At 48.0% G+C, this 288,358-nt stretch overlaps 2 protein-coding genes across 4 annotated transcripts; both read left to right on the forward strand.

Annotated features, from left to right (window-relative positions):
* Positions 1 to 50,314: 50,314 nt before the first annotated feature.
* LOC137346301 (H-2 class II histocompatibility antigen, A-U alpha chain-like) lies at positions 50,315 to 183,524 on the forward strand. 2 transcript variants are annotated; one of them, XM_068009782.1, is made up of 5 exons: positions 50,315 to 50,450; positions 92,535 to 92,783; positions 161,340 to 161,621; positions 177,716 to 177,863; positions 182,827 to 183,524. In XM_068009782.1, the coding sequence occupies exons 1-4, from the start codon at positions 50,384 to 50,386 to the stop codon at positions 177,859 to 177,861; spliced, it is 744 nt and encodes a 247-aa protein (XP_067865883.1). In that variant the 5' UTR covers positions 50,315 to 50,383; the 3' UTR covers positions 177,862 to 177,863; positions 182,827 to 183,524. The 2 variants fall into 2 exon arrangements, with proteins under 2 accessions (XP_067865883.1, XP_067865884.1); XM_068009783.1 differs by having other exon boundaries at positions 182,831 to 183,524.
* An 11,053-nt stretch (positions 183,525 to 194,577) lies between these two features.
* On the forward strand, positions 194,578 to 218,769 carry LOC137346303 (H-2 class II histocompatibility antigen, E-S beta chain-like). Of its 2 annotated transcripts, XR_010968697.1 has the most exons (7): positions 194,578 to 194,743; positions 198,989 to 199,249; positions 207,644 to 207,925; positions 211,908 to 212,024; positions 213,480 to 213,584; positions 215,026 to 215,052; positions 218,201 to 218,769. XR_010968697.1 is itself a non-coding variant. In XM_068009785.1 (6 exons), exons 1-6 carry the CDS (start codon positions 194,641 to 194,643, stop codon positions 218,224 to 218,226), a joined length of 816 nt encoding a protein of 271 aa, XP_067865886.1. In that variant the 5' UTR covers positions 194,578 to 194,640; the 3' UTR covers positions 218,227 to 218,769. The 2 variants fall into 2 exon arrangements, 1 of the variants encoding a protein (XP_067865886.1); XM_068009785.1 differs by lacking the exon at positions 213,480 to 213,584.
* The last annotated feature ends 69,589 nt before the right edge of the window (positions 218,770 to 288,358 follow it).

Consider the following 288,358-nt stretch of genomic DNA (forward strand, 5'->3'; position numbering starts at 1 on the left):
TACGGGTAATTTCTTTTCATTGTTTGTTTCATGGGCAGGCATTGAAAGGATTAATTGTCGATGAACTTATTGATGGAGCATCAGGTGTGAAAAGTAAGGCATGTGGTAACACTGCTGGAGGACGTCTCACCAAATGATCTTCCATTGGAGCATCTCTCCCAACTGTGAGCTATCTACCTGTAAGCCATGGTGCTCTCACTGGTCTCTCTCATTTTCCTCCTCCTCCTCCTCAACCTCCTCCTCCTCTTGTGGCTCCTGAACTTAACCATCTGACACTATTTCTGGTGTTAGTGGTTGGTCTCTCACAATCACCAGATTGTGGAACATGCAGCAACTCACAAGAATCTGGATACCTGCTCAGCCGAGTATGCAGGGCACCTCCTGGCCTGTCAGGTATCCGATTCTCTGTTTGAGGACTCCAGTGGTCTGCTCAATGATTATTCCTGTGCCTGGGTGTCTGGGAGTTTCTCCATGGACTCATGAGCCATGGCATCAGAGGATATCCTTTCTCACCGACTAGCCAGTCATGCACATTGCATGAAAACTCAAAGATCTGTGGGACGGATGACTGTCTCATGATATAACCATCATGGAAGCTGCCTGGACAGCAGGTATTCAACTGCATCATACAGTGCTGGAGAAGGCACACAAGAAGCACATTGATGGAATAGAATCCCTTCCTGTGATGTTATACCAAGGTCATATTAGCCTGCTCAGGGGATATCAATTTTCTGAAGGTGCTATTGGAGGAAGAGCAGGGATATCATCCAGTTGTTCTACTCCAGATAGCCAATTGATGAAGGAGAGAAGTGGAGCCAATCTTTACACACACTTATATTTATTTATAGAGTTATACATTACAAGCATACACCTCCTAACCCAATATACACAGTTTCAGCCTGTGTCTCTTTATAGAGGCTCAAATGAATCCCCAGTTAATGCCCACCACCGGCAAACAATAAAACACAATTAACATAAAATTAACATCAGTGCCCTGGACAAAATCCCTCCCTCAATCAACACCACCAAAAGACTCAAACAAATTAGCTGCTGTGTTTTCCAACATTTCATGGATGACCAACTTTCAGAAGTAATTCACTGAGTGGAAATGCAAATGTGATTAATGCTTAGCAAATGCAAATTCTTCATTATTGTGGTCGGACTGGAGAGTGCAGGTACAGACTGGTGTGGGGTCAGTCTAGGATTGATATGGGGAAGGGTCACCACACAGAGTAATGGAGTGAGGTGAAGTTATCAGTAGCTGGAATCTCTGACTATAATTACTGCATAGAGCAGCAGAGCAGTGTTTTCAGGATCACTCTCAGTACTGACAGGGTTACATTTTATTGTCAATTATCAGAGGTGGAAAGTCCCCAGAACTGAAACCAGCCGTGCAGTGAAACCACAGACCAGATGTTGGTTTAAATATAAACCGACTCAACCCAGCTTTGGAGAATAAAATCTTTCTGGAGAGTCTCCTGACTCTGGATGAACCTGTTAAAACAGTCACTATTTCTCTTTACAATGTGATAGTGCCCTGGCACCCTCTAGTACAACAATAGTGAACTGCCTCAAACACACAGCATTGCAAGAGTTGGGGGAAATGATTTGGAATGGGACAAGGGGGAGAGAACAGAACATAGTTCATGTGAAGAAGATATCAGGAGGAAAAGAGAAACTCACTCCATTGTGCCCCCTGTGTCACCGCTTAGTTCCCAATACACCAGTCATACATTCCATGAACAGGTAAAAACCACAGTATCTAAGATAAAGGAAGGTGACCCATTCACAGTGAGGGGGGGTCCCAAAAAACCAGGTCATCTAGTAGGTTCAGATTGGGAGGAACCATCAGTCACTTGATCATATTGTCACAGAGCCCCAAACTGACAATCATATTGAATCCAACTGTTTATTAAATGATCCACTGTCCTGGCCTCACTTCCCCACTCCCTTCTCCCTGTTTATTTACTGATCCCAGTCTCCAGGCCTCAGTTCCCCATTCCCTTCTCCCTGTTTATTTACTGATCCCAGTCTCCAGGCCTCAGTTCCCCATTCCCTTCTCCCTGTTTATTTCCTGATCCAGTGTCCTGGCCTCAGTTCCTCATTCCCTTCTCCCTGTTTATTTAATGATCCCAGTGTCCTGGCCTCAGATCCCCATTCCCTTCCCCCTGATTATTTACTGATCCCAGTGTCCTGGCCTCAGTTCCCCATTCCCTTCTCCCTGTTTATTTAATGATCCCAGTGTCCTGGCCTCAGTTCCCCATTCCCTTCCCCCTGATGATTTCCTGATCCAGTATCCTGGCCTCAGTTCCCCATTCCCTTCTCCCTGTTTATTTAATGATCGCAGTGTCCTGGCCTCAGTTCCGCATTCCCTTCTCCCTGTTTATTTAATGATCCCAGTGTCCTGGCATCAGTTCCCCATTCCCTTCTCCATGTGTATTTAATGATCCCAGTGTCCTGGCCTCAGTTCCCCATTCACTTCTCCCTGTTTATTTACTGATCCCAGTGTCCTGGCCTCCGTTCCCCATTCCCTTCTACCTGTTTAATTAACGATCCCAGTGTCCTGGCCTCAGTTCCCCATTCCCTTCTCCCTGTTTATTTAATGATCCCAGTTTCCGGGCCGCAGTTCCATTCCCCTTCTCCCTGTTTATTTACTGATCCCAGTGTCCTGGCCTCAGTTCCCCATTCCCTTCTCCCTGTTTATTTGATGATCCCAGTGTCCTGGCCTCCGTTCCCCATTCCCTTCGCCCTGTTTATTTACTGATCCCAGTGTCCTGGCCTCAGTTCCCCAATCCTTTCTCCCTGTTTATATAATGATCCCAGTGTCCTGGCCTCCGTTCCCCATTCCCTTCTCCCTGTTTATTTTCTGATCCCAGTGTCCTGGCCACCGTTCCCCATTCCCTTCTTCCTGTTAATTTAATGATCCCAGAGTCCTGTCCTCAGTTCCCCATTCCCTTCTCCCTGTTTATTTCATGATCCCAGTGTCCTGGCCTCAGTTCCCTTCCCCTTCTCCCTGTTTATTTACTGATCCGAGTCTCCTGGCCGCAGTTCCCTTCCCCTTCTCCCTGTTTATTTACTGATCCCAGTGATTTGGCCTCAGTTCCCCATTCCCTTCTCACTGTTTATTTAATGATCCCAGTGTCCTGGCCTCAGTTCCCTTCCCTTCTCCCTGTTGATTTTATTATCCCTGTGTCCTGGCCTCAGTTCCCCATTCCCTTCTCCCTGTTTATATACTGATCCCCGTGTCCTGGCCTCAGTTCCCCATCCCCTTCTCCCTGTTTATTTAATAATCCCAGTGTCCTGGCCTCATTTCCCTTCCCCTTCTCCCTGTTTATTTACTGATCACAGTGTCCTGGCCTGAGTTCCCCATTCCCTTCTCCCTGTTTATTTACTGATCCCAGTATCCTGGCCTCAGTTCTCCATCCCCTTCTCCCTGTTTATATACTGATCCCAGTGTCCTGGCCTCAGTTCCCTTACCCTTCTCCCAGTTTATTTACTGATCCCAGTGTCCAGGCCTCAGTTCCCCATTTCCTTCCCCCTGTTGATTTACTGATCCCAGTGTCCTGGGCTCAGTTCCCCATTCCCTACTGCCTGTTTATTTAATGATCCCAGTGTCCTGGCCTCAGTTCCCTTCCCCTTCTCCCTGTTTATTTACTGATCCCAGTTTCCTGGCCTCAGATCCCCATTCCCTCCTCTTTCTTTGTTTAATGATCCCAGTGTCCTGGCCTCAGTTCCCTTCCCCTTCTCCCTGTTTATTTACTGATCCCAGTTTCCTGGCCTCAGATCCCCATTCCCTCCTCTTTCTTTGTTTAATAATCCCAGTGTCCTGGCCTAAGTTCCCCATTCCCTTCTCCCTGTTGATTTACTGATCCCAGTTTCCTGGCCTCAGTTCCCCATTCCCTTCTCCCTGTTTATTTACTGATCCCAGTGTCCTGGCCTCCATTCCACATTCCCTTCAACCTGTATATTTAATGATCCCAGTGTCCTGGCCTAAGTTCCCCATTCCCTTCTCCCTGTTTATTTACTGATCCCAGTTTCCTGGCCTCAGTTCCCCATTCTCTTCTCCCTGTTTTTTTCATGATCCCAGTGTCCTGGCCTCCGTTCCACATTCCCTTCTACCTGTATATTTAATGATCCCAGTTTCCTGGCCTCAGTTCCGCATTCCCTTCTCCCTGTTTATTTAATGATCCCAGTGTCCTGGCCTCCGTTCCACATTCCCTTCTACCTGTATATTTAATGATCCCAGTTTCCTGGCCTCAGTTCCCCATTCCCTTCTCCCCGTTTATTTAATGATCCCAGTGTCCTGGCCTCCGTTCCACTTTCCCTTCTACCTGTATATTTAATGATCCCAGTTTCCTGGCCTCAGTTCCCCATTCCCTACTGCCAGTTTATTTAATGATCCAAGTGTCTTGGCCTCAGTTCCCTTCCCCTTCTCCCTGTTTATTTACTGATGCCAGTGTCCTGGCCTAAGTTCCCCATTCCCTTCTCCCTGTTTATTTACTGATCCCAGTTTCCTGGCCTCAGATCCCCATTCCCTTCCCCCTGATTATTTACTGATCCCAGTGTCCTGGCCTCAGTTCTCCATCCCCTTCTCCCTGTTTATTTAATGATCCCAGTGTCCTGGCCTCAGATCCCCATTCCCTCCTCTTTCTTTGTTTAATGATTCCAGTATCCTGGCCTCAGTTACCCATTCCCTACTGCCAGTTTATGTAATGATCCCAGTGTCCTGGCCTCCGTTCCACATTCCCTTCCCCCTGATTATTTACTGATCCCAGTGTCCTGGCCTCAGTTCTCCATCCCCTTCTCCCTGTTTATTTAATGATCCCAGTGTCCTGGCCTCAGTTCCCCATTCCCTTCTCCCGGTTTATTTACTGATCCCAGTTTCCTGGCCTCAGATCCCCATTCCCTCCTCTTTCTTTGTTTAATGATTCCAGTATCCTGGCCTCAGTTACCCATTCCCTACTGCCAGTTTATGTAATGATCCCAGTGTCCTGGCCTCCGTTCCACATTCCCTTCCCCCTGATTATTTACTGATCCCAGTGTCCTGGCCTCAGTTCTCCATCCCCTTCTCCCTGTTTATTTAATGATCCCAGTGTCCTGGCCTCAGTTCCCCATTCCCTTCTCCCGGTTTATTTACTGATCCCAGTGTCCTGGCCTCAGTTTCCCATTCCGTTCTCCATTTGTATATAATGATTCCAGTGTCCTGGCCTCAGTTCCCCATTCCCTTCTCCCTGTTTAATTAATGATCCCAGTGTCCTGGCCTAAGGTCCCCATTCCCTTCTCCCTGTTTATTTAATGATCCCAGTGTCCTGGCCTCAGTTCCCCATTCCCTTCTCCCTGTTTATTTACTGATCCCAGTATCCTGGCATCAGTTCCCCATTCCCTTCTCCCTGTTTATTTACTGATCCCAGTATCCTGGCCTCATTTCCCTTCCCCTTCTCCCTGTTTATTTACTGATCCCAGTGACCTGGCATGTGTTCTCCATTCCCTTCTCCCTATTTACATTTTGATCCCAGTGTAGAGGCCTCAGTTCCCCATTCCCTTCTCCCTGTTTATTTACTGACCCCAGTATCCTGACCTCAGTTCTCCATCCCCTTCTCCCTGTTTATATACTTATGCCAGTCTCCTGGCCTCAGTTCCCCATTCCCTTCCCCCTGTTTATTTAATGATCCCAGTGTCCTGGCCTCAGTTCCTTTCCCCTTCTCCCTGTTTATTTACTGATCCCAGTGTCCTGGCCTCAGTTCCCCATTCCCCTCTCCCTGTTTATTTTATGAACCTAGTGTCCTGGCCTCAGTTCCCCATTCCCTTCTCCCTGTTTATTTACTGATCCCAGTGTCCTGGCCTCAGTTCCCCATTCCCTTCTCCCTGTTTATTTACTGATCCCAGTTCCCAGGCCTAAGGTCCCCATTTCCTTTTCCCTCTTTATTTACTGATCCCATTGTCCTGGCATCAGTACCCCATTCACTGCTGCCTGTTCGTGTAATGATCCCAGTGTCCTGGCCTCCGTTCCACATTCCCTTCTACCTGTATATTTAATGATCCCAGTTTCCTGGCCTCAGTTCCGCATTCCCTTCTCCCTGTTTATTTAATGATCCCAGTGTCCTGGCCTCCGTTCCACTTTCCCTTCTACCTGTATATTTAATGATCCCAGTTTCCTGGCCTCAGTTCCCCATTCCCTACTGCCAGTTTATTTAATGATCCAAGTGTCTTGGCCTCAGTTCCCTTCCCCTTCTCCCTGTTTATTTACTGATGCCAGTGTCCTGGCCTCAGTTCCCCATTCCCTTCTCCCTGTTTATTTACTGATCCCAGTGTCCTGGCCTAAGTTCCCCATTCCCTTCTCCCTGTTTATTTACTGATCCCAGTTTCCTGGCCTCAGATCCCCATTCCCTCCTCTTTCTTTGTTTAATGATTCCAGTATCCTGGCCTCAGTTCCCCATTCCCTACTGCCAGTTTATGTAATGATCCCAGTGTCCTGGCCTCCGTTCCACATTCCCTTCCCCCTGATTATTTACTGATCCCAGTGTCCTGGCCTCAGTTCTCCATCCCCTTCTCCCTGTTTATTTAATGATCCCAGTGTCCTGGCCTCAGTTCCCCATTCCCTTCTCCCGGTTTATTTACTGATCCCAGTGTCCTGGCCTCAGTTTCCCATTCCGTTCTCCATGTGTATATAATGATTCCAGTGTCCTGGCCTCAGTTCCCCATTCCCTTCTCCCTGTTTAATTAATGATCCCAGTGTCCTGGCCTAAGGTCCCCATTCCCTTCTCCCTGTTTATTTAATGATCCCAGTGTCCTGGCCTCAGTTCCCCATTCCCTTCTGCCTGTTTATTTACTGATCCCAGTATCCTGGCATCAGTTCCCCATTCCCTTCTCCCTGTTTATTTACTGATCCCAGTATCCTGGCCTCATTTCCCTTCCCCTTCTCCCTGTTTATTTACTGATCCCAGTGACCTGGCATGTGTTCTCCATTCCCTTCTCCCTATTTACATTTTGATCCCAGTGTAGAGGCCTCAGTTCCCCATTCCCTTCTCCCTGTTTATTTACTGATCCCAGTCTCCTGGCCTCAGTTCCCCATTCCCTTCCCCCTGTTTATTTAATGATCCCAGTGTCCTGGCCTCAGTTCCTTTCCCCTTCTCCCTGTTTATTTACTGATCCCAGTGTCCTGGCCTCAGTTCCCCATTCCCCTCTCCCTGTTTATTTTATGAACCTAGTGTCCTGGCCTCAGTTCCCCATTCCCTTCTCCCTGTTTATTTACTGATCCCAGTGTCCTGGCCTCAGTTCCCCATTCCCTTCTCCCTGTTTATTTACTGATCCCAGTTCCCAGGCCTAAGGTCCCCATTTCCTTTTCCCTCTTTATTTACTGATCCCATTGTCCTGGCCTCAGTACCCCATTCACTTCTGCCTGTTCGTGTAATGATCCCAGTGTCCTGGCCTCAGTTCTCCATCCCCTTCTCCCTGTTTATTTACTGATCCCAGAATCCTGCCCTCAGTTCCCCATTCCCTTCTCCCTGTTTATATACTGATCCCAGTGTCCTGGCCTCAGTTCCGTTCCCCTTCTCCCTGTTTATTTACTGATCCCATTGTCCTGGCCTCAGTTCCCCATTCCCTTCCCCCTGTTTATTTACTGATCAGAGTGTGCTGGCCTCAGTTCCCCATTCCCTACTGCCTGTTTATTTAATGATCCCAGTGTCCTGGCCTAAGTTCCCTTCCCCTTCTCCCTGTTTAGTTAATGATCCCAGTGTCCTGGCCTCAGTTCCCCATTCCCTTCTCCCTGTTTATTTACTGATCCCAGTATCCTGGCCTCAATTCTCCATCCCCTTCTCCCTGTTTATATACTGATCCCAGTGTCCTGGCCTCAGTTCCCTTACCCTTCTCCCAGTTTATTTACTGATCCCAGTGTCCAGGCCTCAGTTCCCCATTTCCTTCCCCCTGTTGATTTACTGATCCCAGTGTCCTGGGCTCAGTTCCCCATTCCCTACTGCCTGTTTATTTAATGATCCCAGTGTCCTGGCCTCAGTTCCCTTCCCCTTCTCCCTGTTTATTTACTGATCCCAGTTTCCTGGCCTCAGATCCCCATTCCCTCCTCTTTCTTTGTTTAATGATCCCAGTGTCCAGGCCTCAGTTCCCTTCCCCTTCTCCCTGTTTATTTACTGATCCCAGTTTCCTGGCCTCAGATCCCCATTCCCTCCTCTTTCTTTGTTTAATGATCCCAGTGACCTGGCCTCAGTTCCCCATTCCCTTCTCCCTGTTTATTTAATGATCCCAGTGTCCTGGTCTAAGTTCCCCATTCCCTTCTCCCTGTTGATTTACTGATCCCAGTTTCCTGGCCTCAGTTCCCCATTCCCTTCTCCCTGTTTATTTAATGATCCCAGTGTCCTGGTCTAAGTTCCCCATTCCCTTCTCCCTGTTTATTTACTGATCCCAGTTTCCTGGCCTCAGTTCCCCATTCTCTTCTCCCTGTTTATTTAATGATCCCAGTGTCCTGGCCTCCGTTCCACATTCCCTTCTACCTGTATATTTAATGATCCCAGTTTCCTGGCATCAGTTCCCCATTCCCTTCTCCCTGTTTATTTAATGATCCCAGTGTCCTGGCCTCCGTTCCACATTCCCTTCTACCTGTATATTTAATGATCCCAGTTTCCTGGCCTCAGTTCCCCATTCCCTTCTCCCTTTTTATTTAATGATCCCAGTGTCCTGGCCACCGTTCCCTTCCCCTTCTCCCTGTTTATTTACTGATGCCAGTGTCCTGGCCTCAGTTCCCCATTCCCTGCTCCCTGTTTATTTACTGATCCCAGTGTCCTGGCCTAAGTACCCCATTCCCTTCTCCCTGTTTATTTACTGATCCCAGTTTCCTGGCCTCAGATTCCCATTCCATCCTCTTTCTTTGTTTAATGATTCCCGTGTCCTGGCCTCAGTTCCACATTCCCTTCCCCCTGATTATTTACTGATCCCAATGTCCTGGCCTCAGTTCTCCATCCCCTTCTCCCTGTTTATTTAATGATCCCAGTGTCTTGGCCTCAGTTCCCCATTCCCTTCTCCCTGTTTAATTAATGATCCCAGTGTCCTGGCCTAAGGTCCCCATTCCCTTCTCCCTGTTTATTTAATGATCTCAGTGTCCTGGCCTCAGTTCCCCATTCCCTTCTCCCTGTTTATTTACTGATCCCATGATCCTGGCATCATTTCCCCATTCCCTTCTCCCTGTATATTTACTGATCCCAGTATCCTGGCCTCATTTCCCTTCCCCTTCTCCCTGTTTATTTACTGATCCCAGTGACCTGGCATGTGTTCCCCATTCCCTTCTCCCTATTTACTTTTTGATCCCAGTGTACAGGCCTCAGTTCCCCATTCCCTTCTCCCTGTTTATTTACTGATCCCAGTATCCTGACCTCAGTTCTCCATCCCCTGCTCCCTGTTTATATACTGATCCCAGTGTCCTGGCCTCAGTTCCCCATTCCCTTCCCCCTGTTTATTTAATGATCCCAGTGTCCTGGCCTCAGTTCCCTTACCCTTCTCCCAGTTTATTTACTGATCCCAGTGTCCAGGCCTCAGTTCCCCATTTCCTTCCCCCTGTTGATTTACTGATCCCAGTGTCCTGGGCTCAGTTCCCCATTCCCTACTGCCTGTTTATTTAATGATCCCAGTGTCCTGGCCTCAGTTCCCTTCCCCTTCTCCCTGTTGATTTACTGGTCCCAGTTTCCTGGCCTCAGATCCCCATTCCCTCCTCTTTCTTTGTTTAATGATCCCAGTGTCCTGGCCTCAGTTCCCTTCCCCTTCTCCCTGTTTATTTACTGATCCCAGTTTCCTGGCCTCAGATCCCCATTCCCTCCTCTTTCTTTGTTTAATGATCCCAGTGTCCTGGCCTAAGTTCCCCATTCCCTTCTCCCTGTTGATTTACTGATCCCAGTTTCCTGGCCTCAGTTCCCCATTCCCTTCTCCCTGTTTATTTAATGATCCCAGTGTCCTGGTCTAAGTTCCCCATTCCCTTCTCCCTGTTTATTTACTGATCCCAGTTTCCTGGCCTCAGTTCCCCATTCTCTTCTCCCTGTTTATTTAATGATCCCAGTGTCCTGGCCTCCGTTCCACATTCCCTTCTACCTGTATATTTAATGATCCCAGTTTCCTGGCCTCAGTTCCCCATTCCCTTCTCCCTGTTTATTTAATGATCCCAGTGTCCTGGCCTCCGTTCCACATTCCCTTCTACCTGTATATTTAATGATCCCAGTTTCCTGGCCTCAGTTCCCCATTCCCTTCTCCCTTTTTATTTAATGATCCCAGTGTCCTGGCCACCGTTCCCTTCCCCTTCTCCCTGTTTATTTACTGATGCCAGTGTCCTGGCCTCAGTTCCCCATTCCCTGCTCCCTGTTTATTTACTGATCCCAGTGTCCTGGACTAAGTTCCCCATTCCCTTCTCCCTGTTTATTTACTGATCCCAGTTTCCTGGCCTCAGATCCCCATTCCCTCCTCTTTCTTTGTTTAATGATTCCAGTGTCCTGGCCTCAGTTCCCCATTCCCTTCCCCCTGATTATTTACTGAGCCCAATGTCCTGGCCTCAGTTCTCCATCCCCTTCTCCCTGTTTATTTAATGATCCCAGTGTCTTGGCCTCAGTTCCCCATTCCCTACTGCCAGTTTATGTAATGATCCCAGTGTCCTGGCCTCCGTTCCACATTCCCTTCCCCCTGATTATTTACTGAGCCCAATGTCCTGGCCTCAGTTCTCCATCCCCTTCTCCCTGTTTATTTAATGATCCCAGTGTCTTGGCCTCAGTTCCCCATTCCCTTCTCCCGGTTTATTTACTGATCCCAGTGTCCTGGCCTCAGTTCCCCATTCCCGTCTCCCTGTTTATATAATGATCCCAGTGTCCTGGCCTCAGTTTCCCATTCCGTTCTCCATGTGTATATAATGATTCCAGTGTCCTGGCCTCAGTTCCCCATTCCCTTCTCCCTGTTTAATTAATGATCCCAGTGTCCTTGCCTAAGGTCCCCATTCCCTTCTCCCTGTTTATTTAATGATCCCAGTGTCCTGGCCTCAGTTCCCCATTCCCTTCTCCCTGTTTATTTACTGATCCCATGATCCTGGCATCATTTCCCCATTCCCTTCTCCCTGTATATTTACTGATCCCAGTATCCTGGCCTCATTTCCCTTCCCCTTCTCCCTGTTTATTTACTGATCCCAGTGACCTGGCATGTGTTCCCCATTCCCTTCTCCCTATTTACTTTTTGATCCCAGTGTACAGGCCATAGTTCCCCATTCCCTTCTCCCTGTTTATTTACTGATCCCAGTATCCTGACCTCAGTTCCCCATTCCCTTCTCCCTATTTACTTTTTGATCCCAGTGTCCTGGCCTCAGTTCCCCATTCCCTTCCCCCTGTTTATTTAATGATCCCAGTGTCCTGGCCTCAGTTCCTTTCCCCTTCTCCCTGTTTATTTACTGATCCCAGTGTCCTGGCATCAGTTCCCCATTCCCCTCTCCCTGTTTATTTAATGATCCCAGTGTCCTGGCCTCAGTTCCCTTCCCCTGCTCCCTGTTTATTTACTGGTCCCAGGGTCCTGGCCTCAGTTCCCCATTCCCTTCTCCCTGTTTATATAATGATCCCAGTGTCCTGGCCTCAGTTCCCCATTCCCTTCTCCCGGTTTATTTACTGATCCCAGTTTCCTGGCCTAAGGTCTCCATTTCCTTCTCCCTCTTTATTGACTGATCCCATTGTCCTGGCCTCAGTACCCCATTCACTTCTGCCTGTTCGTGTAATGATCCCAGTGTCCTGGTCTCAGTTCTCCATCCCCTTCTCCCTGTTTATTTAATGATCCCAGTGTCCTGGCCTAAGGTCCCCATTCCCTTCTCCCTGTTTATTTAATGATCCCAGTGTCCTGGCCTCAGTTCCCTTCCCCTACTCCCTGTTTATTTACTGATCCCAGTATCCTGGCATCAGTTCCCCATTCCCTTCTCCCTGTTTATTTACTGATCCCAGTATCCTGGCCTCATTTCCCTTCCCCTTCTCCCTGTTTATTTACTGATCCCAGTGACCTGGCATGTGTTCCCCATTCCCTTCTCCCTATTTACTTTTTGATCCCAGTGTACAGGCCTCAGTTTCCCATTCCCTTCTCCCTGTTTATTTACTGATCCCAGTATCCTGACCTCAGTTCTCCATCCCCTTCTCCCTGTTTATATACTGATCCCAGTGTCCTGGCCTCAGTTCCCCATTCCCTTCCCCCTGTTTATTTAATGATCCCAGTGTCCTGGCCTCAGTTCCTTTCCCCTGCTCCCTGTTTATTTACTGATCCCAGTGTCCTGGCCTCAGTTCCCCATTCCCCTCTCCCTGTTTATTTAATGATCCCAGTGTCCTGGCAACAGTTCCCTTCCCCTGCTCCCTGTTTATTTACTGGTCCCAGTGTCCTGGCCTCAGTTCCCCATTCCCTTCTCCCGGTATATTTACTGATCCCAGTTTCCTGGCCTAAGGTCTCCATTTCCTTCTCCCTCTTTATTTACTGATCCCATTGTCCTGGCCTCAGTACCCCATTCACTTCTGCCTGTTCGTGTAATGATCCCAGTGTCCTGGCCTCAGTTCTCCATCCCCTTCTCCCTGTTTATTTAATGATCCCAGTGTCCTGGCCTAAGGTCCCCATTCCCTTCTCCCTGTTTATTTCATGATCCCAGTGTCCTGGCCTCAGTTCCCCATTCCCTTCTCCCTGTTAATTTACTGATCCCAGTATCCTGGCATCAGTTCCCCATTCCCTTCTCCCTGTTTATTTACTGATCCCAGTATCCTGGCCTCATTTCCCTTCCCCTTCTCCCTGTTTATTTACTGATCCCAGTGACCTGGCATGTGTTCCCCATTCCCTTCTCCCTATTTACTTTTTGATCCCAGTGTACAGGCCTCAGTTTCCCATTCCCTTCTCCCTGTTTATTTACTGATCCCAGTATCCTGACCTCAGTTCTCCATCCCCTTCTCCCTGTTGATATACTGATCCCAGTGTCCTGGCCTCAGTTCCCCAATCCCTTCCCCCTGTTTATTTAATGATCCCAGTGTCCTGGCCTCAGTTCCTTTCCCCTGCTCCCTGTTCATTTACTGATCCCAGTGTCCTGGCCTCAGTTCCCCATTCCCCTCTCCCTGTTTATTTAATGATCCCAGTCTCCTGGCATCAGTTCCCTTCCCCTGCTCCCTGTTTATTTACTGGTCCCAGTGTCCTGGCCTCAGTTCCCCATTCCCTTCTCCCTGTTTATATAATGATCCCAGTGTCCTGGCCTCAGTTCCCCATTCCCTTCTCCCCTGTTTATTTACTGATCCCAGTTTCCTGGCCTAAGGTCCCCATTTCCTTCTCCCTATTTATTTACTGATCCCATTGTCCTGGCCTCAGTACCCCATTCACTTCTGCCTGTTCGTGTAATGATCCCAGTGTCCTGGCCTCAGTTCTCCATCGCCTTCTCCCTGTTTATTTACTGATCCCAGAATCCTGGCCTCAGTTCCCCATTCCCTTCTCCCTGTTTATATACTGATCCCAGAGTCCTGGCCTCAGTTCCCTTCCCCTTCTCCCAGTTTATTTACTGATCCCAGTGTCCTGGCCTCAGTTCCCTTCTCCTTCTCCCAGTTTATTTACTGATCCCAGTGTCCTGGCCTCAGTTCCCCATTCCCTTCCCCCTGTTTATTTACTGATCAGAGTGTGCTGGCCTCAGTTCCCCATTCCCTACTGCCTGTTTATTTACTGATCCCAGTGTCCTGGCCTAAGTTCCCTTCCCCTTCTCCCTGTTTAGTTACTGATCCCAGTGTCCTGGCCTCAGTTCCCCATTCCTTTCTCCCTGTTTATTTACTGATCCCAGTGTCCTGGCCTCGGTTCCCCAATCCTTTCTCCCTGTTTATATAATGATCCCAGTGTCCTGGCCTCCGTTCCCCATTCCCTTCTCCCTGTTTATTTACTGATCCCAGTGTCCTGGCCACCGTTCCCCATTCCCTTCTTCCTGTTAATTTAATGATCCCAGTGTCCTGTCCTCAGTTCCCCATTCCCTTCTCCCTGTTTATTTCATGATCCCAGTGTCCCTGCCTCAGTTCCCTTCCCCTTCTCCCTGTCTATTTACTGATCCGAGTCTCCTGGCCGCAGTTCCCTTCCCCTTCTCCCTGTTTATTTACTGATCCCAGTGATTTGGCCTCAGTTCCCCATTCCCTTCTCACTGTTTATTTAATGATCCCAGTTTCCTGGGCTCAGTTCCCTTCCCTTTCTCCCTGTTGATTTTATTTTCCCTGTGTCCTGGCCTCAGTTCCCCATTCCCTTCTCCCTGTTTATTTAATGATTCCAGTGTCCTGGCCTCAGTTCCCCATCCCCTTCTACCTGTATATTTAATGATCCCAGTTTCCTGGCCTCAGTTCCCCATTCCCTACTGCCAGTTTATTTAATGATCCAAGTGTCTTCGCCTCAGTTCCCTTCCTCTTCTCCCTGTTTATTTACTGATGCCAGTGTCCTGGCCTCAGTTCCCCATTCCCTTCTCCCTGTTTATATAATGATCCCAGTGTCCTGGCCTCAGTTTCCCATTCCGTTCTCCATGTGTGTATAATGATTCCAGTGTCCTGGCCTCAGTTCCCCATTCCCTTCTCCCTGTTTATTTACTGATGCCAGTGTCCTGGCCTTAGTTCCCCATTCCCTTCTCCCTGTTTATTTACTGATCCCAGTGTCCTGGCCTAAGTTCCCCATTCCCTTCTCCCTGTTTATTTACTGATCCCAGTGTCCTGGCCTAAGTTCCCCATTCCCTTCTCCCTGTTTATTTACTGATCCCAGTGTCCTGGCCTAAGTTCCCCATTCCCTTCTCCCTGTTTATTTACTGATCCCAGTGTCCTGGCCTCAGTTCCCCATTCCCTACTGCCAGTTTATGTAATGATCCCAGTGTCCTGGCCTCCGTTCCACATTCCCTTCCCCCTGATTATTTACTGATCCCAGTGTCCTGGCCTCAGTTCTCCATCCCCTTCTCCCTGTTTATTTAATGATCCCAGTGTCCTGGCCTCAGTTCCCCATTCCCTTCTCCCGGTTTATTTACTGATCCCAGTGTCCTGGCCTCAGTTCCCCATTCCCTTCTCCCTGTTTATATAATGATCCCAGTGTCCTGGCCTCAGTTTCCCATTCCGTTCTCCATGTGTATATAATGATTCCAGTGTCCTGGCCTCAGTTCCCCATTCCCTTCTCCCTGTTTATTTAATGATCCCAGTGTCCTGGCCTAACGTCCCCATTCCCTTCTCCCTGTTTATTTAATGATCCCAGTGTCCTGGCCTCAGTTCCCCATTCCCTTCTCCCTGTTTATTTAATGATCCCAGTGTCCTGGCCTAACGTCCCCATTCCCTTCTCCCTGTTTATTTAATGATCCCAGTGTCCTGGCCTCAGTTCCCCATTCCCTTCTCCCTGTTTATTTACTGATCCCAGTATCCTGGCATCAGTTCCCCATTCCCTTCTCCCTGTTTATTTACTGATCCCAGTTTCCTGGCCTAAGGTCCCCATTCCCTTCTCCCTCTTTATTTACTGATCCCATTGTCCTGGCCTCAGTTCTCCATCCCCTTCTCCCTGTTTATTTACTGATCCCAGAATCCTGGCCTCAGTTCCCCATTCCCTTCTCCCTGTTTATATACTGATCCCAGTGTCCTGGCCTCAGTTCCCTTCCCCTTCTCCCAGTTTATTTACTGATCCCAGTGCCCTGGCCTCAGTTCCCCATTCCCTTCCCCCTGTTTATTTACTGATCAGAGTGTGCTGGCCTCAGTTCCCCATTCCCGACTGCCTGTTTATATACTGATCCCAGTGTCCTGGCCTCAGTTCCCCATTCCCTTCCCCCTGTTTATTTAATGATCCCAGTGTCCTGGCCTCAGTTCCTTTCCCCTGCTCCCTGTTTATTTACTGATCCCAGTGTCCTGGCCTCAGTTCCCCATTCCCCTCTCCCTGTTTATTTAATGATCCCAGTGTCCTGGCATCAGTTCCCTTCCCCTGCTCCCTGTTTATTTACTGGTCCCAGTGTCCTGGCCTCAGTTCCCCATTCCCTTCTCCCTGTTTATTTACTGATCCCAGTGTCCTGGCCTCAGTTCCCCAATCCTTTCTCCCTGTTTATATAATGATCCCAGTGTCCTGGCCTCCGTTCCCCATTCCCTTCTCCCTGTTTATTTACTGATCCCAGTGTCCTGGCCACCGTTCCCCATTCCCTTCTTCCTGTTAATTTAATGATCCCAGTGTCCTGTCCTCAGTTCCCCATTCCCTTCTCCCTGTTTATTTCATGATCCCAGTGTCCCTGCCTCAGTTCCCTTCCCCTTCTCCCTGTCTATTTACTGATCCGAGTCTCCTGGCCGCAGTTCCCTTCCCCTTCTCCCTGTTTATTTACTGATCCCAGTGATTTGGCCTCAGTTCCCCATTCCCTTCTCACTGTTTATTTAATGATCCCAGTGTCCTGGCCTCAGTTCCCTTCCCTTTCTCCCTGTTGATTTTATTTTCCCTGTGTCCTGGCCTCAGTTCCCCATTCCCTTCTCCCTGTTTATTTAATGATTCCAGTGTCCTGGCCTCAGTTCCCCATCCCCTTCTACCTGTATATTTAATGATCCCAGTTTCCTGGCCTCAGTTCCCCATTCCCTACTGCCAGTTTATTTAATGATCCAAGTGTCTTCGCCTCAGTTCCCTTCCTCTTCTCCCTGTTTATTTACTGATGCCAGTGTCCTGGCCTCAGTTCCCCATTCCCTTCTCCCTGTTTATATAATGATCCCAGTGTCCTGGCCTCAGTTTCCCATTCCGTTCTCCATGTGTGTATAATGATTCCAGTGTCCTGGCCTCAGTTCCCCATTCCCTTCTCCCTGTTTATTTACTGATCCCAGTATCCTGACCTCAGTTCCCCATTCCCTTCTCCCTGTTTATTTACTGATCCCAGTGTCCTGGCCTCAGTTCCCCATTCCCTACTGCCAGTTTATGTAATGATCCCAGTGTCCTGGCCTCCGTTCCACATTCCCTTCCCCCTGATTATTTACTGATCCCAGTGTCCTGGCCTCAGTTCTCCATCCCCTTCTCCCTGTTTATTTAATGATCCCAGTGTCCTGGCCTCAGTTCCCCATTCCCTTCTCCCGGTTTATTTACTGATCCCAGTGTCCTGGCCTCAGTTCCCCATTCCCTTCTCCCTGTTTATATAATGATCCCAGTGTCCTGGCCTCAGTTTCCCATTCCCTTCCCCCTGTTTATTTAATGATCCCAGTGTCCTGGCCTCAGTTCCTTTCCCCTGCTCCCTGTTTATTTACTGATCCCAGTGTCCTGGCCTCAGTTCCCCATTCCCCTCTCCCTGTTTATTTAATGATCCCAGTGTCCTGGCATCAGTTCCCTTCCCCTGCTCCCTGTTTATTTACTGGTCCCAGTGTCCTGGCCTCAGTTCCCCATTCCCTTCTCCCTGTTTATATAATGATCCCAGTGTCCTGGCCTCAGTTCCCCATTCCCTTCTCCCTGTTTATTTCATGATCCCAGTGTCCCTGCCTCAGTTCCCTTCCCCTTCTCCCTGTCTATTTACTGATCCGAGTCTCCTGGCCGCAGTTCCCTTCCCCTTCTCCCTGTTTATTTACTGATCCCAGTGATTTGGCCTCAGTTCCCCATTCCCTTCTCACTGTTTATTTAATGATCCCAGTGTCCTGGCCTCAGTTCCCTTCCCTTTCTCCCTGTTGATTTTATTTTCCCTGTGTCCTGGCCTCAGTTCCCCATTCCCTTCTCCCTGTTTATTTAATGATTCCAGTGTCCTGGCCTCAGTTCCCCATCCCCTTCTACCTGTATATTTAATGATCCCAGTTTCCTGGCCTCAGTTCCCCATTCCCTACTGCCAGTTTATTTAATGATCCAAGTGTCTTCGCCTCAGTTCCCTTCCTCTTCTCCCTGTTTATTTACTGATGCCAGTGTCCTGGCCTCAGTTCCCCATTCCCTTCTCCCTGTTTATATAATGATCCCAGTGTCCTGGCCTCAGTTTCCCATTCCGTTCTCCATGTGTGTATAATGATTCCAGTGTCCTGGCCTCAGTTCCCCATTCCCTTCTCCCTGTTTATTTACTGATCCCAGTATCCTGACCTCAGTTCCCCATTCCCTTCTCCCTGTTTATTTACTGATCCCAGTGTCCTGGCCTCAGTTCCCCATTCCCTACTGCCAGTTTATGTAATGATCCCAGTGTCCTGGCCTCCGTTCCACATTCCCTTCCCCCTGATTATTTACTGATCCCAGTGTCCTGGCCTCAGTTCTCCATCCCCTTCTCCCTGTTTATTTAATGATCCCAGTGTCCTGGCCTCAGTTCCCCATTCCCTTCTCCCGGTTTATTTACTGATCCCAGTGTCCTGGCCTCAGTTCCCCATTCCCTTCTCCCTGTTTATATAATGATCCCAGTGTCCTGGCCTCAGTTTCCCATTCCCTTCCCCCTGTTTATTTAATGATCCCAGTGTCCTGGCCTCAGTTCCTTTCCCCTTCTCCCTGTTTATTTACTGATCCCAGTGTCCTGGCCTCAGTTCCCCATTCCCCTCTCCCTGTTTATTTAATGATCCCAGTGTCCTGGCATCAGTTCCCTTCCCCTGCTCCCTGTTTATTTACTGGTCCCAGTGTCCTGGCCTCAGTTCCCCATTCCCTTCTCCCTGTTTATATAATGATCCCAGTGTCCTGGCCTCAGTTCCCCATTCCCTTCTCCCGGTTTATTTACTGATCCCAGTTTCCTGACCTAAGGTCTCCATTTCCTTCTCCCTCTTTATTTACTGATCCCATTGTCCTGGCCTCAGTACCCCATTCACTTCTGCCTGTTCGTGTAATGATCCCAGTGTCCTGGCCTCAGTTCCCCATTCCGTTCTTCCTGTTTATTTACTGATCCCAGTGTCCTGGCCTCAGTTCCCCATTCCCCTCTCCCTGTTTATATAATGATCCCAGTGTCCTGGCCTCAGTTCCCCATTCCCTTCTCCCTGTTTATTTAATGATTCCAGTGTCCTGGCCTCAGTTCCCCATCCCCTTCTACCTGTATATTTAATGATCCCAGTTTCCTGGCCTCAGTTCCCCATTCCCTACTGCCAGTTTATTTAATGATCCAAGTGTCTTGGCCTCAGTTCCCTTCCCCTTCTCCCTGTTTATTTACTGATCCCAGTGTCCTGGCCTAAGTTCCCCATTCCCTTCTCCCTGTTTATTTACTGATCCCAGTGTCCTGGCCTAAGTTCCCCATTCCCTTCTCCCTGTTTATTTACTGATCCCAGTGTCCTGGCCTCAGTTCCCCATTCCCTACTGCCAGTTTATGTAATGATCCCAGTGTCCTGGCCTCCGTTCCACATTCCCTTCCCCCTGATTATTTACTGATCCCAGTGTCCTGGCCTCAGTTCTCCATCCCCTTCTCCCTGTTTATTTAATGATCCCAGTGTCCTGGCCTCAGTTCCCCATTCCCTTCTCCCTGTTTATTTAATGATCCCAGTGTCCTGGCCTAACGTCCCCATTCCCTTCTCCCTGTTTATTTAATGATCCCAGTGTCCTGGCCTCAGTTCCCCATTCCCTTCTCCCTGTTTATTTAATGATCCCAGTGTCCTGGCCTAACGTCCCCATTCCCTTCTCCCTGTTTATTTAATGATCCCAGTGTCCTGGCCTCAGTTCCCCATTCCCTTCTCCCTGTTTATTTACTGATCCCAGTATCCTGGCATCAGTTCCCCATTCCCTTCTCCCTGTTTATTTACTGATCCCAGTTTCCTGGCCTAAGGTCCCCATTCCCTTCTCCCTCTTTATTTACTGATCCCATTGTCCTGGCCTCAGTACCCCATTCACTTCTGCCTGTTCGTGTAATGATCTCAGTGTCCTGGCCTCAGTTCTCCATCCCCTTCTCCCTGTTTATTTACTGATCCCAGAATCCTGGCCTCAGTTCCCCATTCCCTTCTCCCTGTTTATATACTGATCCCAGTGTCCTGGCCTCAGTTCCCTTCCCCTTCTCCCAGTTTATTTACTGATCCCAGTGCCCTGGCCTCAGTTCCCCATTCCCTTCCCCCTGTTTATTTACTGATCAGAGTGTGCTGGCCTCAGTTCCCCATTCCCGACTGCCTGTTTATATACTGATCCCAGTGTCCTGGCCTCAGTTCCCCATTCCCTTCCCCCTGTTTATTTAATGATCCCAGTGTCCTGGCCTCAGTTCCTTTCCCCTGCTCCCTGTTTATTTACTGATCCCAGTGTCCTGGCCTCAGTTCCCCATTCCCCTCTCCCTGTTTATTTAATGATCCCAGTGTCCTGGCATCAGTTCCCTTCCCCTGCTCCCTGTTTATTTACTGGTCCCAGTGTCCTGGCCTCAGTTCCCCATTCCCTTCTCCCTGTTTATTTACTGATCCCAGTGTCCTGGCCTCAGTTCCCCAATCCTTTCTCCCTGTTTATATAATGATCCCAGTGTCCTGGCCTCCGTTCCCCATTCCCTTCTCCCTGTTTATTTACTGATCCCAGTGTCCCTGCCTCAGTTCCCTTCCCCTTCTCCCTGTCTATTTACTGATCCGAGTCTCCTGGCCGCAGTTCCCTTCCCCTTCTCCCTGTTTATTTACTGATCCCAGTGATTTGGCCTCAGTTCCCCATTCCCTTCTCACTGTTTATTTAATGATCCCAGTGTCCTGGCCTCAGTTCCCTTCCCTTTCTCCCTGTTGATTTTATTTTCCCTGTGTCCTGGCCTCAGTTCCCCATTCCCTTCTCCCTGTTTATTTAATGATTCCAGTGTCCTGGCCTCAGTTCCCCATCCCCTTCTACCTGTATATTTAATGATCCCAGTTTCCTGGCCTCAGTTCCCCATTCCCTACTGCCAGTTTATTTAATGATCCAAGTGTCTTCGCCTCAGTTCCCTTCCTCTTCTCCCTGTTTATTTACTGATGCCAGTGTCCTGGCCTCAGTTCCCCATTCCCTTCTCCCTGTTTATATAATGATCCCAGTGTCCTGGCCTCAGTTTCCCATTCCGTTCTCCATGTGTGTATAATGATTCCAGTGTCCTGGCCTCAGTTCCCCATTCCCTTCTCCCTGTTTATTTACTGATCCCAGTATCCTGACCTCAGTTCCCCATTCCCTTCTCCCTGTTTATTTACTGATCCCAGTGTCCTGGCCTCAGTTCCCCATTCCCTACTGCCAGTTTATGTAATGATCCCAGTGTCCTGGCCTCCGTTCCACATTCCCTTCCCCCTGATTATTTACTGATCCCAGTGTCCTGGCCTCAGTTCTCCATCCCCTTCTCCCTGTTTATTTAATGATCCCAGTGTCCTGGCCTCAGTTCCCCATTCCCTTCTCCCGGTTTATTTACTGATCCCAGTGTCCTGGCCTCAGTTCCCCATTCCCTTCTCCCTGTTTATATAATGATCCCAGTGTCCTGGCCTCAGTTTCCCATTCCCTTCCCCCTGTTTATTTAATGATCCCAGTGTCCTGGCCTCAGTTCCTTTCCCCTGCTCCCTGTTTATTTACTGATCCCAGTGTCCTGGCCTCAGTTCCCCATTCCCCTCTCCCTGTTTATTTAATGATCCCAGTGTCCTGGCATCAGTTCCCTTCCCCTGCTCCCTGTTTATTTACTGGTCCCAGTGTCCTGGCCTCAGTTCCCCATTCCCTTCTCCCTGTTTATATAATGATCCCAGTGTCCTGGCCTCAGTTCCCCATTCCCTTCTCCCTGTTTATTTCATGATCCCAGTGTCCCTGCCTCAGTTCCCTTCCCCTTCTCCCTGTCTATTTACTGATCCGAGTCTCCTGGCCGCAGTTCCCTTCCCCTTCTCCCTGTTTATTTACTGATCCCAGTGATTTGGCCTCAGTTCCCCATTCCCTTCTCACTGTTTATTTAATGATCCCAGTGTCCTGGCCTCAGTTCCCTTCCCTTTCTCCCTGTTGATTTTATTTTCCCTGTGTCCTGGCCTCAGTTCCCCATTCCCTTCTCCCTGTTTATTTAATGATTCCAGTGTCCTGGCCTCAGTTCCCCATCCCCTTCTACCTGTATATTTAATGATCCCAGTTTCCTGGCCTCAGTTCCCCATTCCCTACTGCCAGTTTATTTAATGATCCAAGTGTCTTCGCCTCAGTTCCCTTCCTCTTCTCCCTGTTTATTTACTGATGCCAGTGTCCTGGCCTCAGTTCCCCATTCCCTTCTCCCTGTTTATATAATGATCCCAGTGTCCTGGCCTCAGTTTCCCATTCCGTTCTCCATGTGTGTATAATGATTCCAGTGTCCTGGCCTCAGTTCCCCATTCCCTTCTCCCTGTTTATTTACTGATCCCAGTATCCTGACCTCAGTTCCCCATTCCCTTCTCCCTGTTTATTTACTGATCCCAGTGTCCTGGCCTCAGTTCCCCATTCCCTACTGCCAGTTTATGTAATGATCCCAGTGTCCTGGCCTCCGTTCCACATTCCCTTCCCCCTGATTATTTACTGATCCCAGTGTCCTGGCCTCAGTTCTCCATCCCCTTCTCCCTGTTTATTTAATGATCCCAGTGTCCTGGCCTCAGTTCCCCATTCCCTTCTCCCGGTTTATTTACTGATCCCAGTGTCCTGGCCTCAGTTCCCCATTCCCTTCTCCCTGTTTATATAATGATCCCAGTGTCCTGGCCTCAGTTTCCCATTCCCTTCCCCCTGTTTATTTAATGATCCCAGTGTCCTGGCCTCAGTTCCTTTCCCCTGCTCCCTGTTTATTTACTGATCCCAGTGTCCTGGCCTCAGTTCCCCATTCCCCTCTCCCTGTTTATTTAATGATCCCAGTGTCCTGGCATCAGTTCCCTTCCCCTGCTCCCTGTTTATTTACTGGTCCCAGTGTCCTGGCCTCAGTTCCCCATTCCCTTCTCCCTGTTTATATAATGATCCCAGTGTCCTGGCCTCAGTTCCCCATTCCCTTCTCCCGGTTTATTTACTGATCCCAGTTTCCTGACCTAAGGTCTCCATTTCCTTCTCCCTCTTTATTTACTGATCCCATTGTCCTGGCCTCAGTACCCCATTCACTTCTGCCTGTTCGTGTAATGATCCCAGTGTCCTGGCCTCAGTTCTCCATCCCCTTCTCCCTGTTTATTTAATGATCCCAGTGTCCTGGCCTAAGGTCCCCATTCCCTTCTCCCTGTTTATTTCATGATCCCAGTGTCCTGGCCTCTGTTCCCCATTCCCTTCTCCCTGTTTATTTACTGATCCCAGTATCCTGGCATCAGTTCCCCATTCCCTTCTCCCTGTTTATTTACTGATCCCAGTATCCTGGCCTCATTTCCCTTCCCCTTCTCCCTGTTTATTTACTGATACCAGTGACCTGGCATGTTTAGTTTAGTTTAGTTTAGTTTAGAGATACAGCACTGAAACAGGCCCTTCGGCCCACCGAGTCTGTGCCGACCATCAACCACCCATTTATACTAATCCTACTCTAATCCCATATTCCTATCACATCCCACCTGTCCCTATATATTTCCCTACCACCTACCTATACTAGGGGCAATTTATAATGGCCAATTAACCTATCAACCTGCAAGTCTTTGGCATGTGGGAGGAAACCGGAGCACCCGGAGGAAACCCACGCAGACACAGGGAGAACTTGCAAACTCCGCACAGGCAGTACCCTGAATCGAACCCGGGTCCCTGGAGCTGTGAGGCTGCGGTGCTAACCACTGCGCCACTGTGCCGCCCATTCCCTTCTCCCTATTTACTTTTTGATCCCAGTGTACAGGCCTCAGTTCTCCATCCCCTTCTCCCTGTTTATATACTGATCCCAGTGTCCTGGCCTCAGTTCCCCATTCCCTTCCCCCTGTTTATTTAATGATCCCAGTGTCCTGGCCTCAGTTCCTTTCCCCTGCTCCCTGTTTATTTACTGATCCCAGTTTCCTGGCCTCAGTTCCCCATTCCCCTCTCCCTGTTTATTTAATGATCCCAGTGTCCTGGCATCAGTTCCCTTCCCCTGCTCCCTGTTTATTTACTGGTCCCAGTGTCCTGGCCTCAGTTCCCCATTCCCTTCTCCCTGTTTATATAATGATCCCAGTGTCCTGGCCTCAGTTCCCCATTCCCTTCTCCCTGTTTATTTACTGATCCCAGTTTCCTGGCCTAAGGTCCCCATTTCCTTCTCCCTATTTATTTACTGATCCCATTGTCCTGGCCTCAGTACCCCATTCACTTCTGCCTGTTCGTGTAATGATCCCAGTGTCCTGGCCTCAGTTCTCCATCCCCTTCTCCCTGTTTATTTACTGATCCCAGAATCCTGGCCTCAGTTCCCCATTCCCTTCTCCCTGTTTATATACTGATCCCAGAGTCCTGGCCTCAGTTCCCTTCCCCTTCTCCCAGTTTATTTACTGATCCCAGTGTCCTGGCCTCAGTTCCCCATTCCCTTCCCCCTGTTTATTTACTGATCAGAGTGTGCTGGCCTCAGTTCCCCATTCCCTACTGCCTGTTTATTTACTGATCCCAGTGTCCTGGCCTAAGTTCCCTTCCCCTTCTCCCTGTTTAGTTACTGATCCCAGTGTCCTGGCCTCAGTTCCCCATTCCCTTCTCCCTGTTTATTTACTGATCCCAGTGTCCTGGCCTCAGTTCCCCAATCCTTTCTCCCTGTTTATATAATGATCCCAGTGTCCTGGCCTCCGTTCCCCATTCCCTTCTCCCTGTTTATTTACTGATCCCAGTGTCCTGGCCTCAGTTCCCTTCCCTTTCTCCCTGTTGATTTTATTTTCCCTGTGTCCTGGCCTCAGTTCCCCATTCCCTTCTCCCTGTTTATTTAATGATCCCAGTTTCCTGGCCTCAGTACCCCATTCACTTCTGCCTGTTCGTGTAATGATCCCAGTGTCCTGGCCTCAGTTCTCCATCCCCTTCTCCCTGTTTATTTACTGATCCCAGAATCCTGGCCTCAGTTCCCCATTCCCTTCTCCCTGTTTATATACTGATCCCAGTGTCCTGGCCTCAGTTCCCTTCCCCTTCTCCCAGTTTATTTACTGATCCCAGTGCCCTGGCCTCAGTTCCCCATTCCCTTCTCCCTGTTTATTTACTGATCAGAGTGTGCTGGCCTCAGTTCCCCATTCCCTACTGCCTGTTTATATACTGATCCCAGTGTCCTGGCCTCAGTTCCCCATTCCCTTCCCCCTGTTTATTTAATGATCCCAGTGTCCTGGCCTCAGTTCCTTTCCCCTTCTCCCTGTTTATTTACTGATCCCAGTGTCCTGGCCTCAGTTCCCCATTCCCCTCTCCCTGTTTATTTAATGATCCCAGTGTCCTGGCATCAGTTCCCTTCCCCTGCTCCCTGTTTATTTACTGGTCCCAGTGTCCTGGCCTCAGTTCCCCATTCCCTTCTCCCTGTTTATATAATGATCCCAGTGTCCTGGCCTCAGTTCCTCATTCCCTTCTCTCGGTTTATTTACTGATCCCAGTTTCCTGGCCTAAGGTCCCCATTTCCTTCTCCCTCTTTATTTACTGATCCCATTGTCCTGGCCTCAGTACCCCATTCACTTCTGCCTGTTCGTGTAATGATCCCAGTGTCCTGGCCTCAGTTCTCCATCCCCTTCTCCCTGTTTATTTAATGATCCCAGTGTCCTGGCCTAAGGTCCCCATTCCCTTCTCCCTGTTTATTTCATGATCCCAGTGTCCTGGCCTCAGTTCTCCATCCCCTTCTCCCTGTTTATTTAATGATCCCAGTGTCCTGGCCTAAGGTCCCCATTCCCTTCTCCCTGTTTATTTCATGATCCCAGTGACCTGGCATGTGTTCCCCATTCCCTTCTCCCTATTTACTTTTTGATCCCAGTGTACAGGCCTCAGTTTCCCATTCCCTTCTCCCTGTTTATTTACTGATCCCAGTGTCCTGGCCTAAGTTCCCTTCCCCTTCTCCCTGTTTAGTTACTGATCCCATTGTCCTGGCCTCAGTTCCCCATTCCCTTCTCCCTGTTTATTTACTGATCCCAGTGTCCTGGCCTCAGTTCCCCAATCCTTTCTCCCTGTTTATATAATGATCCCAGTGTCCTGGCCTCCGTTCCCTTCCCTTTCTCCCTGTTGATTTTATTTTCCCTGTGTCCTGGCCTCAGTTCCCCATTCCCTTCTCCCTGTTTAGTTACTGATCCCATTGTCCTGGCCTCAGTACCCCATTCACTTCTGCCTGTTCGTGTAATGATCCCAGTGTCCTGGCCTCAGTTCTCCATCGCCTTCTCCCTGTTTATTTACTGATCCCAGAATCCTGGCCTCAGTTCCCCATTCCCTTCTCCCTGTTTATATACTGATCCCAGAGTCCTGGCCTCAGTTCCCTTCCCCTTCTCCCAGTTTATTTACTGATCCCAGTGTCCTGGCCTCAGTTCCCCATTCGCTTCCCCCTGTTTATTTACTGATCAGAGTGTGCTGGCCTCAGTTCCCCATTCCCTACTGCCTGTTTATTTAATGATCCCAGTTTCCTGGCCTCAGTTCCCCATTCCCTTCTCCCTGTTTAGTTACTGATCCCAGTGTCCTGGCCTCAGTTCCCCATTCCCTTCTCCCTGTTTATATACTGATCCCAGTGTCCTGGCCTCAATTCCCCATCCCCTTCTACCTGTATATTTAATGATCCCAGTTTCCTGGCCTCAGTTCCCCATTCCCTACTGCCAGTTTATTTAATGATCCAAGTGTCTTGGCCTCAGTTCCCTTCCCCTTCTCCCTGTTTATTTACTGATGCCAGTGTCCTGGCCTCAGTTCCCCATTCCCTTCTCCCTGTTTATTTACTGATCCCAGTGTCCTGGCCTAAGTTCCCCATTCCCTTCTCCCTGTTTATTTACTGATCCCAGTGTCCTGGCCTAAGTTCCCCATTCCCTTCTCCCTGTTTATTTACTGATCCCAGTTTCCTGGCCTCAGTTCCCCATTCCCTTCTCCCTGTTTATATACTGATCCCAGTGTCCTGGCCTCAGTTTCCCATTCCGTTCTCCATGTGTGTATAATGATTCCAGTGTCCTGGCCTCAGTTCCCCATTCCCTTCTCCCTGTTTATTTACTGATCCCAGTATCCTGACCTCAGTTCCCCATTCCCTTCTCCCTGTTTATTTACTGATCCCAGTGTCCTGGCCTCAGTTCCCCATTCCCTACTGCCAGTTTATGTAATGATCCCAGTGTCCTGGCCTCCGTTCCACATTCCCTTCCCCCTGATTATTTACTGATCCCAGTGTCCTGGCCTCAGTTCTCCATCCCCTTCTCCCTGTTTATTTAATGATCCCAGTGTCCTGGCCTCAGTTCCCCATTCCCTTCTCCCGGTTTATTTACTGATCCCAGTGTCCTGGCCTCAGTTCCCCATTCCCTTCTCCCTGTTTATATAATGATCCCAGTGTCCTGGCCTCAGTTTCCCATTCCCTTCCCCCTGTTTATTTAATGATCCCAGTGTCCTGGCCTCAGTTCCTTTCCCCTGCTCCCTGTTTATTTACTGATCCCAGTGTCCTGGCCTCAGTTCCCCATTCCCCTCTCCCTGTTTATTTAATGATCCCAGTGTCCTGGCATCAGTTCCCTTCCCCTGCTCCCTGTTTATTTACTGGTCCCAGTGTCCTGGCCTCAGTTCCCCATTCCCTTCTCCCTGTTTATATAATGATCCCAGTGTCCTGGCCTCAGTTCCCCATTCCCTTCTCCCTGTTTATTTCATGATCCCAGTGTCCCTGCCTCAGTTCCCTTCCCCTTCTCCCTGTCTATTTACTGATCCGAGTCTCCTGGCCGCAGTTCCCTTCCCCTTCTCCCTGTTTATTTACTGATCCCAGTGATTTGGCCTCAGTTCCCCATTCCCTTCTCACTGTTTATTTAATGATCCCAGTGTCCTGGCCTCAGTTCCCTTCCCTTTCTCCCTGTTGATTTTATTTTCCCTGTGTCCTGGCCTCAGTTCCCCATTCCCTTCTCCCTGTTTATTTAATGATTCCAGTGTCCTGGCCTCAGTTCCCCATCCCCTTCTACCTGTATATTTAATGATCCCAGTTTCCTGGCCTCAGTTCCCCATTCCCTACTGCCAGTTTATTTAATGATCCAAGTGTCTTCGCCTCAGTTCCCTTCCTCTTCTCCCTGTTTATTTACTGATGCCAGTGTCCTGGCCTCAGTTCCCCATTCCCTTCTCCCTGTTTATATAATGATCCCAGTGTCCTGGCCTCAGTTTCCCATTCCGTTCTCCATGTGTGTATAATGATTCCAGTGTCCTGGCCTCAGTTCCCCATTCCCTTCTCCCTGTTTATTTACTGATCCCAGTATCCTGACCTCAGTTCCCCATTCCCTTCTCCCTGTTTATTTACTGATCCCAGTGTCCTGGCCTCAGTTCCCCATTCCCTACTGCCAGTTTATGTAATGATCCCAGTGTCCTGGCCTCCGTTCCACATTCCCTTCCCCCTGATTATTTACTGATCCCAGTGTCCTGGCCTCAGTTCTCCATCCCCTTCTCCCTGTTTATTTAATGATCCCAGTGTCCTGGCCTCAGTTCCCCATTCCCTTCTCCCGGTTTATTTACTGATCCCAGTGTCCTGGCCTCAGTTCCCCATTCCCTTCTCCCTGTTTATATAATGATCCCAGTGTCCTGGCCTCAGTTTCCCATTCCCTTCCCCCTGTTTATTTAATGATCCCAGTGTCCTGGCCTCAGTTCCTTTCCCCTGCTCCCTGTTTATTTACTGATCCCAGTGTCCTGGCCTCAGTTCCCCATTCCCCTCTCCCTGTTTATTTAATGATCCCAGTGTCCTGGCATCAGTTCCCTTCCCCTGCTCCCTGTTTATTTACTGGTCCCAGTGTCCTGGCCTCAGTTCCCCATTCCCTTCTCCCTGTTTATATAATGATCCCAGTGTCCTGGCCTCAGTTCCCCATTCCCTTCTCCCGGTTTATTTACTGATCCCAGTTTCCTGACCTAAGGTCTCCATTTCCTTCTCCCTCTTTATTTACTGATCCCATTGTCCTGGCCTCAGTACCCCATTCACTTCTGCCTGTTCGTGTAATGATCCCAGTGTCCTGGCCTCAGTTCTCCATCCCCTTCTCCCTGTTTATTTAATGATCCCAGTGTCCTGGCCTAAGGTCCCCATTCCCTTCTCCCTGTTTATTTCATGATCCCAGTGTCCTGGCCTCTGTTCCCCATTCCCTTCTCCCTGTTTATTTACTGATCCCAGTATCCTGGCATCAGTTCCCCATTCCCTTCTCCCTGTTTATTTACTGATCCCAGTATCCTGGCCTCATTTCCCTTCCCCTTCTCCCTGTTTATTTACTGATACCAGTGACCTGGCATGTTTAGTTTAGTTTAGTTTAGTTTAGAGATACAGCACTGAAACAGGCCCTTCGGCCCACCGAGTCTGTGCCGACCATCAACCACCCATTTATACTAATCCTACTCTAATCCCATATTCCTATCACATCCCACCTGTCCCTATATATTTCCCTACCACCTACCTATACTAGGGGCAATTTATAATGGCCAATTAACCTATCAACCTGCAAGTCTTTGGCATGTGGGAGGAAACCGGAGCACCCGGAGGAAACCCACGCAGACACAGGGAGAACTTGCAAACTCCGCACAGGCAGTACCCTGAATCGAACCCGGGTCCCTGGAGCTGTGAGGCTGCGGTGCTAACCACTGCGCCACTGTGCCGCCCATTCCCTTCTCCCTATTTACTTTTTGATCCCAGTGTACAGGCCTCAGTTCTCCATCCCCTTCTCCCTGTTTATATACTGATCCCAGTGTCCTGGCCTCAGTTCCCCATTCCCTTCCCCCTGTTTATTTAATGATCCCAGTGTCCTGGCCTCAGTTCCTTTCCCCTGCTCCCTGTTTATTTACTGATCCCAGTTTCCTGGCCTCAGTTCCCCATTCCCCTCTCCCTGTTTATTTAATGATCCCAGTGTCCTGGCATCAGTTCCCTTCCCCTGCTCCCTGTTTATTTACTGGTCCCAGTGTCCTGGCCTCAGTTCCCCATTCCCTTCTCCCTGTTTATATAATGATCCCAGTGTCCTGGCCTCAGTTCCCCATTCCCTTCTCCCTGTTTATTTACTGATCCCAGTTTCCTGGCCTAAGGTCCCCATTTCCTTCTCCCTATTTATTTACTGATCCCATTGTCCTGGCCTCAGTACCCCATTCACTTCTGCCTGTTCGTGTAATGATCCCAGTGTCCTGGCCTCAGTTCTCCATCCCCTTCTCCCTGTTTATTTACTGATCCCAGAATCCTGGCCTCAGTTCCCCATTCCCTTCTCCCTGTTTATATACTGATCCCAGAGTCCTGGCCTCAGTTCCCTTCCCCTTCTCCCAGTTTATTTACTGATCCCAGTGTCCTGGCCTCAGTTCCCCATTCCCTTCCCCCTGTTTATTTACTGATCAGAGTGTGCTGGCCTCAGTTCCCCATTCCCTACTGCCTGTTTATTTACTGATCCCAGTGTCCTGGCCTAAGTTCCCTTCCCCTTCTCCCTGTTTAGTTACTGATCCCAGTGTCCTGGCCTCAGTTCCCCATTCCCTTCTCCCTGTTTATTTACTGATCCCAGTGTCCTGGCCTCAGTTCCCCAATCCTTTCTCCCTGTTTATATAATGATCCCAGTGTCCTGGCCTCCGTTCCCCATTCCCTTCTCCCTGTTTATTTACTGATCCCAGTGTCCTGGCCTCAGTTCCCTTCCCTTTCTCCCTGTTGATTTTATTTTCCCTGTGTCCTGGCCTCAGTTCCCCATTCCCTTCTCCCTGTTTATTTAATGATCCCAGTTTCCTGGCCTCAGTACCCCATTCACTTCTGCCTGTTCGTGTAATGATCCCAGTGTCCTGGCCTCAGTTCTCCATCCCCTTCTCCCTGTTTATTTACTGATCCCAGAATCCTGGCCTCAGTTCCCCATTCCCTTCTCCCTGTTTATATACTGATCCCAGTGTCCTGGCCTCAGTTCCCTTCCCCTTCTCCCAGTTTATTTACTGATCCCAGTGCCCTGGCCTCAGTTCCCCATTCCCTTCTCCCTGTTTATTTACTGATCAGAGTGTGCTGGCCTCAGTTCCCCATTCCCTACTGCCTGTTTATATACTGATCCCAGTGTCCTGGCCTCAGTTCCCCATTCCCTTCCCCCTGTTTATTTAATGATCCCAGTGTCCTGGCCTCAGTTCCTTTCCCCTTCTCCCTGTTTATTTACTGATCCCAGTGTCCTGGCCTCAGTTCCCCATTCCCCTCTCCCTGTTTATTTAATGATCCCAGTGTCCTGGCATCAGTTCCCTTCCCCTGCTCCCTGTTTATTTACTGGTCCCAGTGTCCTGGCCTCAGTTCCCCATTCCCTTCTCCCTGTTTATATAATGATCCCAGTGTCCTGGCCTCAGTTCCTCATTCCCTTCTCTCGGTTTATTTACTGATCCCAGTTTCCTGGCCTAAGGTCCCCATTTCCTTCTCCCTCTTTATTTACTGATCCCATTGTCCTGGCCTCAGTACCCCATTCACTTCTGCCTGTTCGTGTAATGATCCCAGTGTCCTGGCCTCAGTTCTCCATCCCCTTCTCCCTGTTTATTTAATGATCCCAGTGTCCTGGCCTAAGGTCCCCATTCCCTTCTCCCTGTTTATTTCATGATCCCAGTGTCCTGGCCTCAGTTCTCCATCCCCTTCTCCCTGTTTATTTAATGATCCCAGTGTCCTGGCCTAAGGTCCCCATTCCCTTCTCCCTGTTTATTTCATGATCCCAGTGACCTGGCATGTGTTCCCCATTCCCTTCTACCTATTTACTTTTTGATCCCAGTGTACAGGCCTCAGTTTCCCATTCCCTTCTCCCTGTTTATTTACTGATCCCAGTGTCCTGGCCTAAGTTCCCTTCCCCTTCTCCCTGTTTAGTTACTGATCCCATTGTCCTGGCCTCAGTTCCCCATTCCCTTCTCCCTGTTTATTTACTGATCCCAGTGTCCTGGCCTCAGTTCCCCAATCCTTTCTCCCTGTTTATATAATGATCCCAGTGTCCTGGCCTCCGTTCCCTTCCCTTTCTCCCTGTTGATTTTATTTTCCCTGTGTCCTGGCCTCAGTTCCCCATTCCCTTCTCCCTGTTTAGTTACTGATCCCATTGTCCTGGCCTCAGTACCCCATTCACTTCTGCCTGTTCGTGTAATGATCCCAGTGTCCTGGCCTCAGTTCTCCATCGCCTTCTCCCTGTTTATTTACTGATCCCAGAATCCTGGCCTCAGTTCCCCATTCCCTTCTCCCTGTTTATATACTGATCCCAGAGTCCTGGCCTCAGTTCCCTTCCCCTTCTCCCAGTTTATTTACTGATCCCAGTGTCCTGGCCTCAGTTCCCCATTCGCTTCCCCCTGTTTATTTACTGATCAGAGTGTGCTGGCCTCAGTTCCCCATTCCCTACTGCCTGTTTATTTAATGATCCCAGTTTCCTGGCCTCAGTTCCCCATTCCCTTCTCCCTGTTTAGTTACTGATCCCAGTGTCCTGGCCTCAGTTCCCCATTCCCTTCTCCCTGTTTATATACTGATCCCAGTGTCCTGGCCTCAATTCCCCATCCCCTTCTACCTGTATATTTAATGATCCCAGTTTCCTGGCCTCAGTTCCCCATTCCCTACTGCCAGTTTATTTAATGATCCAAGTGTCTTGGCCTCAGTTCCCTTCCCCTTCTCCCTGTTTATTTACTGATGCCAGTGTCCTGGCCTCAGTTCCCCATTCCCTTCTCCCTGTTTATTTACTGATCCCAGTGTCCTGGCCTAAGTTCCCCATTCCCTTCTCCCTGTTTATTTACTGATCCCAGTTTCCTGGCCTCAGATCCCCATTCCCTCCTCTTTCTTTGTTTAATGATTCCAGTATCCTGGCCTCAGTTCCCCATTCCCTACTGCCAGTTTATGTAATGATCCCAGTGTCCTGGCCTCCGTTCCACATTCCCTTCCCCCTGATTATTTACTGATCCCAGTGTCCTGGCCTCAGTTCTCCATCCCCTTCTCCCTGTTTATTTAATGATCCCAGTGTCCTGGCCTCAGTTCCCCATTCCCTTCTCCCGGTTTATTTACTGATCCCAGTGTCCTGGCCTCAGTTCCCCATTCCCTTCTCCCTGTTTATTTAATGATCCCAGTGTCCTGGCCTCAGTTCCCCATTCCCTTCTCCCTGTTTATTTACTGATCCCAGTATCCTGGCATCAGTTCCCCATTCCCTTCTCCCTGTTTATTTACTGATCCCAGTATCCTGGCCTCAGTTCCCCATCCCCTTCTCCCTGTTTATTTAATAATCCCTGTGTCCTGGCCTCAGTTCCCTTCCCCTTCTCCCTGTTTATTTACTGATCCCAGTGACCTGGCATGAGTTCCCCATTCCCTTCTCCCTATTTACTTTTTGATCCCAGTGTACAGGCCTCAGTTCCCCATTCCCTTCTCCCTGTTTATTTACTGATCCCAGTATCCTGACCTCAGTTCTCCATCCCCTTCTCCCTGTTTATTTAATGATCCAAGTGTCTTGGCCTCAGTTCCCTTCCCGTTTTCCCTGTTTATTTACTGATGCCAGTGTCCTGGCCTCAGTTCCCCATTCCCTTCTCCCTGTTTATTTACTGATCCCAGTGTCCTGGCCTAAGTTCCCCATTCCCTTCTCCCTGTTTATTTACTGATCCCAGTTTCCAGGCCTCAGATCCCCATTCCCTCCTCTTTCTTTGTTTAATGATTCCAGTGTCCTGGCCTCAGTTCCCCATTCCCTACTGCCAGTTTATGTAATGATCCCAGTGTCCTGGCCTCCGTTCCACATTCCCTTCCCCCTGATTATTTACTGATCCCAGTGTCCTGGCCTCAGTTCTCCATCCCCTTCTCCCTGTTTATTTAATGATCCCAGTGTCCTGGCCTCCGTTCCACATTCCCTTCCCCCTGATTATTTACTGATCCCAGTGTCCTGGCCTCAGTTCTCCATCCCCTTCTCCCTGTTTATTTAATGATCCCAGTGTCCTGGCCTCAGTTCCCCATTCCATTTTCCCAGTTTATTTACTGATCCCAGTGTCCTGGCCTCAGTTCCCCATTCCCTTCTCCCTGTTTATATAATGATCCCATTGTCCTGGCCTCAGTTTCCCATTCCGTTCTCCATGTGTATATAATGATTCCAGTGTCCTGGCCTCAGTTCCCCATTCCCTTCCCCCTGTTTATTTAATGATCCCAGTGTCCTGGCCTCAGTTCCTTTCCCCTTCTCCCTGTTTATTTACTGATCCCAGTGTCCTGGCCTCAGTTCCCCATTCCCTTCTCCCTGTTTATTTAATGATCCCAGTGTCCTAGCCTCAGTTCTCTTCCCCTGCTCCCTGTTTATTTACTGGTCCCAGTGTCCTGGCCTCAGTTCCCCATTCCCTTCTCCCTGTTTATATAATGATCCCAGTGTCCTGGCCTCAGTTCCCCATTCCCTTCTCCCTGTTTATTTACTGATCCCAGTTTCCTGGCCTAAGGTCCCCATTCCCTTCTCCCTCTTTATTTACTGATCCCATTGTCCTGGCCTCAGTACCCCATTCACTTCTGCCTGTTCGTGTAATGATCCCAGTGTCCTGGCCTCAGTTCTCCATCCCCTTCTCCCTGTTTATTTACTGATCCCAGAATCCTGGCCTCAGATCCCCATTCCCTTCTCCCTGTTTATATACTGATCATAGTGTCCTGGCCTCAGTTCCCTTCCCCTTCTCCCAGTTTATTTACTGATCCAAGGTCCTGGCCTCAGTTCCCCATTCCCTACTGCCTGTTTATTTACTGATCCCAGTGTCCTGGCCTAAGTTCCCTTCAGCTTCTCCCTCTTTAGTTACTGATCCCAGTGTCCTGGCCTCAATTCCCCATTCCCTTCTCCCTGTTTATTTACTGATCCCAGTGTCCTGGCCTCAGTTCCCCATTCCCTTCTCCCTGTTTATTTACTGATCCCAGTATCCTGGCATCAGTTCCCCATTCCCTTCTCCCTGTTTATTTACTGATCCCAGTATCCAGGCCTCAGTTCCCCATCCCCTTCTCCCTGTCTATTTAATAATCCCAGTGTCCTGGCCTCATTTCACTTCCCTTCTCCCTGTTTATTTACTGATCCCAGTGATCTGGCATGAGTTCCCCATTCCCTTCTCCCTATTTACTTTTTGATCCCAGTGTACAGGCCTCAGTTCCCCATTCCCTTCTCCCTGTTTATTTACTGATCCCAGTATCCTGACCTCAGTTCTCCATCCCCTTCTCCCTGTTTATATACTGATCCCAGTGTCCTGGCCTCAGTTCCCCATTCCCTTCCCCCTGTTTATTTAATGATCCTAGTGTCCTGGCCTCAGTTCCTTTCCCCTTCTCCCTGTTTATTTACTGATCCCAGTGTCCTGGCCTCAGTTCCCCATTCCCCTCTCCCTGTTTATTTAATGATCCCAGTGTCCTGGCCTCAGTTCCCTTCCCCTGCTCCCTGTTTATTTACTGATCCCAGTGTCCTGGCCTCAGTTCCCCATTCCCTTCTCCCTGTTTATATAATGATCCCAGTGTCCTGGCCTCAGTTCCCCATTCCCTTCTCCCTGTTTATTTTATGAACCCAGTGTCCTGGCCTCAGTTCCCCATTCCCTTCTCCCTGTTTATTTACTGATCCCAGTGTCCTGGCCTCAGTTCCCCATTCCCTTCTCCCTGTTTATTTACTGATCCCAGTTTCCTGGCCTAAGGTCCCCATTTCCTTCTCCCTCTTTATTTACTGATCCCATTGTCCTGGCCTCAGTACCCCATTCACTTCTGCCTGTTCGTGTAATGATCCCAGTGTCCTGGCCTCAGTTCTCCATCCCCTTCTCCCTGTTTATTTACTGATCCCAGAATCCTGGCCTCAGTTCCCCATTCCCTTCTCCCTGTTTATATACTGATCCCAGTGTCCTGGCCTCAGTTCCATTCCCCTTCTCCCAGTTTATTTACTGATCCCAGTGTCCTGGCCTCAGTTCCCCATTCCCCTCTCCCTGTTTATTTACTGATCAGAGTGTGCTGGCCTCAGTTCCCCATTCCCTACTGCCTGTTTATTTACTGATCCCAGTGTCCTCGCCTAAGTTCCCTTCCCCTTCTCCCTCTTTAGTTACTGATCCCAGTGTCCTGGCCTCAGTTCCCCATTCCCTTCTCCCTGTTTATTTCCTGATCCCAGTGTCCTGGCCTCAGTTCCCCATTCCCTTCTCCCTGTTTATTTACTGATCCCAGTATCCTGGCATCAGTTCCCCATTCCCTTCTCCTGTTTATTTACTGATCCCAGCATCCTGGCCTCAGTTCCCCATCCCCTTCTCCCTGTTTATTTAATAATCCCAGTGTCCTGGCCTCATTTCCCTTCCCCTTCTCCCTGTTTATTTACTGATCCCAGTGATCTGGCATGAGTTCCCCATTCCCTTCTCCCTATTTACTTTTTGATCCCAGTGTACAGGCCTCAGTTCCCCATTCCCTTCTCCCTGTTTATTTTATGAACCCAGTGTCCTGGCCTCAGTTCCCCATTCCCTTCTCCCTGTTTATTTACTGATCCCAGTGTCCTGGCCTCAGTTCCCCATTCCCTTCTCCCTGTTTATTTACTGATCCCAGTGATCTGGCATGAGTTCCCCATTCCCTTCTCCCTATTTACTTTTTGATCCCAGTGTACAGGCCTCAGTTCCCCATTCCCTTCTCCCTGTTTATTTACTGATCCCAGTATCCTGACCTCAGTTCTCCATCCCCTTCTCCCTGTTTATATACTGATCCCAGTGTCCTGGCCTCAGTTCCCCATTCCCTTCCCCCTGTTTATTTAATGATCCTAGTGTCCTGGCCTCAGTTCCTTTCCCCTTCTCCCTGTTTATTTACTGATCCCAGTGTCCTGGCCTCAGTTCCCCATTCCCCTCTCCCTGTTTATTTAATGATCCCAGTGTCCTGGCCTCAGTTCCCTTCCCCTGCTCCCTGTTTATTTACTGGTCCCAGTGTCCTGGCCTCAGTTCCCCATTCCCTTCTCCCTGTTTATATAATGATCCCAGTGTCCTGGCCTCAGTTCCCCATTCCCTTCTCCCTGTTTATTTACTGGTCCCAGTGTCCTGGCCTCAGTTCCCCATTCCCTTCTCCCTGTTTATTTTATGAACCCAGTGTCCTGGCCTCAGTTCCCCATTCCCTTCTCCCTGTTTATTTTATGAACCCAGTGTCCTGGCCTCAGTTCCCCATTCCCTTCTCCCTGTTTATATAATGATCCCAGTGTCCTGGCCTCAGTTCCCCATTCCCTTCTCCCTGTTTATTTACTGATCCCAGTGTCCTGGCCTCAGTTCCCCATTCCCTTCTCCCTGTTTATTTACTGATCCCAGTTTCCTGGCCTAAGGTCCCCATTTCCTTCTCCCTCTTTATTTACTGATCCCAGTGTCCTGGCCTCAGTTCCCCATTCCCCTCTCCCTGTTTATTTAATGATCCCAGTGTCCTGGCCTCAGTTCCCTTCCCCTGCTCCCTGTTTATTTACTGGTCCCAGTGTCCTGGCCTCAGTTCCCCATTCCCTTCTCCCTGTTTATATAATGATCCCAGTGTCCTGGCCTCAGTTCCCCATTCCCTTCTCCCTGTTTATTTTATGAACCCAGTGTCCTGGCCTCAGTTCCCCATTCCCTTCTCCCTGTTTATTTACTGATCCCAGTGTCCTGGCCTCAGTTCCCCATTCCCTTCTCCCTGTTTATTTACTGATCCCAGTTTCCTGGCCTAAGGTCCCCATTTCCTTCTCCCTCTTTATTTACTGATCCCATTGTCCTGGCCTCAGTTCCCCATTCCCTTCTCCCGGTTTATTTACTGATCCCAGTTTCCTGGCCTCAGTTCTCCATTTCCTTCTCCCTCTTTATTTACTGATCCCATTGACCTGGCCTCAGTACCCCATTCACTTCTGCCTGTTCGTGTAATGATCCCAGTGTCCTGGCCTCAGTTCTCCATCCCCTTCTCCCTCTTTATTTACTGATCCCAGTGTCCTGGCCTCAGTTCCCCATTCCCTTCTCCCGGTTTATTTACTGATCCCAGTTTCCTGGCCTAAGGTCTCCATTTCCTTCTCCCTCTTTATTTACTGATCCCATTGACCTGGCCTCAGTACCCCATTCACTTCTGCCTGTTCGTGTAATGATCCCAGTGTCCTGGCCTCAGTTCTCCATCCCCTTCTCCCTCTTTATTTACTGATCCCAGTGTCCTGGCCTCAGTTCCCCATTCCCTTCTCCCGGTTTATTTACTGATCCCAGTTTCCTGGCCTAAGGTCTCCATTTCCTTCTCCCTCTTTATTTACTGATCCCATTGACCTGGCCTCAGTACCCCATTCACTTCTGCCTGTTCGTGTAATGATCCCAGTGTCCTGGCCTCAGTTCTCCATCCCCTTCTCCCTCTTTATTTACTGATTCCATTGACCTGGCCTCAGTACCCCATTCACTTCTGCCTGTTCGTGTAATGATCCCAGTGTCCTGGCCTCAGTTCTCCATCCCCTTCTCCCTGTTTATTTACTGATCCCAGAATCCTGGCCTCAGTTCCCCATTCCCTTCTCCCTGTTTATATACTGATCCCAGTGTCCTGGCCTCAGTTCCCTTCCCCTTCTCCCAGTTTATTTACTGATCCCAGTGTCCTGGCCTCAATTCCCCATTCCCTTCCCCCTGTTTATTTACTGATCAGAGTGTGCTGGCCTCAGTTCCCCATTCCCTACTGCCTGTTTATTTACTGATCCCAGTGTCCTGGCCTAAGTTCCCTTCCCCTTCTCCCTGTTTAGTTACTGATCCCAGTGTCCTGGCCTTAGTTCCCCATTCCCTTCTCCCTGTTTATTTACTGATCCCAGTGTCCTGGCCTCAGTTCCCCAATCCTTTCTCCCTGTTTATTTACTGATCCCAGTGTCCTGGCCACCGTTCCCCATTCCCTTCTTCCTGTTAATTTAATGATCCCAGTGTCCTGTCCTCAGTTCCCCATTCCCTTCTCCCTGTTTATTTCATGATCCCAGTGTCCTGGCCTCAGTTCCCTTCCCCTTCTCCCTGTTTATTTACTGATCCGAGTCTCCTGGCCGCAGTCCCCTTCCCCTTCTCTCTGTTTATTTAATGATCCCAGTGTCCTGGCCTCAGTTCCCTTCCCTTTCTCCCTGTTGATTTTATTTTCCCTGTGTCCTGGCCTCAGTTCCCCATTCCCTTCTCTCTGTTTATATACTGATCCCAGTGTCCTGGCCTCAGTTCCCTTCCCCTTCTCCCAGTTTATTTACTGATCCCAGTTTCCTGGCCTCAGTTCCCCATTCCCTTCCCCCTGTTTATTTACTGATCAGAGTGTGCTGGCCTCAGTTCCCCATTCCCTTCTCCCTGTTTATTTACTGATCCCAGTGTCCTGGCCTCAGTTCCCCAATCCTTTCTCCCTGTTTATTTACTGATCCCAGTGTCCTGGCCACCGTTCCCCATTCCCTTCTTCCTGTTAATTTAATGATCCCAGTGTCCTGTCCTCAGTTCCCCATTCCCTTCTCCCTGTTTATTTCATGATCCCAGTGTCCTGGCCTCAGTTCCCTTCCCCTTCTCCCTGTTTATTTACTGATCCGAGTCTCCTGGCCGCAGTTCCCTTCCCCTTCTCTCTGTTTATATACTGATCCCAGTGTCCTGGCCTCAGTTCCCTTCCCTTCTCCCTGTTGATTTTATTTTCCCTGTGTCCTGGCCTCAGTTCCCCATTCCCTTCTCCCTGTTTATTTAATGATCCCAGAGTCCTGGCCACAGTTCCCCATTCCCCTTCTCCCTTTTTATATGCTGATCCCAGTGTCCTGGCCTCAGTTCCCCATCCCCTTCTCCCTGTTTATTTAATAATCCCAGTGTCCTGGCCTCATTTCCCTTCCTCTTCTCCCTGTTTATTTACTGATCACAGTGTCCTGGCCTGAGTTCCCCATTCCCTTCTCCCTGTTTATTTACTGATCCCAGTATCCTGGCCTCAGTTCCCTTCCCCTTCTCCCTGTTTGTCTACTGATCCCAGTGTCCTGGCCTCAGTTCCCCATTCCGTTCTTCCTGTTTATTTACTGATCCCAGTGTCCTGGCCTCAGTTCCCCATTCCCCTCTCCCTGTTTATTTAATGATCCCAGTGTCCTGGCCTCAGTTCCCCATTCCCTTCTCCCTGTCTATTTACTGATCCCTGTGCCCTTTCCTCAGCTTCCTTTTCCATTCCAGCTGTTGATCACCCTGTGTATATAGGATGCCTTACATATGTCCTTAGCGTACCCTGAACTGGTGTCACTGAATGTATTATTTGGGAGTGATGTACTCGGCCCTGTTAGTACCTTATGTTTTTCTGTAAGTTCCCTTCTGTTTGAGGCTGAAGATTCCAGAGTCATAGCTTTGGACCTGCTGCAAAGCTCCATTCAGCCTCAGTGCTGTCAGTCACTCCTTTAAACAGGGCTCACTGCTTCCAGAAGTGTCTTCCCACTGCACTGTTACTCAGTATTGGGATCCAGGATCTCACAGGACACTAAAAGCAGCAACTCAAGTGAATATAGCCCTGAAAAAAGGTAATAGGATCAATTCCCATTCCAGAGGCTTGAGCACGTAATCCAGGCTATCACACCGTGCATTACTGAAGGAGTGCCTCACTGTTGGATGTGCTGACTTTCGGGTGAGATTTTAACCTGAGGACTCGTCACTATTTTGAGAGGAGCAAGGGAGTTATCCCGACATTAAACGCTCAACCAACATCACTAAAAGGCAGATTATCTATCATTATCACATTGTTGTTTGTGGGAGCTTGCTGTGCACAAATTTGCTGCCTCAATTTCCTACATTACACCAGTGACGACACTTCAAAAGTAATTCATTGACTGTGACGTTATTTGCGACATCCTGAGTTTGTGAAAGTTCTGATAAAAATGCAAACCTTTCTTTTTTGGGGGTTTGTGCCCAAAGATATAGGAGGTACAAGTTGAGATGTAATGGTAAATTGAGTAAGACCACAGTTGCAGTACTATGTGCAGTATTGGGCTCCACACAATAGGAAGGATCTTGAGACAATAGAGAGGGTTAAGCACAGACGCACTGGAATGCTGCCTGGTACGAGGAAAAACAGATAAGAAGGAAGACGCGAAACATTGAGGCTGTTTTCACTAGAACAGAGGAGATTATGAGATGTTTAAACAGACTGTTATGAGTGATTGAGTGTGTGGAGCAAGGGAACTTCAGTGTAAGAGTCCTCGGACCGAAAGCAGAGAAACATATTTACATAGAGGCTTGTTAGCCTGTGGGATGTAGTACCTGAGTTAGTGATTGAAGTGCAGATCATGTCAACATTTAACAATAGGTTAGATAGATGGTTGAAGGGAAGTGGGAAATGAGGAAATAGGGACAGCATGGACACATGGGAATTAGGACCAAATGTCAACATGGACAGCTTGGGCCGAGTGGCCTGGTTTCTGTTTGTGATTTCTGTGGACATTCTATGTAATATGTTAAAGCAAAACTCCTGTGTGATCCCATGTTATTTGTGTTATTGTCTTCAACCAGTCTGAAAATTACTGCCCTGTAATATAAGATCAGACTGAAAGCTATGGGGATCTGGGAACTGGCAGCTGCCAAACTAAACCCACCGCCTGAATTGTGTCTCAGAAATTGCTGTTCATACTCTGATTTCGGCATTCTTAAAATTATAGTTGTTATGACCAGGTGAGAAAGAGTTCTAGGGTTCCCTTTCAGCCTTCACCTGGTCTTACTGTAACAGGGTTTTATTTTAAACACAGTGTGTTTTTATTTACCCCTTGGTGAATCCTTGTTCACCGCTTTCCAATTATAAGGTAAAGAAACCAGCAGAAACAGGCTTTCTTAGGTTTAAAGAAGAAAGGTGAAATTTCATTAAACTTAAACTCTAATTCGATTAACGCCTCTGGATAGACGACACGCTCACGCTAGCATGCATATATGATACACACATGCAAATAGTGTCAGAAAAGGGCAGAAGAAAGAAATAAAGTAGAGAGGTTTGAGGCAATGTCTGAAGTGTTGTTGTTACAGTTCTTCGAGTTTACTGTTGGGTTCTTTTGTAGGTAGATCTTGCTTTTCGTTGGGGCCCAGTATTATTCTTAAACCTTGTTCACTGTAGGAGACTTTTCTATCTTGGGGTTCATGTGTCATTGAGTCATAGAGTCATACAGCATAGAAACAGACCCTTTGGCCCTCCGCGTCCATGCCGACCATAATGCCTATCTATACTGATCCCACCTGCCTGCATTAATTCCATTAATGTGTCTTCAATGGTTTTTTGGAGTTCCATGAGAAAGAGATGGGAGCAGACAGGAGAGGAGGTCTGCTTCAGTCCAGGAGCAAATAGCTTTCTGCCCGTTCAAACACTGTGGCTGGAATTTAACGGCACCCCAATGAGCCAGATGGTGGCAGCAGGGGGTGGGGTGGCGTAAAATTGAGCGGGAGGCTCCGGGAGGCCTTCCCGGCCCACTCCCGCCTCCACCCCACTTTACGTGGGCAGGGATGGTCGGGGGGGGTGCGAGAAATGGGCTGCCCACCCCAGGCCAATCAAGGCCCTTAAATGGCCACTTAACAGCCACTTAAGGGCCTTTGCCCGCCTCCACGGGGATTTTACCTATGGCAAGCAGGCATCCAGGAGAAATGAAAGGCCACCCAGTGAAACCTGGCAGCCTCTCAGCGTACCATTGGGGGTGGGCCATGACAATCAGGCACAGGGTGTCCAATTGAAGGCTGCCCCCACTTCTCCAACCACCCCCAGGACCCGAGACGCCACCCTTTCCCCCAAACGACCACCTTTGCCTCACCGGGGCACGACCAATTACCCCGGCAAGGCAACCCTAACTTACCTGTAGCCTTGGCTCCATGTCCTCGGCTGGGCTGCAGTCCCAGAAGTGGCCACCACTCCCGGTGGTGCTGCTGGGACTAAGAGCTGCCGGTCCGATGATTGCCCAGCAGCTCAATGAGGTGGGACTTCCTCCCTCAAGCGGCTGGAAGTCCCGCCTCAGAACAATTGAAGCCCAGGGACCCATAAAACAGGGAACGGATCCCCCAGCTAGGCGGGAGCGGGTCTGCCACCGACCTTTACACTGGTGGCCAGCTCCTATCTGCCTGATACAAAATCCAGCCCTGTCTCCAATTTAAAACTCTCAGTTCAAACTCTGCCACAGCCAATTAGCCATGTGACTAACTGGTCTGACCACATCTTTTTGTGGATTGAATTGGAACGGGGAGTGGCTTCTTTGTCTGCAAGCCTGTCTGGTAATATGCAAAAATGTCTTTCTAGCCAGGGGCCTGGCAACCCCTAGTGTCCGGCCTTCTCTTCTGCCCAGCAACAATTTGAAATGTAATGCCTATGTGGTGAAATTAATATGCCTCATTCTTGGCATTTGAAGCCTGCATGATAAAGTCCATTTTTTGCACACTCTTGTCTCAGGACATGGAGCCCATTAGTTACTGTGATTATGAAAGTTTCATTAAAATGACTTCAGGACCAAGCAATGGATCCCAATTCTTGATCCGCCCCTCACTCCCAGGCTGATGTTTGGATATTACAAACTTTAGCCCAGCCCTAGAGTGATGTGAATCGGCCCATGAAATATTTCAAACACGAGGGCGTTTTCCATAAAAATTCCTGCACCGAAACCCGCCAATCGGCCCAGTAGATCCATGTCATTGTTTATGCTCCACACAAGCCTCCTCCCACTCTACTTCATCTGATGCTGTTGGAATAACCTTCTATTCCTCACTGCTTTCTGTCCCTTAGCAAATTTTGTATTCATGTTGCCACTGTCCCTATTATTGACAAAGAGGGTGATATCTGCTTAGAGGCACAAGGCTGAAGTTATCAGGAAAGTCAGGTAATTGCATCAAAACCACTGCAAAGAATAAGAAAATAAACTGGATGGGCTGTTTGTCAACAACCTAGGCATTGAATGAGGAAACAACGAAGGCTGGGTTAGGTGACACCGCAACTGCAGAAGGAACACTTCCCACCCAGGCCCAGTTGCAGCGCCTGTGACGTCAAAGCCAGTGACATCCAAGGCAGCTGCCTGCATGAAAGATGGCACAGATCATCACAGAGTCCTCCCAGGCCAGCACAAAGGAGCTCGGAGGACTGAGAGGGGAGGGCACCTCTCGACAGGGGTCTCATCGTTGAAATCGCAGCTGCCAGGAGGTGGGTGCGGCAAAGCAGAAAGTCCAGATCTCAGTCTTCATTATTCTGTGGATCACTCTGCAGGTTCGTGTTTGTATCCGTTGTTAATAGACCAAATTAAAGCTGGTATCTTGTGGAGTACGACACTAAAAGCTTTACAACAAAATCTTGTTGGGTGACAATGTTAGCGGTGAGGAGGAGTGGTGACTGTGGTCGGTGCGGTGACTTTGACCTCCTTTAAAGGACCTCCTTCCACTGTGACAGCACCTCACTTAACCTGAAGTCTCCTCAAGGCAGCAGCTCTGCCAGTAGAGAATGTCTCCTGTCTCCTGGTTGAGGGACGTTGATGGCAAGGTAATTGGAGCAGCTTAATGGATTCTTCTCATATACAGCAGGCTGGGATGCATTACCCCCTTACAAAAGGCAGCATCCCCGAAATTCCTGGGCCGAGAAGGGCCTAAGTTGGGATGTGCACTTCTGCAAGGCGAGGAATTTCCAATGCCCAGGTTTCGTTTGGAACATCAACCTATTTGGGTTCCGAGACGGCTAAAGACGTGCCTGCCCTCACAGTGACATGCAAATGATGGAGTTAGGACAGGATTTGGTCAGTTGCCACTGCTTAGAAGCTACAGGTTGCCAGGACCCATTCATCAAGGGAGAAGTACTTTTTTAAAGGGACACTGCTCACTGACATAACTTGGGAGATGTTTGGCCAAGTCTGGGGGCTCACTGTAGCTACTGTAAGTGAGTTTCTATGCACAAGCTCCCCCTACAGTCTTCATTACCTGTCGAAAGCATTCTATTTGAAGAGAACTACTAAGCTACAGTCTAAGGGCTGCTCAGTGGAACCTAGGAACAGGCCATTCAGCTCCTCAAACCTGTTCCACCATTCATTTAGATTGTGGCTGATCTGTATCTCAATTCTATTTACCTTTGGCTCTCTGCCATGTTCTTGAAATATAAAGGGCGGCACAGTGGCGCAGTGGTTAGCACCGCAGCCTCACAGCTCCAGGGACCTGGGTTCGATTCCGGGTACTGCCTGTGTGGAGTTTGCAAGTTCTCCCTGTGTCTGCGTGGGTTTTCTCCGGGTGCTCCGGTTTCCTCCCACATGCCAAAGACTTGCAGGTTGATAGGTAAATTGGCCATTATAAATTGTCACTAGTATAGGTAGGTGGTAGGGAAATATAGGGACAGGTGGGGATGTTTGGTAGGAATATGGGATTAGTGTAGGATTAGTATAAATGGGTGGTTGATGTTCGGCACAGACTCGGTGGGCCGGAGGGCCTGTTTCAGTGCTGTATCTCTAATCTAATCTAATCTTGGTTTCATAACCTTTAATACCCTTGTCTATCAAAAAGTTATCAATCTCAGTTTTGAAATTTTCCAGCGACTCCCAGGTTCAGCAGCACTTTGGGAGGAAGCGTTCCAGAATTCCACCAGCTTTCATGTGAAGGACTGTTTCCTGACATCACCCCTGAACAGCCCAACTCTAATTTTCAAACGATGCCCCTTGTTCTCGACTCACTTTATCTACCCTATCAGATCCTTTAATTATCTTAAACACCTCAATTAGATCACCCTTTAGTCTTTTGCACTCAAGACAATGCACCCTCATAACCTAACCCTCCAAGATCCAGTATAATTCTGATGGATCTGCACTGCCAGTGAGAATCCCACGGGAATCCCACTGATATGTGAACTAGAGGAAGCTAGGTTAGGATAGAGGAGACTGTGTGGGTGATTACATTCATCAGGCAGCACCAGAGGAGAGCCAGACCATCCCGGAATTACCTATCGAGCAGGATCGATAGATCCAGGCGTCCATTCTGAGACCTTTCCCAGTGGCTCTGTGTCATAAGACCCTGCTTCCTTCAGGAAGTCTTGGAGCATCTCTGTTCACTGTTGTAGCCAGGTCTGAAATCAAGGTCAACAACACAAACAGTTGTCACTAGGGAAAAGAGAGTGATCACAGCGCTCAACATTCGTGCCATAGGCTCATTCCAGGAATCCACATGGTCATTTTCTGCTGTTTGAAAGTTTTCCTGGTGAGGGCGGTAAGGCTGAGTAAGGCAATTTTTTTCCAGGATGTGTACAGAAGGAGGTAGGATTACAGCATGATAGGAGGATAACGGTGGAGAGTGATACCAGGAAGTGATCAGAATGGCCTTATGTGGAATGGAAAAGAGGGGGAGATGGTGGCATAGTGGTAATGTCGCTGAACTAGTAATCCAGAGGCTCAGGCTAATTTCCTGGGTACATGGTTTCAAATCCCAACACGGCAGCTGGTCGAATTTAAATTCAATTAATTAATTTTAAAAATCTGGAATTGAAAGCCAGTCTCAGTAATGGTGTCATGAAACTATCATGGATTTTCGTAAAAACACATCTGGTTCACAGTTCCGAAGAAGGGTCACTGACCCGAAACGTTAACTCTGCTTCTCTTTCCACAGATGCTGCCAGACCTGCTGAGTGAATCCAGCATTTCTTGTTTTTGTTTCTGGTTCACTAATGTCCTTTAGGGAAGGAAATCTTCCTTTCTTACCTGGTCTGGCCTACATGCGACTCCAGATCCACAGCAATGTGGTTAACTCTTAACTGCCCTCTGAAATGGTTGAGCATGCCACTCAATTAGGGACGGACAACAAACGCTGGGCTTGCCAGCGATGCCCACATCCCAAGAATAAAAATGATGGGAGGGATGAGGTAACGAGAGATCGTTGACAAAAGCATGTGAGGCCTTGATCTCCAGCCCCTTGCCCCTTGATGGGTGGGAGAGAGTGGGGTTAGACGTGAGGTATCTGAGTGACGCACTCCTGAGTGACTCAACATTAGCTCCATTCCAGTCCCCTGGTCACAGTGTGGTGGAATGAAACGGGATGGGGCTCCGTGCTGTGGGAAAAATGGATACACTTAGCAGAATAACAGCCACCGAGACATTTTAGCATCAAAGTCAAATTATTTTACTGTCTTTCACAATAAAACGGAATTCCAAAGCAACAATTCTTACCGAAAACGACAACAAAACAACTTGTATTTATCTTGTGCCTTCAATGCAATGAAATGTCCCAAGGTGCTTCACAGCAGGGTCAGAGGGTGAAATGTCACACTGCATCACAAAGTGTGGCATATGACCTCCAGCTTGGTCAGAGAGGCAAGTTCTCCGGAACGTCTTAAAGGAGGAAAGAGACATGGAGAGGTGGAGAGGCTTCGAGAGGGAATTCCAGAACTTCGAGTGCATGCAGCACAAGGCACAGCCAACAATGGTGGACCTATTAAAATTGCGGATGCCCAAAAGGTCAGATTTGGAGGAGCATAGACATATCGGTGGATTGTGGGGCTGGAGATCATAGGGATGAGGAAGGGCGAAGCCATGGAGACATTTGAGAAAAAGGATGAGAATTATTCAATGGAGGGGTTGCTGAACCGGGAACCAAAGTAGGCCATCGAGCACAGTGGTGATGGGTGCATGGGACTGTGAACTAAAAGGCCTCAGTGGCATTTTCCTTGCTGGTGGCAGCAGTCGTTGACCGATGCACCAACATGACATTAGTCATGATGCACGACACTAACACGAATGTATCGGGGTCCACTCCAGAATGGGAAACAGCAAAGGTGGAATCAGAGCTGCTACATTCACACTTCACCCAAGAAATCGTGGACTCTGTGCTCCGATGGTTGGACGGCTCGCTCATGTGGCACAAGCTGAACATTGTCTTTTTTTTAGTGTGCTGCTTCTTTGACTGACTGCTCCCTAAGTGTGCTCCCTTGTTGTTCAATGGACACTTAATGACAGCCACTGAGCTTCATGGTGCTGTGTATGGCTGTCTCAGGGGTGGAACTCCACAAAGGGTCAGGTGTTAGTGTGCAAGTGTCATTGTATTCTCCCAGTGTAGTGGCCCATGAAGGGGCTGGCTATCCCAGTGTGAGGGCTTCTCAGTTGAGGGAAGTGGAGCAGTGTGCATGCAAGCTTATGTATGGTCCAACATCTCACTAGGTCAGCGGGTTGAATCATTGTCATTCAGGGATAGTGGTGCGAGGCTGATATCCTCATGACCTTTGTTACAGTATATACAGAATCACCAAAGCCAATTGGAAAAGTGGGGTCCAAAGTACGGTCCAAGTGTTCACCAGAGCAGGTAGTAAGACCATTGTCATTCTGGGATGGTAGCACAAGCTGACGCCCTCATGACACGCTGTGAGTAGAGCAGGGTCACACAAGCCAGTTGGAAAAGTGAGGCCTGCTCCGTCCAAAGACACCTGACACCAACTGTGTGACACATTACTCACTCCAGTGCCTTCATCAAGGCACTCCATCTCATCTGCCAGTCCTTGCTGCCTGTTGTGAATCTGATGGGTTAGCTCGTCCACTCGAAGCTCACTGTTCCACTGCACAAGAAGATGAAATCTAACCGATGTGTGACGTCTGCAGCTATCCGTCACTTCTCAGTAACAACAACCGCAGCAGCCACGTCTGCCTGTGTGGGTGAGTGAGATGCTCGCCAATGGCTGTTGGGGGAGAATCTGTCCACAGACAGGCCCAGGTGCCTCTGCACAATGATAGCAGGTTTGTAGAGCAACAAATTCTTTATCCGGAAGCTGCAGCAGCAGGTAGCTTGGCCATCATGTGTCTCCAGTCAATAAATGTCAGCTCAAATCAAAGTGCGGTGATGGAAGGATGACACACTGCACCATTAGAAATGTACCAGTTGCAGCACCTAGCTCTGATTCAGTTTCATCTCAGTGGATCCCTGGCTGCTCATACTGAACACAGCACAGGTTCAGCGAGGTACACTCAAATTAGCTCGGAACTTGAATGCTCCATTTTTTGTTCTCCTTCTCAAGTGTTCGGGTTTTGACTTTCTTAAAAAGACTCCCTGTCATCTGTAACAACAACAACTTCTAGTTAGACAGCATCCATAGTAAGTCATCTCAAGGCATATCAGGGATCTATTAACTGTTCCAAAATCTATTTTCTACTGTTTAGCCAGATCTTTTAAAGGTGCTTTCATCCTCATTCTGCCCGTCTTTCATACTTCTGTTGTATTGATGCCTTGGTCCAGTATGTGGACCATTTTGAATTTCAGCAACCATTGAGTCTTCTCGTCTATGTGTCTCATTTGTTCCATGAAGGCAGAAGGAGATGAGTATTGCCCTAGGAATTTTTTAAGGCAGCACAAATCCGATCCAATAAAGTCTCCTTCTCTGAGAACCGAGCACTGTTAGAACCGCTAACCTGTTTGTATGAGATACCAGAGCACAATCCAGTAATTTAAAGACTAGGGATCACCAAATTTAATTTCATCAATCTTTTATTCAATCTGTTAAAGCCCATAATATATTCTTCCATGGAATGACTATCCATTTTTGGAAATCTATCAAATTATAACAATGCCTGTTAGGCATTTAACAGACCATCTTTCTGTAGATTTCATCCAAGAGTTCAAATAGAAGTTGCAAACCTTCATCTCCATCCAAGTGATGGGCATCCAGCTCATAACATACCTTATTTCTGATTTTTCTTTGTGTAGGAGGCAATGATGCCAAGGCCATATCATATTTTTCCTGTGGTCACGATGAAACCCATGTCCACACATCCACTTTGTTCTTTCATTGGTCATCTGGTTCAGGTTCTGATAACATTGGAGGGTAATCATACCCCAACAATTTACACATGGATTTATTTATTTAGAGATACAGCACTGAAACAGGCCCTTCGGCCCACCAAGTCTCTGCCAACAATCAACCACCCATTTATACCAATCCTACATTAATCCCATATTCCTACCTCACGCCCACTACCTATACTAGGGGCAATTTACAATGGCCAATTTACCTATCAACCTGCAAGTCTTTGGCTGTGGGAGGAAATCGGAGCACCCGGCGAAAACCCACACGGTCACAGGAAGAACTTGCAAACTCCACACAGGCAGTACCCAGAATCGAACCCAGGTCACGGGAGCAGTGAGGCTGTGGTGCTAACCACTGCACCACTGTGCCACCACTTGCTTTCTGCCATTTTTGGAAATGGTTCTCGGATTGTCGCTTCTGTCTGAAAATGTTCTTCATGTCCAACCTTCACCTTCAGGCACCATCCTCTGCAACAATATTTATACTCGCGAAAGACAGTTGTTGAAGGTGAGAACAGAAGCCAATCTTTGCACACTTTCATAGCATTTATTTACAAAGATACACATCCTGGAGACAGAGTAAAACCAAGTAAACAGACATCACGTTCAACCCAAACATCCCTACTGAAAAAAAACAAATCTTCATCTTGTTGCAATACTTTCTCAAAGGAAACAAATTCAAGACTCATTCAGAGAAATTCACAGCAGTCTTGCATTTCACCTGGAAACAGCTGATGGAGGAGATCTCAATTTGTGATTGGCTTAATTCACCAAAACCATATGTCAATTACAGCATGATCAGTAAAGGAAATGAGAGACAAACTGAACTTCAGAGACGGAGTGTGATAGCGGACGGAGGGGAGCTGGCACGGAGTGAAGTCTGATCACAGTTAGGAGAAACGAGAAGAACAGAATGGAAGCTGGGAGTTACTTGACTGTGTTAACACTGGGTGTAATTCATGGAGCCTGGGCTGGAGAATGTGAGTTATTTAAATAGGAAAATTTAACAGAGATTACCAATATTATTAATATCTGTCTCCCTGGGGGCAGCATGGTGTCATTATAGGAGATGAAAGCTGTGAGTTATTATATTTATATTATATTAATAATCCTGATCTCACTGGGGTCGGTGTGATGTTATTACAGGGAGTGAGGGCTGTGTGTTATTGTATTTATATTATATTAATAATCCTGATCTCACTGGGGTCGGTGTGATGTTATTACAGGGAGTGAGGGCTGTGTGTTATTGTATTTATATTATATTAATAATCCTGATCTCACTGGGGTCGGTGTGATGTTATTACAGGGAGTGAGGGCTGTGTGTTATTGTATTTATATTATATTAATAATCCTGATCTCACTGGGGTCGGTGTGATGTTATTACAGGGAGTGAGGGCTGTGTGTTATTGTATTTATATTATATTAATAATCCTGATCTCACTGGGGTCGGTGTGATGTTATTACAGGGAGTGAGGGCTGTGTGTTATTGTATTTATATTATATTAATAATCCTGATCTCACTGGGGTCGGTGTGATGTTATTACAGGGAGTGAGGGCTGTGTGTTATTGTATTTATATTATATTAATAATCCTGATCTCACTGGGGTCGGTGTGATGTTATTACAGGGAGTGAGGGCTGTGTGTTATTGTATTTATATTATATTAATAATCCTGATCTCACTGGGGTCGGTGTGATGTTATTACAGGGAGTGAGGGCTGTGTGTTATTGTATTTATATTATATTAATAATCCTGATCTCACTGGGGTCGGTGTGATGTTATTACAGGGAGTGAGGGCTGTGTGTTATTGTATTTATATTATATTAATAATCCTGATCTCACTGGGGTCGGTGTGATGTTATTACAGGGAGTGAGGGCTGTGTGTTATTGTATTTATATTATATTAATAATCCTGATCTCACTGGGGTCGGTGTGATGTTATTACAGGGAGTGAGGGCTGTGTGTTATTGTATTTATATTATATTAATAATCCCGATCTCACTGGGGTCGGTGTGATGTTATTACAGGGAGTGAGGTCTGTGTGTTATTATATTTATATTATATTAATAATCCCGATCTCACTGGGGTCGGTGTGATGTTATTACAGGGAGTGAGGTCTGTGTGTTATTATATTTATATTATATCAATAATCCCGATCTCACTGGGGTCGGTGTGATGTTATTACAGGGAGTGAGGTCTGTGTGTTATTGTATTTATATTATATTAATAATCCCGATCTCACTGGGGTCGGTGTGATGTTATTACAGGGAGTGAGGGCTGTGTGTTATTGTATTTATATTATATTAATAATCCTGATCTCACTGGGGTCGGTGTGATGTTATTACAGGGAGTGAGGGCTGTGTGTTATTGTATTTATATTATATTAATAATCCTGATCTCACTGGGGTCGGTGTGATGTTATTACAGGGAGTGAGGGCTGTGTGTTATTGTATTTATATTATATTAATAATCCTGATCTCACTGGGGTCGGTGTGATGTTATTACAGGGAGTGAGGGCTGTGTGTTATTATATTTATATTATATTAATAATCCTGATCTCACTGGGGTCGGTGTGATGTTATTACAGGGAGTGAGGTCTGTGTGTTATTATATTTATATTATATTAATAATCCCGATCTCACTGGGGTCGGTGTGATGTTATTACAGGGAGTGAGGTCTGTGTGTTATTATATTTATATTATATCAATAATCCCGATCTCACTGGGGTCGGTGTGATGTTATTACAGGGAGTGAGGTCTGTGTGTTATTATATTTATATTATATCAATAATCCCGATCTCACTGGGGTCGGTGTGATGTTATTACAGGGAGTGAGGTCTGTGTGTTATTATATTTATATTATATTAATAATCCCGATCTCACTGGGGTCGGTGTGATGTTATTACAGGGAGTGAGGTCTGTGTGTTATTATATTTATATTATATCAATAATCCCGATCTCACTGGGGTCGGTGTGATGTTATTACAGGGAGTGAGGTCTGTGTGTTATTATATTTATATTATATCAATAATCCCGATCTCACTGGGGTCGGTGTGATGTTATTACAGGGAGTGAGGTCTGTGTGTTATTTTATTTATATTATATTAATAATCCCGATCTCACTGGGGTCGGTGTGATGTTATTACAGGGAGTGAGGTCTGTGTGTTATTATATTTATATTATATCAATAATCCCGATCTCACTGGTGTCGGTGTGATGTTATTACAGGGAGTGAGGTCTGTGTGTTATTATATTTATATTATATCAATAATCCCGATCTCACTGGGGTCGGTGTGATGTTATTACAGGGAGTGAGGTCTGTGTGTTATTATATTTATATTATATCAATAATCCCGATCTCACTGGGGTCGGTGTGATGTTATTACAGGGAGTGAGGTCTGTGTGTTATTATATTTATATTATATCAATAATCCCGATCTCACTGGGGTCGGTGTGATGTTATTACAGGGAGTGAGGTCTGTGTGTTATTATATTTATATTATATCAATAATCCCGATCTCACTGGGGTCGGTGTGATGTTATTACAGGGAGTGAGGTCTGTGTGTTATTTTATTTATATTATATTAATAATCCCGATCTCACTGGGGTCGGTGTGATGTTATTACAGGGAGTGAGGTCTGTGTGTTATTATATTTATATTATATCAATAATCCCGATCTCACTGGTGTCGGTGTGATGTTATTACAGGGAGTGAGGTCTGTGTGTTATTATATTTATATTATATCAATAATCCCGATCTCACTGGGGTCGGTGTGATGTTATTACAGGGAGTGAGGTCTGTGTGTTATTATATTTATATTATATCAATAATCCCGATCTCACTGGGGTCGGTGTGATGTTATTACAGGGAGTGAGGTCTGTGTGTTATTATATTTATATTATATCAATAATCCCGATCTCACTGGGGTCGGTGTGATGTTATTACAGGGAGTGAGGTCTGTGTGTTATTATATTTATATTATATCAATAATCCCGATCTCACTGGGGTCGGTGTGATGTTATTACAGGGAGTGAGGTCTGTGTGTTATTATATTTATATTATATCAATAATCCCGATCTCACTGGTGTCGGTGTGATGTTATTACAGGGAGTGAGGTCTGTGTGTTATTATATTTATATTATATCAATAATCCCGATCTCACTGGGGTCGGTGTGATGTTATTACAGGGAGTGAGGTCTGTGTGTTATTATATTTATATTATATCAATAATCCCGATCTCACTGGTGTCGGTGTGATGTTATTACAGGGAGTGAGGTCTGTGTGTTATTTTATTTATATTATATTAATAATCCCGATCTCACTGGGGTCGGTGTGATGTTATTACAGGGAGTGAGGTCTGTGTGTTATTATATTTATATTATATCAATAATCCCGATCTCACTGGTGTCGGTGTGATGTTATTACAGGGAGTGAGGTCTGTGTGTTATTATATTTATATTATATCAATAATCCCGATCTCACTGGGGTCGGTGTGATGTTATTACAGGGAGTGAGGTCTGTGTGTTATTATATTTATATTATATCAATAATCCCGATCTCACTGGGGTCGGTGTGATGTTATTACAGGGAGTGAGGTCTGTGTGTTATTATATTTATATTATATCAATAATCCCGATCTCACTGGGGTCGGTGTGATGTTATTACAGGGAGTGAGGTCTGTGTGTTATTATATTTATATTATATCAATAATCCCGATCTCACTGGGGTCGGTGTGATGTTATTACAGGGAGTGAGGTATGTGTGTTATTATATTTATATTATATTAATAATCCCGATCTCACTGGGGTCGGTGTGATGTTATTACAGGGAGTGAGGTCTGTGTGTTATTATATTTATATTATATTAATAATCCCGATCTCACTGGGGTCGGTGTGATGTTATTACAGGGAGTGAGGTCTGTGTGTTATTATATTTATATTATATTAATAATCCCGATCTCACTGGGGTCGGTGTGATGTTATTACAGGGAGTGAGGTCTGTGTGTTATTATATTTATATTATATTAATAATCCCGATCTCACTGGGGTCGGTGTGATGTTATTACAGGGAGTGAGGTCTGTGTGTTATTATATTTATATTATATTAATAATCCTGATCTCACTGGGGTCGGTGTGATGTTATTACAGGGACTGAGGTCTGTGTGTTATTATATTTATATTATATTAATAATCCTGATCTCACTGGGGTCGGTGTGATGTTATTACAGGGAGTGAGGTCTGTGTGTTATTTTATTTATATTATATTAATAATCCCGATCTCACTGGGGTCGGTGTGATGTTATTACAGGGAGTGAGGTCTGTGTGTTATTATATTTATATTATATTAATAATCCCGATCTCACTGGGGTCGGTGTGATGTTATTACAGGGAGTGAGGTCTGTGTGTTATTTTATTTATATTATATTACTAATCCTGATCTCACTGGGGTCGGTGTGATGTTATTACAGGGAGTGAGGTCTGTGTGTTATTTTATTTATATTATATTAATAATCCCGATCTCACTGGGGTCGGTGTGATGTTATTACAGGGAGTGAGGGCTGTGTGTTATTATATTTATATTATATTAATAATCCTGATCTCACTGGGGTCGGTGTGATGTTATTACAGGGAGTGAGGTCTGTGTGTTATTTTATTTATATTATATTAATAATCCCGATCTCACTGGGGTCGGTGTGATGTTATTACAGGGAGTGAGGTCTGTGTGTTATTATATTTATATTATATTAATAATCCCGATCTCACTGGGGTCGGTGTGATGTTATTACAGGGAGTGAGGTCTGTGTGTTATTTTATTTATATTATATTACTAATCCTGATCTCACTGGGGTCGGTGTGATGTTATTACAGGGAGTGAGGTCTGTGTGTTATTTTATTTATATTATATTAATAATCCCGATCTCACTGGGGTCGGTGTGATGTTATTACAGGGAGTGAGGTCTGTGTGTTATTATATTTATATTATATTAATAATCCCGATCTCACTGGGGTCGGTGTGATGTTATTACAGGGAGTGAGGTCTGTGTGTTATTATATTTATATTATATTAATAATCCTGATCTCACTGGGGTCGGTGTGATGTTATTACAGGGAGTGAGGTCTGTGTGTTATTTTATTTATATTATATTACTAATCCTGATCTCACTGGGGTCGGTGTGATGTTATTACAGAGAGTGAGGTCTGTGTGTTAGTATATTTATATTATATTAATAATCCTGATCTCACTGGGGTCGGTGTGATGTTATTACAGGGAGTGAGGTCTGTGTGTTATTATATTTATATTATATTAATAATCCCGATCTCACTGGGGTCGGTGTGATGTTATTACAGGGAGTGAGGTCTGTGTGTTATTATATTTATATTATATCAATAATCCTGATCTCACTGGGGTCGGTGTGATGTTATTACAGGGAGTGAGGTCTGTGTGTTATTTTATTTATATTATATCAATAATCCCGATCTCACTGGGGTCGGTGTGATGTTATTACAGGGAGTGAGGTCTGTGTGTTATTATATTTATATTATATTAATAATCCCGATCTCACTGGGGTCGGTGTGATGTTATTACAGGGAGTGAGGTCTGTGTGTTATTATATTTATATTATATTAATAATCCTGATCTCACTGGGGTCGGTGTGATGTTATTACAGGGAGTGAGGTCAGTGTGTTATTTTATTTATATTATATTAATAATCCCGATCTCACTGGGGTCGGTGTGATGTTATTACAGGGAGTGAGGTCTGTGTGTTATTATATTTATATTATATTAATAATCCTGATCTCACTGGGGTCGGTGTGATGTTATTACAGGGAGTGAGGTCTGTGTGTTATTTTATTTATATTATATTAATAATCCCGATCTCACTTGGGTCGGTGTGATGTTATTACAGGGAGTGAGGTCTGTGTGTTATTATATTTATATTATATCAATAATCCCGATCTCACTGGGGTCGGTGTGATGTTATTACAGGGAGTGAGGTCTGTGTGTTATTATATTTATATTATATTAATAATCCCGATCTCACTGGGGTCGGTGTGATGTTATTACAGGGAGTGAGGTCTGTGTGTTATTTTATTTATATTATATTAATAATCCTGATCTCACTGGGGTCGGTGTGATGTTATTACAGGGAGTGAGGTCTGTGTGTTATTATATTTATATTATATTAATAATCCTGATCTCACTGGGGTCGGTGTGATGTTATTACAGGGAGTGAGGTCTGTGTGTTATTATATTTATATTATATTAATAATCCCGATCTCACTGGGGTCGGTGTGATGTTATTACAGGGAGTGAGGGCTGTGTGTTATTATATTATATTATATTAATAATCCTGATCTCACTGGGGTCGGTGTGATGTTATTACAGGGAGTGAGGTCTGTGTGTTATTATATTATATTATATTAATAATCCTGATCTCACTGGGGTCGGTGTGATGTTATTACAGGGAGTGAGGTCTGTGTGTTATTATATTATATTATATTAATAATCCTGATCTCACTGGGGTCGGTGTGATGTTATTACAGGGAGTGAGGTCTGTGTGTTATTATATTTATATTATATTAATAATCCCGATCTCACTGGGGTCGGTGTGATGTTATTACAGGGAGTGAGGTCTGTGTGTTATTATATTTATATTATATCAATAATCCCGATCTCACTGGGGTCCGTGTGATGTTATTACAGGGAGTGAGGTCTGTGTGTTATTGTATTTATATTATATCAATAATCCTGATCTCACTGGGGTCGGTGTGATGTTATTACAGGGAGTGAGGTCTGTGTGTTATTATATTTATATTATATTAATAATCCTGATCTCACTGGGGTCGGTGTGATGTTATTACAGGGAGTGAGGTCTGTGTGTTATTATATTTATATTATATTAATAATCCTGATCTCACTGGGGTCGGTGTGATGTTATTACAGGGAGTGAGGTCTGTGTGTTATTATATTTATATTATATTAATACTCCTGATCTCACTGGGGTCGGTGTGATGTTATTACAGGGAGTGAGGGCTGTGTGTTATTATATTTATATTATATCAATAATCCTGATCTCACTGGGGTCGGTGTGATGTTATTACAGGGAGTGAGGTCTGTGTGTTATTATATTTATATTATATTAATAATCCTGATCTCACTGGGGTCGGTGTGATGTTATTACAGGGAGTGAGGTCTGTGTGTTATTGTATTTATATTATATTAATAATCCTGATCTCACTGGGGTCGGTGTGATGTTATTACAGAGAGTGAGGTCTGTGTGTTATTATATTTATATTATATCAATAATCCCGATCTCACTGGGGTCGGTGTGATGTTATTACAGGGAGTGAGGTCTGTGTGTTATTATATTTATATTATATTAATCCTGATCTCACTGGGGTCGGTGTGATGTTATTACAGGGAGTGAGGTCTGTGTGTTATTATATTTATATTATATTAATAATCCTGATCTCACTGGGGTCGGTGTGATGTTATTACAGGGAGTGAGGTCTGTGTGTTATTGTATTTATATTATATTAATAATCCTGATCTCACTGGGGTCGGTGTGATGTTATTACAGAGAGTGAGGTCTGTGTGTTATTATATTTATATTATATCAATAATCCCGATCTCACTGGGGTCGGTGTGATGTTATTACAGGGAGTGAGGTCTGTGTGTTATTATATTTATATTATATCAATAATCCTGATCTCACTGGGGTCGGTGTGATGTTATTACAGGGAGTGAGGTCTGTGTGTTATTATATTTATATTATATTAATAATCCTGATCTCACTGGGGTCGGTGTGATGTTATTACAGGGAGTGAGGTCTGTGTGTTATTGTATTTATATTATATTAATAATCCTGATCTCACTGGGGTCGGTGTGATGTTATTACAGGGAGTGAGGTCTGTGTGTTATTGTATTTATATTATATCAATAATCCTGATCTCACTGGGGTCGGTGTGATGTTATTACAGGGAGTCAGGGCTGTGTGTTATTATATTTATATTATATTAATAATCCTGATCTCACTGGGGTCGGTGTGATGTTATTACAGGGAGTGAGGTCTGTGTGTTATTATATTTATATTATATTAATAATCCCGATCTCACTGGGGTCGGTGTGATGTTATTACAGGGAGTGAGGTCTGTGTGTTATTATATTTATATTATATTAATAATCCTGATCTCACTGGGGTCGGTGTGATGTTATTACAGGGAGTGAGGTCTGTGTGTTATTATATTTATATTATATTAATAATCCCGATCTCACTGGGGTCGGTGTGATGTTATTACAGGGAGTGAGGTCTGTGTGTTATTATATTTATATTATATTAATAATCCTGATCTCACTGGGGTCGGTGTGATGTTATTACAGGGAGTGAGGTCTGTGTGTTATTGTATTTATATTATATTAATAATCCTGATCTCACTGGGGTCGGTGTGATGTTATTACAGGGAGTCAGGGCTGTGTGTTATTATATTTATATTATATTAATAATCCTGGTCTCACTGGGGTCGGTGTGATGTTATTACAGGGAGTGAGGTCTGTGTGTTATTATATTTATATTATATTAATAATCCCGATCTCACTGGGGTCGGTGTGATGTTATTACAGGGAGTGAGGTCTGTGTGTTATTATATTTATATTATATTAATAATCCTGATCTCACTGGGGTCGGTGTGATGTTATTACAGGGAGTGAGGTCTGTGTGTTATTATATTTATATTATATTAATAATCCCGATCTCACTGGGGTCCGTGTGATGTTATTACAGGGAGTGAGGTCTGTGTGTTATTATATTTATATTATATTAATAATCCCGATCTCACTGGGGTCGGTGTGATGTTATTACAGGGAGTGAGGTCTGTGTGTTATTGTATTTATATTATATTAATAATCCTGATCTCACTGGGGTCGGTGTGATGTTATTACAGGGAGTGAGGTCTGTGTGTTATTGTATTTATATTATATTAATAATCCTGATCTCACTGGGGTCGGTGTGATGTTATTACAGGGAGTCAGGGCTGTGTGTTATTATATTTATATTATATTAATAATCCTGATCTCACTGGGGTCGGTGTGATGTTATTACAGGGAGTGAGGGCTGTGTGTTATTATATTTATATTATATTAATAATCCTGATCTCACTGGGGTCGGTGTGATGTTATTACAGGGAGTGAGGTCTGTGTGTTATTATATTTATATTATATCAATAATCCTGATCTCACTGGGGTCGGTGTGATGTTATTACAGGGAGTCAGGGCTGTGTGTTATTATATTTATATTATATCAATAATCCTGATCTCACTGGGGTCGGTGTGATGTTATTACAGGGAGTGAGGTCTGTGTGTTATTATATTTATATTATATCAATAATCCCGATCTCACTGGGGTCGGTGTGATGTTATTACAGGGAGTGAGGTCTGTGTGTTATTATATTTATATTATATTAATAATCCTGATCTCACTGGGGTCGGTGTGATGTTATTACAGGGAGTGAGGTCTGTGTGTTATTGTATTTATATTATATTAATAATCCCGATCTCACTGGGGTCGGTGTGATGTTATTACAGGGAGTGAGGTCTGTGTGTTATTATATTATATTATATCAATAATCCCGATCTCACTGGGGTCGGTGTGATGTTATTACAGGGAGTGAGGTCCGTGTGTTGTTATATTTCTTTTATATCAATAATCCCGATCTCACTGGGGTCGGTGTGATGTTTTTACAGGGAGTGAGGTCTGTGTGTTATTGTATTTATATTATATTAATAATCCCGATCTCACTGGGGTCGGTGTGATGTTATTACAGGGAGTGAGGTCCGTGTGTTATTATATTTCTTTTATATCAATAATCCCGATCTCACTGGGGTCGGTGTGATGTTATTACAGGCAGTGAGGTCTGTGTGTTATTGTATTTATATTATATTAATAATCCCGATCTCACTGGGGTCGGTGTGATGTTATTACAGGGAGTGAGGTCTGTGTGTTATTATATTTATATTATATTAATAATCCTGATCTCACTGGGGTCGGTGTGATGTTATTACAGGGAGTGAGGTCTGTGTGTTATTGTATTTATATTATATTAATAATCCCGATCTCACTGGGGTCGGTGTGATGTTATTACAGGGAGTGAGGTCTGTGTGTTATTATATTATATTATATCAATAATCCCGATCTCACTGGGGTCGGTGTGATGTTATTACAGGGAGTGAGGTCTGTGTGTTATTATATTTATATTATATTAATAATCCTGATCTCACTGGGGTCGGTGTGATGTTATTACAGGGAGTGAGGTCTGTGTGTTATTATATTTATATTATATCAATAATCCCGATCTCACTGGGGTCGGTGTGATGTTATTACAGGGAGTGAGGTCTGTGTGTTATTATATTATATTATATCAATAATCCCGATCTCACTGGGGTCGGTGTGATGTTATTACAGAGAGTGAGGTCTGTGTGTTATTATATTTATATTATATTAATAATCCTGATCTCACTGGGGTCGGTGTGATGTTATTACAGGGAGTGAGGTCTGTGTGTTATTATATTTATATTATATTAATAATCCCGATCTCACTGGGGTCGGTGTGATGTTATTACAGGGAGTGAGGTCTGTGTGTTATTATATTTATATTATATTAATAATCCCGATCTCACTGGGGTCGGTGTGATGTTATTACAGGGAGTGAGGTCTGTGTGTTATTGTATTTATATTATATTAATAATCCTGATCTCACTGGGGTCGGTGTGATGTTATTACAGGGAGTGAGATCTGTGTGTTATTATATTTATATTATATCAATAATCCCGATCTCACTGGGGTCGGTGTGATGTTATTACAGGGAGTGAGGTCTGTGTGTTATTATATTTATATTATATTAATAATCCTGATCTCACTGGGGTCGGTGTGATGTTATTACAGGGAGTGAGGTCTGTGTGTTATTATATTTATATTATATCAATAATCCCGATCTCACTGGGGTCGGTGTGATGTTATTACAGGGAGTGAGGTCTGTGTGTTATTATATTTATATTATATTAATAATCCTGATCTCACTGGGGTCGGTGTGATGTTATTACAGAGAGTGAGGTCTGTGTGTTATTATATTTATATTATATTAATAATCCTGATCTCACTGGGGTCGGTGTGATGTTATTACAGGGAGTGAGGTCTGTGTGTTATTATATTTATATTATATTAATAATCCCGATCTCACTGGGGTCGGTGTGATGTTATTACAGGGAGTGAGGTCTGTGTGTTATTATATTTATATTATATTAATAATCCCGATCTCACTGGGGTCGGTGTGATGTTATTACAGGGAGTGAGGTCTGTGTGTTATTATATTATATTATATTAATAATCCCGATCTCACTGGGGTCGGTGTGATGTTATTACAGGGAGTGAGGTCTGTGTGTTATTGTATTTATATTATATTAATAATCCCGATCTCACTGGGGTCGGTGTGATGTTATTACAGGGAGTGAGTTCTGTGTGTTATTATATTATATTATATCAATAATCCCGATCTCACTGGGGTCGGTGTGATGTTATTACAGGGAGTGAGGTCTGTGTGTTATTATATTTATATTATTTCAATAATCCTGATCTCACTGGGGTCGGTGTGATGTTATTACAGGGAGTGAGGTCTGTGTGTTATTATATTTATATTATATCAATAATCCCGATCTCACTGGGGTCGGTGTGATGTTATTACAGGGAGTGAGGTCTGTGTGTTATTATATTTATATTATATTAATAATCCCGATCGCACTGGGGTCGGTGTGATGTTATTACAGGGAGTGAGGTCTGTGTGTTATTGTATTTATATTAGATTAATAATCCCGATCTCACTGGGGTCGGTGTGATGTTATTACAGGGAGTGAGGTCTGTGTGTTATTATATTATATTATATCAATAATCCCGATCTCACTGGGGTCGGTGTGATGTTATTACAGGGAGTGAGGTCCGTGTGTTGTTATATTTCTTTTATATCAATAATCCCGATCTCACTGGGGTCGGTGTGATGTTATTACAGGGAGTGAGGTCTGTGTGTTATTGTATTTATATTATATTAATAATCCCGATCTCACTGGGGTCGGTGTGATGTTATTACAGGGAGTGAGGTCCGTGTGTTATTATATTTCTTTTATATCAATAATCCCGATCTCACTGGGGTCGGTGTGATGTTATTACAGGCAGTGAGGTCTGTGTGTTATTGTATTTATATTATATTAATCATCCCGATCTCACTGGGGTCGGTGTGATGTTATTACAGGGAGTGAGGTCTGTGTGTTATTATATTTATATTATATTAATAATCCTGATCTCACTGGGGTCGGTGTGATGTTATTACAGGGAGTGAGGTCTGTGTGTTATTGTATTTATATTATATTAATAATCCCGATCTCACTGGGGTCGGTGTGATGTTATTACAGGGAGTGAGGTCTGTGTGTTATTATATTATATTATATCAATAATCCCGATCTCACTGGGGTCGGTGTGATGTTATTACAGGGAGTGAGGTCTGTGTGTTATTATATTTATATTATATTAATAATCCTGATCTCACTGGGGTCGGTGTGATGTTATTACAGGGAGTGAGGTCTGTGTGTTATTATATTTATATTATATCAATAATCCCGATCTCACTGGGGTCGGTGTGATGTTATTACAGGGAGTGAGGTCTGTGTGTTATTATATTATATTATATCAATAATCCCGATCTCACTGGGGTCGGTGTGATGTTATTACAGAGAGTGAGGTCTGTGTGTTATTATATTTATATTATATTAATAATCCTGATCTCACTGGGGTCGGTGTGATGTTATTACAGGGAGTGAGGTCTGTGTGTTATTATATTTATATTATATTAATAATCCCGATCTCACTGGGGTCGGTGTGATGTTATTACAGGGAGTGAGGTCTGTGTGTTATTATATTTATATTATATTAATAATCCCGATCTCACTGGGGTCGGTGTGATGTTATTACAGGGAGTGAGGTCTGTGTGTTATTGTATTTATATTATATTAATAATCCTGATCTCACTGGGGTCGGTGTGATGTTATTACAGGGAGTGAGGTCTGTGTGTTATTATATTTATATTATATCAATAATCCTGATCTCACTGGGGTCGGTGTGATGTTATTACAGGGAGTCAGGGCTGTGTGTTATTATATTTATATTATATCAATAATCCTGATCTCACTGGGGTCGGTGTGATGTTATTACAGGGAGTGAGGTCTGTGTGTTATTATATTTATATTATATCAATAATCCCGATCTCACTGGGGTCAGTGTGATGTTATTACAGGGAGTGAGGTCTGTGTGTTATTATATTTATATTATATTAATAATCCTGATCTCACTGGGGTCAGTGTGATGTTATTACAGGGAGTGAGGTCTGTGTGTTATTATATTTATATTATATCAATAATCCTGATCTCACTGGGGTCGGTGTGATGTTATTACAGGGAGTCAGGGCTGTGTGTTATTATATTTATATTATATCAATAATCCTGATCTCACTGGGGTCGGTGTGATGTTATTACAGGGAGTGAGGTCTGTGTGTTATTATATTTATATTATATCAATAATCCCGATCTCACTGGGGTCAGTGTGATGTTATTACAGGGAGTCAGGGCTGTGTGTTATTATATTTATATTATATTAATAATCCTGATCTCACTGGGGTCGGTGTGATGTTATTACAGGGAGTGAGGTCTGTGTGTTATTATATTTATATTATATTAATAATCCCGATCTCACTGGGGTCGGTGTGATGTTATTACAGGGAGTGAGGTCTGTGTGTTATTATATTTATATTATATTAATAATCCCGATCTCACTGGGGTCGGTGTGATGTTATTACAGGGAGTGAGGTCTGTGTGTTATTATATTTATATTATATTAATAATCCTGATCTCACTGGGGTCAGTGTGATGTTATTACAGGGAGTGAGGTCTGTGTGTTATTATATTTATATTATATCAATAATCCTGATCTCACTGGGGTCGGTGTGATGTTATTACAGGGAGTCAGGGCTGTGTGTTATTATATTTATATTATATTAATAATCCTGATCTCACTGGGGTCGGTGTGATGTTATTACAGGGAGTGAGGTCTGTGTGTTATTATATTTATATTATATCAATAATCCCGATCTCACTGGGGTCAGTGTGATGTTATTACAGGGAGTCAGGGCTGTGTGTTATTATATTTATATTATATTAATAATCCTGATCTCACTGGGGTCGGTGTGATGTTATTACAGGGAGTGAGGTCTGTGTGTTATTATATTTATATTATATTAATAATCCCGATCTCACTGGGGTCGGTGTGATGTTATTACAGGGAGTGAGGTCTGTGTGTTATTATATTTATATTATATTAATAATCCTGATCTCACTGGGGTCGGTGTGATGTTATTACAGGGAGTGAGGTCTGTGTGTTATTATATTTATATTATATCAATAATCCCGATCTCACTGGGGTCGGTGTGATGTTATTACAGGGAGTGAGGTCTGTGTGTTATTATATTTATATTATATCAATAATCCCGATCTCACTGGGGTCGGTGTGATGTTATTACAGGGAGTGAGGTCTGTGTGTTATAATATTTATATTATATTAATAATCCTGATCTCACTGGGGTCGGTGTGATGTTATTACAGGGAGTGAGGTCTGTGTGTTATTATATTTATATTATATCAATAATCCCGATCTCACTGGGGTCGGTGTGATGTTATTACAGGGAGTGAGGTCTGTGTGTTATTATATTTATATTATATTAATAATCCTGATCTCACTGGGGTCGGTGTGATGTTATTACAGAGAGTGAGGTCTGTGTGTTATTGTATTTATATTATATTAATAATCCTGATCTCACTGGGGTCGGTGTGATGTTATTACAGGGAGTGAGGTCTGTGTGTCATTATATTTATATTATATTAATAATCCTGATCTCACTGGGGTCGGTGTGATGTTATTACAGGGAGTGAGGTCTGTGTGTTATTATATTTATATTATATTAATAATCCCGATCTCACTGGGGTCGGTGTGATGTTATTACAGGGAGTGAGGTCTGTGTGTTATTATATTTATATTATATCAATAATCCCGATCTCACTGGGGTCAGTGTGATGTTATTACAGGGAGTCAGGGCTGTGTGTTATTATATTTATATTATATTAATAATCCTGATCTCACTGGGGTCGGTGTGATGTTATTACAGGGAGTGAGGTCTGTGTGTTATTATATTTATATTATATTAATAATCCCGATCTCACTGGGGTCGGTGTGATGTTATTACAGGGAGTGAGGTCTGTGTGTTATTGTATTTATATTATATTAATAATCCTGATCTCACTGGGGTCGGTGTGATGTTATTACAGGGAGTGAGGTCTGTGTGTTATTGTATTTATATTATATTAATAATCCTGATCTCACTGGGGTCGGTGTGATGTTATTACAGGGAGTGAGGTCTGTGTGTTATTATATTTATATTATATCAATAATCCTGATCTCACTGGGGTCGGTGTGATGTTATTACAGGGAGTCAGGGCTGTGTGTTATTATATTTATATTATATCAATAATCCTGATCTCACTGGGGTCGGTGTGATGTTATTACAGGGAGTGAGGTCTGTGTGTTATTATATTTATATTATATCAATAATCCCGATCTCACTGGGGTCAGTGTGATGTTATTACAGGGAGTCAGGGCTGTGTGTTATTATATTTATATTATATTAATAATCCTGATCTCACTGGGGTCGGTGTGATGTTATTACAGGGAGTGAGGTCTGTGTGTTATTATATTTATATTATATTAATAATCCCGATCTCACTGGGGTCGGTGTGATGTTATTACAGGGAGTGAGGTCTGTGTGTTATTATATTTATATTATATTAATAATCCCGATCTCACTGGGGTCGGTGTGATGTTATTACAGGGAGTGAGGTCTGTGTGTTATTATATTTATATTATATTAATAATCCTGATCTCACTGGGGTCAGTGTGATGTTATTACAGGGAGTGAGGTCTGTGTGTTATTATATTTATATTATATCAATAATCCTGATCTCACTGGGGTCGGTGTGATGTTATTACAGGGAGTCAGGGCTGTGTGTTATTATATTTATATTATATTAATAATCCTGATCTCACTGGGGTCGGTGTGATGTTATTACAGGGAGTGAGGTCTGTGTGTTATTATATTTATATTATATCAATAATCCCGATCTCACTGGGGTCAGTGTGATGTTATTACAGGGAGTCAGGGCTGTGTGTTATTATATTTATATTATATTAATAATCCTGATCTCACTGGGGTCGGTGTGATGTTATTACAGGGAGTGAGGTCTGTGTGTTATTATATTTATATTATATTAATAATCCCGATCTCACTGGGGTCGGTGTGATGTTATTACAGGGAGTGAGGTCTGTGTGTTATTATATTTATATTATATTAATAATCCTGATCTCACTGGGGTCGGTGTGATGTTATTACAGGGAGTGTGGTCTGTGTGTTATTATATTTATATTATATCAATAATCCCGATCTCACTGGGGTCGGTGTGATGTTATTACAGGGAGTGAGGTCTGTGTGTTATTATATTTATATTATATCAATAATCCCGATCTCACTGGGGTCGGTGTGATGTTATTACAGGGAGTGAGGTCTGTGTGTTATTATATTTATGTTATATTAATAATCCTGATCTCACTGGGGTCGGTGTGATGTTATTACAGGGAGTGAGGTCTGTGTGTTATTATATTTATATTATATCAATAATCCCGATCTCACTGGGGTCGGTGTGATGTTATTACAGGGAGTGAGGTCTGTGTTATTATATTTATATTATATTAATAATCCTGATCTCACTGGGGTCGGTGTGATGTTATTACAGAGAGTGAGGTCTGTGTGTAATTATATTTATATTATATTAATAATCCTGATCTCACTGGGGTCGGTGTGATGTTATTACAGGGAGTGAGGTCTGTGTGTTATTATATTTATATTATATTAATAATCCCGATCTCACTGGGGTCGGTGTGATGTTATTACAGGGAGTGAGGTCTGTGTGTTATTGTATTTATATTATATTAATAATCCTGATCTCACTGGGGTCGGTGTGATGTTATTACAGGGAGTGAGGTCTGTGTGTTATTATATTTATATTATATCAATAATCCTGATCTCACTGGGGTCGGTGTGATGTTATTACAGGGAGTCAGGGCTGTGTGTTATTATATTTATATTATATAAATAATCCTGATCTCACTGGGGTCGGTGTGATGTTATTACAGGGAGTGAGGTCTGTGTGTTATTATATTTATATTATATCAATAATCCCGATCTCACTGGGGTCAGTGTGATGTTATTACAGGGAGTCAGGGCTGTGTGTTATTATATTTATATTATATTAATAATCCTGATCTCACTGGGGTCGGTGTGATGTTATTACAGGGAGTGAGGTCTGTGTGTTATTATATTTATATTATATTAATAATCCCGATCTCACTGGGGTCGGTGTGATGTTATTACAGGGAGTGAGGTCTGTGTGTTATTATATTTATATTATATTAATAATCCCGATCTCACTGGGGTCGGTGTGATGTTATTACAGGGAGTGAGGTCTGTGTGTTATTATATTTATATTATATTAATAATCCTGATCTCACTGGGGTCAGTGTGATGTTATTACAGGGAGTGAGGTCTGTGTGTTATTATATTTATATTATATCAATAATCCTGATCTCACTGGGGTCGGTGTGATGTTATTACAGGGAGTCAGGGCTGTGTGTTATTATATTTATATTATATTAATAATCCTGATCTCACTGGGGTCGGTGTGATGTTATTACAGGGAGTGAGGTCTGTGTGTTATTATATTTATATTATATCAATAATCCCGATCTCACTGGGGTCAGTGTGATGTTATTACAGGGAGTCAGGGCTGTGTGTTATTATATTTATATTATATTAATAATCCTGATCTCACTGGGGTCGGTGTGATGTTATTACAGGGAGTGAGGTCTGTGTGTTATTATATTTATATTATATTAATAATCCCGATCTCACTGGGGTCGGTGTGATGTTATTACAGGGAGTGAGGTCTGTGTGTTATTATATTTATATTATATTAATAATCCTGATCTCACTGGGGTCGGTGTGATGTTATTACAGGGAGTGAGGTCTGTGTGTTATTATATTTATATTATATCAATAATCCCGATCTCACTGGGGTCGGTGTGATGTTATTACAGGGAGTGAGGTCTGTGTGTTATTATATTTATATTATATCAATAATCCCGATCTCACTGGGGTCGGTGTGATGTTATTACAGGGAGTGAGGTCTGTGTGTTATTATATTTATATTATATTAATAATCCTGATCTCACTGGGTTCGGTGTGATGTTATTACAGGGAGTGAGGTCTGTGTGTTATTATATTTATATTATATCAATAATCCCGATCTCACTGGGGTCGGTGTGATGTTATTACAGGGAGTGAGGTCTGTGTGTTATTATATTTATATTATATTAATAATCCCGATCTCACTGGGGTCGGTGTGATGTTATTACAGGGAGTGAGGTCTGTGTGTTATTATATTTATATTATATCAATAATCCCGATCTCACTGGGGTCGGTGTGATGTTATTACAGGGAGTGAGGTCTGTGTGTTATTATATTTATATTATATCAATAATCCTGATCTCACTGGGGTCGGTGTGATGTTATTACAGGGAGTGAGGTCTGTGTGTTATTATATTTATATTATATTAATAATCCCGATCTCACTGGGGTCGGTGTGATGTTATTACAGAGAGTGAGGTCTGTGTGTTATTATATTTATATTATATTAATAATCCCGATCTCACTGGGGTCGGTGTGATGTTATTACAGGGAGTGAGGTCTGTGTGTTATTATATTTATATTATATTAATAATCCCGATCTCACTGGGGTCGGTGTGATGTTATTACAGGGATTGAGGGCTGTGTGTTATTATATTTATATTATATTAATAATCCCGATCTCACTGGGGTCGGTGTGATGTTATTACAGGGAGTGAGGTCTGTGTGTTATTATATTTATATTATATCAATAATCCTGATCTCACTGGGGTCGGTGTGATGTTATTACAGGGAGTGAGGTCTGTGTGTTATTATATTTATATTATATTAATAATCCCGATCTCACTGGGGACGGTTTGATGTTATTACAGGGAGTGAGGTCTGTGTGTTATTATATTTATATTATATTAATAATCCCGATCTCACTGGGGTCGGTGTGATGTTATTACAGGGAGTGAGGTCTGTGTGTTATTGTATTTATATTATATTAATAATCCCGATCTCACTGGGGTCGGTGTGATGTTATTACAGGGAGTGAGGTCTGTGTGTTATTATAATATATTATATCAATAATCCCGATCTCACTGGGGTCGGTGTGATGTTATTACAGGGAGTGAGGTCTGTGTGTTATTATATTTATATTATATTAATAATCCTGATCTCACTGGGGTCGGTGTGATGTTATTACAGGGAGTGAGGTCTGTGTGTTATTATATTTATATTATATCAATAATCCCGATCTCACTGGGGTCGGTGTGATGTTATTACAGGGAGTGAGGTCTGCGTGTTATTATATTATATTATATCAATAATCCCGATCTCACTGGGGTCGGTGTGATGTTATTACAGGGAGTGAGGTCTGTGTGTTATTGTATTTATATTATATTAATAATCCCGATCTCACTGGGGTCGGTGTGATGTTATTACAGGGAGTGAGGTCTGTGTGTTATTATATTTATATTATATCAATAATCCCGATCTCACTGGGGTCGGTGTGATGTTATTACAGGGAGTGAGGTCTGTGTGTTATTATATTTATATTATATTAATAATCCCGATCTCACTGGGGTCGGTGTGATGTTATTACAGGGAGTGAGGTCTGTGTGTTATTATATTTATATTATATCAATAATCCCGATCTCACTGGGGTCGGTGTGATGTTATTACAGGGAGTGAGGTCTGTGTGTTATTATATTTATATTATATTAATAATCCCGATCTCACTGGGGTCGGTGTGATGTTATTACAGGGAGTGAGGTCTGTGTGTTATTATATTTATATTATATCAATAATCCTGATCTCACTGGGGTCAGTGTGATGTTATTACAGGGAGTGAGGTCTGTGTGTTATTATATTTATATTATATCAATAATCCCGATCTCACTGGGGTCGGTGTGATGTTATTACAGGGAGTGAGGTCTGTGTGTTATTATATTTATATTATATTAATAATCCCGATCTCACTGGGGTCGGTGTGATGTTATTACAGGGAGTGAGGTCTGTGTGTTATTATATTTATATTATATTAATAATCCTGATCTCACTGGGGTCGGTGTGATGTTATTACAGAGAGTGAGGTCTGTGTGTTATTGTATTTATATTATATTAATAATCCCGATCTCACTGGGGTCGGTGTGATGTTATTACAGGGAGTGAGGTCTGTGTGTTATTGTATTTATATTATATTAATAATCCCGATCTCACTGGGGTCGGTGTGATGTTATTACAGGGAGTGAGGTCTGTGTGTTATTGTATTTATATTATATCAATAATCCCGATCTCACTGGGGTCGGTGTGATGTTATTACAGGGAGTGAGGTCTGTGTGTTATTATATTTATATTATATCAATAATCCCGATCTCACTGGGGTCGGTGTGATGTTATTACAGGGAGTGAGGTCTGTGTGTTATTATATTTATATTATATCAATAATCCCGATCTCACTGGGGTCGGTGTGATGTTATTACAGGGAGTGAGGTCTGTGTGTTATTATATTTATATTATATCAATAATCCCGATCTCACTGGGGTCGGTGTGATGTTATTACAGGGAGTGAGGTCTGTGTGTTATTATATTGTATTATATTAATAATCCTGATCTCACTGGGGTCGGTGTGATGTTATTACAGGGAGTGAGGTCTGTGTGTTATTATATTTATATTATATCAATAATCCTGATCTCACTGGGGTCGGTGTGATGTTATTACAGGGAGTGAGGTCTGTGTGTTATTATATTTATATTATATTAATAATCCCGATCTCACTGGGGTCGGTGTGATGTTATTACAGGGAGTGAGGTCTGTGTGTTATTATATTTATATTATATTAATAATCCCGATCTCACTGGGGTCGGTGATGTTATTACAGGGAGTGAGGGCTGTGTGTTATTGTATTTATATTATATTAATAATCCCGATCTCACTGGGGTCGGTGTGATGTTATTACAGGGAGTGAGGTCTGTGTGTTATTGTATTTATATTATATCAATAATCCCGATCTCACTGGGGTCGGTGTGATGTTATTACAGGGAGTGAGGTCTGTGCGTTATTATATTTATATTATATCAATAATCCCGATCTCACTGGGGTCGGTGTGATGTTATTACAGGGAGTGAGGTCTGTGTGTTATTATATTTATATTATGTTAATAATCCTGATCTCACTGGGGTCGGTGTGATGTTATTACAGGGAGTGAGGTCTGTGTGTTATTATATTTATATTATGTTAATAATCCTGAACTCACTGGGGTCGGTGTGATGTTATTACAGGGAGTGAGGTCTGTGTGTTATTATATTTATATTATATCAATAATCCCGATCTCACTGGGGTCGGTGTGATGTTATTACAGGGAGTGCGGGCTGTGTGTTATTATATTTATATTATATCAATAATCCCGATCTCACTGGGGTCGGTGTGATGTTATTACAGGGAGTGAGGTCTGTGCGTTATTATATTTATATTATATCAATAATCCCGATCTCACTGGGGTCGGTGTGATGTTATTACAGGGAGTGAGGTCTGTGTGTTATTATATTTATATTATGTTAATAATCCTGATCTCACTGGGGTCGGTGTGATGTTATTACAGGGAGTGAGGTCTGTGTGTTATTATATTTATATTATGTTAATAATCCTGAACTCACTGGGGTCGGTGTGATGTTATTACAGGGAGTGAGGTCTGTGTGTTATTATATTTATATTATATCAATAATCCCGATCTCACTGGGGTCGGTGTGATGTTATTACAGAGAGTGAGGGCTGTGTGTTATTATATTTATATTAATAATCCCGATCTCACTGGGGTCGGTGTGATGTTATTACAGGGAGTGAGGTCTGTGTGTTATTGTATTTATATTATATCAATAATCCTGATCTCACTGGGGTCGGTGTGATGTTATTACAGGGAGTGAGGTCTGTGTGTTATTATATTTATATTATATTAATAATCCTGATCTCACTGCGGTCGGTGTGATGTTATTACAGGGAGTGAGGGCTGTGTGTTATTATATTTATATTATATTAATAATCCTGATCTCACTGGGGTCGGTGTGATGTTATTACAGGGAGTGAGGTCTGTGTGTTATTATATTTATATTATATCAATAATCCCGATCTCACTGGGGTCGGTGTGATGTTATTACAGGGAGTGAGGTCTGTGTGTTATTATATTTATATTATATTAATAATCCTGATCTCACTGGGGTCGGTGTGATGTTATTACACGGAGTGAGGGCTGTGTGTTATTATATTTATATTATATTAATAATCCTGATCTCACTGGGGTCGGTGTGATGTTATTACAGGGAGTGAGGTCTGTGTGTTATTATATTTATATTATATTAATAATCCTGATCTCACTGGGGTCGGTGTGATGTTATTGCAGGGAGTGAGGTCTGTGTGTTATTATATTTATATTATATCAATAATCCCGATCTCACTGGGGTCGGTGTGATGTTATTGCAGGGAGTGAGGGCTGTGTGTTATTATATTTACATTATATCAATAATCCCGATCTCACTGGGGTCGGTGTGATGTTATTACAGGGAGTGAGGTCTGTGTGTTATTATATTTATATTATATCAATAATCCCGATCTCACTGGGGTCGGTGTGATGTTATTACAGGGAGTGAGGTCTGTGTGTTATTATATTTATATTATATCAATAATCCCGATCTCACTGGGGTCGGTGTGATGTTATTACAGGGAGTGAGGTCTGTGTGTTATTATATTTATATTATATTAATAATCCTGATCTCACTGGGGTCGGTGTGATGTTATTACAGGGAGTGAGGTCTGTGTGTTATTATATTTATATTTTATTAATAATCCTGATCTCACTGGGGTCGGTGTGATGTTATTACAGGGAGTGAGGTCTGTGTGTTATTATATTTATATTATATTAATAATCCCGATCTCACTGGGGTCGGTGTGATGTTATTACAGGGAGTGAGGTCTGTGTGTTATTATATTTATATTATATCAATAATCCCGATCTCACTGGGGTCGGTGTGATGTTATTACAGGGAGTGCGGGCCGTGTGTTATTATATTTATATTATATCAATAATCCCGATCTCACTGGGGTCGGTGTAATGTTATTACAGGGAGTGAGGGCTGTGTGTTATTATATTTATATTATATCAATAATCCCGATCTCACTGGGGTCGGTGTGATGTTATTACAGGGAGTGAGGTCTGTGTGTTATTATATTTATATTATATTAATAATCCCGATCTCACTGGGGTCGGTGTGATGTTATTACAGGGAGTGCGGGCCGTGTGTTATTATATTTATATTATATCAATAATCCCGATCTCACTGGGGTCGGTGTAATGTTATTACAGGGAGTGAGGTCTGTGTGTTATTATATTTATATTATATTAATAATCCTGATCTCACTGGGGTCGGTGTGATGCTATTACAGGGAGTGAGGTCTGTGTGTTATTGTATTTATATTATATTAATAATCCTGATCTCACTGGGGTCGGTGTGATGTTATTACAGGGAGTGAGGTCTGTGTGTTATTGTATTTATATTATATTAATAATCCTGATCTCACTGGGGTCGGTGTGATGTTATTACAGGGAGTGAGGTCTGTGTGTTATTATATTTATATTATATTAATAATCCTGATCTCACTGGGGTCGGTGTGATGTTATTACAGGGAGTGAGGTCTGTGTGTTATTGTATTTATATTATATTAATAATCCTGATCTCACTGGGGTCGGTGTGATGTTATTACAGGGAGTGCGGGCTGTGTGTTATTATATTTATATTATATCAATAATCCCGATCTCACTGGGGTCGGTGTGATGTTATTACAGGGAGTGAGGTCTGTGTGTTATTGTATTTATGTTATATTAATAATCCTGATCTCACTGGGGTCGGTGTGATGTTATTACAGGGAGTGCGGGCTGTGTGTTATTATATTTATATTATATCAATAATCCTGATCTCACTGGGGTCGGTGTGATGTTATTACAGGGAGTGAGGGCTGTGTGTTATTATATTTATATTATATTAATAATCCTGATCTCACTGGGGTCGGTGTGATGTTATTACAGGGAGTGAGGTCTGTGTGTTATTGTATTTATATTATATCAATAATCCCGATCTCACTGGGGTCAGTGTGATGTTATTACAGGGAGTGAGGTCTGTGTGTTATTATATTTATATTATATTAATAATCCTGATCTCACTGGGGTCGGTGTGATGTTATTACAGGGAGTGAGGTCTGTGTGTTATTGTATTTATATTATATTAATAATCCCGATCTCACTGGGGTCGGTGTGATGTTATTACAGGGAGTGTGGGATGTGTGTTATTGGATGGCGGTGATGGGGAGGATATGATGTTGGAAGCTCAGTTTTGGGTCAATTATGACGCTGAAATTGAGAACAGTCCGGCTCAGCCTCTGACATGTTCAAAGCGTGGGATGGAGCCAGTGTCTAGGGAACAGGGTTTGTGGCAGGGTCTGAAGACACTGGCTTCAGTCTTCCAAATGTTCAGTGGAGGAAATTTCTGCTGATCCCTTACTGGATATGAGACAAGCTGTGTGTAAGATCAGAGACAGTAGAGAGGTCGAGAGAGGTGGTGGGGATGTAGAGCTGGGTGTTGTCAGCTTACATGTGAAATCTAATATCACTGACGGGCAGCATGTCGATGAGAAATAGGAGGGGGATAAGGATAGATCTGTACGAGACACCACAGGTAATGGTGCGGGGATGCGAAGGGAAACAATTACAGGTGATTCTCTGGCTATGACAGATAGCTAGGAATTGAACCTGGTTAGGACAGTCTCACCCAGCTGGACAACAGTGGAGAGGAATAGGAGGAGGATGGTCTGGTCACCTGTGTCAAAGGCTGCAGACAGGTCAAGAAGGATGAAGAGGTATAGTTTACCTTTGTCACAGTCACAAAGGATATCATTTGTGGCTTTGATCAGGGCCATTTCAGTACTGTGGCAGGGGCAGAAATCTGATTGAAAAAGGGTTTGGGATGTTTTTTTTGCAGGGGATTGGTGAAAGTATATTTAGAATGGTGGGGAACAATATGTGAGGAGAGAGAACCATTAATAATATCAGCTAACGTGAGGGCCAGAAAGGGAAAATGGATAGTCCTTTTATTGAGAATAGGATTGAAGGAGGATTACGTGGGTCTGAATGGACAAAATGAGCTTGGAAAGTGTATGAGGTGATATAGGAGAGAAAGTAGGGAAAGATGTGAGGTTGGAGCTGTGGCAGGGGGATCCTTTGGGAAAGTCCAGCTCGGTGGGTGAAGGTGAGTGAGGGAAGCTGCAGAGATAGCTGAATTAATGGTGATAGTTTTACTGACAAAGAGGTCCATATCCGGTTGTCATTGGAAGTGATGGGGAAAAGGGACTTGGGAAATTGGGACTCGGGGAGAGGGGGTGGGGTGAGGCAGGGAGTCAGGAGATGAGAACATTGGGATTTGGGACTTGACAGACATGAGTTTGGGAGATCAGAACTTGTATTGGGGTGGGGGTGGGAAGGGTGGAAGAGAAAGAGAGAGGGAGACTGGGAAATGGTTTCAATGTTTCTCCAGAACCACTCATCCAGCAAAGCTGGGAACAGCGGGAGCAACACATTGAGTGGGAGAGACACAGAGAGGAGGAGCAGATAGTAAAGGGGAGAGTGGGAGAGACACTGAGAGGAGCAGTCAGTAAAGGCGAGAGTGGGAGAGACACTGAGAGAGGAGCAGACAGTAAAGGGGAGAGTGGGAGAGACACTGAGAGAGGAGCAGACAGTAAAGGGGAGAGTGGGAGAGACACTGAGAGAGGAGCAGACAGTAAAGGAGAGAGTGGGAGAGACAATGAGAGAGGAGCAGACAGTAAAGGAGAGAGTGGGAGAGACAATGAGAGAGGAGCAGACAGTAAAGGGGAGAGTGGGAGAGACACAGAGAGAGGAGCAGACAGTAAAGGGGAGAGTGGGAGAGACACTGAGAGAGGAGCAGATAGTAAAGGGGAGAGTGGGAGAGACACTGAGAGAGGAGCAGACAGTAAAGGGGAGAGTGGGAGAGACACTGAGAGAGGAGCAGACAGTAAAGGAGAGAGTGGGAGAGACAATGAGAGAGGAGCAGACAGTAAAGGGGAGAGTGGGAGAGACACAGAGAGAGGAGCAGACAGTAAAGGGGAGAGTGGGAGAGACAATGAGAGAGGAGCAGACAGTAAACAAGAGAGTGGGAGAGACACTGAGAGAGGAGCAGACAGTAAAGGAGAGAGTGGGAGAGACACAGAGAGAGGAGCAGACAGTAAAGGAGAGAATGGAAGAGACACTGAGAGCGGAGCAGTCAGTAAAGGAGAGAGTGGGAGAGACACAGAGAGAGGAGCAGACAGTAAAGGCGAGATTGGGAGAGGCACTGAGAGAGGAGCAGTCAGTAAACGAGAGAGTGGGAGAGACTCAGAGAGAGGAGCAGACAGTAAAGGGGAGAGTGGGAGAGACACTGAGAGAGGAGCAGACAGTAAAGGAGAGAGTGGGAGAGACACTGAGAGAGGAGCAGTCAGTAAAGGGGAGAGTGGGAGAGACACTGAGAGAGGAGCAGACAGTAAAGGAGAGAGTGGGAGAGACACTGAGAGAGGAGCAGTCAGTAAAGGAGAGAGTGGGAGAGACACTGAGAGAGGAGCAGACAGTAAAGGAGAGAGTGGGAGAGACACTGAGAGAGGAGCAGACAGTAAAGGAGAGAGTGGGAGAGACACTGAGAGAGGAGCAGACAGTAAAGGAGAGAGTGGGAGAGACACTGAGAGAGGAGCAGACAGTAAAGGAGAGAGTGGGAGAGACACTGAGAGAGGAGCAGACAGTAAAGGAGAGAGTGGGAGAGACTGGATCAAAGCTATTGGGTGAGATCTTTTTCTTTGCTGCCTGGAGAATCAGCCAGACTCCCTTACTGCAATCTTCCCCACCTGATTTCCTCTGTGCCCTAGTGATTCTTGTTGCCCAGGTAGTAAAGGCTAACACCCACCTCACTGTATTCAGCTCCTGTCCCTTCTTCGGCTGCAAGGCTAAATCTAATGGTATTTATTCCTAGCGTCCTGATTGACCCTGAGCTGTGATCTAAAATTTTCAAGATTACGTAATTCTCCTCATTCTACTTCTGTAAGAGTGTCCACCTCTGTCCAACCTCACCCTCAGTACCATGAACACACACATATTCCTATTCATTATCTCCAGACTCGGTTGCTCCAAATTTCATTGCCAGTTTCCTGACTTCCACATTTCACAGACTGCACTCATCCAAAAACTTGCTGCCTGTGCCCTATCCCCTGTTAACTTGCACTCTCTTCTGCCTGTCATTCTCATTCTCCATTGGTTTTCTGACCCCCCAGTGCGTTGACCTCATAATTCTTGTACCTATATATAAGTCATCCACAGCGATGCCCCTCTCTACCTCTGCAACCACATTCAGCCCTGTTTCTTCACAAAACTTCTACTTGTCAAACTCTGGCCATCTTTACATCCTCTCTGCCTCTGCTCCAACTTTGATTCAGGGAATAAGAAACTTGATGGACCAAGGTGGACAAGGACCAAGGTCCATCAAGTCTGTCATTTACCATCCTGGTAGTCACATTTTTTAATTCTTTCATGGGATGTGGGCATCACTGACTATGCCAGCATTTATTGTCCATCCTTAATTACCCTTGAGAAGGTGGTGGTGAGCCACCTTCTTGAACCGCTGCAGTCCATCTGATGTGCATGCACCCATAGTGATGTTCGGAAGGGAGTTCCAGGATTTTGATCCAGCGACAGTGAAGGAACGGCAGCAATATAGTTGCAAGTCAGGATGGCGTGTGGCTTGGAGGGAAACTTGTAGGTGATGGTGTTCCCATGCATCTGCTGCCCTTGTCCTTCTTGGTGATCGAGATAGTGAGTCAGAAGATGTTGTCACAGGAGCCTTGGTGAGTTGCTGCAGTGCATCTTGTAGCTGGTAATCTTTGCTGCCACTGTGCGTCGGTGGTGGAGGGAATGAATGTCAAGGGGAGATGGTTAGATTCTCTGTTATTTGAGATGGTCATTGCCTGGCACTTGTATGGCGCAAAATTAACTTAACACGAATCAGCCCAAGCCTGAATGTTGTTCAGGTCTTGCTGCATATAGACACGGACAATAATAATGGAGTTGTTGACTAATCATAGCGATTAATGCCCATCAATTAATGTACAACAGACCCTGACATCAGGCGAGGAAAATTCCCAGTGGTGAAGAGCTTTGGCATCCATTAGCCGAATAATCACCTGTTCCTCCCAATCCTGAATCACTCCCCACATATCACATCTTAAATTACTTAGATATTGGATCACAAAAAGTTATGAATGAAACTTGTGTAATTTCCCTTCAGTTATCTTATCCCCGAATGCTGGAATTCTATCTCCAAACCATTTCCTTGCTTCTGTCCCTCTCTTGTTCGGAAATGCCATTGTAACATCTGGGTAATCCCTGTTTAATATCTTGTTTATCCCTGTTTAATATCTGTCTTTGTACCTGTTTATTATCTGGTTTATCCCTGTTTAATATCTGGTTTACCCCTGTTTAATAGTTGGGTTTATTCCTGTTTTATATCTGGGTTCATTCCTCTTTATTATCTGGTTCATCCCTGTTTAATATCTGGTTTATCCCTGTTTAATATCTGGTTTATCCCTGTTTAATATCTGGTTTATCCCTGTTTAATAGTTGGGTTTATTCCTGTTTTATATCTGGGTTCATTCCTCTTTATTATCTGGTTCATCCCTGTTTAATATCTGGTTTATCCCTGTTTATTATCTGGTTTATCCCTGTTTAATATCTGGTTTATCCCTGTTTATTATCTGGTTCATCCCTGTTTAATATCTGGTTTATCCCTGTTTAATATCTGGTTTATTCCTGTTTAATATCTGGTTTATTCCTGTTTAATATCTGGTTTATCCCTGTTTAATATCTGGTTTATCCCTGTTTAATATCTGGTTTATCCCTTTTTAATATCTGCTTTATTCCTGTATAATATCTGTCTTTGTACCTGTTTAATATCTGGTTTATTCCTGTTTAATATCTGTCTTTGTACCTGTTTAATATCTGGTTTATCCCTGTTTAATATCTGGTTTATTCCTGTTTAATATCTGGTTTATCCCTGTTTAATATCTGGTTTATCCCTGTTTAATATCTGGTTTATCCCTTTTTAATATCTGCTTTATTCCTGTATAATATCTGTCTTTGTACCTGTTTAATATCTGGTTTATTCCTGTTTAATATCTGTCTTTGTACCTGTTTAATATCTGGTTTATCCCTGTTTTATATCTGGTTTATCCCTGTTTAATATCTGTCTTTATTCCTGTTTAATATCTGTCTTTGTACCTGTTTAATATCTGGTTTATTCCTGTTTAATATCTGTCTTTGTACCTGTTTAATTTCTGGTTTATCCCTGTTTAATATCTGGTTTATCCCTTTTTAATATCTGCTTTATTCCTGTATAATATCTGTCTTTGTACCTGTTTAATATCTGGTTTATTCCTGTTTAATATCTGGTTTATCCCTTTTTAATATCTGCTTTATTCCTGTATAATATCTGTCTTTGTACCTGTTTAATATCTGGTTTATCCCTGTTTAATATCTGGTTTATCCCTTTTTAATATCTGCTTTATTCCTGTATAATATCTGTCTTTGTACCTGTTTAATATCTGGTTTATTCCTGTTTAATATCTGTCTTTGTACCTGTTTAATATCTGGTTTATCCCTGTTTTATATCTGGTTTATCCCTGTTTAATATCTGTCTTTATTCCTGTTTAATATCTGTCTTTGTACCTGTTTAATATCTGGTTTATTCCTGTTTAATATCTGTCTTTGTACCTGTTTAATTTCTGGTTTATCCCTGTTTAATATCTGGTTTATCCCTGTTTAATATCTGTCTTTATTCCTGTTTAATATCTGTCTTTGTACCTGTTTAATATCTGGGTTTATTCCTGTTTAATATCTGTCTTTGTACCTGTTTAATATCTGGTTTATTCCTGTTTAATATCTGTCTTTGTACCTGTTTAATATCTGGTTTATTCCTGTTTAATATCTGTCTTTGTACCTGTTTAATATCTGCTTTATTCCTGTTTAATATCTGTCTTTGTACCTGTTTAATATCTGGTTTATTCCTGTTTAATATCTGTCTTTGTACCTGTTTAATATCTGGTTTATTCCTGTTTAATATCTGTCTTTGTACCTGTTTAATATCTGCTTTATTCCTGTTTAATATCTGTCTTTGTACCTGTTTAATATCTGGTTTATTCCTGTTTAATATCTGTCTTTGTACCTGTTTAATATCTGTCTTTATTCCTGTTTAATATCTGTCTTTGTACCTGTTTAATATCTGGTTTATTCCTGTTTAATATCTGTCTTTGTACCTGTTTAATATCTGGTTTATTCCTGTTTAATATCTGTCTTTATTCCTGTTTAATATCTGTCTTTGTACCTGTTTAATATCTGCTTTATTCCTGTTTAATATCTGTCTTTGTACCTGTTTAATATCTGGTTTATTCCTGTTTAATATCTGTCTTTGCACCTGTTTAATATCTGGTTTATTCCTGTTTAATATCTGTCTTTGCACCTGTTTATTATCTGGTTTATCCCTGTTTAATATCTGTCTTTATTCCTGTTTAATATCTGTCTTTGTACCTGTTTAATATCTGGTTTATTCCTGTTTAATATCTGTCTTTGTACCTGTTTAATATCTGGTTTATTCCTGTTTAATATCTGTCTTTGTACCTGTTTAATATCTGTCTTTATTCCTGTTTAATATCTGTCTTTGTACCTGTTTAATATCTGGGTTTATTCCTGTTTAATATCTGTCTTTGTACCTGTTTAATATCTGGTTTATTCCTGTTTAATATCTGTCTTTGTACCTGTTTAATATCTGCTTTATTCCTGTTTAATATCTGTCTTTGTACCTGTTTTATATCTGGGTTCATTCCTCTTTATTATCTGGTTTATCCCTGTTTAACATCTGCTTTATTCCTGTTTAATATCTGTCTTTGTACCTGTTTAATATCTGGTTTATTCCTGTTTAATATCTGTCTTTGTACCTGTTTAATATCTGGTTTATCCCTGTTTAATATCTGTCTTTATTCCTGTTTAATATCTGTCTTTGTACCTGTTTAATATCTGGTTTATTCCTGTTTAATATCTGTCTTTGTACCTGTTTAATATCTGGTTTATCCCTGTTTATTATCTGGTTTATCCCTGTTTAATATCTGCTTTATTCCTGTTTAATATCTGTCTTTGTACCTGTTTATTATCCGGTTTATCCCTGTTTAATATCTGGTTTATCCCTTTTTAATAGTTGGGTTTATTCCTGTTTTATATCTGGGTTCATTCCTCTTTATTATCTGGTTTATCCCTGTATAATATCTGGTTTATCCCTGTTTAATATCTGGGTTTATCCATGTTTAATGGCTGGGTTCATTCCATGCTTAATATATGGCTGTACTCCCTGTTTAATATCTGGTTTATTCCTGTTTAATATCTGTCTTTGTACCTGTTTAATATCTGGTTTATCCCTGTTTATTATCTGGTTTATCCCTGTTTAATATCTGCTTTATTCCTGTTTAATATCTGTCTTTGTACCTGTTTATTATCTGGTTTATCCCTGTTTAATATCTGGTTTATCCCTTTTTAATAGTTGGGTTTATTCCTGTTTTATATCTGGGTTCATTCCTCTTTATTATCTGGTTTATCCCTGTTTAATATCTGGTTTATCCCTGTTTAATAGTTGGGTTTATTCCTGTTTTATATCTGGGTTCATTCCTCTTTATTATCTGGTTTATCCCTGTTTAATATCTGTCTTTGTACCTGTTTAATATCTGGTTTATTCCTGTTTAATATCTGTCTTTGTACATGTTTAATATCTGTCTTTATTCCTGTTTAATATCTGTCTTTGTACCTGTTTCATATCTGGGTTTATTCCTGTTTAATATCTGTCTTTGTACCTGGTTAATATCTGGTTTATTCCTGTTTAATATCTGTCTTTGTACCTGTTTAATATCTGCTTTATTCCTGTTTAATATATGTCTTTGTACCTGTTTAATATCTGGTTTATTCCTGTTTAATATCTGTCTTTGTACCTGTTTAATATCTGCTTTATCCCTGTTTATTATCTGGTTTATGCCTGTTTAATATCTGGTTTATCCCTGTTTAATATCTGTCTTTGTACCTGTTTAATATCTGGTTTATCCCTGTTTAATATCTGGTTTATCCCTTTTTAATAGTTGGGTTTATTCCTGTTTTATATCTGGGTTCATTCCTCTTTATTATCTGGTTTATCCCTGTTTAATATCTGGTTTATCCCTGTTTAATAGTTGGGTTTATTCCTGTTTTATATCTGGGTTCATTCCTCTTTATTATCTGGTTTATCCCTGTTTAATATCTGGTTTATTCCTGTTTAATATCTGGTTTATCCCTGTTTAATATCTGGTTTATCCCTGTTTAATATCTGGTTTATCCCTTTTTAATATCTGCTTTATTCCTGTTTAATATCTGTCTTTGTACCTGTTTAATATCTGGTTTATTCCTGTTTAATATCTGTCTTTGTACCTGTTTAATATCTGGTTTATCCCTGTTTTATATCTGGTTTATCCCTGTTTAATATCTGTCTTTATTCCTGTTTAATATCTGTCTTTGTACCTGTTTAATATCTGGTTTATTCCTGTTTAATATCTGTCTTTGTACCTGTTTAATTTCTGGTTTATCCCTGTTTAATATCTGGTTTATCCCTGTTTAATATCTGTCTTTATTCCTGTTTAATATCTGTCTTTGTACCTGTTTAATATCTGGTTTATTCCTGTTTAATATCTGTCTTTGTACCTGTTTAATATCTGCTTTATTCCTGTTTAATATCTGTCTTTGTACCTGTTTAATATCTGGTTTATTCCTGTTTAATATCTGTCTTTGTACCTGTTTAATATCTGTCTTTATTCCTGTTTAATATCTGTCTTTGTACCTGTTTAATATCTGGTTTATTCCTGTTTAATATCTGTCTTTGTACCTGTTTAATATCTGGTTTATTCCTGTTTAATATCTGTCTTTATTCCTGTTTAATATCTGTCTTTGTACCTGTTTAATATCTGCTTTATTCCTGTTTAATATCTGTCTTTGTACCTGTTTAATATCTGGTTTATTCCTGTTTAATATCTGTCTTTGTACCTGTTTAATATCTGGTTTATTCCTGTTTAATATCTGTCTTTGTACATGTTTAATATCTGTCTTTATTCCTGTTTAATATCTGTCTTTGTACCTGTTTCATATCTGGGTTTATTCCTGTTTAATATCTGTCTTTGTACCTGGTTAATATCTGGTTTATTCCTGTTTAATATCTGTCTTTGTACCTGTTTAATATCTGCTTTATTCCTGTTTAATATATGTCTTTGTACCTGTTTAATATCTGGTTTATTCCTGTTTAATATCTGTCTTTGTACCTGTTTAATATCTGCTTTATCCCTGTTTATTATCTGGTTTATGCCTGTTTAATATCTGGTTTATCCCTGTTTAATATCTGTCTTTGTACCTGTTTAATATCTGGTTTATTCCTGTTTAATATCTGTCTTTATTCCTGTTTAATATCTGTCTTTGTACCTGTTTAATATCTGCTTTATTCCTGTTTAATATCTGTCTTTGTACCTGTTTAATATCTGGTTTATTCCTGTTTAATATCTGTCTTTGTACCTGTTTAATATCTGGTTTATTCCTGTTTAATATCTGTCTTTGTACCTGTTTAATATCTGTCTTTATTCCTGTTTAATATCTGTCTTTGTACCTGTTTAATATCTGGGTTTATTCCTGTTTAATATCTGTCTTTGTACCTGGTTAATATCTGGTTTATTCCTGTTTAATATCTGTCTTTGTACCTGTTTAATATCTGCTTTATTCCTGTTTAATATCTGTCTTTGTACCTGTTTAATATCTGGTTTATTCCTGTTTAATATCTGTCTTTGTACCTGTTTAATATCTGCTTTATCCCTGTTTATTATCTGGTTTATCCCTGTTTAATATCTGGTTTATCCCTGTTTAATATCTGTCTTTGTACCTGTTTAATATCTGCTTTATCCCTGTTTATTATCTGGTTTATTCCTGTTTAATATCTGTCTTTGTACCTGTTTAATATCTGCTTTATTCCTGTTTAATATCTGTCTTTGTACCTGTTTAATATCTGGTTTATTCCTGTTTAATATCTGTCTTTGTACCTGTTTAATATCTGGTTTATCCCTGTTTAATATCTGGTTTATCCCTGTTTAATAGTTGGGTTTATTCCTGTTTTATATCTGGGTTCATTCCTCTTTATTATCTGGTTTATCCCTGTTTAACATCTGCTTTATTCCTGTTTAATATCTGTCTTTGTACCTGTTTAATATCTGGTTTATTCCTGTTTAATATCTGTCTTTGTACCTGTTTAATATCTGGTTTATCCCTGTTTAATATCTGTCTTTATTCCTGTTTAATATCTGTCTTTGTACCTGTTTAATATCTGGTTTATTCCTGTTTAATATCTGTCTTTGTACCTGTTTAATATCTGGTTTATCCCTGTTTATTATCTGGTTTATCCCTGTTTAATATCTGCTTTATTCCTGTTTAATATCTGTCTTTGTACCTGTTTATTATCTGGTTTATCCCTGTTTAATATCTGGTTTATCCCTTTTTAATAGTTGGGTTTATTCCTGTTTTATATCTGGGTTCATTCCTCTTTATTATCTGGTTTATCCCTGTTTAATATCTGGTTTATCCCTGTTTAATATCTGGGTTTATCCCTGTTTAATGGCTGGGTTCATTCCATGCTTAATATATGGCTGTACCCCCTGTTTAATATCTGGTTTATTCCTGTTTAATATCTGTCTTTGTACCTGTTTAATATCTGGTTTATCCCTGTTTATTATCTGGTTTATCCCTGTTTAATATCTGGTTTATCCCTTTTTAATAGTTGGGTTTATTCCTGTTTTATATCTGGGTTCATTCCTCTTTATTATCTGGTTTATCCCTGTTTAATATCTGGTTTATCCCTGTTTAATATATGTCTTTGTACCTGTTTAATATCTGGTTTATCCCTGTTTAATATCTGTCTTTGTACCTGTTTAATATCTGGTTTATCCCTGTTTAATATCTGGTTTATCCCTGTTTAATAGTTGGGTTTATTCCTGTTTTATATCTGGGTTCATTCCTCTTTATTATCTGGTTTATCCCTGTTTAATATCTGGTTTATTCCTGTTTAATATCTGTCTTTGTACCTGTTTAATATCTGGTTTATCCCTGTTTAATATCTGTCTTTGTACCTGTTTAATATCTGGTTTATCCCTGTTTAATATCTGTCTTTGTACCTGTTTATTATCTGGTTTATCCCTGTTTAATATCTGGTTTATCCCTGTTTAATAGTTGGGTTTATCCCTGTTTAATATCTGGTTTATCCCTGTTTAATATCTGGTTTATCCCTGTTTAATAGTTGGGTTTATCCCTGTTTAATATCTGGTTTATCCCTGTTTAATATCTGGTTTATCCCTGTTTAATATCTGGTTTATCCCTGTTTAATATCTGGTTTTTCCCTTTTTAATAGTTGGGTTTATCCCTGTTTAATATCTGGTTTATCCCTGTTTAATATCTGGTTTATCCCTGTTTAATATCTAGTTTATCCCTGTTTAATATCTGGTTTATCCCTGTTTAATAGTTGGGTTTATCCCTGTTTAATATCTGGTTTATCCCTGTTTAATATCTGGTTTATCCCTGTTTAATATCTGGTTTTTCCCTTTTTAATAGTTGGGTTTATCCCTGTTTAATATCTGGTTTATCCCTGTTTAATATCTGGTTTATCCCTGTTTAATATCTGGTTTATCCCTGTTTAATATCTGGTTTATCCCTGTTTAATATCTGGTTTTTCCCTTTTTAATAGTTGGGTTTATTCCTGTTTTATATCTGGGTTCATTCCTCTTTATTATCTGGTTTATCCCTGTTTAATATCTGGTTTATCCCTGTTTAATATCTGGTTTATCCCTGTTTAATATCTGGTTTTTCCCTTTTTAATAGTTGGGTTTATTCCTGTTTTATATCTGGGTTCATTCCTCTTTATTATCTGGTTTATCCCTGTTTAATATCTGGTTTATCCCTGTTTAATATCTGGTTTATCCCTGTTTAATATCTGGTTTATCCCTGTTTAATAGTTGGGTTTATCCCTGTTTAATATCTGGTTTATCCCTGTTTAATATCTGGTTTATCCCTGTTTAATAGTTGGGTTTATCCCTGTTTAATATCTGGTTTATCCCTGTTTAATATCTGGTTTATCCCTGTTTAATATCTGGTTTATCCCTGTTTAATATCTGGTTTTTCCCTTTTTAATAGTTGGGTTTATTCCTGTATTATATCTGGGTTCATTCCTCTTTATTATCTGGTTTATCCCTGTTTAATATATGGTTTATCCCTGTTTAATATCTGGTTTATTCCTCTTTATTATCTGGTTTATCCCTGTTTAATATCTGGTTTATCCCTGTTTAATATCTGGTTTATCCCTGTCTAATATCTGGGTTTATTCCTGTTTAATATCTGGTTTATCCCTGTTTAATATCTGGTTTATCCCTGTTTAATATCTGGTTTTTCCCTTTTTAATAGTTGGGTTTATTCCTGTTTTATATCTGGGTTCATTCCTCTTTATTATCTGGTTTATCCCTGTTTAATATCTGGTTTTTCCCTTTTTAATAGTTGGGTTTATCCCTGTTTAATATCTGGTTTATCCCTGTTTAATATCTGGTTTATCCCTGTTTAATATCTGGTTTATCCCTGTTTAATATCTGGTTTATCCCTGTTTAATATATGGTTTATCCCTGTTTAATAACTGGTTTATCCCTGTTTAATATCTGGTTTATCCCTGTCTAATATCTGGGTTTATTCCTGTTTAATATCTGGTTTATCCCTGTTTAATATCTGGTTTATCCCTGTTTAATATCTGGTTTTTCCCTTTTTAATAGTTGGGTTTATTCCTGTTTTATATCTGGGTTCATTCCTCTTTATTATCTGGTTTATCCCTGTTTAATATCTGGTTTTTCCCTTTTTAATAGTTGGGTTTATCCCTGTTTATTATCTGGTTTATCCCTGTTTAATATCTGGTTTTTCCCTTTTTATTAGTTGGGTTTATTCCTGTTTTATATCTGGGTTCATTCCTCTTTATTATCTGGTTTATCCCTGTTTAATATCTGGTTTTTCCCTTTTTAATAGTTGGGTTTATTCCTGTATTATATCTGGGTTCATTCCTCTTTATTATCTGGTTTATCCCTGTTTAATATCTGGTTTATTCCTCTTTATTATCTGGTTTATCCCTGTTTAATATATGGTTTATCCCTGTTTAATAACTGGTTTATCCCTGTTTAATATCTGGTTTATCCCTGTTTAATATCTGGTTTATCCCTGTTTAATATATGGTTTATCCCTGTTTAATAACTGGTTTATCCCTGTCTAATATCTGGGTTTATTCCTGTTTAATGGCTGGGTTCATTCACTGCTTAATATATGACTGTACTCCCTGTTTAATAACTGGTTTATTCCTCTTTATTATCTGGTTTATCCCTGTTTAATATATGGTTTATCCCTGTTTAATAACTGGTTTATCCCTGTTTAATATCTGGTTTATCCCTGTTTAATATCTGGTTTATCCCTGTTTAATATATGGTTTATCCCTGTTTAATAACTGGTTTATCCCTGTCTAATATCTGGGTTTATTCCTGTTTAATGGCTGGGTTCATTCACTGCTTAATATATGACTGTACTCCCTGTTTAATATCTGGTTTATCCCTGTTTAATAGTTGGGTTTATTCCTGTATTATATCTGGGTTCATTCCTCTTTATTATCTGGTTTATCCCTGTTTAATATCTGGTTTATTCCTCTTTATTATCTGGTTTATCCCTGTTTAATATATGGTTTATCCCTGTTTAATAACTGGTTTATCCCTGTCTAATATCTGGGTTTATTCCTGTTTAATGGCTGGGTTCATTCACTGCTTAATATATGACTGTACTCCCTGTTTAATAACTGGTTTATTCCTGTTTAATATCTGGTTTATTCCTGTTTAATAACTGGTTTATCCCTGTTTAATATCTGGTTTATCCCTGTTTAATAACTGGTTTATCCCTGTTTAATATCTGGTTTATCCCTGTTTAATATCTGGTTTTTCCCTTTTTAATAGTTGGGTTTATTCCTGTATTATATCTGGGTTCATTCCTCTTTATTATCTGGTTTATCCCTGTTTAATATATGGTTTATCCCTGTTTAATATCTGGTTTATCCCTGTTTAATAGTTGGGTTTATTCCTGTATTATATCTGGGTTCATTCCTCTTTATTATCTGGTTTATCCCTGTTTAATATATGGTTTATCCCTGTTTAATATCTGGTTTATCCCTGTTTAATATCTGGTTTTTCCCTTTTTAATAGTTGGGTTTATTCCTGTATTATATCTGGGTTCATTCCTCTTTATTATCTGGTTTATCCCTGTTTAATATCTGGTTTATCCCTGTTTAATAACTGGTTTATCCCTGTTTAATATCTGGTTTATCCCTGTTTAATATCTGGTTTTTCCCTTTTTAATAGTTGGGTTTATTCCTGTATTATATCTGGGTTCATTCCTCTTTATTATCTGGTTTATCCCTGTTTAATATCTGGTTTTTCCCTTTTTAATAGTTGGGTTTATTCCTGTATTATATCTGGGTTCATTCCTCTTTATTATCTGGTTTATCCCTGTTTAATATCTGGTTTATCCCTGTTTAATAACTGGTTTATCCCTGTTTAATATCTGGTTTATCCCTGTTTAATATCTGGTTTTTCCCTTTTTAATAGTTGGGTTTATTCCTGTATTATATCTGGGTTCATTCCTCTTTATTATCTGGTTTATCCCTGTTTAATATCTGGTTTTTCCCTTTTTAATAGTTGGGTTTATTCCTGTATTATATCTGGGTTCATTCCTCTTTATTATCTGGTTTATCCCTGTTTAATATCTGGTTTATCCCTGTTTAATATCTGGTTTATCCCTGTTTAATATCTGGTTTATCCCTGTTTAATATCTGGTTTTTCCCTTTTTAATAGTTGGGTTTATTCCTGTATTATATCTGGGTTCATTCCTCTTTATTATCTGGTTTATCCCTGTTTAATATCTGGTTTATCCCTGTTTAATAACTGGTTTATCCCTGTTTAATATCTGGTTTATCCCTGTTTAATATCTGGTTTTTCCCTTTTTAATAGTTGGGTTTATTCCTGTATTATATCTGGGTTCATTCCTCTTTATTATCTGGTTTATCCCTGTTTAATATCTGGTTTTTCCCTTTTTAATAGTTGGGTTTATTCCTGTATTATATCTGGGTTCATTCCTCTTTATTATCTGGTTTATCCCTGTTTAATATATGGTTTATCCCTGTTTAATATCTGGTTTATTCCTCTTTATTATCTGGTTTATCCCTGTTTAATATATGGTTTATCCCTGTTTAATAACTGGTTTATCCCTGTTTAATATCTGGTTTATCCCTGTTTAATATCTGGTTTATCCCTTTCTAATATCTGGGTTTATTCCTGTTTAATGGCTGGGTTCATTCACTGCTTAATATATGACTGTACTCCCTGTTTAATAACTGGTTTATTCCTGTTTAATAACTGGTTTATTCCTGTTTAATATCTGGTTTATCCCTGTTTAATATCTGGTTTATCCCTGTTTAATAACTGGTTTATCCCTGTTTAATATCTGGTTTATCCCTGTTTAATAACTGGTTTATCCCTGTTTAATATCTGGTTTATCCCTGTTTAATAACTGGTTTATCCCTGTTTAATATCTGGTTTATCCCTGTTTAATATCTGGTTTATCCCTGTTTAACATCTGGGTTTATTCATGTTTAATATCTGTTTTATCCCTGTTTAATATCAGATTTATTCCTATTTAATATCTGGTTTATTCCTCTTTAATATCTGGTTCATCCCTTTTTAATATCTGTATTTATTCATGTTTAATAATTGGGTTTATCCCTGTTTAATATCAGATTTATTCCTGTTTAATATCTGGATTATCCCTGTTTAATATCTGTGTTTATTCCTCTTTAATATCTGGGTTTGTCCCTTTTTAATATCTGTCTTTTTCCTGTTTAATAATTGGGTTTATTCCTGTTTAATATCAGATTTATTCCTGTTTAATATCTGGTTTATTCCTGTCTAAATCTGGATTATCCCTGTTTAATATTTGTGTTTATTCCTCTTTAATATCTGGGTTTGTCCCTTTTTAATATCTGTGTTTATTCCTCTTTAATATCTGGGTTTGTCCTTGTTTCATAACTGTGTTTACTCCTGTAAAATATCTGGTTTATCCCTGTTTCTTTGGCCTCCTTGTCTCGAGAGACAATGGGTAAGTGCCTGGAGGTGGTCAGTGGTTTGTGAAGCAGCGCCTGGAGTGGCTATAAAGGCCAATACTAGAGTGACAGACTCTTCTACAGGTGCTGCAGATAAAATTGGTTGTCGGGGCTGTTACACAGTTGGCTCTCCCCTTGCGCTTCTGTCTTTTTTCCTGCCAACTGCTAAGTCTCTTCGACTCGCCACGCTTTAGCCCCGCCTTTATGGTTGCCCGCCTGCTCTGGCGATCACTGGCAACTGACTCCCATGACTTGTGATCAATGTCACAGGACTTCATGCCGCATTTGCAGACGTCTTTAAAGCGGAGACATGGATGGCCGGTGGGTCTGATACCAGTGGCGAGCTCGCTGTACAATGTGTCCTTGGGGATCCTGCCATCTTCCATGCGGCTCACATGACCAAGCCATCTCAAGCGCCGCTGGCTTAGTAGGGTGTATATGCTGGGAATGTTGGCTATTGTTTAATATCTGGGTTTATTTCTGTTTAATATCTGGATTTATTCATGTTTAATATCTGTTTTGTCCCTGTTTAATATCTCAGTTTATTCCTGTTTAATATCTGGGTTTATCCCTTTTTATTATCTGATTTATCCCTGTTTAATATCTGGTTTATCCCTGTTTAATATCTGGGTTTATCCCTGTTTATTATCTGATTTATCCCTGTTTAATATCTGTGTGTATCCCTGTTTAATATCTCTGTTTATTCCTGTTTAATGTCTGTGTTTATTCCTCTTTAATATCTGGTTTATCCCTCTTCAATATCTGGGTTTATCCCTGTTTAATATCTGTTTTTATCCCTGTTTAATATCTGGTTTATCCCTTTTTAATATCTTGTTTATCCCTGTTTAATATCTGGATTTATCCCTGTTTAATATCTGTCTTTATTCCTGTTTAATATCTGGTTTATCCCTGTTTAATATCTGGTTTATCCCTCTTTAATATCTGGTTTTGTCCCTGTTTAAGATCTGGTTTATTCCTGTTTAATATCTGTGTTTATTCCTGTTTAATATCTTGTTTCTCCCTTTTAATTGCTGGGTTTATCCCTGTTTAATCCGGTTTATTCCCATTTAATATCTGATTTATCCCTGTTTAATATCTGGTTTCTCCCTGTTAATTGCTGGGTTTATCCCCATTTAATATCGAGGTTTATTCTCTGTTTAATAAGTGGGTTTATTCCCATTTAAATATCTGGTCTGTTCCCATTTAATATCTTGATGTATTCCTGTTTAATCATGTTTTGCTTGCAGGTTCATGCTCCCAATGAGTTCTGTTACGTCCTGACTCTCTCTCTCTCTCTCTCTCACACACACAGACTTGCACCGAAACTTCCAGCATTTTATGGTGCAGGAGCGCAGCCCGGATAAGCAGTTTGATCTGGAGGAGGATGGGGATGAGGTTTTCTACATGGATTTCGATCTGCAGAAGGAAGTGGCGCGGATTCCTCATTTCCAGAACCTCGCAATGCGGGGAGGAGAGGCAGTGATCTCATCCCAAATTTCTGTCATGAAACAGAATTTAAATGTTTGCAAGAAGGAGTCAGGTGGGACCCTGGAACCAAAAGGTAAGAGACTGGGGCCTCTTCCCAAGCAATTTGGATTGGGAAGAGAGTTTAAGTATTGCTCCATGGGAAGATTTTGACAGGGAGCAGGTTTCAGGCAATGGGAGAGAGTGAACGTCAAACACACACTGTGCTATTTGTTGAATTGCCACCTACCTGCACAGACTGGGAGCGGGCAGCTTGCCCACGGCCTGGGCAGGATATCAGTTTCATCTTCAGAGGTCAAATTAAAGTATAAAGGGAGGATACATTCACTGCTGCCAATGAATTGCAAGGCTGTTCCCAGGATTACTGACACTTCCCTGGAGGCCTTAGTGGAAGGTGTGAGGGAAAGGAATAACATTCTATTTCCCACTCGTGGTAATAAGATTCCCAAGATCTACATAGACTGTGGGGAGGGGGGGGGGTGGAATTTTATGCCCTCCCCCACAGCGGATTTGGTGGCGTGTGGGGTGATATAATTAGGCAGGATGTGTTTTTTCGGATTCTGATGGCAGGAATTAAGTCAGCAGCGCGTTTGGGGTGTTCCAGATTTCCCCCAGCACAGTGGGGGATTGCAGCTTTGCATTCATTTCAAATAACATGAACACTCATTACCCTACACACAGTTCCAATTCACCTGCCAGATTACGTGAACGGTGAGCGATATTCCCGTGTCACCCGGTTCACGATTGTTTCTCCATGGCGTGCAGTGGTGGGATTTGTGCAGTTGAGTCTCAGGACTGTGCTTTTCTCTCTTTAACTCATCCACTAAACTAACACCAGCATTGCAGTGGATGTTTGCCACTAGGCTCGGCATCAGCAAGGGTGAATCTTCTCAGGGGATGGCCGCAAAGGTGGTAGCTACCTGGAGGAGGAGGGGAAGGTGGTCGGGGAGGGAAGGGTGGTGCTGATTGGGTACATGGAGGAACAGGGGAGTGTGGAGTGGAGGGAAGGGTGGGGCTGATCGGGTACATAGAGGAACAGGGGAGTGTGGAGTGGAGGGAAGGGTGGTGCTGATTGGGTACATAGAGGAACAGGGGAGTGTGGAGTGGAGGGAAGGGTGGGGCTGATCGGGTACATGGAGGAACAGGGGAGTGTGGAGTGGAGGGAAGGGTGGGGCTGATCGGGTACATGGAGCAGCAGGGGATTGTGGAGTGGAGGGAAGGGTGGGGCTGATCGGGTACATAGAGGAACAGGGGAGTGTGGAGTGGAGGGAAGGGTGGTGCTGATTGGGTACATGGTGGAACAGGGGAGTGTGGAGTGGAGGGAAGGGTGGGGCTGATCGGGTACATGGAGGAACAGGGGAGTGTGGAGTGGAGGGAAGGGTGGGGCTGATCGGGTACATAGAGGAACAGGGGAGTGTGGACTCGAGGGAAGGGTGGGGCTGATCGGGTACATGGAGGAACAGGGGATTGTGGAGTGGAGGGAAGGGTGGGGCTGATCGGGTACATAGAGGAACAGGGGAGTGTGGAGTGGAGGGAAGGGTGGGGCTGATCGGGTACATAGAGGAACAGGGGAGTGTGGAGTGGAGGGAAGGGTGGTGCTGATTGGGTACATAGAGGAACAGGGGAGTGTGGAGTGGAGGGAAGGGTGGGGCTGATCGGGTACATGGAGGAACAGGGGATTGTGGAGTCGAGGGAAGGGTGGGGCTGATCGGGTACATGGAGGAACAGGGGAGTGTGGAGTGGAGGGAAGGGTGGGGCTGATCGGGTACATAGAGGAACAGGGGAGTGTGGAGTGGAGGGAAGGGTGGTGCTGATTGGGTACATAGAGGAACAGGGGAGTGTGGAGTGGAGGGAAGGGTGGGGCTGATCGGGTACATGGAGGAACAGGGGATTGTGGAGTCGAGGGAAGGGTGGGGCTGATCGGGTACATGGAGGAACAGGGGATTGTGGAGTGGAGGGAAGGGTGGGGCTGATCGGGTACATGGAGGAACAGGGGAGTGTGGAGTGGAGGGAAGGGTGGGGCTGATCGGGTACATGGAGGAACAGGGGAGTGTGGAGTGGAGGGAAGGGTGGGGCTGATTGGGTACATAGAGGAACAGGGGAGTGTGGAGTGGAGGGAAGGGTGGGGCTGATCGGGTACATGGAGGAACAGGGGATTGTGGAGTGGAGGGAAGGGTGGGGCTGATCGGGTACATAGAGGAACAGGGGAGTGTGGAGTGGAGGGAAGGGTGGGGCTGATCGGGTACATAGAGGAACAGGGGAGTGTGGAGTGGAGGGAAGGGTGGTGCTGATTGGGTACATAGAGGAACAGGGGAGTGTGGAGTGGAGGGAAGGGTGGGGCTGATCGGGTACATGGAGGAACAGGGGATTGAGGAGTCGAGGGAAGGGTGGGGCTGATCGGGTACATGGAGGAACAGGGGAGTGTGGAGTGGAGGGAAGGGTGGGGCTGATCGGGTACATGGAGGAACAGGGGATTGTGGAGTCGAGGGAAGGGTGGGGCTGATCGGGTACATGGAGGAACAGGGGAGTGTGGAGTGGAGGGAAGGGTGGGGCTGATCGGGTACATGGAGGAACAGGGGAGTGTGGAGTCGAGGGAAGGGTGGGGCTGATCAGGTACATGGAGGAACAGGGGAGTGTGGAGTGGAGGGAAGGGTGGGGCTGATAGGGTACATGGAGGAACAGGGGAGTGTGGAGTGGAGGGAAGGGTGGTGCTGATCGGGTACATGGAGGAACAGGGGAGTGTGGAGTGGAGGGAAGGGTGGGGCTGATCGGGTAAATAGAGGAACAGGGGAGTGTGGAGTGGAGGGAAGGGTGGGGCTGATCGGGTACATGGAGGAACAGGGGAGTGTGGAGTGGAGGGAAGGGTGGGGCTGATCGGGTACATGGAGGAACAGGGGAGTGTGGAGTGGAGGGAAGGGTGGGGCTGATCGGGTACATGGTGGAACAGGGGAGTGTGGAGTGGAGGGAAGGGTGGGGCTGATCGGGTACATAGAGGAACAGGGGAGTGTGGAGTGGAGGGAAGGGTGGGGCTGATCGGGTACATAGAGGAACAGGGGATTGTGGAGTCGAGGGAAGGGTGGGGCTGATCGGGTACATAGAGGAACAGGGGAGTGTGGAGCGGAGGGAAGGGTGGGGCTGATCGGGTAAATAGAGGAACAGGGGAGTGTGGAGTGGAGGGAAGGGTGGGGCTGATCGGGTACATGGAGGAACAGGGGAGTGTGGAGTGGAGGGAAGGGTGGGGCCGATCGGGTAAATAGAGGAACAGGGGAGTGTGGAGTGGAGGGAAGGGTGGGGCTGATCGGGAACATGGAGGAACAGGGGAGTGTGGAGTGGAGGGAAGGGTGGGGCTGATCGGGAACATGGAGGAACAGGGGAGTGTGGAGTGGAGGGAAGGGTGGGGCTGATCGGGAACATGGAGGAACAGGGGAGTGTGGAGTGGAGGGAAGGGTGGGGCTGATCGGGAACATGGAGGAACAGGGGAGTGTGGAGTGGAGGGAAGGGTGGGGCTGATCGGGTACATAGAGGAACAGGGGAGTGTGGAGTGGAGGGAACGGTGGTGCTGATCAGGTACATGGAGGAACAGGGGAGTGTGGAGTGGAGGGAAGGGTGGGGCTGATCGGGTACATGGAGGAACAGGGGAGTGTGGAGTGGAGGGAAGGGTGGGGCTGATCGGGTACATGAGCAGCAGGGGATTGTGGAGTCGAGGGAAGGGTGGGGCTGATCGGGTACATGGAGGAACAGGGGAGTGTGGAGTGGAGGGAAGGGTGGGGCTGATCAGGGACATAGAGGAGCAGGGGAGTGTGGAGTGGAGGGAAGGGTGGGGCTGATCGGGTACATAGAGGAACAGGGGAGTGTGGAGTGGAGGGAAGGGTGGGGCTGATCGGGTACATGGAGGAACAGGGGAGTGTGGAGTGGAGGGAAGGGTGGGGCTGATCAGGTACATGGAGGAACAGGGGAGTGTGGAGTGGAGGGAAGGGTGGGGCTGATCGGGTACATGAGCAGCAGGGGATTGTGGAGTCGAGGGAAGGGTGGGGCTGATCAGGGACATAGAGGAGCAGGGGAGTGTGGAGTGGAGGGAAGGGTGGGGCTGATCGGGTACATGGAGGAACAGGGGAGTGTGGAGTGGAGGGAAGGGTGGGGCTGATCAGGGACATAGAGGAGCAGGGGAGTGTGGAGTGGAGGGAAGGGTGGGGCTGATCGGGTACATAGAGGAACAGGGGAGTGTGGAGCGGAGGGAAGGGTGGGGCTGATCGGGTACATAGAGGAACAGGGGAGTGTGGAGTGGAGGGAAGGGTGGGGCTGATCGGGTACATAGAGGAACAGGGGAGTGTGGAGTGGAGGGAAGGGTGGGGCTGATCGGGTACATAGAGGAACAGGGGAGTGAGGAGTGGAGGGAAGGGTGGGGCTGATCGGGTACATAGAGGAACAGGGGAGTGTGGAGTGGAGGGAAGGGTGGGGCTGATCGGGTACATAGAGGAACAGGGGAGTGTGGAGTGGAGGGAAGGGTGGGGCTGATCGGGTACATAGAGGAACAGGGGAGTGTGGAGTGGAGGGAAGGGTGGGGCTGATCGGGTACATGGAGGAACAGGGGAGTGTGGAGTGGAGGGAAGGGTGGGGCTGATCGGGTACATAGAGGAACAGGGGATTGTGGAGCGGAGGGAAGGGTGGGGCTGATCGGGTACATAGAGGAACAGGGGAGTGTGGAGTGGAGGGAAGGGTGGGGCTGATCGGGTACATGAGCAGCAGGGGATTGTGGAGTCGAGGGAAGGGTGGGGCTGATCGGGTACATGGAGGAACAGGGGAGTGTGGAGTGGAGGGAAGGGTGGGGCTGATCAGGGACATAGAGGAGCAGGGGAGTGTGGAGTGGAGGGAAGGGTGGGGCTGATCGGGTACATGGAGGAACAGGGGAGTGTGGAGTGGAGGGAAGGGTGGGGCTGATCAGGGACATAGAGGAGCAGGGGAGTGTGGAGTGGAGGGAAGGGTGGGGCTGATCGGGTACAAAGAGGAACAGGGGAGTGTGGAGTGGAGGGAAGGGTGGGGCTGATCGGGTACAAAGAGGAACAGGGGAGTGTGGAGTGGAGGGAAGGGTGGGGCTGATCGGGTACATAGAGGAACAGGGGAGTGTGGAGTGGAGGGAAGGGTGGGGCTGATCAGGGACATAGAGGAGCAGGGGAGTGTGGAGTGGAGGGAAGGGTGGGGCTGATCGGGTACAAAGAGGAACAGGGGAGTGTGGAGTGGAGGGAAGGGTGGGGCTGATCGGGTACATAGAGGAACAGGGGAGTGTGGAGTGGAGGGAAGGGTGGGGCTGATCGGGTACATGGTGGAACAGGGGAGTGTGGAGTGGAGGGAAGGGTGGGGCTGTTCGGGTACATGGAGGAACAGGGGAGTGTGGAGTGGAGGGAAGGGTGGGGCTGATCGGGTACAAAGAGGAACAGGGGAGTGTGGAGTGGAGGGAAGGGTGGAGCTGATCGGGTACATAGAGGAGCAGGGGAGTGTGGAGTGGAGGGAAGGGTGGGGCTGATCGGGTACAAAGAGGAACAGGGGAGTGTGGAGTGGAGGGAAGGGTGGTGCTGATCGGGTACATGGAGGAACAGGGGAGTGTGGAGTGGAGGGAAGGGTGGGGCTGATCGGGTACATAGAGGAACAGGGGAGTGTGGAGTGGAGGGAAGGGTGGTGCTGATCGGGTACATGGAGGAACAGGGGAGTGTGGAGTGGAGGGAAGGGTGGGACTGATCGGGTACATAGAGGAACAGGGGAGTGTGGAGTGGAGGGAAGGGTGGGGCTGATCGGGTACATGGAAGAACAGGGGAGTGCGGAGTCGAGGGAAGGGTGGTGCTGATCGGGTACATAGAGGAACAGGGGAGTGTGGAGTGGAGGGAAGGGTGGGGCTGATCGGGTACATAGAGGAACAGGGGAGTGTGGAGTGGAGGGAAGGGTGGGGCTGATCGGGTACATGGAGGAACAGGGGAGTGTGGAGTGGAGGGAAGGGTGGTGCTGATCGGGTACATGGAGGAACAGGGGAGTGTGGAGTGGAGGGAAGGGAGGGGCTGATCGGGTACATGGAGGAACAGGGGAGTGTGGAGTGGAGGGAAGGGTGGGGCTGATCGGGTACATAGAGGAACAGGGGAGTGTGGAGTGGAGGGAAGGGTGGGGCTGATCGGGTACAAAGAGGAACAGGGGAGTGTGGAGTGGAGGGAAGGGTGGGGCTGATCGGGTACATAGAGGAACAGGGGAGTGTGGAGTGGAGGGAAGGGTGGGGCTGATCGGGTACATGGAGGAACAGGGGAGTGTGGAGCGGAGGGAAGGGTGGGGCTGATCGGGTACATAGAGGAACAGGGGAGTGTGGAGTGGAGGGAAGGGTGGGGCTGATCGGGTACATGGAGGAACAGGGGAGTGTGGAGTGGAGGGAAGGGTGGGGCTGATCGGGTACATGGAGGAACAGGGGAGTGTGGAGCGGAGGGAAGGGTGGGGCTGTTCGGGTACATGGAGGAACAGGGGAGTGTGGAGTGGAGGGAAGGGTGGGGCTGATCGGGTACATAGAGGAACAGGGGAGTGTGGAGTGGAGGGAAGGGTGGGGCTGATCGGGTACATAGAGGAACAGGGGAGTGTGGAGTGGAGGGAAGGGTGGGGCTGATCGGGTACATAGAGGAACAGGGGAGTGTGGAGTGGAGGGAAGGGTGGGGCTGATCGGGTACATGGAGGAACAGGGGAGTGTGGAGTGGAGGGAAGGGTGGGGCTGATCGGGTACATGGAAGAACAGGGGAGTGTGGAGTGGAGGGAAGGGTGGGGCTGATCGGGTACATGGAGGAACAGGGGAGTGTGGAGTGGAGGGAAGGGTGGGGCTGATCGGGTACATGGAGGAACAGGGGAGTGTGGAGTGGAGGGAAGGGTGGGGCTGATCGGGTACATGGAGGAACAGGGGAGTGTGGAGTGGAGGGAAGGGTGGGGCTGATCGGGTACATGGAGGAACAGGGGAGTGTGGAGTGGAGGGAAGGGTGGGGCTGATCGGGTACATGGAGGAACAGGGGAGTGTGGAGTGGAGGGAAGGGTAGGGCTGATCGGGTACATAGAGGAACAGGGGAGTGTGGAGTGGAGGGAAGGGTGGGGCTGATCGGGTACATGGAGGAACAGGGGAGTGTGGAGTGGAGGGAAGGGTGGGGCTGATCGAGAACATGGAGGAACAGGGGAGTGTGGAGTGGAGGGAAGGGTGGGGCTGATCGGGAACATGGAGGAACAGGGGAGTGTGGAGTGGAGGGAAGGGTGGGGCTGATCGGGAACATGGAGGAACAGGGGAGTGTGGAGTGGAGGGAAGGGTGGGGCTGATCAGGTACATAGAGGAACAGGGGAGTGTGGAGTGGAGGGAACGGTGGTGCTGATCAGGTACATGGAGGAACAGGGGAGTGTGGAGTGGAGGGAAGGGTGGGGCTGATCGGGTACATGGAGGAACAGGGGAGTGTGGAGTGGAGGGAAGGGTGGGGCTGATCGGGTACATGAGCAGCAGGGGATTGTGGAGTCGAGGGAAGGGTGGGGCTGATCGGGTACATGGAGGAACAGGGGAGTGTGGAGTGGAGGGAAGGGTGGGGCTGATCAGGGACATAGAGGAGCAGGGGAGTGTGGAGTGGAGGGAAGGGTGGGGCTGATCGGGTACATAGAGGAACAGGGGAGTGTGGAGTGGAGGGAAGGGTGGGGCTGATCAGGTACATGGAGGAACAGGGGAGTGTGGAGTGGAGGGAAGGGTGGGGCTGATCGGGTACATGGAGGAACAGGGGAGTGTGGAGTGGAGGGAAGGGTGGGGCTGATCAGGTACATGGAGGAACAGGGGAGTGTGGAGTGGAGGGAAGGGTGGGGCTGATCGGGTACATGAGCAGCAGGGGATTGTGGAGTCGAGGGAAGGGTGGGGCTGATCAGGGACATAGAGGAGCAGGGGAGTGTGGAGTGGAGGGAAGGGTGGGGCTGATCGGGTACATGGAGGAACAGGGGAGTGTGGAGTGGAGGGAAGGGTGGGGCTGATCAGGGACATAGAGGAGCAGGGGAGTGTGGAGTGGAGGGAAGGGTGGGGCTGATCGGGTACATAGAGGAACAGGGGAGTGTGGAGCGGAGGGAAGGGTGGGGCTGATCGGGTACATAGAGGAACAGGGGAGTGTGGAGTGGAGGGAAGGGTGGGGCTGATCGGGTACATAGAGGAACAGGGGAGTGTGGAGTGGAGGGAAGGGTGGGGCTGATCGGGTACATAGAGGAACAGGGGAGTGTGGAGTGGAGGGAAGGGTGGGGCTGATCGGGTACATAGAGGAACAGGGGAGTGTGGAGTGGAGGGAAGGGTGGGGCTGATCGGGTACATAGAGGAACAGGGGAGTGTGGAGTGGAGGGAAGGGTGGGGCTGATCGGGTACATGAGCAGCAGGGGATTGTGGAGTCGAGGGAAGGGTGGGGCTGATCGGGTACATGGAGGAACAGGGGAGTGTGGAGTGGAGGGAAGGGTGGGGCTGATCAGGGACATAGAGTAGCAGGGGAGTGTGGAGTGGAGGGAAGGGTGGGGCTGATCGGGTACATGGAGGAACAGGGGAGTGTGGAGTGGAGGGAAGGGTGGGGCTGATCAGGGACATAGAGGAGCAGGGGAGTGTGGAGTGGAGGGAAGGGTGGGGCTGATCGGGTACAAAGAGGAACAGGGGAGTGTGGAGTGGAGGGAAGGGTGGGGCTGATCGGGTACATAGAGGAACAGGGGAGTGTGGAGTGGAGGGAAGGGTGGGGCTGATCAGGGACATAGAGGAGCAGGGGAGTGTGGAGTGGAGGGAAGGGTGGGGCTGTTCGGGTACATGGAGGAACAGGGGAGTGTGGAGTGGAGGGAAGGGTGGGGCTGATCGGGTACAAAGAGGAACAGGGGAGTGTGGAGTGGAGGGAAGGGTGGAGCTGATCGGGTACATAGAGGAGCAGGGGAGTGTGGAGTGGAGGGAAGGGTGGGGCTGATCGGGTACAAAGAGGAACAGGGGAGTGTGGAGTGGAGGGAAGGGTGGGGCTGATCGGGTACATGGAGGAACAGGGGAGTGTGGAGTGGAGGGAAGGGTGGGGCTGATCGGGTACATAGAGGAACAGGGGAGTGTGGAGTGGAGGGAAGGGTGGTGCTGATCGGGTACATGGAGGAACAGGGGAGTGTGGAGTGGAGGGAAGGGTGGGACTGATCGGGTACATCGAGGAACAGGGGAGTGTGGAGTGGAGGGAAGGGTGGGGCTGATCGGGTACATGGAAGAACAGGGGAGTGCGGAGTCGAGGGAAGGGTGGTGCTGATCGGGTACATAGAGGAACAGGGGAGTGTGGAGTGGAGGGAAGGGTGGGGCTGATCGGGTACATGGAGGAACAGGGGAGTGTGGAGTGGAGGGAAGGGTGGGGCTGATCGGGTACATAGAGGAACAGGGGAGTGTGGAGTGTAGGGAAGGGTGGGGCTGATCGGGTACATGGAGGAACAGGGGAGTGTGGAGTGGAGGGAAGGGTGGTGCTGATCGGGTACATGGAGGAACAGGGGAGTGTGGAGTGGAGGGAAGGGAGGGGCTGATCGGGTACATGGAGGAACAGGGGAGTGTGGAGTGGAGGGAAGGGTGGGGCTGATCGGGTACATAGAGGAACAGGGGAGTGTGGAGTGGAGGGAAGGGTGGGGCTGATCGGGTACATGGAGGAACAGGGGAGTGTGGAGTGGAGGGAAGGGTGGTGCTGATCGGGTACATGGAGGAACAGGGGAGTGTGGAGTGGAGGGAAGGGAGGGGCTGATCGGGTACATGGAGGAACAGGGGAGTGTGGAGTGGAGGGAAGGGTGGGGCTGATCGGGTACATCGAGGAACAGGGGAGTGTGGAGTGGAGGGAAGGGTGGGGCTGATCGGGTACATAGAGGAACAGGGGATTGTGGAGTCGAGGGAAGGGTGGGGCTGATCGGGTACAAAGAGGAACAGGGGAGTGTGGAGTGGAGGGAAGGGTGGGGCTGATCGGGTACATGGAGGAACAGGGGAGTGTGGAGTGGAGGGAAGGGTGGTGCTGATCGGGTACATGGAGGAACAGGGGAGTGTGGAGTGGAGGGAAGGGAGGGGCTGATCGGGTACATGGAGGAACAGGGGAGTGTGGAGTGGAGGGAAGGGTGGGGCTGATCGGGTACATAGAGGAACAGGGGAGTGTGGAGTGGAGGGAAGGGTGGGGCTGATCGGGTACATGGAGGAACAGGGGAGTGTGGAGTGGAGGGAAGGGTGGTGCTGATCGGGTACATGGAGGAACAGGGGAGTGTGGAGTGGAGGGAAGGGAGGGGCTGATCGGGTACATGGAGGAACAGGGGAGTGTGGAGTGGAGGGAAGGGTGGGGCTGATCGGGTACATAGAGGAACAGGGGAGTGTGGAGTGGAGGGAAGGGTGGGGCTGATCGGGTACATGGAGGAACAGGGGAGTGTGGAGTGGAGGGAAGGGTGGTGCTGATCGGGTACATGGAGGAACAGGGGAGTGTGGAGTGGAGGGAAGGGAGGGGCTGATCGGGTACATGGAGGAACAGGGGAGTGTGGAGTGGAGGGAAGGGTGGGGCTGATCGGGTACATCGAGGAACAGGGGAGTGTGGAGTGGAGGGAAGGGTGGGGCTGATCGGGTACATAGAGGAACAGGGGATTGTGGAGTCGAGGGAAGGGTGGGGCTGATCGGGTACAAAGAGGAACAGGGGAGTGTGGAGTGGAGGGAAGGGTGGGGCTGATCGGGTACATGGAGGAACAGGGGAGTGTGGAGTGGAGGGAAGGGTGGTGCTGATCGGGTACATGGAGGAACAGGGGAGTGTGGAGTGGAGGGAAGGGAGGGGCTGATCGGGTACATGGAGGAACAGGGGAGTGTGGAGTGGAGGGAAGGGTGGGGCTGATCGGGTACATAGAGGAACAGGGGAGTGTGGAGTGGAGGGAAGGGTGGGGCTGATCGGGTACATGGAGGAACAGGGGAGTGTGGAGTGGAGGGAAGGGTGGTGCTGATCGGGTACATGGAGGAACAGGGGAGTGTGGAGTGGAGGGAAGGGAGGGGCTGATCGGGTACATGGAGGAACAGGGGAGTGTGGAGTGGAGGGAAGGGTGGGGCTGATCGGGTACATCGAGGAACAGGGGAGTGTGGAGTGGAGGGAAGGGTGGGGCTGATCGGGTACATAGAGGAACAGGGGAGTGTGGAGTGGAGGGAAGGGTGGGGCTGATCGGGTACATGGAGGAACAGGGGAGTGTGGAGTGGAGGGAAGGGTGGGGCTGATCGGGTACATAGAGGAACAGGGGAGTGTGGAGTGGAGGGAAGGGTGGGGCTGATCGGGTACATGGAGGAACAGGGGAGTGTGGAGTGGAGGGAAGGGTGGGGCTGATCGGGTACATGGAGGAACAGGGGAGTGTGGAGCGGAGGGAAGGGTGGGGCTGATCGGGTACATAGAGGAACAGGGGAGTGTGGAGTGGAGGGAAGGGTGGGGCTGATCGGGTACATAGAGGAACAGGGGAGTGTGGAGTGGAGGGAAGGGTGGGGCTGATCGGGTACATGGAGGAACAGGGGAGTGTGGAGTGGAGGGAAGGGTGGGGCTGATCGGGTACATAGAGGAACAGGGGAGTGTGGAGTGGAGGGAAGGGTGGGGCTGATCGGGTACATGGAGGAACAGGGGAGTGTGGAGTGGAGGGAAGGGTAGGGCTGATCGGGTACATAGAGGAACAGGGGAGTGTGGAGTGGAGGGAAGGGTGGGGCTGATCGGGTACATGGTGGAACAGGGGAGTGTGGAGTGGATTGAAGGGTGGGGCTGATCGGGTACATGGAGGAACAGGGGAGTGGAGGGAAGGGTGGGGCTGATCGGGTACATGGAGGAACAGGGGCGTGTGGAGTGGAGGGAAGGGTGGGGCTGATCGGGTACAAAGAGGAACAGGGGAGTGTGGAGTGGAGGGAAGGGTGGGGCTGATCGGGTACATGGTGGAACAGGGGAGTGTGGAGTGGAGGGAAGGGTGGGGCTGATCGGGTACATGGAGGAACAGGGGAGTGTGGAGTGGAGGGAAGGGTGGGGCTGATCGGGTACATGCTGGAACAGGGGAGTGTGGAGTGGAGGGAAGGGTGGGGCTGATCGGGTACATGGTGGAACAGGGGAGTGTGGAGTGGAGGGAAGGGTGGGGCTGAACGGGTACATGGAGGAACAGGGGAGTGTGGAGTGGAGCGATGGGTGGGGCTGATCGGGTACATGGAGGAACAGGGGAGTGTGGAGTGGAGGGAAGGGTGGGGCTGATCGGGTACATGGAGGAACAGGGGAGTGTGGAGTGGAGGGAAGGGTGGGGCTGATCGGGTACATGGAGGAACAGGGGAGTGTGGAGTGGAGGGAAGGGTGGGGCTGATCGGGTACATGGAAGAACAGGGGACTGTGGAGTGGAGGGAAGGGTGGGGCTGATCGGGTACATGGAGGAACAGGGGAGTGTGGAGTGGAGGGAAGGGTGGGGCTGATCGGGTACATGGAAGAACAGGGGAGTGTGGAGTGGAGGGAAGGGTGGGGCTGATCGGGTACATGGAGGAACAGGGGAATGTGGAGTGGAGGGAAGGGTGGGGCTGATCGGGTACATAGAGGAACAGGGGCGTGTGGAGTAGAGGGAAGGGTGGGGCTGATCGGGTACATGGAGGAACAGGGGAGTGTGGAGTGGAGGGAAGGGTGGGGCTGATCGGGTACATAGAGGAACAGGGGAGTGTGGAGTGGAGGGAAGGGTGGGGCTGATCGGGTACATGGAAGAACAGGGGAGTGTGGAGCGGAGGGAAGGGTGGGGCTGATCGGGTACATGGAGGAACAGGGGAGTGTGGAGTGGAGGGAAGGGTGGGGCTGATCGGGTACATAGAGGAACAGGGGCGTGTGGAGTGGAGGGAAGGGTGGGGCTGATCGGGTACATGGAGGAACAGGGGAGTGTGGAGTGGAGGGAAGGGTAGGGCTGATCGGGTACATAGAGGAACAGGGGAGTGTGGAGTGGAGGGAAGGGTGGGGCTTATCGGGTACATGGTGGAACAGGGGAGTGTGGAGTGGAGGGAAGGGTGGGGCTGATCGGGTACATAGAGGAACAGGGGAGTGTGGAGTGGAGGGAAGGGTGGGGCTGATCGGGTACATAGAGGAACAGGGGAGTGTGGAGTGGAGGGAAGGGTGGGGCTGATCGGGTACATGGAGGAACAGGGGAGTGTGGAGTGGAGGGAAGGGTGGGGCTGATCGGGTACATAGAGGAACAGGGGAGTGTGGAGCGGAGGGAAGGGTGGGGCTGATCGGGTACATGGAGGAACAGGGGAGTGTGGAGTGGAGGGAAGGGTGGGGCTGATCGGGTACATAGAGGAACAGGGGAGTGTGGAGTGGAGGGAAGGGTGGGGCTGATCGGGTACATGGTGGAACAGGGGAGTGTGGAGTGGAGGGAAGGGTGGGGCTGAACGGGTACATGGAGGAACAGGGGAGTGTGGAGTGGAGCGATGGGTGGGGCTGATCGGGTACATGGAGGAACAGGGGAGTGTGGAGTGGAGGGAAGGGTGGGGCTGATCGGGTACATAGAGGAACAGGGGAGTGTGGAGTGGAGGGAAGGGTGGGGCTGATCGGGTACATAGAGGAACAGGGGAGTGTGGAGTCGAGGGAAGGGTGGGGCTGAGCGGGTACATGGAGGAACAGGGGAGTGTGGAGTGGAGGGAAGGGTGGGGCTGATCGGGTACATAGAGGAACAGGGGAGTGTGGAGTGGAGGGAAGGGTGGGGCTGATCGGGTACATAGAGGAACAGGGGAGTGTGGAGTGGAGGGAAGGGTGGGGCTGATCGGGAACATGGAGGAACTGGGGAGTGTGGAGTGGAGGGAAGGGTGGGGCTGATCGGGTACATGGAGGAACTGGGGAGTGTGGAGTGGAGGGAAGGGTGGGGCTGATCGGGTACATAGAGGAACAGGGGAGTGTGGAGCGGAGGGAAGGGTGGGGCTGATCGGGTACATAGAGGAACAGGGGAGTGTGGAGTGGAGGGAAGGGTGGGGCTGATCGGGTACATAGAGGAACAGGGGAGTGTGGAGTGGAGGGAAGGGTGGGGCTGATCGGGTACATGGAGGAACAGGGGAGTGTGGAGTGGAGGGAAGGGTGGGGCTGATCGGGTACATGGAGGAACAGGGGCGTGTGGAGTGGAGGGAAGGGTGGGGCTGAACGGGTACATAGAGGAACAGGGGAGTGTGGAGTGGAGGGAAGGGTGGGGCTGATCGGGTACATAGAGGAACAGGGGAGTGTGGAGTGGAGGGAAGGGTGGGGCTTATCGGGTACATGGAGGAACAGGGGAGTGTGGAGTGGAGGGAAGGGTGGGGCTGATCGGGTACATAGAGGAACAGGGGAGTGTGGAGTGAAGGGAAGGGTGGGGCTGATCGGGTACATGGAGGAACAGGGCAGTGTGGAGTGGAGGGAAGGGTGGAGCTGATCGGGTACATAGAGGAACAGGGGAGTGTGGAGTGGAGGGAAGGGTGGGGCTGATCGGGTACATGGAGGAACAGGGGAGTGTGGAGTGGAGGGAAGGGTGGGGCTGATCGGGTACATAGAGGAACAGGGGAGTGTGGAGTGGAGGGAAGGGTGGGGCTGATCGGGTACATGGTGGAACAGGGGAGTGTGGAGTGGAGGGAAGGGTGGGGCTGATCGGGTACATGGAGGAACAGGGGAGTGTGGAGTGGAGGGAAGGGTGGGGCTGATCGGGTACAAAGAGGAACAGGGGAGTGTGGAGTGGAGGGAAGGGTGGGGCTGATCGTGTACATGGAGGAACAGGGGAGTGTGGAGTGGAGGGAAGGGTGGGGCTGATCGTGTACATAGAGGAACAGGGGAGTGTGGAGTGGAGGGAACGGTGGTGCTGATCAGGTACATGGAGGAACAGGGGAGTGTGGAGTGGAGGGAAGGGTGGGGCTGATCGGGTACATGGTGGAACAGGGGAGTGTGGAGCGGAGGGAAGGGTGGGGCTGATCGGGTACATAGAGGAACAGGGGAGTGTGGAGTGGAGGGAAGGGTGGGGCTGATCGGGTGCATGGAGGAACAGGGGAGTGTGGAGTGGAGGGAAGGGTGGTGCTGATCGGGTACAAAGAGGAACAGGGGAGTGTGGAGTGGAGGGAAGGGTGGGGCTAATCGGGTACATAGAGGAACAGGGGAGTGTGGAGTGGAGGGAAGGGTGGGGCTGATCGGGCACATGGAAGAACAGGGGAGTGTGGAGTGGAGGGAAGGGTGGGGCTGATCGGGTACATAGAGGAACAGGGGAGTGTGGAGTGGAGGGAAGGGTGGGGCTGATCGGGTACATAGAGGAACAGGGGAGTGTGGAGTGGAGGGAAGGGTGGGGCTGATCGGGTACATGGAGGAACAGGGGAGTGTGGAGTGGAGGGAAGGGTGGGGCTGATCGGGTACATGGAGGAACAGGGGAGTGTGGAGTGGAGGGAAGGGTGGGGCTGATCGGGTACATAGAGGAACAGGGGAGTGTGGAGTGAAGGGAAGGGTGGGGCTGATCGGGTACATGGAGGAACAGGGCAGTGTGGAGTGGAGGGAAGGGTGGAGCTGATCGGGTACATAGAGGAACAGGGGAGTGTGGAGTGGAGGGAAGGGTGGGGCTGATCGGGTACATGGAGGAACAGGGGAGTGTGGAGTGGAGGGAAGGGTGGGGCTGATCGGGTACATAGAGGAACAGGGGAGTGTGGAGTGGAGGGAAGGGTGGGGCTGATCGGGTACATGGTGGAACAGGGGAGTGTGGAGTGGAGGGAAGGGTGGGGCTGATCGGGTACATGGAGGAACAGGGGAGTGTGGAGTGGAGGGAAGGGTGGGGCTGATCGGGTACAAAGAGGAACAGGGGAGTGTGGAGTGGAGGGAAGGGTGGGGCTGATCGTGTACATGGAGGAACAGGGGAGTGTGGAGTGGAGGGAAGGGTGGGGCTGATCGTGTACATAGAGGAACAGGGGAGTGTGGAGTGGAGGGAACGGTGGTGCTGATCAGGTACATGGAGGAACAGGGGAGTGTGGAGTGGAGGGAAGGGTGGGGCTGATCGGGTACATGGTGGAACAGGGGAGTGTGGAGCGGAGGGAAGGGTGGGGCTGATCGGGTACATAGAGGAACAGGGGAGTGTGGAGTGGAGGGAAGGGTGGGGCTGATCGGGTGCATGGAGGAACAGGGGAGTGTGGAGTGGAGGGAAGGGTGGTGCTGATCGGGTACAAAGAGGAACAGGGGAGTGTGGAGTGGAGGGAAGGGTGGGGCTAATCGGGTACATAGAGGAACAGGGGAGTGTGGAGTGGAGGGAAGGGTGGGGCTGATCGGGCACATGGAAGAACAGGGGAGTGTGGAGTGGAGGGAAGGGTGGGGCTGATCGGGTACATAGAGGAACAGGGGAGTGTGGAGTGGAGGGAAGGGTGGGGCTGATCGGGTACATAGAGGAACAGGGGAGTGTGGAGTGGAGGGAAGGGTGGGGCTGATCGGGTACATGGAGGAACAGGGGAGTGTGGAGTGGAGGGAAGGGTGGGGCTGATCGGGTACATGGAGGAACAGGGGAGTGTGGAGCGGAGGGAAGGGTGGGGCTGATCGGGTACATGGTGGAACAGGGGAGTGTGGAGTGGAGGGAAGGGTGGGGCTGATCGGGTACATGGAGGAACAGGGGAGTGTGGAGTCGAGGGAAGGGTGGGGCTGATCGGGTACATGGAGGAACAGGGGAGTGTGGAGCGGAGGGAAGGGTGGGGCTGATCGGGTACATGGTGGAACAGGGGAGTGTGGAGTGGAGGGAAGGGTGGGGCTGATCGGGTACATGGAGGAACAGGGGAGTGTGGAGCGGAGGGAAGGGTGGGGCTGATCGGGTACATAGAGGAACAGGGGAGTGTGGAGCGGAGGGAAGGGTGGGGCTGATCGGGTACATAGAGGAACAGGGGAGTGTGGAGTGGAGGGAAGGGTGGGGCTGATCGGGTACATGGAGGAACAGGGGAGTGTGGAGCGGAGGGAAGGGTGGGGCTGATCGGGTACATGGAGGAACAGGGGAGTGTGGAGTGGAGGGAAGGGTGGGGCTGATCGGGTACATGGAGGAACAGGGGAGTGTGGAGTGGAGGGAAGGGTGGGGCTGATCGGGTACAAAGAGGAACAGGGGAGTGTGGAGTTTAGGGAAGGGTGGGGCTGATCGGGTACATGGAGGAACAGGGGAGTGTGGAGTGGAGGGAAGGGTGGGGCTGATCGGGTACATAGAGGAACAGGGGAGTGTGGAGTGGAGGGAAGGGTGGGGCTGATCGGGTACATGGAGGAACAGGGGAGTGTGGAGTGGAGGGAAGGGTGGGGCTGATCGGGTACATAGAGGAACAGGGGAGTGTGGAGTGGAGGGAAGGGTGGGGCTGATCGGGTACAAAGAGGAACAGGGGAGTGTGGAGTCGAGGGAAGGGTGGGGCTGATCTGGTACATAGAGGAACAGGGGAGTGTGGAGTGGAGGGAAGGGTGGGGCTGATCGGGTACATAGAGGAACAGGGGAGTGTGGAGAGGAGGGAAGGGTGGGGCTGATCGGGTACATAGAGGAACAGGGGAGTGTGGAGCGGAGGGAAGGGTGGGGCTGATCGGGTACATAGAGGAACAGGGGAGTGTGGAGTGGAGGGAAGGGTGGGGCTGATCGGGTACATGGAGGAACAGGGGAGTGTGGAGTGGAGGGAAGGGTGGGGCGGATCGGGTACATGGAGGAACAGGGGAGTGTGGAGCGGAGGGAAGGGTGGGGCTGTTCGGGTACATGGAGGAACAGGGGAGTGTGGAGTGGAGGGAAGGGTGGGGCTGATCGGGTACATAGAGGAACAGGGGAGTGTGGAGTGGAGGGAAGGGTGGGGCTGATTGGGTACATGGAGGAACAGGGGAGTGTGGAGTGGAGGGAAGGGTGGTGCTGATTGGGTACATAGAGGAGCAGGGGAGTGTGGAGTGGAGGGAAGGGTGGGGCTGATCGGGTACATGGAGGAACAGGGGAGTGTGTAGTGGAGGGAAGGGTGGGGCTGATCGGGTACATAGAGGAACAGGGGAGTGTGGAGTGGAGGGAAGGGTGGGGCTGATCGGGTACATAGAGGAACAGGGGAGTGTGGAGTGGAGGGAAGGGTGGGGCTGATCGGGTACATGGAGGAACAGGGGAGTGTGGAGTGGAGGGAAGGGTGGGGCTGATCGGGTACATGGTGGAACAGGGGAGTGTGGAGTGGAGGGAAGGGTGGGGCTGATCGGGTACATGGAGGAACAGGGGAGTGTGGAGTGGAGGGAAGGGTGGGGCTGATCGGGTACATGGAGGAACAGGGGAGTGTGGAGTGGAGGGAAGGGTGGGGCTGATTGGGTACATAGAGGAGCAGGGGAGTGTGGAGTGGAGGGAAGGGTGGGGCTGATCGGGTACAAAGAGGAACAGGGGAGTGTGGAGTGGAGGGAAGGGTGGGGCTGATCCGGTACATGGAGGAACAGGGGAGTGTGGAGCGGAGGGAAGGGTGGGGCTGATCGGGTACATGGAGGAACAGGGGAGTGTGGAGCGGAGGGAAGGGTGGGGCTGATGGGGTACATAGAGGAACAGGGGAGTGTGGAGTGGAGGGAAGGGTGGGGCTGATCGGGTACATAGAGGAACAGGGGAGTGTGGAGCGGAGGGAAGGGTGGGGCTGATGGGGTACATAGAGGAACAGGGGAGTGTGGAGTGGAGGGAAGGGTGGGGCTGATCGGGTACATAGAGGAACAGGGGAGTGTGGAGTCGAGGGAAGGGTGGGGCTGATCGGGTACATGGAGGAACAGGGCAGTGTGGAGTGGAGGAAAGGGTGGGGCTGATCGGGTACATGGAGGAACAGGGGAGTGTGGAGTGAAGGGAAGGGTGGGGCTGATCGGGTACATGGAGGAACAGGGGAGTGTGGAGTGGAGGGAAGGGTGGGGCTGATCGGGTACATGGAGGAACAGGGCAGTGTGGAGTGGAGGAAAGGGTGGGGCTGATCGGGTACATGGAGGAACAGGGGAGTGTGGAGTGAAGGGAAGGGTGGGGCTGATCGGGTACATGGAGGAACAGGGCAGTGTGGAGTGGAGGGAAGGGTGGGGCTGATCGGGTTCATAGAGGAACAGGGGAGTGTGGAGTGGAGGGAAGGGTGGGGCTGATCGGGTACATAGAGGAACAGGGGAGTGTGGAGTGAAGGGAAGGGTGGGGCTGATCGGGTACATGGAGGAACAGGGCAGTGTGGAGTGGAGGGAAGGGTGGGGCTGATCGGGTTCATAGAGGAACAGGGGAGTGTGGAGTGGAGGGAAGGGTGGGGCTGATCGGGTACATAGAGGAACAGGGGAGTGTGGAGTGAAGGGAAGGGTGGGGCTGATCGGGTACATGGAGGAACAGGGCAGTGTGGAGTGGAGGGAAGGGTGGGGCTGATCGGGTTCATAGAGGAACAGGGGAGTGTGGAGTGGAGGGAAGGGTGGGGCTGATCGGGTTCATAGAGGAACAGGGGAGTGTGGAGTGGAGGGAAGGGTGGGGCTGATCGGGTACATGGTGGAACAGGGGAGTGTGGAGCGGAGGGAAGGGTGGGGCTGATCGGGTACATGGTGGAACAGGGGAGTGTGGAGCGGAGGGAAGGGTGGGGCTGATCGGGTACATAGAGGAACAGGGGAGTGTGGAGTGGAGGGAAGGGTGGGGCTGATCGGGTACATGGTGGAACAGGGGAGTGTGGAGTGGAGGGAAGGGTGGGGCTGATCGGGTACATAGAGGAACAGGGGAGTGTGGAGTGGAGGGAAGGGTGGGGCTGATCGGGTACATGGAGGAACAGGGGAGTGTGGAGTGGAGGGAAGGGTGGGGCTGATCGGGTACATGGAGGAACAGGGGAGTGTGGAGTGGAGGGAAGGGTGGGGCTGATCGGGTACATGGTGGAACAGGGGAGTGTGGAGCGGAGGGAAGGGTGGGGCTGATCGGGTACATAGAGGAACAGGGGAGTGTGGAGTGGAGGGAAGGGTGGGGCTGATCGGGTACATGGAGGAACAGGGGAGTGTGGAGTGGAGGGAAGGGTGGGGCTGATCGGGTACAAAGAGGACCAGGGGAGTGTGGAGTGGAGGGAAGGGTGGGGCTGATCGGGTACATGGTGGAACAGGGGAGTGTGGAGCGGAGGGAAGGGTGGGGCTGATCGTGTACATAGAGGAACAGGGGAGTGTGGAGTGGAGGGAAGGGTGGGGCTGATCGGGTACATAGAGGAACAGGGGAGTGTGGAGTGGAGGGAAGGGTGGGGCTGATCGGGTACATGGAGGAACAGGGGAGTGTGGAGTGGAGGGAAGGGTGGGGCTGATCGGGTACATGGAGGAACAGGGGAGTGTGGAGTGGAGGGAAGGGTGGGGCTGATCGGGTACATGGAGGAACAGGGGAGTGTGGAGCGGAGGGAAGGGTGGGGCTGATCGGGTACATAGAGGAACAGGGGAGTGTGGAGTGGAGGGAAGGGTGGGGCTGATCGGGTACATAGAGGAACAGGGGAGTGTGGAAGGAAGGGAAGGGTGGGGCTGATCGGGTACATGGAGGAACAGGGCAGTGTGGAGTGGAGGGAAGGGTGGGGCTGATCGGGTACATGGAGGAACAGGGGAGTGTGGAGCGGAGGGAAGGGTGGGGCTGATCGGGTACATAGAGGAACAGGGGAGTGTGGAGTGGAGGGAAGGGTGGGGCTGATCGGGTACATAGAGGAACAGGGGAGTGTGGAAGGAAGGGAAGGGTGGGGCTGATCGGGTACATGGAGGAACAGGGCAGTGTGGAGTGGAGGGAAGGGTGGGGCTGATCGGGTACATGGAGGAACAGGGGAGTGTGGAGTGGAGGGAAGGGTGGGGCTGATCGGGTACATGGAGGAACAGGGGAGTGTGGAGTGGAGGGAAGGGTGGGGCTGATCGGGGACATGGAGGAACAGGGGAGTGTGGAGTGGAGCGATGGGTGGGGCTGATCGGGTACATAGAGGAACAGGGGAGTGTGGAGTGGAGGGAAGAGTGGGGCTGATCGGGGACATGGAGGAACAGGGGAGTGTGGAGTGGAGGGAAGGGTGGGGCTGATCGGGTACATAGAGGAACAGGGGAGTGTGGAGTGGAGGGAAGGGTGGGGCCGATCGGGTAAATAGAGGAACAGGGGAGTGTGGAGTGGAGGGAAGGGTGGGGCTGATCGGGTACATGGAGGAACAGGGGAGTGTGGAGTGGAGGGAAGGGTGGGGCTGATCGGGTACAAAGAGGAACAGGGGAGTGTGTAGTGGAGGGAAGGGTGGGGCTGATCGGGTACATAGAGGAACAGGGGAGTGTGGAGTGGAGGGAAGGGTGGGGCTGATCGGGTACATAGAGGAACAGGGGAGTGTGGAGTGGAGGGAAGGGTGGGGCTGATCGGGTACATAGAGGAACAGGGGAGTGTGGAGTGGAGGGAAGGATGGGGCTGATCGGGTACATGGAGGAACAGGGGAGTGTGGAGTGGAGGGAAGGGTGGGGCTGATCGGGTACATGGAGGAACAGGGGAGTGTGGAGTGGAGGGAAGGGTGGGGCTGATCGGGTACATGGAGGAACAGGGGAGTGTGGAGCGGAGGGAAGGGTGGGGCTGTTCGGGTACATGGAGGAACAGGGGAGTGTGGAGTGGAGGGAAGGGTGGGGCTGATCGGGTACATAGAGGAACAGGGGAGTGTGTAGTGGAGGGAAGGGTGGGGCTGATCGGGTACATAGAGGAACAGGGGAGTGTGGAGTGGAGGGAAGGGTGTTTGCCTTTGCTCTGTGACCTTTTGGTCAGCTATGTGGCCTGGTCCAATCTGCACCTTCTCCTTTGTTATCTCTTGCCCAACCCCCACCTCACTTGTTTATAATCTGTGACTTTTCTAATATTTGTCAGTTCCGAAGAAGGGTCACTGACCCGAAACGTTAACTCTGCTTCTCTTTCCACAGATGCTGCCAGACCTGCTGAGTGAATCCAGCATTTCTTGTTTTTGTTTCAGATTTCCAGCATCCGCAGTATTTTGCTTTTATTATAGAAGGGTGGGGCTGATTGGGTACATGGAAGAACAGGGGAGTGTGGAGTGGAGGGAAGGGTGGGGCTGATCGGGTACATGGAGGAACAGGGGAGTGTGGAGTGGAGGGAAGGGTGGGGCTGATCGGGTACATGGAGGAAATGGGGAGTGTGGAGTCGAGGGAAGGGTGGGGCTGATCGGGTACATGGAGGAACAGGGGAGTGTGGAGTGGAGGGAAGGGTGGGGCTGATCGGGTACAAAGAGGAACAGGGGAGTGTGGAGTGGAGGGAAGGGTGGGGCTGATCGGGTACATAGAGGAACAGGGGAGTGTGGAGTGGAGGGAAGGGTGGGGCTGATCGGGTACATAGAGGAACAGGGGAGTGTGGAGTGGAGGGAAGGGTGGGGCTTATCGGGTACATGGAGGAACAGGGGAGTGTGGAGTGGAGGGAAGGGTGGGGCTGATCGGGTACATAGAGGAACAGGGGAGTGTGGAGTGAAGGGAAGGGTGGGGCTGATCGGGTACATGGAGGAACAGGGCAGTGTGGAGTGGAGGGAAGGGTGGGGCTGATCGGGTACATAGAGGAACAGGGGAGTGTGGAGTGGAGGGAAGGGTGGGGCTGATCGGGTACATGGAGGAACAGGGGAGTGTGGAGTGGAGGGAAGGGTGGGGCTGATCGGGTACATAGAGGAACAGGGGAGTGTGGAGTGGAGGGAAGGGTGGGGCTGATCGGGTACATGGAGGAACAGGGGAGTGTGGAGTGGAGGGAAGGGTGGGGCTGATCGGGTACATGGAAGAACAGGGGAGTGTGGAGTGGAGGGAAGGGTGGGGCTGATCGGGTACATAGAGGAACAGGGGAGTGTGGAGTGGAGGGAAGGGTGGGGCTGATCGGGTGCATGGAGGAACAGGGGAGTGTGGAGTGGAGGGAAGGGTGGGGCTGATCGGGTACAAAGAGGAACAGGGGAGTGTGGAGTGGAGGGAAGGGTGGGGCTAATCGGGTACATAGAGGAACAGGGGAGTGTGGAGTGGAGGGAAGGGTGGGGCTGATCGGGTACATGGAGGAACAGGGGAGTGTGGAGTGGAGGGAAGGGTGGGGCTGATCGGGTACATAGAGGAACAGGGGAGTGTGGAGTAAAGGGAAGGGTGGGGCTGATCGGGTACATGGAGGAACAGAGCAGTGTGGAGTGGAGGGAAGGGTGGGGCTGATCGGGTACATAGAGGAACAGGGGAGTGTGGAGTGGAGGGAAGGGTGGGGCTGATCGGGTACATGGAGGAACAGGGGAGTGTGGAGTGGAGGGAAGGGTGGGGCTGATCGGGTACATAGAGGAACAGGGGAGTGTGGAGTGGAGGGAAGGGTGGGGCTGATCGGGTACATGGTGGAACAGGGGAGTGTGGAGTGGAGGGAAGGGTGGGGCTGATCGGGTACATGGAGGAACAGGGGAGTGTGGAGCGGAGGGAAGGGTGGGGCTGATCGGGTACATAGAGGAACAGGGGAGTGTGGAGCGGAGGGAAGGGTGGGGCTGATCGGGTACATAGAGGAACAGGGGAGTGTGGAGTGGAGGGAAGGGTGGGGCTGATCGGGTACATGGAGGAACAGGGGAGTGTGGAGCGGAGGGAAGGGTGGGGCTGATCGGGTACATGGAGGAACAGGGGAGTGTGGAGTGGAGGGAAGGGTGGGGCTGATTGGGTACAGAGAGGAACAGGGGAGTGTGGAGTGGAGGGAAGGGTGGGGCTGATCGGGTACAAAGAGGAACAGGGGAGTGTGGAGTTTAGGGAAGGGTGGGGCTGATCGGGTACATGGAGGAACAGGGGAGTGTGGAGTGGAGGGAAGGGTGGGGCTGATCGGGTACATAGAGGAACAGGGGAGTGTGGAGTGGAGGGAAGGGTGGGGCTGATCGGGTACATGGAGGAACAGGGGAGTGTGGAGTGGAGTGAAGGGTGGGGCTGATCGGGTACAAAGAGGAACAGGGGAGTGTGGAGTCGAGGGAAGGGTGGGGCTGATCGGGTACATAGAGGAACAGGGGAGTGTGGAGTGGAGGGAAGGGTGGAGCTGATCGGGTACATAGAGGAACAGGGGAGTGTGGAGAGGAGGGAAGGGTGGGGCTGATCGGGTACATAGAGGAACAGGGGAGTGTGGAGCGGAGAGAAGGGTGGGGCTGATCGGGTACATAGAGGAACAGGGGAGTGTGGAGTGGAGGGAAGGGTGGGGCTGATCGGGTACATGGAGGAACAGGGGAGTGTGGAGTGGAGGGAAGGGTGGGGCGGATCGGGTACATGGAGGAACAGGGGAGTGTGGAGCGGAGGGAAGGGTGGGGCTGTTCGGGTACATGGAGGAACAGGGGAGTGTGGAGTGGAGGGAAGGGTGGGGCTGATCGGGTACATAGAGGAACAGGGGAGTGTGGAGTGGAGGGAAGGGTGGGGCTGATTGGGTACATGGAGGAACAGGGGAGTGTGGAGTGGAGGGAAGGGTGGTGCTGATTGGGTACATAGAGGAGCAGGGGAGTGTGGAGTGGAGGGAAGGGTGGGGCTGATCGGGTACAAAGAGGAACAGGGGAGTGTGGAGTGGAGGGAAGGGTGGGGCTGATCGGGTACATGGAGGAACAGGGGAGTGTGTAGTGGAGGGAAGGGTGGGGCTGATCGGGTACATAGAGGAACAGGGGAGTGTGGAGTGGAGGGAAGGGTGGGGCTGATCGGGTACATAGAGGAACAGGGGAGTGTGGAGCGGAGGGAAGGGTGGGGCTGATCGGGTACATGGTGGAACAGGGGAGTGTGGAGTGGAGGGAAGGGTGGGGCTGATCGGGTACATAGAGGAACAGGGGAGTGTGGAGTGGAGGGAAGGGTGGGGCTGATCGGGTACATGGAGGAACAGGGGAGTGTGGAGTGGAGGGAAGGGTGGGGCTGATTGGGTACATAGAGGAGCAGGGGAGTGTGGAGTGGAGGGAAGGGTGGGGCTGATCGGGTACAAAGAGGAACAGGGGAGTGTGGAGTGGAGGGAAGGGTGGGGCTGATCCGGTACATAGAGGAACAGGGGAGTGTGGAGTGGAGGGAAGGGTGGGGCTGATCGGGTACATAGAGGAACAGGGGAGTGTGGAGCGGAAGGAAGGGTGGGGCTGATGGGGTACATAGAGGAACAGGGGAGTGTGGAGTGGAGGGAAGGGTGGGGCTGATCGGGTACATGGAGGAACAGGGGAGTGTGGAGTGGAGGGAAGGGTGGGGCTGAGCGGGTACATGGAGGAACAGGGGAGTGTGGAGCGGAGGGAAGGGTGGGGCTGTTCGGGTACATGGAGGAACAGGGGAGTGTGGAGTGGAGGGAAGGGTGGGGCTGATCGGGTACATGGAGGAACAGGGGAGTGTGTAGTGGAGGGAAGGGTGGGGCTGATCGGGTACATAGAGGAACAGGGGAGTGTGGAGTGGAGGGAAGGGTGGGGCTGATCGGGTACATAGAGGAACAGTGGAGTGTGGAGTGGAGGGAAGGGTGGGGCTGATCGGGTACATAGAGGAACAGGGGAGTGTGGAGTGGAGGGAAGGGTGGGGCTGATCGGGTACATGGAGGAACAGGGGAGTGTGGAGTGGAGGGAAGGGTGGGGCTGATCGGGTACATGGAGGAACAGGGGAGTGTGGAGTGGAGGGAAGGGTGGGGCTGATCGGGTACATGGAAGAACAGGGGAGTGTGGAGTGGAGGGAAGGGTGGGGCTGATCGGGTACATGGAGGAACAGGGGAGTGTGGAGTGGAGGGAAGGGTGGGACTGATCGGGTACATGGAGGAAATGGGGAGTGTGGAGTGGAGGGAAGGGTGGGGCTGATCGGGTACATGGAGGAACAGGGGAGTGTGGAGTGGAGGGAAGGGTGGGGCTGATCGGGTACAAAGAGGAACAGGGGAGTGTGGAGTGGAGGGAAGGGTGGGGCTGATCGGGTACATGGTGGAACAGGGGAGTGTGGAGTGGAGGGAAGGGTGGGGCTGATCGTGTACATAGAGGAACAGGGGAGTGTGGAGCGGAGGGAAGGGTGGGGCTGATCGTGTACATAAAGGAACAGGGGAGTGTGGAGCGGAGGGAAGGGTGGGGCTGATCGTGTACATAGAGGAACAGGGGAGTGTGGAGTGGAGGGAAGGGTGGGGCTGATCGGGTACATGGAGGAACAGGGGAGTGTGGAGTGGAGGGAAGGGTGGGGCTGATCGGGTACAAAGAGGAACAGGGGAGTGTGGAGTGGAGGGAAGGGTGGGGCTGGTCGGGTACATAGAGGAACAGGGGAGTGTGGAGTGGAGGGAAGGGTGGGGCTGATCGGGTACATGGAGGAACAGGGGAGTGTGGAGTGGAGGGAAGGGTGGAGCTGATCGGGTACATAGAGGAACAGGGGAGTGTGGAAGGAAGGGAAGGGTGGGGCTGATCGGGTACATGGAGGAACAGGGCAGTGTGGAGTGGAGGGAAGGGTGGGGCTGATCGGGTACATAGAGGAACAGGGGAGTGTGGAGTGGAGGGAAGGGTGGGGCTGATCGGGTACATGGAGGAACAGGGGAGTGTGGAGTGGAGGGAAGGGTGGGGCTGATCGGGTACATAGAGGAACAGGGGAGTGTGGAGTGGAGGGAAGGGTGGGGCTGATCGGGTACATGGTGGAACAGGGGAGTGTGGAGTGGAGGGAAGGGTGGGGCTGATCGGGTACATGGAGGAACAGGGGAGTGTGGAGTGGAGGGAAGGGTGGGGCTGATCGGGTACAAAGAGGAACAGGGGAGTGTGGAGTGGAGGGAAGGGTGGGGCTGATCGGGTACATGGTGGAACAGGGGAGTGTGGAGCGGAGGGAAGGGTGGGGCTGATCGGGTACATGGAGGAACAGGGGAGTGTGGAGTGGAGGGAAGGGTGGGGCTGATCGGGTACATAGAGGAACAGGGGAGTGTGGAGTGGAGGGAAGGGTGGGGCTGATCGGGTACATGGTGGAACAGGGGAGTGTGGAGTGGAGGGAAGGGTGGGGCTGATCGGGTACATAGAGGAACAGGGGAGTGTGGAGTGGAGGGAAGGGTGGGGCTGATCGGGTACATAGAGGAACAGGGGAGTGTGGAGTGGAGGGAAGGGTGGGGCTGATCGGGTACATGGAGGAACAGGGGAGTGTGGAGTGGAGGGAAGGGTGGGGCTGATCGGGTACATGGAGGAACAGGGGAGTGTGGAGTGGAGGGAAGGGTGGGGCTGATCGGGTACATAGAGGAACAGGGGAGTGTGGAGTGGAGGGAAGGGTGGGGCTGATCGGGTACATGGAGGAACAGGGGAGTGTGGAGCGGAGGGAAGGGTGGGGCTGATCGGGTACATGGAGGAACAGGGGAGTGTGGAGTGGAGGGAAGGGTGGGGCTGATTGGGTACAGAGAGGAACAGGGGAGTGTGGAGTGGAGGGAAGGGTGGGGCTGATCGGGTACAAATAGGAACAGGGGAGTGTGGAGTTTAGGGAAGGGTGGGGCTGATCGGGTACATGGAGGAACAGGGGAGTGTGGAGTGGAGGGAAGGGTGGGGCTGATCGGGTACATAGAGGAACAGGGGAGTGTGGAGTGGAGGGAAGGGTGGGGCTGATCGGGTACATGGAGGAACAGGGGAGTGTGGAGTGGAGTGAAGGGTGGGGCTGATCGGGTACAAAGAGGAACAGGGGAGTGTGGAGTCGAGGGAAGGGTGGGGCTGATCGGGTACATAGAGGAACAGGGGAGTGTGGAGTGGAGGGAAGGGTGGAGCTGATCGGGTACATAGAGGAACAGGGGAGTGTGGAGAGGAGGGAAGGGTGGGGCTGATCGGGTACATAGAGGAACAGGGGAGTGTGGAGTGGAGGGAAGGGTGGGGCTGATCGGGTACATGGAGGAACAGGGGAGTGTGGAGTGGAGGGAAGGGTGGGGCGGATCGGGTACATGGAGGAACAGGGGAGTGTGGAGCGGAGGGAAGGGTGGGGCTGTTCGGGTACATGGAGGAACAGGGGAGTGTGGAGTGGAGGGAAGGGTGGGGCTGATCGGGTACATAGAGGAACAGGGGAGTGTGGAGTGGAGGGAAGGGTGGGGCTGATTGGGTACATGGAGGAACAGGGGAGTGTGGAGTGGAGGGAAGGGTGGTGCTGATTGGGTACATAGAGGAGCAGGGGAGTGTGGAGTGGAGGGAAGGGTGGGGCTGATCGGGTACAAAGAGGAACAGGGGAGTGTGGAGTGGAGGGAAGGGTGGGGCTGATCGGGTACATGGAGGAACAGGGGAGTGTGTAGTGGAGGGAAGGGTGGGGCTGATCGGGTACATAGAGGAACAGGGGAGTGTGGAGTGGAGGGAAGGGTGGGGCTGATCGGGTACATAGAGGAACAGGGGAGTGTGGAGCGGAGGGAAGGGTGGGGCTGATCGGGTACATGGTGGAACAGGGGAGTGTGGAGTGGAGGGAAGGGTGGGGCTGATCGGGTACATAGAGGAACAGGGGAGTGTGGAGTGGAGGGAAGGGTGGGGCTGATCGGGTACATGGAGGAACAGGGGAGTGTGGAGTGGAGGGAAGGGTGGGGCTGATTGGGTACATAGAGGAGCAGGGGAGTGTGGAGTGGAGGGAAGGGTGGGGCTGATCGGGTACATGGAGGAACAGGGGAGTGTGGAGTGGAGGGAAGGGTGGGGCTGATCGGGTACAAAGAGGAACAGGGGAGTGTGGAGTGGAGGGAAGGGTGGGGCTGATCCGGTACATAGAGGAACAGGGGAGTGTGGAGTGGAGGGAAGGGTGGGGCTGATCGGGTACATAGAGGAACAGGGGAGTGTGGAGCGGAGGGAAGGGTGGGGCTGATCGGGTACATGGAGGAACAGGGGAGTGTGGAGTGGAGGGAAGGGTGGGGCTGAGCGGGTACATGGAGGAACAGGGGAGTGTGGAGCGGAGGGAAGGGTGGGGCTGTTCGGGTACATGGAGGAACAGGGGAGTGTGGAGTGGAGGGAAGGGTGGGGCTGATCGGGTACATGGAGGAACAGGGGAGTGTGTAGTGGAGGGAAGGGTGGGGCTGATCGGGTACATAGAGGAACAGGGGAGTGTGGAGTGGAGGGAAGGGTGGGGCTGATCGGGTACATAGAGGAACAGTGGAGTGTGGAGTGGAGGGAAGGGTGGGGCTGATCGGGTACATAGAGGAACAGGGGAGTGTGGAGTGGAGGGAAGGGTGGGGCTGATCGGGTACATGGAGGAACAGGGGAGTGTGGAGAGGAGGGAAGGGTGGGGCTGATCGGGTACATGGAGGAACAGGGGAGTGTGGAGTGGAGGGAAGGGTGGGGCTGATCGGGTACATGGAAGAACAGGGGAGTGTGGAGTGGAGGGAAGGGTGGGGCTGATCGGGTACATGGAGGAACAGGGGAGTGTGGAGTGGAGGGAAGGGTGGGACTGATCGGGTACATGGAGGAAATGGGGAGTGTGGAGTGGAGGGAAGGGTGGGGCTGATCGGGTACATGGAGGAACAGGGGAGTGTGGAGTGGAGGAAAGGGTGGGGCTGATCGGGTACAAAGAGGAACAGGGGAGTGTGAAGTGGAGGGAAGGGTGGGGCTGATCGGGTACATGGTGGAACAGGGGAGTGTGGAGTGGAGGGAAGGGTGGGGCTGATCGTGTACATAGAGGAACAGGGGAGTGTGGAGCGGAGGGAAGGGTGGGGCTGATCGTGTACATAAAGGAACAGGGGAGTGTGGAGCGGAGGGAAGGGTGGGGCTGATCGTGTACATAGAGGAACAGGGGAGTGTGGAGTGGAGGGAAGGGTGGGGCTGATCGGGTACATGGAGGAACAGGGGAGTGTGGAGTGGAGGGAAGGGTGGGGCTGATCGGGTACAAAGAGGAACAGGGGAGTGTGGAGTGGAGGGAAGGGTGGGGCTGATCGGGTACATAGAGGAACAGGGGAGTGTGGAGTGGAGGGAAGGGTGGGGCTGATCGGGTACATGGAGGAACAGGGGAGTGTGGAGTGGAGGGAAGGGTGGAGCTGATCGGGTACATAGAGGAACAGGGGAGTGTGGAAGGAAGGGAAGGGTGGGGCTGATCGGGTACATGGAGGAACAGGGCAGTGTGGAGTGGAGGGAAGGGTGGGGCTGATCGGGTACATAGAGGAACAGGGGAGTGTGGAGTGGAGGGAAGGGTGGGGCTGATCGGGTACATGGAGGAACAGGGGAGTGTGGAGTGGAGGGAAGGGTGGGGCTGATCGGGTACATAGAGGAACAGGGGAGTGTGGAGTGGAGGGAAGGGTGGGGCTGATCGGGTACATGGTGGAACAGGGGAGTGTGGAGTGGAGGGAAGGGTGGGGCTGATCGGGTACATGGAGGAACAGGGGAGTGTGGAGTGGAGGGAAGGGTGGGGCTGATCGGGTACAAAGAGGAACAGGGGAGTGTGGAGTGGAGGGAAGGGTGGGGCTGATCGGGTACATGGTGGAACAGGGGAGTGTGGAGCGGAGGGAAGGGTGGGGCTGATCGGGTACATGGAGGAACAGGGGAGTGTGGAGTGGAGGGAAGGGTGGGGCTGATCGGGTACATAGAGGAACAGGGGAGTGTGGAGTGGAGGGAAGGGTGGGGCTGATCGGGTACATGGTGGAACAGGGGAGTGTGGAGTGGAGGGAAGGGTGGGGCTGATCGGGTACATAGAGGAACAGGGGAGTGTGGAGTGGAGGGAAGGGTGGGGCTGATCGGGTACATAGAGGAACAGGGGAGTGTGGAGTGGAGGGAAGGGTGGGGCTGATCGGGTACATGGAGGAACAGGGGAGTGTGGAGTGGAGGGAAGGGTGGGGCTGATCGGGTACATGGAGGAACAGGGGAGTGTGGAGTGGAGGGAAGGGTGGGGCTGATCGGGTACATAGAGGAACAGGGGAGTGTGGAGTCGAGGGAAGGGTGGGGCTGATTGGGTACATAGAGGAGCAGGGGAGTGTGGAGTGGAGGGAAGGGTGGGGCTGATCGGGTACATGGAGGAACAGGGGAGTGTGGAGCGGAGGGAAGGGTGGGGCTGATCGGGTACATAGAGGAACAGGGGAGTGTGGAGCGGAGGGAAGGGTGGGGCTGATCGGGTACATGGAGGAACAGGGGAGTGTGGAGTGGAGGGAAGGGTGGGGCTGATCGGGTACATGGAGGAACAGGGGAGTGTGGAGCCGAGGGAAGGGTGGGGCTGATCGGGTACATAGAGGAACAGGGGAGTGTGGAGTGGAGGGAAGGGTGGGGCTGATCGGGTACATGGAGGAACAGGGGAGTGTGGAGTGGAGGGAAGGGTGGGGCTGATTGGGTACATAGAGGAACAGGGGAGTGTGGAGTGGAGGGAAGGGTGGGGCTGATCGGGTACATGGAGGAACAGGGGAGTGTGGAGTGGAGGGAAGGGTGGGGCCGATCGGGTAAATAGAGGAACAGGGGAGTGTGGAGTGGAGGGAAGGGTGGGGCTGATCGGGTACATGGAGGAACTTGAGAGTGTGGAGTGGAGGGAAGGGTGGGGCTGATCGGGTACATGGTGGAACAGGGGAGTGTGGAGTGGAGGGAAGGGTGGGGCTGATCGGGTACATAGAGGAGCAGGGGAGTGTGGAGTGGAGGGAAGGGTGGGGCTGATCGGGTACAAAGAGGAACAGGGGAGTGTGGAGTGGAGGGAAGGGTGGGGCTGATCGGGTACATAGAGGAACAGGGGAGTGTGGAGTGGAGGGAAGGGTGGGGCATATCGGGTACATAGAGGAACAGGGGAGTGTGGAGTGGAGGGAAGGGTGGGGCTGATCGGGTACATAGAGGAACAGGGGAGTGTGGAGCGGAGGGAAGGGTGGGGCTGATCGGGTACATAGAGGAACAGGGGAGTGTGGAGTGGAGGGAAGGGTGGGGCTGATCGGATACATAGAGGAACAGGGGAGTGTGGAGCGGAGGGAAGGGTGGGGCTGATTGGGTACATAGAGGAACAGGGGAGTGTGGAGTGGAGGGAAGGGTGGGGCTGATCGGGTACATAGAGGAACAGGGGAGTGTGGAGTGGAGGGAAGGGTGGGGCTGATCGGGTACATAGAGGAACAGGGGAGTGTGGAGTGGATGGAAGGGTGGGGCTGATCGGGTACATGGAGGAACAGGGGAGTGTGGAGTGGAGGGAAGGGTGGGGCTGATCGGGTACATGGAGGAACAGGGGATTGTGGAGCGGAGGGAAGGTTGGGGCTGTTCGGGTACATGGAGGAACAGGGGAGTGTGTAGTGGAGGGAAGGGTGGGGCTGATCGGGTACATAGAGGAACAGGGGAGTGTGGAGTGGAGGGAAGGGTGGGGCTGATCGGGTACATAGAGGAACAGGGGAGTGTGGAGTGGAGGGAAGGGTGGGGCTGATCGGGTACATAGAGGAACAGGGGAGTGTGGAGTGGAGGGAAGGGTGGGGCTGATCGGGTACATGGAGGAACAGGGGAGTGTGGAGTGGAGGGAAGGGTGGGGCTGATCGGGTACATGGAGGAACAGGGGAGTGTGGAGCGGAGGGAAGGGTGGGGCTGTTCGGGTACATGGAGGAACAGGGGAGTGTGTAGTGGAGGGAAGGGTGGGGCTGATCGGGTACATAGAGGAACAGGGGAGTGTGGAGTGGAGGGAAGGGTGGGGCTGATCGGGTACATAGAGGAACAGGGGAGTGTGGAGTGGAGGGAAGGGTGGGGCTGATCGGGTACATAGAGGAACAGGGGAGTGTGGAGTGGAGGGAAGGGTGGGGCTGATCGGGTACATGGAGGAACAGGGGAGTGTGGAGTGGAGGGAAGGGTGGGGCTGATCGGGTACATAGAGGAACAGGGGAGTGTGGAGTGGAGGGAAGGGTGGGGCTGATCGGGTACATGGAGGAACAGGGGAGTGTGGAGTGGAGGGAAGGGTGGGGCTGATCGGGTACATGGAGGAACAGGGGAGTGTGGAGTGGAGGGAAGGGTGGGACTGATCGGGTACATGGAGGAAATGGGGAGTGTGGAGTCGAGGGAAGGGTGGGGCTGATCGGGTACATGGAGGAACAGGGGAGTGTGGAGTGGAGGGAAGGGTGGGGCTGATCGGGTACAAAGAGGAACAGGGGAGTGTGGAGTGGAGGGAAGGGTGGGGCTGATCGGGTACATAGAGGAACAGGGGAGTGTGGAGTGGAGGGAAGGGTGGGGCTGATCGGGTACATGGAGGAACAGGGGAGTGTGGAGTGGAGGGAAGGGTGGGGCTCATCGGGTACATGGAGGAACAGGGGAGTGTGGAGTGAAGGGAAGGGTGGGGCTCATCGGGTACATGGAGGAACAGGGGAGTGTGGAGTGGAGGGAAGTGTGGGGCTGATCGGGTACAAAGAGGAACAGGGGAGTGTGGAGTGAAGGGAAGGGTGGGGCTCATCGGGTACATGGAGGAACAGGGGAGTGTGGAGTGGAGGGAAGGGTGGGGCTGATCGGGTACAAAGAGGAACAGGGGAGTGTGGAGTGGAGGGAAGGGTGGGGCTGATCGGGTACATAGAGGAACAGGGGAGTGTGGAGTGGAGGGAAGGGTGGGGCTGATCCGGTACATGGAGGAACAGGGGAGTGTGGAGTGGAGGGAAGGGTGGGGCTGATCGGGTACATGGAGGAACAGGGGAGTTTGGAGTGGAGGGAAGGGTGGGGATGATCGGGTACATAGAGGAACAGGGGAGTGTGGAGTGAAGGGAAGGGTGGGGCTCATCGGGTACATGGAGGAACAGGGCAGTGTGGAGTGGAGGGAAGGGTGGGGCTGATCGGGTACATGGAGGAACAGGGGAGTGTGGAGTGGAGGGAAGGGTGGGGCTGATCGGGTACAAAGAGGAACAGGGGAGTGTGGAGTGGAGGGAAGGGTTGGGCTGATCGGGTACATGGAGGAACAGGGGATTGTGGAGTGGAGGGAAGGGTGGGGCTGATCGGGTACATGGTGGAACAGGGGAGTGTGGAGCGGAGGGAAGGGTGGGGCTGATCGGGTACATAGAGGAACAGGGGAGTGTGGAGTGGAGGGAAGGGTGGGGCTGATTGGGTACATGGAGGAACAGGGGAGTGTGGAGTAGAGGGAAGGGTGGGGCTGATCGGGTACATAGAGGAACAGGGGAGTGTGGAGTGGAGGGAAGGGTGGGGCTGATCGGGTACATGGTGGAACAGGGGAGTGTGGAGTGGAGGGAAGGGTGGGGCTGATCGGGTACATGGAGGAACAGGGGAGTGTGGAGTGGAGGGAAGGGTGGGGCTGATCGGGTACATGGAGGAACAGGGGAGTGTGGAGTGGAGGGAAGGGTGGGGCTGATCGGGTACATGGAGGAACAGGGGAGTGTGGAGTGGAGGGAAGGGTGGGGCTGATCGGGTACATGGAGGAACAGGGGAGTGTGGAGCGGAGGGAAGGGTGGGGCTGATCGGGTACATGGAGGAACAGGGGAGTGTGGAGTGGAGGGAAGGGTGGGGCTGATCGGGTACATGGAGGAACAGGGGAGTGTGGAGTGGAGGGAAGGGTGGGGCTGATCGGGTACAAAGAGGAACAGGGGAGTGTGGAGTGGAGGGAAGGGTGGGGCTGATCGGGTACATGGTGGAACAGGGGAGTGTGGAGCGGAGGGAAGGGTGGGGCTGATCGGGTACATAGAGGAACAGGGGAGTGTGGAGTGGAGGGAAGGGTGGGGCTGATCGGGTACATGGAGGAACAGGGGAGTGTGGAGTGGAGGGAAGGGTGGGGCTGATCGGGTACATGGAGGAACAGGGGAGTGTGGAGCGGAGGGAAGGGTGGGGCTTATCGGGTACATAGAGGAACAGGGGAGTGTGGAGTGGAGGGAAGGGTGGGGCTGATCGGGTACATGGAGGAACAGGGGAGTGTGGAGTGGAGGGAAGGGTGGGGCTGATCGGGTACATGGAGGAACAGGGGAGTGTGGAGCGGAGGGAAGGGTGGGGCTGATCGGGTACATGGAGGAACAGGGGAGTGTGGAGTGGAGGGAAGGGTGGGGCTGATCGGGTACATAGAGGAACAGGGGAGTGTGGAGTTTAGGGAAGGGTGGGGCTGATCGGGTACATGGAGGAACAGGGGAGTGTGGAGTGGAGGGAAGGGTGGGGCTGATCGGGTACATGGAGGAACAGGGGAGTGTGGAGTTTAGGGAAGGGTGGGGCTGATCGGGTAAATAGAGGAACAGGGGAGTGTGGAGTGGAGGGAAGGGTGGGGCTGATCGGGTACATAGAGGAACAGGGGAGTGTGGAGTGGAGGGAAGGGTGGGGCTGATCGGGTACATAGAGGAACAGGGGAGTGTGGAGTGGAGGGAAGGGTGGGGCTGATCGGGTACATAGAGGAACAGGGGAGTGTGGAGCGGAGGGAAGGGTGGGGCTGATCAGGTACATGGAGGAACAGGGGAGTGTGTAGTGGAGGGAAGGGTGGGGCTGATCAGGTACATGGAGGAACAGGGGAGTGTGGAGTGGAGGGAAGGGTGGGGCTGATCGGGTACATAGAGGAACAGGGGAGTGTGGAGTGGAGGGAAGGGTGGGGCTGATCGGGTACATAGAGGAACAGGGGAGTGTGGAGCGGAGGGAAGGGTGGGGCTGATCAGGTACATGGAGGAACAGGGGAGTGTGTAGTGGAGGGAAGGGTGGGGCTGATCAGGTACATGGAGGAACAGGGGAGTGTGGAGTGGAGGGAAGGGTGGGGCTGATCGGGTACATAGAGGAACAGGGGAGTGTGGAGTGGAGGGAAGGGTGGGGCTGATCGGGTACATGGAGGAACAGGGGAGTGTGGAGTGGAGGGAAGGGTGGGGCTGATCGGGTACAAAGAGGAACAGGGGAGTGTGGAGTTTAGGGAAGGGTGGGGCTGATCGGGTACATCGAGGAACAGGGGAGTGTGGAGTGGAGGGAAGGGTGGGGCTGATCGGGTACATCGAGGAACAGGGGAGTGTGGAGTGGAGGGAAGGGTGGGGCTGATCGGGTACATAGAGGATCAGGGGAGTGTGGAGTTTAGGGAAGGGTGGGGCTGATCGGGTACATCGAGGAACAGGGGAGTGTGGAGTGGAGGGAAGGGTGGGGCTGATCGGGTACATGGAGGAACAGGGGAGTGTGGAGTGGAGGGAAGGGTGGGGCTGATCGGGTACATGGAGGAACAGGGGAGTGTGGAGCGGAGGGAAGGGTGGGGCTTATCGGGTACATAGAGGAACAGGGGAGTGTGGAGTGGAGGGAAGGGTGGGGCTGATCGGGTACATGGAGGAACAGGGGAGTGTGGAGCGGAGGGAAGGGTGGGGCTGATCGGGTACATGGAGGAACAGGGGAGTGTGGAGTGGAGGGAAGGGTGGGGCTGATCGGGTACATAGAGGAACAGGGGAGTGTGGAGTTTAGGGAAGGGTGGGGCTGATCGGGTACATGGAGGAACAGGGGAGTGTGGAGTGGAGGGAAGGGTGGGGCTTATCGGGTACATAGAGGAACAGGGGAGTGTGGAGTGGAGGGAAGGGTGGGGCTGATCGGGTACATGGAGGAACAGGGGAGTGTGGAGCGGAGGGAAGGGTGGGGCTGATCGGGTACATGGAGGAACAGGGGAGTGTGGAGTGGAGGGAAGGGTGGGGCTGATCGGGTACATAGAGGAACAGGGGAGTGTGGAGTTTAGGGAAGGGTGGGGCTGATCGGGTACATGGAGGAACAGGGGAGTGTGGAGTGGAGGGAAGGGTGGGGCTGATCGGGTACATGGAGGAACAGGGGAGTGTGGAGTTTAGGGAAGGGTGGGGCTGATCGGGTAAATAGAGGAACAGGGGAGTGTGGAGTGGAGGGAAGGGTGGGGCTGATCGGGTACATAGAGGAACAGGGGAGTGTGGAGTGGAGGGAAGGGTGGGGCTGATCGGGTACATAGAGGAACAGGGGAGTGTGGAGTGGAGGGAAGGGTGGGGCTGATCGGGTACATAGAGGAACAGGGGAGTGTGGAGCGGAGGGAAGGGTGGGGCTGATCAGGTACATGGAGGAACAGGGGAGTGTGTAGTGGAGGGAAGGGTGGGGCTGATCAGGTACATGGAGGAACAGGGGAGTGTGGAGTGGAGGGAAGGGTGGGGCTGATCGGGTACATAGAGGAACAGGGGAGTGTGGAGTGGAGGGAAGGGTGGGGCTGATCGGGTACATAGAGGAACAGGGGAGTGTGGAGCGGAGGGAAGGGTGGGGCTGATCAGGTACATGGAGGAACAGGGGAGTGTGTAGTGGAGGGAAGGGTGGGGCTGATCAGGTACATGGAGGAACAGGGGAGTGTGGAGTGGAGGGAAGGGTGGGGCTGATCGGGTACATAGAGGAACAGGGGAGTGTGGAGTGAAGGGAAGGGTGGGGCTCATCGGGTACATGGAGGAACAGGGGAGTGTGGAGTGGAGGGAAGGGTGGGGCTGATCGGGTACAAAGAGGAACAGGGGAGTGTGGAGTGGAGGGAAGGGTGGGGCTGATCGGGTACATAGAGGAACAGGGGAGTGTGGAGTGGAGGGAAGGGTGGGGCTGATCCGGTACATGGAGGAACAGGGGAGTGTGGAGTGGAGGGAAGGGTGGGGCTGATCGGGTACATGGAGGAACAGGGGAGTTTGGAGTGGAGGGAAGGGTGGGGATGATCGGGTACATAGAGGAACAGGGGAGTGTGGAGTGAAGGGAAGGGTGGGGCTCATCGGGTACATGGAGGAACAGGGCAGTGTGGAGTGGAGGGAAGGGTGGGGCTGATCGGGTACATGGAGGAACAGGGGAGTGTGGAGTGGAGGGAAGGGTGGGGCTGATCGGGTACAAAGAGGAACAGGGGAGTGTGGAGTGGAGGGAAGGGTTGGGCTGATCGGGTACATGGAGGAACAGGGGATTGTGGAGTGGAGGGAAGGGTGGGGCTGATCGGGTACATGGTGGAACAGGGGAGTGTGGAGCGGAGGGAAGGGTGGGGCTGATCGGGTACATAGAGGAACAGGGGAGTGTGGAGTGGAGGGAAGGGTGGGGCTGATTGGGTACATGGAGGAACAGGGGAGTGTGGAGTAGAGGGAAGGGTGGGGCTGATCGGGTACATAGAGGAACAGGGGAGTGTGGAGTGGAGGGAAGGGTGGGGCTGATCGGGTACATGGTGGAACAGGGGAGTGTGGAGTGGAGGGAAGGGTGGGGCTGATCGGGTACATGGAGGAACAGGGGAGTGTGGAGTGGAGGGAAGGGTGGGGCTGATCGGGTACATGGAGGAACAGGGGAGTGTGGAGTGGAGGGAAGGGTGGGGCTGATCGGGTACATGGAGGAACAGGGGAGTGTGGAGTGGAGGGAAGGGTGGGGCTGATCGGGTACATGGAGGAACAGGGGAGTGTGGAGCGGAGGGAAGGGTGGGGCTGATCGGGTACATGGAGGAACAGGGGAGTGTGGAGTGGAGGGAAGGGTGGGGCTGATCGGGTACATGGAGGAACAGGGGAGTGTGGAGTGGAGGGAAGGGTGGGGCTGATCGGGTACAAAGAGGAACAGGGGAGTGTGGAGTGGAGGGAAGGGTGGGGCTGATCGGGTACATGGTGGAACAGGGGAGTGTGGAGCGGAGGGAAGGGTGGGGCTGATCGGGTACATAGAGGAACAGGGGAGTGTGGAGTGGAGGGAAGGGTGGGGCTGATCGGGTACATGGAGGAACAGGGGAGTGTGGAGTGGAGGGAAGGGTGGGGCTGATCGGGTACATGGAGGAACAGGGGAGTGTGGAGCGGAGGGAAGGGTGGGGCTTATCGGGTACATAGAGGAACAGGGGAGTGTGGAGTGGAGGGAAGGGTGGGGCTGATCGGGTACATGGAGGAACAGGGGAGTGTGGAGTGGAGGGAAGGGTGGGGCTGATCGGGTACATGGAGGAACAGGGGAGTGTGGAGCGGAGGGAAGGGTGGGGCTGATCGGGTACATGGAGGAACAGGGGAGTGTGGAGTGGAGGGAAGGGTGGGGCTGATCGGGTACATAGAGGAACAGGGGAGTGTGGAGTTTAGGGAAGGGTGGGGCTGATCGGGTACATGGAGGAACAGGGGAGTGTGGAGTGGAGGGAAGGGTGGGGCTGATCGGGTACATGGAGGAACAGGGGAGTGTGGAGTTTAGGGAAGGGTGGGGCTGATCGGGTAAATAGAGGAACAGGGGAGTGTGGAGTGGAGGGAAGGGTGGGGCTGATCGGGTACATAGAGGAACAGGGGAGTGTGGAGTGGAGGGAAGGGTGGGGCTGATCGGGTACATAGAGGAACAGGGGAGTGTGGAGTGGAGGGAAGGGTGGGGCTGATCGGGTACATAGAGGAACAGGGGAGTGTGGAGCGGAGGGAAGGGTGGGGCTGATCAGGTACATGGAGGAACAGGGGAGTGTGTAGTGGAGGGAAGGGTGGGGCTGATCAGGTACATGGAGGAACAGGGGAGTGTGGAGTGGAGGGAAGGGTGGGGCTGATCGGGTACATAGAGGAACAGGGGAGTGTGGAGTGGAGGGAAGGGTGGGGCTGATCGGGTACATAGAGGAACAGGGGAGTGTGGAGCGGAGGGAAGGGTGGGGCTGATCAGGTACATGGAGGAACAGGGGAGTGTGTAGTGGAGGGAAGGGTGGGGCTGATCAGGTACATGGAGGAACAGGGGAGTGTGGAGTGGAGGGAAGGGTGGGGCTGATCGGGTACATAGAGGAACAGGGGAGTGTGGAGTGGAGGGAAGGGTGGGGCTGATCGGGTACATGGAGGAACAGGGGAGTGTGGAGTGGAGGGAAGGGTGGGGCTGATCGGGTACAAAGAGGAACAGGGGAGTGTGGAGTTTAGGGAAGGGTGGGGCTGATCGGGTACATCGAGGAACAGGGGAGTGTGGAGTGGAGGGAAGGGTGGGGCTGATCGGGTACATCGAGGAACAGGGGAGTGTGGAGTGGAGGGAAGGGTGGGGCTGATCGGGTACATAGAGGATCAGGGGAGTGTGGAGTTTAGGGAAGGGTGGGGCTGATCGGGTACATCGAGGAACAGGGGAGTGTGGAGTGGAGGGAAGGGTGGGGCTGATCGGGTACATGGAGGAACAGGGGAGTGTGGAGTGGAGGGAAGGGTGGGGCTGATCGGGTACATGGAGGAACAGGGGAGTGTGGAGCGGAGGGAAGGGTGGGGCTTATCGGGTACATAGAGGAACAGGGGAGTGTGGAGTGGAGGGAAGGGTGGGGCTGATCGGGTACATGGAGGAACAGGGGAGTGTGGAGCGGAGGGAAGGGTGGGGCTGATCGGGTACATGGAGGAACAGGGGAGTGTGGAGTGGAGGGAAGGGTGGGGCTGATCGGGTACATAGAGGAACAGGGGAGTGTGGAGTTTAGGGAAGGGTGGGGCTGATCGGGTACATGGAGGAACAGGGGAGTGTGGAGTGGAGGGAAGGGTGGGGCTTATCGGGTACATAGAGGAACAGGGGAGTGTGGAGTGGAGGGAAGGGTGGGGCTGATCGGGTACATGGAGGAACAGGGGAGTGTGGAGCGGAGGGAAGGGTGGGGCTGATCGGGTACATGGAGGAACAGGGGAGTGTGGAGTGGAGGGAAGGGTGGGGCTGATCGGGTACATAGAGGAACAGGGGAGTGTGGAGTTTAGGGAAGGGTGGGGCTGATCGGGTACATGGAGGAACAGGGGAGTGTGGAGTGGAGGGAAGGGTGGGGCTGATCGGGTACATGGAGGAACAGGGGAGTGTGGAGTTTAGGGAAGGGTGGGGCTGATCGGGTAAATAGAGGAACAGGGGAGTGTGGAGTGGAGGGAAGGGTGGGGCTGATCGGGTACATAGAGGAACAGGGGAGTGTGGAGTGGAGGGAAGGGTGGGGCTGATCGGGTACATAGAGGAACAGGGGAGTGTGGAGTGGAGGGAAGGGTGGGGCTGATCGGGTACATAGAGGAACAGGGGAGTGTGGAGCGGAGGGAAGGGTGGGGCTGATCAGGTACATGGAGGAACAGGGGAGTGTGTAGTGGAGGGAAGGGTGGGGCTGATCAGGTACATGGAGGAACAGGGGAGTGTGGAGTGGAGGGAAGGGTGGGGCTGATCGGGTACATAGAGGAACAGGGGAGTGTGGAGTGGAGGGAAGGGTGGGGCTGATCGGGTACATAGAGGAACAGGGGAGTGTGGAGCGGAGGGAAGGGTGGGGCTGATCAGGTACATGGAGGAACAGGGGAGTGTGTAGTGGAGGGAAGGGTGGGGCTGATCAGGTACATGGAGGAACAGGGGAGTGTGGAGTGGAGGGAAGGGTGGGGCTGATCGGGTACATAGAGGAACAGGGGAGTGTGGAGTGGAGGGAAGGGTGGGGCTGATCGGGTACATGGAGGAACAGGGGAGTGTGGAGTGGAGGGAAGGGTGGGGCTGATCGGGTACAAAGAGGAACAGGGGAGTGTGGAGTTTAGGGAAGGGTGGGGCTGATCGGGTACATCGAGGAACAGGGGAGTGTGGAGTGGAGGGAAGGGTGGGGCTGATCGGGTACATCGAGGAACAGGGGAGTGTGGAGTGGAGGGAAGGGTGGGGCTGATCGGGTACATAGAGGATCAGGGGAGTGTGGAGTTTAGGGAAGGGTGGGGCTGATCGGGTACATCGAGGAACAGGGGAGTGTGGAGTGGAGGGAAGGGTGGGGCTGATCGGGTACATGGAGGAACAGGGGAGTGTGGAGTGGAGGGAAGGGTGGGGCTGATCGGGTACAAAGAGGAACAGGGGAGTGTGGAGTTTAGGGAAGGGTGGGGCTGATCGGGTACATCGAGGAACAGGGGAGTGTGGAGTGGAGGGAAGGGTGGGGCTGATCGGGTACATCGAGGAACAGGGGAGTGTGGAGTGGAGGGAAGGGTGGGGCTGATCGGGTACATAGAGGATCAGGGGAGTGTGGAGTTTAGGGAAGGGTGGGGCTGATCGGGTACATCGAGGAACAGGGGAGTGTGGAGTGGAGGGAAGGGTGGGGCTGATCGGGTACATCGAGGAACAGGGGAGTGTGGAGTGGAGGGAAGGGTGGGGCTGATCGGGTACATCGAGGAACAGGGGAGTGTGGAGTGGAGGGAAGGGTGGGGCTGATCGGGCACATGGAAGAACAGGGGAGTGTGGAGTGGAGGGAAGGGTGGGGCTGATCGGGTACATGGAGGAACAGGGGAGTGTGGAGTGGAGGGAAGGGTGGGGCTGATCGGGCACATGGAAGAACAGGGGAGTGTGGAGTGGAGGGAAGGGTGGGGCTGATCGGGTACATGGAGGAACAGGGGAGTGTGGAGTCGAGGGAAGGGTGGGGCTGATCGGGTACATGGAGGAACAGGGGAGTGTGGAGTGGAGGGAAGGGTGGGGCTGATCGGGTACAAAGAGGAACAGGGGAGTGTGGAGTGGAGGGAAGGGTGGGGCTGATCGGGTACATAAAGGAACAGGGGAGTGTGGAGTGGAGGGAAGGGTGGGGCTGATCGGGTACCTGGAGGAACAGGGGAGTGTGGAGTGGAGGGAAGGGTGGGGCTGATCGGGTACAAAGAGGAACAGGGGAGTGTGGAGTGGAGGGAAGGGTGGGGCTGATCGGGTACATAGAGGAACAGGGGAGTGTGGAGTGGAGGGAAGGGTGGGGCTGATCGGGTACATAAAGGAACAGGGGAGTGTGGAGTGGAGGGAAGGGTGGGGCTGATCGGGTACATGGAGGAACAGGGGAGTGTGGAGTGGAGGGAAGGGTGGGGCTGATCGGGTACATAGAGGAACAGGGGAGTGTGGCGTGAAGGGAAGGGTGGGGCTGATCAGGTACATGGTGGAACAGGGGAGTGTGGAGTGGAGGGAAGGGTGGGGCTGATCGGGTACATGGTGGAACAGGGGAGTGTGGAGTGGAGGGAAGGGTGGGGCTGATCGGGTACATAGAGGAACAGGGGAGTGTGGAGCGGAGGGAAGGGTGGGGCTGATCGGGTACATAGAGGAACAGGGGAGTTTGGAGTGGAGGGAAGGGTGGGGCTGATCGGGTAAATGGAGGAACAGGGGAGTGTGGAGCGGAGGGAAGGGTGGGGCTGATCGGGTACATGGTGGAACAGGGGAGTGTGGAGTCGAGTGAAGGGTGGGGCTGATTGGGTACATAGAGGAACAGGGGAGTGTGGAGTGGAGGGAAGGGTGGGGCTGATCGGGTACATGGAGGAACAGGGGAGTGTGGAGCGGAGGGAAGGGTGGGGCTGATCGGGTACATAGAGGAACAGGGGAGTGTGGAGCGGAGGGAAGGGTGGGGCTGATCGGGTACATAGAGGAACAGGGGAGTGTGGAGTGGAGGGAAGGGTGGGGCTGATCGGGTACATGGAGGAACAGGGGAGTGTGGAGTGGAGGGAAGGGTGGGACTGATCGGGTACATGGAAGAACAGGGGAGTGTGGAGTGGAGGGAAGGGTGGGGCTGTTCGGGTACATGGAGGAACAGGGGAGTGTGGAGTGGAGGGAAGGGTGGGGCTGATCGGGTACAAAGAGGAACAGGGGAGTGTGGAGTGGAGGGAAGGGTGGGGCTGATCGGGTAAATAGAGGAACAGGGGAGTGTGGAGTGGAGGGAAGGTGTGGAGTGGAGGGAAGGGTGGGGCTGATCGGGTACATGGAGGAACAGGGGAGTGTGGAGTGGAGGGAAGGGTGGGGCTGATCGGGTACATAGAGGATCAGGGGAGTGTGGAGTGGAGGGAAGGTGTGGAGTGGAGGGAAGGGTGGGGCTGATCGGGTACATGGAGGAACAGGGGAGTGTGGAGTGGAGGGAAGGGTGGGGCTGATCGGGTACATAGAGGATCAGGGGAGTGTGGAGTCGAGGGAAGGGTGGGGCTGATCGGGTACAAAGAGGAACAGGGGACTGTGGAGTGGAGGGAAGGGTGGGGCTGATCGGGTACAAAGAGGAACAGGGGAGTGTGGAGTGGAGGGAAGGGTGGGGCTGATCGGGTACATAGAGGAACAGGGGAGTGTGGAGTGGAGGGAAGGGTGGGGCTGATCGGGTACATGGAGGAACAGGGGAGTGTGGAGTGGAGGGAAGGGTGGGGCTGATCGGGTACATGGAGGAACAGGGGAGTGTGGAGTGGAGGGAAGGGTGGGGCTGATCGGGTACATAGAGGAACAGGGGAGTGTGGAGTGGAGGGAAGGGTGGGGCTGATCGGTAACATGGTGGAACAGGGGAGTGTGGAGTGGAGGGAAGGGTGGGGCTGATCGGGTACATGGAGGAACAGGGGAGTGTGGAGTGGAGGGAAGGGTGGGGCTGATCGGGTACAAAGAGGAACAGGGGAGTGTGGAGTGGAGGGAAGGGTGGGGCTGATCGGGTACATGGAGGAACAGGGGAGTGTGGAGTGGAGGGAAGGGTGGGGCTGATCGGGTACATGGAGGAACAGGGGAGTGTGGAGTGGAGGGAAGGGTGGGGCTGATCGGGTACATAGAGGAACAGGGGAGTGTGGAGTGGAGGGAAGGGTGGGGCTGATCGGGTACATGGAGGAACAGGGGAGTGTGGAGTGGAGGGAAGGGTGGGGCTGATCGGGTACATGGAGGAACAGGGGAGTGTGGAGTGGAGGGAAGGGTGGGGCTGATCGGGTACATGGAGGAACAGGGGAGTGTGGAGTGGAGGGAAGGGTGGGGCTGATCGGGTACATAGAGGAACAGGGGAGTGTGGAGCGGAGGGAAGGGTGGGGCTGATCGGGTACATGGAGGAACAGGGGAGTGTGGAGTGGAGGGAAGGGTGGGGCTGATCGGGTACATAGAGGAACAGGGGAGTGTGGAGCGGAGGGAAGGGTGGGGCTGATCGGGTACATAGAGGAACAGGGGAGTGTGGAGTGGAGGGAAGGGTGGGGCTGATCGGGTACATAGAGGAACAGGGGAGTGTGGAGTGGAGGGAAGGGTGGGGCTGATCGGGTACATGGAGGAACAGGGGAGTGTGGAGTGGAGGGAAGGGTGGGGCTGATCGGGTACATAGAGGAACAGGGGAGTGTGGAGCGGAGGGAAGGGTGGGGCTGATCGGGTACATAGAGGAACAGGGGAGTGTGGAGTGGAGGGAAGGGTGGGGCTGATCGGGTACATAGAGGAACAGGGGAGTGTGGAGTGGAGGGAAGGGTGGGGCTGATCGGGTAAATGGAGGAACAGGGGAGTGTGGAGCGGAGGGAAGGGTGGGGCTGATCGGGTACATGGTGGAACAGGGGAGTGTGGAGTCGAGGGAAGGGTGGGGCTGATCGGGTACATGGAGGAACAGGGGAGTGTGGAGTGGAGGGAAGGGTGGGGCTGATCGGGTACATAGAGGAACAGGGGAGTGTGGAGTGGAGGGAAGGGTGGGGCTGATCGGGTACATAGAGGAACAGGGGAGTGTGGAGTGGAGGGAAGGGTGGGGCTGATCGGGTACATAGAGGAACAGGGGAGTGTGGAGTGGAGGGAAGGGTGGGGCTGATCGGGTACATGGAGGAACAGGGGAGTGTGGAGCGGAGGGAAGGGTGGGGCTGATCGGGTACATAGAGGAACAGGGGAGTGTGGAGCGGAGGGAAGGGTGGGGCTGATCGGGTACATAGAGGAACAGGGGAGTGTGGAGTGGAGGGAAGGGTGGGGCTGATCGGGTACATGGAGGAACAGGGGAGTGTGGAGTGGAGGGAAGGGTGGGGCTGATCGGGTACAAAGAGGAACAGGGGAGTGTGGAGTGGAGGGAAGGGTGGGGCTGATCGGGTACATGGAGGAACAGGGGAGTGTGGAGTGGAGGGACGGGTGGGGCTGATCGGGTACATGGAGGAACAGGGGAGTGTGGAGCGGAGGGAAGGGTGGGGCTGATCGGGTAAATAGAGGAACAGGGGATTGTGGAGTGGAGGGAAGGGTGGGGCTGATCGGGTACATGGAGGAACAGGGGAGTGTGGAGTGGAGGGAAGGGTGGGGCTGATCGGGTACATGGAGGAACAGGGGAGTGTGGAGTCGAGGGAAGGGTGGGGCTGATCGGGTACATAGTGGAACAGGGGAGTCTGGAGTGGAGGGAAGGGTGGGGCTGATCGGGTACATAGAGGAACAGGGGAGTGTGGAGTGGAGGGAAGGGTGGGGCTGATCGGGTACATGGAGGAAATGGGGAGTGTGGAGTCGAGGGAAGGGTGGGGCTGATCGGGTACATGGAGGAAATGGGGAGTGTGGAGTGGAGGGAAGGGTGGGGCTGATCGGGTACATGGAGGAACAGGGGAGTGTGGAGTGGAGGGAAGGGTGGGGCTGATCGGGTACATGGAGGAACAGGGGAGTGTGGAGTGGAGGGAAGGGTGGGGCTGATCGGGTACATGGAGGAACAGGGGAGTGTGGAGTGGAGGGAAGGGTGGGGCTGATCGGGTACATGGAGGAAATGGGGAGTGTGGAGTGGAGGGAAGGGTGGGGCTGATCGGGTACATGGAGGAACAGGGGAGTGTGGAGTGGAGGGAAGGGTGGGGCTGATCGGGTACATGGAGGAACAGGGGAGTGTGGAGTGGAGGGAAGGGTGGGGCTGATCGGGTACATGGAGGAACAGGGGAGTGTGGAGTGGAGGGAAGGGTGGGGCTGATCGGGTACATCGTGGAACGGGGGAGTGTGGAGTGGAGGGAAGGGTGGGGCTGATCGGGTACAAAGAGGAACAGGGGAGTGTGGAGTGGAGGGAAGGGTTGGGCTGATCGGGTACATGGAGGAACAGGGGATTGTGGAGTGGAGGGAAGGGTGGGGCTGATCGGGTACATAGAGGAACAGGGGAGTGTGGAGTGGAGGGAAGGGTGGGGCTGATCGGGTACATGGAGGAACAGGGGATTGTGGAGTGGAGGGAAGGGTGGGGCTGATCGGGTACATAGAGGAACAGGGGAGTGTGGAGTGGATGGAAGGGTGGGGCTGATCGGGTACATGGAGGAACAGGGGATTGTGGAGTGGAGGGAAGGGTGGGGCTGATCGGGTACATGGAGGAACAGGGGATTGTGGAGTGGAGGGAAGGGTGGGGCTGATCGGGTACATGGAGGAACAGGGGAGTGTGGAGTGGAGGGAAGGGTGGGGCTGATCGGGTACATGGAGGAACAGGGGAGTGTGGAGTGGAGGGAAGGGTGGGGCTGATCGGGTACATAGAGGAACAGGGGAGTGTGGAGCGGAGGGAAGGGTGGGGCTGATCGGGTACATAGAGGAACAGGGGAGTGTGGAGTGGAGGGAAGGGTGGGGCTGATCGGGTACATGGAGGAACAGGGGAGTGTGGAGTGGAGGGAAGGGTGGGGCTGATCGGGTACATGGAGGAACAGGGGAGTGTGGAGTGGAGGGAAGAGTGGGGCTGATCGGGTACATGGAGGAACAGGGGAGTGTGGAGTGGAGGGAAGGGTGGGGCTGATCGGGTACATGGAGGAACAGGGGAGTGTGGAGTGGAGGGAAGGGTGGGGCTGATCGGGTACAAAGAGGAACAGGGGAGTGTGGAGTGGAGGGAAGGGTGGGGCTGATCGGGTACATAGAGGAACAGGGGAGTGTGGAGCGGAGGGAAGGGTGGGGCTGATCGGGTACATAGAGGAACAGGGGAGTGTGGAGTGGAGGGAAGGGTGGGGCTGATCGGGTACATGGAGGAACAGGGGAGTGTGGAGTGGAGGGAAGGGTGGGGCTGATCGGGTACAAAGAGGAACAGGGGAGTGTGGAGTGGAGGGAAGGGTGGGGCTGATCGGGTACATGGAGGAACAGGGGAGTGTGGAGTGGAGGGACGGGTGGGGCTGATCGGGTACATGGAGGAACAGGGGAGTGTGGAGCGGAGGGAAGGGTGGGGCTGATCGGGGACATGGAGGAACAGGGGAGTGTGGAGTCGAGGGAAGGGTGGGGCTGATCGGGTACATAGAGGAACAGGGGAGTCTGGAGTGGAGGGAAGGGTGGGGCTGATCGGGTACATAGAGGAAATGGGGAGTGTGGAGTCGAGGGAAGGGTGGGGCTGATCGGGTACATGGAGGAAATGGGGAGTGTGGAGTCGAGGGAAGGGTGGGGCTGATCGGGTACAAAGAGGAACAGGGGACTGTGGAGTCGAGGGAAGGGTGGGGCTGATCGGGTACATGGAGGAACAGGGGAGTCTGGAGTGGAGGGAAGGGTGGGGCTGATCGGGTACATAGAGGAACAGGGGAGTGTGGAGTGGAGGGAAGGGTGGGGCTGATCGGGTACATAGAGGAACAGGGGAGTGTGGAGTGGAGGGAAGGGTGGGACTGATCGGGTACATGGAGGAACAGGGGAGTCTGGAGTGGAGGGAAGGGTCGGGCTGGTCGGGTACATGGAGGAACAGGGGAGTGTGGAGTGGAGGGAAGGGTGGGACTGATCGGGTACATAGAGGAAATGGGGTGTGTGGAGTGGAGGGAAGGGTGGGGCTGATCGGGCACATGGAAGAACAGGGGAGTGTGGAGTGGAGGGAAGGGTGGGGCTGATCGGGTACATGGAGGAACAGGGGAGTGTGGAGTGGAGGGAAGGGTGGGGCTGATCGGGTACAAAGAGGAACAGGGGAGTGTGGAGTGGAGGGAAGGGTGGGGCTGATCGGGTACATAGAGGAACAGGGGAGTGTGGAGTTTAGGGAAGGGTGGGGCTGATCGGGTACATAGAGGAACAGGGGAGTGTGGAGTGGAGGGAAGGGTGGGGCTGATCGGGTACATAGAGGAACAGGGGAGTGTGGAGTGGAGGGAAGGGTGGGGCTGATCGGGTACATGGAGGAACAGGGGATTGTGGAGTGGAGGGAAGGGTGGGGCTGATCGGGTACAAAGAGGAACAGGGGAGTGTGGAGTGGAGGGAAGGGTGGGGCTGATCGGGTACATAGAGGAACAGGGGAGTGTGGAGTTTAGGGAAGGGTGGGGCTGATCGGGTACATGGAGGAACAGGGGAGTGTGGAGTGGAGGGAAGGGTGGGGCTGATCGGGTACATAGAGGAACAGGGGAGTGTGGAGTGGAGGGAAGGGTGGGGCTGATCGGGTACATAGAGGAACAGGGGAGTGTGGAGTGGAGGGAAGGGTGGGGCTGATCGGGTACATGGAGGAACAGGGGATTGTGGAGTGGAGGGAAGGGTGGGGCTGATCGGGTACATGGAGGAACAGGGGATTGTGGAGTGGAGGGAAGGGTGGGGCTGATCGGGTACATGGAGGAACAGGGGAGTGTGGAGTGGAGGGAAGGGTGGGGCTGATCGGGCACATGGAAGAACAGGGGAGTGTGGAGTGGAGGGAAGGGTGGGGCTGATCGGGTACATGGAGGAACAGGGGAGTGTGGAGTGGAGGGAAGGGTGGGGCTGATCGGGTACATGGAGGAACAGGGGAGTGTGGAGTGGAGGGAAGGGTGGGGCTGATCGGGTACATGGAGGAACAGGGGAGTGTGGAGTCGAGGGAAGGGTGGGGCTGATCGGGTACATGGAGGAACAGGGGAGTGTGGAGTGGAGGGAAGGGTGGGGCTGATCGGGTACAAAGAGGAACAGGGGAGTGTGGAGTGGAGGGAAGGGTGGGGCTGATCGGGTACATAAAGGAACAGGGGAGTGTGGAGTGGAGGGAAGGGTGGGGCTGATCGGGTACATAAAGGAACAGGGGAGTGTGGAGTGGAGGGAAGGGTGGGGCTGATCGGGTACATAAAGGAACAGGGGAGTGTGGAGTGGAGGGAAGGGTGGGGCTGATCGGGTACATAGAGGAACAGGGGAGTGTGGAGTGGAGGGAAGGGTGGGGCTGATCGGGTACATGGAGGAACAGGGGAGTGTGGAGTGGAGGGAAGGGTGGGGCTGATCGGGTACATGGAGGAACAGGGGAGTGTGGAGTGGAGGGAAGGGTGGGGCTGATCGGGTACAAAGAGGAACAGGGGAGTGTGGAGTGGAGGGAAGGGTGGGGCTGATCGGGTACATAGAGGAACAGGGGAGTGTGGAGTGAAGGGAAGGGTGGGGCTGATCGGGTACATGGAGGAACAGGGGAGTGTGGAGTGGAGGGAAGGGTGGGGCTGATCGGGTACATAGAGGAACAGGGGAGTGTGGAGTGGAGGGAAGGGTGGGGCTGATCGGGTACATGGAGGAACAGGGGATTGTGGAGTGGAGGGAAGGGTGGGGCTGATCGGGTACATGGAGGAACAGGGGAGTGTGGAGTGGAGGGAAGGGTGGGGCTGATCGGGCACATGGAAGAACAGGGGAGTGTGGAGTGGAGGGAAGGGTGGGGCTGATCGGGTACATGGAGGAACAGGGGAGTGTGGAGTCGAGGGAAGGGTGGGGCTGATCGGGTACATGGAGGAACAGGGGAGTGTGGAGTGGAGGGAAGGGTGGGGCTGATCGGGTACAAAGAGGAACAGGGGAGTGTGGAGTGGAGGGAAGGGTGGGGCTGATCGGGTACATAAAGGAACAGGGGAGTGTGGAGTGGAGGCTGGGTGGGGCTGATCGGGTACATAGAGGAACAGGGGAGTGTGGAGTGAAGGGAAGGGTGGGGCTGATCGGGTACATGGAGGAACAGGGGAGTGTGGAGTGGAGGGAAGGGTGGGGCTGATCGGGTACATGGAGGAACAGGGGAGTGTGGAGTGGAGGGAAGGGTGGGGCTGATCGGGTACATGGAGGAACAGGGGAGTGTGGAGTGGAGGGAAGGGTGGGGCTGATCGGGTACATAGAGGAAGAGGGGAGTGTGGAGTGGTAGGAAGGGTGAGGCTGATCGGGTACATGGAGGAACAGGGGAGTGTGGAGTGGAGGGAAGGGTGGGGCTGATCGGGTACATAGAGGAACAGGGGAGTGTGGAGTGGAGGGAAGGGTGGGGCTGATCGGGTACATGGAGGAACAGGGGAGTGTGGAGTGGAGGGAAGGGTGGGGCTGATCGGGTACAAAGAGGAACAGGGGAGTGTGGAGTGGAGGGAAGGGTGGGGCTGATCGGGTACATGGAGGAACAGGGGAGTGTGGAGTGGAGGGAAGGGTGGGGCTGATCGGGTACATAGAGGAACAGGGGAGTGTGGAGTGAAGGGAAGGGTGGGGCTGATCGGGTACATGGAGGAACAGGGCAGTGTGGAGTGGAGGGAAGGGTGGGGCTGATCGGGTACATGGAGGAACAGGGGAGTGTGGAGTGGAGGGAAGGGTGGGGCTGATCGGGTACATGGAGGAACAGGGGAGTGTGGAGTGGAGGGAAGGGTGGGGCTGATCGGGTACATGGAGGAACAGGGGAGTGTGGAGTGGAGGGAAGGGTGGGGCTGATCGGGTACATAGAGGAACAGGGGAGTGTGGAGCGGAGGGAAGGGTGGGGCTGATCGGGTACATAGAGGAACAGTAGAGTGTGGAGTGGAGGGAAGGGTGGGGCTGATCGGGTACATGGAGGAACAGGGGAGTGTGGAGCGGAGGGAAGGGTGGGGCTGATCGGGAACATGGTGGAACAGGGGAGTGTGGAGCGGAGGGAAGGGTGGGGCTGATCGGGTACATGGAGGAACAGGGGAGTGTGGAGTGGAGGGAAGGGTGGGGCTGATCGGGTACATGGAGGAACAGGGGAGTGTGGAGCGGAGGGAAGGGTGGGGCTGATCGGGTACATAGATGAACAGGGGAGTGTGGAGTGGAGGGAAGGGTGGGGCTGATCGGGTACATGGAGGAACAGGGGAGTGTGGAGTGGAGGGAAGGGTGGGGCTGATCGGGTACAAAGAGGAACAGGGGAGTGTGGAGTGGAGGGAAGGGTGGGGCTGATCGGGTACATGGAGGAAATGGGGAGTGTGGAGTCGAGGGAAGGGTGGGGCTGACCGGGTACAAAGAGGAACAGGGGAGTGTGGAGTGGAGGGAAGGGTGGGGCTGATCGGGTACAAAGAGGAACAGGGGAGTGTGGAGTGGAGGGAAGGGTGGGGCTAATCGGGTACATGGTGGAACAGGGGAGTGTGGAGTCGAGGGAAGGGTGGGGCTGATTGGGTACATAGAGGAACAGGGGAGTGTGGAGTGGAGGGAAGGGTGGGGCTGATCGGGTACATGGAGGAACAGGGGAGTGTGGAGCGGAGGGAAGGGTGGGGCTGATCGGGGACATAGAGGAACAGGGGAGTGTGGAGTGGAGGGAAGGGTGGGGCTGATCGGGTACATGGAGGAACAGGGGAGTGTGGAGTGGAGGGAAGGGTGGGGCTGATCGGGTACAAAGAGGAACAGGGGAGTGTGGAGTGGAGGGAAGGGTGGGGCTGATCGGGTAAATAGAGGAACAGGGGTGTGTGGAGTGGAGGGAAGGGTGGGGCTGATCGGGTACATGGAGGAAATGGGGAGTGTGGAGTCGAGGGAAGGGTGGGGCTGATCGGGTACAAAGAGGAACAGGGGAGTGTGGAGTGGAGGGAAGGGTGGGGCTGATCGGGTACAAAGAGGAACAGGGGAGTGTGGAGTGGAGGGAAGGGTGGGGCTGATCGGGTACATGGAAGAACAGGGGAGTGTGGAGTGGAGGGAAGGGTGGGGCTGATCGGGTACATGGAGGAACAGGGGAGTGTGGAGTCGAGGGAAGCTGGGGCTGATCGGGTACATGGAGGAACAGGGGAGTGTGGAGTGGAGGGAAGGGTGGGGCTGATCGGGTACATAGAGGAACAGGGGAGTGTGGAGTGGAGGGAAGGGTGGGGCTGATCGGGTACATGGAGGAACAGGGGAGTGTGGAGTGGAGGGAAGGGTGGGGCTGATCGGGTACATGGAGAAACAGGGGAGTGTGGAGTGGAGGGAAGGGTGGGGCTGATCGGGTACATGGAGGAACAGGGGAGTGTGGAGTGGAGGGAAGGGTGGGGCTGATCGGGTACATGGAAGAACAGGGGAGTGTGGAGTGGAGGGAAGGGTGGGGCTGATCGGGTACATGGAGGAACAGGGGAGTGTGGAGTCGAGGGAAGGGTGGGGCTGATCGGGTACATAGAGGAACAGGGGAGTGTGGAGTGGAGGGAAGGGTGGGGCTGATCGGGTACATAGAGGAACAGGGGAGTGTGGAGTGAAGGGAAGGGTGGGGCTGATCGGGTACATGGAGAAACAGGGCAGTGTGGAGTGGAGGGAAGGGTGGGGCTGATCGGGTACATGGAGGAACAGGGGAGTGTGGAGTGGAGGGAAGGGTGGGGCTGATCGGGTACATAGAGGAACAGGGGAGTGTGGAGTGGAGGGAAGGGTGGGGCTGATCGGGTACATGGAGGAACAGGGGAGTGTGGAGTGGAGGGAAGGGTGGGGCTGATCGGGTACATGGAGGAACAGGGGAGTGTGGAGTGGAGGGAAGGGTGGGGCTGATCGGGTACATAGAGGAACAGGGGAGTGTGGAGTGGAGGGAAGGGTGGGGCTGATCGGGTACATAGAGGAACAGGGGAGTGTGGAGCGGAGGGAAGGGTGGGGCTGATCGGGTACATAGAGGAACAGGGGAGTGTGGAGTGGAGGGAAGGGTGGGGCTGATCGGGTACATGGAGGAACAGGGGAGTGTGGAGCGGAGGGAAGGGTGGGGCTGATCGGGTACATGGTGGAACAGGGGAGTGTGGAGTCGAGGGAAGGGTGGGGCTGATTGGGTACATAGAGGAACAGGGGAGTGTGGAGTGGAGGGAAGGGTGGGGCTGATCGGGTACATGGAGGAACAGGGGAGTGTGGAGCGGAGGGAAGGGTGGGGCTGATCGGGTACATAGAGGAACAGGGGAGTGTGGAGCGGAGGGAAGGGTGGGGCTGATCGGGTACATAGAGGAACAGGGGAGTGTGGAGTGGAGGGAAGGGTGGGGCTGATCGGGTACCTGGAGGAACAGGGGAGTGTGGAGTGGAGGGAAGGGTGGGGCTGATCGGGTACAAAGAGGAACAGGGGAGTGTGGAGTGGAGGGAAGGGTGGGGCTGATTGGGTAAATAGAGGAACAGGGGAGTGTGGAGTGGAGGGAAGGGTGGGGCTGATCGGGTACATGGAGGAACAGGGGAGTGTGGAGTGGAGGGAAGGGTGGGGCTGATCGGGTACTTGGAGGAACAGGGGAGTGTGGAGTCGAGGGAAGGGTGGGGCTGATCGGGTACATAGAGGAACAGGGGAGTGTGGAGTGGAGGGAAGGGTGGGGCTGATCGGGTACATAGAGGAACAGGGGAGTGTGGAGTGGAGGGAAGGGTGGGACTGATCGGGTACATGGAGGAACAGGGGAGTGTGGAGTGGAGGGAAGGGTGGGGCTGATCGGGTACAAAGAGGAACAGGGGAGTGTGGAGTGGAGGGAAGGGTGGGGCTGATCGGGTACAAAGAGGAACAGGGGAGTGTGGAGTGGAGGGAAGGGTGGGGCTGATCGGGTACATAGAGGAACAGGGGAGTGTGGAGTGGAGGGAAGGGTGGGGCTGATCGGGTACATGGAGGAACAGGGGAGTGTGGAGTGGAGGGAAGGTTGGGGCTGATCGGGTACATGGTGGAACAGGGGAGTGTGGAGTGGAGGGAAGGGTGGGCTGATCGGGTACATAGAGGAACAGGGGAGTGTGGAGTGGAGGGAAGGGTGGGGCTGATCGGGTACATAGAGGAACAGGGGAGTGTGGAGCGGAGGGAAGGGTGGGGCTGATCGGGTACATAGAGGAACAGGGGAGTGTGGAGTGGAGGGAAGGGTGGGGCTGATCGGGTACATGGAGGAACAGGGGAGTGTGGAGTGGAGGGAAGGGTGGGGCTGATTGGGTAAATAGAGGAACAGGGGAGTGTGGAGTGGAGGGAAGGGTGGGGCTGATCGGGTACATGGAGGAACAGGGGAGTGTGGAGTGGAGGGAAGGGTGGGGCTGATCAGGTACATGGAGGAACAGGGGAGTGTGGAGTCGAGGGAAGGGTGGGGCTGATCGGGTACATAGAGGAACAGGGGAGTGTGGAGTGGAGGGAAGGGTGGGGCTGATCGGGTACATAGAGGAACAGGGGAGTGTGGAGTGGAGGGAAGGGTGGGACTGATCGGGTACATGGAGGAACAGGGGAGTGTGGAGTGGAGGGAAGGGTGGGGCTGATCGGGTACAAAGAGGAACAGGGGAGTGTGGAGTGGAGGGAAGGGTGGGGCTGATCGGGTACAAAGAGGAACAGGGGAGTGTGGAGTGGAGGGAAGGGTGGGGCTGATCGGGTACATAGAGGAACAGGGGAGTGTGGAGTGGAGGGAAGGGTGGGGCTGATCGGGTACATGGAGGAACAGGGGAGTGTGGAGTGGAGGGAAGGGTGGGGCTGATCGGGTACATGGTGGAACAGGGGAGTGTGGAGTGGAGGGAAGGGTGGGCTGATCGGGTACATAGAGGAACAGGGGAGTGTGGAGTGGAGGGAAGGGTGGGGCTGATCGGGTACATGGAGGAACAGGGGAGTGTGGAGTGAAGGGAAGGGTGGGCTGATCGGGTACATAGAGGAACAGGGGAGTGTGGAGTGGAGGGAAGGGTGGGGCTGATCCGGTACATGGTGGAACAGGGGAGTGTGGAGTGGAGGGAAGGGTGGGGCTGATCGGGTACATGGAGGAACAGGGGAGTGTGGAGTGGAGGGAAGGGTGGGGCTGATCGGGTACATGGTGGAACAGGGGAGTGTGGAGTGGAGGGAAGGGTGGGGCTGATCGGGTACATGGAGGAACAGGGGAGTGTGGAGTGGAGGGAAGGGTGGGGCTGATCGGGTACATGGAGGAACAGGGGAGTGTGGAGTGGAGGGAAGGGTGGGGCTGATCGGGTACATGGAGGAACAGGGGAGTGTGGAGTGGAGGGAAGGGTGGGGCTGATCGGGTACATGGTGGAACAGGGGAGTGTGGAGTGGAGGGAAGGGTGGGGCTGATCGGGTACATGGAGGAACAGGGGAGTGTGGAGTGGAGGGAAGGATGGGGCTGATCGGGTACATGGAGGAACAGGGGAGTGTGGAGTGGAGGGAAGGGTGGGGCTGATCGGGTACATGGTGGAACAGGGGAGTGTTGAGCGGAGGGAAGGGTGGGGCTGATTGGGTACATAGAGGAGCAGGGGAGTGTGGAGTGGAGGGAAGGATGGGGCTGATCGGGTACATAGAGGAACAGGGGAGTGTGGAGTGGAGGGAAGGGTGGGGCTGATCGGGTACATGGAGGAACAGGGGAGTGTGGAGCGGAGGGAAGGGTGGGGCTGATCGGGTACATAGAGGAACAGGGGAGTGTGGAGTGGAGGGAAGGGTGGGGCTGATCCGGTACATGGTGGAACAGGGGAGTGTGGAGTGGAGGGAAGGGTGGGGCTGATCGGGTTCATGGAGGAACAGGGGAGTGTGGAGTGAAGGGAAGGGTGGGCTGATCGGGTACATAGAGGAACAGGGGAGTGTGGAGTGGAGGGAAGGGTGGGGCTGATCCGGTACATGGTGGAACAGGGGAGTGTGGAGTGGAGGGAAGGGTGGGGCTGATCGGGTACATGGAGGAACAGGGGAGTGTGGAGTGGAGGGAAGGGTGGGGCTGATCGGGTACATGGTGGAACAGGGGAGTGTGGAGTGGAGGGAAGGGTGGGGCTGATCGGGTACATGGAGGAACAGGGGAGTGTGGAGTCGAGGGAAGGGTGGGGCTGATCGGGTACATGGAGGAACAGGGGAGTGTGGAGTGGAGGGAAGGGTGGGGCTGATCGGGTACATGGAGGAACAGGGGAGTGTGGAGTGGAGGGAAGGGTGGGGCTGATCGGGTACATAGAGGAACAGGGGAGTGTGGAGTGGAGGGAAGGGTGGGGCTGATTGGGTACATAGAGGAGCAGGGGAGTGTGGAGTGGAGGGAAGGGTGGGGCTGATCGGGTACATGGTGGAACAGGGGAGTGTGGAGCGGAGGGAAGGGTGGGGCTGATTGGGTACATAGAGGAGCAGGGGAGTGTGGAGTGGAGGGAAGGGTGGGGCTGATCGGGTACATGGAGGAACAGGGGAGTGTGGAGTGGAGGGAAGGATGGGGCTGATCGGGTACATAGAGGAACAGGGGAGTGTGGAGTGGAGGGAAGGGTGGGGCTGATCGGGTACATGGTGGAACAGGGGAGTGTGGAGTCGAGGGAAGGGTGGGGCTGATTGGGTACATAGAGGAACAGGGGAGTGTGGAGTGGAGGGAAGGGTGGGGCTGATCGGGTACATGGAGGAACAGGGGAGTGTGGAGCGGAGGGAAGGGTGGGGCTGATCGGGGACATAGAGGAACAGGGGAGTGTGGAGTGGAGGGAAAGGTGGGGCTGATCGGGTACATGGAGGAACAGGGGAGTGTGGAGTGGAGGGAAGGGTGGGGCTGATCGGGTACAAAGAGGAACAGGGGAGTGTGGAGTGGAGGGAAGGGTGGGGCTGATCGGGTAAATAGAGGAACAGGGGTGTGTGGAGTGGAGGGAAGGGTGGGGCTGATCGGGTACATGGAGGAAATGGGGAGTGTGGAGTCGAGGGAAGGGTGGGGCTGATCGGGTACAAAGAGGAACAGGGGAGTGTGGAGTGGAGGGAAGGGTGGGGCTGATCGGGTACAAAGAGGAACAGGGGAGTGTGGAGTGGAGGGAAGGGTGGGGCTGATCGGGTACATGGAAGAACAGGGGAGTGTGGAGTGGAGGGAAGGGTGGGGCTGATCGGGTACATGGAGGAACAGGGGAGTGTGGAGTCGAGGGAAGCTGGGGCTGATCGGGTACATGGAGGAACAGGGGAGTGTGGAGTGGAGGGAAGGGTGGGGCTGATCGGGTACATAGAGGAACAGGGGAGTGTGGAGTGGAGGGAAGGGTGGGGCTGATCGGGTACATGGAGGAACAGGGGAGTGTGGAGTGGAGGGAAGGGTGGGGCTGATCGGGTACATGGAGAAACAGGGGAGTGTGGAGTGGAGGGAAGGGTGGGGCTGATCGGGTACATGGAGGAACAGGGGAGTGTGGAGTGGAGGGAAGGGTGGGGCTGATCGGGTACATGGAAGAACAGGGGAGTGTGGAGTGGAGGGAAGGGTGGGGCTGATCGGGTACATGGAGGAACAGGGGAGTGTGGAGTCGAGGGAAGGGTGGGGCTGATCGGGTACATAGAGGAACAGGGGAGTGTGGAGTGGAGGGAAGGGTGGGGCTGATCGGGTACATAGAGGAACAGGGGAGTGTGGAGTGAAGGGAAGGGTGGGGCTGATCGGGTACATGGAGAAACAGGGCAGTGTGGAGTGGAGGGAAGGGTGGGGCTGATCGGGTACATGGAGGAACAGGGGAGTGTGGAGTGGAGGGAAGGGTGGGGCTGATCGGGTACATAGAGGAACAGGGGAGTGTGGAGTGGAGGGAAGGGTGGGGCTGATCGGGTACATGGAGGAACAGGGGAGTGTGGAGTGGAGGGAAGGGTGGGGCTGATCGGGTACATGGAGGAACAGGGGAGTGTGGAGTGGAGGGAAGGGTGGGGCTGATCGGGTACATAGAGGAACAGGGGAGTGTGGAGTGGAGGGAAGGGTGGGGCTGATCGGGTACATAGAGGAACAGGGGAGTGTGGAGCGGAGGGAAGGGTGGGGCTGATCGGGTACATAGAGGAACAGGGGAGTGTGGAGTGGAGGGAAGGGTGGGGCTGATCGGGTACATGGAGGAACAGGGGAGTGTGGAGCGGAGGGAAGGGTGGGGCTGATCGGGTACATGGTGGAACAGGGGAGTGTGGAGTCGAGGGAAGGGTGGGGCTGATTGGGTACATAGAGGAACAGGGGAGTGTGGAGTGGAGGGAAGGGTGGGGCTGATCGGGTACATGGAGGAACAGGGGAGTGTGGAGCGGAGGGAAGGGTGGGGCTGATCGGGTACATAGAGGAACAGGGGAGTGTGGAGCGGAGGGAAGGGTGGGGCTGATCGGGTACATAGAGGAACAGGGGAGTGTGGAGTGGAGGGAAGGGTGGGGCTGATCGGGTACCTGGAGGAACAGGGGAGTGTGGAGTGGAGGGAAGGGTGGGGCTGATCGGGTACAAAGAGGAACAGGGGAGTGTGGAGTGGAGGGAAGGGTGGGGCTGATTGGGTAAATAGAGGAACAGGGGAGTGTGGAGTGGAGGGAAGGGTGGGGCTGATCGGGTACATGGAGGAACAGGGGAGTGTGGAGTGGAGGGAAGGGTGGGGCTGATCGGGTACTTGGAGGAACAGGGGAGTGTGGAGTCGAGGGAAGGGTGGGGCTGATCGGGTACATAGAGGAACAGGGGAGTGTGGAGTGGAGGGAAGGGTGGGGCTGATCGGGTACATAGAGGAACAGGGGAGTGTGGAGTGGAGGGAAGGGTGGGACTGATCGGGTACATGGAGGAACAGGGGAGTGTGGAGTGGAGGGAAGGGTGGGGCTGATCGGGTACAAAGAGGAACAGGGGAGTGTGGAGTGGAGGGAAGGGTGGGGCTGATCGGGTACAAAGAGGAACAGGGGAGTGTGGAGTGGAGGGAAGGGTGGGGCTGATCGGGTACATAGAGGAACAGGGGAGTGTGGAGTGGAGGGAAGGGTGGGGCTGATCGGGTACATGGAGGAACAGGGGAGTGTGGAGTGGAGGGAAGGTTGGGGCTGATCGGGTACATGGTGGAACAGGGGAGTGTGGAGTGGAGGGAAGGGTGGGCTGATCGGGTACATAGAGGAACAGGGGAGTGTGGAGTGGAGGGAAGGGTGGGGCTGATCGGGTACATAGAGGAACAGGGGAGTGTGGAGCGGAGGGAAGGGTGGGGCTGATCGGGTACATAGAGGAACAGGGGAGTGTGGAGTGGAGGGAAGGGTGGGGCTGATCGGGTACATGGAGGAACAGGGGAGTGTGGAGTGGAGGGAAGGGTGGGGCTGATTGGGTAAATAGAGGAACAGGGGAGTGTGGAGTGGAGGGAAGGGTGGGGCTGATCGGGTACATGGAGGAACAGGGGAGTGTGGAGTGGAGGGAAGGGTGGGGCTGATCGGGTACATGGAGGAACAGGGGAGTGTGGAGTCGAGGGAAGGGTGGGGCTGATCGGGTACATAGAGGAACAGGGGAGTGTGGAGTGGAGGGAAGGGTGGGGCTGATCGGGTACATAGAGGAACAGGGGAGTGTGGAGTGGAGGGAAGGGTGGGACTGATCGGGTACATGGAGGAACAGGGGAGTGTGGAGTGGAGGGAAGGGTGGGGCTGATCGGGTACAAAGAGGAACAGGGGAGTGTGGAGTGGAGGGAAGGGTGGGGCTGATCGGGTACAAAGAGGAACAGGGGAGTGTGGAGTGGAGGGAAGGGTGGGGCTGATCGGGTACATAGAGGAACAGGGGAGTGTGGAGTGGAGGGAAGGGTGGGGCTGATCGGGTACATGGAGGAACAGGGGAGTGTGGAGTGGAGGGAAGGGTGGGGCTGATCGGGTACATGGTGGAACAGGGGAGTGTGGAGTGGAGGGAAGGGTGGGCTGATCGGGTACATAGAGGAACAGGGGAGTGTGGAGTGGAGGGAAGGGTGGGGCTGATCGGGTACATGGAGGAACAGGGGAGTGTGGAGTGAAGGGAAGGGTGGGCTGATCGGGTACATAGAGGAACAGGGGAGTGTGGAGTGGAGGGAAGGGTGGGGCTGATCCGGTACATGGTGGAACAGGGGAGTGTGGAGTGGAGGGAAGGGTGGGGCTGATCGGGTACATGGAGGAACAGGGGAGTGTGGAGTGGAGGGAAGGGTGGGGCTGATCGGGTACATGGTGGAACAGGGGAGTGTGGAGTGGAGGGAAGGGTGGGGCTGATCGGGTACATGGAGGAACAGGGGAGTGTGGAGTGGAGGGAAGGGTGGGGCTGATCGGGTACATGGAGGAACAGGGGAGTGTGGAGTGGAGGGAAGGGTGGGGCTGATCGGGTACATGGAGGAACAGGGGAGTGTGGAGTGGAGGGAAGGGTGGGGCTGATCGGGTACATGGTGGAACAGGGGAGTGTGGAGTGGAGGGAAGGGTGGGGCTGATCGGGTACATGGAGGAACAGGGGAGTGTGGAGTGGAGGGAAGGATGGGGCTGATCGGGTACATGGAGGAACAGGGGAGTGTGGAGTGGAGGGAAGGGTGGGGCTGATCGGGTACATGGTGGAACAGGGGAGTGTTGAGCGGAGGGAAGGGTGGGGCTGATTGGGTACATGGAGGAACAGGGGAGTGTGGAGTGAAGGGAAGGGTGGGCTGATCGGGTACATAGAGGAACAGGGGAGTGTGGAGTGGAGGGAAGGGTGGGGCTGATCCGGTACATGGTGGAACAGGGGAGTGTGGAGTGGAGGGAAGGGTGGGGCTGATCGGGTACATGGAGGAACAGGGGAGTGTGGAGTGGAGGGAAGGGTGGGGCTGATCGGGTACATGGTGGAACAGGGGAGTGTGGAGTGGAGGGAAGGGTGGGGCTGATCGGGTACATGGAGGAACAGGGGAGTGTGGAGTCGAGGGAAGGGTGGGGCTGATCGGGTACATGGAGGAACAGGGGAGTGTGGAGTGGAGGGAAGGGTGGGGCTGATCGGGTACATGGAGGAACAGGGGAGTGTGGAGTGGAGGGAAGGGTGGGGCTGATCGGGTACATGGTGGAACAGGGGAGTGTGGAGTGGAGGGAAGGGTGGGGCTGATCGGGTACATGGAGGAACAGGGGAGTGTGGAGTGGAGGGAAGGATGGGGCTGATCGGGTACATGGAGGAACAGGGGAGTGTGGAGTGGAGGGAAGGGTGGGGCTGATCGGGTACATGGTGGAACAGGGGAGTGTGGAGCGGAGGGAAGGGTGGGGCTGATTGGGTACATAGAGGAGCAGGGGAGTGTGGAGTGGAGGGAAGGGTGGGGCTGATCGGGTACATGGAGGAACAGGGGAGTGTGGAGTGGAGGGAAGGATGGGGCTGATCGGGTACATAGAGGAACAGGGGAGTGTGGAGTGGAGGGAAGGGTGGGGCTGATCGGGTACATGGAGGAACAGGGGAGTGTGGAGCGGAGGGAAGGGTGGGGCTGATCGGGTACATGGAGGAACAGGGGAGTGTGGAGCGGAGGGAAGGGTGGGGCTGATCGGGTACATGGTGGAACAGGGGAGTGTGGAGTGGAGGGAAGGGTGGGGCTGATCGGGTACATGGTGGAACAGGGGAGTGTGGAGCCGAGGGAAGGGTGGGGCTGATCGGGTACATGGAGGAACTGGGGATTGTGGAGTGGAGGGAAGGTGTGGAGTGGAGGGAAGGGTGGGGCTGATCGGGTACAAAGAGGAACAGGGGAGTGTGGAGTGGAGGGAAGGTTGGGGCTGATCGGGTACATGGAGGAACAGGGGAGTGTGGAGTGGAGGGAAGGTGTGGAGTGGAGGGAAGGGTGGGGCTGATCGGTTACATGGTGGAACAGGGGAGTGTGGAGTGGAGGGAAGGTGTGGAGTGGAGGGAAGGGTGGGGCTGATTTTGATATAAGTGAAAGCTTCAATTTAAGTTAGTCTGAAGATACTGGCTGCTGCTCCTTGAGGCTGCAAGCACAGGATGTTTTATATCAGTGGCAATCCTGGTGCTCGTGACAGTGACGGTGGGTTCCACCAATGAAAGGCACCCCCCCCCTGCCATATGATCCCAAGTGGCCCCCGTGCCCAGTGCTGCATTGTTAATTTACATATATAATTGCGTCAAATGGGAAATGCTGCAGAAGCGGAAGTTACGCCAACTTCCGGTCCCACCGTTGGGAACACTGCGGCAATTATAAAATTCACCCCCACCCCCCTCCGATTTAATTAGACATGGAACAGGCTCGAGGGGCTAAATGGCCTACTCCTGTTCCTATGTTCCTAGTTGAAGGTGGCAGAGATGGTCAGCTCATGGAGTATGACCCCAGAACCTGGATTGAATGCAGGAAATGTTTCAATGGACTGATAAGAACAGTAAGGGTGAGTACAGCTCTTCATTTCTCCCTCTCTTTCAGTAACACCTATCAACAGTCCCACCTCCCCAACATCAAATTCTTCACCACCAATCAATAGGGCACACTATACCACCTCTAATTCTCAGTTCAAACACACTAACTCACCTCTTGTTGTCTTTACAGCCATCATCAACATCTTTCTGGTCTCACATTGTAGCAATTGCAGAACCAGGAACTCCTCTCATTACTCCTTCCTCATCACACTCCAGCCACTTGCGTTCAACATCTTCTCATCCTACTTGCACCTTGCTTCAGCTCCCTCTCAGCATATGCACGATATGCATAATTCTCGCTCTCTTTTTCTTTAGGAGAACATGGCACATAACTAAAACGAGAATTGCAAGACTGGGGGCCGAACCACCAGCATTATGGCCCTCACCCAGTTTAAGAAGCTTCTAAAGCAATGTGTATTGGACACAGCAAGTCTAGTGGCTTCTCTGGGCAGGATGTCTACCTGTTAATTGTACCCTGTCAAGTACTTCAAAAACTCACACTTTCCGTCAGTTTGACAACTTCGAGCTTTGTAGTGAAGCTTGTCATCTGCTCTTGTTCAACCTGTCCGTCCCAGGCTAACTCTTCGAATCATACAATCATAGAATGGCACAGCACAGAAGGAGGCCATTCAGCCCATTGTGCCTGTGATAGAACCATCCAATTAGTCCCATTCCCAATCCAATTCTCTTTCGAAAGTCACTGCTGAATCTGCTTTCAACACCCTTTCAGGAAGAGCGTTCCACATCATAACAACTCATTGCGCAATATATTTCTTCCTCATGTCGCCTCCACTTGTTTTGCCAATTACCTTAAATCTGTAACTTCTAGTTTCTGACACTTTTGCCGCTGGAAACTGTTTTTCATTATTTACTCTTCATGATTTTGAACACCTCTGTCAAGAATTCCCTTCACCTTCTCTGCTCCAAGGACAACAATCTCAGGTTCTCCAGTCTCTTCACATAACTGAAGTCCCTCATTCCTGGTCCCATTCTAGTAAATCTCTTCTTCACCCTCTCTAAGGTCTTGATATCTTTCCTAAAGTGTTGTGCCCGGAATTGGCCACAGGACTTCAGCTGAGGCCTAAGCAGTGTTTTGTAAAGGTTTAGCTTATAATTATAAAACCATTAAGCTGTTTTGGAGCCTTCTCAACTGGTCCTGTCACCTTCAAAGATTTGAGTTACATACACCCCCTTGGAAATTGACCATTTAGTTATATTGCCTCTCCTTATTCTTCCTACCAAAATGCATGCCTCCACATTTCTCTGCAAAAAATTTCATCTGCCCTTTCACCGGCCTATGTCCTCCTGAACTCTGCTGGTCTACTCCTCACTGTTTACTATATTTCTGGTTCCGTGTCATCTGTAAACTTTGAAATTATGCCCTGTGTACCCAAGTAAAGTCGTTAATATATATCAAAAAGAGATCTACGGTCCGAAGACTGACTCCTGGGGAACACCACTGTATACTTACCTCCAGTCTGAAAAGCAACCATTCACCACTCTCTTCTTTCTGTCCCTTAGTCGATTTTACATTCCTGTTGACACTGTCCCTTTAATCCCATGGTCAACCACATCACCCTCATCAACCCTCTCGGTTACTTCATGAACAAACGCAGTCAAGTTAGTCAGATGTGATTTTTCCTTTGACAAATCAATGCTGACTTTCATTTATTAACCCATATTTTCCCACTTGCCAAACAATTTAGTCTGTCCCAGATTATTGTCCCGAGAAACTTCCCCATCACTGACATTCAGCTGACTGCCCCGTAGCTGCTGCGTTTTTCCCTCTTCTGGTTTTTTGAAGCAGGATGTAATATTTGCAATCCTCCAGTCCTCTGGCACCACTTCCATATCCATGGAGGATTAGAAGATTGTGAGCTGGGCCTGTGTTTTAACCTAACAACCCTTTTATCTGCATATTTCCACCCTGAGCTCCTTCAGGAACCTAGGATGCATCCTTTAGGATACCTTCCTTCTCCTTTTAGCAGATTTGTAAAATTACAGACAGTACTATGTCTGACAGTTAACTTTATTTATCATTGTTTCAATACATTGATCTGAAAATGGCATACAGTATAATACAGGGGAAACTTCTAGAGGAAAAATGTGAGGCGTTGCTTATCCAAGTCTGCTCATGCTACCTGCTCATGAAGATAGGCAATAAGTTCCTACTGAGTGAAACGTTTTACCTCTGTTTATACCATTTTCATTCATTATCTAATTCCTGCTGGATTTAAACATGTCCATGTTTTATGAGGAGATTGAACATATTGTTGGATAATTATTGGGGGGGGGGGGTGGTCTTATATCCTGTGTCAGCTATTACAATCAGGTAAAGAGGCATCAAAGGGCTCCTTTCTTCTCCCTCTCCTTGTTTGACCACAACAAGTTTATGTATTTTTTTCATGTGGATATACTTGCCAATTCAATGAGTGTTGGCTATTTACATGTTATGATCATTAAAAGAACCAATCGGGCAGTTTGTTTGAATTTAGGACAGAATGGGGTTAGCTTTATTGTACTTAAACTGATCTAAATAAAATAATAAACTATGCTCCAACTTTCACACACACTCGAGGTTCACACACACACACACACACACACACACACACACACACACACACACACACACACACACACACACACAAATAGGTGACAGAGTGGGGAAGAATAGATTGGTCAAATTAGTGTCCAGAGAAATATAAAGGGGTATACAGTCTGTGGAGGTTGGTGACTCGGCTGGCTTCAGGCATAATTCGGTGAGCCTGAAGCTTCCGGTTTGAAGGTGTGGACGGCTGATTCAGTGGTTCTCCTGAAGACAATGATGCAGATGATTTCATTCAAGGGGTCTCTGTCTGCAACAGCGATAGGCCTAGGTGGTGATGGTGGACCTGTCACATGACCTTCACCCAGTGATTCAAGCATCGTAGTTATCATTGTGTATTCCCTCTTGCAACTTAATTATTCCATGTCTAGGAATTCCCTTCTCACAACCAGGGTCCCATCGTTCAAGTGATTAGGTTTGAGTCATCCACCAGTTTAATGTACAGGTGATGGCCTTAATGTCTTGGTACTGGGAACAGGATAGGTAGTTCAGATTCCCCAGGTTATTGATCTTTCTGGGACTGGGCAGACAATTCATCTCCACCTCTGTGATACAAATAGGGGTGGCTATCTTAGCTGCTAGTAGAGTCACCTTTTATCTGTTTCTTTTTCATTTAAATTTAATCGGTGGATTAAAAAAATCATCATTCAACATAGCATGTATTTGTGACACAGAATACCGTCACTTCCTGTCTTTGCTCTTCCAGAATCATAACTTGTTGTACAAATCTCTGATCTTTTATCCTCTACGTCCAATCTCTATAGTGAAAGGAACCCATTCACTAACTTATACTGCAGCAATTTCCTTCTTTTACAATCCCACACTGTGATCAAAATCCTGTTTTATTAAACTAACAACCCTTTCATCTGCATATTATCAAACTAGCTTATTTTTATTTAATGATTTATATGTGCCTATTCTAAGTCTGCAATGCTATTGTGTCATTCATAAAAATGTTGACTGAATAGTTTCAAAGGGGAGGCAGTGGGGTAGTGGTAGTGTCACTGGACTAGTAATCCAGACCCCCAAGCTTATGGTCTGGGGACATGGGTTTGAATCCCACCTGGCTGAGGGTGAAATTTGAACTCAATTAATAAACAAATTCTGGAATTAAAAGCTTGTCTAACGGCGACCATAAAATCATTGTCGAATGTTGTAAAAACCCATCCGGTTCACGAATGTCCTTCAGGGAAGGAAATCTGCCATCCTCACCTGGTCTGGCCTACATGTGACTCCAGACCCACAGCAATGTGGTTGACTCTTAACTGCCCTCTGAAATGGCCTAGCAAGCTACTCAGTTCAAGGGCAATTAGGGATGGGCAGCAAATGCTGGCGTGGCCAGTGACGCCCACATCCCATGAATGAATAAAAAAAAATGTGGTTTAGTGCAGGATTAAGGGAGTGGTGAGGGAGGTAGGTAACAATGACTTTCAATGCAGAGGGGCTTTGGATGACTTTACAGGGGCGGGAAGTATGCACGCCACTGGAAGATCTGTGTTATAAGCTGATCCCCGGCCTCTCTGGCACTTTGTGCTGTGTCTCCTTCTGCTTATCTCTCACTTTCACCCAATTCTTCCTCCTCTAATGATGACAGCCCCTGCTGTTCTGCTGCCTCTACCACAGTCCTCTCTCTATTACTATTGTCGGGCAACATACAGCATACAATTATTTGGGAGACTTTCTCTGGGCATATTTTAGGGAGTCCCCAAAACTATCCAGGCACGTGTACTATTGTTTCAATAGGACAAGAGTGTTCATTGATGGTGCCCTGGCTCTGGTTGTATCTGAACTAATGGAGCATGGTGTGGCTGTGGAGCAGTATCACCAGCCATGTGTTGAGGGGATGAACCTTGTCCACAAGCAGCCATCCCCTGACATCTCTGGACAGGTGGAATAATGTGGTGATGGTTGACTGTCACAGGACAAAGGCCTTCTGCCAGTTTCACGGGTAGCTGTCACAGACTGACCTTATCCTTGTGTAGTGATCACCCACATCCAGCTGGATATTAATGTTCGGCTCAACATCACCTTCTATAAATATTTAAATCAATGAGATGCATTGAGGGCGGGGGGGACCAAATAACCATCATCAGTGTAGGGCATGGTGGGAAGGGATGAACTTTGAACTTCGTACAGTCCGGCGGGGAAAGTCAGAATTCAAAGGTAAGTGTTTTTGGGGAGGAAGGGCAAATACTTAATGTAACCTTTATTGGGACGTGGGAAAGGGGTGTTAGAATTTTATTTGATTCATTCTGGGGGGTGGTGGGGAGGTGGAGGTATATCTTCAAAAATTTAAATTAACAGGCAGGGCTGGCTGCCCTTTAAAAATGGCGGCAGCGCCTGCGCACCGGCAGCTGACGCCATTACCGCCGACGGACAACCCCCCCTTTCCATGTGATTGGGGGGGGGGGGGGGCGGGCCAACCCGGATATTTAAATGAGCTGCCGCGCGGGAGATCGTGGTGGCTCTACCGCATGCAGTCAGCAATTGGTTTCGCCCGCTTCCCGCAGCAGGCTCTTAAAATCCAGCCTTTGAGCCCAAAATTTCAGCTGGTGTTGCAGCACCTCACTAAGGTTAATTTAACAGTGCCTTCCTCCTCTGTAACCTCTACCATTGAGAAAGACAAGAGCAGCAATGTGTGGGGACAACACAATCTCCAAGTTCCCCTCCAAGTCACGCACTATCCTGACTTGGGCATTTCGCACCTTCCTTCATTGTCACTGAGTAAATATCCTGCAATCCCCGACCTGACAGCATTGTGGGAGCACCATTACCACAAAGACTGCAGCAGTTTAAGGAGAAGGCTCATGACCACTTTCTCAGGGGAGCTCGGGATGGACAATAAATGTGACCTTGATAGTGTCCCACACAGGCTGAGAGCAACTAAAACATCAATACGGGGGAGACAATCTGAGTTGCTGCCTTTCAGAGGTCACATTAAACTGAGGTCCTATCTGTCCTCAAAGGTGGACATAAAAGATCCCATGGTGCGATTGGAAGAAGAATAGGGAGTTCTCCCTGTGTCCTGGCCAAGGTTTATTTTCCAGCAACACCACCAGATACATATGAACTTGTCTTCCACCTCATTTGCTGTTTGCAGGAGCTTGCTGTGTCCGTAACAGATGGAAATCATTGTATGTAAAGAACTCGGAGATGTGATAAGGGGTTATATATATATAAAGGGGCGGCACAGTGGCACAGTGGTTAGCACTGCAGCCTCACAGCTCCAGGGACCCGGGTTCGATTCTGGGTACTGCCTGTGTGGAGTTTGCAAGTTCTCCCTGTGTCTGCATGGGTTTTCTCCGGGTGCTCCGGTTTCCTCCCACAAGCCAAAAGACTTGCAGGTTGATAGGTAAATTGGCCATTATAAATTGTCACTAGTATAGGTAGGTGGTAGGGAAATATAGGGACAGGTGGGGATGTTTGGTAGGAATATGGGATTAGTGTAGGATTAGTATAAATGGGTGGTTGATGGTCGGCACAGACTCGGTGGGCTGAAGGGCCTGTTTCAGTGCTGTATCTCTAATCTAATCTAAACTCTTTCTTTAGTTAGATTGTCCTCCTCTGCAAGTTGAAAATGTTTCATCTCACATCTAACCTGGGTGGTCTCCTATGGATTATGAATTAGTTATAGTCACTCATTATATATTTTTCACAATCTACAGACTACCCATTATGTTTTGTTCAACCTGCTACTTCACATTGGTTAATTGTACCCACACTGTGTCCTGTCTTTGCCCACAGTTCCTCCACAGATTGCCATGTACCCTGAAGAGTCTGTAGAATGGGGTCAGCCCAACACATTGATCTGCCTGGCTGATGGATTCTTCCCTGCGCACATCACCATGAAGTGGGGAAGAAACAATGAACCACTGACTGACGGAGATAACATCACAGAATACTATGTAAAAAAGGATTATTCCTACCAGAGATTCACATACCTGAACTTTATCCCGAGTCCTGGAGACATGTATTCCTGCCATGTGGATCACGAGGGTCTGGAGCAGCCAGCTACTGTATTCTGGGGTCAGTATGGATTTGATTAACTAGGATCTGATTTCAGTACTGATTTATCACCAGCTGCTGTGCAGTACACAAACTACACTTCCTGTTCTTCAATTGTAAACCATCCCTCAGATTCATGCTTTTTACCAAAAAGTAGACAGAATTCCATGTAATACAATATAATTTGAGTTAATATTCATAAAATGTGATGTTTGATTAGCTGTTGAGTGAGAGTGAGCAAGGAGCAGGAATTGCTCCAACCTAAACATCAACAAGACACTCTCGATAGCTGACATCCTTCCATCTATGAAACAGGCAATCCATTTAGGTGGGGTGTCTTCTCTTGGTGCACTTTTGCTGATGGCTGTGAAGGCCAATCCTTGAGAGGTAGGTTCTGCTGCAAGTGCTGCACGTGAAGCTGCCAAGTAACACTGAGAGTTGTTTTTTGACGTTGGCGCCTGTTGCCGAGCTGCTGTAGTAACTGGTCATCGTGGTTATTCATGCCCATCCACAGGATGTGTCACCATCTCCCTCTTTCATCAGCTAGTGACTCCCAAGTGCAATAGTTGATATTTAGGGCCTTCATGTCATGCTTGCAAGCATCTTTGAAGCAGAACTTTGGGCGCCCCACTGGTCACCTGGCCCCGGCTACCTCACCATACAGAAGAACCTTAGATATGTGTCCATTTTTCATCCTGTGGATGTGGCTGATTTACCAAAGCCGCCTCTGTTTGATTAGTGCCAACATTCTTGGGAATTCTGCCTTTGAGAGGACTGTGAATTTGTGATTTTGTCCAGCCAGGATATACACATAATGTGCCGTAGACAGCGAAGATGGAAATTATTGAGCTTCTTGTCCTGGTAGCTGTAAGTCACCCATGTTTCACAGCCATACAGCAAGGTGCTGAGACAACAGGCTTTATAAACCATCAGCTTGGTCCTAAGGGTCAGCTTGATGTTATCCCATGCGCGTTTCGCAAGTCGGCAAAAGATGGTAGCTGCTTTCTCTGTGCGAGTATCGAGCTCTGCATCAAGGGACAGATTGTCTGTCACCGTGGATCTAAGGTAGCAGAATTTGCCACCGACATCCAGTGGGATATTATTTAGTGTGGTCAGGGACAGAGATGCAACACCTTATCCCATGTCCACAGTTTTCTTGATGCTTATAGTCAAGGAGAACAAGTTACAGGCACGGGAGAGACAGTCCATGAGTCTTTATAGCTGAGAACGACTAGCACAGCATCATCAGTGTAGAGGAGTTTTCTGATCAGGATGTGATGTGTTTTTGACTTTGATTTCAGCCTTGATAGATTGTAAAGCTGGCCGTCTGACCTAGTGTGCAAGTAGACTCCTTCCATATCTGCAGGGAAGGCGAACATCAGGAGAATGGAGAATAAGATGCCAAACAGAGTGGGGACTAGGACACAACCCTGTTTCACTCCATTCTTCACTCTGAAACTGTACAGTGCAGTGTATCTTGTCATGGAAGGAGCGGATGAGATTGAGGAGCTTTAGTGGACAGCCAATTTTTCCCAAAATCTTGTAGAGCCCTGCTCTGCTGATAGTGTCAAATGCCTTAGTGAGATCTACAAAAGTAAGGTAAAGGGGTATACTCTGTTCCCTCACTTCTCTTGTAGCTGGCAAATGGAGAGGATCATATCCACAGTAGATCTGCAGACATGGAAACCGCACTGCGCTCCCGAGTACACTCGGCCTGCAAGGAAACGGAGTCTTTTAAGTATAACCCTAGTAAAGGCCTTCCAAGTGACGCTGAGGAGAGAGATGCCCCTATAGTTGTTGCGGTCTCTCCTCTGTCACCTTTGTTTTTGTATAATGTGATGATTTTGGCATCACACATCTGTGGAACAGAGCCTACTTTCCAGCAAAGAAGGAGAAGGTCATAAATGTGTTGCAATAGATGGGACTTTCCATCCTTTCTGGGTGCCCTTCTATTCGCTAGGCAGTCTATGGTCTTCTGGAGCTCCAGTGATAAGGGTCCTTCATCTAACTCATCCATGCCAGATGTTGCGAGAGAGCACCAAGCACAGAATGGGAGATGTCGATGGCAGGGCCAAGAGCCCTCTTGATCCCTTCATACGTAAATAACTCTCAACACCTTCAATTAAGTAGAAGTTGGCCTACACAGAACGAAAAAAGTGGTTCATTATGTAGCCTTCCGGAATGAATCTCTGACCAATATTGAAACTTAGTTTCTGCAGAACCAAGGCTGGCTATGTGTATAACAAGACTGGAAAAACCTACATCCCAGTACCATGCCAGGTGCATCATGTTATGTGTGGGGTTTTTTTTCTGTCCTGCGCATTATATATATTTTGTTTCCCATATTTTAGATTATTTTCATCGGTGGGTTTTCATTCACTCGGGCTCCCAGACGATCTTCACCAGTGCTGTTATCAAAGTAGATTTTGACAGCATGCCCAGAATTATGAGCAGAAAAGATTTTGAGCTACAAGATTTATACTGCACCTCCTCGTGTGTTTCTGAGAAGCAGAATATCATAACAGTCCGTGTTTTAGGCTTCAACTGTGAAACACGTAAATTGAAGAATAGATGAACAAGTGTTTTATTTATAATATGATCTATCTCCCATGGTATTTTCCACAGTAAGTCAGTGAATATGATTTCCCTTGCCTCTCTCTCTTCCTTATTGCCACGGCTCGGCAACATGTCTGTAAACAGTGTCCATAGTAAAAGATTTTGAGGTCTGTGACTGGTAATTTCAGGGATGAGAAATTTCCCATTGGCTTCTTCTTTCTGGCTGTAAAAATAAAAAAATCGCAAGAAGTACAGCAGTTTCTGAACTTCAGACAGGTTCGGGGCTTTCCGATGGGTTCTGATTTATTTTTGAAAAGTCTTCCAGAAAACCCTGAACCTGCCCAAAGTTCAGAAACTGCTGTTCGTGCTCTGAGCAATGGTCAGAGAGAGAGGAGAAAAGAGGGATGGACACAAAGGGAGGTGAGATGGACGCAGAGAAGGAATAGGGATTGACACAGAGAGAGCAAAAGATCAAGGTCACTTTTTTATTATTTGTTGGATGTGGGTATTACCAGCATTTATTGCCTATTCCTCCTTGAACTGAGTGGCTTGTTAGGCCATATAAGAGACAACCACGTTGATGTGGGTCTGGAGTCACATGTAGGCCAGACCAGGTAAGGTCGGCAGATTTCCTTCCCTGAAGGACATTAGTGAACCAGATGGGTTTTTACAACAATCGATTCATTAGACTAGCTTTAAATTCAAGATTTATTAATTGAATTCAAACTTCACCATCTGCTGTGGGAGGATTCAAGCCCATGTCCCCAGAGCATTAGCCTGGGGCTCTGGCTTACTAGTCCAGTGACATTACCACTACGCCACCACCTCCCCACATACTCCTGATAGATGGACATCTATCCAGATTCTCCACATCACTACATCAAGTGTGAGGGCAGACATCAACAATGCCAGGTACCTCACTAAATAGGGAGAAACGTGTTTGAAATTGGACTGTGTTTTGATGGCATTAGGTTGGCCGAACACTTTATTTACAGATTAATTGCCCCCATGTCCATAGCTGAGTCAATAATTTTGTTAAATATTCATGGTGCCTATCCCTACTCATTGTCTACTCAGTCCTTAATTCTGACCGCTTCCCTCTGTCTTTTGCTTCTCTTTTTCATGCTCTCTCTCTCTCTCTCTCTGTACAGCAGATTGCATTTAGGGTGGGGGTTATTATAAAGAATATATGGCCCTCAGCGTCTCTCTTTCCTTCACCTCCTCCAATCATTAGTCCTTTTTTCACAATCAAAATGTGTCCTCCAGACCTTTAGTTTCCCACTTCCCCTTCCTATCATCCCCTCACTCCCAACAGTATCCCATGTCTTCCCCTGTCAATGACTCACTTGATCTCTGTATTCTGCTCTCCCCCCTTTCTCTAGTGTCATTCTCCTCCCCATAAACACTCCATCTACTCCCATCCACTGGGCGGTGAAAGTCCAGGCCCCGCCCTTCACCCTCAACCAGGTTCCTCCTCCACTCCCTGTCTTCCCCCCAAATCTCTGTCCTCCCCCACAGTCTCTGTCCACCCCCCAACTCTCTTCCCGCCTCTTCACACTGTTCCTCCCACCACTCTCTTCCCACTCCGCACTCTGTTCCCGCTCCTCACTCTCATCCCCCACATCATTCTCCCCCCCCCAATCACTCTCTTCCCCCCTGCTCTCTTCCCGCTCCTCACTCTCATCCCCCCATCACTCTCTTCCTTCACTGCTCTCTTCCCCCACTGCTCTCTTCCCCCACTGCTCTCTTCCCCCACTGCTCTCTTCCCCCACATCACTCTCATCCCCCCATCACTCTCTTCCTCCACTGCTCTCTTCCCCCACTGCTCTCTTCCCCCACTGCTCTCTTCCCCCACATCACTCTCTCCCCCCACATCACTCTCTTCCCCCACATCACTCTCTCCCCCCACATCACTCTCATCCCCCCCATCACTCTCTTCCTCCACTGCTCTCTTCCCCCACTGCTCTCTTCCCCCACTGCTCTCTTCCCCCACATCACTCTCATCCCCCCCATCACTCTCTTCTTCCACTGCTCTCTTCCCCCTCTGCTCTCTTCCCCCACTGCTCTCTTCCCCCACATCACTCTCTCCCCCCACATCACTCTCTCCCCCCACATCATTCTCTTCCCCCACATCACTCTCTTCCACCACTGCTCTCTTCCCCCACATCACTCTCTTCCCCCACATCTCTCTCTTCCCCCACATCATTCTCTTCCCCCACATCACTCTCCTCCCCTACATCACTCTCATCCCCTCCCTGCTCTCTTCCTCCACATCACTCTCCTCCCCCACATCGCTTTCATCACCCCCTGGAGGAAAATGTAGCTGGTCTGACTAGTAAGTTTGCAGATGACACAAAGGTCGGTGGAGTTGCGGATAGTGATGAGGATTGTCAGAGGATACAGCAGGATATAGATCGGTTGGAGACCTGGGCAGAGAAATGGCAGATGGAGTTTAATCCAGACAAATGTGAGGTAATGCATTTTGGAAGGTCTAATGTGGGTGGGAAGTATACAGTAAATGGCAGAACCCTTAGAGTATTGACAGGCAGAGAGATCTGAGCGTACAGGTCCACAGGTCACTGAAAGTGGCAATGCAGGTGGATAAGGTAGTCAAGTAGGCATACGGCATGCTTGTCTTCATCGGTCGGGGCACAGAGTATAAAAATTGGCAAGTCATGCTGCAGCTGTACAGAACTTTAGTTCGGCCGCATTTAGAATATTGCGTGCAATTCTGGTCGCCACACTACCAGAAGGACGTGGAGGCTTTGGAGAGGGTACAGAAGAGGTTTACCAGGATGTTGCCCGGTCTGGAGGGCATTAGCTATGAGGAGAGGTTGGATAAACTCGGATTGTTTTCACTGGAACGACGGAGGTGGAGGGGCGACATGATAGAGGTTTACAAAGTTATAAGCGGCATGGACAGAGTGGATAGTCAGAGGCTTTTTCCCAGGGTGGAAGAGTCAGTTACAAGGGGACATAGGTTTAAGGTGAGAGGGGCAAAGTTTAGAGGGGAAGAGCGAGGCAAGTTTTTTACACAGAGGGTGGTGAGTGCCCGGAACTTGCTGCTGGGGGAGGTGGTGGAAGCAGGTACGATAGCGACGTTTAAGAGGCATCTTGACAAATACATGAATAGGATGGGAATAGAGGGATACGGTCCCCAGAAGTGCAGAAGGTTTTAGTTCAGGCAGGTATCGAGATCAGCGCAGGCTTGGAGGGCCGAATAGCCTGTTCCTGTGCTGTACTGTTCTTTGTCCTTTGTTCCCCACATCACTCTCTTCCCCCCGCTTTCTTCCCGCCCCTCACTCTCTTGCCCCACATCACTCTCATCCCCCACTGCTCTCTTCCCGCCCCTCACTGTTTTCCTGCACACCTCTCTCTTGCCCCATATCCTCTCACCGCCCTCCCCCGTTCTCTTCCCGCCCCTCACTGGCTTTAATCTAATTATCACAGTTCTGGGGAGGGTCTCCTGGTGGGATTTCTAGCTGTGCCAAGGATAAGGTTTTGGAGCAAAAGACAATGGTTGTTTCAGGACTCTGACTGCTGCATTTGTGGGGCAGCTGTAGAGGAGAGTCCGATTTCTAAAGGAACAGACTTTAAATTCCTGGACTGCAAGAATTAAACATCCCCAAGTTACAGCACAAAACAGGCCATTCGGCCCATTGATCCATGCTGCTGTCTATGCTCCACTCGAGCCTGCTCCAACATTCAATTAGATTATGGCTGCTCTGTATCTTAGCTCCATCTACCCTCTTTGGTTTCATCGCCTTTAATACCCTTACCCAATAAAAATGTATCAATCTCACTTGTGAAAGTTTTAATTGAGCCCCAGCCTCAACAGCTTTTTTGGGGAAGGGAGATCCAGTTTTCCACTACACCTTCTGTGAAGAACCGCTTCCAAACATCACCCCTGAATGGCCTGATTTTAAGGTGTTGCCCCCTTGTTCTGGACTCCCCTCCCCTCCCTTATCTGTATTTACCCGATTGAATCCTTTGATCACCCCTCGATTAAATCAACCTTAATCTTCTATAGACCCGGCCCCGGGGGTATTGACCACAATCCGGGGACACAGACCGCAGGGTCAGGCCAAGTCCACCGGTGGATGCCCCTGAAGCAGCTGGGCCTCAGGCCTCCCTCCCCTGGGCCCCGGGCCTCCCGTCTTTACCTCAGGCCCGCGGCTCCAACCTGTGATCTGGCTGCCACCCACACTTGCTTTCCCGGAACCCAAGCTCCCTAGCTCCAGACTTACCCAGAAGCAGATTCAGGCGCACCGCTCGGCATGGGATAAAGCGGATTGCAAGCAGTGCCACCCACATAACTACACCGCCTCCACCCCCCCCACCCCCCACCAGCTTCTGGGCAGCAACCACTTCCTGATTTTATACAATACTCAAAGTAGCATGCATGTGTGCATAGTATTTTTTGGTAAAAGCTTCAAGATCAGATAGTATAAGATCCAAAGTGATACTCTAGAATCGATTGGCAGGCCAGATGGAAACGTTTGTGGGCCAGATTCTGGCCGTGGGTTGTGTTTTTAGACAACCATAGAAATATAGAAAATAGGAGCAGGAGCAGGAGTAGGCCATTCAGCCCTTTGGGCCTGTTCCACCATTCAGAAAAGGTCATGGCTGATCATCTAATTCAGTACCCTGTTCCTGCTTTCTCCCCATAATCCTTGATCCCATTGGCATTGAGAAATATGTCCATCCCTTTCTTGAATATATTTAATGGCTTGGCCTCCACAGCCTTCTGCGGTTGAGAATTCCACAGGTTCACCATTCCTCATCTCGTTTCTGAATGGCATACCCTGTATCCTGAGACTGTGACCCCTGGTTCTGGACTCCCCAGCCATCGGGAACATCCTCCCTGCAGCTAGCCTGTCTAGTCCCGTTGGAATTTTATAGGTTTCTATAAGATCCCCTCCCATTCTTCTAAATTCTGGTGAATATAGGCCTAATCGACCCAATCTCTCCTCATACATCAATCCTGCCTAGTAAATGGTCTTTGCACTCCCTCCATGGCAAGAACATCCTTTCTCAGATACGGAGACCAAAACTGCACACAATACTCCAGATGTGGTCTCACCAAGGCCCTGTATAAATGCAGTATTTTTTCTTTTTTATATTTTTTTTGTTTGTTTTATTTTATTTTATCCTGGTTTGTTCAGTTTGCCTACCCACTGTTTTTTTCATGTTTGTACATGCAGCTGTTCAATCTCAGTCTGTTAACACCCTATCTGTACTAATGCTTTGTCTTTCAACACACCATTAACATATTGTCTGCCTTCGCTCCATGACCTTCTGGTCGGTTATTGTGTGACCTTGTCCTATCTACACCTTCCCCTTTGTTATCTCTTGCCCCACCCCCGCTTTACTTGCTCGAAACCTTTTACATTTCTAATATTTGCCAGTTCTGAAGGGTCAGTGACCTGAAACATTAACTCTGCTTCTCTCTCCACAGATGCTGCCAGACCTGCTGAGTATTTCCAGCATTTCTTGTTTTTATTTCAGATTTCCAGCATCCGCAGTATTTTGCTTTTATTATGTACCATTCGCCTTCCTAACAGCTTGCTGCACCTGAATGCTTGCTTTCAGCGACTGGTGTACAAGGACACCCAGGTCTCATTGCACCTCCCCCTTTCCCAATCTATCATCATTCAGGTAATAATCTGACTTTCTGTTTTTACAACCAAAGTGGATAACCTCACATTTATCCACATTATACTGCATCTGCCATGCATTTGCCCACTCACCCAACTTGTCCAAATCACATTGGTGTCTCTTTGCATCCTCTTCACAGCTCACATTCCCCCCCCCTCCCAGCTTTGTGTCATCTGCAAACTTGGAAATGTTACATTTGTTCCCTCACACAAGTCATTAATATATATTGTGAATAGCTGGGGCCCAAGCACTGATCCCTGTGGTACTAATCACTTTCTTTCTTTCGCATTTATTCTTCTATCAGCAATGAAGTGGAATTGGCCATTGTACTAATCCAACCTCCCACCGCAGTATCATTTAAGGGTAAAATAGGAGAATGGCCAACATCAGAAATAGTGCAATCGAAAGATCCCACTTGCTGATTTTAAAGCTCTCGACCGGGACTTTGCCAGAGGAATCCAAAACTAATCCTACTTTCTCCCCATAGCCCTGTATCAGTCCCAGACTAATCCCACTGCCCCGCTCTCTCCCCATAGCCCTGTATCAGTCCCAGACTAATCCCACTGCCCCGCTCTCTCCCCATAGCCCTGTATCAGTCCCAGACTAACCCCACTGCCCCGCTCTCTCCCCATAGTCCTGTAATAATCACCGACTAATCCCACTGCCCCACTCTCTCCCCATAGCCCTGTATCAGTCCCAGACTAATCCCACTGCCCTACTCTCTCCCCATAGTCCTGTAATAATCACCGACTAATCCCACTGCCTCTCTCTTTCCCCATAGCCCTCTGTCAAACACAGTCTAATCCCACTGCCCCGCTCTCTCCCCATAGTCCTGTAATAATCACCGACTAATCCCACTGCCCCGCTCTCTCCCCATAGTCCTGTAATAATCACCGACTAATCCCACTGCCCCACTCTCTCCCCATAGCCCTGTATCAGTCCCAGACTAATCCCACTGCCCCACTCTCTCCCCATAGCCCTGTATCAGTCCCAGACTAACCCCACTGCCCCGCTCTCTCCCCATAGCCCTGTATCAGTCCCAGACTAACCCCACTGCCCCGCTCTCTCCCCATAGCCCTGTATCAGTCCCAGACTAACCCCACTGCCCCGCTCTCTCCCCATAGCCCTGTATCAGTCCCAGACTAATCCCACTGCCCCACTCTCTCCCCATAGCCCTGTATCAGTCCCAGACTAACCCCACTGCCCCGCTCTCTCCCCATAGCCCTGTATCAGTCCCAGACTAACCCCACTGCCCCGCTCTCTCCCCATAGCCCTGTATCAGTCCCAGACTAATCCCACTGCCCCACTCTCTCCCCATAGCCCTGTATCAGTCCCAGACTAACCCCACTGCCCCGCTCTCTCCCCATAGCCCTGTATCAGTCCCAGACTAACCCCACTGCCCTGCTCGCTCCCCATAGCCCTGTATCAGTCCCAGACTAATCCCACTGCCCCACTCTCTCCCCATAGCCCTGTATCAGTCCCAGACTAACCCCACTGCCCCGCTCTCTCCCCATAGCCCTGTATCAGTCCCAGACTAACCCCACTGCCCCGCTCTCTCCCCATAGCCCTGTATCAGTCCCAGACTAATCCCACTGCCCCGCTCTCTCCCCATAGCCCTGTATCAGTCCCAGACTAACCCCACTGCCCCGCTCTCTCCCCATAGCCCTGTATCAGTCCCAGACTAATCCCACTGCCCCACTCTCTCCCCATAGCCCTGTATCAGTCCCAGACTAACCCCACTGCCCCGCTCTCTCCCCATAGCCCTGTATCAGTCCCAGACTAATCCCACTGCCCCGCTCTCTCCCCATAGCCCTGTAATAATCACCGACTAATCCCACTGCCCCACTCTCTCCCCATAGTCCTGTAATAATCACCGACTAATCCCACTGCCCCACTCTCTCCCCATAGCCCTCTGTCAAACACAGTCTAATCCCACTGCCCCACTCTCTCCCCATAGCCCTCTGTCAAACACAGTCTAATCCCACTGCCCCACTCTCTCCCCATAGCCCTCTGTCAAACACAGTCTAATCCCACTGCCCCACTCCCCATAGCCCTGTATCAGTCCCAGACTAACCCCACTGCCCCGCTCTCTCCCCATAGTCCTGCAATAATCACCGACTAATCCCACTGCCCCACTCTCTCCCCATAGTCCTGTAATAATCACCGACTAATCCCACTGCCCCACTCTCTCCCCATAGCCCTCTGTCAATCACTAACTAATCCCACTGCCCCACTCTCTCCCCATCGCCCTCTGTCAATCACTAACTAATCCCACTGCCCCACTCTCTCCCCATAGCCCTCTGTCAATCACAAACTAATCCCACTGCCCCACTCTCTCCCCATAGCCCTCTGTCAAACATAGTCTAATCCCACTGCCCCACTCTCTCCCCATAGCCCTCTGTCAATCACTAACTAATCCCACTGCCCCGCTCTCTCCCCATAGCCCTCTGTCAATCACAAACTAATCCCACTGCCCCACTCTCTCCCCATAGCCCTCTGTCAATCACTAACTAATCCCACTGCCCCGCTCTCTCCCCATAGCCCTCTGTCAATCACTAACTAATCCCACTGCCCCACTCTCTCCCCATCGCCCTCTGTCAATCACAAACTTATCCCACTGCCCCACTCTCTCCCCATAGCCCTCTGTCAATCACTAACTAATCCCACTGCCCCACTCTCTCCCCATAGCCCTCTGTCAATCACAAACTTATCCCACTGCCCCACTCTCTCCCCATAGCCCTCTGTCAATCACAAACTAATCCCACTGACCCACTCTCTCCCCATCGCCCTCTGTCAATCACTAACTAATCCCACTGCCCCACTCTCTCCCCATAGCCCTCTGTCAATCACTAACTAATCCCACTGCCCCACTCTCTCCCCATAGCCCGCTGTCAATCACTAACTAATCCCACTGCCCCACTCTCTCCCCATAGCCCTCTGTCAATCACAAACTAATTCCACTGCCCCACTCTCTCCCCATAGCCCTCTGTCAATCACAAACTAATCCCACTGCCCCACTCTCTCCCCATAGCCCTGTAATAATCACCGACTAATCCCACTGCCCCACTCTCTCCCCATAGCCCTCTGTCAATCACTAACTAATCCCACTGCCCCGCTCTCTCCCCATCGCCCTCTGTCAATCACTAACTAATCCCACTGCCCCGCTCTCTCCCCATCGCCCTCTGTCAATCACTAACTAATCCCACTGCCCCACTCTCTCCCCATAGCCCTCTGTCAATCACAAACTAATCCCACTGCCCCGCTCTCTCCCCATAGCCCTGTAATAATCACCGACTAATCCCACTGCCCCACTCTCTCCCCATAGCCCTCTGTCAATCACTAACTAATCCCACTGCCCCACTCTCTCCCCATAGCCCTCTGTCAATCACTAACTAATCCCACTGCCCCGCTCTCTCCCCATAGCCCTCTGTCAATCACAAACTAATCCCACTGCCCCACTCTCTCCCCATAGCCCTCTGTCAATCACTAACTAATCCCACTGCCCCACTCTCTCCTCATAGCCCTCTGTCAATCACAAACTAATCCCACTGCCCCACTCTCTCCCCATAGCCCTCTGTCAATCACTAACTAATCCCACTGCCCCACTCTCTCCCCATAGCCCTCTGTCAATCACTAACTAATCCCACTGCCCCACTCTCTCCCCATAGCCCTCTGTCAATCACTAACTAATCCCACTGCCCCACTCTCTCCCCATAGCCCTCTGTCAATCACTAACTAATCCCACTGCCCCACTCTCTCCCCATAGCCCTGTATCAGTCCCAGACTAACCCCACTGCCCCGCTCTCTCCCCATAGCCCTGTAATAATCACCGACTAATCCCACTGCCCCACTCTCTCCCCATAGCCCTCTGTCAATCACCGACTAATCCCACTGCCCCACTCTCTCCCCATAGCCCTCTGTCAATCACTAACTAATCCCACTGCCCCACTCTCTCCCCATCGCCCTCTGTCAATCACTAACTAATCCCACTGCCCCACTCTCTCCCCATAGCCCTCTGTCAATCACAAACTAATCCCACTGCCCCACTCTCTCCCCATAGCCCTCTGTCAATCACTAACTAATCCCACTGCCCCGCTCTCTCCCCATAGCCCTCTGTCAATCACAAACTAATCCCACTGCCCCACTCTCTCCCCATAGCCCTCTGTCAATCACTAACTAATCCCACTGCCCCGCTCTCTCCCCATAGCCCTCTGTCAATCACTAACTAATCCCACTGCCCCACTCTCTCCCCATAGCCCTCTGTCAATCACAAACTTATCCCACTGCCCCACTCTCTCCCCATAGCCCTCTGTCAATCACTAACTAATCCCACTGCCCCACTCTCTCCCCATAGCCCTCTGTCAATCACAAACTTATCCCACTGCCCCACTCTCTCCCCATAGCCCTCTGTCAATCACAAACTAATCCCACTGACCCACTCTCTCCCCATCGCCCTCTGTCAATCACTAACTAATCCCACTGCCCCACTCTCTCCCCATAGCCCTCTGTCAATCACTAACTAATCCCACTGCCCCACTCTCTCCCCATAGCCCGCTGTCAATCACTAACTAATCCCACTGCCCCACTCTCTCCCCATAGCCCTCTGTCAATCACAAACTAATTCCACTGCCCCACTCTCTCCCCATAGCCCTCTGTCAATCACAAACTAATCCCACTGCCCCACTCTCTCCCCATAGCCCTGTAATAATCACCGACTAATCCCACTGCCCCACTCTCTCCCCATAGCCCTCTGTCAATCACTAACTAATCCCACTGCCCCGCTCTCTCCCCATCGCCCTCTGTCAATCACTAACTAATCCCACTGCCCCGCTCTCTCCCCATCGCCCTCTGTCAATCACTAACTAATCCCACTGCCCCACTCTCTCCCCATAGCCCTCTGTCAATCACAAACTAATCCCACTGCCCCGCTCTCTCCCCATAGCCCTGTAATAATCACCGACTAATCCCACTGCCCCACTCTCTCCCCATAGCCCTCTGTCAATCACTAACTAATCCCACTGCCCCACTCTCTCCCCATAGCCCTCTGTCAATCACTAACTAATCCCACTGCCCCGCTCTCTCCCCATAGCCCTCTGTCAATCACAAACTAATCCCACTGCCCCACTCTCTCCCCATAGCCCTCTGTCAATCACTAACTAATCCCACTGCCCCACTCTCTCCTCATAGCCCTCTGTCAATCACAAACTAATCCCACTGCCCCACTCTCTCCCCATAGCCCTCTGTCAATCACTAACTAATCCCACTGCCCCACTCTCTCCCCATAGCCCTCTGTCAATCACTAACTAATCCCACTGCCCCACTCTCTCCCCATAGCCCTCTGTCAATCACTAACTAATCCCACTGCCCCACTCTCTCCCCATAGCCCTCTGTCAATCACTAACTAATCCCACTGCCCCACTCTCTCCCCATAGCCCTCTGTCAATCACTAACTAATCCCACTGCCCCACTCTCTCCCCATAGCCCTCTGTCAATCACAAACTAATCCCACTGCCCCGCTCTCTCCCCATAGCCCTGTAATAATCACCGACTAATCCCACTGCCCCACTCTCTCCCCATAGCCCTCTGTCAATCACTAACTAATCCCACTGCCCCACTCTCTCCCCATAGCCCTCTGTCAATCACTAACTAATCCCACTGCCCCACTCTCTCCCCATAGCCCTCTGTCAATCACAAACTAATCCCACTGCCCCACTCTCTCCCCATAGCCCTCTGTCAATCACTAACTAATCCCACTGCCCCACTCTCTCCCCATAGCCCTCTGTCAATCACAAACTAATCCCACTGCCCCACTCTCTCCCCATAGCCCTCTTTCAATCACAAACTAATCCCACTGCCCCACTCTCTCCCCATAGCCCTCTGTCAATCACTAACTAATCCCACTGCCCCACTCTCTCCCCATAGCCCTCTGTCAATCACTAACTAATCCCACTGCCCCACTCTCTCCTCATAGCCCTCTGTCAATCACAAACTAATCCCACTGCCCCACTCTCTCCCCATAGCCCTCTGTCAATCACTAACTAATCCCACTGCCCCACTCTCTCCTCATAGCCTTCTGTCAATCACAAACTAATCCCACTGCCCCACTCTCTCCCCATAGCCCTCTGTCAATCACTAACTAATCCCACTGCCCCACTCTCTCCCCATAGCCCTCTGTCAATCACTAACTAATCCCACTGCCCCACTCTCTCCCCATAGCCCTCTGTCAATCACTAACTAATCCCACTGCCCCACTCTCTCCCCATAGCCCTCTGTCAATCACTAACTAATCCCACTGCCCCACTCTCTCCCCATAGCCCTCTGTCAATCACTAACTAATCCCACTGCCCCACTCTCTCCCCATAGCCCTCTGTCAATCACAAACTAATCCCACTGCCCCGCTCTCTCCCCATAGCCCTGTAATAATCACCGACTAATCCCACTGCCCCACTCTCTCCCCATAGCCCTCTGTCAATCACTAACTGATCCCACTGCCCCACTCTCTCCCCATAGCCCTCTGTCAATCACAAACTAATCCCACTGCCCCACTCTCTCCCCATAGCCCTCTGTCAATCACAAACTAATCCCACTGCCCCACTCTCTCCCCATAGCCCTCTGTCAATCACTAACTAATCCCACTGCCCCACTCTCTCCCCATAGCCCTCTGTCAATCACAAACTAATCCCACTGCCCCACTCTCTCCCCATAGCCCTCTGTCAATCACAAACTAATCCCACTGCCCCACTCTCTCCCCATAGCCCTCTGTCAATCACTAACTAATCCCACTGCCCCACTCTCTCCCCATAGCCCTCTGTCAATCACTAACTAATCCCACTGCCCCACTCTCTCCTCATAGCCCTCTGTCAATCACAAACTAATCCCACTGCCCCACTCTCTCCCCATAGCCCTCTGTCAATCACAAACTAATCCCACTGCCCCGCTCTCTCCCCATAGCCCTCTGTCAATCACAAACTAATCCCACTGCCCCACTCTCTCCCCATAGCCCTCTGTCAATCACTAACTAATCCCACTGCCCCACTCTCTCCCCATAGCCCTCTGTCAATCACTAACTAATCCCACTGCCCCACTCTCTCCCCATAGCCCTCTGTCAATCACAAACTAATCCCACTGCCCCGCTCTCTCCCCATAGCCCTCTGTCAATCACAAACTAATCCCACTGCCCCACTCTCTCCCCATAGCCCTCTGTCAATCACTAACTAATCCCACTGCCCCACTCTCTCCCCATAGCCCTCTGTCAATCACAAACTAATCCCACTGCCCCGCTCTCTCCCCATAGCCCTGTATCAATCCCAAACTAACCCCACCGGTTGTTATGATCTGGAATGCACCGCCTGAAGGATGCTGGAAGCAGATTAAATCATAACTTTCAAAGGTAATTGGATAAATATTTGAGGGGAAATATTGCAGTGCTATGAAGAAAGGACAGGGGAGTGGGACTAACTGGACTGATCTTTCAAACAGCTGACAGCAATATGATGGGCCAAATGACTGTCTTCTCTACTGTATGTTTTTATGAGTACCTCAAATACCTGCTCAGAAGTAATTTCCCATCCCGGGTAGCATCCTAATGAAACCACATTGTCTGTTTCCTGTGTGTTTAATACCCTTTCTCTGCAGATAATACTGTAACTGTGGGCATATCAATCTCATGTACAAATTTATCATCTATTCCGAGCCTTTGGCCCTTGAATGTGTGACTGTGACTGTAGTCCATAGCTAAATGGAAATTTGTGACCACCGAGTATCCAAATTGTTGATGTGTGCTACAGGTCTGTGAGGTTCCCACCAGCAGTGTGAATTATTAAATAGTCTCTCCACTCTGTTGTGTTCACCTTGTGTTTCACTGTGAGACTCTCATTCCTTTCTTGTCTCTCTCTGCACAGAACCTGAAATACCTGAGGAAAAGTCTGGTCCTGGGACAGTGATCTGTGCTCTGGGACTCACCCTGGGAATCATCAGCGCTGTTGTAGGGATCATCTTACTGATCAAAGAGAGACAGCGGCTGCAAGCTCAGCAACACGGTATCTAGGGGTAAGTGCAGGAGACAGGAACACTTCACCGTCTGTGTGTATTGGTAATGCTACTGGATGACAGTAGGTACCTACTCCTGATAGTCGCTGATCCTTGCTGCGATGTGCACATATATAGACAGGATTGAGCTCAGCTTTCATACCCTTGTCAACGCTCACACATGAAGAATCGGTACTTGAATAAGGTGCAGGATGGAGTCCCAGCAAGAGCTAGCACCTTCAGGAGAGGGGGACACCTTCACCATCTGAAGCTACCTTGAAGCTACACCATAATACTCTCATATAACATCCGGTTTCGAAACCTTTCAAGCCATTATGTTAAGCACATTCATCCCCATTGGCACTGTGACTGACTACCTATTAACCCATAGGTGTTCAGTAACATTCTCTATATCTTATAACAGTACCGTCAGAAGAATGGTGACATTAACTATTCTGAGAACACTACTGGGTGTACATGATAGGCCACCAATTCCTGGAAAGGAGATATAGGAGCAAATTTGCAGGCAAGCTACATAAAAGTGTAACATCTACATAATAATGACAATGGTGGGGGGGGCTTTCAATTATCCGAATATAGACTGGGATAGTAAAAAGATAAAGGAAAGAAAGACGTGCTTTTATATGGTGCCATTCATGACCACTGGAAGTCTCAAAGCACTTCACAGCCAATGAAGCTCTTTTGAACTGTAGTCACTGTTGTAATGTAAGAAACAGTGTAAAGGGCAAAGAGGGAGAGGAAGTTCTGAAATGTGTACAAGAGAACTTTTTTGATTAGTAGGTAACGCTACTGTATACTTGGCTCAAGTCTGCATAAGAACAAGGGTAGGTTATTTAGCCACTCGGGCCTGTTCCACCATTCAATGAGTTCATGGCTGATGTGCAACTGAACTCCATACACCCAGCCTTGCCTTATATCCCTTAATACCTTTGGAGAACAAAAATCTATCAATCACAGATTTATAATTGATCTATCATCACTTGTCATTTTCCAAAGAAAGTTCCAAACTTCTACCACCCTTTATCTGTCTCCATGTTCCCTAATTTCACTACTAGCAGTCTGGCTCTAATCTTTAGACTATGCCACTTAGTCCGAGACTCCCCAACAGAGGAAATAGTTTCTCTCTATCTACCCTATTCAATCCCCATTATATCTTGAAAGGTTTTATCAAATCATCTCACAACCTTCTAAATTCAAGGGAATACAAACTTAGTTTGTATAAACTCTCCATGTAGCTTAACCTTTGCAATCCAGGTATCATTCTGGTAAATCTATGCTGCACTGAAGCATTTGCAACAATCTTCAGCCAGAAGTGCCGAGTCGATGATCCATCTCGGCCTCCTCCTGAAGTCCCCAGCATCACAGATGCCAGACTTCAGCCAATTCGATTCACTCCACGTGATATTAAGAAACGACTGAAGGCACTGGATACTGCAAAAGCTATGGGCCCTGACAATATTCCGGCAATAGTACTGAAAACCTGTGCTCCAGAACTTGCCGCGCCCCTAGCCAAGCTGTTCCAGTACAGCTGCAACACTGGCATCTACCCTGCAATGTGGAAAATTGCCCAGGTATGTCCTGTACACAAAAAGCAGGACAAATCCAACCCGGCCAACTACCACCCCATTAGCCTACTCTCAATCATCAGTAAAGTGATGGAAGGTATCATTAACAGTGCCGTCAAGCAGCACTTGCTGAGCAACAACCTGCTCAGTGACGCTCAGTTTGGGTTCCGCCAGGGCCACTCAGCTCCTGACCTCATTACAGCCTTGGTTCAAACATGGACAAAAGAGCTGAACTCAAGAGGTGAGGTGAGAGTGACTGCGCTTGACATCAAGGCAGCATTCGACCGAGTATGGCATCAAGGAGCCCTAGCAAAACTGAGGTCAATGGGAATCAGGGGGAAAACCCTCCGCTGGCTGGAGTCATACCTAGCACAAAGGAAGATGGTTGTGGTTGTTGGAGGTCAATCATCTGAGCTCCAGGACATCACTGCAGGAGTTCCTCAGGGTAGTGTCCTAGCCCCAACCATCTTCAGCTGCTTCATCAATGACCTTCCTTCAATCAGAAAGTCAGAAGTGGGGATGTTCGCTGATGATTGCACAATGTTCAGCACCATTCGTGACTCCTCAGATACTGAAGCAGTCTGTGTAGAAATGCAGCAAGACCTGGACAATATCCAGGCTTGGGCTGATAAGTGGCAAGTAACATTCGCGCCACACAAGTGCCAGGCAATGACCATCTCCAACAAGAGAGAATCTAACCATCTCCCCTTGACATTCAACGGCATTACCATCGCTGAAACCCCCCACTATCAACATCCTAGGGGCTACCATTGACCAGAAACTGAACTGGAGCAGCCATATAAATACCGTGGCTACAAGAGCAGGTCAGAGACTAGGAATCCTGAGACGAGTAACTCACCTCCTGACTCCCCAAAGCCTGTCCACAATCTACAAGGCACAGGTCAGGAGTGTGATGGAATACTCTCCACTTGCCTGGATGGGTGCAGCTCCAAAAACACTCAAGAAGCTCGACACCATCCAGGACAAAGCAGCCCGCTTGATTGGCACCCCATCTTGAAACATTCACTCTTTCCACCACCGACGCACAGTGGCAGCAGTGTGTATGATCTACAAGATGCACTGCAGCAATGCACCAAGGCTCCTTAGACAGCACCTTCCAAACCCGCGACCTCGACCAACTAGAAGGACAAGGGCAGCACATACATGGGAACACCACCACCTACAAGTTTCCCTTCAAGTCACACACCATCCTGACTTGGAACTATATCGGCGTTCCTTCACTGTCGCTGCGTCAAAATCCTGGAACTCACTTCCTAACAGCACTGTGGGTATACCTACCCCACATGGACTGCAGCAGTTCAAGAAGGCAGCTCACCACCACCTTCTCAAGGGCAGTTAGGGATGCGCAAAAAGTGCTGGCATGGCCAGCGAAGCCCACATCCCATGAAAGAATTTTTAAAAAACTCTCTCCAAGGCCAATATATCCTCCATAAGGTATGTTGCCCAGAATTGCTCACAGTAACTCCAGGTGTGGTTTCAACAGGGCTTTGTATAACTGAAGCATGACTTCTACCCCCTTGTATTCTAGTGCCCTTGATATAAACATTAACATTCCATTAGCCTTTTAGATTATTTTTTGCATTGGCTATGACATTTTAATGATCTATGTACCTGGACTCTCAAGTCTCTTTGGACCTCCTCTGTTTCTAGCTTTTCACCATTTAGAAAGTACCTTGTTCTATCCTTATTAGGTCCTAAGTGGATGACCTCACATTTACCTACATTGAAATGTATATGCCACAGTTTTTCACATTCACTTAATCTATCAATATCTGTTCATAATTTTATACTTCTACTGATACTGCTTACAGTGCTGTCTATCTTTGTATCATCGATAGATTTGGATATGTGGCTTTCTATCCCATCATCTAAGTCATTAATAAATATGGTGAATAGGTGAGGCCCCTACACAGGTCCTTGCAGGACACCACTATCACAGCCTGACAGTGAGACTATCTGCCTGTTGTCCCTACTATCTGTCTTCTACTGCTCAACCAATTTCCTAACCAAGTCAATTATTTGCCTCCAATTCCATTAGCTTCTACTTTAGCTAGTGGCCTCTTATGAGGGACTTTACCTGCACCACTCCAGTTGACTCACGCTGCATGTGCTGTGTGGGAAGCAGCCATTGGCACCTCTTGTGCTGTAGATGTATAGATAGGCCTGCCTCCAGCAGTGCTATGTGAATAAATGTCGTGCCTTGTATCTTCTAACTGCAGTAATAATGAGCTGTCTGTCACTACTAATTTTTGCCAGTCTTTGACCATTGAAAGTCTATTTCATGAAAACTGCAATCAGATAAAACAACAAATATTTGTCAATGAGCCTGATTTCCACAAGTCTACTCTAATAGTTTATATGCATCCAATACCTTTTAGATGTGGCAATAAAAATCTCATTTTCAATTCTTCAAAACATATTTTCTTTCTACCTCTTGCAGCTCCAACAAGCAGATCCCTCCTCCTATCATAGATAGTTCGACGCTCATCAATTACCATTTTTCGAATTACCTCCTCCTTTGCTAACTCTGAATCAACAAAGCCATCTTTTGTGCCATTAAAACCCAAGTTGATCCAAGTTTGCAAACTGCTCCCAAATGAAGCTGTTATTTCATCAATAATCACTCACTTAGCTTTAACCTCTAACCTTTGACTGTGTCTTTGTCGTCATACTATTTAAATACATGTTCTTTCTTATAGTCCAATTCCCATGATTCAACACCCAAGTTTACCGTTATTGAATTAATTTTAATTGAAGTCTTTATCTTGTCTTTTATTTTTTAAAGTCTTGGTTCTGTCTGCGCTGTTGTCATTGGTTCTTCATCTCAGTGTGTGGTTGTTTAAACACTCATTAAGGCCAGATCTTCCAAATGGTGGGACCATGCATTGTGAACCTTCTGAGATTTTCCATCTGTGACATTTACTGGGCAGTGGATCATGGACTGGGAGTGTGCCATTTCTTGACATACACATCCAGAATACACCAAAAGTGCTGAAGCAGAAAACTTACAATTTGGACTAATCTGCTTTTTGGTGTGGTTGACCGTACACAAGCCTAAGGTAGGATGCCACTCTCCCAGGCTTGTGAACTGCAGTTTGGTTCAACAGAGGTAGCAGTCAGTTTGGAGGTATTTAAAATAGAGGCTCTCAGAGCCCAACACTATCCATCGTGATATTACAACTTTGCCTGTTGTATGTGGTGACATTGCTCAGACAGATTTTCTCATTGTTATTTATTTACATTCATATCCTATGCATATACTGGGACAAGCCCAAATTACTGATGGGAAGAATATGCATGTAATGAGATAAGAAATCAATGTGCCTAGTTTATGATGTGTTTGTGTTGACTTTCTATTCATTTCATATTGGTGGAAGGCAGAAAACGCTATGCCACAACGTGAACTCATCATCAGCACACCACATCCTCTCACTGCCGTACCGTGTCATCTTGTTGTGCCGTACCGTGTCATCTCGTTGCGCCGTACCGTGTCATCTCATCACGCTGGACCATGTCATCTCATCGTACTGTGTCCTGTCATCACTTGACTTGAAGCAACAGTGAACTGAAACACACTTCTGAACTCACGGAACATTGATTTATTCTCATTTTGATACAATTACGTCTACAGAATTCATGATTGTTTTTAATCATCTTTTTTAAAGATAGACTAATTTGTTAGAAACATCTCCTGTTCTTGAGCCACCTTAACAATATCAGTTCATTAAGATGTTTGTGGTGTCACAGATTTCATTGGAAATTGTATAAATCTCCAGACTAATAGTTTTTTGATGTAGTTGCACCATCATGTCCCAATAATAGAGGATAGGGAAGTGGTCTATGGATGTTATTTATATGGACTTCCAGGCGGCATTTGATTAAGTCCTTCATAAGAGACTGTTAACTAAAGCTGAAACTCATGAAATTGAAGGCAAATTATTGACCTGCTTAGAAAATTGAATAAGCGTCAGGAGATAGAGCAGGGTTGTCCAACCTTTTCCCATGGGGGCCATATTACAATTTTTGTCTTGCATAGGTGGCTGGTGAGACAATTTCAGAATGATAAAGACATTAAAAATTTGTCTTACTATTAATCAAAACAACAACAAATGTGCATTTTTGTGAAGAGGTTTTAAATGAGAAGATTAATTTATTGACTTACTTTCTCATCACTATGTTGAACACTGATTTAGTGAGATATCTGGCATTTTTTTGCTTGCAAAAGTAGTCAATGTTTGCCCGCATACTTATAGCGATGCAGAGTATTCTAGATAACTGTCCATCTGTTCAGGAGTAAACTTAGTCACTCTCTTTCTGCATCTCTGTCTCTTTCTCTCTCTCTATGTCTCTCTCTCTCTCTCTCTGTCCTCCCCCCACCCCCACCCCGTGCCTCTCTCGCTCTCTCTCTCTGTCTCCTCTCTCTGTTTCCCTCTCTCTCTCTCTCAGTCCCCCTCACTCTCTCTGGCCCCCCTCTCTTACTCTGTCCCCCGTCTCTCTCTTTCCCCCTCTCTCTCCCTCTGTTCACTTCCCTCTCTCTCTGTCCGCCCCCCACCCCCCCCCCCCCCACCCCCACCGTCCCTCTCTCCCTCTCTCAAACTGTTGTAGGGAGTGGGAGGACTCAGCACAGAGCTTTGAGGTTAGTCAGTTTTTTTAAAAAAAGAATCACACTGTTAGTTTCACAGCTGACAGGTGTTGACATCAGGTACAGCGGTTTCCCAACTTCGGACAGAATCTTGGTTTTCTGGCAGGCTTTTGAAAAAATGTTAGTACCCACCAGAAAACTCTGAATCTGTCCGAAGTTGGGACACCACTATTCCTGATATCAGCACCTGTCAGCTGTGAAACGCAGCGCGAATTTTTAAAAGCCGGTCTGAAAGAAAATGACAATGGGAAATTTCTTATCTCCGAAATACATCCGCGGGCCAGATGAAAACCCTTGGCAGGCCGGATCCTGGCCCATGGGGTGTATGTTAGACAACCCTGAGATAGAGAGTAGGGATAATGGGCAGTTAATCTAATTGGTAGAATATGACTAATGGTGTCCCACATAGATCTGTGGTGGGACCTCAACAATTCACTGTTCATGAACAACTTAGATGACGGGATAGAAAGCCACACATCCAAATTTGCCGATGACATAAAGATAGGCAACATTGTAAGAAGTGCAGATGGAAGCATGAATTGGGAAAAACTGTGGCAAATAAATTTCAATGTAGGCAAATGTGAAGTCATCCACTTTGGACCTAAAAAGGATAGAACAAGGTACTTTCTAAATGGTGAAAAGCTTGAAACATTGAAGGTCCAAAGAGACTTGGGCTTCCAGGTATGTAGATCATTTATGCGTCACGAACAGCTACAGAAAATAATCAATAAGGCTAATGGAATGCTGGCTTTGATATCAAGAGAACTAGAATACAAGGGATGGAAGTCGTGCTTCAGTTATATAAAGCCCTGTTATAACCACACCTGGAGTATTGCAAGCAGTTCTTGGCACCACGCCAAGGAAGGATATATTTGCCTTGGAGGGAGTGAGGTGTCGGTTTAACAGAATGATCCCTGGACTCCAAGGGTTAAATTAAGAGGGAAGATTAAACAAACTAAGGTTGTATTCCCTTGAATTTAGAAGGTTAATGGGTAATTTTATCAAAGTTTGCAAGATATTAAGGGGAACAGATAGGGTAGATTGAGAGAAACTGTTCCCTCTGGTTGGGAAGTCTAGGGCTGTGGACATAATCTAAACATTAGAGTCAGACCTTTCAGAAACGAAATTAGGAAACAGTTCGACATGCAAAGGGTAGTAGAAGTTTGGAATTCTCTTCCGCAAAAAGCAATTGGTGTGAGATCAGTTGTAAATCTGTGATTTTTAGATTTTTGTTATCCAAAGGTATTAAGGGATATGGGACAAAGAAAGGTCACAGATCAGACCTCCCCATTGTATACCCATATTGGCTATCTCTTATAATTTTATTCCTATCCAGATGTTTCATGATCTTATCTTTAATGATAGTTTCCATAACTTTCGCCAGAACAACATCAAACACCCAGGTCCTTCATTTGCTGGGTGACCTTCGCTATCCTTTCTAAAAGGAGAAGTAATATCCGCCTTCCTCCAGTCCCAAGGCACATCTCCAATATTCAGTGATTCACAGAATCACAGAATAATACAGTGCAGAAGAGCCCTTCGGCCCATCGAGTCTGCACCAATGCATTAAAGACGCCTGACCTGTCTATCTAATCCCATTTGCCGGCACTTGGCCCATAGCCTTGAATGTTATGATGTGCCAAGTGCTCATCCAGGTACTTTTTAAAGGATGTGAGGCAACCCGCCTCTACCACCCTCCCAGGCAGTGCATTCCAGACCGTCACCACCCTCTGGGTAAAAAAGTTCTTCCCCAAATCCCCCTTAAACTTCCAGCCCCTCACCTTAAACTTGTGACCCCTCGTAACTGACCCTTCAACTAAGGGGAACTAAGGGGAACAGCTGCTCCCTATCCACCCTATCCATTCATAATCTTGGACAACACGAACAGGTCACCCCTCAGTCTTCTCTGCTCCAGCGAAAACAACCTAAGCCTATCCAACCTCTCTTCATAGCTTAAATGTTCCATCCCAGGCAACATCCTGTTGAATCGTCACTGCACCCTCTCCTGAATTCCGGAAGATTTGTTCCAGATTTGCTGCAATTTTTTCCCCCAAGATTCCGCGGATAAATCTGCATGGTCTGTAATTTACTCAACTCAAATTTGCCCAGCTGTACATTATCCGCGCTGTTATGTGAATACGTCAGAACATGCCTCTTATATTCCCTCCAGTCTCCTTCCACCTTACAAGGATAAACTACAAGATGAGGAGACCAACCAATCTGAATGCATTGGCCTGCTTTATGGGCAGTAGGTGGGAGACAAGCTCTGCAATGTGGCGGGCAGGAAGGAAACCAATATCTGGGTAAAGGTCCCGATCCCCAGACTGTGCTGATTCCTGATGGTTTACTGGGTAAATGTCCCGATCCCCAGTCTGTGCTGATTCCTGATGGTTTACTGGGTAAAGTTCCCGATCCCCAGTCTGTGCTGATTCCTGATGGTTTACTGGGTAAAGTTCCCGATCCCCAGTCTGTGCTGATTCCTGATGGTTTACTGGGTAAAGGCCCCGATCCCCAGTCTGTGCTGATTCCTGATGGTTTACTGGGTAAAGGTCCCGATCCCCAGTCTGTGCTGATTCCTGATGGTTTACTGGGTAAAGGACCCGATCCCCAGTCTGTGCTGATTCCTGATGGTTCACTGGGTAAAGGACCCGATCCCCAGTCTGTGCTGATTCCTGATGGTTCACTGGGTAAAGGACCCGATCCCCAATCTGTGCTGATTCCTGATGGTTCACTGGGTAAAGGACCCGATCCCCAGTCTGTGCTGATTCCTGATGGTTTACTGGGTAAAGGCCCCGATCCCCAGTCTGTGCTGATTCCTGATGGTTTACTGGGTAAAGTTCCCGATCCCCAGACTGTGCTGATTCCTGATGGTTTATTGGGTAAAGGTCCCGATCCCCAGTCTGTGCTGATTCCTGATGGTTTACTGGGTAAAGGCCCCGATCCCCAGTCTGTGCTGATTCCTGATGGTTTACTGGGTAAAGGTCCCGATCCCCAGTCTGTGCTGATTCCTGATGGTTTACTGGGTAAAGGCCCCGATCCCCAGTCTGTGCTGATTCCTGATGGTTTACCGGGTAAAGGTCCCGATCCCCAGTCTGTGCTGATTCCTGATGGTTTATTGGGTAAAGGTCCCGATCCCCAGTCTGTGCTGATTCCTGATGGTTTATTGGGTAAAGGTCCCGATCCCCAGTCTGTGCTGATTCCTGATGGTTTATTGGGTAATGGTCCCGATCCCCAGACTGTGCTGATTCCTGATGGTTTATTGGGTAAAGGTCCCGATCCCCAGACTGTGCTGATTCCTGATGGTTTACTGGGTAAAGGCCCCGATCCCCAGTCTGTGCTGATTCCTGATGGTTTACTGGGTAATGGTCCTGATCCCCAGTCTGTGCTGATTCCTGATGGTTTACTGGGTAAAGGTCCCGATCCCAGTCTGTGCTGATTCCTGATAGTTTACTGGGTAAAGTTCCCGATCCCAAGTTTTTTTTATTTTTTATTTTTTTTATTTAGAGATACAACACTGAAACAGGCCCTTCGGCCCACCGAGTCTGTGCCGACCAACAACTACCTATTTATACTAACCCTACACTACCCCCATATTTTCTAGCACATCCCCACCATTCTCCTACCACCTACCTACACTACGAGCAATTTACAATGGCCAATTTACCTATCAACCTGCAAGTCTTTTGGAGGTGGGAGGAAACCGGAGCACCCGGCGGAAACCCACGCAGGCACAGGGAGAACTTGCAAACTCCACACAGGCAGTACCCAGAATCGAAACCGGGCCGCTGGAGCTGTGAGGCTGCGGTGCAGTGGATGTTATCTACATGGACTTCAGTAAAGCCTTTGACAAGGGCCCTCTTGGCAGACTGGTACAAAAGGTGAAGTCACACGGGATCAGAGGTGAGCTGGCAAGATGGATACAGAACTGGCTCGGTCATAGAAGACAGAGGGTAGCAGTGGAAGGGTGCTTTTCTGAATGGAGGGATGTGACTAGTGGTGTTCCACAGGGATCAGTGCTGGGACCTTTGCTGTTTGTAGTATATATAAATGATTTGGTGGAAAATGTAGCTGGTCTGATTAGTAAGTTTGCAGATGACACAAAGGTTGGTGGAGTTGTGGATAATGATGAGGATTGTCAGAGGATACAGCAGGATATAGATCGGTTGGAGACTTGGGCTGAGAAATGGCAGATGGAGTTTAATCCGGATAAATGTGAGGTAATGCATTTTGGAAGGTCTAATGCAGGTGGGAAGTATACAGTAAATGACAGAACCTTTAGGAGTATTGACAGGCAGAGAGATCCGGGCGTACAGGTCCACAGGTCACGGAAAGTGTCAACACAGATGGATAAGGTAGTCAAGAAGGCATACGACATGCTTGTCTTCATCAGTCGGGGCACAGAGTATAGAAATTGGCAAGTCACGCTGCAGCTGTACAGAACTTTAGTTAGGCCACACTTAGAATATTGCGTGCAATTCTGGTCGCCACACTACCAGAAGGACGTGGAGGCTTTGGAGAGGGTACAGAGGAGGTTTACCAGGATGTTGCCTGGTCTGGAGGGCATTAGCTATGAGGGGAGGTTGGATAAACTCGGATTGTTTTCACTGGAACGACGGAGGTGGAGGGGCGACATGATAGAGGTTTACAAAGTTATGAGCGGCATGGACAGCGTGGATAGTCAGAGGCTTTTTCCCAGGGTGGAAGAGTCAGTTACTAGTGGACATAGGTTTAAGGTGAGAGGGGCAAAGTTTAGAGGGGATGTGTGAGGGTGGTGAGTGCCTGGAACTTGCTGCCAGGGGAGGTGGTGGAAGCAGGTACAATAGCGACGTTTAAGAGGCATCTTGACAAATACATGAATAGGATGGGAATAGAGGGATACGGTCCCCGGAAGTGCAGAAGGTTTCACTTTAGGCAGGCATCAAGATCGGCGCAGGCTTGGAGGGTCGAATGGCCTGCTCCTGTGCTGTACTGTTCTTTGTTCTTTGTTGCATTTACCTCAAAAGGCACTTTACCCGGAGTCAACTCAAGGCAGCTGACCTGCCAGGAGAGAATGTCTCCGGTCTCCTTGCATGGGAGACGGGTCCGTTAATGGTATATTGCTAGCAAGATAATTTGAGCAGCTCAAAGGAATCTCATCATATACAACATGTTGCCATGCATTAACCCCTAAGAAAAAACAGCAACCCCGAAATTTCTGGGAAGGGCCTGAGTCAGGATTCGCACCTCTGCAAGGAAGCGGCACTACTCAGTGAGATTATTTGGGAGATGATTGGCCATATCTTCTACACGGAAAGTTCAGCCTAGAGTCTGCATTACCAATCGAGAGCATTCTGTTTGAAAAAAACTACTGAGCTAGAGTCTACTGAGGAGTGATCAACGGGAACCTGGAAACAGGATTCGGCCATTTAGTCCCTCGAACCCGGTTCCGGCATTCATTCAACCCCTCGAACCTGTTCCACTCTTCATTTACATCGAAGACTGGTTTGCATCTCAACTCCAATTACCCCGGTTCCATATCCTTGCCTATCAAAAAATCTATCAATCTCAGTTTTTTCCAGTGACCCCCCAGGTTCAACAGCAATTTGGGAGCGAGAGTTCCAGAATTCCACCAACTTTCAGGTGAAAAGGTGCTTCCTGACATTACCCCTGAACAGCCTATCTCTAATATGCCTCCTTGTTCTGGACTCACTCAGTAGAGGAAAAGGTTTTTCTCTATCTACCCTATCATATCCTTTTATTATCTTAAACACCTCAATTAGATCACTCTTTCGTCTTCTGTACTCAAGACAATGCACCCTCATAACTTAACCCTCTAACAGTCAGTATAATTCTGATGCAACAGCACTGCCAGTGAGAATCCCACGGGAATCCCACTGATATGTGAGCTGGAGGAAGATAGGTTATGGTAACGGAGACTGTGTGGGTGATTAGATTCATCAGGCGGCACCAGAGGAGAGCCAGACCATCCTAGAATTACCTATCGAGCAGGATCTATAGAGCTAGGCACCTATTCTGAGACCTTTCCCAATGGCTCCATTTCAGGAGACTGTGCTTCCTTCAGGAAGCTTTGGAGCCGCTCTGTTCACTGTTGTAGCCAGGTTTGCAACCAAGGTCTACAACACAGATGTTCTCACTAGGGAACAGAGAGTGACCACAGCTCATAACATTTGTGCCATAGGCTTATTCCAGGAAACCACATGGTCATTTGCCACTTCTCTATCTGGAAAGTTTCCTATGCCTTCATTGCAAGTGCAGTTTAATTGAGATGATTTGTCAGTGCTCCCATGCAGATGACTGTGAGAGACATCATGGTTTTCAGGATTGCTGATTCTCGGAATGATTGATTATGCCCATATTGCTCTACATGATCCAATTGTAAACATGAACCACAAAGGCTGCCATTCCGTCATTGCTTGTGAATTCATAGCAACAACAACTTGCATTTGTGTGGCACAATTAATGTTGTAAAGATGCCCCAAGTGAATCACAGGAGCGTTATGAAGCAGAATTTGACGCCGAGCCTCGTAAGGAGATATTAGGACAGATGACCGAAAGGGTGGTCAAAGATCGCCATCCCTGAGTACGTCCTGTCCCAGAAGCAGGCCATACCCACATGAGGTGCTGGCAGTGATGTAAGTCGGGTGGCCATGGGAGTTCTCAACATTCACTCGGGAGTCTAGGAAGTCTCATATCATCAGGTCAGGCAGCGTGTATGGAGAGAAAGACTTCACACTGGTGTCTTTTGTCAGGACTGGAAAGTTAGAGTTGTAACAAGTTGTAAGGAAGTACAGAACCAGGGGAAGGGAGGACCGGACAAAAGGAAGGGTCTGCGATTAGGTGGAAGGCAGGAGTGATTAAATCAATGGCAGAATAATTCTCAGCACTTGCTGCTCACAAAAATGGGAGCAGTGGTTGTGATGTGAAATTGTTGAATTTGATATTGACTCTGGATGGTTAAGTGCTGAATGGAAAGATAAGGTGCTGTACCTCGAGCTGCATTGAAACAGTATAGATGATCAAGGATAGAGAGGTCAGAGTTGGGGTGGGCTGGAGAATTGAAATGACAAGTCACACTTGCAGCTGAAAGGAAGTGTTTAGTAAAACAGTCATCCAATCTGTGTTTGGTCTCCCCATTGTAGAGGAGCCTGCTCTGTGAGCAGCAAATACAAGATACCAAATTTAAAGAAATACACGTAAATCATTGTTCCACTCGGAAGGAGTTTGGGGCCTTACGGGGTAGGAAGGGAGAAGCTAAAGGGCAGGTCGAGAGCCCTGTCAACTCTGGAAGAGTATCATTGGTTGAGAAAAAAGGACGACATATCGGAAGCACAGGTGTGAGAGGTGACCGAGAACAAATGCAACAGAGGAGCTGGGAGAATGGGGTGTTAGAAGAGCCACAGATATAGGTCAGAAGAAACAGGACTGGGGGAGACAGACGGGGTCATGCTCCAGGGTGATGGAGGAGGAGGTGTCAAGGCAGTTGGCGTTCAGCCTCCGCGAGACTGCTGGCAGGCTTAGTGACAGGATTGGCTATCAGAGGACGGAGTGCAGCAGGTTCAGAGGGAGGGAGGTCAGTGGATGAAGGGAGTGGAATTTGACGCCAAGGGGCAGCATGTAGATGAGAAATATAGGACTGGGCCTAGGATAGATCCTTGGAGGACAGCAGAGATAACGGTGCGGGAGTGGGGAGAGACGCCATTGCAAGCGATAATCTGGCCACATTTAGATAGATTAGAATGGAAACAGGTCACTGCAGCCCACCCAGCTGCATGACTGTGGAGAGATGTTGGAGGAGGATGATGTGGTCACCCGTGTCACAGGCTGCAGATAGGTCACAAAGGACAAGGAGGGAGAGTTTACTTTAGAAGGCTGCACCTCAGAAGTCCAGTGAGGGTGGAGAGACAGGGGAGATGAGTTTTAAGAAGACTATTTGCAGTAGGGAAAAGAAGCTGGGGTTTATCTGTGCATTCCAGAATGACCCTTGAATAGTGAGCAGTTTTAGCAGACGAGAAGCAGGTTCTGATAGTGTTTTATGGAGTCCAGCCAGATCTGACAGTGGCTCGGTGAACCAGTTGTCCACCATATCACTTCAAGTCTGTATCCTTTGGACTTAAAGAAGCAGCGATGAGGGCCATACCAGAGGGAACAGCCAGGATTAGGGAGAGTAATGGTTTTATTGGGGACTAGAGCACAAATGTTGCAGTGAGCAGAAAGACAAAGGCTAGAGAGTTGGGATTTTGGAAGTAAGGATGTAGATGCATTGTGTGGCACAACAGAATGTGCTGGGGCGCGGCACCGTGGGAGAAAAATGGATACAGTTAGCAAAATGACAACCACCGACACATTTTAGTAATAAAATAGAATTATTTTACTGTCATTCATAATGCAGCTGATTTCCAAAGCACTGTTTCATTCCAACAACAACAATAAAGCAACTTGTATTTACATTGTGCTTTAATGCAATGAAATGTTCTGAGATTCTTCACAGGGAGGTTCAGAAGTGAAAATGTTTTTCATCCAGAGGGTGGTGGGGGTCTGGAATTCACTGCCTGAAAAGGTAGTTGAGGCAGAAACCCTCAACTCATTCAAAAAGAGTCTGGATATGCACCTCAAGTGCTGTAATCTGCAGGGCTATAGACCAAATGCTGGAAGGTGGGATTAAACTGGGTGGATCGTTTTTCAGCCAGCACCGACATGCTGAGCAAGTGACCTTTTTCTGTACCTTAAACTTTCTGTGATTCTATGATTCTACATCATTGAGCAGTGATTTGGCGCTGAAGCAAAGGATCCACTGCCTTAGCAACTGTGGTGAAACCTTCCAGCATTCGGCTGAGTGCATGTTCCAATTCCTTGTGTGTTGCTGCATTCTCCACAACCTGGTAATCATGACATCACAGCCTTTGCCATAATGGATCTGGCAATGAGCTCAGGCAGAGGAACAGGCAGCGTGATCACCATGCCAGATTTTGGGAGCTAGCCACTTTAGCCCTGTTAATTCCAGCAGTCAACAAATGTCATCTCAAATCAACGTGCAGTGATAGAGGGATGACACACTACACTATTAGAAATGTACCAATTGCAGCACCTAGCTCGGATTCAGTTTCATCTCAGTGGATCCCTGGCTGCCCATAGTGAACACAGCACAGGTTCAGCGAGGTACACTTAAAGTGGCTCGGAATTTGAATGCTCTGTTTCTTGTTCTCCTGCTCAAGCGTGTGGGTGTTGACTTTCTTAAGTAGACTCCCTGTCGTCTGGAACAACAACAACTTCCAGTTAGACAGCACCCATAGTAAAACATCCCAAGGCACATCAGGGGTGTGGCTGCAGACCACATTACCTGTTGAAACTTCTCCAGTTCACTGCTGAAATCATCGTAACTGTTGAAGGTCAAAGATGTAAAGATGGAAGGAATTGCTTTGTTGTATCAATGAGAGTAGCCATCATCAGTAGTTCAGGGAGGCTGCAAATGAATCACACAAGAAGCACGAGATGAAGGGACACAGAAGGCATTTTGTGGACAGTGTGAATAGAAAAGATGGTGAAGAATGTTGTGGTCAATATAAGCGCAGAAGCAGAAGAGATATGGACGATAGCACCGGAAAATCAATTCCGGACCATGAAACATATTGTAGGCAGGTTAAACTGGTAATCCTTAAATACTGAATTAGGAGCAGGAGTATGCCTTGATTCTTGATAAGCAAGGGAGATGGAAGGTTATCAGTGGTCGGTGGAAATGTGGAGTTTAGCCATGAACGCCGGAGCAGGCTGGAAGGGTTGAGTGGCCAACTCTTGCTCCTACTTCGTATGTTCGTATGATTGGTCGCTCATTACAGGCTCTCAGAGTCTGATTGGTTACTCTCCTGGATGTGATTGGTTACTCGATGTCAGGTTCTGATTGGCCGCGGTATGTCGGCTCCTTGTTTAAAGACCACTAACTCTTGTTTTTCCTAGTCCGAGCTTGCAGCTCTCGAAATGTGAGCATCAGAGCTCTGCAATGTCCCCATTCCAAGCCGCTCATTCCTGTCCCGCAATGTCCCCGCTCTGGGCCACTTGGTCCTTTGCAGCCTGACAGTAGAGTTGTACCACTAAAATAAAAGCAAAATACTGCAGATGCTGGAAATCTGAAATAAAAACAGAAAATGCTGGAAGTAGTCAGCAGGTGTGGCAGCATTGTGGAGAGAGAAGCAGAAGTTCAGAGTGCTGATGAAGGGTCACTGAAGTGAAAAGTTAGCTCTGTTTCTCTCTCCACAGATGCTGCCAGACCTGCTGAGTTTTTCCAGCATTTCTTTTATTATAGAATTGTACCAGGTGCTTAACATCGGATACCTCTGCCTGGTAACTGGTGACGACCGTGACTTTCCTTCTGCGATTGGTTAGTGTCTGGCAGTCTTCCGCTGTTGATTGGTCGGTGTGTCCTTGTAGCTGATTGGTCACTGTCTCTATTTAAAGGCCGCCCCGCTCAGAGTGGCTTTCAGACTCTCGCAGTGCGGGAGCTGTTGGTTTGGCTGTGACAGCTGGAGCGATCAGCACCTCCAGTCCCCGTCCAGCAATGTCCTTGGTGCGAGTCGCTTGTCCCCGCTCCCTGTGGATCAGGATCCCGCTCATCATCTGTGCCGCACTCATCTTCAATGGAGAGAAGGAGAGCGGGGCCGGTAAGAAACCGTTTGGTACTTTGGTTTTGTAACTGGCTTTACTGATCGGGTGTAAATTCTCATTCCAGGCTGTTTCCCACTTGTGAACTTCATCCTCATTGTAAAGTTTGCAAATTGTATTTATTTGTCCCGGTTGGGATTTTGGCTTAACTTGTGTTCTCTGCGGCTGAAAGATTTATCCAGTCTAATCCCACTTTCTACCTGTTGATCCGCAGCCTTGCAGGTTATAGCATCTCGAGTGCATATCTAAGTGTTTATTAAATGCGATGAGGTTTTCTGTCTCTGCCACCTCTTCAGGCCGTGAATTCCAGATCTCCCTGCTACACTCTGGGTGAAAAAAGACACCTTAACTCTCCTCAAATCCCTCTGTCAAATACATTAAATCTATGCACCGAGGTTATTGACCTCTCTACTGATGGAAATGGGTCCTTCCTATCCAGGCCCCTCAATTTTATACACCTCAGTTAAAATTCCCCTCTGCATCCTCTGTTCCAAAGAAAACAACCTCAGCTGATCCAATCTCAGCTAAAATTCTCCAGTCCTGCCCCTTTCCCGGTAAATCTCCTCTCTAATGTGATTACATCCTCCTTTTCCATGTGGTGAGCAGAACTGTGCACTGTACTCCAGCTGTGGTCTTACTAATGTTTTATACAGATCCAGCATAGTGTCCCTGCTCTTGCAATCTAGATGTCGGTCAAGTAAAAGAAAGTGTCCCTTGTGCCTTCTTAACCACCTTATCCACCTGTGCTGCTGCCTTCAGGTATCTGGACATGCACTCCAAGATCCCTCTGTTTCTCTGCAATTTGCAGAATCCTGCCATTTATTGCATATTCTTTTGGCCTTGTTAGCCTTCCCCAATTGCATCACCTTGCACGTCCTGGGATCGAAATCCATTTGACACATTTCTGCCCATGTGTCCAGTCCATTGATATCTTCCTGTCGTCTATAACTTTCTTCAACATCAGCCACCTAGCCAATTTTTGTATCATCTGCAAACTTCTTAATCATGCCCCCTACATTTATGTCCAAATCACATATACCATGGAAAGCAAGGGACCTAGTAATGAACCCTGGAACCAGCCTTCCAGTCGCACAAATACCTTTCAACCATGACCCTTTGTTTCCTGTCACTGAGCCAATTTTGGATCCAACTTGCCACGTGTCCTTAGATGTGAAGGACCTTTTAATTATCTGACCAGTCTGCAATGTGGGACCTTGTCAAAAACCTTGTTTTATTTGTTGTTGGAATCTATTAACAAAGGATTAACTGAGTTGACTAAGATAGTGAGCTATTTTGCATGTTCCTTATGCCAAATTGCTTGGAATTCCACGTAGCTCCATTTTCAGCACTGCAGCAGTGAGATGCAGAGAAGTCTTCATTACTTCCAGTGAGGCAAGCTGAGGCTCCAGAGTAAGACATGTATTCAGCTTGGAGTTGGTGCTCGTCATTGTCAGAAGGAAAAGAAAAGACTCTTCTTTAGTGCCTTTCGCAAACACAGGATGGTCCAAAGTGCTTTACAGCCAGTGAGCTACATTTGTAGTATAGTCACTAATGTGTGTCAAAATGCTGCAAACAGCAGTGTGACCAGATCTCTGTTTGTGATGTTAATTGAGGATAAATGTCGGCCAGGACACTAGAGAGAAAACTCCCCTGCTCTTTGAAATGGGGATAGGGGATCTTTTGTCACCTGAGCAAGTAGATGAGGCCTCAGTTTTAGCATCTCATTTGAAAGGCCAGTGACAGTGCAGCAGTTGGTGCTGCACTGGAGTGTCAGCCTAGAATTTTGTTTTCCAGTCTCTGAAGTGGGGGTGGGAACGCACAGCCTTCTGAGTGTTGCTAACTGAACCATGACTGACAGTGCATCACGGCATTATCACTAAGGCAGGGGTTCTCAATTGGGAGTCTGACTTTTTTTCCTGCCCCTGGGGTCCATGACAACGTTTCAAGGAGTCTGCCAAAAATAATTACTGGCTTTGTTGCACCCTAGTTAAAGGAAGTGTTTTTTGTTCACTTGCTAAACTGCTAGGTTTCCCTCTGTTTCTCCAAACAGCTTCCACAAAGCTGTTTCAATTGCTTTTGATACTCAAACACAAACCTTTTTCCACTTTTTTTAAAAATTCCACGCAATACATTTACTGTTCCCTATCAGTTTATCAATGAGGGAAGTAAGGGTGGAAATTGCTGAGGCTGCAGCCACAATCTTCCAATCCTCAATTATCGGGTTGATTCCCCAAACTGGAGATTGCAAATGTTACATCCCTGTTGAGGGATAATCTCAGCAACTGTAGAGCAGTCATCTTTGAGTCAGTAATGGCAAAACTTGTTTTAATTACGATCCAGGACAATTTAATTGGCATTTGGAAAATTATTGGCTAATAAATGGAAGCCAACAGGTTTTTTTTTTAAGGCAAATGGTGTTTGATTGACAATGTCCATTTGAAGTAATGGAAGATGATTTGAGGGTAGTGTGGTTATGTATATGGAATTTCAAAAGATGTGATAAGTACCACAGAAAGCAGTGAAGACTTAACATTTTTCCCTCAGACTAGAAAGAAGTATACATGTGTCCCAGAATTTATTGGGCCCAATGCCTTTTTTGAGATATAGATAACATTGTAGATGATACAAAAGTCAAACATAATAAACAATGAGCAGACTCCAAAAGGTAGACTGGTAAAATGGACAAACACATGGAAAATGAAATTTAACAGGTGTGAAATGCCTAAATTTGATAGGAAGAATCAGGAGAGGCAACATAAAGGATAGAATTTTAAGCGGGGATGCAGGAACAAAGACTGGGGGACTAATACGCACAGTGGCGGCAGTGGTTAGCACCGCAGCCTCACAGCTCTGGCGACCTGGGTTTAATTCTGGGTTCTGCCTGTGTGGAGTTTGCAAGTTCTCCCTGTCTGGGTTTTCTCCGGGTGCTCCGGTTTCCTCCCACAAGCCAAAAGACTTGTAGGTAGGTAAATTGGCCATTATAAATTGCCCCTAGTATAGGTAGGTGGTAGGGAAATATAGGGACAGGTGGGGATGTGGTAGGAATATGGGATTAGTGTAGGATTAGTATAAATGGGTGGTTGATGGTCAGCACAGACTTGGTGGGCTGAAGGGCCTGTTTCAGTGCTTTATCTCTAAACTAAACTAAATCTTTGAAAGTGGTAGGACAATTTCAGAAGGCTGTTCGTGTGCAGCCATACTTGGCTTTATGAATTAAGTATAAAAGCAAGGAAATTATGTTAAACCTTTTATAAACCCTGGTTGGGCCTCAGCCGGAATGTTGTGTTCTTTCCTGGGCACCCTGCTTTAGGACAGATGCCAAGACCTTGGAGAGGGTACTGAGGAGATTTAAGAGAATGGTAGCAGGGATGAGGGATTTCAGTTACATGGAGAACTGCCCTTCTTCTTAGATTAGAGAAGGTTTCAGGGTGATTGAGGAGGTATCTAAAATGAAGGGTTTTGATAGAGTAAATAAAGAGAAACTGTTTCCAGTGACAGAAGGGTCAGTAAGCAGAGGGCACAGGTTTAAAGTGATTTGCAGAAGACCCAGAGGTGACATGAAGAAACCTTTTTTAACACAGCGAGTTGTAGTGATCAGGAATGCCCTGTCTGGGACTGGAAGCAGGTTCAGTTGTAACAACAATAAAAAGGGAATTGCCTAAATATTTTAAGGGGAAGAAACTTGTAGGGTTATGGGGAAAGAGCAGGGGAGTGGGTTCCACCAAACAGCTGACACTTGGCACGATGGGCAGAATCATTCTGTGGCTTCATCTGTTTTTGGGTGTGAAATTGCAGGGTTGGGTGGATATAAAGACTTCAGTCTGTTTCATTGACTGAAACCTGGGGCAGGGTCTGGTTCTGATAGGAAACTTGTTGTTAAATGTGGCATTTTGGAAAGGGGTAGAGGTGCCTGGTTTCCTGCCCCCTGATTCTGGGATGTGGCTGGGCTGGCAGGCAGCAGAGTTCCCCTTCCTCATGGTGGGTGCCTGCTGAGTTGTGAATGGCCCTCATCTTCCTGGTACTAGCAGAGACAGTGGGGTGGGGTGGTGGGATATAATGCCAATCTGCTTTGGGAAGACGGGAAGCTGAAATTTCCCCCTCCCTTGGGAATTGTATCCAATGGGCTGCATGTAATCTCAAATTCTGTTCCTTCAGAGTTTCACTCCCACCCTGTAGGATCAGTCTCAGTCAGGTGGTAACAGTGTGTGTGTGTGTCTCTCTCTCTCTCTCTCTCTCTCTCTCAGGAGCTCACTCTTATAACTGGGATTACGGATGTGAGTTTAACAGCTCCAGGACCTGGACCTTCGTCTGGCAGGAAGTTTATGACCGCGAGCTGATCACCTATTACGACATTAACCAGAGAAAGTTCATCGCTGTGAAGGAGTGGGCGCAGCAGGATGTCGACAAATGGAATGAAGAGGACCCAGAGACAACATACCAGGAAAACGTCGCAATGTGTCAGACGAACATTCCGATCGCCGAGAGCGAGGTGCTGACCTGGAGAGGTGAGACCCAGGAGGAGGGAGAGCGAATGGGGGGCAAGGGGCTGGAGGTTGGGTGAGACCTGGAGAGGGGGAAAGAGATTCTGCCCCTGTAACTGTCACTATTCCGGCACTGAGACTTTGCACCTTTTAGTCCCAGTTACCTTCCCATCCACTGGTGGAGGATGGGCAGACAGCTCTGTCCCCAACCCAGTCAATACGCCCTCTGTAACTGAAGTGAGGCCATTGCCTCCCTAGGGTTTTCCCATTTCCTGAGAAAACTCCTACACTGTTCTTTTCCTGAGAGCTCACTCACTGGCTCCTGATATTGCCCTGTGCACTGTACCTCCTCTCTGATCTGCTGCCTGGCTGCCATACCAGAGGAAGAATGATTCTTGTAGTTCCAGCACTTTAAACAAATGCACTGGAAAAAAAATGATCACCTGAGGTAAAAATTCCACTGCCATATGCTAGTAGCACAGGTATATCAGTGGGAATACTGTGCTCCCCTCATACACTAGACCGATATCCTCTCTTCCCAACTACCCCCTCCCACAACACTTGGGAGCATGCTTGGGTGAGGGTGGTGTTGTCCTGTTCCCGTACACAGGCCTGAGCTTTACGTGCTTGTGAAAAGTTTGCCAAACCTGCAAATTCCACTTACTCTGCCAATAACAGGCACAAAGCTGCCAGAAAGTGCTTCTGTACTTAAATCTGTGCTGAATGACATTCTGATGATCCATGTCTGTTTCTGACCTAGTCTCTTGTGAGCAGGCTCGATGGGCTGAATGGACGACTACTGCTCCTAACTTATGGCCATGCTATTGTAGTAAGATTAATTTTGGTCAATGAATCTTTGAATTTTTGTGTCTCGTTTTAACCCCATGCCATTATAAGGCAACATAGCTAAGAACTGCCTCTGAACAGGACAGATATCTGAGGGTTGTAGGTCTGGAAGAGATTAGACATGGAGAGGGGAAGGCCATTGAGCAACTTTAAGAGGTTGAACATTTTTAAAGTCAAGGTGCTGCTTTACTGGGAGGCAGTATATGTCAACAAGTGCAAGTAATGGGTGAACAGAACTTGGTGCATGTTTGGTCACACAGCAGAGTTTTGGATGACCTCTAGTTTAGAGGGTAGAGTCAGGAGCGAGTTGGAGTACTCAAACCTGTAGGTAACAAAGGTTTCAGCAGCAGGTGAGCTGAGGCAGGGTTAAAGTCAGATGATACATAAGTGAAAATGGGTGGTCTTGGTGATGGTGCAGATGTGGTCAAATTAGGGTCAAATATGACACTAAGGTTGTGGACAGTCTGGTTCAGCCTTAGACAGTTGCCAGGGAGAGGGATGGAGTCAGTCCCTGGGGAATGGAATTGGAGGAAATTTCTGCTCATCCAGTACTAGATGTGTGGAAAAGCAGTCTGATTTCACAACAGTGGAGGAGTCGAGAGGTGTTTGAGAGCTGGGTGTTGGTGTAATGTGGAAATGGACACAGTTTTCAGATGTCCCCAAGGGACAGCATGTAGATGAGAAATAGGAGGGGGCCCTGGATAGATCCTTGAGGGTCACCAGAGGTAACAGTGCAGGAGCAGGAAGAGAAGCTGTTGCAAGTGATGCTCTTGGCTACGATTGGAAAGGTGAGAATGGAACCAGGTGAGGGCAGTTTCACCTAGCTGGATGACTGCTATTGGAAAATGATGTGGTCAACAGTGTCACAGGCAGTAGACAGGTCAAGAAGGACGAGGATGGTGAGTTTACCATTGTCACCGTCACAGAGGATGTCATTTGTGACTTTGTTAATTGCTGTGTTTGTACTGATGGGGGCAGAAACCTGATTGGAGGGATTCAAACATGGAGTAATGGGAAAGATGGGAACAGATTTGAGGTGAAAACACAATCAGGGACTTTGGAGAGGAAAGGAAGGTTGCAGATGGGAGGATGGGGTCAAGGGTTTGATATTTTTTGAGAAGGTATTTACAGGATAGGGGAAGAGTAGCTGAGGAGAGAGAACCATTTACAATGTCAGCTAACATGGGGACCAGTGGATGGTCAGTTTAGTGGGACTAGGCTCAAGGGAGGAGTAGGTGGGTCTCCTGGACAAGATGAGCTCTGAGGGCATGAGGGAAAGATTAGAGTTCAGGACTAGGACAGGGCAGAGCCTTGGAAGATTGGTCTGATGGGCCAGGAAAAAGAATGGAAGAGGGAGGCAGCTGATTGGATGGTCTCGGTTTCTCTTGTTAGACCGCATGACTGCTCTGGAGCTGCGGATGGACTCACTTTGGAGCATCCACGATGCTGAGGAGGTCGTGGATAGCACATTTAGCGAATTGGTCACACCGCAGATTAGGATTGCTGAGGGTGAAAGGGAATGGGTGACCAAAAGGCAGAGAAAGAGCAGGAAGGCAGCGCAGGTGTCCCCTGCAGTCATCTCCCTCCAAAACAGGTATACCGTTTTGGATACTGTTGGGGGAGATGGCTCACCAGGGGAAGGCAGCAGTAGCCAGGTTCATGGCACCGTGGCTGGCTCTACTGTTCAGAAGGGCGGGAAAAAGAGTGGAAGGGCTATAGTCATAGGGGATTCGATTGTAAGGGGAGTAGATAGGCAGTTCTGTGGTCGGAAATGAGACTCCCGAATGGTATATTGCCTCCCAGGTGCACGGGTCAGGGATGTCTCAGATTGGCTGCAGAACATTCTGAAAGGGGAGGGTGAACAGCCAGTTGTCATTGTGCACATAGGCACCAATGATATAGGTAAAAAACGGGATGAGGTCCTACAAGCAGAATTTAGGGAGTTAGGAGCCAAGTTTAAAAAGTAGGACCTCGGGTAGTAATCTCAGGATTGCTACCAGTGCCATGTGATAGTCAGAGTAGAAATGAAAGAATAGTCAGGATGAATGCGTGGCTTGAGATGGTGCAGGAGGGAGGGGTTCAGATTTTTGGGACATTGGGACCGGTTCTGGGGGAGGTGGGACTATTACAAATTGGACGGTCTACACCTGGGCTGGACTGGAACCAATGTCCTTGGGGGTTCTTTTGCTAATGCTGTTGGGGAGGGTTTAAACTAATGTGGCAGGGGGATGGGAACCAACTGAGTAGGTCAGTGGACAGTAAGGAGGTAGTAACTAAAGCCTGTAAGGAACTAGATAATGAAGTCAGCATGACTAAGGGAAAGAGTAGGCAGGGAGCAGATGAACGCAAACGGACTGGTGGTCTGAGGTGCATTTGTTCTAATGCAAGAAGTGTAGTAGGTAAGGCAGATGAACTTAGGGCCTGGATTAGTACCTGGGAGTATGATGTTATTGCTATTACTGAGACTTGGTTGAGGGAAGAGCATGATTGACAACTAAATATCCCAGGATATCGATGCTTCCGGTGGGATAGAGAGGGAGGTAAAAGGGGTGGAGGAGTTGCAGTACTGGTCAAAGAGGATATCACAGCTGTGCTGAAGGAGGGCACTATGGAGGACTCGAGCAGTGAGGCAATGTGCGCAGAACTCAGAAATAGGAAGGGTGCGGTAACAATGTTGGGGCTGTACTACAGGCCTCCCAACAGCGAGCGTGAGATAGAGGTACAAATATGTAAACAGATTATGGAAAGATGAAGGAGCAACAGGGTGGTGGTGATAGGAGATTTTAATTTTCCCAACATTGACTGGGATTCACTTAGTGTTAGAGGTCGAGATGGAGCAGAATTTGTAAGGAGCATCCAGGAGGGTTTTCTCGAGCAGTATGTAAATAGTCCAACTTGGGAAGGGGCCATACTGGACCTGGTGTTGGGGAATGAGCCCGGTCAGGTGGTTGAAGTTTCAGTAGGGGGCTACTTTGGGAATAGTGATCACAATTCCGTAAGTTTTAGAATACTCATGGACAAAGATGAGTGGTCCCAAAGGAAGAGTGCTAAATTGGGGGAAGGCCAACTATACCAAAATTTGGCAGGAGCTGGGGAATGTAGATTGGGAGCAGCTGTTTGAAGGTAAATCCACATTTGATATGTGGGAGGCTTTTAAAGAGAGGTTGATTAGCGTGCAGGAGAGACATGTTCCTGTGAAAATGAGGGATAGAAATGGCAAGATTAGGGAACCATGGATGACAGGTGAAATTGTGAGACTAGCTAAGAGGAAAAAGGAAGCATACACAAAGTCTAGGAGGCTGAAGAAAGACGAAGCTTTGAAAGAATATCAGGAATGTAGGCGCAATCTGTAACGAGGAATTAAGAGGGCTATAAGGGGTCATGAAATATCTTTAGCAAACAGGGTTAAGGAAAATCCCAAAGCCTTTTATTCATATATAAGGAGCAAGAGGGTAACTAGAGAAAGGATTGGCCCACTCAAGGACAAAGGAGGAAAGTTATGCGTGGAGTCAGAGAAAATGGGTGAGATTCTAAACGAGTACTTTGCATCGGTATTCACCGAGGAGAGGGACATGACAGATGTTTAGGTTAGGGACAGATGTTTGATTACTCTAGGTCAAGTCGGCATAAGGAGGGAGGAAGTGTTGGGTATTCTAAAAGGCATTCAGGTGGACAAGTCCCCAGGTCCGGATGGGATCTATCCCAGGTTACTTAGGGAAGCAAGAGAGGAAATAGCTGGGGCCTTAACAGATATCTTTGCAGCATCCTTAAACACGGGTGAGGTCCCGGAGGACTGGGGAATTGCTAATGTTGTCCCCTTGTTTAAGAAGGGTAGCAGGGATAATCCAGGTAATTATAGACCAGTGAGCCTGACGTCAGTGGTAGGGAAGCTGCTGGAGAAGATACTGAGGGATAGGATCTATTCCCATTTGGAAGAAAATGGGCTTATCAGTGATCGGCAACATGGTTTTGTGCAGGGAAGGTCATGTCTTACCAACTTAATAGAATTCTTTGAGGAAGTGACAAAGTTGGTTGATGAGGGAAAGGCTGTAGATGTCATATACATGGACTTCAGTAAGGCGTTTGATAAGGTTACCCATGGTAGGCTGATGGAGAAAGTGAAGTCGCATGGGGTCCAGGGTGAACTAGCTAGATGGATAAAGAACTGGCTAGGCAACAGGAGACAGTAGCAGTGGAAGGGAGTTTCTCAAAATGGAGATGTGTGACCAGTGGTGTTCCACAGGGATCAGTGCTGGGACCACTGTTTGTGATATACATAAATGATTTGGAGGAAAGTATAGATGGTCTGATTAGCAAGTTTGCAGCTGACACTAAGATTGGTGGAGTAGCAGATAGTGAAGGGGACTGTCAGAATACAGCAGAATATAAATAGATTGGAGAGTTGAGCAGAGAAATGGCAGATGGAGTTCAATCTGGGCAAATGCGAGGTGATGCATTTTGGAAGATCCAATTCAAGAGTGAACTATACAGTAAATGGGAAAAGACCTGGGGAAAATTGATTTACAGAGAGATTTGGGTCTTCAGGTCCATTGTTCCCTGAAGATGGCAATGCAGGTCAGTAGTGGTCAAGAAGGCATACGGCATGCTTTCCTTCATCGGATGGGGTATTGAGTACAAGGGTTGGCAGGTCATGTTACCGTTGTATAAGACTTTGGTTTGGCGACATTTGGAATACTGCGTGCAGTTCTGGTTGCCACATTGCCAAAAGGATGTGGATGCTTTGGAGCGGGTGCAGAGGAGGTTCACCAGGATGTTACCTGGTATGGAGGGAGCTAGCTACGAAGAGAGGTTGAGTAGATTAGGATTATTTTCATTAGAAAGACGGAGGTTGAGGGGTGACCTGATTGAGGTGTACAAAATCATGAGGGGTATAGACAGGGTGGATAGCAAGAAGCTTTTTCCCAGAGTGGGTAATTCAATTACTAGGGGTCACGAGTTCAAAGTGAGGGGAAAAGTTTACGGGGGATATGTGTGGAAAGTTCTTTCCGCAGAGGGTGGTGGGTGCCTGGAACGCGTTGCCAGCGGAGGTGGTAGACGCGGGCACGATAGTGCCTTTTAAGATGTGTCTAGACAGATACATGAATGGGCAGGAAGCAAAGAGATACAGACCCTTAGAAAATAGGCGACAAGTTTAGATAGAGGATCTGGATTGGCGCAGGCTTGGAGGGCCGAAGGGCCTGTTCCTGTGCTGTAATTTTCTTTGTTCTTTGTTCTATAACAATGTCCATGAGTTCCTTGCACTTGGCATTTGAGGTGAGGGTGGAGGGGACAGGGTAGAGTGTTTTACAGTAGAGAAAAGAAGCTGGTGGTTTTCTTTGCTTTCCAGGATGATCCTGGAATAGTGAGCAGTTTCTGCAGAGAGCAGGACCTGATTGTGCTTTATGTGGTTCTGCCAGCTCTGGCAGGGAATGCCCAAACCAGTTCTCATCCATTGAAGTCTGCACCTGTTGAACTTCAGGGAGTGGAGAAGGGGGCTGTTCTAGGGTGAGAATAATAGCTTTATTGGGGAGTGGAGCATCAAAGGTGGAGTTAAAGGTGTGGTTGAGCAGATCAGCAGAATGAAGGGCCAAAGCCTGGCTCGCTGTGATTTTTGAAAGTGCAGTTAGTCAGTCAATTGTTATACAGCACAGAAACAGGCCCTTCGGCCCATGTCTATGCTGGCCATCAAGCACTTATCTATTCTCATACCATTTTCCAGCACTTAGCCCATAGCTATGGTGTTTCAAGTGCTCTTCTAGATACTAAAATATTGAATGTTCCTGCCTCTCCTACCCCTTCAGGTAGTGTGTTCCAGATTCCAACCACCCTCTGGGTGGAAATTCTTTTCCTCAAATCCCTTCTAAGCCTCCTGCCCCTGAGTGAATTGGGAGTTTGTTTCCAGGGTGGACACAGACAGCAATAGGGTTGTGAAGTGGTTAAGTGGAAGTGATCGGAGATGGCCTTATTGGTGACTAACACAATAGTGAAGCCACGTGAGGTGCCAAGGCCAGGGGGAAGACCATGAATATGGGTTGGAAAGATTGAGGGAGAATGGAAGAACAGTGAACTTGAGAGAACATGATGAATTGAGGTGGAGCTTGAAATCAGCAAGGAGACAGCCCCTGCACCAGGTGACTGAGGGAGGAAAGTTGTGAATATTCACTGAATTTTTATGGTTCTTAGATGGACAGTAGAGAATGCCCTTGACCTGGGCCATCTTGTGGCCTCACTATTCCCATCATCTCTAAGAGGTCCATGATTGCTTCCTTGCATTGCCCTCCACCCACATTTCCCCCTACCCTACCCCTTCCATGTCTCTTCTCCACACCCACACCCCCAGAAAACATGCTTTTCCAATTCATTTATAACTACACTTCCAAAATCATGACATCAGATCATTGATATATTGATTGCCAGTGCCAATGATTCATTGCCCTCTGAAGGATGAGAAACATTGACTGGAGAGGGTTTTCTGATTGAATAACAGATGTGAACATCCTGAGCCAGTACCATACAAGGGAGAATCCTAGACTTCAGTTCTGTGAAGCAGTCAAATATCACTCTACCTGTGAGTTGTGGACTTTCCCAATGTTGTCTTGACTTTTGCACCAAGTGAATCAATGGCATTCCAGGCTGGAATGTCCTATAGGCAAGGAATGCTGAGTGACACCAACCACAGACCTTGGCATCTGACCATCTCAACCGGGCTCTCCTAGCAACTCATTTCTGCATTCAATCCTCCTCATGCCTATGTTTCACTCAGTGTTCCCTACATTTCACTTGGTGTTCCCTGGTCTAACTCTCTCCCCTTGGACTGGATATTGCTGGGCTGGGTCTTGCTGTAGGTGGATTGAGTGATGCTGCTTTGCATTGATCAGTCTCTGCCCTGAGCTGATCTTCACTCCTGCTGTTTCGCTCTGCATTCCCTGGTTCAACCCTCCCCTGGCCTGGAATTTGCTAGGGTCGTGTTGGTCAGTCTCTGACCCTATGAGCTGATATAGCTCAGCCATGCCCACACATCCTAGTACTTTGCAATAAACTGCACCCACCTGGACCTCAGTTAAATATGCCCCTGATCACTGCCTCTGGTGCCACCTAGTCCTCCTCCCAGTTTTCACTGGAGGTTTGTGAACAAGCATTGAGGATCCACTTGCAATCATAGTACAAAGTAAGAAGTGGGCTTGTAGGGAAAGTCGCCAGGAACTACTGGACCAGTTGCAGCACAGTAAATGGAGGGCTGACATCCCATTACTGATTGACTTCTCTGTTAGATATAATGCAGTGGTAACAAGCTCTCTATGAAGCTATTGTAAATCATTGTCTATTTGGGACGGAACATGAGACAAATAACATTGATTATTCAGTGGGAATCTCTCTGCCTTTCTTTCATGCACTGATCTTCACCTGAATGAAGATTGGAACTTGCAGGCAAGGAACTGAATTAGGGTTTTCAGCAACTGTGTACAAACAGCAATAAGGGCTGGGGGAGAATCCGACATGAATGGAAACATTTACTGAAATTATACTGTTCTTTCTATATTTCTAAAGTTAGCTTTTTTCTTTCTGTTCTAGTCGAACCCAAGGTCATTGTCCGACCTAAAACATCACAACGTTCTGGCCAGTCAGCCCTGCTCACGTGTCATGTCACTGGATTTTACCCTCCCCAGATCAATGTCACATGGTTGAAAAATGGAGCACCAATTCCCAATGGTACCATCAACACTGCCCTACTATCGGATGGTGACTGGACCTATCAGGTGGAGGAACTCCTTCAGTATCAGCCAGTGCCTGGGGATAAGTATACCTGTCGTGTGGAACATAGCAGTCTGAAAGAACCCAGGAGCACAAACTGGGGTAAGAGACTCAATACGACCTGGAGCAGCTTGGGAGTAACAACAAAATGCTGGAAATACTCAGAAGGTCTTGCAGCACCTGTGGATAGAAACAGTTAGTGTTTGAGCTCAGTGACCCATTGACAGAACTGGGAGAGCTTAGATAAGGAACAGTTCGTAAGCTGTGGGGGGGGAGAGAGAAGAGAGAATGACTTTCATTTATACAAAGCTTTTCATGACCACTGGACATCCCAAAATGCTCGACAGCCAAGTACTTTTGAAGTGTGATGTCAGAAATGTGAGTCAATTTGTACACAGCAAGCTCCCACAAACAGCAATGTGATAATGACCAGCTAATCTGTTTTTGTGATGTTGATTGAGGGATAAATATTGACCAGGACCCCGGGGATAACTCCCCTGCTCTTCTTTGAAATAGTGCCCTGTGATCTTTTGTCTTGATGAGCAAGGGGATGAGAGGATTGGACCTACATCGCCCTGTCACCCCTCATGGCCTGCTTTGCTTCTTCAGGCAGAGCAAGTGGCCGAGAGGAGGGAAGCAGCATGGCCCGTGGCCTAGAGTTAACATCTGGAGTGGTGGGGAGGAAACGGGGTGTGTGGCCATCTACTACCACCCTCTGACTTCTATGGGCCAGCCAATGTTGTATCCAGACAGCCAACTTTCCCTGTATCCCATGCCTCCTTACTTTCTGAATGAGCCTGCCATGGGGAACCTTATCAAATGCCTTGCTAAAATCCATATACACCACATCCACTGCTCTTCCTTCATCTGTGTTTTGTCACATCTTCAAAGAATTCAATAAGGCTTGAGACATGACCTGCCCCTCACAAAGCCATGCTGACTGTCTCTAATCAAACCATGATTTTCCAAGTAATCATAAATCCTGTCTCTCAGAATCCTCTCCAATAATTTGCCCACTACTGACGTAAGACTGACTGGTCTATAATTCCCAGGGTTATCCCTATTCCCTTTCTTGAACAAGGGAACAACATTTGCCACCCTCCAATCATCTGGTACTACTCCAGTGGACAGTGAAGATGCAAAGATCATTGCCAAAGGCGCAGCAATCTCTTCCCTCGCTTCCCGTAACATCCTTGGGTATATCCCCTCTGGCCCCAGGGACTTATCAGTTCTGTGATGGGGTGGAAATGGATTGGAGGGATTCAGACATGGAGTTCTGGAAAAGATGGGCACAGATTTGCGAGGTGACAACATGTTCAATGAATTTTTGTAGAGGAAAGGAAGGTTGGAGATGGGATGGTAGTTTGCAAGGATGGTGGGGACGAGGGTTGGCTTTGTGAGGAGATGGATGATGACAGCCATTTTAAAGAAGAAACAATTAATAGTTTAAATGAGAACAGTTAATATCAGCTGGGTCCAGGGGGGAGGTTGGATGGGAAGTTTAGTGAGAATAGGGTCGAAGGAGAATGAGGTGAGCTAGGAGAAAACTAGAGAAAGATGAGTTGGGGCAGGGGGATCTTCAGAGGCAGTTTGGACAGGTGGGCGACTGGAAGGGAAGGACCCAGCAGAGGCAGCTGATGGTCTTTGTCACTAAGATAGAGACCATCTAAGAGCTCCTCACTTATTGTTGGAGGTGAGGGTGTGAGACAAGGGAGGCATTTAAGATTTAGCATTGATTGTCAAAGGTAAGTGGTTAGATTCTTTTTTTGTTGGGAGGCGTGTTTAAGAAAATGTAAAATTTAAAGTTTCTGTTCTTGTCCAATACCTTTTGACTCATGGCAACTAGCTCATTAAAATCACAGGCCAATAGAAAGCTTGGAGTAGGGCTTGGTGCTTTCCTCCAATACTTTTTGCAAATTTCACAATTCTCAATCTATTCGCCTTGTATATTTGGCAAACCTTTCACCCCCTTGCTGATCAAGAATCTATCTACCCCTGTCTTAAATATTCAAAGACTCTGCTTCCACCGCCTCTTCTTTTGAGGTAGAGAATTCCAAAGACACTCTATCCTCAGAAAAAAATTCTCCATCTGTCTTAAATGGGCAACCCCTTATTTTTTAAACAGTCACCCCTGGTTCTAGATTCTCCTGCAAGAGGAACCATCTTTTCCACACCCACCCTGTCGAGACCCCTCAGGATCTTGTGCTTCAATCAAATCACCTCTACTCTTCCAAATTCCAGCAGATACAAGCCTAGCCTGTCCAATCTTTCCTCATAAGACAACCCATTATTCCAGTATTCGTCTAGTAAACCTTCTCTGAACTGCTTCCAATGCACTTACATCCTTCCTTAAATATGGCAACCAATACTGTACAAAGTAATCCAGATGTGGTCTCCAATGCTCTGTATAACTGAAGCATAACCTCCCTACTTTTGTATTCAATTCCCCACACAATAAACAATAACATTCTACTAGCTTTCCTAACTGCTTGCTGTGCCTGCTTACTAACCTTTTGTGATTCATACACTAGGACAGCCAGATCCCTCTGCATCTGAGCTCTGCAATCTCTCTCCATTCAGATAATGCTTTTTTTATTCTTGCCAAAAAGGATAATTTCCCACATTGTACTCCATTTGCCAGATCTTTGCCCATGCACTTAACCTATCTACATCCCTTTGTAGCCTCCTTATGTCCTCTTCACAACTTACTTTCCTACTTTTTGTGTCATCAAATTTAGAAACTGTACCTTTTGGTCCCTTCAAGTTTAGCCATATGTTGAGTTCCCTCATCATTCTGTCCTTTTCTATTCTCATACATAGCTGAAAAAGTATTCCAGAGATTACCAGCCTGCTTCCTAACCTCATTTCATGTCACTCAGTCCTTTCCTATCTTGACTGCATGTGGATCATGACTGCTGTCCTTTCCATAACCTCTTCACAAGGTCCCTTATCCTCACCCCTGAGAATCTACAGGACTCTTGATCTGGACTGCACAAGATGCTGCCCAGCACCCTAATTAAGTCTCCTACCCCAACCCCTCCCAACATTTTTTTGTTGCTGTATTCCCTCACTTGCCGTCACCACTCCTTTATCACTGCCCGCTCCCCATCACACTCACTGGAGTGGCTACTCTCAAACTCTTGCTCTGGAAATCTCTCGTGTTATCTGTCTCCAACTCCCCCCTCACATTCTGACTTCTTAAACTTGAGTAATCTCAGTTGGAGACATCTCCCATGGATAGTTTTTGTTTGGGTTAACATCATCTATTCAATTTCTACATCCTGCACAAGCCAAACATCTGCCCTTCTTGTGCTGACCAGAAATGGTCATTCAGTTGGAGTTGGACGGGAATTTAAACTGCTCTCTTCCTCCTTTTTCCCCTCTGTTAAATTCCCATGGTGGCATTATTGTCCTCTAGCTGCTACCAGCTCATTCCATTGTCAGCTCTCAGCTCAAACTGCTGTATGAATTGCTTTGTGACCTTTTGATCCTGTTCCATTGGTGTAAAATATCAGGAATCTCATGTATCCTGTTCTGCAGTTTGACTCAAAGCAGTTTATTAGTTGGAGGCAAGAGGATCATCACCAGGTGTCTGAGGATGTTAGAGTCCTTCCTGTGAAGCTTACTTTCACAGGGACAAGTGTAACCACATTCAAACAGTTCATACAGATCCTATGCTTTGCTGGAATTCAGATACCTGCTGGAGCTGGAAGAGGTCACACAGCTGGAAATCCAGTGTAGTCAGCACCTTGTACCTTCCCAGTTTTCCATTCTTTTGCTTCACTCTCTGCAATTTTGCAAATTTCTCCAACTGCTGTCTGACTTCTGACACCATCAGAAACACACTTGGTACTGCTTGAGTGTCCATTTCCCTGGAAACTCAGGAGGGCACTCTCCCTCTTTCCTCCCAATGACTTGCCAAAGGCTGCTGTCACACCACATCACTTTCAAGTGCCTGAATGTGATTTCAGGCTGAACAAGGGTTTGAACTGGAATCCCATTCCCCAGTGATGTGACAGCAGGTTCTGTAGTTCAATAGGACACCTAGTGCTGTTTTAACACTCGGATTGTTTCACTTGGACAGAAGTACAGGATACATCAGAATCGGAGAGAATCAAGATCATGGTTGGAGCCCTGGGCTTTGTGGTTGGGCTGATCATCCTGTTGGCTGGAGTGATAATTAAGCTGAGGAATGCTAAAGGTGAGATCCAGTTCCTGTCTGCAGAGTACAGGGGACTCCTGTTGTCTGTATCTGGGGATTTCTGTGAGCCTTTGTTGGGGGAGGGGGCGGGGGGGTTGCAGGGGATGTCTGTAAGCTGCTGCCTCCTTGCACTGTACAAAGTGCAATCAGACTGATTGATTGTCTGGGAATATCCAGATATTAATTTAAAGTCTTCCCAGCTGACCTTAGTAAATCCAGCAGGTTGACATTGCTACCACTGGTGAGGCAGAGTCCTCCCATTGGGAACAGCTGATGCTGGTTTGGGTCTTGGTGCAATGTTTAAAAAAAAACTGAAACCAGGACAGCATAACTTTAATGTTCCTGGCATTCCAAAAGCAGAGTGAAATTCCTTGCCCCCTGAGCACCCCATCCCTGACCCAAATCAGGAACCTCTAACCATAAGTTGGAATATTATAAGCTGGGGTAGCATGTTTCTCAACTTGTCCTTCAGTATCAATAAGCCAGATAATCCTAAACTGTCGTAGTAACCCAAGTAAGTGAGTGCACATGGATGGCCCTCTGCCAACCATACAGTTATGCCAAGTTCTTTCAGTCCCTGATTATGAAATTGACCATGACTCTAGATAGTTTCTAAATTCCATTTATTGTTTGAATTTTAGTATTTAGACATGGGATGAGTTGCTGACGATATTGTGGCTGATGCTTCCTTTTACTCATAATCACATGACAGTGATCAGTCTGTGGTTGAATGTAAATAGTCAGTTGATCAAGCTGCTGCTGTCTTGACTTCCTCCTCCCCTCGACAGCAAGGATTGGCACCGATCTTTGTCCTTTACGTTTTATACAGTAGGACGTGCTAGGATGTTCCTTTCGGGCAAAACGCGAGCTAGTTAGTTAAGTCTATTTGCTTCGGAACACCGCAGGCTTCATCCAATTTCCACAGTTCTTTTGATATGCCAGTATTCTTTGTGATTTCCATCCCCACAATTCTTTTTGTTGACCTTATCAGCATAGGTACCTGCAAGTCTCAAGCATGTATAGTGTGCTGACTGGCATAACACCTTTTGCTTATCAGCCGTTTCATCCTGCAGGCCAGCACCCTGTGCTGATCACCTGGTCGATTGACTTCTTGTCTCCACAGAATGCCCTTCCCTCTGACATCAAACCTCCTTGCAAGGCTTGCTGGATCTTTTTGATCAAATTACCCAGTTTTGATTGGGCAGGCAGCATTCGCAAGCCTTGCCCAAGTGAATTTGATTGCGGCTGTAAGTATACTGCAGGAATAGTCCAGCACATGCCACTGAAGGTATAAAACTATCAGGTCAAGAACAATTAGTGCTAGCTCTTACCAGAGGAACAAGAAACAGCAGCTTGATAACTGTCTACATTCAACAACTGACTGATCCACTCTAGTGTGATTCTCAGTAAGTGGGCCCCATCTGGTGACCAATTGTAATATTTCCAATTTTGCAGATGACACAACTTAGTGGGAATGTGAGTTGAGGAGGATGCAAAGAGACTTCAAGGGGATTTGACAGATTGAGTAGGAAAGAACATGGCAGATGTAATATAATGAAGGTAAGTGTGAGGATATCCACTTTGGTAGGAGGAACAGAAGTGCAGAGTATTTCTTAAATGGTGTGGAAAGTGTTGATGTCCAAAGGGATTTGGGTGTCCTTGTTCATGAGTCACTGAAAGCTAGGATGCAGGTGCAGCAAGCAATTAAGAAGGCAAATGACATATTAACCTTTATCGTCTGAGGATTTGAGTACAGAAGCAAAGAAGTCTTTCTTCAGTTGTAGAGAACATTGGTAAGGCTGCACTGTGTGCCGTTCTGGCCTCCTTGCCTGAGGAAGGATATACTTGGCATAGAGGGAGTATAGTGGAGTTTCACTAGACTGATTCTTGGGATGGTGGGATTGTCCTATGAAGAGAGACTGAGGAGACCAGGCCTGTATTCTCAAGTTTAGAATAATGAGAGGTGATCTTGTAGAAACTTACAAAATTCTTAAAGGGATAGATAGGGTAGATACAGAAAGGGTATTTCGCCTGGCTGTGGGGTCTAGAGCCAGGGGACACAATCTCAGAATAAAGAACAAGCCATTTAGGACTGAGATGAGGAGGAACTTTGGAACTCTCTGCCCCAGAGGGTGGTGGACGCTCAGTCACTGCGTAAGTTCAAGACCGAGATCGATTAGATTTCTAGTTGCTCATGACATCAAGGGATATGGGGTTAGTGCGGGAATCCGGTATTGAGGTAGACGATCAGCCATGACCTAGAATGGCGGAGCAGGCTCGAAGGGCTGAATGGCCTACTCTTGCTCTTATGTCTAAATACTAAAATGCAAACAAATTAAATTCAGAAACTAGAGTCATAATCCAAGTTTGTAATCCTAGAGTAAAAAAAGCTGGGCATTGATTTACTTTGCAGCATATTTCCACATTCTACACAGACTTAAAGTCCATCTTTTCAAAATTCGATTAAATTGTACCTGCATTAAATTGTGATGTAACCAGACACTAAAGTTCATTAAAAATACAGCAATCCAGTAACTGTTAGATTCTGACAGCATTTCAGTGAACAAGGAATGAAGCCCAGGCAGTGATCATTCACAGCAGGTTAAGTCCAGGGGAAACGCAATCTCAATTAGATATGGTATTGTTGGTTCATCAGAAACCAGTCATAAAAAAAAAATGTAATGCTGCAAACATGTGTTGTGAATTTAACTGGGCATGTGCTGGCTAGTATTAGTGTGAAAGCTGTTGTAAATCCTGTGTGGACTTTCCCTGCCACTATCTAAACATTGGAGAGATATGGAACACTTGAGTTTCAGATAACTAATTTTAATAGGAAGTAAATTAGGACAGCTCCAAACCTGTCTCTGACCTCTGATCAGTGCTTCCATTGAGAGACTGCTAGCAGGCAGAGACTTGAATTTATCCCTGTGTTCAATGCATTAGCTGACTGGAGCTCAATGAGGCTTGATCACCTGTACTGACCATGTTTACTTTCTTTCAGATATCCTGGATTTCAATCTCCGCCCACGTATGTATCCCAGCAGGAAGATTATTTTCGATCTATTGCTGTGGGAGGATTGCTCTCAAATGAAGAGTCTACTCTTGACAAACAACAATTTTATTTCCTAGCATTCCCAGCTAGAAGTACCCAGGGCAGATATATCAGGGGGCTAGATAGGGTAAAGCTCCCTCTTCACTGACTGGGAGTTGGATTGACACTGTCCTGAATCTAATTAACACAGGATCTTCACTGTTGGTCGAGATATACCTTCCATCCTGAGTGCAGGTGTAGGTGAAAAGCCTGTGCATGAACCCCGTGTTCCATTGGTCCCATCTCTAATAACACAAAAATCAGGCATGTTACCCATGTGATGGAGATACTTTCTCAAGCCTGAGCTATCCAGGTCCCTAACATGTTGCAGACTGATCAATTGGCTGCATGGGTGTAAACACTCCCTCATCACCAGGTCTTAGTCTAGGTGTTCCCTTTGCTACAAAGATGACCCCTGATCCCCACCTAATATTTCCAGCCTTGATCATTTCTGGAATTGTACTGTACAATCCATTACACTCCATTACAGTCCAGTGTATTGTACAACTCCAGCTTATTGCTACCTGCATACTGAGGTTAATAGCAGACAAGCCATGTGCTGTCTAATGATTCACATTAGAAACATAAGATTTACAGAACAGAAGGAGGCCACTTGGCCCATGTCCATATCAACTGAAAAAGATCTATCCAGTCTAATCCCACCTTCCAGCTCTTTTCCCCTAGTGCTGTAGGTTACAGTATCTCTGGCGCAAATCCTTTTTTTTTAAAATCACGAGTTTCTGTCTCTGCTACCCTTTCAGGCAGTGAGGTCCAGACTGCCACCACTGCAGTTATTGACCTCTCTGAACAGAAATGGGCCCTTCCTACCCACTATATCTAGGCCCCTCATCATTTTATACACTTCAATTGAATCTCCCCTCAGCCTCCTCTGTTCCAAAGAAAATAAACTCATCCTATCCAATCTTTCCCCATAGCCTAAGTTCGCCTTTTCCCAGCAACATCCTTGTAAATCTTTTCTGTATCTTCTCTCATGTGATCACTTCCTTCCCGTAATGTGGTGACCAGAACACTCTAGTACTCTAGCTGCAGTCTAACTAGTGTTTTAACCATTCTAGCATAGCCTCCCTGCTCTTACACACTAGACCTCAGTCAATAAAAGAAAGTCTCCTGTATGCTGCCTTAAACACCTGTCCTGCTACCTTCAGGGATCGAGATGTTGGGATGGCCACATGTTGAGGGGTGTGGGTGGTTTTCCCCCACCTCCCTGTGCACACAAACACACTTACTCCTTTTTGTGGTGTGTGGTACTGAGCTTTCAGCATCTACATAGACTTTTTTTCCATATCTGATTCAGTATACTCTTTGACATCAAGGGAGTCTAAATTTCCCTTTTACTTTGAGTATATTTGTTCTAAACTCTATCTGCTAGTTGAATGCCTCCCACTGCTCTGACACTGACCTTCAAGTAGCTGTTTCCAGTCCACTTTTGCCAAATCACATCTCTGTTTAGTAAAATTGACATTTTCCCAACTTCAAACTTACTCTTGGTCTTGGTCATCTTTATCTTTTTCCATAACTACTGTAAATCTAACTGAACTACAATCAGCGTCACTAAAATGCTTTCCCACTGATTCCCTTCCACCTGCCCCGATTTGTTCCCTAAAACAAAGTCCAGAACTGTCCCATCTCTTCGAGTCATAGTTATACAGCACAAAAACAAACCCTTCGGCCCATTGTGTCTGTGCTGGCCATCCCGCACCCAACTATTCTAATCCCATATTGCTGCACTTGGCCTGTAGTCTTGTATACTCTGGTGTTTCAAGTGCTCATCTAAATACTACTAAAATGTTGAGGGTTCCTGCCTCTCACCTCTTCAGGCAGTGCGTTCCAGATTCCAACCACCCTCTGGGTAAGAATGTTTCCTCAAATCCCCCTAAACCTCCTGCCCCTTACCCTAAATCTATGCCCCCTAGTTATTGACCCCCTCCACTAAGGGAAAAAGTTTCTTCCTATCTGACCTATTAATGCCCCTCATAATTTTGTATACCTCAATCATGTCCCTCCTCAGCCTTCTCTGCTCCAAGGAAAACGACCCTAGCCTTTTCAGTCTCTCTTCATAGCTGAAATGTTCCAGCCTGGGCAACATCCTGGTGAATCTCCTCTGCACCTTTTCCACTGCAGTCACATACTTCTATAGTGTGGTGCCCAGAACTGTACACATTACTCCAGCTGTGTCCTAACTAGCATTTGATGCAGCTCCATCATAACCTCCCTGCTTTTGTATTCTGTGCCACGGCTAATAAAGGCAAGTATCCCATATGCCTTCCTAACCACCTTATCTACCTGTGCTGCTGCCTTCAGTGATCTATGGACAAGTACAACAAGGTCCCTCTGACCTTCAGTACTTCCTAGGGTCCTACCATCCATTGTATATTCCCTTGCCTTGTTGGTCCTCCCAAAATGCATTACCTCACAATTTTAAGGATTAAATTCCATTTGCCACTGCTCTGCCCATCTTACCAGCCCATCTATATATCCTGTAATCTAAGGATTTTCTCCACTATTTACAACACCAATTTTCGTGTCATCTGCAAACTTACTGATCATACCTCCTATATTCACGTCTAAATCATTCATGTACACTACAAACAGCAGGGATCCCAGCACCAATCCCTGCAGTAAAACCACTGGTCACAGGCTTCCAATTGCAAAAATTGTTGGGTTTACTATGTGCTAGCTTAAAGTTCTGAATGCATTTTAATAGTTCTGTGCCCTGTACCTTTTCGTACAATGAATTTATTCCAGTTACTATTCAGGTAGTTGAAATCTCTTATTTACTGCCCTTTTTTTCTTTTCCAGCAATTAATCTACATATTTTCTCTCTCCCTATGACTGGGGGTCTATAGTTTACTCTCAACTGTGCATTTGTCCCTTTGTTGTTCAGCTAGACCCACATGGATTCATTTGATGCTCCTTCTAGCATAGCATCCCTGCTATAGCTGTGATTATTTCTTTAACCAATATTGTAACCCCTCTATCCTGTTAGTCGTGTATATGCACTGATGGAATATTAACTGGTTCTGTACTGAGTCCTGTACTTTCTAACCCTGGTAACCTTTTTTAGGTCTGATGGGTCCAACTGTCAGTTAACTGACCTGCTTGTGTGGATGCGATCTGAGACATTGGAACAGACAGGATTAAACAGCTTGAAAATTCATCTGAACTCCTTCCCCTGAGTCCATATCTGACATGATGACCACTCACTGGGTGTCAAGGTGCTTGACATTGCGGTTTTTATTGTTTGAGATTAGTTTTGTGATGTTGGAGATTTTTACACTGCGGCTTGTTTATCTTGTTAATGTCCCTTTTTTTTTTAGCGATGTATTTTTCAAGTGTGCAGCTGGATCCTGATCAGTGACAAAGCTTCCCCCAGTACAAATAGCTCTGTTCAGTGTAGACTCCCAGTACAAGTGTGTGAAACGAGGATCAGTGCTGGTTGTAGGTCTGTGACCCTCCCACTCGTCCTTGTCTGTCTCCATTCATCCTCATTTGTAAATATTTTGAACTCTATATTTTTACTTGCCAAGTTCTCTATTTTATATCTGAATTATTGCAAATTTTAATTTAACCTTTTTAATCTTTGCATCTCATAGCAGAACCAGTTTAATTAAAGATTGTTTATATTTGCAAGTCCTTTCTGTTTAGTCCTTTACTGTCACACTCACCACTCACTCAGCAGTTTGAGACTCTTCATAATTACTCCACTTTAGGCCTCTAATCCAAGCACAGGAGGGGCATCAGATCTCTTTCACCTTTTTTGCTGGCAGTAAGGGTTGGATGTGCATTGTCTTCGGGTAGTCTGATCCCAGCTCCTGGTGTCAACTCTATACTGGCCATGGTACAAAATGAGCTGTTCACCAGTCAGGAAAGAGGCTGTGTTCTGCAATGAACAGTTCACACTCTAACCCTACATCTCCCTCCACCATCAGTCCAGAATAACAGAATATTGATCACTCATCTGGGTTGCTATATAGCCATGAGAATCAAAGCTGAACACCATTCACCACAAAGCAGTTTGCTCGATTTAGTACCGACATTGGATTCAGTGCAAATATACCTGGTTACCAGAGCAAGTAAGGGGAGGTGGTGGCGTAGTGGTATTGTCACTGGACTAGTAACCCAGAGACCCAGGGTATTGCTTTGGGGACATGGGTTCAAATCCCACCACAGCAGAAGGTGGAATTTGAATTCAATTAATAAATCTGGAGTTAAAAAGTTAGTCTAATGATGGCCATGAAACCATTGTCGATTGTTTAAAAACCCACCTGGTTCACTAATGTCCTTTTTAGGGAAGGAAATCTGCTGTCCTTACCTGGTCTGGCCTACATGTGACTCCAGACCCACAGCAATGCGGTTGACTCTTACATGCCTTCTGAAATGGCCTAGCAAGCCACTCAGTTGTATCTACCCACTACGAAGTCAATAAAATCAGCACTGTGGGTGTACCTACCCCACGTGGACTGCAGCGGTTCAAGAAGGCAGCTCACCACCACCTTCTTGAGGGCAATTAGGGATGGGCAATAAATGCTGGCCTGGCCAGCAATGCCCACATCCCATTAATAAATAAAAATAAAAAAAAGTACTGGGAGCCAGATTTGGGGCAGCTTGTCGTCTGTTGGAAAGGGCACCAATGAGTAGTTAATTCAGACTAGCACTAGCACTGCCTATTTGAATGGAGACTGAGATACTGATTCACTGTCTTCATTTCATTACAGCTGTAGACCCATAACTGGGCTCTACAGCTGAGAATAACAATGTCCCATACACAGGAAGATAATGTATGTATAACTGAGCATTGGTCAAGCTACCCAGAGCTTTGCCATCTCTCAAGTACAGATCTACATTGATGGTATTACTCAGTGCATAACAATCTCTTGTCGAAGGTATACAGGTACAGGCTAACATTGAAAATATCACTTGTTGCATGTCCCTATTGGTGCTTTTTGGAACTTGATACATGAATTAAGTAAGCTCCCTCTGAATTTCCAGTTGAAGTTAATCTCTGCTAAATCTTTCAAGAGAAATCTGTACCTGAAGAGAGACAAAATAAAAACTCTGGTTCATGACTGGACTACTCCAGCTTGTAAGACTCTAGGAGAATTTGGTCGAATAGGCCTGACTGCGGTGCTTGGATCCTTGAACTCTGCTCAGATAACCCAGGTAGAATCAGTTTCAGCAAGTGTGTAACAGGGCTGCCTGGCAAGGGTTGTGCTCGAGTTTTAACACCCTTCGATAGTTCAAGGTGAGCACTGCCTGATCAAGCACTTCAAGGCAACCTATAACAGTGGGTCACAAAGGGTGAAGTTCCAAATACTCACCTAGTGAGTCGAGATTTCCAGTATAGCGCAATATTAGGCTATACAATTCGCGAGCATCAGTAGTTTAAATGAAATACAGAAAACTAACAATCTGGCCATGTGCATTGCGAAGGCTAAAAGGGCATTTTGAGCTAAAGTAACCTGTTGAGAGCTGCAAGCTGTTTTTCATTACAGATAAGCAGTCACTGCTGAAAAAACACTTTAAAGCTATAGAATATTTAGCAAAAAGCAGGGAAGTAATAAAAACCAATAACTGCACATACTTCAAAGCTATACATCACTTTCATGCCAAGTTAGCGATGCTTCACATATGCAAACATATGGAACTATGGTGCCTGGATCCATGAAGATAAGCGATTGACGTGACTGAGCATGTTTTAAGAAAAATGCTAATTCAGCTGGACTAAGTGGTCCAAAGTGTTTTGACATTGACTGATGTCAGAATTTGCCACCTTTTGAAATGTCAAGGAACTAACTCCACAAGAATGCTGTGTTTTTATACACATCAGAAAAAGTCTATCTTTAATTCACTCAGCAACAATTTGTAACAAGTCAGTAACTTGATGGGACTCATTGTTTAGTTGTCCTTTGGTTTTAAAATGTGAAGGAGACCAGGAAAGGAAGGTGTTATTGTGTTTGCTGATAAAGATCTTGATGGCATCTGTAACGTCCAGTCATGAAATTACTGAAGGAAATGTAAACATATGCTCATCATCAAGGCAGTCTCTAATATCCTGGTTTGAACAAAGAATGAGACACCTCATTGGACAATTTAGCTTAGATTTTGATAGGACAGTATGATCTTGCCAACAGAACATCCGGCCCACCTTGGAAAAGAAAGGTGTAAAAATTGTCATAAAGACTGATTTGGTGCTGCAGCCAAGCAGCTTGATCAGTTGTTGAAGAGGGCGATAAACGGGAAGTGACTGCTCACTGAGTGATCATATGTATAACTCCTTGTAATGTATTTGTGTCTAATGGATATATTGTATTGCTAACTGATATCTGTATGAAACCTAGTATTTAATATGTGATTTGTGTGTTGTCTCATTATTTTTTGTAATTCTTGTATCCAAACAATCAAGGAGTAGAAGGTTATGTCTTACAGTTATGTCTGCAGAAAATGTCACCAATGGACAGTAAGTAGATGCGAAACAGGAGCAGACCAAGAAAATATCCTCGGGGGACTCCAGAGGTAACAGTGGGAAGAGAAGCCATTGCTGGGAAGGCTGTATCGGAGCAGGTAAGTTTTGGATGAGTTGAAGTTCATGGAGGATGGAGTTCATGAGGCCAGCCAGGAGAACATTGGAATAGTCAGATCTGTAGGTAACAAGAACATGCATGAGAGTTTCAGTGGCAGATAGGCTAAAGTAGGGGTGTAGGCAGGCATTGATATACAGGTGAGGATAGTGATCTTTGTGATAAAGAGAATATGGGGTTGAAAGCTCAGCTCAGGGTCAAGTGAGTGAACCTTCTCTGAACTGCCTCTAATGCATTTATATCCTTTCTCAAATGAGGAGACCAAAACTGTACACAGTACTCCAGATATGGTCTCACCAATACCATATACAAATACCATAAACGGCAACATTCCATTTGCCTTCCTATTCTCTTGCTCTACCTACATAGCAACCTTTTACGATAACTCTGCTTCTCTCTCCACAGATGTTGCCAAACCTGCTGAGTATTTCCAGCCTTTCTTGTTTTTATTTCAGATTTCCAGCATCTGAAGTATATTGCTTTTATTAACCATTTGTGTTTATGTACCAGGACACCCAGCTCCCTCTGTACCTTCGAGTTCTGCAGTCTCTCTCCATTTAAATAATATGCTGCTTCACGGTTCTTCCTGCCAAGTGGATAAGTTCACATTTTCCCACATTATACACTGCCAAATTTTTGCCCACTCACTTAGCCCATCTATATCCCTTTGCAGACTCCTTATGTCCTCTTCATGACTTAATTTCCTTCCATCCTTACTTCCCAAAGATAACGGCTTCAGTTTTCCCAATATTTAGCAGGAGGAAATTGCTGCTGATCCAAAACTGGACACTAGACAAGCAGTCCAAAAAGAATAAACAGAGACAGTGGAGGGGTCGAGAGAGGTGTTGGAGCAGTGGATCTGAATGGCATCAGTGTATGTGTTGAAGCTAACTATGTGCCTGCAGATGAGGGTGAAGGATCCTTCAGAAACTCAAGATAACTGAGAATTAGAAACAAAAGATCAAGATGCTCCAGCTATAATCAGATGGGCAAGTGGATCACAGAGGAGAGGTTTTGGAGCAGGATGGTTTAGTTACCTGTGCCAAAGGTGAGAGAGTGGTTGAGGAAGGGTAGTGTATGCTCGTCTCAGTCACAAAGGATGTAATTTATGACTTTGCTAAGGGCTGTGTTAGTACTGTGACAAGGGTAGAAATCTGAGGTATTCAAACATGGAGCTTCAGGAAAGATGGACATGAATTTGGGAAGCGGCAACAATTAAGCGATTTTGGAGATGAGGCGGTAGTATGCAAAGACAGAGATCAAAGGTAAGTTTTTTTTTTTGAAGTGGAGGGTGATAATGGCAGCTTTTAAGGGGCGGAGCACAGTACTTGCAAAGAGAGAATGGTTAGCAATATCAGCCAACATGGGAGCCAGGAAGAAAAGTTTAGAGGAAAGGGGTCAAAGGAACAAGAGGTGGATCTCTTGGGCAAGATAAACTTTGAGAGAACATGAGAAGAGATAGAGAAACTAGCAGAAGGTGGAGTCTAGGGCTAGGACAGGAAGAAGCCTGGGGTAGGTTTGGCCTGGTGATCGAGGGGAAGGAAGGAAGAAAGCAGAGGCAGCTTATCAAATCGTCTCAACTTGATGACAAAAGTACATGAGCTCCTCACAGTTCACAGAATGGTTACAGCACAGAAGGAGGCCATTTGGCCCATTTTGTCTGTGCTGGCTCTCTGCACGAGCAACTCAGCTAGTGCCACTACACCACCCTTTCCCTGTAAACCTGCAATATTTTTCATCTTCAGATAATTATCCAATTCCCTTTTGAAAGCCTGCTACCATCAGACTCTCAGCCAGTGCATTCCAGATCCTAACCACTCGCTGCACAAAAAACATATCCTCATGTCGCTGTTGCTTCTCTTACTAATTACTTTAAATCAGTGTCCTGTGGTTCTCAACCCTTCCACCAATGGGAATAGTATCTCCCTATCCACTCTGTCCAGATCCCTCATGATTTTGAACACCTCTATCAAATCTCCTCTCCAAGGAGAGCAGACGCAGCTTTTCCAAACATATCTGAAGTTCGGCATCCCTGGAACGATTCTCGTGAATCATTTCCACACACACTCTAATACCTTCACATCCTTCCTAAAGTATGATGCCCAGAACTGGACTTCTAAGAAAGGTTGAGCACGTTGGGCCGATACTTATTGGAATGGAAAAGGACGAGAGATGATCCTATTGAAACGTATAAGATTCTGAGGGTAGATGCCGAGAGGATGTTTCCCCTCATGAGGGAATCTAGATCTTGGGGGCATAGTTTCAGAATAAGGGGTCTCCCATTTAAGACCGAGATGAGGAAGAATTTCTTCTCTCAGAGGGTCGTTAATCTTTGGAATTCTCTTTCCCAGAGAGCAGTGGAGGCCGGGGCACTGAATATATTCAAGGCTGAGTTAGATAGATATTTGATCTACAAAGGAGTCAAGAGTTGTGGGGGCAGACAGGAAAGTGGAGTTGAGGCCAGGATCAGATCAGCCATAATCTTATTGAATGGTGGAGCTAGCTCGAGGGGCCGAAGGGCCTACTTCTGCTCTTATTTCGAAAGTTCTTATCATCTTATGAACCGGTGTTTTATACAGGTTTATCTTAACTTCCTTGCTTTTGTACTTGATGTCCCTATTTATAAAGCCCAGGATCCCATCTGCTTTATTAACTGCTTTCTCAACCTGCCTTCCACCAGCAATGATTTGTGCACATGTACTCCCAGGTCCCTCTGCTCCTGTACTCTGTTTAGAATTGTGCTCTTTATTTTACATTGCCTCTCTCTCCATTCTTCCGAACAGAATGGATCACTTCACACTTCTCTGCATTAAATTCCATCTGCCACCTGTCTGCCCATTCCACCATCCTGCACGTTCCCTTGAAGTTTATCACCACCCTCCTCACAGTTCACAATACTTCCAAGTTTAGTGTCATCCACAAACTTGTTGGAGGTGAGGGTGGAGGGAGCAGGGGAGAGGGGTTTAGAAAGATGGTTTATAGTGGAGGAAAATAATCTGCTTATCTTTGCTGTCCGGAACAAACCTGAAGTGTTGAGCTGTTCTGGTATAGAGGAGTGAGGCCTGATGACATGAGATGTGGTCAAGCCAGATCTGGTGATGTCGGTTAAACTAGCTTTGAGCCAGATATGCTCAAATGTGAGGCCTTGGACTTGAGCAAACAGAGATCAGGACCACACCAGGGTAAGGAGAGAGTTAAGGTTTCACTGGAGATGAGAGCATAAAAGATGGAGGTGAGGGAGTGATTAGACAGAATAGTAGCTGCAAAAATATTGTGACAAATACAGGGTAAAGACCAGAGAGTTGGGAATTTGTAAGCACTGATCTGGGGGAAGGTTTCATGCAGGGATAGATGAAAAAGAAAGTTGGATGGAAGAGATTGTGAGTTACAAGGAAAGTAAGGAACTGGTCAGAGATGACCTCATCGAAGGCAGTGGAGAGGTGACGGGAGAAGGCAACTTCAAGAGGGTGGGCATGAATATGGATAAAAGAGTTTATGTGGAGGAAGAGATCAAGGGAAGGCAGGAGGTCAATGCATTCAAGAGAAAAGGCAAGATAATTTGAGATGGTTAGAACTAAAGTGAGGAGTCACACAGTGCAGAGGCTGAGAGGCAAGGATTGAGGATACCTCAGTGAGAAACTCGAGGTAGGGCTTGGGAGGCAGAGTACAGCGAGGACTTTAATGCAGAGGGTGGAGAGGTGGAACAAGGTGAAGTGTTCGAAAGGGGAGAAGGTATCAGAGGAATGGAGGAAAGACTTGTGACTTGGTGATGAGGCCACACCATCACTGTGGTGGTCTGGGCAGGGCAGGTGCAGGAAGGTATAAGTAGGCCAGGAGGCTTCAGTAAAGGACAAGATGTTGCCACTCTCAATCCATGTTTCCATCAAGGCCATGATGTCGATGAACTCATCCTCAATAAGGTCCAGGATGGCAAAGGCCTTACTCACAATTGAACAGATATTCTGGAAGGGCATGTGAAGCGGGGTGGTGAGAGCTGATCCACTGGCAGAGGCAATGGTGGGTCGGGTAGGCAGGATGAGATGGTTAGCGAGGATAGTCCCCAGCGGGTGCACTGGGTAGGAGGGTCAGTGAGAGATGGGGATGGGCTACAGTAACAACACAGAACATCAAACAACTCTCTACAACTCTGAAAATGGGCTTTATTGCAAATACAACCCTTGCCCTAGCCCCCCTCCATCCCCACTCCCACACAGACATGCACACTCTGTGCCACACACTGACACTGTTCTGATTTCACTTCCTCTTTCTTTGATGGGGGGGAAGTGAAAATGAGATAAAATAGAAACTTTAGTTTGGCAGATGACTGTTCCAAATATTATTACATCTCGGACCAGGACTAATATCCTCACAGGGAGATTTGTTAGTGCTGTTGGGGAGGGTTTAAACTGGCTTGTCAGGGGGATGGGAACGTGAGGGGTATCTCAAATTGGAAGGAAGTAAAGCTGGTGACAGAAGGTAGAAAAGTAGCAAGTAACATTAGAAGGCAGGCAAAACAAAAGCAAGCATCAACTAGGCTTAGAATACAGAATAATATCAAGAAGACAAGGTTAAGGGCACTCTACCTGAAGGCACACAGCTTTCGCAATAAGGTAGATGATTTAAAGACCCAAATAGCAATAAATGGGTATGATCTAATCGCCATAACAGAAACGTGGCTACGGGGTGACGAAGACTGGAAACTGAATATTCAAGGATATTCGACATTTCGGCAAAAAGGAAGAGGAGGTGGCGTTGCACTGCTAATAAGGAATGGGATTAGTACATTAGTAAGGAAGGATTTCAGATCAGAAGAACAAAATGTGAAATCTATTTGGGTGGAGCTAAGAAAGAGCAAGGGGCAGCAAACATTGTTATGAGTTGTTTATAGGGTCACCAAACAGTACTAGTAGTGTGGGGCATCATAATAATCAGGAGATTAGAGAAGCATGTGCATGGATAATACAGTAATCATGGGTGACTTCAATCTGCATATAGACTGGGTAAACCTAATGAGCACTAATGCTGTGGAGGATGAGTTTCTGGAGTGTGGTTGGGATGGTTTTCTAGAGCAGTATGTTAAGGAACCGACTAAAGAACAGGCTATTTTAATCTAGTTTTATGAAATGAGAAAGGGCTAATTAATAATCTTGTTATAAAAGAACCTTTAGGGATGAATGACCATAACATGATAAAATTTTACATGATGTTTGAAAGTGAGGCAGTTCAATGTGAAGCTAGGGTGTTGAATTTGAACAAAGAAAATTATGAAGGTATCAGGGGCAAATTGGCTGAAGTAGCTTGGGAAAATACATTAAAAGGTATGACAGTACGTAGGCAATGAATAGTCTTTTAAAGAAATATTACATAGTTCACAGCAACCATGCATTCCTCAAGGCACAAAAACCCCAAAAGTAAAGGCAGTCAACTGTGGATAACAAAGGAAGTTAGGGATTGTATAAGATTAAAAGAAAAGGCCTATAAAGTTGCCATAAATAGTAGTAAACCTGAGGATTGGGAGGATTTTAGAATACAGCAAAAGAGAACGAAGGAATTGGTAAAGAAAGCAAGAATAGAATGAATGGAAGTTCACAGAAAATATAACAACGGACTGTAAAATCTACTAGGGGTACGTAAATAGGAAATGTTCGGCTAAGACAAATGTGAGTCCATTACAGGCAGAGTCAGGAGAATTTATAATGGGGAATAGAGAAATGGCAGAGAAGCTAAATGATTACTTTGTGTCTGTCTTCACTGAGGAAGATGCAAGAAATCTCCCAGAATTAGAGATCCAAAGGATGAGGGGAATGAGGAATTGAAGAAAATTAGTATGAGTACGAAGGTTTTATTGGGAAAATGAATGGGCCTGAAGGTTGATACATCTCCAGGACCTGATATTCTACATCCCAGAGTGTTGAAAGAGGTCACTATGGAGATAGTGGATGCATTGGTGATCATCTTCCAAAATTCTATAGATTCTGGAGCGATTCCTGCAGACTGGAAGGTCGCAAATGTTACCCCAATATTTAAGAAGGGAGGAAGAGAGAAAACAGGGAATAAGGACATTACATCATTCGTTGGGAAAATGCTAGAATCTATTCTAAAGGATGTGATAAATGGATACTTGGATAATAATTATCTGATTTGGCAACACAGATTTATGAATGGGAAATCATGTTTGATGAACCTGTTGGTGTTTTTGAAGATGTTACTAACAGAATTGATAAAGGGGAGTTGGTGGACATGGTATACTTGGATTTTCAGAAGACTTTTGATGAAGTCCCCCACAGGAGATTGGTTAGCAAAATTAAAGCATATGAGATAGGAGGTAATATATACTGCCATGGATTAAGGATTGGTTTGCAGGCAGAAAGCAAAAAATAGGAATAAATGAGTCATTCTTGCATTGGCAGGCTGTGACTAGGGGGGTACCGCAGGGATCAGTGCTTGTGCCCCAGCTGTTCACAATACATATCAATGACTTGGATGTGGGGACCAAATGTAGTATTTCCAAGTTCGTGGATGACACAAAACTAGGTGGGAATGTGTGTTGTGAGGAAGACGCAAAGCGGCTTCAAGGGGATTTGGGCAGACTTAGTGAGTAGGCAAGAATGTGGTAGATGGAATATAATGTTGAAAAACGTGAGGTTATCCACTTTGGTAGGAGGAATAGATGTGTAGAGGATTTCTTAAATGATAAGAGATTAGAAAGCGTAGATGTACAAAGGGACCTGGGTGTCCTTGTCAATTCGTCACTGAAAGCTAACATGCAGGTGCTGCAAGAAATTAGGAAGGCTAATGGGATCCTAGCCTTCATTGCAAGTGGATTTGAGTTCAGGAGTACTGAAGTCTTGCTTCAATTGTATAGACCCTTGGTTAGACTGCATCTGGAGTACTGTGTACAGTTTTGGTCCCCCTACCTTAGGAAGGATATGATTGCCATAGAGGGAGTGCAACGAAGGTTCACCAGACTTGTTCCTGGGATGGCAGGACTGTCCTAAAAAAAGAGATTGGGGAAACTGGTCCTGAATTCTCTAGAGTTTTGAAGAATGAGAGGTGATCTCACTGAAACCTACAAAATACTTAAAGGGATAGACAGGGTAGATGCAGCTAAGATGTTTCCCCTGATTGTGGAGTCTAGAACCAGGGGGCACAATTTCAAAATGAGGGGGAAGCCACTTAGAACAGAGATGAGGAGAAATTTCTTTACTCAGAGGGTTGTGAATCTTTGGAATTCTTTACCCCAGAGGGCTGTGGAAGCTCAGTCATTGAGTATGTTTAAAGCAGAGATTGACAGATTTCTAAATACAAATGACATAAGGGGATATGGGGATAGTGTGGGAAAAAGGCATTGAAGTGGATTATTCAGCCATGATCATATTGAATGGTGGGACAGGCTTGATGGGCTGAATGGCCTACTCCTGCTCCATTATTTCGATGTCTCTATGTTCCATGTCCAAATAAGGAAGTGTTTGTGCTTGTCTGTTACTCATACAGTAACAGATTCACTGTCAACAAGAGAATTAACCACATACCAACAGTTTCCATTTGGAAATGACACCATCACATCTGTAAATATTATTTGGGTCATCACAGTGCCAGCTAACCAATAAGATCCTTCCAATACCAATTTGTCATCAGTTGTTAACAGCCTGTCACATACAACAACTCAAAGTGAAGCCTCAGTTGTGTTAGTGGATGGAAACCATTCTCCAGAGACACTGGATTCGAATAAGATGGAGGCTGTGCCCTCCATAAATATCCTTCCAGACCGAGGTGAAGGTGGAACAAGTGCTGCAAAACTGTGGCCTTGAATCTCACCTCTTCATACACCTGGTGGCTGGACACAGAAAGCAGAGGCTTCCTGTCATAGGAACATAGATAAAGACCAGGGTTCATCTTGTTTACTTTCTACCATACTGGTAATCACATCATGAGCCATGAGTAGACACTGAGAGGTTGTTTCCCCTGGCTGGGGAATCTAGAATACCAGGGCAGTCTCTCAGGAGAAGGGGTTGATTATTTAGGACTCTCTATCCTAGAAGTTGTGGATGCTCCAACATTGAGTATATTCCAGGCTGGGAAAGATAGATTTCTGATCTCTCAGGAAATCAAGCGAAGTAGGGAGTGGGCGAGAAAGTGGAGTTGAGACAGAAGATCAGACATGATCATACTTAATGATGGAGCAGGCTCAAAGGGCCTTATAGTCAACTCCTGATCCTATTTCTTATCTTCTTGTGTTCTTACGATACAATGATAATGGAGTTGTCGACTAATCACAGCGATCGATCTCTATTAATTAGTCTACAACAAACCCAGACTTGAGGTGAGGAAAACCCCATTAGTGGAGAGCTTTGGGAACCATTGATCTAAAGTCACCTGTTCCTCCCAATCACGGTGCACTCACCACACACCACGTCTCAAATTACTCATATACAGGATCCCAAAATATTATTTTCGGAAAGAAATATATTGTGATGTCCTCAGGACGGAAGTGAAGTTTAGTTGGGTTTGGTATAAGATATGTGAGCCAGAGGCTGCAGGCTGCTGAACATAATGGTTTCTTCTTTATTCTGTCTTAGTTTTGCTTTCCCTTTACTAGCATGTGTGTTCTACAGCAGCTCCAAGTGCACACAATGCACAATACAATTGCAATTTCAAAACACTACAACACTACATATATTTAATTTGCATTTGAATGAATCAATATGCATGTTTCCGCCAGCTCCCTGGGGCGCCTTTCCACTGATTGGCCACTCACTCACCGAAATATTGCTTCACCAGATCAGCTTTGAATTTATCCCCCTTCACGTTCAGGCTGTGTCCTCTGGTTCCACTGGACTGGACAAGGGGAGATAACTTGTCATAGACCACATTATCTAATCCTTCTGGGGAAGGTGGGACCTGTACAAGAAGGACGGGTTGCCTCTGTACTGGAGGGGCACCAATATCCTGGGCGGGAGGTTTGCTAGAGCTCTTCGGGAGGGTTTAAACTAGTTTTGCGGGGGATGGGAACCGGAGCCACGGATCAGTGGATGGGGTAGCTGTTGAACAGGCAGATACAGAGTGCAGAGAGTCTGTGAAGAAGGTTAGACAGTTGACAGGGCAAAGTTGCAGCCAGTATGATGGGTTGAAGTGTGTCTATTTTAACGCAAGAAGTGTCAGGAATAAGGGTGATGAACTTAGAGCATGGATCAGTACTTGGAGCTACCATGTTGTGGCCATTACGGAGACATGGATATCACAGGGGCAGGAATGGATGTTGGATGTTCGGGGGTTTAGATGTTTCAAAAGGAATAGGGAGGGAGGTAAAATAGGTGGGGGAGTGGCATTGTTAATCAGGGATAGTATCACAGCTGCAGAAAGGGAGGTCGTCGAGGAGGGTTTGTCTACTGAGTCATTATGGGTGGAAGTCAGAAACAGGAAAGGAGCAGTCACTTTGTTGGGAGTTTTCTATAGACCCCCCCCAATAGCAACAGAGACATGGAGGAACAGATTGGGAGGCAGATTTTGGAAAGGTGCAGAAGTAACAGGGTTGTTGTCATGGGTGACTTCAACTTCCCTAATATTGATTGGAACCTCCTTAGTGCAAATAGTTTGGATGGAGCAGTTTTTGTCAGCTGTGTCCAGGAAGGTTTCCTGACTCAATATGTAGATAGGCCGACTAGAGGGGAGACCATGTTGGACTTGGTGCTTGGCAATGAACCAGGCCAGGTGGCAGATCTCTCGATGGGAGAGCATTTCGGTGATAGTGATCACAACTCCCTGACCTTTACTACAGTCATGGAGAGCGACAGGAGCAGACAGGATGGGAAAATATTTAATTGGGGGAGGGGGAATTACAATGCTATTAGGCAGGAACTGGGGAGCATAAATTGGGAGCAGATGTTCTCAAGGAAATGCACGACAGAAATGTGGAGGTTGTTTAGGGAGCACCTGCTGCGACTGCTGGATAGGTTTGTCCCGATGAGGCAGGGAAGGGATGAAAGGGTGAAGGAACCTTGGATGACGAGATGTGGAACAGCTAGTCAAGAGGAAGAAGGAAGCTTACTTAAGGTTGAGGAAGCAAGGATCATACAGGGCTCTAGAGGTTACAAGGTAGCCAGGAAGGAACTGAAGAATGGACTTAGGAGAGCTAGAAGGGGACATGAAAAAGTCTTGACGGGTAGGATTAAGGAAAATCCCAAGGCGTTCTACACTTATGTGAGGAACAAGAGGATGGCCAGAGTGGGGGTAGGGCCGATCAGGGATAGTGGAGGGAACTCGTGCCTGGAGTCGGAGGAGGTAGGGGAGGTCCGAAATGAATACTTTACTTCAGTATTCACTAGTGAGAGGGACCTGGTCGTTTGTGAGGACAGCGTGGAACAGGCTGATATGCTCGAACAGGTTGAGGTTAAGAGGGAGGATGTGCTGGAAATTTTGAATGATATGAGGACAGATAAGTCCCTGGGGCCAGACGGGATATACCCAAGGATATTACAGGAAGCGAGGGAAGAGATTGCTGCGCCTTTGGCGATGATCTTTGCATCTTCACTGTCCACTGGAGTAGTACCGGATGATTGGAGGGTGGCAAATGTTGTTCCCTTGTTCAAGAAAGGGAACAGGGATAACCCTGGGAATTATAGACCAGTCAGTCTTACATCGGTAGTGGGCAAATTATTGGAGAGGATTCTGAGAGACAGGATTTATGATTACTTGGAAAAGCATGGTTTGCTTAGGGACAGTCAGCATGGCTTTGTGAGGGGCAGGTCATGCCTCACAAGCCTTATTGAATTCTTTGAAGATGTGACAAAACACATAGAAGAAGGAAGAGCAGTGGATGTGGTGTATATGGATTTTAGCAAGGCGTTTGATAAGGTTCCCCATGGTAGGCTCATTCGGAAAGTAAGGAGGCATGGGATACAGGGAAAGTTGGCTGTCTGGATACAAAATTGGCTGGCCCATAGAAGTCAAAGGGTGGTAGTAGATAGAAAGTATTCAGCATGGAGCTCGATGACCAGTGGTGTTCCGCAGGGATCTGTTCTGGGACCTCTGCTCTTTGTGATTTTTATAAATGGCTTGAATGAGGAAGTGGAAGGCTGGGTTAGAAAGTTTGCCGATGACACGAAGGTTGCTGGAGTTGTGGATAGTGTGGAAGGCTGTTGTAGGTTGCAACGGGACATTGACAGGATGCAGAGCTGGGCTGAGAAGTGGCAGATGGAGTTTAATCTGGAAAAGTGTGAAGTGATTCATTTTGGAAGGTCGAATTTGAATGCGGAATACAGGCTTAAAGACAGGATTTTTGGTAGTGTGGAGGAACAGAGGGATCTTGGGGTCCATGTCCATAGATCGCTCAACGTTTCCACCCAAGTTGATAGGGTTGTTAAGAAGGCGTATGGTGTGTTGGCTTTCATTAACAGGGGGATTGAGTTTAAGAGCCGAGAGGTTATGCTGCAGCTCTATAAGGCCCTGGTTCGACCACACTTGGAATATTGTGTTCAGTTCTGGTCGCCTCATTATAGGAAGGATGTGGAAGCTTTAGAGAGGGTGCAGAGGAGATTTACCAGGATGCTGCCTGGACTGGAGGGCATGTTCTACGAAGAAAGATTGAGGGAGCTAGGGCTTTTCTCATTGGAGCGAAGAAGGATGAGAGGTGACTTTATAGAGGGATACAAGATGATGAGAGGCATAGTGGATAGTCAGAGACTTTTTCCCAGGGTGGAAAGGGCTATCACCAGGGGGCATAATTTTAAGATGATTGGAGGAAGGTTTCGGGGAGATGTCAGAGGTGTGTTCTTTACAAAGAGAGTGGTGGGTGCGTGGAATGCGCTGCCAGCGGTGGTAGTAGAAACAGATACGTTAGGGACATTTAAGCGACTCTTGGATAGGTACATGGATGATAGTAGAATGAAGGGTAGGTAGTTATTCGATCTTAGAGTAGGTTAAAGGTTCGGCACAACATCGTGGGCCGGAGGGCCTGTACTGTGCTGTACTGTTCTATGTTCTATGAAAGGAGTTCCAGGGCTTTGACCTAGCTACAGTGAAGGAACGGCGATATAGTTCCAAGTTAGGATGGTGTATGGCTTGGAGGGGAATCTGCAAGTGGTGGTGTTCCCATTCATCTACTACCCTTGTCCATCTGGGTGGTAGAGGTCACGGGTTTGGAAGGTGCTGTCAAAGGTGGTGTGGTGAGTTGCTGCAGTGCATCTTGTAGATGGTGCACACTGCTGCCATTGTGTGTTAGTGGTGAAAGGAATGAACGTTGAAAATTGTGGATGGGGTGCCAGTCAAGCTGTTGGAGTTGCACTAATCCAGACAAGTGGAGAGTATTCCATCACACTCCGGAATTGTGCCTTGTAGACAGACATTGGGGAGACAGGAGGTGAGTTACTCACGACAGAATTCCCAGCCTCTGACCTGATCTTGTAACCACAGCAATTATGTGACTGGTCCAGTTCAGTTTCTGGTCAATGGTGATCACCCAGGATGTTAATAGTGGGGGATTCAGCGATGGTAATGCCATTGAACATCAACGGGAGATGGTTAGATTCTCTCTTGTCAGAGATGTTCATTGCCTGTCACTTGTGTGGCATGAAGCCTGGATGTTGTCCTCATTTTGCTGCATGCAGACAGAGACTGCCTCATTACCTGTGGAGTTGTGAATGGAACTGACCACAGCAATTATCAACAAACATCCCCACTTGGAGGGAATGTCATTGTTGAAGTAGCTGAAGGTGGTTGGGCCTAGGATGCTACCCTGAGGAACTCCTGCAGTGATGTCCTGGGACTGAGGTGATTGACCTCCAACAACCACAACCATCTTCCTTTGCACTAGGTATGACTCCAACCAGTGGAGAGTTTCCCCTGATTCCCATTGACTCCAGTTTTGCTAGGGTTCCTTGATGCCAGACTCGGTCAAATGCTGCCTTGATGTCAAGCGCAGTCACTCTCACCTCACCTCTTGAGTTCAGCTCTTTTGTCCATGTTTGAACCAAGGCTGTAATGAGATCAGGAGCTGAGTGGCCCTGGCGGAACCCAAACTGAGTGTCACTGAGCAGGTTGTTGCTCAGCAAGTGCCGCTTGATAGCACTGTCAATGACATCTTCTGTCACTTTGCTGATGATTGAGAGTAGACTGATGGGGCAGTAATTGGCCAGGTTGGCTTTGTCCTGTTTTTTGTGTACAGGACATTCCTGGGCAATTTTCCACATTGTTGGGTAGATGCCAGTGTTGTAGCTGTACTGGAACAGCTTGGCTAGGGACATGGTTATTTCTAGGCACAAGTCTTCAGCACTACAGCCAGGATGTTGTCAGGACCCATAGCCTTTTCTGTATCTAGTGTGCTCATCTATTTCTTGATATCACATGCACTGAAACGAATTGTCTGAAGACTAGCATCTGATGGTGGTGGCCAAGATAGATCATCCACTTGGTACTTCTGGCTGCACATGGTTGCAAATGTTTCAGCCTTGTCTTTTCCACTGATGTGCTGGGGATGTTTGTGGAGCCTCTTCCTCCGGTTAGTTGTTTGATTGTCCACCACCATTCATGACTGGATGTAGCAGGACTGCAGAGCTTAGATCTGATCCATTGGTTGTGGGATCACTTAGTTCTGTCTATTGCATGCTGCTTCCATTCTTTATCATGCATGTTGTCCTGTTGTAGCTTCACCAGTTTGGCACCTTCTTTTTAGGTGTGCCTGGTGCTGCTCTTGACCTGCTGTTGCAACTCCTCATTGAACTAGGATTGGTCCCCCAGTATGATAGTAATGATAGAGTGGGGGATATGCCGGGCTATGAGGTTACAGATTGTGGTTGAGTACAATTCTGCTGCTGCTGATGGCCCACAGCGCCTCTTGGATGCCCAGTTTTGAGCTGATAGATCTGTTCTGAATCATTTATCAGGGTGGTAGTGCCACATAATGCATTACAGAGTGTTCTCATTGTGAAGACAGGACTTCATTTCCACAAACACTGTGCAATGATCACGCTGACCAATACTGTCGTAGAAATTTAAAGCATGGAAAGAGGCCATTCAGCTCATCATGTCCATGCTGGCCGACAAGTAGCCATCCAGCTTAATCCCACTTTCCAGCACTTGGTCCATAGCCTTGTAGGTTACAGCACTTCAAGTACATATCCAAGTACCTTTTAAATGCAATGAGTGTTTCTGCCTCTATCACCATTTCAGGCAGTGAGTTCCAGATGCCCACTGCCCTCTGGGTAAAGAAATCTCCCCTCAAATCCCCTCAATACCTCCTACCCCTTACCCTAAATCTATGCCCCTGGTGATGGACCAACCAACCAAGGGGAATAGGACAGTGCTATCAAGCAGCACTTGTTCAGTAATAAACTGCTCACTGAATGCCAGGGCCACTCAGCTCCTGACCTCATTACAGCCTTGGTTTAAACATTGACAAAAGAGCTAAATTCCAGTGTGAGGTGAGAGTGACTGCCCCTGACATCAAGGCAGGATTTGCCCAAGTGTGGACAAAGGAGCCCGAGTAAAATTGAAGTCAATGGGAATCAGGGGGGAAACTCTCCACTGGTTGGAGTCATACCCAGAACAAAGGAAGATGGTTGTGGTTGTTGGAGGTCAATCATCTCAGCTCCAGGGCAACACTGCAGGAGTTCCTCAGGGTTAAAAAAAGGATGAACCTTGTTACAGTCAAACAAACCTGAGACCCCCTTCTCACCTGGCTGTAACAGTATGGCAAGGGGTGAAATTAGAAGAAAGGATGGGGTCAGAGGGAAGGGAAGGGGAAGAAAAATCTGGAGGAGTGTTAGTCCCCATCAGTTGCTGGAGCTTACGTTCCTTAAAACCTGAAAGGAGGAGAAAACGTTTTTTGTCAATGCGCGGATAAGACAAAGGATGAAATGAAACTGCGGAGTAGAACAGCTTTGAAATAAGGTGAGGAGGTGCTTCTGGTGAGAAACGTTCAGTGTGTACATGTGGTAGACACTTTATCAAACACCAGGAGGGAAATAGAAAGCGATGAACAAGGTAAAAGAGACAAATGGTAAACCAGTCGGAGAGAAGAGCAGAACTTCTTCAAGGTAGGCATTCCTGGAAGAGAAGTGGTAGTCAATTAAATACTAAAATAAAAGCAAAATACTGCGGATGCTGGAAATCTGAATTAAAAAACAGAAACTGTTTGTCTCTCCAAAGATGCTGCCAGCCCCGCTGTGTATTTCCAACACTTTCTGTTTTTATTTCAAATTTCCAACATCTGCAGTATTTTGCTTTTATTTATCCCAGCAGTGATTCCCCATCACACATGTTTTTATAAGTGTGATTGTCAGTGTGAGAGTCAGTAATGATAAATGACACCACACACCCTCTGACAGCTTGATGCTGCCCCGGGATCAGATCCAACACAGAGATTCCAGCGTCAGTGGTTAGAACACGTCTGAACTCATGTCTGTCCTTTCTTCAAACCTTATCAGCAGCTGTTTGATGGAAGTTGTGTGAATCTGTATTCCAGGTTGTCAGTGTTTATTTTAGATACCAAATACTGAAGGTCCTTGTATATACAATGGCTGCCTCGTGTTCAGCATTTACTCATGTTGGTTGGGCTTTCCTTTTTCCAGTTGGAGTCGATGGGAATGCTGGTATAGATGGAAACAGCAACGTAAGAACAGGAGGAGGCCATTCAGCCCCTCAAACATGTTCTGTCATTCAATTAAATTATGACTGTTCTGTATCTTAAGTCTATTTATCTTGGTTCTATAATTCTCAATACCCCTATCTAACAAAAACACATTACTCTCAATTTTGGAATTTTCAGTTGACTCTGAGCCTCAAAAGCTTCGTGGAAGAAGAGAATTCCAGATTTCCACTCGCCTCTGTGTGAAAAAGTGCTTCCCGACATCACCCCTGAATGTCCTGGCTGTAATTTTAATGTTATGTCCCCTTGTTCTGGACTCCACCACCAGAGGAAATAGTTTCTCTCTAACTACTCGATGTGACAGAAATCACACCTGCCAAATGGAAACATATTAATTTTGTCATGTTAAATACTGCTTGAGAACTTTATTTTACTGGACACTATAAATTACTTTTTGTAAAAGCAAAACTGAACAGCTGAAAAAATGGTTGCATATTTGCATTCTGAGAAAACAAGGGCTGGCTGAGAGACCGAAGGAAATTACCCAGTTTAGCAGGAACAATGGGGGTGCTCCCTGATTCAATTAGCGAGATTGGTTTGGTCAATAGGGGTAATCAAAAGACGTTGACACCCCTTGACTTTGTAAGAGCCAAACTCCGCCCCTCACCGAGTATGTCTAAAAGATGCTGAAAGTCAACAACTCTCCAGGAACTGTTGTTTCAAACAGAGAGACGGTCACAGGACCATCTGAAGAAGGGTCTCTGACCTGAAACGTTAACTCTGCTTCTCTCTGCACAGATGCTGCCAGACCTGCTGAGTATTTCTAGCATTTCGTGTTTTTATTTCAGATTTCCAGCATCTGCAGTATTTTGCTTTTATTATTCCGGTCATAGGACCTACCTGCCGGTATAACCCGGAGGTTTTTGAATTGTGCCTCAGAGAAAGCAAGGAGACGGCAATTTTGAACTTCAAGAGAAGGGATCTCTCTAGGGAAACCACAGGAGCAGCACCTACACCTCAAGACTACAGAGCTTCACAGGTGATCATCTAAAGGACAGACAAAGCCTCTCTTTGGCCTTCTGGTACCAGAGAAGAAAGCCTGAAATTGTGCGCTTGGCCCCAGCGAGGACTCCAGGACTTTAACTTCAATCAAGGACAATGAGGACATGAAAGACAGTATCTGCATTCCATTTATTACCAACTCCACTTCAATCAATCTCCCAACTCTTTCTTCCCCTTTTATCTATTTGTGTGTATGTGTGCCTCTTGCATGCAGATGAGCGTGGATGTGTCGCATATTTTAGTAATTTTAACCAGTTTAGATTGATAAGGTTAATAAACTTTCTTATTTAAACTCGAGAAAACCTGTCTGATTTGTTCATTTGCAATAGCAATTAGAATGCAGTGAGCAGAGACTCACTGAGGTGGGAAGCTAAAATCAGTGTGTTTCAAAAGATAAACCCTGTTATGGCCAAACCAGAGAAGGAGCGATAGGGAAGCCTCAGAGCCCTTCCTCACCTGGTTGTAACATCTATCAAGTCCTTTGCTCATCATAAACAAGTCGATTAGATCACCCCTTAATCTTCGATATTCAAGAGAATAGAAGCCCAGTCTATGCAACCTGTCCTCGTAATTTAACCCTTTTAGCCGGGGATCATTCTGGTGAATCTGTGCATCAATGGTGATGTGGGTAAGGGGGAGTGAGGAAGGGGTATAGAGACAGTAGAAGGGAGGGCATTGGGGTGGACAGAAGAAAGACAGAGGGGGTAAACTGTTCCATCCTTTAAATTTCTTTAAACCAGGAGCTAACAGGCCCATGGCCCTATTGCACAGTGGAGGAGGGGTTATGAGGGGTGGTCTTCCCTCATTCAGAGCCCAATTATCAACTCATTGCATGAGAGGGAGCTACTCTCCTACAGGCCTCGACTGTGTACTCAGTTCAGGGGAGGACCGACTATTCCCCACTCGATCGACACTGTTGTTTATTCACTGAGTAAATCTAACATGAGTCTTACTGTAGGCAGCCATTGTGGAAACTTTTTATTTACACCTCCCCAACAGAGGGGCAGCAAAGTGGCAGTATAGCAGTTTAACAAAATGCTTAGCTATCACAATACGCAAACTCAGCCAGTTTAATACAATACACTTCTTCTTCTTTGGCCTCCTTGTCTCAAGAGACAATGGGTAAGCGCCTGGAGGTGGTCGGTGGTTTGTGCAGCAGCACCTGGAGTGGCTATAAAGGCCAATTCTAGAGTGACAGATTCTTCCACGGGTGCTACAAATAAAATTGGTTGTCGGGGCTGTTACACAGTTGGCTCTCTCCTTGCGCTTCTGTCTTTTTTCCTGCCAACTGCTAAGTCTCTTCGACTCGCCATGCTTTAGCCCCGCCTTTATGGCTGCCCGTCAGCTCTGGCGATCGCTGGCACCTGACTCCCATGACTTGTGATCAATGTCACAGGACTTCATGTCGCGTTTGCAGACGTCTTTAAAGCGGAGACATGGACGGCCGGTGGGTCTGACACCAGTGATGAGCTCGCTGTACAATGTGTCCTTGGGGATCCTGCCATCTTCCATGCGGCTCACATGGCCAAGCCATCTCAAGTGCCGCTGGCTCAGTAGGGTGTATATGCTGGGGATGTTGGTCGCCTTGAGGACTTCTGTGTTGGAGATACGGTCCTGCCACCTGATGCCAAGGATTCTCCGGAGGCAGCGAAGATGGAATGGATTGAGACTTCACTCTTGGCTGACATACGTTGTCCAGGCCTCGCTGCCGTAGAGCAAGGTACTGAAGACATAGGCCTGATACACTCGGACTTTTGTATTCTGTGTCAGTGCACCATTTTCCCACACTCTCTCGGCCAGTCTGGACATAGCAGCGGATACCTTTCTCATGCGCTTGTGATTTCTGCATCGAGAGACAGGTTTCTGGTGATAGTTGAGCCGAGGTAGGTGAATTCTTGAACCACTTCCAGAGCATGGTCGCCGATATTGATGGATGGAGCATTTCTGATGTCCTGTCCCATGATGTTCATTTTCTTGAGGCTGACGGTTAGACCAAATTCGTTGTAGGCAGCCGTAATCCTGTCGATGAGTCTCTGCAGACATTCTGTGTGGGATGTTAATGCAGCATCATCAGCAAAGAGGAGTTCCCTGATGAGGACTTTCCGTACTTTGTTCTTCGTTCTTCGACGGGCAAGGTTGAACAACCTGCCACCTGATCTTGTGTGGAGGAAACTTCCTTCTTCTGAAGACTTGAACGCATGTGAGAGCAGCAGGGAGAAAAAAGTTCCCAAATAGTGCGGGTGCGAGAACACAGCCCTGTTTCACGCCACTCAGGATAGGAAAGGGGTCTAATGAGGCACCACTATGCTGAATTGTGTCTTTCATATTGTCTTGGAATGAGGTGATGATACTTAGTAGCTTTGGTGGACATCAAATCTTTTCTAGTAGTCTGAAGAGACCATATCTGCTGACGAGGTCAAAGGCTTTGGTGAGATCAATGAAAGCAACGTAGAGGGGCATCTGTTGTTCGTGGCATTTCTCCTGTAGCTGTCGAAGAGAGAACAACAGGTCAATGGTGGATCTCACTGCTCGAAAGCCACAGTGTGCCTCAGGGTAGACATGCTCAGCCAGCTTCTGGAGCCTGTTTAAAGCGACTCGAGCGAAGACTTTCCCCACTATGCTGAGCAGGGAGATTCCACGGTAGTTGTTGCAGTCACCGCGGTCACCCTTGTTCTTAAAGAGGGTGATGATATTGGCATCGCGCATGTCCTGTGGTACTGCTCCCTCGTCCCAGCACAGGCAAAGCAGTTCGTACAGTGCTGATAGTAGAGCAGACTTGGCACTCTTGATGATTTCAGGGGTAATGCCGTCCTTCCCAGGGGCTTTTCCGCTGGCTAGAGAATCAATGGCATCACTGAGTTCCGATTTTGTTGGCTGCACATCCAACTCATCCATGACTGGCAGAGGCTGGGCTGCATTGAGGGCGGTCTCAGTGACACTGTATCCACTGACTTGAAAGGTGTCAGCTGTGACTCAGTAGTATTGTTCAAACCACCGAGGCAGAAGGTTATGGATTGAAGTCTAACTCCAGAGACTTGAACATACAATCGAGACTGGCATTCCAGTGTAGTACTGAGGGAGTCAGAGGGTCATTACTACGGGAGTGCGACATGTCGGAGGGTCAGTACTCATGGTGTGCTGCACTGTTAGGGGGCAGTATTGAGGGGGTGCTGCACTGTCAGAGGTGCCATCTTTCAGATGAGACTTAAAAACATGTGGATTTAAATGGTCGCAAAGCAGTATTTGAAGTAAAGCAGGGGAGTTCTCCCCATTGTCCTGGTCAATATTTATCCCTCAAGCAACATCACTAAAACAGATTATCTGGTCATTGTTGTTTGTGGGATCTTGCTGTGCACAAATTGGCCGCTGGGTTCACCTACACTTCAAAAGTAATCCTGCGGTGAAAGGTACAATATAAATACATGTAGCCATTCCAGTACAGCTGTGACACTGTCAGCTACCCAATAATGTGAAAGAATGCACAGGTATATCCTCTCCACAACAGAACAGGATAAATCTAACCCAGTCAATTAACACCTATCAGCCTCCTCCTGCTCATCAGTAAAGTGATGGGATTATTAACAGTCACACCGAGTGATCCCCAGTCACCAACACTCAGTTCAGGTTCCACCAGAAATATCTCCAGACTTCATCATAGCTTTGACCCAGACCCTGGGCACATGAGCTGAATGTCAGAGGAGGGGAGGTGATGGGATCATTAACAGTGACACCGAGTGATCCCCAGTCACCAACACTCAGTAAAAGTGACATGTTTAGTGAGATTCTCTCTGTGCTCACACTCGCTGTTTGATCAGACATTAATAGTGAGCGGGGGATGGGTGAGTGTACACTCATTTAGTGAAATGCCTTTTGACCTGAAACCCTGTTGGTAAAATTCATTCACACTGTACAGAGTGAAACCTTTCTGTAATGTCTGAGGTTCAAAGCCCTTTATTACAGCCCGTGCAGTGAAAGGTTAGTGTTTCAGTGTATTCGAGAGCTGGCCATTGCCCTCCTGAGTTTGGTTCACCTATAACATGGTGTTAATCAGCTGCAGTGAGACTCAGAGGCTCAGTAATGAGTGTGTAGGAGCTCAGAGCAGTTTCCTGTTCTAGGGGAAGTTTCATGTGAAAGTCCCTGGGTCCCATTCAATGTCACTGATATAAATTAACACTGAACATTGATTTTTTAACAAAATTAACACTGTAATTTATTCAGTTTGGATATTAAGTTACATTTAGCTGTGACTAACCAACGAATTGCCAGTTTCGATGCAGTGTCATCAGTTGCTGGGTAAAGTTGGTTTGGAATTGTTACCCAGTTAGAGATCAGCACTGCATTCCTGACTGACATTATAAAAGTAAAATACTGCAGATGCTGGAAATCTGAAATTAAAACATAAAATGCTGGAAAGTTATTATTGTATCTGCTTCCACCATCCTTTCAGGCAGTGCATTCCAGATCATAACAAATCACTGTGTGAAATAAATTCTCCTCATCTCCCCTCTGCCAATTACCTTTAACCTGTATTCTCCAGTTACTGACCCTCCTACCACTGGAAACAGTTTCTCCTTATTTACTCTATTAAAACTCTTCGTGATTTTACACCTCCATAAATCTCCCTTTAACTTTCTCTGCATCTAAGGAGAACAATCCCAGCTTCTCTAATCTATCCACATAACTGAAGTCCCACATCCATGGTACCATTCTTGACCAGGCTCAACTTGTCCTTCCACCCTTAAAGATTTGTTCACATACAACCCCAAATCTTTGTCCCCTTACCCACTTTAAAACTGACCATTTCGTTTATATTGTCTCTCCTCCTTCCACCAAAATGCATCATTTCACAATTCTCCGTTAAATTTCACCTGCCTTGTGACAGCCCATTTAACCAGTCTGTCCAGATCCTCCTGAAATTTCTTCACATCCTCCTCACTGTTTACTACATTTCCAAGGTTTGTGTCATCTGCAGTTTGAAATTATATCCTGTATATCCCAGTCTGGGTCATTAATAATATTTCAATAACAGCAGTGGTCTCAGTACTGACTCCTGGGGAACACCATTGTATACATCCCTCCAGTCTAAAAAACAGCTGTTCACCACTGCTCACTGCTTTCTGTCCTTTAGTCAATTTTAAATCCAATCACCCGAAACCCATTTAATCCCAGGGGCTTCAATTTTGATAACATGTGGAAGTTTATCAAACATCTGTTAAATGCCCGTATGCACAACATCAACTGTTTCAAACTGTTTAAAAGATGGTATAAAAGAGTCAGGTTGAACAGCTGTCACACAGAGCCCCAGCTAAAGCAAACTTCATTCACTGAGAGGTAGAGAGAATGATTCTGAAATGGAAGCATTCAGAAAAATGAATGGTGCCAGATTCATGTGAGTTGTAGAATATTTGTTAGATTGACCATCACTCAATAGCTGCAAGGAAAGGAGAGAGAATGTCAGTAACAAGCTGGGATTAGACAGAGGACAGAGAGGGCCAGTAACCAGCTGGGATTAGACAGAACACAGAGAGAGTCAGTAACCAGCTGGGATTAGACAGAGGACAAAGAGAGTCAGTAACCAGCTGGGATTAGACAGAACACAGAGAGAGTCAGTAACAAGATAGGATTAGACAGAGGACAGAGAGGGCCAGTAACCAGCTGGGATTAGAAAGAACACAGAGAGAGTCAGTAACCAGCTGGGATTAGACAGAGGACAGAGAGGGCCAGTAACCAGCTGGGATTAGACAGAACACAGAGAGAGTCAGTAACCAGCTGGGATTAGACAGAGGACAGAGAGGGCCAGTAACCAGCTGGGATTAGACAGAACACAGAGAGAGTCAGTAACCAGCTGGGATTAGACAGAGGACAGAGAGAGTCAGTAAACAGCTGGGATTAGACAGAGGACAGAGAGAGTCAGTAACCAGCTGGGATTAGACAGAGGACAAAGAGAGTCAGTAACCAGCTGGGATTAGACAGAGGACAAAGAGGGCCAGTAACCAGCTGGGATTAGACAGAGGACAAAGAGGGTCAGTAACCAGCTGGGATTAGACAGAAGACAAAGAGGGCCAGTAACCAGCTGGGATTAGACAGAACACAGAGAGAGTCAGTAACCAGCTGGGATTAGACAGAGGACAGAGAGAGTCAGTAACCAGCTGGGATTAGACAGAGGACAAAGAGGGTCAGTAACCAGCTGGGATTAGACAGAAGACAAAGAGGGCCAGTACCCAGCTGGGATTAGACAGAACACAGAGAGAGTCAGTAACCAGCTGGGATTAGACAGAGGACAGAGAGTGTCAGTAACCAGCTGGGATTAGACAGCGGACAAAGAGGGCCAGTAACCAGCTGGGATTAGACAGAAGACAAAGAGGGCCAGTAACCAGCTGGGATTAGACAGAACACAGAGAGAGTCAGTAACCAGCTGGGATTACACAGAAGACAGAGAGAGTCAGTAACAAGATAGGATTAGACAGAGGACAGAGAGTGTCAGTAACCAGCTGGGATTAGACAGAACACAGAGAGAGTCAGTAACAAGATAGGATTAGACAGAGGACAAAGAGAGTTAGTAACCAGCTGGGATTAGACAGAGGACAAAGAGGGCCAGTAACAAGATAGGATTAGACAGAAGACAGAGAGAGTCAGTAACCAGCTGGGATTAGACAGAGGACAAGATTAGATTAGATTAGAACATTACAGCGCAGTACAGGCCCTTCGGCCCTCGATGTTGCGCCGACCTGTGAAACCATCTGACCTACACTATTCCTTTTTCATCCATATGTCTATCCAATGACCACTTAAATGCCCTTAAAGTTGGCGAGTCTACTACTGTTGCAGGCAGGGCGTTCCACGCCCCTACTACTCTCTGCGTAAAGAAACTACCTCTGACATCTGTCCTATATCTTTCACCCCTCAACTTAAAGCTATGTCCCCTCGTGTTTGCCATCATCATCCGAGGAAAAAGACTCTCACTATCCACCCTATCTAACCCTCTGATTATCTTGTATGTCTCTATTAAGTCACCTCTCCTCCTCCTTCTCTCTAACGAAAACAACCCCAGAGTGTCAGTAACCAGCTGGGATTAGACAGAACACAGAGAGAGTCAGTAACAAGATAGGATTAGACAGAAGACAAAGAGGGCCAGTAACCAGCTGGGATTAGACAGAAGACAGAGAGAGTCAGTAACAAGATAGGGTTAGACAGAGGACAGAGAGTGTCAGTAACCAGCTGGGATTAGACAGAAGACAAAGAGGGCCAGTAACCAGCTGGGATTAGACAGAAGACAGAGAGAGTCAGTAACAAGATAGGATTAGACAGAGGACAAAGAGGGCCAGTAACCAGCTGGGATTAGACAGAAGACAGAGAGAGTCAGTAACAAGATAGGGTTAGACAGAGGACAGAGAGTGTCAGTAACCAGCTGGGATTAGACAGAGGACAAAGAGGGCCAGTAACCAGCTGGGATTAGACAGAAGACAGAGAGAGTCAGTAACAAACTGGGATTACACAGAACACGAGAGAGAGGGTCAGTAACCAGCTGGGATTACACAGAACAGGAGAGAGAGGGTCAGTAACCAGCTGGGATTACACAGAACAGGAGAGGGAGGGTCAGTAACCAGCTGGGATTACATAGAACAGGAGAGAGAGGGTCAGTAACCAGCTGGGATTACACAGAACAGGAGAGAGAGGGTCAGTAACCAGCTGGGATTACATAGAACAGGAGAGAGAGGGTCAGTAACCAGCTGGGATTACACTGAAATGCCCCCTACTTTACCAGATTTCAGTCGTGTTAAGGGGATACTGATGGAAGTGTATGATGGGCCATCCTGTGGATGTGATATTGTAATTCATTCCTATCAGCCTGTTCGAGCAATATAAATCTTCCTTAGACAGTATTAGAGGAAAAGTAGGGATATCTCCCAGTGTCCAGGACAATATTCCTCCCTCAATCAATACCACCAAATCTCACACAAATCTGCTGCTGTGTTTCCCATTACACAGTGACTAACCTTCAAACATGAATCACTCAGTGGAAAGATTATTCGGAAAATCCTGTGGATGTGGCTAATTCTTTTAATGCTAGTTCTACATTATTGTGGTATCACTGGAGAGTGCAGGTACAGACTGGTGTGGGGTCAGTCTAGGATTGATATGGGGAAGGGTCACCACACAGAGTGATGGAGTGAGGTGAGGTTATCAGTAGCTGGAATCTCTGACTATAATTACTGTATAGAGCAGCAGAGCAGTGTTTTCAGGATCACTCTCAGTACTGACAGGGTTACATTTTATTGTCAATTATCAGAGGTGGAAAGTCCCTCAAACTGAAACCAGTCATGCGGTGAAACCACAGACCAGATGTTGGTGTAAATATAAACCGACTCAAAACCCAGCTTTGGAGAATAAAATATTTCTGGAGAGTCACCTGACTCTGGATGAACCTGTTAAAACAGTCACTATTTCTCTTTACAATGTGATAGTGCCCTGGCACCCTCTAGTACAACAATAGTGAACTGCCTCAAACACACAGCATTGCAAGAGTTGGGGGAAAGGTTAGGATTTGGAATGGGGTTGGGGACGTCGGAGCGGGAATAAGCAGGATGTGGTCCATGTTAAGAGGATACTGGGAGAGGAATAGACACTAAAAAGCATTGCTCCTTCCCCACTGTTTGTCCATATGACAGTCATGCCCGTATATCAGTCATCCTACTGATCTGTTGGAGAACAGATTGCTGATTTGCTATGGTCCCGTGGAAGCCCAATTAAACAGTGGTATCCAGAGTCATAAAGGCATCAGTCTGAGCTTCCATTGCAGCACTCAGACCTTTAATGGAAGTTGTTTGTGTTGCTATGGAAGCTGCGACATCGAACATTGTATCATGTGGGTCCACAGCTGTACTGCTGGAGGTGTCCAGCCTTTCCATGTTGGTAGTATAGGCTCCAAGCTCCACACAAAGCCCTGTGTCAAGTTGGTGCTGGACTCCTCCATGCTCCTTGTGTTCCGAGAGTCCATATGTTTTGTTAAAACTTGGAAATCTATATTTTTTTAAACTAAAAGAAAAGATTTCATGGAGATTGACACATCTGGAGATAGTTGAACTTTATGGATGCGGTTTTTTTTAAAAGCAAGGTCAATAAGAGGTTGATGGTTTTGACTAGTAAATAAATACTAGAAACCAGGTGATTTCAAGTAAACCACAAGGGGTTTTGACCGAAGAGCTACCCTTTGTTGTGACAAGAGAGAATTTATGATTGTCATGGGATTTGCTTGGAAAAACTCTAGTTTCACTTTGAAATGTTAAAAGATGCTGTTTTTTAGACTGAAAGCAGGCAGTTGGAATCTGCAAATGGACCTGCCAGGACATCAGAAGAAAAAATAGAGAACTGTTACCTCTCTTTGAAGAATACTTGTTAGTGAAAAGCAAAAGCCCATATGAAATGGTACTGTTACCTCCTGCATTTTTGAAGAGAAGCTGAACATTTGCAGAAACCTTGCATCTTTAAAAGGACTTTTGCATTGAATGGGGCTGAGAACTGACCTGTTGCTGCACACCTGATGTAAGACCTATATGAAGCTTCTGCAGCTAAATTTCTTTGAACACCTACCCAATACAGACTGTTCATCAACTTCATCTGGAAAGACTTGCAGTGGCATCTAATTATTCGGCTTTGGGACACTTCACCAAACCAAAGGACTTCCTTCCAAATCATTGCAGTCTAAGTTTCTTTTATGTTCCTTTTATTCCTTTGCAACAGCTGTGAACAAAAGTCCCTTTTTTTCCTAGTTAACTGTTTTTTGGACATTTATATATGTGCATGAGGGCTAGGATAATAATACGGGGCTTTAATATTTCAATTCGTGTATATATTTACTTCATCATTGGTTAAAACTTGGTTTTATAATAGACAGATAATTTTGTTGTTTATTCAAGTAACCTGGTTGGTGTGTTTTATTCTGGGAAAATAAAGTATTTAATTGGCTGTTTCGGTAAGTGGGATACTATATTGATATGCTTTGACCTGTGGGAAAGTGGGACTGAATTCAGAGTGCAGTGCATAACATAACCCTTGGTCATAACACTTGACACTGAGTGGTGTCATAAGAGTTTTTGTTTTTAAAGCTAAGAGGTCTGTGTGCCTTTAAGACTGAAAAAAGGACTTTGTGTGAACAGTGACTGTAGAGACTTGTTGTGGTATTTGGAGGCAGGCTGCAAGGCAATGTGTATCCAAGCAACCAGAAGGTTTTATGACTATCTTGTGACTAAGGTGTTGTTGTAAAGTTAGTTTCACTTTTGGATTGTTCAGTTACTGCTGGAGACTGGCCAGGTATACAGCCCAGAGGAAACTCTTTCTCTTGAAAACTAAATCCTGTATCTGGTAAAATTCTAATTTCTTCATGATGTTCAAAGAGTTTTGAAGGAGTTGCAAATCTAATGTATGGGTGCCAAAAGCCTTGTTGCTGTTTATGCCTGAAGAGAAGAAAAAACCCAGGAAAAAGAGGAGTTGCTACATTCTGTGGAGAAACTCTGCTTTGCTGAAAGGAAGCCTGCATTGTTGAAGGTAGCAAAATTCCTATTGTCTCCAGTCTCTCAAAAATCTCTGCCTCAAGTGTAATTTTTGTATTTGTGTTTTTGGAGAGATCCTGAAATCTCAAGAAAGTTTCTTCTGTTAGACTACTACTTTAAAATTTAAATAGACCTGTTGCTGAGAGATCTGTGTGATGCCTACTGCAGACAAAGTACCTTGAACACCTACCCACCACAGACTATTTATTCATCTAACCTGGAGACTTTGAGTGGCATCTGAATATTCGACTCTGGGACACCTCACCAATCTGGAAATATACTACCAGAAGTTACAACTAAGTTATTTTATTATTCCTAAGAAACTGTAGTAAAGTTAATATATCTGTTTTCCCTGATTAAACGTTGGCAATTGTATGTATGTGTGTGCATGTGGGTTGGGAAGATTAAGGAGTTCTAAAATATTTTCATACATATAGATTTATCTCATTATCATTTAAAACTTGGTTTATTAATATTTAGTTAATTTTGTTGTTGTTTAACGCAACCTGGTTTGGCATCCTTTAATATGGGGATAAACAAAGTGATTAATTTGGCTATTTTTTCCGGTAGGTGGGGAGACGTTATTAATATGCTGTGACCTGAGTAGTGGGACTGAATTAACAGTGCATTACTCCCACCTTAGTCATAACATATTAATTTGAATCCGGGATTCAAATCCAGTGAATTATAAGGGGAGCAATAATTTGAAAGACAAAAAAAATAAAAGAACCAGGTGTCTTGTATAAGGGTAAAGGCTATACCATCGGAATGGCATTAGCAGATGCTGCAGCTTTTCTGGGAAAGGAGAATGTGTCCCTCGGTGAAACTTGAACTAAGGATACATTGATAGAACTGGCAGCAAAGTTGGGGTTAGAATTGAAATCAGGTGCTAAAAAAGCAGAGATAATCAATGTAATAAATCAACACCTGAAATTGGAAGAAGATGAACAAGAAGGTAGAAGGCAAAGGATGATGCAGTAGAATTGGCTAAAATTCAGTTACAGTTGAGGCAACTCAAGCTAAAACAAGAGAACGATAATGAAATAGAATGATGAAAACCTGAGGCTGAAAAAAAAACTTGAATTGGAAAAGGAGGAAAGGGAGAAAGAGAGACCACTTCAGAGAGAAAGTGAAAGAGAAGCAAGGGAATTCAAATTGAAAGAGATGGAATTGAGACAAAGGGGTGATCTTGACTCCAGGGTAAATTCTGGTCAGGAAGAATCTGAATCCAGCCCAGGACCCAGCAAAAAGCTGTTTAAATTTATACAAACTCTCCCAAAGTTTGAGGAAAGGGATGTAGAGGCATTTCTCATTTCTTTTGAAAAAATAGTCAAACAAATGAAATGGCCAAAAGAAAGCTGAACACTGCTTGTGCAAAGCAGGTTGATGGGCAGAGCTCATAAAGTTCATGCCAGGCTTCCTGAAGAGGTTTCTGCAGATTGTGAGATGGAAAAAAAGGCTATTCTAGCTGCATATGAATAGGTCCCTGAAGCTTACCATCAGAAGTTTCAGAAATTACAGAGAGTGACTGAACAGACCTACGTAGAATTTAAGAGGGTAAAGCAAGTTAATTTTGATTGTTTGATATGGGCATTAAAGATGGAAGCCACGTATGAGAACCTTAGAAAACTGATTCTCTTGGAAGAGTTTAAAAATTCAATCCCTCCAGTAGAGAGAACTCATGCAGAGAACCAGAAAGTTTTAAAAGTCAGGCAAGCAGCGGAAATTGCTGATGATTTTGAGCTTGTGAATAAGTCAAAATCTTTTGTCCGTCAGCCCCATAGACCCGAGAAGGATAGGAGATGGGAGAGTGAAAGGAAGACAAGTAGCCTGGGACAAGAAGGAACAGCTGGGAATGCCCCAGGATCTCCTCCTCAGGCCAGAAAGGAAGGTGCTGAGGGTAGAAGTGAGGTTCGCAAGCCGAAGTGTTATCATTGCCACAAGGTGGGACATCTTCGTTCAGAAAGCTGCAAGTTACGGAGTAAACCCATGGGACTTACTGGAGGACACAAAGCTAATGCAGAGAAAGAGCGGCTGACTAAGAGTACCGCAGGCCACGCTGTAGTTTTAACGGCAGCTGTAAAACCAGGCACCAAATCTAAAGTGAGTGTAGAGGTTGAGAATAAGATACCTGAAAGTTATAGGGGATTCTTGTCAAAAGGAAAAGTTATACCATGTCCCTCAAGTGAGGCAAGAAAACCTACTATTATACTCAGGGATACTGGAGCAACCCAGACTCTTTTGCTGGGGAAAGGTATAACATTTCCACCAGAGAGCACACTGAACGCTAAAGTTTTAGTTAATGATATTGGCAGGGAGTATATACCCGTGCCTTTATATAGTGTGCATCTATAGTATGACCTGATATCTGGGATGGTAACGGTGGGAGTGTCCATAGTTTGCCAGTAGAGGGAATTGACCAATTTCTCAGGAATAATTTTGCTGGATCAAAAATATCAGTTTCTCCCATAGTCATAGAGAAACCAAGTGAAGTTAAAGAAATAGAACAATTACAGGTACAAGTTCCGGGAATATTTTCTGTGTGTAGTAACCTGAAAAATGGTTAAATATGTTCCATTGTTGGAAGTAAAATTGGTACCACAGACACATAGCCAAGTATCTGAAAATGTATTTGGGGATTTGGATAATCCAGCTGAGATGCTTAACAAATCTTCTATAATTGCAGCACAACAAGCTGATCCAGATTGATATAGAATAGCACAGTCAGTTCTGACAGCAGCTGAGGCAAAAGGAGTTTCAGAAGACTATTATATTGAAGATGGGGTTTTGAGGAGGAAATGGAGACCGCCTCATAGACCTGTGGATGAAGGCTGGACAGTTTTTCATCAGATAGTGATACCAACTAAATAACACCAGGAGTTATTATGTTTTGCACATGGCATTCCTCTAGCAGGACATATGGGGATCCGGAAGACCAAATCACGTATCAGTCAACATTATTACTTGCCAGGCCTTACAAAGGAGATGAAGCTGTTTTGTAGGACATGCCATACATGCCGAATGGTGGAAAAACCACAACCTACCATAAAACTGGCACCACTAATTCCCATACCAGTTATTGAGTAAACATTTAGTTGGGTATTGGTAGACTGTCTAGGACCTTTGCCAAAAACAAAAGAAGGACACCAATATATACTTAATATCATGGATATGGCTACCCGATTTCCAGAGGCTATTCCTTTGAGGACAATTACTGCTAAAGTAGTCGTAGAGAAGTTAACCCAATTCTTTACAAAATATGGATTACCACTTGAAGTTCAATCAGATCAATGTTCTAATTGCATGTCTAAAATATTTCAAGAAATCCTGGGCAATTTGGGTATCAAACAGTTAAAATCTTCAGTGTATCGCCCAGAGACACAGGGAGCTTTAGAGAGGTACCATCAAACTCTCAAAACAATGATTAGAGCATCACGAATATCCGCATAATTGGGATAAAGGGCTAGACTTTCTTTTATTTGCCACCAGGGATTCATCGAATGAGTCTACAGGTTTTAGTCCTTTCAAATTGGTTTATGGGTGTGAAGTAAGAGGCCCTCTAAAACTCATCAAAGACAGGTTCTTAGAACAAAGGAATGAATCTCTGATACTAGATTATGTATCTGTGTTCTGGGAAAGGCTCATGAAAGCTTGCAATGTGGGTCAGGAACACCTTAAAGCATCCTAAGCTAATATGAAAAAATGGGCAGACAAGAATGCAAAGAACCCAATTTTTCAACCCGGGTGGTTTTATTTTAATTAAAAAAAGTCAACAGATGAAACTCTCCACCGAATATATGTTAAATTTTTTTTTCAATTTTTGGTTTACAATGTAATGAAACACATTCAAGAATGGAGTTTCATTTCGCCAAGGGCAAAAGTGTGCCTTTAAGTCTGAAAAAGCTTTCTTTGAACAGTGACTGCAGAGACTTGTATTTGAAGTGTAGGCTGCAAGGCAATTTGTATCCAAACAACCAGAAAGTTTTATGACAATCTTGTAACTAAGGTGTTGTTGTAAAGTTAGTTTCACTTTTGAGTTGTTCAGTTACTGCTGGAGACTGGCCAGGAATACAGCCCAGAGAAAACTCTTTCTCTTGAAAATTAATTCCTGTATCAAGTAAAATTCTAATTTCTTCATGAAATTAAAATAACTTTGAAGGAGTTGCAAATCTAATGTATGGGTGCCAAAAGCCTTGTTGCTGTTTATGCCTGAAGAGAGGACAGAACCCAGGGAAAAGAGGAGTTGCTACATTCTGTGGAGAAACACTGCTTTGCTGAGAGGAAGCCTGCATTGTTGAAGGTAGCAAAATTCCTATTGTCTCCAGCCTTTCAAAAAGCTCTGCCTCAAGAGTGATTTTTGTTTTTGTGTTTTTGGAGAGATCCTGAAATCTCAAGAAAGTTTCTACTCTTAGACTGCTACTTTAAAATTTAAATAAACCTGTTGCCACAGCCTGTTGCTGAAAGATCTGTGTGATACCTGCTGCAGATGAACTACCTTGGACACCTACCCATCACAGACTACTCATTAATCTCACCCAGAGACTTTGAGTGGCATCTGATTATTCAACTCTGGGACGCCTCACCAATCTGGAAATATCCCAACAGAAGTTACAACCCAGTTAATTTATTATTCCTAAGAAACTTTTGTAAAGTTAATGTACCTGTTTTCCCCAATAAACCATTGGTAATTGAATGTATGTGTGTGCATGAGGGTTAGGAAGATTAAGGAATTATAAAATCTTTTCATACATATAGATTAATCTCATTATCATTTAAAACTTGGTTTATTAATAAATAGTTAATTTTGATGTTGTTTAAAGAAACCTAAAGTGATTAATTTGGCTATTTTTTTTGGTAGGCAGGGAAAATTTGCTAACATGCTGTGACCTGTGGAGTAGTGGGACTGAATTAACAGTGCCTTGGTCACAACAGCACAAGCTTTCCAGAGAACCAAGCATTTGGTTATGTCCACCCTTCAGCCTTCTTCTGTGGCCGGGCCCATCAAAGTCCTCATTTGAGTCCTCTGCAGTCTCTGAGATGGTGGCTGTGAGTGTAAGGTCGAGTGACAGAGTCTGTTCATCTTCACTTTCTTCCCCGTCCTCCTTCCTCCACTGATTGGGAAGGTTGCAGTTTTTGGGTATCTGAAGTGAAAAAGGGTCAAGGGTTAGATTGTGCTGAGGGGAGAGGAGAAGGTAAGAAGTGTGTGCTTACACCATCTGCAGCTTGTGAATCAGGAGAGAGTCAGGGATTAGGGAGAAGTGGGAGGAGAGAAAAGGAGAATTGGTACCTGTGTTCTCTTTGCCCCTGCCTTGGCTCCTACATGCTTGTGCCCAGTGTCTCAACACGTGCGGATCCTCTTCTATCTTAGCCTCTAAAATATGCTTAGGGTCAGTCTCTGAGCTGGTGCCTGCTGGTGTCTCTTCATCTTCAGTGTCTTCTTCCCATTTGTACTCTGGCTGGGCAGGCTCCAGTTCTTGGGAATCTCAATGAAAAAGGGACCAGGGTTAGATTGTGGTGAGAGGCAGGGAGAAATTAATAACTGCATGTTTACACTATCTTTTAAAAAAAATTCTTCTTGGGATGTGAGCGTCACTGGCAAGGCCACACAACCCACACTCACACCAGCTTGTACACCCACACATCACACTCACACTGCCTTGTACACACATCCGACACTCACATCACCTTATACACACCCAGCACACTGCATCTTGTACACATCCAGCACACTCACTGAGGCATAAAGAGGCTACAAAGGGATATATGTAGGTTAAGTGAATGAGTAAAGACCTGGCAAATGGAGTATAATGTGGGAAAATGTGAAATTGTCCATTTTGGCAGGAAAAATAAAAAAGAAGCATATTATCTAAATGGTGAGAGATTGCAGAGCTCTGAGATGCAGAGGGACCTGGGTGTCCTAGTGCATGAATTGCTAACGATTAGTATGCAGGTACAGCACATAATTAGGAAAGCTAATGAATGTTATCGTTTATCGCGAGGGGAATTGAATACAAAAGTAGGGAGGTTATGCTTCAGCTATACAGGGCATTGGTGAGACCACATCTGGAGTACTGTGTACAGTATTGGTCTCCTTATTTAAGGAAGGATGTAAATGCGTTGGAGGCAGTACAGAGAAGGTTTACTAGACTAATAACTGGTGTGACAACCAGGTTAGAAAGGTGTCTAAGGGTCCCTCTCAGCCTTCACCTGGTCTTACTGTAACAGGGTTTAATTTTAAGCACATTGTTTTCAGCACCCCCTTGGTGAAACCCTTTTCACCGCTTTCCAATTGTAAGGCAAAGAAACCAGCACAAACAAGCTTTCTCAGGTTCAAAGAAGAAAAGTTGAAAGTTATTAAACTTAATCTTAAACTATAATTCGGTTAACGTCTACGGATACACGAAGTGCCCATGCTAGCATGCACACGAGATACACACACGTAAATAGAGACAGAAAAGAGCAGACGAAAAATAAAGTGGAAAAATTTGAGGCAATGTCTGAGTGTTTGTTACGGTTCTTTGAGCTCACTGTACAGTCCTTGATTGTAGGTAGATCTTGCTTTGCTCTGGGGCTCAGTATTCTTCTTAAACGTTGTTCGCTGTAGGAGACTTTTCTCTCATGAGGTTCATATGTCTACAGTGAATTCAGTGGTTTGTGAGAAAGAGATGGGAGCAGACAGGGGAGAGATCTTCTCAGTTCAGGAGCAAACAGCTTTCTGTTCAAACTGTTTGTACAAATTCAAAAAAACTCAGGTTGCCCAGCAGGTTAGTCATGTGACTAGCTGTTTTGACCATGTCTGTTTGTGTATTTGGCCATCTTGGCAGTCAACCTGGAATGTGAGCTCCCCCACCTTCAAAGTCTGGTGATCAAAAGTCCATTGTGGGTTGAATCTGTCAGCTGCTTTGTCCTTCCAAACACTATCTGTTAATATGCAAATGTCTTTTCCAGCCATGACTGATCTGTTTATCAAGTCCTTTCTTACTGCAGTAACAGTTTAAAATCAATGTTCATGACGAAATTAATGTGCCTCATTCTTGGCAGGTTGGGGCCTAGCATGACACTGGAATGGGCGGGCTGTCTTACGAGGCAAGAATGGACAAGCTAGGCTTGTATCCGCTGGAGTTTAGAAGAGTACAATGCGACTTGATTGAAACATATAAGAACCTGAGGGGTCTTGACAGGGTGGATGTGGAAAGGATGTTTCCTCTTGTGGGAGAATCTAGAACTAGGGGTCACTGTTTAAAAATAAGGGCTCACCCATTTAAGACAGAGATGAGGAAAAACAATTTTCTCTGAGGGTCGTGAATCTTTGGAATTCTCTTCCTCAAAAGGCGGTGGAAGTAGAGTCTTTGAATATTTTTAAGATTGAGGTAGATAGATTCTTGATAAGCAAGGGGGTGAAAGGTTATCGGGGCTAAATGGAACTGTGGAGTAATCAGTTCGGCCATGAACTTATTGAATGGTGGAGTAGGCTCGAGGGGCCGAGTGGCCTACTCCTGCTCCTAATTCGTAGGTTGATATATTCACACCACCTTCTACACACAACCACACTCACCACCTTACACACACCTACCACATTCTCACTCCCTTATTCACACATACACACCACTCATACCACTCTGCACCTTGTATGTGCACACAACACATTTGCTCCACGTTGTGTACACTCACACCACTTTGTACACACACCCCACACTCTCACCACCTTGTGCACAGAACCCACACTCCACACTATCACCACATTGTACACACACCACACTCAGACCACTGTACACGTGCCACACACACCACCTTGTACACAGCCCATAGTCACACATCCTTGTACTTACAGTAAACACTGACTCCCCTTGCACACACACACCACCTTGTACACACATTCCCACACTTACACCATCTTGTACACACACACTCCACATTCACACCATCTTGTATCCACCCACCACACATACCTTGTACACACCCGCCACACTCACACCACCTTGTACACACGCACCCCACATTCACACCACCTTCGACACACTCCACTATTACACCACCTTCTACATATATACCCCACATTTACACATCTTGTACACACACCTTGCACTCGCACCACATTTTACACACAGCAAACACAGACTCCCCTTGTACACACACAACCGAAACTCGCACACCTTGTACACACACACTCAACACTCACAAAAGCTTGTACACAAGCTCTGCACATTCACAACACTTTATACATACATCCCACAGTCACACTTCATTGTACACACAACACACGCTAACATCACCTTGGACACACACCTCACACTCACACTACATTGTACACACACCATACATTCACACCACCTTGTACACACACACTACGCTCACATCATCTTGTTCACACCCATCACACTCACACCACCTTGTACACACATCCCACATGCCCACCACATTGTACACACACCACATTCATACTTCAGTGTTCATGCAAACCCCACAGTCTCACCACTTTGTCCACGAGCCCCATGAGCACATCACATCATACACACACACCACATGCACACATTGTATACACATATTATACTCACACCATCTTGTATACACACCTCATATGTACACCACCTTGTACACATACTCCCCACACTCATACCACCATGTACACCCCAGACTCACATCAACGTGTACACACACCACACTCATTGCACCTGGTACACACACACACATAGCACAAGCGCACCACTTTGTACACACAACACAAACTGGCTGGGATTTTAATTGTCCCTCGACGATCCCGACAGCTGTACCGAAAGTTGGCGCAATTTCCGCTTCTGCCATTTTCTCATATCCCACATGATTTTATATTTAAATGAACAGTGTGACAATGGGCATGGGAGACATGTGGGATCATTTTTTAAAAATTCAGTCATGGAATGTGGGCATCGCTGGCCAGGCCAGCATTTATTGCCCATCTCTAATTGCTCTTGAGAAGGTGGTGGTGAGCTGCCTTCTTGAACTACTGAAGTCCAGGTGGAGTAGGTACAACCACAGTGCTATTAGGAAGGGAGTTCCAGGATTTTGACCCAGCGACAGTGAAGGAACAGTGATATAGTTCCAAGTCAGGATGGTGTGTGACTTGGAGGGGGACTTGCAGATGGTGGTGTTCCCATGGATTTGCTGCCCTTGTCCTTCTAGTTGGTAGAGGTCGTGGGTTTGGAAGGCGCTGTCTAAGGATCCTTGGTGCATTGCTGCAGTGCATCTTGTAGATGGTACACACTGCTGCCACTGTGTAGGAGGGAGTGAACGTTTGTGGGGTACTAATCAAGCGGCTGCTTTGTCCTGGATGGTGTCGAGCTTCTTGAGTGTTGTTGGAGCTGCACCCATCCAGGCAAGTGGAGAGTATTCCATCACACTCCTGACCTGTGCCTTGTAGATGGTGGACAGGTTTTGAGGAGTCAGGAGGTGAGCTACTTGCCACAGGATTCCTAGCCTCAGACCTGCTCTTGTAGTCACGGTATTTATATGGCTACTCCAGTTCAGTTTCTGGTCAATGGTAGCCCCTAGAATGTTGATAGTGGGAAATTCAGTGATGGTAATGTCATTGAATGTCAAGGGGAGATGGTTAGATTCTCTGTTGTTGGAGATGGTCATTGCCTGGCAGTTGTGTGGCATGAATGTTATTTGCTATTATCAGCCCAAGCCTGGATATTGTCCAGGTCTCGCTGCATTTCGACACGGACTGCTTCAGTATCTGAGGAGTCCCAAATGGTGCTGAACATTGTGCAATCATCAGCGAACATCCCCACTTCTGACTTTATGCTTGAAGGAAGGTCATTGATGAAGCAGCTAAAGATGGCTGGGCCTAGGACAGTGTCTGAAAGCTGCATGGCCCAAGACTCCTCCTCTGGGAAGGAAGATGAAACCAATGCCCCAGAGGGTGCCCCGTCACCTGCCTCTTCTTCCACCTCGGCCAGCGCAGATACATCCACACGGTCAGATGGGGTGGAGTTTAAGATTAGAATCTGGGTCACAATCTGGTGGTCATGACACAGATACATCCCAGCAGCTGAGGGAGCATGTGCCAGCAGAGTCACCTGACGATGGGAGGACTGCTGGGGACCAGGCCCCTGCTCAACCCACACTCATGATGATCCTCTGTTTGTTGCTATGAGAAGTCTGCTGGATGTGCAGCAAAGCCATGTGGAAAATATGTCAGAGATGCCTGAGGTCATGTGTGGCTTTGTATGTGCCATGGAGGAGTCCATGCGAGCCATGATGTCTGACATGTCCCAGGCATTTGAGCGTATGACTTCCTCAGTCGAGAGTCTGGTGAGTTGCATGGTGAGTCTGGTTAAACACTCGAGCCATCTGTGATCTGACCTGCACCCAATGCTGTTGCTGTGGGGTCCATGCAGCAGAGTCTAAGTGAGAGGGGGCAGAGGAACCTGGACCTCCCTCCAGGTGCTCCATCCCCTCAGGGAGACTGGCAGGTGCCATCATGTACCCAGATGGAGGATGAGCACGTGCCAGCTTCCCCGGGGCCTTCCTCTCAGGACAGCACCAGGGGTAGGCAGCGTCTCGCACTCCCCCCGACATTGAGCCCCTTACCTCCAGCAGGTGAGCACACGGGGGAGACTCGAGCACCATTGCTGCAGACCCCCAGTAGGATGGAGCCATCAAGGACCCGTTCCGGCAGAGGATGCCCACCATGGTCATCCACAGTAACGGGGCAGCGCACTGAGCAGACTGACTCCACCTCAGCTGTTGTTGTCAGGGTTGTCCTCCCCTCCTACCTCCCCTGCTCCTCCATGTAGACCCACCCATGCCTTCACCACCATTCTCTGAGAAGAATCGCCCTTGCTAGTGCCGAACCTGGAGCCAAACATCCATTCCAATGTTGGTATTCCTTTTACCAATGAGTTCAAGAAAGAAAGACACTGACCTCAGACACAACTGCACAAAGGACTGTTATAAACCAGGATCAAGCAAACGTCAATCAGGTAGCAGAGAAATACCATTCAGCGTTCACTTAATCTGGCAGGTCAGACGGAATTCAAACTAAGTGTAGGGTAATGAATATTCATGGTATGTAAATGAATGCAAAGCTGTAATGTGCCACCGTGCAGGGGGGAGCCCCAGAACGCCACAAACACACCGATGACCTAATTTCTCTAAAGAAATCCTGCAATCGGAAATCCGAAAAAACAACTCACGCCTGATTAAATCTCCCCACACACACCAAAGCTGTTCTTGCAGGGAACATAACATTCCACCCACTGACTCCACCTTCTACACGAAGAGCACACACTCATATCACCTTGTACACACCCGGAACCCACACCACCTTGTACACACACATCCCACACTCACACCACCTTGTACACACACATCCCACATTCACACCACCTTCGACACACACATTCCATACTCGCACCACCTTCTACATACACATTCCATACTCACACCACCTTCGACACACACATCCCACACTCACACCACCTTCGACACACACATTCCATACTCGCACCACCTTCGACACACACATTCCATACTCGCACCACCTTCGACACACACATCCCACACTCACACCACCTTCGACACACACATCCCACACTCACACCACCTTGTACACACACATCCCACACTCACACCACCTTCGACACACACATTCCATACTCGCACCACCTTCGACACACACATCCCACACTCACACCACCTTCTACATACACATTCCATACTCACACCACCTTCTACACACACATTCCATACTCACACCACCTTCTACATACACATTCCATACTCACACCACCTTCTACACACACATCCCACACTCACACCACCTTGTACACACACATCCCACACTCACACCACCTTCTACATACACATTCCATACTCACACCACCTTGTACACACACATTCCATACTCACACCACCTTGTACACACACATCCCACACTCGCACCACCTTCGACACACACATCCCATACTCGCACCACCTTCTACACACACATTCCATACTCACACCACCTTCTACACACACATTCCATACTCACACCACCTTGGACACACACATCCCACATTCACACCACCTTGTACACACACATTCCATACTCACACCACCTTGTACACACACATCCCACACTCGCACCACCTTCGACACACACATCCCATACTCGCACCACCTTCTACACACACATTCCATACTCACACCACCTTCGACACACACATCCCATACTCGCACCACCTTGTACACACACATTCCATACTCACACCACCTTCTACATACACATTCCATACTCACACCACCTTCGACACACACATTCCATACTCGCACCACCTTGTACACACACATTCCACACTCACACCACCTTCTACACACACATCCCACACTCACACCACCTTCTACATACACATTCCATACTCGCACCACCTTCGACACACACATTCCATACTCACACCACCTTGTACACACACATTCCATACTCACACCACCTTCTACACACACATCCCACACTCACACCACCTTCGACACACACATTCCATACTCGCACCACCTTCGACACACACATTCCATACTCGCACCACCTTCTACACACACATCCCACACTCACACCACCTTCTACACACACATCCCACACTCACACCACCTTCGACACACACATTCCATACTCGCACCACCTTCTACACACACATCCCACACTCACACCACCTTCTACACACACATCCCACACTCACACCACCTTCGACACACACATTCCATACTCGCACCACCTTCTACACACACATCCCACACTCACACCACCTTCTACACACACATTCCATACCCACACCACCTTGTACACACACATCCCACACTCACACCACCTTCGACACACACATTCCATACTCGCACCACCTTCTACACACACATCCCACACTCACACCACCTTCGACAAACACATTCCATACTCGCACCACCTTCGACACACACATTCCATACTCGCACCACCTTCGACAAACACATTCCATACTCGCACCACCTTCTACACACACATCCCACACTCACACCACCTTCGACAAACACATTCCATACTCGCACCACCTTCTACACACACATCCCACACTCACACCACCTTCTACATACACATTCCATACTCACACCACCTTGTACACACACATCCCACACTCACACCACCTTCGACAAACACATTCCATACTCGCACCACCTTCTACACACACATCCCACACTCACACCACCTTCTACATACACATTCCATACTCACACCACCTTGTACACACACATCCCACACTCACACCACCTTCTACACACACATTCCATACTCACACCACCTTCTACACACACATTCCATACTCACACCACCTTGGACACACACATCCCACATTCACACCAAATTGTACACATGCAGCCCACACTCACACCACCTTGTACAGACATCCCAAACTCACACCACCTTGTACAGACATCCCAAACTCACACCACCTTGTACACACATCCCACACTCACACCAGCTTGCACATACATCCCGCACTCACACCACCTTGTACACACATCCCACACTCACACCAGCTTGCACATACATCCCGCACTCACACCACCTTGTACACACATCCCACACTCACACCAGCTTGCACATACATCCCGCACTCACACCACCTTGGACACACACATCCCGCACTCACACCACCTTGGACACACACATCCCACACTCACACCACCTTGTACACACATCCCACACTCACACCACCTTGTACATACATCCTATACTCACACCACCTTGTACACACACATCCCACACTCACAGCACCTTGTACACACATCCCACACTCACACAACCTTGTACACACACAACCTACACTCACACCACCTTGTACATACATCCCGCACTCACACCACCTTGGACACACACATCCCGCACTCACACCACCTTGGACACACACATCCCACACTCACACCACCTTGTACACACATCCCACACTCACACCACCTTGTACATACATCCTATACTCACACCACCTTGGACACACACATCCCACACTCACACCACCTTGTACACACATCCCACACTCACACCACCTTGTACATACATCCTATACTCACACCACCTTGTACACACACATCCCACACTCACAGCACCTTGTACACACATCCCACACTCACACAACCTTGTACACACACAACCTACACTCACACCACCTTGTACACACATCCCACACTCACACCACCTTAAACCTGTATTAAATTAGTGAGTGAGCTCGATTCACTGATGGTCCATGACTGGGATTGGATTCAGTGGGAGACAGTGATCAGGGTCCAGTTAAACCTGTATTAAATTAGTGAGTGAGCTCGATTCACTGATGGTCCATGACTGGGATTGGATTCAGTGGGAGACAGTGATCAGGGTCCAGTTAAACCTGTATTAAATTAGTGAGTGAGCTCGATTCACTGATGGTCCATGACTGGGATTGGATTCAGTGGGAGACAGTGATCAGGGTCCAGTTAAACCTGTATTAAATTAGTGAGTGAGCTCGATTCACTGATGGTCCATGACTGGGATTGGATTCAGTGGGAGACAGTGATCAGGGTCCAGTTAAACCTGTATTAAATTAGTGAGTGAACTCGATTCACTGATGGTCCATGACTGGGATTGGATTCAGTGGGAGACAGTGATCAGGGTCCAGTTAAAACTGTATTAAATAAGTGAGTGAGCTCGATTCACTGATGGTCCATGACTGGGATTGGATTCAGTGGGAGACAGTGATCAGAGTTCAGTTAAACCTGTATTAAATTAGTGAGTGAGCTCGATTCACTGATGGTCCATGACTGGGATTGGATTCAGTGGGAGACAGTGATCAGGGTCCAGTTAAACCTGTATTAAATTAGTGAGTGAGCTCGATTCACTGATGGTCCATGACTGGGATTGGATTCAGTGGGAGACAGTGATCAGGGTCCAGTTAAACCTGTATTAAATTAGTGAGTGAGCTCGATTCACTGATGGTCCTTGACTGGGATTGGATTCAGTGGGAGACAGTGATCAGGGTCCAGTTAAAACTGTATTAAATTAGTGAGTGAGCTCGATTCACTGATGGTCCATGACTGGGATTGGATTCAGTGGGAGACAGTGATCAGGGTCCAGTTAAACCTGTATTAAATTAGTGAGTGAGCTCGATTCACTGATGGTTCATGACTGGGATTGGATTCATTGGGAGACAGTGATCAGGGTCCAGTTAAACCTGTATTAAATTAGTGAGTGAGCTCGATTCACTGATGGTCCTTGACTGGGATTGGATTCAGTGGGAGACAGTGATCAGGGTCCAGTTAAAACTGTATTAAATTAGTGAGTGAGCTCGATTCACTGATGGTCCATGACTGGGATTGGATTCAGTGGGAGACAGTGATCAGGGTCCAGTTAAACCTGTATTAAATTAGTGAGTGAGCTCGATTCACTGATGGTTCATGACTGGGATTGGATTCATTGGGAGACAGTGATCAGGGTCCAGTTAAACCTGTATTAAATTAGTGAGTGAACTCGATTCACTGATGGTCCATGACTGGGATTGGATTCAGTGGGAGACAGTGATCAGGGTCCAGTTAAACCTGTATTAAATTAGTGAGTGAACTCGATTCACTGATGGTCCATGACTGGGATTGGATTCAGTGGGAGACAGTGATCAGGGTCCAGTTAAACCTGTATTAAATTAGTGAGTGAGCTCGATTCACTGATGGTCCATGACTGGGATTGGATTCAGTGGGAGACAGTGATCAGGGTCCAGTTAAACCCGTATTAAATTAGTGAGTGAGCTCGATTCACTGATGGTCCATGACTGGGATTGGATTCAGTGGGAGACAGTGATCAGGGTCCAGTTAAACCTGTATTAAATTAGTGAGTGAGCTCGATTCACTGATGGTCCATGACTGGGATTGGATTCAGTGGGAGACAGTGATCAGGGTCCAGTTAAACCTGTATTAAATTAGTGAGTGAGCTCGATTCACTGATGGTCCATGACTGGGATTGGATTCAGTGGGAGACAGTGATCAGGGTCCAGTTAAACCTGTATTAAATTAGTGAGTGAGCTCGATTCACTGATGGTCCATGACTGGGATTGGATTCAGTGGGAGACAGTGATCAGGGTCCAGTTAAACCTGTATTAAATTAGTGAGTGAGCTCGATTCACTGATGGTCCATGACTGGGATTGGATTCAGTGGGAGACAGTGATCAGGGTCCAGTTAAACCCGTATTAAATTAGAGAGTGAGCTCGATTCACTGATGGTCCATGACTGGGATTGGATTCAGTGGGAGACAGTGATCAGGGTCCAGTTAAACCTGTATTAAATTAGTGAGTGAGCTCGATTCACTGATGGTCCATGACTGGGATTGGATTCAGTGGGAGACAGTGATCAGGGTTCAGTTAAACCTGTATTAAATTAGTGAGTGAGCTCGATTCACTGATGGTCCATGACTGGGATTGGATTCAGTGGGAGACAGTGATCAGGGTTCAGTTAAACCCGTATTAAATTAGTGAGTGAGCTCGATTCACTGATGGTCCATGACTGGGATTAGATTCAGTGGGAGACAGTGATCAGGGTCCAGTTAAACCTGTATTAAATTAGTGAGTGAGCTCGATTCACTGATGGTCCATGACTGGGATTGGATTCAGTGGGAGACAGTGATCAGGGTCCAGTTAAACCTGTATTAAATTAGTGAGTGAGCTCGATTCACTGATGGTCCATGACTGGGATTGGATTCAGTGGGAGACAGTGATCAGGGTCCAGTTAAACCTGTATTAAATTAGTGAGTGAGCTCGATTCACTGATGGTCCATGACTGGGATTGGATTCAGTGGGAGACAGTGATCAGGGTCCAGTTAAACCTGTATTAAATTAGTGAGTGAGCTCGATTCACTGATGGTCCATGACTGGGATTAGATTCAGTGGGAGACAGTGATCAGGGTCCAGTTAAACCTGTATTAAATTAGTGAGTGAGCTCGATTCACTGATGGTCCATGACTGGGATTGGATTCAGTGGGAGACAGTGATCAGGGTCCAGTTAAACCTGTATTAAATTAGTGAGTGAGCTCAATTCACTGATGGTTCATGACTGGGATTGGATTCAGTGGGAGACAGTGATCAGGGTCCAGTTAAACCTGTATTAAATTAGTGAGTGAGCTCAAATCACTGATGGTTCATGACTGGGATTGGATTCAGTGGGAGACAGTGATCAGGGTCCAGTTAAACCTGTATTAAATTAGTGAGTGAGCTCGATTCACTGATGGTCCATGACTGGGATTGGATTCAGTGGGAGACAGTGATCAGGGTCCAGTTAAACCTGTATTAAATTAGTGAGTGAGCTCGATTCACTGATGGTCCATGACTGGGATTAGATTCAGTGGGAGACAGTGATCAGGGTCCAGTTAAACCTGTATTAAATTAGTGAGTGAGCTCGATTCACTGATGGTCCATGACTGGGATTGGATTCAGTGGGAGACAGTGATCAGGGTCCAGTTAAACCTGTATTAAATTAGTGAGTGAGCTCGATTCACTGATGGTCCATGACTGGGATTGGATTCAGTGGGAGACAGTGATCAGGGTCCAGTTAAACCTGTATTAAATTAGTGAGAGAGCTCGATTCACTGATGGTCCATGACTGGGATTGGATTCAGTGGGAGACAGTGATCAGGGTCCAGTTAAACCTGTATTACATTAGTGAGTGAGCTCGATTCACTGATGGTCCATGACTGGGATTGGATTCAGTGGGAGACAGTGATCAGGGTCCAGTTAAACCTGTATTACATTAGTGAGTGAACTCGATTCACTGATGGTCCATGACTGGGATTGGATTCAGTGGGAGACAGTGATCAGGGTCCAGTTAAACCTGTATTAAATTAGTGAGTGAGCTCGATTCACTGATGGTCCATGACTGGGATTGGATTCAGTGGGAGACAGTGATCAGGGTCCAGTTAAACCTGTATTAAATTAGTGAGAGAGCTCGATTCACTGATGGTCCATGACTGGGATTGGATTCAGTGGGAGACAGTGATCAGGGTCCAGTTAAAACTGTATTAAATTAGTGAGTGAACTCGATTCACTGATGGTCCATGACTGGGATTGGATTCAGTGGGAGACAGTGATCAGGGTCCAGTTAAACCTGTATTAAATTAGTGAGTGAGCTCGATTCACTGATGGTCCATGACTGGGATTGGATTCAGTGGGAGACAGTGATCAGGGTCCAGTTAAACCTGTATTAAATTAGTGAGAGAGCTCGATTCACTGATGGTCCATGACTGGGATTGGATTCAGTGGGAGACAGTGATCAGGGTCCAGTTAAACCTGTATTACATTAGTGAGTGAGCTCGATTCACTGATGGTCCATGACTGGGATTGGATTCAGTGGGAGACAGTGATCAGGGTCCAGTTAAACCTGTATTACATTAGTGAGTGAACTCGATTCACTGATGGTCCATGACTGGGATTGGATTCAGTGGGAGACAGTGATCAGGGTCCAGTTAAACCTGTATTAAATTAGTGAGTGAGCTCGATTCACTGATGGTCCATGACTGGGATTGGATTCAGTGGGAGACAGTGATCAGGGTCCAGTTAAACCTGTATTAAATTAGTGAGAGAGCTCGATTCACTGATGGTCCATGACTGGGATTGGATTCAGTGGGAGACAGTGATCAGGGTCCAGTTAAACCTGTATTAAATTAGTGAGAGAGCTCGATTCACTGATGGTCCATGACTGGGATTGGATTCAGTGGGAGACAGTGATCAGGGTCCAGTTAAACCTGTATTACATTAGTGAGTGAACTCGATTCACTGATGGTCCATGACTGGGATTGGATTCAGTGGGAGACAGTGATCAGGGTCCAGTTAAACCTGTATTAAATTAGTGAGAGAGCTCGATTCACTGATGGTCCATGACTGGGATTGGATTCAGTGGGAGACAGTGATCAGGGTCCAGTTAAACCTGTATTAAATTAGTGAGTGAGCTCGATTCACTGATGGTCCATGACTGGGATTGGATTCAGTGGGAGACAGTGATCAGAGTCCAGTTAAACCTGTATTAAATTAGTGAGTGAACTCGATTCACTGATGGTCCATGACTGGGATTGGATTCAGTGGGAGACAGTGATCAGGGTCCAGTTAAACCTGTATTAAATTAGTGAGTGAGCTCGATTCACTGATGGTCCATGACTGGGATTGGATTCAGTGGGAGACAGTGATCAGGGTCCAGTTAAACCTGTATTAAATTAGTGAGTGAGCTCGATTCACTGATGGTCCATGACTGGGATTAGATTCAGTGGGAGACAGTGATCAGGGTCCAGTTAAACCTGTATTAAATTAGTGAGTGAGCTCGATTCACTGATGGTCCATGACTGGGATTGGATTCAGTGGGAGACAGTGATCAGGGTTCAGTTAAACCTGTATTAAATTAGTGAGTGAACTCGATTCACTAATGGTCCATGACTGGGATTGGATTCAGTGGGAGACAGTGATCAGGGTTCAGTTAAACCTGTATTAAATTAGTGAGTGAGCTCGATTCACTGATGGTCCATGACTGGGATTGGATTCAGTGGGAGACAGTGATCAGGGTTCAGTTAAACCTGTATTAAATTAGTGAGTGAGCTCGATTCACTGATGGTCCATGACTGGGATTGGATTCAGTGGGAGACAGTGATCAGGGTTCAGTTAAACCTGTATTAAATTAGTGAGTGAGCTCGATTCACTGATGGTCCATGACTGGGATTGGATTCAGTGGGAGACAGTGATCAGGGTCCAGTTAAACCTGTATTAAATTAGTGAGTGAGCTCGATTCACTGATGGTCCATGACTGGGATTGGATTCAGTGGGAGACAGTGATCAGGGTCCAGTTAAACCTGTATTAAATTAGTGAGTGAGCTCGATTCACTGATGGTCCATGACTGGGATTGGATTCAGTGGGAGACAGTGATCAGGGTCCAGTTAAACCTGTATTAAATTAGTGAGTGAGCTCGATTCACTGATGGTCCATGACTGGGATTGGATTCAGTGGGAGACAGTGATCAGGGTCCAGTTAAACCTGTATTAAATTAGTGAGTGAGCTCGATTCACTAATGGTCCATGACTGGGATTGGATTCAGTGGGAGACAGTGATCAGGGTCCAGTTAAACCTGTATTAAATTAGTGAGTGAGCTCGATTCACTGATGGTCCATGACTGGGATTGGATTCAGTGGGAGACAGTGATCAGGGTCCAGTTAAACCTGTATTAAATTAGTGAGTGAACTCGATTCACTGATGGTCCATGACTGGGATTGGATTCAGTGGGAGACAGTGATCAGGGTTCAGTTAAACCTGTATTAAATTAGTGAGTGAGCTCGATTCACTGATGGTCCATGACTGGGATTGGATTCAGTGGGAGACAGTGATCAGGGTCCAGTTAAACCTGTATTAAATTAGTGAGTGAGCTCGATTCACTGATGGTCCATGACTGGGATTGGATTCAGTGGGAGACAGTGATCAGGGTCCAGTTAAACCTGTATTAAATTAGTGAGTGAGCTCGATTCACTGATGGTCCATGACTGGGATTGGATTCAGTGGGAGACAGTGATCAGGGTCCAGTTAAAACTGTATTAAATTAGTGAGTGAGCTCGATTCACTGATGGTCCATGACTGGGATTGGATTCAGTGGGAGACAGTGATCAGGGTTCAGTTAAACCTGTATTAAATTAGTGAGTGAGCTCGATTCACTGATGGTCCATGACTGGGATTGGATTCAGTGGGAGACAGTGATCAGGGTCCAGTTAAAACTGTATTAAATTAGTGAGTGAGCTCGATTCACTGATGGTCCATGACTGGGATTGGATTCAGTGGGAGACAGTGATCAGGGTTCAGTTAAACCTGTATTAAATTAGTGAGTGAGCTCGATTCACTGATGGTCCATGACTGGGATTGGATTCAGTGGGAGACAGTGATCAGGGTCCAGTTAAACCTGTATTAAATTAGTGAGTGAGCTCGATTCACTGATGGTCCATGACTGGGATTGGATTCAGTGGGAGACAGTGATCAGGGTCCAGTTAAACCTGTATTAAATTAGTGTGTGAGCTCGATTCACTGATGGTCCATGACTGGGATTGGATTCAGTGGGAGACAGTGATCAGGGTCCAGTTAAACCTGTATTAAATTAGTGTGTGAGCTCGATTCACTAATGGTCTATGACTGGGATTGGATTCAGTGGGAGACAGTGATCAGGGTCCAGTTAAACCTGTATTAAATTAGTGAGTGAACTCGATTCACTGATGGTCCATGACTGGGATTGGATTCAGTGGGAGACAGTGATCAGGGTCCAGTTAAACGTGTATTAAATTAGTGAGTGAACTCGATTCACTGATGGTCCATGACTGGGATTAGATTCAGTGGGAGACAGTGATCAGGGTCCAGTTAAACCTGTATTAAATTAGTGAGTGAGCTCGATTCACTGATGGTCCATGACTGGGATTGGATTCAGTGGGAGACAGTGATCAGGGTCCACTTAAACCTGTATTAAACTGCTGACGTTTGGAAGACCTCACCAGTGATACAATTTAAAACAGCTCTCTGATAGCTTCACTCTATGGTGATTAAATTGTTTTCTGTGCTCTGGCTGAAATGCTGAGCCTGGTGAATGAGGTGTTTCCAGACTCTTTTAGCCCCTAATTGACTGTGAGAAATATCAATCAGAGAACCCAGCCATTCTGCTCATTCTCTCCTCCTCCTCTTGTGTGTGGAACTGTTTATTATCATGTGGACTGGACGGTCAGTTCTGTGTGTGTGTGTGCAACTATTTATTACCGTGTGGACTGGAAGGTCAGTTCTGTGTGTGTGTGTGGAACTGTTTATTATTGTGTGGACTGGACGGTCAGTTCTGTCTGTGTGTGTGGAACTGTTTATTACCGTGTGGACTGGAAGGTCAGTTCTGTGTTTGTGTGTGTGGAACTGTTTATTATTGTGTGGACTGGACGGTCAGTTCTGTCTGTGTGTGTGGAACTGTTTATTACCGTGTGGACTGGACGGTCAGTTCTGTGTGTGTGTGTGTGTGGAACTGTTTATTATTGTGTGGACTGGACGGTCAGTTGTGTGTGTGTGTGTGGAACTGTTTATTATTGTGTGGACTGGACGGTCAGTTCTGTTTGTGTGTGGAACTGTTTATTATCGTGTGGACTGGAAGGTCAGTTCTGTGTGTGTGTGTGGAACTGTTTATTATTGTGTGGACTGGACGGTCAGTTCTGTCTGTGTGTGTGGAACTGTTTATTACCGTGTGGACTGGAAGGTCAGTTCTGTGTTTGTGTGTGGAACTGTTTATTATTGTGTGGACTGGACGGTCAGTTCTGTTTGTGTGTGGAACTGTTTATTATCGTGTGGACTGGACGGTCAGTTCTGTGTGTGTGTGTGGAACTGTTTATTATCGTGTGGACTGGACGGTCAGTTCTGTGTGTGTGTGTGGAACTGTTTATTATTGTGTGGACTGGATGGTCAGTTCTGTGTGTGTGTGGAACTGTTTATTATCGTGTGGACTGGACGGTCAGTTTTGTGTGTGTGTGTGGAACTGTTTATTATCGTGTGGACTGGACGGTCAGTTGTGTGTGTGTGTGTGGAACTGTTTATTATCGTGTGGACTGGACGGTCAGTTTTGTGTGTGTGTGTGGAACTGTTTATTATCGTGTGGACTGGACGGTCAGTTCTGTGTGTGTGTGTGGAACTGTTTATTATCGTGTGGACTGGACGGTCAGTTGTGTGTGTGTGTGTGGAACTGTTTATTATCGTGTGGACTGGACGGTCAGTTCTGTGTGTGTTGTGGAACTGTTTATTATCGTGTGGACTGGACGGTCAGTTGTGTGTGTGTGTGTGGAACTGTTTATTATTGTGTGGACTGGACGGTCAGTTCTGTGTGTGTGTGTGTGTGGAACTGTTTATTATCGTGTAGACTGGACGGTCAGTTCTGTGTGTGCGTGTGGAACTGTTTATTATTGTGTGGACTGGACGGTCAGTTCTGTGTGTGTGTGTGTGTGGAACTGTTTATTATCGTGTGGACTGGACGGTCAGTTCTGTGTGTGTGTGTGGAACTGTTTATTATCGTGTGGACTGGACGGTCAGTTGTGTGTGTGTGTGTGGAACTGTTTATTATCGTGTGGACTGGACGGTCAGTTCTGTGTGTGTGTGTGGAACTGTTTATTATCGTGTGGACTGGACGGTCAGTTCTGTGTGTGTGTGTGGAACTGTTTATTATCGTGTGGACTGGACGGTCAGTTGTGTGTGTGTGTGTGGAACTGTTTATTATTGTGTGGACTGGACGGTCAGTTCTGTGTGTGTGTGTGTGTGGAACTGTTTATTATTGTGTGGACTGCATGGTCCGTTCTGTGTGTGTGTGTGGAACTGTTTATTATTGTGTGGACTGGACGGTCAGTTCTGTGTGTGTGTGTGTGTGGAACTGTTTATTATCGTGTGGACTGGACGGTCAGTTCTGTGTGTGTGTGGAACTGTTTATTATCGTGTGGACTGGACGGTCAGTTTTGTGTGTGTGTGTGTGGAACTGTTTATTATCGTGTGGACTGGACGGTCAGTTCTGTGTGTGTGTGTGGAACTGTTTATTATCGTGTGGACTGGACGGTCAGTTCTGTGTGTGTGTGGAACTGTTTATTATCGTGTGGACTGGACGGTCAGTTCTGTGTGTGTGTGTGGAACTGTTTATTATCGTGTGGACTGGACGGTCAGTTCTGTGTGTGTGTGTGGAACTGTTTATTATCGTGTGGACTGGACGGTCAGTTCTGTGTGTGTGTGTGGAACTGTTTATTATCGTGTGGACTGGACGGTCAGTTCTGTGTGTGTATGTGGAACTGTTTATTATTGTGTGGACTGGACGGTCAGTTCTGTGTGTGTGTGTGGAACTGTTTATTATCGTGTGGACTGGACGGTCAGTTCTGTGTGTGAGTGTGGAACTGTTTATTATTGTGTGGACTGGACGGTCAGTTCTGCGTGTGTGTGTGGAACTGTTTATTATCGTGTGGACTGGACGGTCAGTTCTGTGTGTGTGTGGAACTGTTTATTATCGTGTGGACTGGACGGTCAGTTGTGTGTGTGTGTGTGGAACTGTTTATTATCGTGTGGACTGGACGGTCAGTTGTGTGTGTGTGTGTGGAACTGTTTATTATCGTGTGGACTGGACGGTCAGTTCTGTGTGTGTGTGTGGAACTGTTTATTATCGTGTGGACTGGACGGTCAGTTCTGTGTGTGTGTGTGGAACTGTTTATTATCGTGTGGACTGGACGGTCAGTTGTGTGTGTGTGTGTGGAACTGTTTATTATTGTGTGGACTGGACGGTCAGTTCTGTGTGTGTGTGTGTGTGGAACTGTTTATTATTGTGTGGACTGGACGGTCAGTTCTGTGTGTGTGTGTGTGTGGAACTGTTTATTATCGTGTGGACTGGACGGTCAGTTCTGTGTGTGTGTGGAACTGTTTATTATCGTGTGGACTGGACGGTCAGTTTTGTGTGTGTGTGTGTGGAACTGTTTATTATCGTGTGGACTGGACGGTCAGTTCTGTGTGTGTGTGCGGAACTGTTTATTATCGTGTGGACTGGACGGTCAGTTCTGGGTGTGTGTGGAACTGTTTATTATCGTGTGGACTGGACGGTCAGTTCTGTGTGTGTGTGTGGAACTGTTTATTATCGTGTGGACTGGACGGTCAGTTCTGTGTGTGTGTGTGGAACTGTTTATTATCGTGTGGACTGGACGGTCAGTTCTGTGTGTGTGTGTGGAACTGTTTATTATCGTGTGGACTGGACGGTCAGTTCTGTGTGTGTATGTGGAACTGTTTATTATTGTGTGGACTGGACGGTCAGTTCTGTGTGTGTGTGTGGAACTGTTTATTATCGTGTGGACTGGACGGTCAGTTCTGTGTGTGAGTGTGGAACTGTTTATTATTGTGTGGACTGGACGGTCAGTTCTGTGTGTGTGTGGAACTGTTTATTATCGTGTGGACTGGACGGTCAGTTCTGTGTGTGTGTGGAACTGTTTATTATCGTGTGGACTGGACGGTCAGTTCTGTGTGTGTGTGTGGAACTGTTTATTATCGTGTGGACTGGACGGTCAGTTCTGTGTGTGTGTGTGGAACTGTTTATTATCGTGTGGACTGGACGGTCAGTTCTGTGTGTGTGTGTGTGTGGAACTGTTTATTATTGTGAGGACTGGATGGTCAGTTGTGTGTGTGTGTGGAACTGTTTATTATCGTGTGGACTGGATGGTCAGTTCTGTGTGTGTGTGGAACTGTTTATTATCGTGTGGACTGGACGGTCAGTTGTGTGTGTGTGTGGAACTGTTTATTATCGTGTGGACTGGACGGTCAGTTCTGTGTGTGTGTGTGGAACTGTTTATTATCGTGTGGACTGGACGGTCAGTTCTGTGTGTGTGTGTGGAACTGTTTATTATCGTGTGGACTGGACGGTCAGTTCTGTGTGTGTGTGTGGAACTGTTTATTATTGTGAGGACTGGATGGTCAGTTGTGTGTGTGTGTGGAACTGTTTATTATCGTGTGGACTGGATGGTCAGTTCTGTGTGTGTGTGGAACTGTTTATTATCGTGTGGACTGGACGGTCAGTTGTGTGTGTGTGTGGAACTGTTTATTATCGTGTGGACTGGATGGTCAGTTCTGTGTGTGTGTGTGGAACTGTTTATTATCGTGTGGACTGGATGGTCAGTTCTGTGTGTGTGTGTGTGTGGAACTGTTTATTATTTTGTGGACTGGACGGTCAGTTGTGTGTGTGTGTGTGGAACTGTTTATTATCGTGTGGACTGGACGGTCAGTTCTGTGTGTGTGTGTGGAACTGTTTATTATTGTGTGGACTGGACGGTCAGTTGTGTGTGTGTGTGTGGAACTGTTTATTATCGTGTGGACTGGACGGTCAGTTCTGTGTGTGTGTGTGGAACTGTTTATTATCGTGTGGACTGGACGGTCAGTTGTGTGTGTGTGTGTGGAACTGTTTATTATCGTGTGGACTGGACGGTCAGTTCTGTGTGTGTGTGTGGAACTGTTTATTATCATGTGGACTGGACGGTCAGTTGTGTGTGTGTGTGTGGAACTGTTTATTATCGTGTGGACTGGACGGTCAGTTCTGTGTGTGTGTGTGGAACTGTTTATTATCGTGTGGACTGGACGGTCAGTTCTGTGTGTGTGTGTGTGTGGAACTGTTTATTATCGTGTGGACTGGACGGTCAGTTCTGTGTGTGTGTGTGTGTGGAACTGTTTATTATCGTGTGGACTGGACGGTCAGTTCTGTGTGTGTGTGTGGAACTGTTTATTATCGTGTGGACTGGACGGTCAGTTCTGTGTGTGTTCTGTGTGTGTGTGTGAACTGTTTATTATCGTGTGGACTGACGGTCAGTTGTGTGTGTGTGTGTGGAACTGTTTATTATCGTGTGGACTGGACGGTCAGTTCTGTGTGTGTGTGTGGAACTGTTTATTATCGTGTGGACTGGACGGTCAGTTCTGTGTGTGTGTGTGGAACTGTTTATTATCGTGTGGACTGGACGGTCAGTTCTGTGTGTGTGTGTGGAACTGTTTATTATCGTGTGGACTGGACGTCAGTTCGTGTGTGTGTGTGTGGAACTGTTTATTATCGTTTGGACTGGACGGTCAGTTGTGTGTGTGTGTGTGGAACTGTTTATTATCGTGTGGACTGACGGTCAGTTGTGTGTGTGTGTGTGGAACTGTTTATTATCGTGTGGACTGGACTGGTCAGTTCTGTGTGTGTGTGTGGAACTGTTTATTATCGTGTGGACTGGACGGTCAGTTGTGTGTGTGTGTGTGGAACTGTTTATTATCGTGTGGACTGGACGGTCAGTTGTGTGTGTGTGTGTGGAACTGTTTATTATCGTGTGGACTGGACGGTCAGTTGTGTGTGTGTGTGTGGAACTGTTTATTATCGTGTGGACTGGACGTTCAGTTCTGTGTGTGTGAGTGGAACTGTTTATTATTGTGTGGACTGGACGGTCAGTTGTGTGTGTGTGTGTGGAACTGTTTATTATCGTGTGGACTGGACGGTCAGTTGTGTGTGTGTGTGTGGAACTGTTTATTATCGTGTGGACTGGACGGTCAGTTCTGTGTGTGTGTGTGGAACTGTTTATTATTGTGTGGACTGGACGGTCAGTTGTGTGTGTGTGTGTGGAACTGTTTATTATCGTGTGGACTGGACGGTCAGTTCTGTGTGTGTGTGTGGAACTGTTTATTATCGTGTGGACTGGACGGTCAGTTCTGTGTGTGTGTGTGGAACTGTTTATTATCGTGTGGACTGGACGGTCAGTTGTGTGTGTGTGTGTGGAACTGTTTATTATTGTGTGGACTGGACGGTCAGTTGTGTGTGTGTGTGTGGAACTGTTTATTATCGTGTGGACTGGACGGTCAGTTCTGTGTGTGTGTGTGGAACTGTTTATTATCGTGTGGACTGGACGGTCAGTTCTGTGTGTGTGTGTGGAACTGTTTATTATCGTGTGGACTGGACGGTCAGTTCTGTGTGTGTGTGGAACTGTTTATTATCGTGTGGACTGGACGGTCAGTTCTGTGTGTGTGTGTGGAACTGTTTATTATCGTGTGGACTGGACGGTCAGTTGTGTGTGTGTGTGTGGAACTGTTTATTATCGTGTGGACTGGAAGGTCAGTTGTGTGTGTGTGTGTGGAACTGTTTATTATCGTGTGGACTGGACGGTCAGTTCTGTGTGTGTGTGTGGAACTGTTTATTATCGTGTGGACTGGACGGTCAGTTGTGTGTGTGTGTGTGGAACTGTTTATTATCGTGTGGACTGGACGGTCAGTTCTGTGTGTGTGTGGAACTGTTTATTATCGTGTGGACTGGACGGTCAGTTCTGTGTGTGTGTGTGGAACTGTTTATTATCGTGTGGACTGGACGGTCAGTTGTGTGTGTGTGTGTGGAACTGTTTATTATCGTGTGGACTGGACGGTCAGTTCTGTGTGTGTGTGTGGAACTGTTTATTATCGTGTGGACTGGACGTTCAGTTCTGTGTGTGTGTGTGGAACTGTTTATTATCGTGTGGACTGGACGGTCAGTTCTGTGTGTGTGTGTGGAACTGTTTATTATTGTGTGGACTGGACGGTCAGTTGTGTGTGTGTGTGTGGAACTGTTTATTATCGTGTGGACTGGACGGTCAGTTGTGTGTGTGTGTGTGGAACTGTTTATTATCGTGTGGACTGGACGGTCAGTTCTGTGTGTGTGTGTGGAACTGTTTATTATCGTGTGGACTGGACGGTCAGTTCTGTGTGTGTGTGTGGAACTGTTTATTATTGTGTGGACTGGACGGTCAGTTCTGTGTGTGTGTGTGGAACTGTTTATTATCGTGTGGACTGGACGGTCAGTTGTGTGTGTGTGTGTGGAACTGTTTATTATCGTGTGGACTGGACGGTCAGTTGTGTGTGTGTGTGTGGAACTGTTTATTATCGTGTGGACTGGACGGTCAGTTCTGTGTGTGTGTGTGGAACTGTTTATTATCGTGTGGACTGGACGGTCAGTTGTGTGTGTGTGTGTGGAACTGTTTATTATCGTGTGGACTGGACGGTCAGTTCTGTGTGTGTGTGTGGAACTGTTTATTATCGTGTGGACTGGACGGTCAGTTCTGTGTGTGTGTGTGGAACTGTTTATTATCGTGTGGACTGGACGGTCAGTTCTGTGTGTGTGTGTGGAACTGTTTATTATCGTGTGGACTGGACGGTCAGTTGTGTGTGTGTGTGTGGAACTGTTTATTATCGTGTGGACTGGACGGTCAGTTCTGTGTGTGTGTGGAACTGTTTATTATCGTGTGGACTGGACGGTCAGTTCTGTGTGTGTGTGTGGAACTGTTTATTATCGTGTGGACTGGACGGTCAGTTCTGTGTGTGTGTGTGGAACTGTTTATTATCGTGTGGACTGGACGGTCAGTTGTGTGTGTGTGTGTGGAACTGTTTATTATTGTGTGGACTGGACGGTCAGTCTGTGTGTGTGTGTGGAACTGTTTATTATCGTGTGGACTGGACGGTCAGTTCTGTGTGTGTGTGTGGAACTGTTTATTATCGTGTGGACTGGACGGTCAGTTCTGTGTGTGTGTGGAACTGTTTATTATCGTGTGGACTGGACGGTCAGTTCTGTGTGTGTGTGTGGAACTGTTTATTATCGTGTGGACTGGACGGTCAGTTGTGTGTGTGTGTGTGGAACTGTTTATTATCGTGTGGACTGGACGGTCAGTTCTGTGTGTGTGTGTGGAACTGTTTATTATTGTGTGGACTGGACGGTCAGTTGTGTGTGTGTGTGGAACTGTTTATTATCGTGTGGACTGGACGGTCAGTTCTGTGTGTGTGTGTGGAACTGTTTATTATTGTGTGGACTGGACGGTCAGTTCTGTGTGTGTGTGTGGAACTGTTTATTATCGTGTGGACTGGACGGTCAGTTCGTGTGTGTGTGTGGAACTGTTATTATCGTGTGGACTGGACGGTCAGTTGTGTGTGTGTGTGTGGAACTGTTTATTATCGTGTGGACTGGACGGTCAGTTCTGTGTGTGTGTGTGGAACTGTTTATTATCGTGTGGACTGGACGGTCAGTTCTGTGTGTGTGTGTGTGGAACTGTTTATTATTGTGTGGACTGGACGGTCAGTTCTGTGTGTGTGTGTGGAACTGTTTATTATCGTGTGGACTGGACGGTCAGTTCTGTGTGTGTGTGTGGAACTGTTTATTATCGTGTGGACTGGACGGTCAGTTCTGTGTGTGTGTGTGGAACTGTTTATTATCGTGTGGACTGGACGGTCAGTTGTGTGTGTGTGTGTGGAACTGTTTATTATTGTGTGGACTGGACGGTCAGTTGTGTGTGTGTGTGTGGAACTGTTTATTATCGTGTGGACTGGACGGTCAGTTGTGTGTGTGTGTGTGAACTGTTTATTATTGTGTGGACTGGACGGTCAGTTGTGTGTGTGTGTGTGGAACTGTTTATTATTGTGTGGACTGGACGGTCAGTTCTGTGTGTGTGTGTGGAACTGTTTATTATTGTGTGGACTGGACGGTCAGTTCTGTGTGTGTGTGTGGAACTGTTTATTATTGTGTGGACTGGACGGTCAGTTGTGTGTGTGTGTGTGGAACTGTTTATTATTGTGTGGACTGGACGGTCAGTTCTGTGTGTGTGTGTGGAACTGTTTATTATCGTGTGGACTGGACGGTCAGTTCTGTGTGTGTGTGTGTGGAACTGTTTATTATCGTGTGGACTGGACGGTCAGTTGTGTGTGTGTGTGTGGAACTGTTTATTATCGTGTGGACTGGACGGTCAGTTGTGTGTGTGTGTGTGGAACTGTTTATTATCGTGTGGACTGGACGGTCAGTTCTGTGTGTGTGTGTGGAACTGTTTATTATCGTGTGGACTGGACGGTCAGTTGTGTGTGTGTGTGTGAACTGTTTATTATCGTGTGGACTGGACGGTCAGTTGTGTGTGTGTGTGTGGAACTGTTTATTATCGTGTGGACTGGACGGTCAGTTCTGTGTGTGTGTGTGGAACTGTTTATTATTGTGTGGACTGGACGGTCAGTTCTGTGTGTGTGTGTGGAACTGTTTATTATCGTGTGGACTGGACGGTCAGTTGTGTGTGTGTGTGTGGAACTGTTTATTATCGTGTGGACTGGACGGTCAGTTCTGTGTGTGTGTGTGGAACTGTTTATTATTGTGTGGACTGGACGGTCAGTTCTGTGTGTGTGTGTGGAACTGTTTATTATCGTGTGGACTGGACGGTCAGTTCTGTGTGTGTGTGTGGAACTGTTTATTATCGTGTGGACTGGACGGTCAGTTGTGTGTGTGTGTGTGGAACTGTTTATTATTGTGTGGACTGGACGGTCAGTTGTGTGTGTGTGTGTGGAACTGTTTATTATCGTGTGGACTGGACGGTCAGTTCTGTGTGTGTGTGTGGAACTGTTTATTATTGTGTGGACTGGACGGTCAGTTGTGTGTGTGTGTGTGGAACTGTTTATTATCGTGTGGACTGGACGGTCAGTTCTGTGTGTGTGTGTGGAACTGTTTATTATTGTGTGGACTGGACGGTCAGTTCTGTGTGTGTGTGTGGAACTGTTTATTATCGTGTGGACTGGACGGTCAGTTTGTGTGTGTGTGTGGAACTGTTTATTATCGTGTGGACTGGACGGTCAGTTCTGTGTGTGTGTGTGGAACTGTTTATTATCGTGTGGACTGGACGGTCAGTTCTGTGTGTGTGTGTGGAACTGTTTATTATCGTGTGGACTGGACGGTCAGTTGTGTGTGTGTGTGTGGAACTGTTTATTATCGTGTGGACTGGACGGTCAGTTCTGTGTGTGTGTGTGGAACTGTTTATTATTGTGTGGACTGGACGGTCAGTTGTGTGTGTGTGTGGAACTGTTTATTATTGTGTGGACTGGACGGTCAGTTGTGTGTGTGTGTGTGAACTGTTTATTATTGTGTGGACTGGACGGTCAGTTCTGTGTGTGTGTGGAACTGTTTATTATTGTGTGGACTGGACGGTCAGTTCTGTGTGTGTGTGTGGAACTGTTTATTATCGTGTGGACTGGACGGTCAGTTCTGTGTGTGTGTGTGGAACTGTTTATTATCGTGTGGACTGGACGGTCAGTTGTGTGTGTGTGTGTGGAACTGTTTATTATCGTGTGGACTGGACGGTCAGTTCTGTGTGTGTGTGTGGAACTGTTTATTATCGTGTGGACTGGACGGTCAGTTGTGTGTGTGTGTGTGGAACTGTTTATTATTGTGTGGACTGGACGGTCAGTTCTGTGTGTGTGTGTGGAACTGTTTATTATCGTGTGGACTGGACGGTCAGTTGTGTGTGTGTGTGTGGAACTGTTTATTATTGTGTGGACTGGACGGTCAGTTCTGTGTGTGTGTGTGGAACTGTTTATTATCGTGTGGACTGGACGGTCAGTTCTGTGTGTGTGTGTGGAACTGTTTATTATCGTGTGGACTGGACGGTCAGTTCTGTGTGTGTGTGTGGAACTGTTTATTATCGTGTGGACTGGACGGTCAGTTCTGTGTGTGTGTGGAACTGTTTATTATCGTGTGGACTGGACGGTCAGTTGTGTGTGTGTGTGTGGAACTGTTTATTATCGTGTGGACTGGACGGTCAGTTGTGTGTGTGTGTGTGGAACTGTTTATTATCGTGTGGACTGGACGGTCAGTTCTGTGTGTGTGTGGAACTGTTTATTATTGTGTGGACTGGACGGTCAGTTGTGTGTGTGTGTGTGGAACTGTTTATTATCGTGTGGACTGGACGGTCAGTTCTGTGTGTGTGTGGAACTGTTTATTATCGTGTGGACTGGACGGTCAGTTGTGTGTGTGTGTGGAACTGTTTATTATCGTGTGGACTGGACGGTCAGTTCTGTGTGTGTGTGTGGAACTGTTTATTATCGTGTGGACTGGACGGTCAGTTCTGTGTGTGTGTGGAACTGTTTATTATTGTGTGGACTGGACGGTCAGTTGTGTGTGTGTGTGTGGAACTGTTTATTATTGTGTGGACTGGACGGTCAGTTCTGTGTGTGTGTGTGGAACTGTTTATTATCGTGTGGACTGGACGGTCAGTTCTGTGTGTGTGTGTGTGGAACTGTTTATTATCGTGTGGACTGGACGGTCAGTTCTGTGTGTGTGTGAACTGTTTATTACGTGTGGACTGGACGGTAGTGGTGTGTGTGTGGAACTGTTTATTATGTGTGGACTGACGGTCAGTTGTGTGTGTGTGTGTGGAACTGTTTATTATCGTGTGGACTGGACGGTCAGTTCTGTGTGTGTGTGTGGAACTGTTTATTATCGTGTGGACTGGACGGTCAGTTGTGTGTGTGTGTGTGGAACTGTTTATTATCGTGTGGACTGGACGGTCAGTTGTGTGTGTGTGTGTGGAACTGTTTATTATTGTGTGGACTGGACGGTCAGTTGTGTGTGTGTGTGTGGAACTGTTTATTATAGTGTGGACTGGACGGTCAGTTCTGTGTGTGTGTGTGGAACTGTTTATTATCGTGTGGACTGGACGGTCAGTTGTGTGTGTGTGTGTGGAACTGTTTATTATTGTGTGGACTGGACGGTCAGTTCTGTGTGTGTGTGTGGAACTGTTTATTATTGTGTGGACTGGACGGTCAGTTGTGTGTGTGTGTGTGGAACTGTTTATTATTCGTGTGGACTGGACGGTCAGTTGTGTGTGTGTGTGTGGAACTGTTTATTATTGTGTGGACTGGACGGTCAGTTGTGTGTGTGTGTGTGGAACTGTTTATTATCGTGTGGACTGGACGGTCAGTTCTGTGTGTGTGTGGAACTGTTTATTATTGTGTGGACTGGACGGTCAGTTGTGTGTGTGTGTGTGGAACTGTTTATTATCGTGTGGACTGGACGGTCAGTTCTGTGTGTGTGTGTGGAACTGTTTATTATTGTGTGGACTGGACGGTCAGTTGTGTGTGTGTGTGTGGAACTGTTTATTATTGTGTGGACTGGACGGTCAGTTCTGTGTGTGTGTGTGGAACTGTTTATTATTGTGTGGACTGGACGGTCAGTTGTGTGTGTGTGTGGAACTGTTTATTATTGTGTGGACTGGACGGTCAGTTCTGTGTGTGTGTGGAACTGTTTATTATTGTGTGGACTGGACGGTCAGTTGTGTGTGTGTGTGTGGAACTGTTTATTATTGTGTGGACTGGACGGTCAGTTCTGTGTGTGTGTGTGGAACTGTTTATTATCGTGTGGACTGGACGGTCAGTTGTGTGTGTGTGTGTGGAACTGTTTATTATCGTGTGGACTGGACGGTCAGTTGTGTGTGTGTGTGGAACTGTTTATTATTGTGTGGACTGGACGGTCAGTTGTGTGTGTGTGTGTGGAACTGTTTATTATTGTGTGGACTGGACGGTCAGTTCTGTGTGTGTGTGTGGAACTGTTTATTATCGTGTGGACTGGACGGTCAGTTGTGTGTGTGTGTGTGGAACTGTTTATTATCGTGTGGACTGGACGGTCAGTTGTGTGTGTGTGTGTGGAACTGTTTATTATTGTGTGGACTGGACGGTCAGTTGTGTGTGTGTGTGTGGAACTGTTTATTATCGTGTGGACTGGACGGTCAGTTCTGTGTGTGTGTGTGGAACTGTTTATTATCGTGTGGACTGGACGGTCAGTTGGTGTGTGTGTGTGGAACTGTTTATTATCGTGTGGACTGGACGGTCAGTTGTGTGTGTGTGTGTGAACTGTTTATTATGTGTGGACTGGACGGTCAGTTCTGTGTGTGTGTGTGGAACTGTTTATTATTGTGTGGACTGGACGGTCAGTTCTGTGTGTGTGTGTGGAACTGTTTATTATCGTGTGGACTGGACGGTCAGTTCTGTGTGTGTGTGTGGAACTGTTTATTATCGTGTGGACTGGACGGTCAGTTGTGTGTGTGTGTGTGGAACTGTTTATTATCGTGTGGACTGGACGGTCAGTTCTGTGTGTGTGTGTGGAACTGTTTATTATTGTGTGGACTGGACGGTCAGTTGTGTGTGTGTGTGTGGAACTGTTTATTATCGTGTGGACTGGACGGTCAGTTCTGTGTGTGTGTGTGGAACTGTTTATTATTGTGTGGACTGGACGGTCAGTTGTGTGTGTGTGTGTGGAACTGTTTATTATCGTGTGGACTGGACGGTCAGTTCTGTGTGTGTGTGGAACTGTTTATTATCGTGTGGACTGGACGGTCAGTTGTGTGTGTGTGTGTGGAACTGTTTATTATCGTGTGGACTGGACGGTCAGTTGTGTGTGTGTGTGTGGAACTGTTTATTATCGTGTGGACTGGACGGTCAGTTCTGTGTGTGTGTGTGGAACTGTTTATTATTGTGTGGACTGGACGGTCAGTTGTGTGTGTGTGTGTGGAACTGTTTATTATGTGTGGACTGGACGGTCAGTTTTGTGTGTGTGTGGAACTGTTTATTATCGTGTGGACTGGACGGTCAGTTGTGTGTGTGTGTGTGGAACTGTTTATTATCGTGTGGACTGGACGGTCAGTTCTGTGTGTGTGTGTGGAACTGTTTATTATTGTGTGGACTGGACGGTCAGTTGTGTGTGTGTGTGTGGAACTGTTTATTATCGTGTGGACTGGACGGTCAGTTCTGTGTGTGTGTGGAACTGTTTATTATTGTGTGGACTGGACGGTCAGTTGTGTGTGTGTGTGGAACTGTTTATTATTGTGTGGACTGACGGTCAGTTCTGTGTGTGTGTGTGGAACTGTTTATTATCGTGTGGACTGGACGGTCAGTTGTGTGTGTGTGTGTGGAACTGTTTATTATTGTGTGGACTGGACGGTCAGTTGTGTGTGTGTGTGTGGAACTGTTTATTATTGTGTGGACTGGACGGTCAGTTGTGTGTGTGTGTGTGGAACTGTTTATTATGTGTGGACTGGACGGTCAGTTCTGTGTGTGTGTGTGGAACTGTTTATTATTGTGTGGACTGGACGGTCAGTTCTGTGTGTGTGTGTGGAACTGTTTATTATCGTGTGGACTGGACGGTCAGTTGTGTGTGTGTGTGTGGAACTGTTTATTATTGTGTGGACTGGACGGTCAGTTGTGTGTGTGTGTGTGGAACTGTTTATTATCGTGTGGACTGGACGGTCAGTTCTGTGTGTGTGTGTGGGAACTGTTTATTATCGTGTGGACTGGACGGTCAGTTGTGTGTGTGTGTGTGGAACTGTTTATTATCGTGTGGACTGGACGGTCAGTTGTGTGTGTGTGTGTGGAACTGTTTATTATTGTGTGGACTGGACGGTCCAGTTCTGTGTGTGTGTGTGGAACTGTTTATTATTGTGTGGACTGGACGGTCAGTTCTGTGTGTGTGTGTGGAACTGTTTATTATCGTGTGGACTGGACGGTCAGTTGTGTGTGTGTGTGTGGAACTGTTTATTATCGTGTGGACTGGACGGTCAGTTCTGTGTGTGATGTGTGGAACTGTTTATTATCGTGTGGACTGGACGGTCAGTTCTGTGTGTGTGTGTGGAACTGTTTATTATTGTGTGGACTGGACGGTCAGTTGTGTGTGTGTGTGTGGAACTGTTTATTATCGTGTGGACTGGACGGTCAGTTTGTGTGTGTGTGTGTGGAACTGTTTATTATCGTGTGGACTGGACGGTCAGTTCTGTGTGTGTGTGTGGAACTGTTTATTATTGTGTGGACTGGACGGTCAGTTGTGTGTGTGTGTGTGGAACTGTTTATTATCGTGTGGACTGGACGGTCAGTTGTGTGTGTGTGTGTGGAACTGTTTATTATCGTGTGGACTGGACGGTCAGTTGTGTGTGTGTGTGTGGAACTGTTTATTATCGTGTGGACTGGACGGTCAGTTCTGTGTGTGTGTGTGGAACTGTTTATTATTGTGTGGACTGGACGGTCAGTTGTGTGTGTGTGTGGAACTGTTTATTATCGTGTGGACTGGACGGTCAGTCTGTGTGTGTGTGGAACTGTTTATTATTGTGTGGACTGGACGGTCAGTTGTGTGTGTGTGTGTGGAACTGTTTATTATTGTGTGGACTGGACGGTCAGTTGTGTGTGTGTGTGTGGAACTGTTTATTATCGTGTGGACTGGACGGTCAGTTGTGTGTGTGTGTGTGGAACTGTTTATTATCGTGTGGACTGGACGGTCAGTTGTGTGTGTGTGTGTGGAACTGTTTATTATTGTGTGGACTGGACGGTCAGTTCTGTGTGTGTGTGTGGAACTGTTTATTATCGTGTGGACTGGACGGTCAGTTGTGTGTGTGTGTGTGGAACTGTTTATTATTGTGTGGACTGGACGGTCAGTTGTGTGTGTGTGTGTGGAACTGTTTATTATCGTGTGACTGGACGTCAGTTCTGTGTGTGTGGTGGGGTTGACTGTTTATTATCGTGTGGACTGGACGGTCAGTTCTGTGTGTGTGTGTGGAACTGTTTATTATTGTGTGGACTGGACGGTCAGTTGTGTGTGTGTGTGTGGAACTGTTTATTATCGTGTGGACTGGACGGTCAGTTCTGTGTGTGTGTGTGGAACTGTTTATTATTGTGTGGACTGACGGTCAGTTGTGTGTGTGTGTGTGGAACTGTTTATTATCGTGTGGACTGGACGTCAGTTCTGTGTGTGTGTGTGTGGAACTGTTTATTATTGTGTGGACTGGACGGTCAGTTCTGTGTGTGTGTGTGGAACTGTTTATTATCGTGTGGACTGGACGGTCAGTTGTGTGTGTGTGTGTGGAACTGTTTATTATCGTGTGGACTGGACGGTCAGTTCTGTGTGTGTGTGTGGAACTGTTTATTATTGTGTGGACTGGACGGTCAGTTGTGTGTGTGTGTGTGGAACTGTTTATTATTGTGTGGACTGGACGGTCAGTTCTGTGTGTGTGTGTGGAACTGTTTATTATCGTGTGGACTGCACGGTCAGTTGTGTGTGTGTGTGTGGAACTGTTTATTATTGTGTGGACTGGACGGTCAGTTGTGTGTGTGTGTGTGGAACTGTTTATTATTGTGTGGACTGGACGGTCAGTTCTGTGTGTGTGTGGAACTGTTTATTATCGTGTGGACTGGACGGTCAGTTCTGTGTGTGTGTGTGGAACTGTTTATTATCGTGTGGACTGACGGTCAGTTGTGTGTGTGTGTGTGGAACTGTTTATTATCGTGTGGACTGGACGGTCAGTTCTGTGTGTGTGTGTGGAACTGTTTATTATGTGTGGACTGGACGGTCAGTTCTGTGTGTGTGTGTGGAACTGTTTTATTATTGTGTGGACTGGACGGTCAGTTGTGTGTGTGTGTGTGGAACTGTTTATTATCGTGTGGACTGGACGGTCAGTTCGTGTGTGTGTGTGTGGAACTGTTTATTATCGTGTGGACTGGACGGTCAGTTGTGCTGTGTGTGTGTGGAACTGTTTATTATCGTGTGGACTGGACGGTCAGTTCTGTGTGTGTGTGTGGAACTGTTTATTATCGTGTGGACTGACGGTCAGTTCTGTGTGTGTGTGGAACTGTTTATTATTGTGTGGACTGGACGGTCAGTTGTGTGTGTGTGTGTGGAACTGTTTATTATTGTGTGGACTGGACGGTCAGTTCTGTGTGTGTGTGTGGAACTGTTTATTATCGTGTGGACTGGACGGTCAGTTCTGTGTGTGTGTGTGAACTGTTTATTATTGTGTGGACTGGACGGTCAGTTGTGTGTGTGTGTGTGGAACTGTTTATTATGTGTGGACTGGACGGTCAGTTCTGTGTGTGTGTGTGGAACTGTTTATTATCAGTGTGGACTGGACGGTCAGTCTGTGTGTGTGTGTGTGGAACTGTTTATTATCGTGTGGACTGGACGGTCAGTTCTGTGTGTGTGTGGAACTGTTTATTAACGTGTGGACTGGACGGTCAGTTGTGTGTGTGTGTGTGGAACTGTTTATTATCGTGTGGACTGGACGGTCAGTTGTGTGTGTGTGTGTGGAACTGTTTATTATCGTGTGGACTGGACGGTCAGTTCTGTGTGTGTGTGTGGAACTGTTTATTATCGTGTGGACTGGACGGTCAGTTGTGTGTGTGTGTGTGGAACTGTTTATTATCGTGTGGACTGGATGGTCAGTTCTGTGTGTGTGTGTGGAACTGTTTATTATCGTGTGGACTGGACGGTCAGTTGTGTGTGTGTGTGTGGAACTGTTTATTCTCGTGTGGACTGGACGGTCAGTTCTGTGTGTGTGTGTGGAACTGTTTATTATCGTGTGGACTGGACGGTCAGTTGTGTGTGTGTGTGGAACTGTTTATTATTGTGTGGACTGGACGGTCAGTTCTGTGTGTGTGTGTGGAACTGTTTATTATTGTGTGGACTGGACGGTCAGTTGTGTGTGTGTGTGTGGAACTGTTTATTATTGTGTGGACTGGACGGTCAGTTGTGTGTGTGTGTGTGGAACTGTTTATTATTGTGTGGACTGGACGGTCAGTTTGTGTGTGTGTGTGGAACTGTTTATTATTGTGTGGACTGGACGGTCAGTTCTGTGTGTGTGTGGAACTGTTTATTATTGTGTGGACTGGACGGTCAGTTGTGTGTGTGTGTGTGAACTGTTTATTATTGTGTGGACTGGACGGTCAGTTCTGTGTGTGTGTGTGGAACTGTTTATTATTGTGTGGACTGGACGGTCAGTTGTGTGTGTGTGTGTGGAACTGTTTATTATTGTGTGGACTGGACGGTCAGTTCTGTGTGTGTGTGTGGAACTGTTTATTATTGTGTGGACTGGACGGTCAGTTGTGTGTGTGTGTGTGGAACTGTTTATTATTGTGTGGACTGGACGGTCAGTTGCTGTGTGTGTGTGGAACTGTTTATTATTGTGTGGACTGGACGGTCAGTTGTGTGTGTGTGTGTGGAACTGTTTATTATTGTGTGGACTGGACGGTCAGTTCTGTGTGTGTGTGTGGAACTGTTTATTATTGTGTGGACTGGACGGTCAGTTGTGTGTGTGGTGGAACTGTTTATTATTGTGTGGACTGGACGGTCAGTTGTGTGCTGTGT

Source organism: Heterodontus francisci, chromosome 29, assembly GCF_036365525.1.
Source record: "Heterodontus francisci isolate sHetFra1 chromosome 29, sHetFra1.hap1, whole genome shotgun sequence".
NCBI classification, from domain to species: domain Eukaryota; kingdom Metazoa; phylum Chordata; class Chondrichthyes; order Heterodontiformes; family Heterodontidae; genus Heterodontus; species Heterodontus francisci.

Bases quoted from the DNA above. Each gene is read 5' to 3' on its own strand.
- LOC137346303 (XM_068009785.1), top strand. From the start codon at position 194,641: ATGTCCTTGGTGCGAGTCGCTTGTCCCCGCTCCCTGTGGATCAGGATC. The intron at 194,744-198,988 runs GTAAGAAACCGT...TCTCTCTCTCAG, and splicing joins AGAGAAGGAGAGCGGGGCCG to GAGCTCACTCTTATAACTGG. The intron at 199,250-207,643 runs GTGAGACCCAGG...TTTCTGTTCTAG, and splicing joins CGAGGTGCTGACCTGGAGAG to TCGAACCCAAGGTCATTGTC.
- LOC137346301 (XM_068009782.1), top strand. From the start codon at position 50,384: ATGGAAGCTGGGAGTTACTTGACTGTGTTAACACTGGGTGTAATTCAT. The intron at 50,451-92,534 runs GTGAGTTATTTA...TCACACACACAG, and splicing joins TGGAGCCTGGGCTGGAGAAT to ACTTGCACCGAAACTTCCAG. The intron at 161,622-177,715 runs GTCAGTATGGAT...CTCTCTGCACAG, and splicing joins GCCAGCTACTGTATTCTGGG to AACCTGAAATACCTGAGGAA.